The 252,506-nt window shown below is 42.3% G+C and overlaps 1 protein-coding gene across 3 annotated transcripts; it reads left to right on the top strand.

Moving 5' to 3' along the window:
* Positions 1-29,277: 29,277 nt before the first annotated feature.
* inpp5b (inositol polyphosphate-5-phosphatase B) lies at positions 29,278-219,249 on the top strand. Of its 3 annotated transcripts, XM_072247158.1 has the most exons (23): positions 29,278-29,852; positions 31,912-31,990; positions 36,334-36,431; positions 43,764-43,787; positions 61,928-62,038; positions 83,004-83,174; positions 140,957-141,047; positions 160,670-160,825; positions 168,235-168,336; positions 169,840-169,954; positions 176,862-176,978; positions 181,558-181,745; positions 184,885-184,996; positions 187,994-188,103; positions 193,731-193,866; positions 197,111-197,221; positions 199,777-199,942; positions 202,187-202,422; positions 208,886-209,002; positions 209,131-209,215; positions 210,953-211,080; positions 214,082-214,193; positions 217,984-219,249. In XM_072247158.1, the coding sequence occupies exons 1-23, from the start codon at positions 29,795-29,797 to the stop codon at positions 218,109-218,111; spliced, it is 2,751 nt and encodes a 916-aa protein (XP_072103259.1). In that variant the 5' UTR covers positions 29,278-29,794; the 3' UTR covers positions 218,112-219,249. The 3 variants fall into 3 exon arrangements, with proteins under 3 accessions (XP_072103259.1, XP_072103260.1, XP_072103261.1); XM_072247159.1 differs by lacking the exons at positions 29,278-29,852; positions 31,912-31,990; positions 36,334-36,431; positions 43,764-43,787; positions 61,928-62,038 and adding an exon at positions 77,044-77,212; XM_072247160.1 differs by lacking the exons at positions 29,278-29,852; positions 31,912-31,990; positions 36,334-36,431; ... (1 more) ...; positions 61,928-62,038; positions 83,004-83,174 and adding an exon at positions 111,612-111,701.
* Positions 219,250-252,506: the final 33,257 nt, after the last annotated feature.

Here is a 252,506-nt window from a genome sequence, read left to right as displayed (position 1 = left end):
CTCCATTTAAGATGACCATGCTAATCTATGCTGGACTCAACTCCTTTATGAGACCATAAGAAAAAGGAGCAGAAGTCAGCCATTCGGCCCATCTAGTCTGCTCCACTATTTTATCATGAGCTGATCCATTCTCCCATTTAGTCCCACTCCCCCGCCTTCTCACCATAACATTTGAAGCCAGTTCCCCATACCCTTCGATTCCTGAATCCATAATATATTTATCCACCTCTGCTTTAAATATTTCTAATATTGGAAATAGAACTGGAAATGGAATTGGTTTTGTTATTCTCACATGTCCCGAGACACAGTGAAATGCTTGTCTTGCGCAATGTTCATACAGATCAGATCATTACACAGTGCATTGAGGTAGAACAACATGAAACAATAACAAGAGTGCAGAATAGAATGAAACAGTTACCCAGAAAGTGTGGTACAGATAAGGTGCAAGATCATAACAAGGTAAATTGTGAAGTTAAGAGATCATCTTATCATACTAGGAAACAATTCAAATTTTAAAGGGGTAGGATGGAAGTTGTCCTTGACCCCGGTGGTTTGACACTTTAAGGCTTTCGTATTTTTGGCCTTTCTCTGGGGCAGAGGATTCCAGAGGTTGAGCAACCTCTGCAAGGAGACATTTCTAAGTACTTGGTGTTATTTGACCATCCGCCATTTTGTAGGCTGTTCAAGACGCTCGCCCGTGAAATCATCCCAACATCTTCCCCGTCAGACCCCTTGGTGATCTTTTATGTTTGAACAATGTCTCCTAAGCTCTTTGAACAATTTGAACTAAACAGTTTGAACAATTCTTCTAAACTCCGACAAATACAGGCCCAAATTATTTACTCACTCCTGTTAGGACAATCCTCTTATTCTATGAATTAGCCAGGCGGATCTCTTTCTGTACTGCCCTCAATTTGACCAAGTCTTTCTTTAGGTAAGGAAATTAAATCTGTGCACAGCATTCCAGGCGTGGTCTTGTCAACACTCTGAACGGTTGCGTCAAAAGCCAGCTGTTTTAAACTCCAACTCTTTTGCAAAGAAGCTTAAAATGTCTTTCCATCTATTTTTGTATCGTCGGCAAATCTTGAAATTTTACATCCAGGTCATTAATTTAAATCAGAAACAGTAGCAGGTAAACAACACATCCTACAGTACTCCATCGTTTTCCTCCTCCCAGTCCTGAAAGGGCTCGTATAGTCCAACTCTGTTTTCTATGAGGCAGAGAGCTTTCACTTGAATCTGATACACTTCCTTCGATGCCCTGCCTGGGCTTTTCATTTATGCACCAGTCACCTTTATGAAACCTTATCAAATACATTCTGGAAATACATTTGATAAGGTTCCTCTCTGTCAACTCTCGCCATTACATCCTCAAAGAAACTGAGCAGATTTTTTCAAACATAACTTACCTTTCATAAAATCACATGGACTAGGTTTAATTATATTCAACTTTCCTGAATGATCTGTGGTTTTCTCTTTGCTTATTGGTTCTAGCACCTTGCCAATAATAGCTGTTACACTGACTGGCCGGCAGCTCCCCTGCCTTCTGTTCCCTTTTTTAAACAGCGAAGTCACATTTTCCAATTTTCTGCTACTCTCCCAGAGTTTAGTGAGTTGTGGAAAATATCAAATATCTGTGCAGCCACATGTTTTAAAAACGCCAATGTGCAGTCCACTGGGTTCTGGCAATGTGTCCACTCTTAGCCCACTGAGTTTCTCCACTGCTTTATCATTCATAATTGTGATTTTCATCATGTGGTTTGAAATTAATCCCTGTGAAAGCTTTTGGATATTAGCCAGGTTTTTCACTGTTGCAAAAACATATTCAACGTATCTGCTATTTCTTTGCTTGCTGTTATTCGTTCTCCAGCCTCATTCCTCAAAGGTTCTGTATTTACCTGAACCACCCTCTTCCTATTTACATATGCATGGAAATGTTTCTGTTTGTTTTCATACTATAAGCAAGTTTTCTGTCAAAATTCAATTTCTCCCTTCTTATGAGCTTCTTCTGAAGACTTAGAATGTGGAACATAGAATAGCAGAGCATTAGGTGGGCAATTGAAGTTATACTGACCTTGATACTGATTTATATTAAATGATCTCCTTCTGTGTATCATCCTGTGTAGGCGGGAGGAGAAGATGGCAGCGTGACACAGCTCACAGCGGCCACTCCGGTGCTGATGTCTGTTATTTGTCAAGTAGGGTGCCGTGCACAATTCTGATTTGATGGAGACAGATGTGAGAGTACGGAGGAACATCTGGTGAAACTTCTGAAATGCCCGCTTCGCTGCTGCTGCTACTGTGTGGTCCAGAATCTCCGGAGGAGAAGGCCTCGAGTCCTCGGCTTTGCTTGCTGCTCGGCGGCTGGGACGGGGTCGAAGCTCTTGGCAGGAGATGGTCCTCAGAGAGGCTGTGTCGGAGGGGCTGGTCAGAGGCTCGCAGTTTTCGGACGGACTCAGAGTCGGCTGCTTCCAATGGTGCTGCATCGCCAAGTTGGTGGCGCTTGGAGGTTCATGACAGGGAGAGTTTCTCCCTTCTGCCACCTGTGTGAGATGATGAGTCTATCGGGACTTTGAGACTATTTTTTACCGTGCCCATGGTCTGCTCTTTATCAAATTATGGTATTGCTTTGCACTGTTGTAACTATATGTTATAATTATGTAGTTTTGTCAGTTTTAGTCTTGGTTTGTCCTGTGTTTTCTTGTGATATCATTCTGGAGGAACATTGTATCATTTTTTAATGCATGCATTTCTAAATGACAATAAACGAGGACTGAGTGTCCTCATAATCTAATCTAATCTAATCCATATTGCAGCATTCCTTTCATATTAATGTGTCTAACTAAAAGCTTCTTAACCCACTGAACTACCTGCTTCCACTACTATCCCAGTAGCACATTCTACTGAACTACCACTCTCTGTGTAAAAAACCTTGCCCCTCATGTCCCCTTTAAACTCCTCCCCCAATCTTAAAAGCATGTACTCTAATATTTAGCATTTCTATCCTGAGGAACAGATTCTGACTCCTTACCCTATTTGTGCCTCTGATAATTTTATAAACCTCCAAAGGTCTTTTCTCAGCCTCTTAAGCTCTAGGAAGAACAACTCAAGTTTGTCTAACCTTTCAATAGGTACATTTAATGTCAGAAAAATGTCTACAATATACATCCGAAAATTCTTTTTCTTTGCAAAAATCCACAAAAACAGAGGAGTGTTCCAAAGAATAAATGACAGTTAAAACGTTAGAACCCCGAAGCCCCCCCCAGCTCCCCCTCCCACGCACAAGCAGCAGCAAAGTGACAACACCTCCTCCCCACCAGCAAAAAAGCATCAGCCCCACCCACCGAGCACTCAAGCGTGCAGCAAAGCATCAATAAAGAAACAGACTTGCAGTACCCCAAAGACTACGCATTCACCCAGTAATTCAACGTACCACAGGCTCTCACTCTCCCTAATAAGGGAAAAAGAGGTGTCCCCGTTTCACAGCGAGAGGGGGAGACATAACAAACAACTCGCCGATTTACAGTGTTAAAAGTCTGTTGCATCGCTCCTTCCGAGCTCTGTGCCCAAAGAACTCGGGTCTCTGGGCGCAAAGCCAGCTTGCTGCTTTCCATCTTCCATCTCCCACGACGCACCAGGCAGTGGTAGCCAACCTCGAGTCCGTCCACCTCCAGGGCCATGAAAATCCAGCACCCCGAAGGCGCACTAATCTTCTAGGCTGCATCCATGGCATATTGAATGGCAGCCAGTCTTGAGACCCCTAAGAGCGGGTCCTGTTCCCGCAAAGGACCTGGTCAGGGTCTTCAAAAGAACCCTGAAAAGGGAAAAAAAGGAGATATTAAAGGTAGAAATAGAGCTGCTTCCGAAGATGCAAGCAAAGGAGACGCTGTTAGGTGCCATCATCCTCCTAAGCTCTGCCCACCTTATAGCTCATACCTTCAAATACAGATAGCATTTGGGTAAATGTCTTCTGCACCCTCTCTACCAGTCTCCATGTCCTACTACAATGGGGTAACCAGAACTGCAGACAATACTCCAAGTGTGGTCTAACTGAAGTTTTGTACAGCTGCAGCACGACTTCCTTCCTGTTACACTCAACACCCCTACCAATGAAAGCAATCATTCCATACCTCTTTTTTTAACCACCTTATCCACTTGCATATTCATTTTCAGTGAACCACGGAACCAGACCCCAAATTCTCTTGCACGTCATTGCTACTAAGGAGTCCATTAACTATACACTGCCTCCTTCCATTTGGTCTCCCACAGTGCAACTCCTGCATCGCCTCTAAAACAACAAATCCAGGAACATTCAGTAGCCAATCTTGTCCCCCAAGCAACCAGCCCTCTGTAATTGCAGCAATGTTGTAATTCCACGGACAGATCCAATTCTAAGTACAACCTCCTTGCCCAGTTATCCTGCTAGTGTTGAGAAAAAAAACACACTTCAGCCCATCAGTCCCACCATGTTTATTAACCTGTCCCTTGCCGTCCTCCCTTTCAATCTTACGTGCTGTAGCTCCCATCCCCCTATCACTCCAGTTTAAACCCTTCTGGGTAACACGAGCAACCCTCCTAGCCAAGAATCAGAATCAGGTTTAATATGACTGGCAACTGTTGAGCAATTTGTTGCCTTTGCAGCAACATTGCAATGCAAAATAGTAGAGGAAAAAAACGAATTATGGTTAAGTATTTTCAGTATATACATGTATTAAATAGTTAAATTAAGTAAGTAGTGCAAAAATAGAAATTTAAAAAAGGAGTGAGGTAGTGTTCATGGATTCAATGTCCATTCAGAAATCAGATGGCAGAAGGGAAGAAGATGTTCCTGAATCGTTGAGTGTGATCGTTCGGGCTTCTGTACCTCCTGCTTGATGGTAGCAATGAGAACAAGGTATCACCTGGGTGATATTGGTTAACTTCTAGTTCAGATGCAAACCTTCTTGCTTGGGTCTCCAGTGTCTCCCTTCTGAAGGTTGTGGTCTTCAGCTGATGGATCCTAAAATCTTCCCCACACTCTGTTCTACCGCTACCCCCGCCGCTTTGCATGCCATAGTTTTCAATGTAACAGTGTCCTCTCTTAAGGATGGTGCCCCTTTCTCATTTAATCCCTGTTTTTGATGAGGATGGAGTCTTGCTGAGCAATATAGGCCAGCTGTTTGTCTATCTACCACCATTCCTCTGCTGGACTGCCCCTTATCTTGTTTATCCAGTCTACATTAGATAACTATCCCACTCCCTCTCCCTACCCCAAACCATTATAACTTCATCCTCAAACTGCACTTGCACTTCAATATGCACCATTTTACAGCCACTACCCCTGAGGGTGACCTTAACTACAAGGTCCCTACCTTCTGTACCTAAGACCAGATTTAAAAATCTGTTCCCATAAAGGGTCCTGACCTGGATCTGGGCCGTACCCTCCAAATATCCAGACTGCATCTTAGGTTCTTTTTGCACTACCTTACTTCCCATTTTCCTATTTTCTATTTATGATTTATAATTTAAATTTTTAATATTTACTATCGATTTGTAATCCAGGGAGCGGGAAGTGCAGAATCAGATATCGCTATGATGATTGTATCAATTGTTTGGCGACAATAAAGTATAAAGTAAAGTAACATCATGCTCTACAAAGCAATCCCTGACACATTCTACAAATTCTTCTTCTATGCTACCCTTGCCAGTTTGGTTCTTCCAAGCTACATGTAGATTAAAATCTCACAAGATAATTGCAGCTCCCTTCAAACATGCCCTTAATATTTGCCAACATAAGCTCTGACCTACTGAGAGGTCGCCTTTGGAGTTGACACACCAGAGGGTCCATAGACGGCTCCATTCATGGTTTCAACCTAAACTGAATCCACAACATTGTCTATAGTACATATATACAGCTAGGGTGCCCAAGACTTTTGCACAGTACTGTATTTGACAACGTGGAGCAGAGAGAAGTTTGCAAATCCAGGCGGAGCAAAGGGTGCTGGGAATGGCAAGAGTGGAGTGCCGCAGGAGGGGTGCAGGATAGGTGTCAGCGAAGGGGGTGGTGGTGCAATTGCAGACACACCCAGCCCTGAGACGCCAGGCGAGGTCATTTGATTCCAAACTACTGGTTGATTGATCATTATAGAATGTCTCTCTAGTGGTTCCCACTCCCACCCCTTCCCCCCTTCCCCTTTTCCCAACTATGATTCCCCTCTCCCTGCCCCTTCCCACTCTCAGTTTACAACAGAGATCCATATCAGAATCAGGTTTATCATCACTCACATATGTCATGAATTTTTGTTCTTCTGGCAGCAGTACAGTGCAGTACGTAGAATGACTGCAGTAATGTCCAAAAGTCTTAGGCACTGGAGCTATATATATGTACATAAAACTTTTGCACAATACTGTAATGCCTTTACATCAAATATCGGTATTGTTCTGTTGCCTTTCTTGATTCACAATACCAGACTACCCACTTTCCCCTTTGGCCTGTTTTTTTTTTTGTAACAGTTCATAACTTGGAATATTCAGCACCCAGTCCTGGTCATCGTGCAAACACATTTCTGTAATAAGTAATCAAAAGCTGACAATCTGTCACTCACCTTCTCTGTATTTTATATATCAAACCTTACATGATGCTTCTAATTAGTTCTATAAAATTGAAATACATCTAGATGTGATATATATCTGCAATCATTAAATGATAAGCATTATAATTCCCTACAAAATTTGCTCTTGTAATGATTCATTCTATGGGTAACTTACTTTAAAAAGAACTGCAGAAAACTGTATGAATATTATTAATATATTTGGATTATTTATGGGCTGCTGATTAATGCTGTAAAATGTATTAAAGGTGATCGGATGGAAAACATCCAATATTACAACCTAAAGCAGAACCAGCACATCTGTATCAGTGAAAGAGTAAGGGTCACAGGCCTTGGACAGCAGAGGAAAGGTCTCTTTGAGAGTGCAGAAAGGTATGAGCTCTACACACAGAATGCTGAAGGAACTCAGGTAGAATCGAGGAAAAGAGTACAGTCGACATTTTGGGCTGAAAAAGGTAGTCCTGCCAAAGGGTTTCAGCGTGAAATGTCGACTGTACTCTTTTCCTCGATGCTGCCTGGCCTGCTGAGTTCTTCCAGCATTTTGTGTGTGTTGCTCGGATTTGCAGCATCCGCAGATTTTCTCCTGTTTGTGATTAGGATAGGAGTTACGGTCCCTTTGACCGCAGAGTCAGGACCCTTGCTCAGCAGAGGAAAGGTTACGGCTGTCGATGAGCCCTCCAACGATATACAAAGCAGCACAGTTCAGTGAATGGCCCGAGTGGAGGACGAGCATCCATCTCAGATCAGAAACACGAGGAAATGTGCAGATGCTGGAAATCCAATGCAACGCACACGAAATGCTGGAGGAACTCAGCAGGTCAAGCAGCATCTATGGAAAAATCTGACGTTTCGGGCGGATACCATCAGAAAATCAAGTCAAGTCAAGTCACTTTTTATCGACAATAGACAATAGGTGCAGGAGTAGGCCATTCAGCCCTTTGAGCCAGCACCACCATTCACTGTGATCATGGCTGATCATCCACAATCAGTACCGTTTTCCTGCCTTCTCCCCATATCCCTTCACTCCGCTATCTTTAAGAGCTCTATCTAACTCTTTTTTGAAAGAATTCAGAGAATTGGCCTCCACTGCCTTCTGAGGCAGAGCATTCCACAGAACCACAACCCTCTGTGTGAAAATGTTTTTCCTCAATTCCATTCTAAATTGTGTACCCCTTATTCTTAAACTGTGTCCTCTGGTTCTGGACTCCCCCAACATCGGGAACATGTTTCCTGTCTCTAGTGTGTCCAATCCCTTAATAATCTTATATGTTTCAATCAGATCCCCTCTCATCCTTCTAAATTCCAGTGTATACAAGCCCAGTCACTCCAATCTTTCAACATATGACAGTCCCGCTGTCCCGGGAATTAACTTTGTGAACCTACGCTGCACTCCCTCAATAGCTGGAAAGTCCTTCCTCAAATTTGGAGACCAAAACTGTACACAGTATTCCAGGTGTGGTCTCACCAGGGCCCTGTACAACTGCAGAAGGACCTCTTTGCTCCTATACTCAATTCCCCTTGTTATGAAGGCCAGCATGCCATTAGCTTTCTTCACTGCCTGCTGTACCTGTATGGTTACTTTCAATGACTGATGAACAAGGACACCTAGATCTCGTTGTACTTCCCCTTTTCCTAACTTGACACCATTCAGATAGTAATCTGCCTTCCTGTTCTTGCCACCAAAGTGGATAACCTCACATTTACCCACATTAAACTGCATCTGCCATACATCTGCCCACTCACCCAACCTGTCCAAGTCACCCTGCATTCTCATAACATCCTCCTCACATTTCACACTACCACCCAGCTTTGTGTCATCTGAAAATTTGCTAATATTACTTTTAATCCCTTCATCTAAATCATTAGTGTATATTGTAAATAGCTGCGGTCCCAGCACTGAGCCTTGTGGTACCCCACTAGTCACAGCCTGCCATTCTGAAAAGGACCCATTAATCCCTACTCTTTGTTTTCTATCTGCCAACTAATTTTCTATCCATGTTAGTACCCTACCCCCAATACCATTTGCTCTAATCTTGCCCACTAACCTCCTATGTGGGACCTTATCAAAGGCTTTCTGAAAGTCCAGGTACACTACATCCACTGGCTTTCCCATGTCCATTTTCATAGTTACATTCTCAAAAAATTCCAGAAGATTAGTCAAGCATGATTTTCCCTTTGTAAATCCATGCTGACTCTGACCAATCCTGCCACTGCTATCCAAATATACCGCTATTACATATTTTATAATTAATTCTAGCATCTTCCCCACCGCTGATGTCAGACTAACTGGTCTATAATTGCCTGTTTTCTCTCTCCCTTCTTTCTTAAAAAGTGGGATAACATTAGCTACCCTCCAATCTGCAGGAACTGATCCTGAATCAGTTTTATTGTCATTTCGACCATAACTGCTGGTATAGTACACGGTAAAAATGAGACAATGTTTTTCAGGACCATGGTGCTACATGAACAATACAAAAACTTCACTAGACTACAGACCTACCCAGGACTGCATAAAGTGCACAAAACAGTGCAGGCATTACAATAAATTAATAAACAAGACAATATGCACAGTGGAGGGCAGTAGGTTGGTGTCAGTCCAGGCTCTGGGTATTGAGGAGTCTGATGACTTGGGGGAAGAAACTGTTACATAGTCTGGTCGTAAGACCCTGAATACTTTGGTGCCTTTTGCCAGATGGCAGGAGGGAGAAGAGTTTGTATGAGGGGTGTGTGGGGTCCTTCATAATGCTGTTTGCTTTACGGATGTAGCGTGTGGTGTAAATGCCTGTAATGGCGGGAAGAGAGAACCCGATGATCTTCTCAACTGACCTCACTATCCGCTGCAGGGTCTTGCGATCTGAGATGGTGCAATTTCCGAACCAGGCAGTGATGCAGCTGCTCAGGATGCTCTCAATACAACCTCTGTAGAATGTGGTGAGGATGGGGGGTGGCAGATGGACTTTTCTCAGCCTTCGCAGAAAGTAGAGATGCTGTTGGGCTTTCTTTGCTATGGAGCTGGTGTTGAGGGACCAGGTAAGATTCTCCGCCAGGTGAACACCAAGAAATTTGGTTCTCTTAACGATCTCTACAGAGGAGTCATCAATGTTCAACGGAGAGTGGTCGCTCCGTGTCCTCCTGAAGTCAACAACCATCTCTTTTGTTTTGTTCACATTCAGAGACAGGTTGTTGGCTCTGCACCAGTCTGTTAGCCGCTGCACCTCCTCTCTGTATACTGACTCATCGTTCTTGCTGATGAGACCCACCATGGTCGTGTCATCAGCGAACTTGATGGTGTGGTTCGAGCTGTGTGTTGCAGCACAGTCGTGGGTCAGCAGAGTGAACAGCAGTGGACTGAGCACACAACCCTGGGGGGCCCCCGTGCTCAGAGTGATGGTGTTGGAGATGCTGCTTCCGATCCATCCTAGATCCTTGTGAACCTCAACAGCTCGCAATTACAGGGGGGTTTTCATGGTCCTAAGCTCTCACCATGCACTGACAACTTACAAGATTAATTTATTGCAGTTACGTAAGTAAAGGGCTTAATTTGTTTCCATAAAGCAAGATCACCAAAAAACATAAAGTAAGATCATCTCTTTTTAATGGTGGAGTTTGAGAGCAAAATATAGGGAAGGATGCTATACTCTGCCCTAGCAACAGTGTCAGTGGCAACCCCATTCTGCAAAGAGTGGCAGCACTGTACAGCACGGCAGACCCTCACGTCTGCTTGATGTCCTGACATGTTCAGGTGGGCTTGAGCCCATAACCTGCTGACAACAGTTCGAAGGTTTGTTCCACTAAACAAGCCCTTTAGGCTACACCTAGCTGGGTTACTGCTGCCTTTAAAACATTACGGATGAACTCAGAATCAGAATCAGGTTTATTATCACCGGCATGTGATGAGAAATTTGTTAACTTAGCAGCAGCAGTTCAATGCAATACATAATCTAGAAGAGAAAAAAATAAAATAAAATAAAATTAATAATAATAAACAAGTAAATCAATTACAGTATACATATATTGAATAGATTTTTAAAAACATGCATGAAACAGAACTACTGTATATTAAAAAAAGTGAGGTAGTATCTCAGGGTTCAATGTCCATTTAGGAATTGGATGGCAGAGGGGAAGAAGCTGTTCCTGAATCGCTGAGTGAGTGCCTTCAGGCGACTGTACCTCCTACTTGATGGTAACAGTGAGAGAAGGGCATGCCCTGGGTGCTGGATCCTTAATAATGGACGCTGCCTTTCTGAGACACCGCTCCCTGAAGATGGCCTGGGTACTTTGTAGGCTAGTGCCCAAGATGGAGCTGACTAGATTTACAACCCTTTGCAGCTTCTTTCAGTCCTGTGCAGTAGCCACCCCCACCCCCATACCAGACAGTGATGCAGCCTGTCAGGATACTCTCCACGGTACATATATCGAAGTTTTTGAGTGTGTTTACTTTCAGCAAATAGGGGTGAACTTAATGGACAAGGAATTTAATAACAATTGAGTATTTAATATGAGCAAGGTTAAGTTAATCTCATTGACAATCCTCACACTTCAGTGTTCTGTACATCTTATAGTGTAGAGTTAGTTTTGTGTGCTTTGTGTACTTTCGTGGTGTAGCAATTCTTTGTTTTTGATATGAAGGAAACTCATTGATCTTTGATAGCTAGGAACAGAATGGCTCATCCCACAATAGAACATAGAGTGGTACAGCACATTACAGGCCCTTCATCCCACAATGTTGTGCCGACCCTCAAACCCTTCCATATAACCCCCCACCTTAAATTCCTCCATGTACCTGTCTAGTAGTCTCTTAAACTTCATGAGTGTATCTGCCTCCACCACTGACTCAGGCAGTGCGTTCCACGCACAAACCACTCTCTGAGTAAAAAACCTTCCTCTAATATCCCCCTTGAACTTCCCACCCCTTACCTTAAAGCCATGTCTCCTCTGTACCCTTTTCAATGCTTCTACATCCTTCCTATAGTGAGGCGACCAGAACTGGACACAGTATTCCAAGTGTGGCCTAACCAGAGTTTTATAGAGCTGCATCGTTACACTGCGACTCTTAAACACTATCCCTCAACTTATGAAAGCTAACACCCCATAAACTTTCTTAACTACCCTATCTACCTGTGAGGTAACTTTCATGGATCTATGGACATGTACCCCCAGATCTCTCTGCTCCTCCACACTACCAAGTATTCTGCCATTTACTTTGTACTCTGCCTTGGAGTTTGTCCTTCCAAAGTGTACCAACTCCCACTTCTCCGGGTTGAACTCCATCTGCCACTTCTCAGCCCACTTCTGCATCCTATCAATGTCTCTCTGCAATCTTCGACAATCGTCTGCACTATCTACATCACCACCAACCTTTGTGTCATCTGCAAACTTGCCAACCCACCCTTCTACCCCCACATCCAGTTCGTTAATAAAAATCACGAAAAGTAGAGGTCCCAGAACAGATCCTTGTGGGACACCACTAGTCACAATCCTCCAGTCTGAATGTACTCCCTCCACCACCACCCTCTGCCTTCTGCAGGCAAGCCAATTCTGAATCCACCTGGCCAAACTTCCCTGGATCCCATACCTTCTGACTTTCTGAATAAGCCTACCATGTGGAACCTTGTCAAATGCCTTACTAAAATCCATATACATCACATCCACTGCACTACCCCAATCTATATGCCTGGTCACCTCCTCAAAGAACTCTATCAGGCTTGTTAGACACGATCTGTCCATGCTGACTGTTCCTGATCAGACCATGATTCTCGAAATGCCCATAGATCCTATCTCCAAGAATCTTTTCCAACAGCTTTCCCACCACAGACGCAAGGCTCAAACACGAGGAATTCTGCAGATGCTGGAAATTCAAGCAACACACATTAGAGTTGCTGGTGAACGCTGGTGGACTGTCCTGAGGAAGGGTCTCGGCCCGAAACGTCAACTGTACCTCTTCCTAGAGATGCTGCCTGGCCTGCTGTGTTCACCAGCAACTTTGATGTGTGTTGACAGACGTAAGGCTCACTGGTCTATAATTACCTGGACTATCCCTACTACCTTCTTTGAACAAGGGGACAACATTTGCCTCCCTCCAATCCTCCGGTACCATTCCCGTGGACAACGAGGACTTTAAGTTCCTAGCCAGAGGCTCAGCAATCTCTTCCCTCGCCTCGTGGAGCAGCCTGGGGAATATTCCCTCAGGCCCCGGGGACTTATCCGTCCTAATGTATTTTAACAACTCCAACACCTCCTCTCCCTTAATATCAACATGCTCCAGAACATCAACCTCACTCATATTGTCCTCACCGTCATCAAGTTCCCTCTCATTGGTGAATACTGAAAAGAAGTATTCATTGAGGACCTCGCTCACTTCCACAGCCTCCAGGCATATCTTCCCACCTTTAACTCTAATTGGTCCTACCTTCACTCCTGTCATCCTTGTGTTCTTCACATAATTGAAGGATACCTTGGGGTTTTCCTTTACCCTACTTGCCAAGGCCTGCAAGTTCTAGCCTTATAGCTTCATAGTTTGCCCTTCCCCAATTAATAATTTTCCTGTCCTCTCTGATTCTATCCTTTTCCATGATAATGCTAAAGGCCAGGGAGCGGTGGTTACTGTCCCCCAGATGCTCACCCACTGAGAGATCTGTGGCCTGACCCGGTTCATTACCTAGTACTAGATCTAGTATGGCATTCCCCCTGATTGGTCTGTCCACATACTGTGACAGGAATCCATCCTGGACACACTTAACAAACTCTGCCCCATCTAAACCTAATTGTGTTTTCAGTTGCTCCTGATGACACATGGACTAATTTCTTTCCCCATTTTGCTATGTGTCAGCAAGAAATGGCTTACTTCAACTTTCTAATCTGGGAACAGCACTGAGGCATTGCCTCACAGTGCCAGGGACCCATCTTCAATCTTGATCTCAGTTGCCTGACACCTGCCCACTCATTGCAGGGGATTTCAACCAGGCCAGCTTGAAGCCGTCGCTGAACAACTATCACCAACATATTACCTGTGGAACCGGAGGAGCCAACACACTTGACCACTGTTACACCACCATCCAGAGCACTTACTGTGCCATCCCACTCCCACACTTTGGGAAGTCCGATCACCCGGCTGTACTTCTACTCCCAGCGTATAGGCAGAAACTGAAGAGCACAGCACCAGTGGTGAGGACCTCGAAGGTATGGTCAAGGAAGGCAGAGGAGCATTTACATGGCTGCTTCGAAATGGTGGATTGGACAAGCCAAGGCAGTGTCCAATTCCATTTTAATTAATTTGCTGTTCACTTCTCGTGTAAGACATAATGCTTGTCCCTGAAGAAGGGTCTCGGCCCGAAATATTGACTGATTACTTATTTCCTGACCTGCTGAGGTCACTTTGTGTCTTTGTGTCTGTCACTTGTCCCTTGTTAGTGGGACTACCCATTCCTGTGTCACTCATGATTATCAGATTATTCATCAACAGCATGCAGATTAGTACTCTTTCTGAAACTGCAACTTGATCTTTTATCTTTTTCTCTCCCCATGCAGTCTATTTATTTTTCTCTGCCCGACATGCTCTTTACCCTCCAACGCACAAACAGGAAAGCACCAACCCTCCCCCCTCCCACTTACCACAGCCAAAAGTATCAGCACCCACCAGGCGAGCAATAGCAAAGCCTCCGAGACAGACCATGATCTGCAGTACAACAAAAATGAATCCTTCATCTTTCTTTTGAAATCTTTTTATTAGTTATTATTGAAAATCAACAACAGAAAAAATACATCAAAATAGTCAAGACAACATATCCATTTGTAGAATAAGAGTTAAACTATCAACCAGGCTGAACAGTGTATCAACAATAATCAAAAAACAATGTTTTTTTTTGGAAAAAAGAAAGAAAAAAAGAACCCCCACTAACAAAAATGGAAAAAAACCCTAATAACTAAAAAAAAAGGGGAAAAAAACACCCATTTGGAGCACAACCCCAGAGCTGTACACCATACAACTAAATCATTCATCCTGAAAAATTCAATGTACTACAGGCTCTCTCTCTCTCTCTCTCTCTCTCCCTAATAAAGGAGCAAAGAGGTATCACACGGAGACAGGGAGACCAACAAAACAAAAAAAACTCGCTGATTGCGATACTAAAATCTGCCATGTCACTTTTTTTTTCTTTCTTTCTCCTTTATTGAAGAAGCATGCCAAGAAGTTCATATTTTTAAAATTTCCGACATCTGGAAAGAGGACCATGAGGTTGCAGGGACTCACAGGATTGAGTTATTGAGGTTGAACAGGTTGGGACTTTATTCATTGGAGCAGAGGAGATTAAGAAGTGATCTAACAGAGGTGTGTAAATCATGAAGGGCATAGATAGGGTGAATGCATTGTCTTGTCACCAAGTGTGGGGAAACAAAATGTGAGGGACATAGGTTTAAGGTGAAAGGGGAGAGATTCAACAAGAGGTTGCAAGCAGATCTGATAGAGGTAGTTAAGGGCTAGACAGAGTAGATATGGTAAGAGTGTTTCCCATGGTGGGAGAGTCTAGGATCAGGCACAGCCTCAGGGATAAGAGGGCGCCCTTTCAAAACAGAGATGTAGAGAAATTTCTTTAGCCAAAGAGTGGTGAAGTTGTGGAATTTGTTGCCACATGCAGCTGTGGAGGCCAGGTTGTTGGGTGTACTTAAGGCAGAGATTGAAAGGTTCTTGATTGGATATGGCATCAAAGTATACGGGGAGAAGGCTGGGAACTGGGGTTGAGGAGGAGATAGAAAAGGATCAGCCATGATTGAATGGCAAAGCAAACTTGATCAGCCAGATGCTCCTATGTCTTATGGTGTTAAGCTTATGAATCGTGTCGATGGAGTATATAGCAACAGAGGGTGAAAGGGTAGGAACTTGAATACATAGAGTGAAGGTGATTGACAAACAGAGCCAAAGAAGAAATGAGAGGAAAAATATTGTTAATGCCATGCATGCTTTGGGTGTAGAGATGCTTGCAAGGGACAAAACAGAAGCAGGCTCAGAGATGGTGGTCAAAAGTACCATGTGTACCATGAATATCCATGAGTACCATGTGCTGAACTGTGTTGGGGATTGAGCTCAACCAGCTGGTTGCTCTTTCACAGAGTTAGTACAGGTACAATGGAATGAATCATCTTCTATGCTGCAACCTCTCCATCATTATATCGTTGAATGTCGCTTGAAAATTCACATGGACAAAACAATCACATGAATCTCATCAACTCTTTGTTTGTCTGTGTAGATACGCTCAGTGCCCTTACTGTGCCCCAAAGGACGTCACTGGCATACTGAGTCAGTCACAGGCAATGTGTCAGTCAGCGCAAGTGAACAGAATCAGGTTTAATATCACCGGCATATGCCATGAAATTTGTTGCCATGCGGAAGCAGTGTATTACAGTACATGATCATAAAATCTGTGAATTACAGTATGTATATATATAAAACAGTTAAATTAAGTAAGCAGTGCAAAAAGGAGTGGTGTAGTGATAGCTGTAGCAGACAGACTGTAGGGAAAGTGATCGCTGTACAGTTCACACAGAGACAATGTGCTAGGTGGGATCAATTTGGATCACCCGTGGTACTCGGTGGTACACCTAGGTGGGATCGATTCAGACAACCCCTGGTATTCGGAAAGGGCTTCCATGAGGTACCGAGAATCAACAGCCACAAAAGTGGACAATGATACAATCTGTGGTCTCTTGGCTGTGCTTGGTCCTTACCCTGCTGTCAAAATCAGGCCCAAGGATCAAACGTGGATCAATGAAGAGCAGAGGAGGGCTTGCCAGGAACATCAACAGCCCTACCTAAAAATGCCCAGGATAAATTTCAAAATAGCATGCAACAGCCTGAGCTACGGATCGAATCAAACAACGTCTGTTATCCTGCCGCATCTAGTCATGTACAGAGGTGAATCACTGAGCAGCGAGTGGGAGGGGATTCTCCAATATCAACCCTTCTTCTGAACACTGGAAGGGCCCACCATGAGAGGCCCACAGGCAAGGCTGAAAACATTCTCTAGTGCACCACAAAATACTGGAGAAACTCAGCAGGTCAGGCAGCAACCACAGGGAGGAAAAATCAGCCATCTCTTCAGATTGAGCCCTTTCATCAGGACTGCTGTCTGGTTCAGCTCAGTTCTGATGAAGGGTGTCAGCTTGAAATGTTGACTGTTTATTCCTTTCCAGAGATGCTGCCTGATCTGCTGAGTTCCTCCCACATTTTGGGTGCGTTGCCCTGGATTTCCAGCATCTGCAGAATTTCTTGTGTTTATTCTTGACCACATTCAGCCGGCACAATCAATTAGATAATCCACATCAGTTTCCCCTCACCACCAATTTTCAGTTAATTTAATTTGAACCATGTGTCACCATGAAACAGCTGATGACATTGGACACAACAAAGGTTTTGGTGTCAGTGCTGAAGGCATGCAGTCCAGAACAAGAATCTGCTCCAATTCAGTGACCCTTCCGGCATCTGGCTGAAAATATGGAAATATGGTTGGAGGAGGGGAGGAAAAGATGGTGCGATGCAGTGTGCATGGCCGCTCCGGAATGATATCAGTATTTGTTAAGTAGGTACCATGCACAATCCTGATTCGATGGAGACAGACGTGAGAAGCTCAGAGGAACATCTGGAGAAACTTCTGAAATGCCCACTTCGCTGCCGCTGCTACTGTGCAATTGAGAATCTCCGGAGGGGAAAGCCCCAAATCCTCAGCTTTGCCTATTGCCTGTTGCCCGGGCCGGGGTCAAAGCGCTCGGCAGAGATGGTGCTCGGTGTCGTTGGGCTGGTTGGAGGCTCGAAGTTTTCAGACGGACTCAAGAGTCAGCTGTAGTCGGGTGCTTCCAGGATGCTGCATCGGCAAGTTTGTGGTGTGGAGGTTCATGGCAGGGAGAGCTTCTCCCTTCTACCGTCTGCATGAGATGATGGGACTTTCGAGAGACTTTGAGACTTTTTTTTACCGTGCCCATGGTCTGTTCTTTATCAAATTATGGTATTGCTTTGCACTGTTGTAACTATATGTTATAATTATGTGGTTTTTGTCAGTTTTTCAGTCTTGGTTTGTCTTGTGTTTCTGTGATATCATACTGGAGGAACATTGTATCATTTCTTAATGCATGCATTACTAAATGACAATAAAACAGGACTGCGTGTCCTCATAATCTAAATTGCCCGGATGTGGTCTGTTCCCATGAAACAAGACACATGCATTTGAGAAAATCTGTTCTCAATCAAAAACAAAGTACCATCAACAAAGTGGTCAAAAGGAGTTTATTCTTCAATAATCTTATCACTGATGGCAGGTTTGAAATTTGCCAGGACTACTTAACTCCAGACCTTATCATAGTCCAGGTCTTGATCCACCTCTGAAAGTGAGAAGGGTAAATACCCTGACTGACAAAGCAGTATTTCATTGACTGGACCCTAAGCAGTCCTTCTCAGAACAGTAGTCAATGGGCATTGAGGAGAAAAACTGGTCCAGTAATTCGAATTGCATCTCACCCTTGTCCCAGGTCACCGTTCCTCAGGACAGAGTACCAAGCACAATCATCTTTTTTTCTTTCATTAATAGCTTGTTCCATCAAGAGGATGGAAGTGTTTAGCAATGAGTAAGTAATAAACTTCATGGAACATACACAAAATGCTGGTGGAACACAGCAGGCCAGGCAGCATCTATAGGAAGAAGTACAGCCGGCGTTTCGGGCCGAGACCCTGCGTCAGGACTAACGGAAAGAAGAGATTTGAAAGTGGGAGGGGGAGGGGAGACCCAAAATGATAGGAGAAGACAGGAGGGGGAGGGATGAAGCCAAGAGCTGGGAAGTTGATTGGCAAAAGGGATACAAGGCTGGAGAAGGGGGAGTATCATGGGATGGAAGGCCTTGGAAGAAAGAAAGGGGGAGAGGAGCACCAGAGGAAGATGGAGAACAGGCAAGGAGTTATTGTGAAAGAGAAAGGGAGAAAAATAAATAAATAAATAAATTATACATTAGGGATGGGGTACGAGGGGGAGGAGGGGCATTAACGGAAGTTAGAGAAGTCAATGCTCATGCCATCAGGTTGGAGGCTACCCAGACAGTGTTGTTCCTCCAACCTGAGTGTGGCTTCATCTCGACAGTACAGGAGGCCATGGATTGACATATCGGAATGGGAATGGGACGTGGAAGTAAAATGTGTGGCCACTGGGAGATCCTGCTTCCTAAACTTCATGGCTTGTCTGAAATCTTGTATTATCAGTTTTTGTAAAGATAGATCACATTGTTTTAAAGGTAAAAAGATGAAGGATTAGCTATATTTATCACATGCACATTGAAACATACAATGAATTGTTTATGACAAATAAATCAGTGAGGATTGCACTGGAGGCAGCCCACAAGTGTTGACACACTTTCCATGCCAACATAGCATGCTCACAATTCATTAACCGCAACTGGCATATCTTTGGACCGTGGGAGGTAAACAGAGCACCAGAAGGACACCATACAAACTCCTTATAAACAGTGGCAGTAATTGAACTCTAACCGTATAGCTGGTGTTGTAATTACATTCTGCTAACCACTACGCTGCTGTGCCGTGCCACGCTCCTAACACAGCCAATGCGGATTGTGTGCCATCAAACTTGTGCCAATCCGAATCTTGCTATACAAGTGAGAAGTAGGGAAGAGTACACTTGAGTGCTTACAAAGATTCAGCTATTAATTTTATAAACCACTCCATCCCTGCCCAAAATCTCCACTATCTACTCCTTCTCCATGCGCCTCTCTCAGGGAAAATATTTAACACCACATTATGCTCCCATTACTGTTCTCAGTTTAGTTCTAAATGACCTACAGTAAATATCCAAATATAAACACAAGAGATTCTGCAGATGTTGGAAATCCAGGTTGACCCACCCAAAATGTTGGAAGAACACAACATGTCAGGCAGCATCTATGGAGGGGAATAATCAATCGACTTTTCGTGCTACAACTTGTGCCACCACTGTACACTGTGTCAGAAAGTAAAATGGAGGGCTATGTAGGGAGGAAGGAGCTAAACTGATCTTAGAGTAGCTTAAAAAGTCACACAACATCATGGGCTGAAGGTCCTGCAATGTGCTGTAATGTTCTGTTCTTTGTTCATTGGAGCTTAGAAGAATCAGAAGTGATATTCATGAAACATTCAAGATTCTGAGGGGGTTGTTAGGGTAAATGCTGAGAGGGTGTTTCCCCTTGCTAGGGAATCTACGATGAAGGTACATTGTTTCCGATCAAATGGCATTTCATTGAAAAAGGAAGTGAGAAAGTATTCCTTCTCTCAGATGGTAGCAGGTGTTTGGAATTTTCTGTCCCAGTCACAAGTGAAGGTTTAGCTGTTGGATACAGTCATGCTGTTTGGAAATAGACACAGTGAAGAATGATAATTGCATTTCACAAAGGAGAAGTTTTTATCCAAAACTTATCACTTAACAGTTCTCACCTGACGCCCCCCCCCCCACCCACCCACACAACTAACCCTTCTTCGGTCTGCTTATTGGATCCCGCAAAGTGTTTCCAACCCATACTTCATCTGTTCTTAGAGGTACAATAGAAAGAAATAATCATTGAATGTCAAATGTGCTTAAGGTATTGCATGAGATTACAGGGACAGTTGAACACTACACAAACAAAAATTAGAGGAGGCATTTGGAACTTAAATTCAGTTTCTTTGGTAATGATACATAATCTGTAGCACTCAGAAAGTTCCAGAAGCAGAAAACCAGTTTCTGGTAACTAACTACAAATTCCTTAGTATCTGTACATTAGAACACTAGAAAGTTTTTGACAAGAATAGGCCATTCAGCCTGGCAAACCTTAGCAAGTTCCTAGTCACATAGTGCGTTGAAATAACTATCGAGTTTAGATTTGAAAGTCTCCAAGGTACTACTCTCAACCACACAGCTAGGTAGCTCGTTCCATGTGTCCACAACTCGGAGATTGGCAACTTCAAGTGCAGAGCTAGATCAATTAAAAGCTTACTTATAAGAGATAATGAGAAAAAACTGGGGAAGAATGTTGGGGGAATTAACTGATAATGTAGTCTATCAGAATTTTGAGGAGAACCTTTAAAGATGGGAAACAAGAGATTCTGCAGATGTTGAAAATCTTTAACACCACACACAAAATGTTGGAGAAACTCAACAGGGAATTTATGGAGGAAAGTAAGCTGTCGACATTTCGGACCGAGACCCTTTAACAAGACTGGTAAGGAAGGGGGCAGAAATCAAATTAAAAGGATTCCACGATACCCTTGTCCACTCATCTCTCCCCACCGATCTCCCTCCTGGCACTTACCCTTTGAACTGTGCTAAGTGCTAGATCTTCCTCTACACTTTCTCCATCACCACCATCCATAGTCCCAAACAATACTTCCATTAAGGCAGTGCTCTACCTGTGAGATTTTTGGGGTCATTTATTGTATCCAGTGCTCTCGGTGCCACCTCCTCTATATCGGTGAGAGCCGACACAAACTGGGGAACTGGTTTGTCGAGCACCTTCACTCTGCAACAGTCCGGATCTCCAGGCAGCCACCCATTTCAATTCCACTTCCTGTTCCCACACCGACATGCCTGTCCATAGCTTCCTCTACTGCAAAGATGAAGCCAGGTTTACACTTGGGAGCAACACTTTAGATTCTGGGTGACCTCCACTGTTATTTCATTGATTTTTTCTAACTTCTGGTAACGACACCCCTCTGTTCTCTGTGTTTCCCCTCATTCTAGCGGTCCTCTTACCACTTCGCTTCTCCTCTCCCTCAGCCTCATGACCTGCCCATCACCTCCCTCTGCTTCTCCACCTCCTTTCCTTTATTCCATGGTTTAGTGCCCTCCCTTATCAGTTTCCTTCTTATTCAGCCCATTATCTCTTCCACCAATCATCTCCTAGCTCCTCCAACTAAAACTCTCAAACTAAAACCTAACGCATTGACTGCGGCTTGGAAGCAGTAACTTAATGCTAAATTAATACCACTCCTTTGCAGTGTAAATCTAAATTTTAATCTTCTTTCCCGGAGCATAGGTCATGGTAAACATGAGGTGTTGCAGTCTCTATGCTTCAGTCAAGACTCAACAAGGCTGAAACAAAAGCAAGGGAGTTAAATACAACCGGCCCCAGCTGCTGCGTAACAGAGGACTCTCTGATCTACGGGCCATTCCCGGGGATGCACACGGAGACCAACATCCGGTGCTGCTGGCAGATCATCAACTCAGTGAAAGACGCTCTTTGGTCGGCCCGAAACTTGATGATCTACCAGCACGTGGAAATGTCCGTGGGAGAATGCTGCTGACTGGCGCATTCGCGGCTGCAGGAGTACGTGCTGAGGGACGCACTGAAACTCGGTGCAGCCACCGCAGGGGCCCAGCGGGGAAGGACCACAGTTTAGAGCTCTTCTCCTGCGGGAGTGGGAGGGGTCGGGTGGTGGGGAGTATACCCCTCAACAATGGTGTGGGAAGGTGAACCAATGGAGTGCCACATGGGTGGCTAAAAGTGTGGAAATGTAGAGACCATAATGGAAGCATCTGTAAAGGATTGAGAGTCATTGAATGGTTTATTGAACATAATTTTATTTTTGAATAAAGTATATTGTGTTAAAAAAAATTTGCTGGAATGTGCATTCACATGTGTGTGACTCTAAAGCTTCAACATCCTTCCAATAATGGGGCAACAGGAACTGAAGCTAATAATAGTATTTCATAAGACAAATCTGTCTCACTGGAATTAACCTTCTCTGAGCTCTGAGTAAGGTAAGTAAATGCCACTTCAAGTCGGGGGTCAAAACTATACAGGATCTTGGAGAACTGTGTTGCCCTGGATACTTGTAATAAGATTTCACTGGTCTTGTACTTCATCCTCATTGGAAGAATGCTTAATGTTCCATGTGTGTTCCTTCTCACTGTTCCTGCAGACTGTGTATGTCATGCACAAGGACAGCAACACAGCAACGTTTTACTAGACACAAAATGCTGGAGGAGCTCAGCAGGCCAGGCAGCCTCAATGGGAAAAGAGTAAACAGCCGACGTTTCAGGCCGAGACCCTTCATCAGGACTGGGGAAAAAAGGGATGAGAGGTCTGAGTGAGAAGCTGGGGGAGGGGAGGAGGAAGTACAAGGTAGTTGGTGGTAGTTGAAACCAGGAGAGCGGGAGGGCCGAAGTGAAGTAAAGGGGTGAAAGTGATAAAGGGTTGGAGAAGGGGGAATCTGATAGGAGAGGACAGAAGGCCATGGAAGAAAGGGAAGGGGGTGGAGACTGGAGGGAGGTGATGGGCAGGTAAGGAGACTGTTTATTCGTTTCCATAGACACTGCCTGACCTTCTGAGTTCCTCCAGCATTTTGTGTATATTACTTTGAGTTCCAGCCTCTGCAGATTTTCTCCTGTTTGTGGTACAGCAACATTTTGGAGATTTTCTCCATCAAAATAATATTTATACATTCCTACGAAAGCTGATAACCTTAAATTTCCCTTTTCTAAAACTCCAGATGACAAAGGTACGTTCTGTCACTTCACTTATCTAGAAATATCTACTAACAGACTCGATGTTCCTTCCTACAACTTGTTTTTGTACACATCTTCATTTCATCTGCAAATATGACGATGATGTACCTTGCCTATAAAAAGGATTCTCTTCCTCACTTGGAAGATTTCATGTTTTATTGTTTTACAACATAGAACATCAGTGGACTAAATTTGGCTTTTTTGACACTGATCAACAGAAAAGACTCGTGTCAAAGTGAAAGCAAATTTCTACAAATTGGTTTGAATTTATTACTATTATGAAACAAAAAATAATTGATTGCATAATTACTCACCCTCTTCAAGTTAGTATTTAGTAGATGCACATTTAGTAGCAATTACAGCCTTGAGCCTGTGTGGACAGGTCTCTATCAGCTTTGCACATTTTCCCCATTCTTCTTTACAAAACTACTCTGTCAGATTGCATGGGGATCATGAGTGAACAGCCCTTTACAAGTCAAGCCACAACTTTTCAATTGGATTGAGGACTGAACTCTGACTTGGCCACACCAGGACATTAACTTTGTTGTTTTTAAGCCATTCCTGTGCACGTTTGGCTTTATGCTTGGGGTAATTGTCTTGCTGGAAAACAATTCTTCTCCCAAGTCACAGTTCTTTTGCAGACTGCATCAGGTTTTCCTCCAGAATTTCCCTGTATTTTGTTGCATTCATTTTATCCTCTACCTTCACCAACCTTCCAGGGCCTGCTGTAGTGAAGCATTCCCACAGCATGATACAGCCATCACCATGCTTCATGGGAGGAATGCTGTATTTTTGATGTGTGGTATTTTTCTTACGCCAAACATAGCATATAGTCTGATGGCTAAAAAGCTAGATTTTGATTGCATCAGACTATAGAACCTTCTTAGATTAGATTATGAGGACACGCGGTCCCCTTTCATTGTCATTTAGTAATGCATGCATTAAGAAATGATACAATATTCCTCCGGTGTGATATCACAGAAACACAGGACAGACCAATACTGAAAAACTGACAAAAACCACATAATTATAACATATAGTTACAACAGTGCAAGCAATACCATAACTTGATGAAGAACACCCCATGAGCACAGTTAAAAAAAAGTTCAAAGTCTCTCGAAAGTCCCACATCTCACACAGTCGGGAGAAGGAAGAAAACTCTCCCTGCTATGCCCAACCACAGTCCGACTCTGAGTCATCTGAAAACTTCGAGCCTCCGACCAGCCCTCCGACACTGAGCACCATCTCTGCTGAGTGCTTCGACCCCAGCCCCAGCCACCAGCAGCAGGCAAAGCCGAGGATTTGGGGCCTTCCCTCCGGAGATTCTCGATCGCACAGTAGCAGCGGCAGCGAACCGGGCATTTCAGAAGTTTCTCCAGACGTTCCTCTGTGCTTCTCACAGCCGTCTCCATCAAATCAGAATTGTGCACGGTACCCTATTTAACAAATACAATATCATTTCACCAGAGAGGCTGCGCGCGCTATGTCGCGCCGCCATCTTCTCCTCCTGCCAATTCCAGCTGAATTTGGAGTCTCCCACATCCCTTCTGGCAAATTCTAGCCAAGATTTCATGTGAGTTTTTTTTTTTCAACAGTGGCTTTCTCTTTGCCACTCTCCCACAAAGCTGTGACTGGTGAAGCACCCAGGCAACAGTTGTTGTAAGCACAGTCTCTCCCATCGCAGCCACTGAAGCTTGTAACCCCTCCAGAGCTGCCACAGGTCTCTTGGTGGTCTCCTTTACTCGTCCCCTTCTTGCACAGTCACTCATTTTTTGACCTACAGTCGCGCCATATTCTTTCCAGTTCTTTATGATTGACTTAACTGTACTCCAAGGGATATTCAGTGACATGGAAATTTTCTTGCATCCATATCCTAACTTGAGTGTTTCAATTACCTTTTCGCAGATTTGCTTGGAGTGTTCTTTTTGTCTTCACGGTGTAGCCTTTGCCAGGATACTGACTCACCAGTAGTCAGTTCCAGCTACAGGTGTATTTTTACCACAATCAATTGAAACACCTTGACTGCACACAGGTTTAAATATAACTTAACTAATTATATGACTTCTAAAACCAATTGGCTGCCCCAGTGATGATTTGGTGTGCCATATTAAAGGGGGGGGGGTGAATACTTATGCAATCAATTATTTTGTGTTTTATATTTGTAAAAAATTTGAATCACTTTGTAGAGATCTGTTTTCACTTTGACACAAAAAGGGTTTTTTTTTTCTGTTGATCAGTGTCAAAAAAGCCAAATTAAATCGACTGGGATTCAATGTTGTAAAACAATAAAACATGAAGACTTCCGGGTGGGAGGGGGAATACTTTTTATAGGCACTCTGTATTGTTTATAAAATGCTACTTTAATTTTGTTTCCCCAGTTTTATCCCAGCCTAATCACAGGACAATTTACAATGACCAATTACCCTACCAATTGGTATGTCTTTGGACTGTGGGAAGAAACCGGAGCACCCGGAGGAAACATACGTTTTCACAGACAGAACATACAAACTCCTCACAGACAGCATGAATAAAATCTTTGTGCAAGCCAAATGAATGAAGGTTAAATGGGAAGTTTCTATCTGTGGAAGATTCAGATGGTCTAGGATCTACTACATTGTCCTGGAAATTATTGTGCCTGTGACAGGATCTGTGGTCTTGGATGTTTTATAGAATTATTCACTCTCAGGTATTCACTGAGAACGTTATAATCTATACATCCCATCACTTGCTGGATGTATGGACCCATCTGAGGCCAAATTCTGAAGGGTTCACTGATTTGTGAGGACACAAACAGTTGACATAGGATGATGTTTCAAAATCGTCACATCATAAAGACCAGTGATAATTTTACAATTCAGTAACACTGGCTCTGGGCTTTACTTAACACCAGCAGTTTGAATATTCCTGGGAAGATTATTTTGTTAAATATCTATATTGCACTGTTCCTAGCTTTTCAGCGGTAGATATCAGATGTACCAAGGACTACTATTTTTTAAATGCTGTACAAATCCATACCATGCATTCAAATTCAGACCCTGCACCCTAATTTCTCGTGCTTCAAGAATCCTGCAATGATGCTTATGAATTTAATGCAATGCCCTTTTGTAACCAGTCCCTGCATCCCGAGGCAATAAAGTTACCTAACTTCCACCCAGTTTGACATGATGCTAACAAAATGCACTGACTCCTCCTTTCAAAATCTTACTCTCAGATCCTCCACCTCAGAACTATGACCCATTGATGCCTCCGATCTCCGCAACTAACAGTGTTGACAGGTTCCAAGAGCAATGTGGAAAAGTTCTGATTGATGTAGCGCCCTCACGCACTTCCGTGAGAGGATTAAACTCCCGGGGAAGGTTTAACCAACGCGGCTTTTGGATTGGACCTTGATGTGCTTCTGGTCGCACTTTTTTCTGTTGCTATCTTGGGCATTTTTGATCGGGGCGGCCTGCAGATAGCGAATTACACAGCGCTCGCCTGAACTGAACTGAATATGCATGGACTCTTTTGCTTTAGGGTTTTATATCTTTTTTTTGTCATTTGTACTACTTGTTTTTTTTTTGTGCGTTGGGGAGGTTTGTTATTTTTCTTTGTATGGGCTCCATGGTTTAATTTGTCTCAAGGTTGTCCATGGGAAGATGGATCTCAGGGTTGTATACTACATACATCCGATTCCTAAATGGACATTGAACTCTTGGACACTACCTCACCTTTTTAATATATCACATTTCTGGGTTTTTTTGCACAATTTTTAATCTATTCGATACACATATACTGTAATTGATTTACTTATTTATCATTATTATTATTTTATTTCTTTCTATATTATGTATTGCATTGAACTGCTGCTGCTAAATTAATAAATTTCACATCACCTGCTGGTGATAATAAACCTCCTTCTGATACATATTTTGATACTTTGAATCTTTGAAGAAAATTTTTAATTACACAGGCTCAGCAAGCTCAAAAGAAGCTCACGGAGAAAGCTCAAAAACAAAGCAAAATCCATTAATGCTCCTCTGCATGACAAAGTAGTATAAACAAGTGCAGAGTTTGGTCTAACCATCAACTGTAAAAAAAAACTATGGTAATATCGAAACAGCAGGATACTCCCAACTGCCAATTGTACATCGGTAACAAGAGATTGAACAAAAGACCAGCTTTGATTACCTTGGTAGCTTTATATCACAAGATACTGGAAGTAAAGAAGAAATAAAAAGAAGAATTGCCATTGCCAAAATCAACTTCCAAAAAATGAAGCCCATTTTTACCAACAGGCACACTTCTATGACAACAAGGCTTAGGCTACTAAAATGTTACGTCTGGTCAATCTTGCTGTATGCTTCCGAAATATGGACTAATAACACCAGAGCTCCAAAGAAACTTAGAAGCAACAGAAATGTGGTTTCTTAGAAGAATGCTGAAAATATCATATAGAGATAGGATAACTATCATATAGAGACAGGGGGCCATGGTGGAGGATTACAAATACCTGGGGATACGAATTGACAATAAACTGGACTGGTCAAAGAACACTGAGGCTGTCTACAAGAAGGGTCAGAGCCGTCTCTATTTCCTGAGGAGACTGAGGTCCTTTAACATCTGTCCAACGATGCTGAGGATGTTCTACGAGTCGATGGTAGCCAGTGCTATCATGTTTGCTGTTGTGTGCTGGGGCAGCAGGCTGAGGGTAGCAGACACCAACAGAATCAACAAACTCATTTGTAAGGCCAGTGATGTTGTGGGGATGGAACTGGACTCTCTCACGGTGGTGGCTGAAAACAGGATGCTGTCCAAGTTGCATGCCATCTTGGACAATGTCTCCCATCCACTACATAATGTACTGGTTGGGCACAGGAGTACATTCAGCCAGAGACTCATTCCACCGAGATGCAACACTGAGCGTCATAGGAAGTCATTCCTGCCTGTGGTCATCAAACTTTACAACTCCTCCCTTGGAGGGTCAGACACCCTGAGCCGATAGGCTGGTCCTGGACTTATTTCCATCTGGCATAATTTACATATTATTATTTAATTATTTATCGTTTTATATTGCTATATTTATACTCTATCTTGGTTGGTGCAACTGTAACGAAACCCAATTTCCCTCGGGCTCAATAAAGTATGTCTATCTATCTATATCTAATGAGACAGTACTCCAATGTGCCCATACAAAAAGATCTTTAATGAGGACATTAAATGAGAGGAAACTTAAATTCCTGGGCCATATCATCAGAAAGGGAGAAATAGAATGCCTTACATTACAAGGCTGTATGCCTGGGAAATGCGGAAGAGGAAGGCAAAGAAGAAAATATATGGACACTGTGAAGAACTAGCAGATCTAAGTCTGTGAGATATCATTGATGCTGTGTGGGATCGTTGGATGTGGAGAGCCATGATCGCCCAAGCGTGTAAGGCGCAAGGCACATGAAGAAGAGAAGCTCTTCTGCAGTGCAACTTTGTACACTGTATAAAGAGCTGCATGACCTGCAATCATTAATTGTTTGTTACAATGCCATTATTAGATCTGTTTATTTTCAAAAAAATATTTCCAACGAAACACAGAAAATGCAGGAAGAACAGTCACACGGCATCTGTGGAAAGAGAAAAGTTAAGATTGAGGTCAAGGGAATAGAAATCCAGGCAATAACATTTACATGTGTTAAAAATATTTTCACTTTGAAAACTTTTCATTGGCAATAAGGCACCGAGTAACATCCAGAGGTTACAACTGAAGCTGTACTGTATACATTTGTCTTAAATGACCAGCAGTATTATTTCAAGGGTTAATGTATAACAGTGAATAGGCTACAAACTGAAAGACGGCAAAGTGACACCAGGCATAAATTCACCTTTCCTTGCCTCTTTCTGCTGGACAGGCAAAGCGAGGTGAATTCATTCCCGATGTCATTTTGATCCCGCTGGGATGAAACAGGAGGCACTGAACAGTAACTTTGCTCGATTTACCTTCACCATGACACCGGCTCACTGAGATGCTACTTTAGGTTCCTAGTTTCAGCCGAGTGACTCATTACCGGATGAAACATACCGTGGCACATTTTCCAAAGTAACGGCGGGATGTCAGGTACGCCCGAAGCGGAGCACTAACATTACAATCGGGTTCTTCTCCCTTTAATGTTTAACCGACAGGCAACGTCACGACGTTTTTATAGCTCGCTGTTCCTGCACAGAAATGGAATGCAATGTCAACGCTGAAGATAACGGTTACAACATTGCGGGGCAAGTTTAGTCCGATTTCCAGCTGCCCGGACGGGGGGTTTGGCGTCCACAGTCAAACGTGGCAGCAGTAAAATTCGTTTCTGATGCAAGCTTGCCAGGGTTTAGCAAGTGTAGAGGAAAATACGATTTTTAAAAAAAGGAAGCTAAGAGAACAGCTCGCAAACAAAACCGCAGAACGCGTCCGAAGAGAGAGGAAAGACTGAAGAGAGTCGCAACGAAGCAGCGGAACAGAATTAAGACAACCGGGCAGAAGGAGCGAGCGGGGGCCATTCCAGCAAGAGGGTGGGGTCAGCCCCCGGAGGAAGGACGGTTCGCTGTCAGAGGCACCGCAGGCAGGAGGTCGGAGTGGGAGTTCGTAACGGAGCCGGGCTCGCTGCAGCCCCAGGGGATGAGGCGCCGGGGCCAGGGGCTGGGGCCGACCGCCGTGACCAAGCAGCCTGAACCGGGGCCCAGGTCGCCATGGACCAGTCGGGATTGGTGCAGGCCACGCTGGCGCCGGGACACCAGTGTCGGGCAGTATCCTTGGGGCGGAGGAAGGCGGTGGGGCGGGGTGCGGGTAGGAGGTTTGGGAGCGAGATCTTCAACTGTTTCCCCTTGGGCCATCCCCTCCGGACAACCAGGGCGAGTTGTCCGGGGCGGAGGCGGGGGCTGGGAGTGGGTGTAGCTGAGAGGAGAGGAGAATCTGTCTTTAAACCCCACCCGTCAGACCATCAAAGCCAGGGCTGGCGCAAGGGTCTGAAACTTGTCGCCTCACTCAGAAGTTGTCCGATTTGCTGTGGGAAAACTCCAATAATCCCGCGAGTTTGGACTCGACTAGCTGTGTGGATTTTTCAGACTATTGCATGTTATTTCACTTGCCCAGCACACTTCTAGTTGTGTTTTTTAATGTCAGAGAGGTATTCTAAATTCTGCATTAAACGTAGCGAGTCTTGGCCAAGCGCGGGAACTGGACTGTTAGTTAAGTCCTGTGGAGACACAAAGAGCTGGAAGAACTCAGCAGGTCAGGCAACATCTGAGGTGGGAAATGGCGTTTGGGGTTAAGACCCTTCATTTGTCCCACATGAAATATCAACTGTCCAAGTCTTGTGGATCACAAGGAAGCATACAGTTGGGGGTGATGGGTCATATTATACAGTGAAGCACGGGACTGCCAATGTTCAAACAGCGAATTGTCGGAAATTTACTGCAGTTTGATCAGTGGCTGAGTTTGGGTTTTGGGTGGATGTTAGTTTCTGGGGGATGGCCGTTGTTCTGTTGGTATCCGGTTGCTTGTTAAGGGGGTCAGTTGATACTTCAGAGTTAAGATTGTGAAGGTGGGATTTCGTGGTTGTGGGGAGATTAGTGTATTGAGATGTGGTGTTGGATTTTGCTCAATGATCGTATGTGGGAGAGTGCTTTGAGTGTGAGAACGTGCAGGAAATGGCAGTGAGCCATCCATATTTTTTAACTGTGGTAAATGCAGATGATACTGAAGAGATGGGCTGAATGATTGTGAGATGAGAACTTTTGGGTTATGATTTAAAATGCGGTTGTTTACTGTCCTTGAGGCTGATTCAATGCTTATTCGAGTTCATTTCATTTGGAAATGTTTTAATGTGTGGAATTAAGTCACTATCTTCTCCTGAGCCTCCAACAGGAGGATTATTATCAAAAATCACATTTTAATAACCAAATAATTTCTCCTCCCCTTTCCTTTAATTATAAACCTCCTTCATTTTATGTTCCAGCTTGGATTCAGGAGAGAGTGCAGATCTTTCCTCCCAACAATAGCCAATGTTATTTTGTGACCAACAAGCAGAAAAGGGAAGTCTGAAAATTTGAATAGAAAGTTTAAATATAATCACTATATTTAAATATGATCTGTTAATGTACAATATATATTCTCGAAAGTTCCCAATTCTTATTACTGACTGATTGGTATCAGTGCTGGCACCTAAAGTAGACAGTTCATATAATATTGTACATAAAGCATGGTTTGCATTACATGGGAAGACTTTGCTGGCTGTGGTATTGGTTAAAAAGTAGCAAAGTAACAGGCCATACTTATATGGGGATTTTGACATTTTATCTCACTGTGCCTCTCTTGGGGTATTTCCCAGGCTTTCTTAAAAAAGATTCTGTCCCGTCATCCATGCTGACTATCAGCCTTCTATTTGCATTAATGACCTGCTATTCCCAGTTTTTAATTTTCCCTTCATCTCTTCTTCGATCCTACTGCTCACCTACACGCTCAGGGCAATTTGCAACAGCCTACTAACCTATCAGCCTGAACGTCCTTGGGATGGGGGAGGAAACTGGAGCAACTGCTGGAAAGCCACAGGGTCACAGCAAAAACCTGCAAACTCCGCACAGACCGCACCAAAGGTCAGGACAGAACCCTTGTCTCTGGTGCTGTGAGGTAGTGGCTATATTAGCTCTGCCACATAACACCAAGGGAAGGTTCGGATGAATCAGACGATCATGAATATGACCTATTTCGAGTGATATGTACATTTTAAAATAATTTGAAAGCTATTGACAAGACTTTAATTTGAAAATTGCATTGAAACTTCTTTTTCCTTAACATTTTCTGCATGCGTTGCAAGGCATTGCGTTAATTGGAGAATCAAATGAAAGCCGTATAATAGGACTTGTGAAATGCAGCAGTGAATTTGCGTAAGTTCTTTTGTCTTCAAAGCTCACACCTGTTGTTACTCCATTTAAGTTTTCTCTCTGTAGCAGTCACCCTGTGATGCAGTCTTTCAGAATCAAAAATGAGCAGCGAATTCAGACTTGCAGAAATATGGTTGAAGACAGCAATCCAAATTTAACATTACAAGTAATATTATAAAGTTGCACTGAATTAGACTTCTGAGCTTCCAAGGATAATTTCAACCTTGTAACCATGGATAATAAGTCTTGCTTCCGCCACAGGGTCATTAAGCTGACTGTTATTAAAATCGGGAGGATTCTGTTCATCAGCGATTGATGCTCAATTACTCTGTGGTTCAATGCAATTTAACTGTCCTCAAACTGAATTATAGCCCTTCGGTTTTTGTTTAATGCCTCTTTATTTTTAGGGCCTAACTCTGTTAATTTTACCATGGAGCTTCAAGTGATGCATTTGTTGGAAATAACTCAGAAAATGTGTAGCTCAGGAGGTAGATGGTTGGGTTGAGTTGTTCTCTGATCTTGGCGATCCATTTGCAAACATTTTGTGACCATACAAGGGGACATCATCGGTGGCACTGTTCACTTGTGGTGTGTCCTCCAGATGCTTGACTTTTACGTTCTTGTCAATCAGTTGATTGGTTGTTATTACAGAAACTCAGTTGTGACGTAGGGATTGGGGTCTTGTCACTGGTTGCGTGCCAAACTCTGTGGATTGTCTGAAATTTTGCCCACGTTGTCTTATAAATGGGATCGTGGTCTATATGTCTGTTTATAGAATTGTTTGTGGTAAGCCATGTTTCAAGCAATTCTCTTACGTGCTGCGTGTTGGCTTGCGCCATGACATTCGCTGATGCCCGGTTGAATTTGTGCCTCTCATGGTTGGACACTAAGGAGAGTTGGTCGTGCAGCTTTACGGCCAGTTGATGTCCATGGGTGCTTGTGGGTAGTTTTCTCCCAGCTTGGCCAACATAACATCTGCTGGCAGCCCCTGCGTTGGATTTTGTAGATGGCGTTGGTCTTGTCCAATGGGTTGGTTTGTTCTGTAGATCTGCAGAGTACTTTCCTCATTTGTTATCTCCCTGTGATAAATTCAAGCAGGTAGTATGAATAAAACTGAATCAATTTGTGCTAGTTTAGAAGCACCCTATTTTAAGAAGCTACCAATTCTAATATAGCAGGAATTCACTTGCAGATGGATCTGCTGAGCAAGCTTGGGCTTTTCCCTTTGAAGCTAAGGAAGATGAGAGATGACTCCGTAGAGGTGTCCAAGATGATAAGAGGCATAGCTTGAGTGGACAGCCAGAGACATTTTCCCAGGGTGGAAATGCCTAATACACTGGGGCATGATTTCAATGAGTTTGGAGGAGAATGTAATAGAATGTGAGAGGTAGAATTTTTTTTATACACAGAGAGTGGTGGGTGTGCAGAATATGCTGCCAGTGGTTGTGGAAGAAGCAGATACATAGGGATGTTTAAGAGACTCTTAGACAGGAAAATGGAGGGTTACATGGGAGGGAGGGGTTAGATTGATCCCAGAGTAGATTAAAAGGTTGGCACATCATGGGCTGAAGAGCCTGTACTGTGCTGTAATGCTCGATGTTCTATAAGTGATCACTGTAAATTTCAATCACACGGAAATAGCTTCACTAACTCTGCTTTCAATTTAACAACAAAAAGTAATGGGTATTGGTTTATTATCGTCACACATAAGCTTTTGACTGTATCTTGCACTTTTTGTACAGATCAAATGATTACACAGTGCATTGAGGTAGAACAAGGTAAAGCAATAATTAGATTAGATTAGATTCAACTTTATTGTCATTGTGCCCAGTACAGATACAAATCCAATGAAATGCAGTTAGCATCTGACCAGAAGTGCAAAGAATAGTGTTATTTACAAAATAACTGCGAATAAAAAGTAAGTGCTACAGCACACAAATATAAAAGTACTGAGACAGTACAATATGGGTGCAATATTGTTTAGCGCTGTGATGTGAGATTCAGCAGGGTCGCAGCCTCAGGGAAGAAGCTCTTCCTGTGCCTGCTGATGCAGGAGCGGAGGCTCCTGTAGTGCCTACTGGATGGGAGGAGAGTAAAAAGTCCATGGTTAGGGTGAGATGCATCCTTGATAATGCTTTTCACCCTGCCCAGGCAACGTTTATGGTAGATGTTCTCAATGGTGGGCAATTGGGTGCCGATAATCCACTGGGCAGTTTTCACCACATGCTGGAGTGCTTTGCAGTCCGATACAGGACAACTGCCATACTACACTGAGATGCAGTTGGTGAGTATGCTCTCAATGGTACAGCGGTAAAAGTCCATCAGTATCCTGGGACAGAGGTGAGCTTTCTTGATGCTCCGCAGGAAATAAAGGCACTGTTGCACCTTTTTGATCAGGATGGAGGAGTTCAGGGACCAGGTGAGATCCTCGGAAATGTGGACACCAAGGAACTTGAAGCTTGATACACGCTGCACTACAGCTCCGTTGATGTAGATCAACATTGCAGAATAAAGTGTAACAGTTAGAGAGAGAGCGCAGTGCAGGTAAACAAGTGTAAGATCATAACTGGGTAGATTGTGAAGTCAAGACTCCATCTTGCGCAAGACATTCATAAATTAATGTTGAACTATATTGGGTGGGGCAGTGGGGATTAACAGTTACTTCAAGATAAACTTCTGATTTTCATGTTATTACTTTTTGCTGGGAAGAAAATATTAGAGTGGTTTTTGTGTCCAAACGTTCAACTTCTGGTCCTTCCTGCCGTAAATCATACTTGCACAAATGATGCATTTCCATGTCGGATGAGCTCCATGTATTAGTGATCACTTGGAGTGTGGCTGGGAGAAACTGATCCATGCAATTTCAAACTATGCTTCACAGCAGCATGCTGTAGATTGGTGCATTTTTGAGAGCCTTCCTGAGTAGATTGGTTCCTTTCAATTTATTCCAGTCCATCATGCTGACCTCTGCCTCGTCGAGTTTACAGTCCTTGACTCTCGCAATTCTTTTGTTTTCCCCTCCGTTCATGACCTCGCAAGTCCCAATCATTCCCTCTCTTGAACGCCTTCTACAATCATTGTAGTTTGCACGAAGCTCATCTTTATATCTGGAAATTTAAATATTGTTCCCCAAATTTCTAAGCACACGTTCACTGACCTACACCAATCATTGACAACTCTAACCCCAATATGACAATAAGCTTCACGTTGGCCCTTGACTTTGAATCTGCTTATGATCTTTTTCACCCTTTTAGGATGACTTTACAAAACCATTCAAGTGTGTTTTCCCACTCACAAGGAACTTCCACCAGAATAATCTCCCGTTACATTTCAAGAGGCTGTGACAGACTTTTGCAATGTGGAAATAAAGCTCAATTTTATGAAATATTATTGGATTTGTTATTGCAGAAGCTATTTCAGTAAAGTGATATTTAAAAAGCTTAGAGATATCATCTAGATAGAACATAAGTTGAACTTTAGTAAAATGGAAATTTACATTTGAAACATAAAGTCTGCAGATGTTGGAAATCCAAAGCAACACACACAAAGTGATGGAGGAGCTCGTCAGGTCAGGCAACATCTATAGAAGGGAATAGATAGCCGATGCCTCGACCCAAAATATCAACTGTCTGTTCATTCCCAGAGGTGCTCTCTGATCTGCTGAATTCCATCAGTATTTTGTGTGTGTTGATTTGTACCTGAAGTTCTGATCACGGTGAAAGTGACCAAAATTCTGTTGCTGTATTGTCTGAAAACATAACTTGTTCAGTCATGCACTTTGAAGGAAGAATCCACTGTCTTTATCAGGCTGAGCAAAGTGTAATTCACCCCTTTATGCTGTTGATTTCTGATTGGCCTACGGCAAATCAAAGGAAGCAACTCGGTTCTTTCAAGTCAAAAGAAATATTCTCTGCTTAACTAGGGAGAGACACTAAATACTGGATTTAACTGTGTAAATCACATTTTCAATGATTCAAGTTCCATATAATATCAGGGAATCTACACAGTATGCAACCTGAAATTCTTGCGCTTCACAGACATCCACAAAACAGAAGGAAAACCACAAGAATAAATGGTAGAAAAACGTTAGAACCCGAAAGGACCCCTATCCCCATGCACAAGCAGCAGCAAGGCATTAACCCTCCCCCCTTCCCCTCCCCTTATTCCAGCAGAAAGCATCGGATCCCCCGGCCACCACCACCACCCATGCAAGTAAGGCCCCCAAAGAGACGTATGATCTAGAGGTCATTTTTGGGAATGGATTTTAAAGAAAAATATGACATTTATTATTTTACCATTATTTGAATAAATAATTTCATATTCTAAACATGAACTTTTTTTTCCAGAATTTTTATGTACTCTCACAGAAGAATGCCAGTCATTGCAGAGGATGTATCACTGGAAGAGATAGTGCCCATCTCAGATGACTTTGTTATTGAGGAAGGTACTGATCTTGCGCTGTTATAATTCTTTTAAAATGGTGGAGCATGAACACATGCAAATATTTTGGTCATCTTAGAGTAACCTTTCTTTTCTAAAGCGTATCAAATTGGCGAATTCACTTCCTGGGTAATTACACAACGCTACCCTCTGCTTATACTTAACTAGTGGATAAACGCAATTATTTTGCTGTTGCAGGCAGTGAGAATGATGAAACAACATGACATACCAGTTACGTAATACATAAATAGTACCAATTTCATCATTTGATGGGTGATCTTTATAGCTATGTAACCCTTTGAATCTTACAGTTTAAGGTAGTAATAATTCTTTTATAACAAAACAAATACAATACCCTGAAAAGGTACTCAACCTCCCCATCTATTTTCACATTGTACTGTCTCATTTTCTAAGTTTAAAATATATTGATGTAGGATTTTATTGAACTAATCTGCAAAACATTGTGCGTCATGTGAAATCAAAAGAGAAATTGCAAATCCTGTTAATAATTTACTCAAAATTAAAAACTAAAGTTGGAGGGTAGAAGAGTATTCAACCCTTTGTAATTACGACACTAACTTTCTCCAGGTGCAATACTGTATATTACCTTACCAACTCACCCAATTTGTTGATGTAGAAAATTGGAGGGTCAGCTGAGTAGATACCCCATCTTTCTTTAAGGTCCAACAGTATGGTAGATTTTCAGCGGACCGAACCAAAATAAAGATAAAAAAGCATTGAAGAGAAGTCAGGGAAATGATAATAATGAAGCACAAATCTGGAGAAGGGTACAAAACCAACTTAGAGGCACTGAGCATACCTTGGAGCTCAGTGCAGTCCATTGTGAAAAAGTGGAAAAAGCCACACTGCCCAAGTCAGGACACCCCCCCCCCCGAACTCAGTCGCCAGAGAAGAAAGGCACTTGTAAGAGAGGCTACTGTGATATCCGCAGAAGTATTGAGGCCATGATCACCCAGCGTCATAAGGATGAGGATAAGTGATAAGGATGCCCCCGTGTCGGCTAACCCGCAGAGTGTTATACGGCCAGCCGCATCATGGTCGATGCTCAGCTGGAGGGCCGAAGAAGCGCTATAAGGATCAGATGAAGAATGCTTTAAGGAAGTGCAAGATCAGACCTGAGAACCTGGAGGATGTTGCTGCTGACCGTACCACTTGGCGACAACTGTGTAGGGACGGGGTTCATATTCTAGAGATGGGAAGAACAACCAGAAGACAGCAGAAGAGAGCCAGGAGAAATGCAGCCATGGTTGCCACCACTGCCAACACTACCACATATACATGTCCCACCTGCAATAGAGCTTGTGGATCCAGGATAGGACAGTATAGTCATCAAAGATCTCACTGTTAGAGGAGTGGACGTCGTCATCGGATTTTGATGGACAACCGAAGAAGAAGACTGTGGTATCAATAGTAACTCTGAACGGAGAACGGAGATGTTAGTAGCTGCAACTGGAGATGAAGTTCATGGCTCTACAATTTCTAAGGCCTTGCAAAAAAGGATATTTATGGAAGAGTGGCAAGGAAGAACCCTGGCTTTAAAAAAAAAAAAGCACATCCTTCCCCATAAAGACTTTGCAAAGCATCACTTAGAAGATACTGTAAAAATGTGGAAGAAGGTCCTGTGGTCAGATAATGGAACTTTTTGGCCTCAATGCTAGGCGATACTTGTGGTGTCAATCTAATATTACACATCAGCCGTGTAACTGTAAAATATGGTGGAGGCAGCTTCATGCCATGGGGATGCTTTTCAGCGCTAGGGACTGTTAATCTGGTCAGAATTAATGGAAAGATGAATGCTGCTAAATGCAGGGAGATCCTGGATGGAAGCTTGTTAGGCTCCGCCGGAAAGCTTAAACTGGGGAGGAAATTTGTCAGTCAGCAGGACACTGTAGAGCAATCATAGATTGGCTTCAAATGAAGAAAATTGATGCTATTGAGTGCCTCATTCAGAGTCCTGACCGTAACCCGATTGAACATCTCTGGCAAGACCTCAAGATTGCTGTTCACCGCCTCTCCCCAAACTAACTTGGCACAGCTTGAGCAATTGAGCAAGGAAGAATGGGCAAATTGTGCTCCATCATGCTGTGCAAAGCTAATAGCGACTTATCAAAAAAGATTACTGACTGCAGTAGTTGCAAGAGGTGGTTCAACTAAATACTGAGCAAGGGGGGCTGAATACTTTTGAATTGCTGGCATTTAAGTTTTTGAATATTTTTTCTGCTTTTCATGCTTTACAGTTTTCCATTTTTGGCCTCTGCTGTGGAAAAAAGGTGCATGTGATTCGCAAATAACAATTCTCCGTAAAATTGATCAAAATCCCTGGTTATAATACTCATTGATGTGAGCAAAGGGTTGGGGGGGGGGGGGTGGGAGGTGAATACTTTTACACAGCACTGTCAAACCGCCGATGCTGGAAACTGAAACAAAAGCAGAAATGCTAGAAGACCTCCTTCAGTCAATCAAGGTCTGTGGAAAGCGAAACCAGTCACGTCAAAGAGCCTTGCTCGGAACTGGAGGCAATAACAGTCCAGAACTGCTGAAGTCTTTGATATGAAATTTTAACTGAGTTCTCTTTTCACAGATGATTGGCTAAGCTCTAACAGTATTTCTGTCAAATTTACACAGTTTTTTCTGCGGTCTTGCCTTTCCATTATTTTGTTCATTTCATGGTATTCACTTCTATGACTCAAATATAGTTTTAAGGCCAAAGAAATGTCAATGTGGAGCTTCTAGGTTCTCTAATGCTTATTCTAGTTTGAAAAGGGAAGATATAAAATAGGCTTTATTAACTAGTTGTGTGCTTCCAGCTACTTGGAAACATTGAAATATGAACAGGAGAAAGTAATTCGTTCTTTCATTCTTATTTCACCAATCAATGTGATTGCGGTTGATCAGTCAATTCAAAATGCTGTTCGTGCCATCTTTTCATACACGTTGATTCCTTTTTACATCAAGAAATACATTCACTTTCTTATTGAGCAGCATACACAAAATGCTGGAGGATCCCAGCAGGCCAGGCAGCATCTATGGAAAAGAGTCAACGTAGGCCGGACTGGGGAAGGGTTTTGGCCCGTAAGGTCAGCTGTACTCCCTTCCCCCACCAGCATAAAAGCGCCGGCGCCCTCCACCGAGCCCTCAATCGTGCAGCAAGCATCTGCCCTTGAGGGAGCATCCTGTCTCGGATAAGGTCAAAACTGCACACACAGATCTCTGGCCCAACTTGACTAAATTCCACTGGAATATCTCTGCATGCTGATTTAAAGAACTCTGATGATCTAGATCTTTCCACTTCATCCTTCAGTGTGCACCAACCTTGACTGCCAGACAGACAAGCTGTCTTTGTCCAGATTACCCCATTCTGTACTCGGCAAAGATTATGTTTGGAGCTCAAGAACTCAGAGGATAGTGGAAATCTGACATAAAAACTCAAAGCGAAACAGTCAATGTTTTGGATCTCTAACCCTTAGACTGAAGATAAAGTATTTGCCTTTTAATATATATATATATAATATTACATATCTTGCTTTGTCACTTTTTTATGATGTATGTATCCCCATATCCAGGTAACTTTATTCCTCTTCTCAAAGTTTAAAATATGGTTACTTTTCATTCCCTCTTATAATTTTTGAAAAACATACTACTCAATTTTTCTCTCTGTTAAATTTCATTGTTATCAATCTGATTTGCATGCAAATTCAGCTCGAGCATTCTACAATGCTAAGTACAGTTTGTATCAAGGCACAGTTCATGATATCCAAAAATTATAATTTCATTCCAGAATTTCTAAGCACACTCAGTGTACACTTAATAAACAGAAGTGGCTGGGGAGCATGATGTATTTTCTTTGTCTCACACTTTGTATTTTGTCCTGCGGCCACGTCCCACTCAATTCAATGCACAAACTGTTTTTCTTGCAAGCCTTTTAAATCGTACTTTTACAATCAATACATCCACTTCCACTATATTTCCTTTACCCACCCACTCTTAACAGCTAAAGAAAGTTGTTAAGGATGATAAAGCATATCCAAGCCTATAAATATTGCTGTGTAGTGTCATATTTTTCTACACTGTAAGACCAAACCAGCGAAAATAAAAAGATGCTGATAATTAGGACTAATTGCAGAAAGTCTGCAGTTTGTGTTCAGGATTGCCTGTAAGGTTAATGTGCCAAAGCATGTTAGATCTCACATATAGTGCCTGTCATTTGCCGATACCACTTGTGTAATCTCTAAATGCTGTTGTGTTTTCACTGCCAATAACCACGCGAATTGGAAGGACCAATGAAATTATCGGGTGCCTGATTCAAGTTGCTCCACCTTAGTGCAGGCACAGTAGTGTAGTGGTTAGGACAATTGCTTTACAGCACCAGCAACCACCTGCTGCCGTCTGTAAAGAAGTTTGTGTGTTCTCCCCATGACCGCGTGGGTTTCCTCTGGGTGCTCCGGTCTCCTCCCACATTTCTCAGACATACAGTTAGGGTTAGTAAGTCTTGGGCATGCTGTGTTGCTGCTGGACACATGGAGACACTGCAGGCTGTCCCCCAACACAATCCTCGCTGATTTCATTTGACACAAATTTTGATGTACACGTGACAAATAAGGCTAATTAATAATCTTGAGTACTTTTCTGCCCTTCCTTCGAGCTTTGTCCCCTCCCAAACTATCTCACACCCGTCATCCACCCCACAAAAGATCGCAATGGACTTGTAATTCTTGCCTGACCCACCAACGTCACTGTGCTGACCCAAATATTCCATGGTCATCAAATGCACAATCACCGAGTTACCATTTGTGCCATCCTCTGATCACTGAGACGGGTCCTTCCCCATCTATTGCAAACAGCTCCAAATCCTCATCTACCAAGTTCATCCGTTCTCCAACCACTGAAGATTCGCATGGCCACCATCTTGCCTGCAGTACAGCTTCTCCTAATTCTGTCCCTTCTCACTGAACCTCATTCAAACCCTCTTCCTATTAATCACCTTTGACTCTTACCCTTCCAGTACCCCAGATCTTGCAGGAGGGTGGCATTTTGTGAAAGAAAAGCCACTGGTGTCCAAGGCTTGTTCAGTGTAGTGCATGACCCCTTGGGCCTTGGAAGCTGCTAAGATTCAACACCTGAACAGGTTGGGCTGTCACAAGAAAGGTCTGACAGGCAAAAAGGTGGATCTCTCAATAATTATGAAAAACTTCAATAAAGTAGATGCAGGAAATATATTTTAACTTGTAGAAAGATGTAATTAATCTTGGCTAGTCACTATTAAGTACAAAAAGTAACATGAAAAAAAATTTCCGCTCATTGAGAAGCTCAAGTTGCTGTTACATAGAACATAGAATAGTACAGCACAGTACAGGCCCTTCAGCCCACATTGTTGTGCCGACTCTCAAACCCTGCCTCCCATATAAACCCTCAACTTAAGTTCCTCCATAGATAAGATTTTTAAAAAAATTAGGTCTATTTAATCAGAAGCTGGGAAGAAGTAAGGGAAGAGGGATTAGGAAATGATGGAAAATAAAACAAACATCTAAGTGTTATTTCACCACTGCCCTGCTCTGTCAAATTTTAGCAAGACAGCAGTCTTTGTGTTTTGAGGTGGTGCGTACTAATACAATGCCAATGACCTGGGTTCAATTCCACCGCTCTCGGTAAGGAGTTTGTATGTTCTCCCTGTGACCATGTGTGTTCCCTTCTGGTGCTCCCGTTTCCTCTCGCATTCCAAAAAATAGACGTACAGATTAGTAGGCTAATTGGTCACATGGGTGTAATTGGGTGGCACGAGCTCCTTGGACACTATGGTGCTGATCTCTAAATGAAATTCAATGGTTCAGTTCAACATCAGTGAATGTATGCAGTATACAACCTGAAATGCTTCTTAAAAAATTACAGATTTAAAATATCCTTGATTCTGCAATGAAAGGCAATGTACCACTTGCCTTTTTGTTTTCAGTGAAGGTGTACAAGAACACCCATATCTTCCTGTCTGCCTATGTTTTACCTTGCAAAGTAGATAACTTCATATTTAGCCTGTTATATTGCATCTGCCATGTTCTATCCACTCGCTTAATACATCTAAGTCACCCTGAAGCTTCTTTGCAGTCTTTCATGGTTCATAGACTCAGTTTAGTGTCATCAGCAAACTTTGAAACATTCCATTTGGTTCTCTTATCTAAATCATTGTTATGTTATCAATAGCTGACACAGAAGCACTGATCATTGTTGTACCTGGCAAATTATCATCTGCTGCCCCCAGAAATACACATTTATTCCCACTCTGTATGCTGTCTTTTGATCAGGTTTTCATCCCTGCATACCCAAAAAGCAGTTTGTGTTTTATGTGGGACTTTGTAAAAGGCTCTTAGATTTTCCTTTTATCTATTCAATTGTTAGACTAATTGCAAACTTTTAAAAAATCCATTTGGTCTGCTGTAATTTTCCTTCCAGAAATGCATGACGACTTTGTATAATCCCTTTGATATATTTCCAAGTATATTGTTAAGTCATGTTGTTTGAGAGCTTCTGACATTTCACAATCACAAGAGACTCTGCAGATGCCTACCACCTTCTACTGGCTTCTTTCACCTCTCCTTTCCCATCCTGATGAAGGGTCCTGGCCCGAAATGTGGACTGTTTATTTCTCTCCGTAGATGCTGACTGACCTGATTTCCTCCAGCATTCTGTGTTCCTGGCTTCTAGCACTTGCCCCACAGCAAAGGGTGAACTAATCAGTCTGTAGCTTCCTGTGTTCCCCCTCCCTCCATTTTCTGACTGTGGTTACGTTTGCCAACCTCAAATCGGTGGGAACTCTAGGTATGAAAATCTGTGAAATTCTGAAAAATAATAACCAATGCATTCACTCCTTCCATAATAATCTCCTTAAATGGTCCGTAATGCAAATTATAAATCCCCTGCACCTGATTCACTTTTGGTTTCTTTAATTTCTCCAGCACTAATTTCCTTTAGTTCCTCACCTTCATTGGCTTCTTGGTTTTTTGGAAAATTCCTTGTGTTCCTCCTCTTTATTATGAATTTTGTTATGACTCCAAAAGACGTACCCTTGATTTTATTAATCAGTGTCATGGATCATTAAGTGATTTCGATCCGATGGGATCACATGGTCTGTTTCTATGTCCAAAATTGTATGCAATTCAGGAACTAAACTGAGGCAATTTGAATGGTCATGGTACAAGTGTAACATTGCACTGATCCAATCAATTATCCATCCCGATGATTGCAAGTGCTGAATTAAAAAAAATAAGTAACACTAATTAAATATAACACTGCACTGTCTGATGTTATTTTTGCTTTTATCTTTCAGTGATTCAGAGTACACATATTCTCGGTAAGTCTTATTCATTTCTGAACTGCTACAACTACTGTTTCATACATAGCCTCTAACATTGGAAGATATTCCAAAATGGTGCATAGCAACACATCAAGCAAAATGAATGCTGAGCTGAGAAAGGAGGTTGTTGGGAAAGTGTCCAAAAGTTTGGCCAAGGGTGTGCTTTGATGTACGAGAGGAGGAGAAGGAGATTGAGGTGTTTAAGGAGGGAATTCCAGAGTATGGCCCTTGCTCGAGCTGTAAAATCTGTAGTGGTTGAGGGGAGGAGGAAATGCACAAAATCCTCAACTCAGTGAAGATTCAGGATTGTTTAATGGTACACAAGTGTAAAGAAGAATGAAATAATGGTAAGTCTGGATCAGCACAAAAAAAACAAATGAGATAATGAGCACAATAATAATAAAGCAAATTTATAAATGCATGTGATAGCTTATTGATTGTATGTACATAAAGTGACACACAGTTTTGAATAATAACTTGCTGGTTGGAAGATGTTACACTGATGAGGTGGGGCAAGGGTATGAGGAAGTTTCAAATCAAGAATAAGAATTTTAAATTGGAGTCTAGTATCTAGTGTAGATGGTGGCAGACAGCAGTGAAAGTGCTGGTTGGATGTACTGAAATCCTTGGCAGTTGTATATTCTGTTACTTATTGGGAGCTGCACGGTTCTGGGTCTTGTCAACATGGTTGAGCAGCTACCAATAGGTAGAAGTTGAATGCCGCATAGTTCAGACCAGAAAACCCCACTAGGCGGACCGCGAGAACCAAATGTCTGGACCGCGCCGACCCATTGGCACTTGCGTGAACGTACCTGTCATAACATGTAAATAAGGTGCACGCTGCTCTAATTTATTTTAACCTCATCCCACACCGTATACTTGACCTACGCTCCCGTAGAGCGCGCGATCTACAGTCCTCGACTAGACAGCGGCACGTATCAGCTACCCGACTGTCATCTAAGCTAATTGTTACCAGCAGTAAGTCATGGACCCTAAATCAAGAACAACGTGGCCTGCATGAAAAAGTGCAAAGATGACCAGGAAAACCATCAGTTCAAATCTGACTGGACTGATCAATTTTGTTTTATTTTACCGGACCATGCCAATGCTAAACCGACATGCTTAATGTCCATGCAGTCCGTAGCTGTCTGCAAATCAGAAAATCTAAAGCTGCATTTCAACACTCTGCATGCTGCCAGTTTTCATGCCAACTACCCTGCAAAATCAGATCAATGCAAACAAAAAATTGCAAATGTGATAACATCATATAAGCACTCCGTTTCTACTATCTGTAAGTCAACATCTGCACAAGAGAGTGCAACAGCTGCATCATAGCATGTGTCATGGAATATTGCCAAAGGTAAGAAGCCATTCGCTGCTGCTGAATTGATTAAAACATGTGCGATTGATATGGTTGCCGAAGTTTTAAGTCATGATGAGAAAACCAAGAAAACGGTTGTGAAGCTATTAAAGACCATTGCCGGCTAACACGGCAACAAGAAGAGTGGAAGTTTCAGCAGAGGAGTGCTTTTCCAATCTACTCACCGATTTGGAGAAAGCAGAAGCCATATCACTAGTCATAGAGTCGTCCTGTGACCGAACTGATACGGAAGAGCTATCTGTGTTCGCAAGATTTTTTGATGGGAAGACCTTTCGGGAAGAGCTATTTTGTTTGCTTCCTCTGCCAGGGAGCACAGCTGGGGAAATAATCTTTGACAAATTAACACAGCTCTTTGAGAAGAGTGGGCTTGGATGTGAGCAAAATTGTGTCCGTTGTCACCGATGGGGCTCCGTCGATGGTGGGACAACACAAGGGCTTGGTAAGCAGGTTTGCTGCTGTTAACCCAGCACTCTTGGCATTTCATTGCATTATTCATAAATCAGTGTTGTGCCCGAAACTATGGGGAAATGAAAGGGGCGATGGATACTGTGACGAGACTGGTAAGTTTCTTATCGTGAGAGTACGAGTCTGCAACATCGCCTTTTCGGAGCATTGCTGGAGGAAATGTCAGCGGAACACAGAGATCTTTTGCTGCATAATGATGTTCCCTGGCTGAGCAAAGGCCGTGTGTTGGAAAGGATGTGCGACCTGCGCGATGAGCTTGTGTCATTTTTATCCAGCCGGCAGAGCCAAAAAGCCCAAGGATTTAAGAGGTTTTTAAAAGCCAGCAAGGTGATGGCACCTGTTCTTTTTTTGTGTGACATCATGTCTCATCTAAATCAACTTAATCTGCAATTACAAGGCAGCAACCACGCTGTTGAGGACATGTACGAGGCGATTGAAGCTTTCGGGTCAAAGCTGAACCTTTTGGAGAGAGACATTCACGGGAGAAAGTTGCACTTTCCACGTCTGCGGGAGCATTGCGGGAAGAGCGAAATGCAGGAGGGTCCAGTGATGAAGGATATCGTGAGGAGCCCGGCAGAAAACTTAAGGGAATGATTTGAAAGCTCCCCTAAACTCTCAGGTGGCACCCTCCTCTTCCTGAGACAGCCCTTCTCCGTTTCGGCTGATGGCCAGTGGACTGCAGAGGCCAAAAGGCTGGAGCCTTCCATAGATGAGGCAACTCTTCAGATGGAGGTCTTGGAAATGGGAACATCTGATTTGCTCAAAGCACAACATAAGGACGTTGGGGTGAGTGACTATTGGATCAACGTGGTTCCCCAAGCTCAATTCAAAAACACTAGAGCTATTGCAATGCTCCTACTCACACTGTTCGCCTCCACGTACATTTGTGAGTCATCATTTTCTTCATTGAACTCTATCAAGAACCAGGACAGAAACAGACTCTGCAATGCACATCTTGGCCAGTGCCTCAGGATTGCCACAACAGAATACAGGCCCAACATCAGAAGCATTGCCTCAACCTGTTGCTGTCACTTCTCTCACTGATTGGTGAGTGAATCAATTTATTTTTGTCCATTTGTCAATCTTATTGTGGTATAATAGTATTACAACAACAATAATACTGATAATTTCAGTCATAGCTACACTTCATACTTCAAATGCTACATAGCTTAATTAAAAAGAACAAATAGATTAAAGGAGAACAGAAACAGTGGAAAGGGCAGTACTACTAAAATTCTTTGTGTGGAAGAGAAGTGGTGAAGACTACCATGTTTACTGTGTGTGTGTGTGTGTGTGTGTGTGTGTGTGTGTGTGTGTGTATGTATGTGTATGTATGTATTTTAAGTCCCAGATGAGTTCTCAATGTGACAGCTGACAGTTGTGATAGCTATAGTCATAATTAGATGGTTGGTTCTGGACTTATTTTGTTTCAAGAGTGCATTTTTTTTTCTTGTATGACCCACAACACAGGCTTTGAGAATCCTGGGCCTAAATTATTATTATTACTACTACTAATACTACTACTACTACTACTACGACCACCACCACTACCACCCCCCACCCCCAGAAAACAACTTACTGCTGCAATGGAAAAAAAACCCTGGCCATCTTGGCCTCTGGCTTGGCATGTTTGACATAATATGGCCCTTGTGGAAAACTAATTGGGGAACCCTGGTTTAGACTATAAGACCATAAGATATAGGAGCAGAATTAGGCCATTTGGCCCATCAAGCCTGCTCCGCTGTTTTATCATGGCTGATCTGTTTTCCCTCTCAGCTCCAATCTCCTGCCTTCTCCCCGTATCCCTTCAAGCCCTGACTAATCAAGAATCTATCAAAGTCTGTCTTAAATATACCCAATGACTTGGCCTCCACAGCTACCTGTGGCAGCGGTTCCACAGATTGATCACCAGCCTCTGGCTAAAGAAATTCCTCCTTATTTTCATTCTAAATGGGCACCCCTCTATTTTGAGGCTGTGACCTCTGGCCTTAGAACCCTTCCCCCCCCCCACCCGCCCACTATAGGAAACATCCTCTCCCACATTCACTCTATTGAGGGCTTTCAACATTCAATCAGTTTCTCTTTAAAATTCCAACAGGAAATTGCCTTGGCCACAAATGCTAACTCTTATGAAACTCTGAGGAAACAAAACCGAGTAAGCAGCCTGGCCACTTACACCACTTTGCTTATTAGTGGGGAAACAGCTGAGCTACAACAACGATCAAAGGAGAAGTATTGGGAGCGTGGCAGAAAAGATGTGTGGGGGGTGGGGGAGGTTATTTATGGTATTTCTGAATTTCAAATTGCTGCAGAGTTGCTCCCTCGAGTTGTGGTTAAAAATTGACCAATCTCTCTCAAGGCAGAATATTTTCCAGCTCATCTTAATAGTTTATACTTTATTTTCGCCAAACAATTTATACTGGAACGTACAATCTTCACAGCGATATTTGATTCTGTGCTTCCCGCTCTCTGGATTACAAATATTAAATATTAAAAATAGTAAAAATTAGTAAATATTAAACATTTAAATTATAAATCATAAATAGAAAATAGAAAAATGGAAAGTAAGGTAGTGCAAAAAAACCGAGAGACAGGTCCGGATATTTGGAGGGTACGGCCCAGATCCAGGTCAGGATCTGTTCAGCAGTCTTATCACAGTTGGAAAGAAGTTGTTCCCAAATCTGGCTGTACGAGTCCCGGAGGGAAAAGGGACAAAAAGTGTGTTGACTGGGTGGGTCGTGTCCTTGATTATCCTGGCAGCACTGCTCCAAGTTTAATCAAGTTTAAAGTTGGTGTGTCAGAATGGGAATGGGAATGGGATGTGGAATTAAAATGTGTGGCCACTGGGAGATCCTGCTTTCTCTGGCGGACAGAGCGTAGGTGTTCAGTAAAGCGGTCTCCCAGTCTGCGTCGGGTCTCACCCATATATAGAAGGCCACATCAGGAGCACTGGACGCAGTATATCACCCCAGCTGACTCACAGGTGAAGTGTCACCTCACCTGGAAGGACTGTCTGGGGCCCTGAATGGTGGTAAGGGAGGAAGTGTAAGGGCATGTGTAGCACTTCTTCCGCTTACAAGGATAAGTGCCAGAAGGGAGATGCTGAGCTCGTTGACTTTATTAACTTTGCCTCCAACTTTCACCCTGCCCTCAAGTTTACCTGGTCCATTTCTGACATCTCCCTCCCCTTTCTAGATCTTTCTGTCTCTATCTCTGGAGACAGCTTATCTACTGATGTCTACTATAAGCCTACTGACTCTCACAGCTATCTGGACTATTCCTCTTCTCACCCTGTCTCTTGCAAAAATGCCATCCCCTTCTCGCAATTCCTCCGTCTCCACCGCATCTGCTCTCAGGATGAGGCTTTTCATTCCAGGATGAGGGAGATGTCCTCCTTTTTTTAAAGAAATGGGCTTCCCTTCCTCCACCATCAACTCTGCTCTCAAACACATCTTGCCCATTTCACGCACATCTGCTGTCGCTCCATCCTCCCGCCACCCCACTAGGAATAGTGTTCCCCTGGTCCTCACCTACCACCCCACCAGCCTCCAGGTCCAACATATTCTTCTCCGTAACTTCCGCCACCTCCAACGGGATCCCACCACTAAGCACATCTTTTCCTCCCCCCCCATCTCTGCTTTCCACAGGGATCGCTCCCTACGCGACTTCCTTGTCCATTCATCCCCCCCATCCCTCCCCACTGATCTCCCTCCTGGTACTTATCCGTGTAGGCGGAAGAAGTGCTACACATGCCCTTACACTTCCTCCCTTACCACCAGTCAGGGCCTCAGACAGTCCTTCCAGGTGAGGCGACTCTTCACCTGTGAGTCGGCTGGGGTGATATACTGCGTCCAGTGCTCCTGATGTGGCCTTCTATATATGGGCGAGACCCGACGCAGATTGGGAGACTGCTTTGCTGAACACCTACGCCCTGTCCGCCAGAGAAAGCAGGATCTCCCAGTGGCCACACATTTTAATTCCACATCCCATTCCCATTCTGATATGTCTATCCACAGCCTCCTCTACTGTAAAGATGAAGCCACACTCAGGTTGGAGGAACAACACCTTATATTCCGTCTGGGTAGCCTCCAACCTGATGGCATGAACATCGACTTCTCAAACTTCCGCTAATGCTCCCCTCCCCCTCGTACCCCATCCGTTATTTATATACACACATTCTTTCTCTCACTCTCCTTTTTCTCTCTCTGTCCCTCTGACTATACCCCTTGCCCATCCTCTGGGCTTTCTCCCCCCCTCCCCCTTTTCCTTCTCCGTGGGCCTCCTGTCCCATGATCCTCTCATATCCCTTTTGCCAATCAACTGTCTAGCTCTTGGCTCTATCCCTCCCCCTCCTGTCTTCTCCTATCATTTTGGATCTCCCCCTCCCCCTCCCCCTCCCACTTTCAAATCTCTTACTAGCTCTTCCTTCAGTTAGTCCTGACGAAGGGTCTCGGCCTGAAGCGTCGACTGTACCTTTTCCTAGAGATGCTGCCTGGCCTGCTGCGTTCACCAGTAACTTTGATGTGTGTTGCTTAATCGAGTTTAAGCAGTTTTTGAGCCAGCAAAAGGATTATACGCAAGTTCCATAGAAAAGGTTGTGTCTTGACAGCATAATTTAGTTATTTATTTAGAGATATGGCACAAAGTAGGCCCTTCTAGACCCAACAAGCCACACTGCCCAGCAATCCACCTATTTTACCCTACGCCTAACCACAAGACAATTTACAATGTCCAGTTTATGTCCTTGGACTCTGGAGTACCCAGTGAAAAGCTATACAGTCACACGGGGTGGGGGGGGGGAGACGTACAAACTCCTTACAGACGTGCTCTGGGTTCTGAAACGCCACGAGCTGTAATAACATCGTTCTAGCCGCCATGATACCGAGGCCCTGAGCACTTTGAAAAGCTTGATTATGTGCTCGGGGGTAATGAGATGGTTTGAGGAAGAACAATATTAAAAAGATTTTGTGAGGAGACTGTTCCTTGAGAATATTGAATTTAAACAGTTTGCATCAGACTAATACTGATGGATGAATGGATAGTTAGATCACCAAGTCATTTTAAGGGAGTCATGGACGTTTAGAAGATACGCAGGGAGAAGCAGTTGATGTGCTGGCTTCATTCAATCATTTCCTGCTACAGGGCTTCCTATTTTCATCTTTGAAGTTTCACGTGACCCCTTGAAGTTTCACGTGACCCCACGGGCAACCAAACAAAACTACAATCAATTGACGTTCGTGGCCAAGTGGTTAAGGTGTTGGACCAGTGATCTGAAAGTCGCGAGTTCGAGCCTCAGCTGAGGCAGCGCGTTGTGTCCTTGAGCAAGGCACTTAACCACACATTGCTCCTGCACGTTGATAGCCCAGTGGTGGCGGGTGATGCAGTATAGACAAGACAAGACAAGATGTTGGTAGCAATAGATTTAGCAGGACTGAAGGTTTTTTTTGTAGAAAGGTGGGGATGTATAAGCTTTATATAAGCTAAAGTCCCCACCAGGTGGCAAGAGCAGGCCATTACTAATACCACCAACACGAGCAGACTCAGGCCAAATTAGTGACATTTTCTTTCCTGTGCCTTAATTAATATTGGATATTGATGCAGCAGAACTGGGGATCCAGTATTGGGGTGGGGGGGAGGATCCAATTCATCCTCACTGAATAATTTAATACCACATCTCACCATTTAGATCATAAGATATAGGAACAAAATTAGGCCATTTGGCCCTTTGTCATGACCAATTCTGTTATTTCGTCATGGCTGATCCAACTTCCCTCTTAACTCCAATCTTCTGCCTCCCCCTCCCCCTCCTAGAATTCCTCCTTGCCCCGACCAATCAAGAACCTGTCCATCTCTGCCTTAAATATACATAAAGACTTGGCCTCCACAGCCACCTGTGGCAAAGAATTCCACAGATTCACCACTCTTTGGCGAAGGAAATTCCTCCTCACCTCCGTGTTAAAAGAACACCCCTCTATTCTGAGGCTGTGTCCTCTGGTGTTAGACTCTCCCACCATAGGAAAAATCCTCTCCACATCTACTCTATCAAGGCCTTTCACCATTCGATAGGTTTCAATGAGGTCACCCCTCATTCTTCTGAATTCCAATGAATATAGGCCCAGAGCCATCAAACGCTCTTCGTGTGACAAGCCATTCAATCGTGGAATAATTTTCGTGAACCACTGGTGTACAGAAGTCAATGTGGACACTACCCATCCAGCAAACTCTGCTTTCCTGAAACTCCCTTCTGGAAAGTGCCATAAGGCTATTAAAACAAAAATCACATCATCTTTGAAGTTTCTTTCCCCAGGCAGTTAATCTGATTGTCCATTCTAATTAGCCCATGCTATTTCCCCATCCATTTAAACCCCACCCCCCGGTGCACTTTCAACTACATTATAATGCTGTTTACATTCTAAATGCATGCTCATATATATGCATATTTTATTACATATCTATACTCAGACCTCTAACTTTTTATTTTATGTAATCCTGGATTCTTTATAATTATTGAATTTTGTTTTTTTTTTGTTGCATGTCATGGTCTGGCCAACACACCACTGCAAATTCCTAGTGCATGTCAATGTTTATGGAAAATAAAGTTGACCCTTAATCCTTGTTGAAGGCTATTTATCTCAGTCCCAGGGCATTGCTGCTGGAGTTCCTCAAGACATTGTCACAGCCATCCCTTTGCTTCATTAATGGTCTTCTTCTGTTGAAGAATCCCAAAGGGAGGTGTTTACTAATTGCAGAGCTCAGTTCCACTTAGAATTTCTTAACTGCGATACTGACCTAGCTTTCTAGGAACTGTATGAGACTATCAGCACCCTGGAGACTTCACACCCGGAGGCTGCCTTCATTGTCGCCAGTAACTTTAATAGAGCATCGCTGTCTAAAGTCTGTCTGAAGTTTTGTCGACACACCCAGGTGAGCACACTTGACCGCTACTCTCCACTTCCGCAATACTTCCAAGGCACTTCTCGGCCCGCCGTTTGGAAAGTCAGATCACTCCTCCATCTTGCTGCCGCAGTACAGGCAGAAGCTGAAACAAGAGGCGCCCATAGATAAAACTGTCCACTGTTGGTCTGACCAGTCGGCCTCCATGCTACAGGACTGCTTTGATGACGTCCACTGGAATGTCTTCCATGATGAGGATGTCTCCGAGTTCACGGAAGGGGTCAGGAGTTTCATTCACAAGTGCATCGAGGATGTTGTCCCCCTGAAATCGGTCAGGGTCTTCCCAAACCAGAAACCCTGTATCTGTGTGAGCTGCACTAACTGTGCAACACAGAGCTTACATTGCTGGTGACCAACAGGAACTCAAGAAATGCAGCTACGATCTGCGCAATATCATCAAGTCAGTGAAACGACAAAGCAGGGACATGATCCAGACACAGCTCTCCTCCAACAACACACGCAGCTTATGGCAAGGTCTGCAGACTTCAAAGCTAAATGCACCGGTGTTTCCAAAGTCACTGCCTCTATCCCAAATGAGCTAAATCTTTTTTATGCTGGGTTCGATCTTGATAACACAAGTAGAGCCGCTGGTGAGACCTACACCTTGGTTATCTCTGAGGCTGAAGTACGCAAGTGTTTCGAACAAGTGGACAGCACAAGGCTGCAGGACCGGACTGCATGTCAGGGCAGGTACTCGGAGTGTGCGCGGCATAACTGGCAGGTGTGTTTACAGACACTTTTGCTCTCTCCCTCTCCCAGTGTAGAGTGCCCTCTTGCTTCAAAACAGCCACCATTGTTCCTGTGCCTAAAAAAGACCAAGGTAACATGCCTGAATGACTGGCGTCCTATTGAACTTAGCTCAATAATAAGCAAATGCTTTCAGAGGCTGGTCGAGGACTACATCTGCAGCATGCTACCACCCACACAGTTCACCGACCAATACAACCGATCAACAGCCACAGCTCTATACACCATCTTTGCATACCTGGAGAAGAAAGATGCTTATGTGAGAATGCTGTTCTTGGACTACAGTTCAGTATTCAACACCATAATTCCCTCCAGGCTCAACAAGAAGCTTAGAGACCTCTGCCTTCACCCTGCCTTGTGCAGCTGGATCCTGGACTTCCTGTCAGATCACTGGCAGGTGGTAAGAGTGGGCTCCCTCAGCTCTGCCACTCTGACCCTCAGCACAGGTGTCCCTCAGGACTGTATCCTAAGCACCCTCCTTTACTCTCTGTATACCCATGACAGTGATGCCACCCAGATGGTTGAGGAAGTTTGGTATGGGCCCTCAAATCCGAAGAACTTTCTGCAGGGGCACAATTGACAGCATCCTGACTGGCTGCATCACTGCCTGGTATGGGAACTGTACTTCCCTCAATCACAGGACTCTGCAGAGAGTGGTGCGGACAGCCCAGCGCATCTGTAGATGTGAACTTCCCACTATTCAGGACATTCACAAAGACGGGTGTGTAAAAAGGGCCCGAAGGATCATTGGAGACCCGAATCATCCCAACCACAAACTGTTCCAGCTGCTACCATCTGGGAAACGGTACTACAGCATAAAAGCCAGGACCAACAGGCTACGGGACGCCTTCTTCCATCAGGCCATCAGACTGATTCATTCATGCTAATACAATTGTATTTCTATGTTATATTGACTGTCCTGTTGTACATACTATTTATTACAAATTACTATATTGCACATTTAGGCGGAGACATAACGTAACGATTTTTACTTCTCACATATAAGAAGGATGTACAGTTAAAGTCAGAAGTTTCCATGCACCTTAGCCAAATACATTTAAACTCAGTTTTTCACAATTCCTGACATTTAATCTTAGAAAACATTCCCTGTTTTAGGTCAGTTAGCTTCACTACTTTATTTTAAGAATGTGAAATGTCAGAATGATAGTGGAGGGAATGATTTATTTCAGCTTTTATTTCTTTCATCACTTTCCCAGTGGGTCAGAAGTTTACATACACTTTGTTAGTATTTGGTAGCATTTCCTTTAAATTGTTTAACTTGGGTCAAACGTTTTGGGTAGCCTTCCACAAGCTTCTCACAGTAAGTTGCTGGAATTTTGTTCCATTCCTCCAAACAGACCTGGTGTAACTGAGTCAGGTTTGCAGGCCTCCTTGCTGGCACATGCTTTTTCAGTTCTGCCCACAAATTTTCTATTAGATTGAGGTCAGAAAATGATGTCAAGTCTGGTTCATCCTTGGGAGCAATTTCCAAACGCCTGAAGGTACCACGTTCGTTTGTACAAACAATAGTACGCAAGTATAAACACCATGGGACCACGCAGCCGTCATACTGCTCAGGAAGGAGACGCATTCTGTCTCCCTGAGATGAAAGTACTTTGGCACGAAAAGTGCAAATCAATCCCAGAACAACAGCAAAGGACCTTGTGAAGATGCTGGAGGAAACAGGTAGACAAGTATCTATATCCACAGTAGAACAAGTCCTATATCGACATAACCTGAAAGGCTGCTCAGCAAGGAAGAAGCCACTGCTCCAAAACCACCATAAAGAAGCCAGACTACAGTTGCAAGTGCACATGGGGACAAAGATCTTACTTTTTAGAGAAATGACCTCCGGTCTGGTGAAACAAAAATTGAGCTGTTTGGCCATAATGACCATCGTTATGTCTGGAGGGAAAAGGGTGAGGCTTGCAAGCCGAAGAACACCATCCCAACCGTGAAGCATGGGGGTGGCAGCATCATGTTGTGGGGGTGCTTTGCTACAGGAGGGACTGGTGCACTTCACAAAATAGATGGCATCATGAGGAAGGAAAATTATGTGGCTGTATTGAAGCAAATTCTCAAGACATCAGTCAGGAAGTTAAAGCTCGGTCGCAAATGGGTCTTCCAAATGGACAATGACCACAAGCATACCTCCAAAGTTGTGGCAAAATTGCTTAAGGACAACAAAGTCAAGGTATTGGAGTGGCCATCACAAAGCCCTGACCTCAATCCAATAGAAAATTTGTGGGCAGAACTGAAAAAGCGTGTGCGAGCAAGGAGGCTCACAAACCTGACTCAGTTACACCAGGTCTGTCTGGAGGAATGGAACAAAATTCCAGTAACTTACTGTGAGAAGCTTGTGGAAGGTTATCGAAAACGTTTGACCCAAGTTAAACAATTTAATGGCAATGCTACCAAATACTAACAAAGTGTATGTAAACTTCTGACCCACTGGGAAAGTGATGAAAGAAATAAAAGCTGTAATAAATCATTCTCTCTACTACTATTCTGACATTTCACATTCTTAAAATAAAGTGGTAATCCTAACTGACCTAAAACAGGGAATGTTTTCTAAGATTAAATGTCAGGAATTGTGAAAAACTGAGTTTAAATGTATTCGGCTAAGGTGTATGTAAACTTCTGACTTCAACTGTAAGTGATAAGGTCAATTCAATTCAATTCATTTCAAAGCAGTCCAGACCAGCCATAAGGAAACCTGTAAATCATTCAGACTTGGGCTGATACAGGCAAGAAACATTGAAATCTAGGCAATGATTATTTCCCGCAAGACAATGTCAAAACACTGGCAAATGACATTAAACAACATCATCACACCTGAATTGCAAACTCCACCCTTTGACTTGCCTTATCAGTATCTTGCATGTCACTGTTGATCAAAAAGTTACCTAGAACAGAGAGATAAATTGTGCAAGAACAAAGCAGGTCAAAGATGGTCCTGAGGAAGGGTCTCGGCCCGAAAGGTCGACTGTACCTCTTCCTAGAGATGCTGCCTGGCCTGCTGCGTTCATCAGCAACTTTGATGTGTGTTGCAAAGATGGTGTATTCTGCTTGTTACGGAAAGTATTACAGCAGTGCTCAGGCAGGACAGATTAGAGGGCTTGTCTACTGAGTCCTTATGGGTGGAGCTGAGAAACAGGAAAGGTATGGCCACATTAGTGGAATTGTATTACAGACCACCCAATAGTCAACGAGACTTGGAAGAGCAAATCTGTAGAGAGGTAGCAGGCAACTGCAGGAAACATAAAGTTGAGGTGGTAGGGGATTTTAATTTTCCATACATTGATTGGGACTCCCATACTGTTAGGGGTCTAGGTGGTTTAGAGTTTGTAAAATGTGTTCAGGAAAGTTTTCTAAATCAATATATAGAGGGACCAACTAGAGGGGATGCAATATTGGATCTCCTGTTAGGTAACGAATTAGGGCAAGTGACAGAAGTCTGTGTAGGGGAGCGCTTTGGTTCCAGTGATCATAACACCATTAGTTTCAATTTGATCATGGACAAGGATAGATCTGGTCCGAGGGTTGAGGTTCTGAACTGGAAGAAGGCCAAATTTGAAGAAATGAGAAAGGATCTAAAAAGCGTGGATTGGGACAGGTTGTTCTCTGGCAAAGATGTGATTGGTAGGTGGGAAGCCTTCAAAGGGGAAACTTTGAGAGTGCAAAGTTTGTATGTTCCTGTCAGGATTAAAGGCAAATTGAATAGGAATAAGGAACCTTGGTTCTCAAGGGATATTGCAACTCTGATAAAGAAGAAGAGGGAGTTGTATGAAATGTATAGGAAATGGGGTAAATCAGGTGCTTGAAGAGTATAAGAAGTGCAAGAAAATACTTAAGAAAGAAATCAGGAGGGCTAAAAGAAGACATGAGGTTGCCTTGGCAGTCAAAGTGAAGGATAATCCAAAGAGCTTTTACAAGTATATTAAGAGCAAAGGGATTGTAAGGGATAAAATTGTTCCTCTTGAAGATCAGAGTGGTCGGCTTTGTGCGGAACCAAAGGAAATGGGGGAGATCTTAAATAGGTTTTTTGCGTCTGTATTTACTAAGGAAGCTGGCGTGAAATCTATGGAATTGAGGGAATCAAGTAGTGAGACCATAGAAACTGTACAGATTGAAAAGGAGGAGGTGCTTGCTGTCTTGAGGAAAATTAAAGTGGATAAATCCCCGGGACCTGACAGAGTGTTCCCTCAGACCTTGAAGGAGACTAGTGTTGAAATTGCAGGGGCCCTGGCAGAAATATTTAAAATGTCGCTGTCTACGGGTGAAGTGCCGGAGGATTGGAGAGTGGCTCATGTTGTTCCGTTGTTTAAAAAAGGATCGAAAAGTAATCCGGGAAATTATAGGTCGGTGAGTTTAACGTCAGTAGTAGGTAAGTTATTGGAGGGAGTACTAAGAGACAGAATCTACAAGCATTTGGATAGACAGGGGCTTATTAGGGAGAGTCAACATGGCTTTGTGCGTGGTAGGTCATGTTTGACCAATCTGTTGGAGATTTTCGAGGAGGTTACCAGGAAAGTGGATGAAGGGAAGGCAGTGGATATTGTCTACATGGACTTCAGTAAGGCCTTTGACAAGGTCCCGCATGGGAGGTTAGTTAGGAAAATTCAGTCGCTAGGTATACATGGAGAGGTGGTAAATTGGATTAGACATTGGCTCGATGGAAGAAGCCAGAGAGTGGTGGTAGAGAATTGCTTCTTTAAGTGGAGGCCTGTGACTAGTGGTGTGCTACAGGGATCGGTGCTGGGTCCATTGTTATTTGTCATCTATATCAATGATCTGGATGATAATGTGGTAAATTGGATCAGCAAGTTTGCTGATGATACAAAGATTGGAGGTGTAGTAGACAGTGAGGAAGGTTTTCAGAGCCTGCAGAGGGACTTGGACCAGCTGGAAAAATGGGCTGAAAAATGGCAGATGGAGTTTAATACTGACAAGTGTGAGGTATTGCACGTTGGAAGGACAAACCAACGTAGAACATACAGTGTTAATGGTAAGGCACTGAGGAGTGCAGTGGAACAGAGGGATCTGGGAATACAGATACAAAATTCCCTAAAAGTGTCGTCACAGGTAGATAGGGTCGTAAAGAGAGCTTTTGGTACATTGGCCTTTATTAATCAAAGTATTGAGTATAAGAGCTGGAATGTTATGATGAGGTTGTATAAGGCATTGGTGAGGCCGAATCTGGAGTATTGTGTTCAGTTTTGGTCACCAAATTACAGGAAGGATATAAATAAGGTTGAAAGAGTGCAGAGAAGGTTTACAAGGATGTTGCCGGGACTTGAGAAACTCAGTTACAGAGAAAGGTTGAATAGGTTAGGACTTTATTCCCTGGAGCGTAGAAGAATGAGGGGAGATTTGATAGAGGTATATAAAATTATGATGGGTATAGATAGAGTGAATGCAAGCAGGCTTTTTCCACTGAGGGAAGGGGAGGAAAAAAACCCAGAGGACATGGGTTAAGGGTGAGGGGGGAAAAGTTTAAAGGGAACATTAGAGGGGGCTTCTTCACACAGAGAGTGGTGGGAGTATGGAATGAGCTGCCAGATGAGGTGGTAAGTGCGGGTTCTTTTTTAACATTTAAGAATAAATTGGACAGATACATGGATGGGATGTGTATGGAGGGATATGGTCCGTGTGCAGGTCAGTGGGACTAGGCAGAAAATGGTTCAGCACAGCCAAGAAGGGCCAAAAGGCCTGTTTCTGTGCTGTAGTTTCTGTGGTTTCTATGGTGGGAGACGGCCCACCTCATAATTCCCCAACGCCCTTCTATCTTTTTCAAACTCAAAAGCACCAGGTCAAAGTAAGCCACTTTTCCACCTGGCATCTCATCTTCTACATCTTTAAAGTTCACTGTCCCGATTTCTGCTACAGTGTGTAACATCTATAAAATGCACCAGGAAATGGCCAGGGATTCTCAACAGCAGAGTCCAACCACCTCACTGGCATTAGGAAGATGAAAACACTGTCCCTTCAAATTTCTTTTAGTCACACACTAATCTGACGCATTTTCATCATTGTTTGGTCAGATTGCTGGAATTCCCTTCTAAACATAACACTCAGTTTGAGATGTTACAAGAAAGCAAATTATCACAATGATCCGAAAAGATCAATGAATGTTTAAAAAGGGTGGAAGCTTGTATTGCATCGCAGTCTTACTCTCGTACACATGTGCAAAATAAATATAAATAAATAAATGAAATGTTTTTTCAGTAATCGCCTCTGTGATGCTTCTAAAGTTTTCTTTACGTTTATAGACAAAAATTTAAAGGCAATGAAAAAGGTTATTGTATACACCAATTTAGTGCAATATTCTCATAGCTATAGTTAAAGTTTATTCTTTGGGTATGATTTAGTGATTAAAAACCATACTTAATTGCCTGCCCTGGTTAACTTGGGAAGAAGATAGTCTCGTTTTTAATATTTTGAACCTACCTAATTAGCTTGTTGAGTTTGATATTTTGGGATTTCTTTTCGCTTTAAGTTTATCCTCACATCCATTTGAACCTTTTTATTTGTGAATTTATAAAATTGCTTGTTATGTAATATTCTAAGTGTGCTCAGAATTCCTTTAAGAACATGCTGGATAGGGTGGTGAAGAAAGCTTTTGGTATACTGGCCTTTATTAATCAGAGCATTGAGTATAGGAGTTGGGATGTAATGTTGAAATTGTATAAGGCATTGGTAAGGCCAAATTTGGAGTATTGTGTAAGTGTTCTGGTCACCGAATTATAGGAAAGATGTCAATAAAATTAAGAGAGTACAGAGGAGGTTTACTAAAATGTTGCCTAGGTTTCATCACCTGAGTTACAGAGAAAGGTTGAACAAGTTAGGCCTTTATTCTTTGGAGTGTAGAAGGTTGAGGGGGGACTTGATAGAGGTATTTAAAATTATGAGGGGGATAGATAGAGTTGACGTGGATAGGCTTTTTCCATTGAGAGTGGGGAAGATTAAAACAAGAGGACATGAGTTGAGAGTTAAAGGACAAAAGTTTAGGGGTAACATGAGGGGGAACTTCTTTACTCAGAGAGTGGTATCTGTGTGGAATGAGCTTCCAGCAGAAGTGGTTGAGGCAGGTTCGATATTGCCGTTTAAAGTTAAATTGGATAGATATATGGACAGGAAAAGAATGGAGGATTATGGGCTGAGTGCAGGTCGTTGGGACTAGGAGAGAGTAAGAGTTCGGCACGAACTAGAAGGGCCAAGATGGCCTGTTTCTGTGCTGTAATTGTTTTATGGTTATGCTTGTTCTGGAATGGCAGCTTACTGATAATACTCGAATGGTTGCAGGACTAAATTATGACTAGCCGACTGCCAGCTTGTACGTTGTAATATATATTTGTACCAGTTTGTGCTTTGAGTTCAGTGGTAACAGTGTTTGTATAATTGGTGCTTATTTTTATGAATTTCTTCAATGCTTATGCCACTGGGTGTCAGTATATCCACAATGTTAATTGCATAACTGAATCCTTGCAGGTTAATGGCTGAAGATCTAATGATGCTAAGTGTAGATTTTGATTACTTTCATGATTTCTGTTTTGAGTACATGCTTATATGATATTCTGATTGAATTTGGAAGAAGATAAGAAACATTTAGACTGTGTATGCGGGTGGGAGGGCAGTACAGGGGCTGGTTTTGCTGTTGTTCTTTGTCACTTGGTACTTTCTGTTTTGCTATGCTCTGTTGTTCTGCTGGGCATGGTGGACATGCTGTTTTGATACTGGAATGTGTAGCGATAGTTGTGGCTGTCCCTAGCACACCCTTGGGTGTGTTGGCTGTTAACGGCAATAGCGCATTTTTCACTGTATGTTTTGATGCACACGTGATATATAAATCTGAATTCTAATATTCATTTGCGATATCTTTCTCTTTCCCCCTTGTTAGTGACAGAGAGGGAGCCTGCTGAGATATTGAAGTGTTAGGATGAACTTGAGATCGCGGTCGCTGGACGCTTGCTATTGGATGGTGGAGGAGGGGGGGTGCTGATGCTTTTTGCTGGGACAAGTGGGAGGGGGGAGAGGGAGGGTTGATGCTTTGCTGCTGTTTGTGTGTGGGAGTAGGGCTTTGGGGCTCTAGTGGTTTTCTGACATTCATTTGTTGGGGTTTGGTTCTCTCTGTTTCATGGATGTCTGTGAAGAGTAAGGATTTCAAGTTGTATACTTTATACATTCTCCAGCATTAAATTGAACCAACCATTTTATACTGTACATCTTTAGTGCAAAACCCATTTAGCTTCCTTACCTGAGAGAAAGCTGGCTTAACAAATGAAATTTTTATCCAGATGGTCATGTACAAATGTGAATCAATTTCTCCTACTTATAGGGAATGCATGATGCAAACAGCAGGTCTTTTGTGACCTCTTGCTGTTAGATGTGCTCCCTTTAAATTGTAGACTCACCTAAATGCAAAAACTAAAGCATTTCTGTGTCGTAATATGATGTAAGCTCAGAGCATGTGACATGCAATTGGTCTGGTATCAGCTATAGTTTGTAGTTTTGTGGTTTGGCTGCATATATGTAAAATTCTACAGATACTGAAAGGACTAAGCAACGCAGTATCATTCCAAATCCACAGGTTCAGACACAACTGTCAAAATAACATCTCGAGATGTTGATCAAGCCTTTCAACTGCCATTTGGTTCACAGTCTAGGATTTTCCTGCAGGAAATCAACAGGGCACGTGGAGGTAAGAAATGTTTCTTTGCTTCCATGTGGTTAATATTTTGTATGAGCCTCAAATATTCTGAAATATGACACTAGATTTGGGGACGTTAGTGCTAGGAATTAGCATCACATGACTACATGATATCAAGTCATTAACCTGCCCCAGTTAGAGCAAGCAGCTAACTTTTGCCACGTGGTATCACCCGCATCCTTCCTGTGCCAGCATTCAGGAACCCAAACACACCTGTAGCAGTTCACTACAGGCTTCAAGTTGGTGTACTGAATGTGATACTCATGATATGGATTCCCCTGTATTGAAGAAACCAAACACATATTGGGCCACTACTTTGCAGAAAGCAGCCCTTCATTCTCACCTTCAATCCTCTTTCGCACTTTCATTCTGACTTATGATTTTACTTTCTTATGCTGTTTTGATGAATCCCAAACAATCTCAAGGAACTGCATCGCTTCCTCCGCCGAGACCCCCTTGCCTCAGCACTGAATTCAACAATTTCAGATAACCAGCCTTTTCAGCTTATACTGGAGCTTGAAAGTTGTGATGAAAAGTCATTGTCCAGTAAACATTTTTGTCTGTCTGAAAATACTCTCTGAACTGACCCAGCATCCTTTTTTATTTTAGATTTGTCAATTGCAATGTTTTTTATACCCCTTGCTTTCTCTTTTAATTGCCTTCCTACTTACGATTCCTCCAGTTAGATTATTTGTAGTTAGTAGGTCGTACTAGTGCGATCACTTAAGTTGAGTCTGATGGGGTGGGTCCTCAGGTGGCTGTAGAGACTGATCCAGGATCCACATATTCTTCAATGAAGAATGCCTTTCCGTGACTTTGCTTGATGTTGGGGGGCTGACGTGTGAGCAACCACCACATGGTCCGGAACAGATCAGGGCTAGGGTCCAATAGCATGGAGTAAAAGACAACAAGGGACCCTTCTTCTGCACTCTTCCTCCACTTACACTGCCATTGCGATGTGTCATCATCTTCCACCAGCTCCAGTCTTGGTTGGATCGCTCTTTGTTTGGAACCTTAACCTTACCGCCTTGGCTGACCCTACTCGGAGCTCAGCGGTCAACAAGCTGTCAGCATCCCCCTCATTTACATTAGACCATAAGACTACGAGACGTCGGAGCAGAATTAGACCGCTTGGCCCATTGAGTCTGATCCGCCATTCCATCATGGCTGAATTATTATACCTCTCAAACCCATTCTCTTGCCTTCTTCCCATAACCTTTAACACCCTTACTAGCCAAGAATCTATCAGCCTCCACTTTAAACATTCCCAATGACTTTGCCTCCACAGCTGTCTGAGGCAAAGAATTCCATCAATTCACCACCTTCTGGCTAAAGAAATTCCTCCTGACCCCCGTTCTAATGGGATGTTCTTGTATTCTGAGACTGTGCCCTTTGATCATAGACTCCCCCACCACGGGAAACAATCTTCCCATGTACACCCTGTCTCGGCTCCAACCAATCCCGTTCACCCAGTTGGTCATGCCTTACACGTTCGGCTCTCACTGGTCAAAGGTGGAAAAAGCAAGGCAGCAAACTGTGGTATCCAATTTAATTTAAACTGAAAGGAAATGGAAATTAAATGTGGGGGCTTTCTGGTCCACAGGCTGTTAACAAGTGTGATGGTGTGTGGTGGCATAAAAATGTCAGCATTTTTTCAGGGAATGCAATCCCAGGCTCGAGTGTGGTAAAATAATTTACATTGTTCAATCTTTCTGGTCTGCGCCCTAGCACAGAAGTTCCCTTTGTTTCCTCCATCATCTACTTTCTCTAAAAAAAATGCTCATTTTCTATTTCTGGTGAAAGATCAACTTGAACCATTAATTTCATGTATTTCTTCCAGTGATGCTTTGTGACCAGCCGTTGCGTTTCCTGCACTTCTGTTTATATTCCAGACCGATGGTTTAAATTTCAGGAAGCTACTATTAAGCATGAAGTAAATTTCAAGTTCCTGTCTAGGCTGGATTTAAGTACCTGTGAATACAAGGGGATATGGGAAACACAGTGGGAAATTATTGTTAAACTTAGCAGCTGCCAAGTAACCGTGAGTCATATCAAATCCCATCATGAACTGTTGTGATGTTGAATTCATCCCGGGGTTGTAAAAGTCTGACTTCTGGAGGTTTGGCAATACCTAATCGAACTGCAATCAGATATACAATTGCCATAGCAAATCCCTTTGTATGCCTACATGAGAAAAGTCCTTTCTTAGAAATTTGTTAGACTGGCTCTCATTTGCACTTGTGGCTGGAATTGCATTCCATGGAAAAAGTTTGGCATTTTTTTAATCACAGCATGTCTTGATACTCGTCATAGTTGGTGGACCGGAGGCCACAAAGTTAATCTCTAATTACTTTCAGTCTAAACTAAATTGGATGCCACCATTTGCTGGATTGTTTTTGCCACCCTTTCCAGTGATATCTGAATGTGTATGCATGAGGAAATGGGTGAACAGAATTGGCTGCGGCCGTGCTAAACTACTGATTAAAACTTGAACGTTTAAAAATGCCTTTGCCCAGCGTACCTAGAGGTGTTACCCAGAGTGGATTCAGGAACTAATGAATTATAGTAGCTGAAGCATTGGAAATGAGAAGGGAAATACTGTTTACTGATGAGAAATGACACAATTTTAGCTTCTGGCTCCTTTCTTTTAAACATGGAGCATTGGCTGTCGTAAACTGACTAATAGGTATTTCGGTTGGATCCTGATAGTTCAGAAGGTTCTTCAGAAGTCAGGAATGAGGCATAAAATTTGTTGCTTACTTGATGATAATTTTGTTAAGTGTTACAAGACTGCAAAACAGACAAGAAAGAACAAAAGAATAAAGCAGTTGTGGTCATCTCAGACTAGCAACAAGAAAAATTCGATTTATAACAATAAGCCAATAAAAGAACCAGGTTCAAGTGTTACTGAAAACTCAGAAGTTTCTGAAAACTCAGAAGTTTCTGAAAAAATACAGAGGCAGCTGTACCATAATTATGGGAATATTCACTGAAAAATTACATAATTATATAAATACAAGCAAGCATAGGAAGGTTAAACTGAAAGAAAATTAACAATTCCACACCTCAATCCAACAGTGTAATAATATAGGCAACACACACACAAAGTGCTGGAGGAACTCAGCAGGCCAGGCAGCATCTATGGAAAAGAGTAAATAGTTGATGTATTGGGCCTCGACCCTTCTTCAGGACTGGGAGGTGGGGGAGAAAAAGAAGAGAAGTTAGAGCAAGAAGGTGGGGGGGGGGAGGGGAAGAAGAAGAAGTACAAGGTGGTAGGTTCTGCTGAAAGGTTTTGGCCTGAAACATTGACTTGTACTTTTTTTCTATAGATGCTGAGTTCCTCCAGCATTTTGTGTGTATTGCAAGGTGGTAGGTAATAGGTGAAACCGGGAGAGGGGGATGGGGTGAAGTAAAGAGCTGGGAAGTTGATTGGTGAAAGAGATAAAGGGCTGGAGGAGGGAGAATCTGATAGGAGGGAGTAGAAGACCATGGAAGAAAGAAGAGGGTGTAGCACCAGAGGGTGATAATGGAAATGTAAGGTGATAAAGGGAAATAGGAATGGTGGATGTGGGGGGAGAGCGCGGGCAGTTACCTAAATTAGACAAATCGATGTTCATTCTATCAGATTGGTGGCTACCTACCCAAAATATAAGGTGTTGCTCCTCCAACCTGGGTGTGGCCTCATCGGGGCAAAATGGGCGAATGATTGGCTTCGTTCACACCAAAGTTGGCTGTGTTTTGATCTTCTAATATCTTTTGAAGTGCATAGAACACGATCGTGAATTATACAGAGATGCATCTAATGCTTGTGCAAGCATAATGCATCAGCGTACTGTTAAATCTTCTATAACATTGTATCAGGACACCAGCTGGGCTTACAATGGCTGGCCATGTTGCTTCTGACTTAAGACTACACAAGTCATTGGGTGTTTATTGTCATTGGGACAAGTACATGTATGTCCAGACACAGTGAAAAACTTATTTTCAGCAACAGCACGGGCACATAGTATTAGAGACACAACACTTACAAGATAAACATAAATTATACTCAAGTTATCTAACATTAGACAAGAAAGAACACAATTAGGACAGAGAAAAAGAAACCAAGTCGATTGTACTGTGAAGAGTTGACGAGGACGTGGAAAGGCTAAGTGATAGGATTAATGTTTAATGGCTGCTTGATAGTTGATGTGCATGTGATATCTGAAGGGCTTGTTTCCATGTTGTGTATCTCCATGACTCCTGCTGTCGCGATGGCAGGAATCATCTTCACTTACCTGGCCTGTCCTGCTGAACTCCAGAGTTTCTCATTGGGCTCCCTTTCTCTTGTTGCCTCTTGACTCAAGGAAGTGAAGAAGTGCCGGTGGAAAAGAAAAAAAAGTTTGTTGTGTGGGGGGCGAGGGAGGGTGGATGGTGTTCACGTGGAGTGAGTGAGGTAGTGGAGAGGGAAAGGAGGAACAGGGTTTTGAGGAGCAGATGAGAGGCTGTGACATCTTTTTCTCCCTGAAACTCAAATGCATGCACACCATCTCTCCCTGTGTCAAACTTCAGCCAGGACTTGCCTGCATATGATTCCCTGCCCTCTTTGTTTTTTTTTGTGTATAGTTCCAGGTGTGCATCAGCTACTGCTGAATCAGCAATTGTGGCTTGTGGTACTTCCCCACTATGCCACAGTCCACAGCTTTTATGCTCTTTGCATAGTTCTCATCTACTAGGGCGAAGAGCAGTTTCAGAAATGATGCAGGGGATCTTTCAAAAAGGTAGTTCCCACGAATGATGGCCCCACATTGGGAGCACAACTAGTACAACGATCTGATGTACACTAGAATTTACAGCTCAGCTTTTGAATCATAGGTACTTGCTCACACGCTCACTGACATTCCCAAGTCAGTCACTTCTGAAAATTTGGTTCAACTTAACGGTACCACTTTAGTGTAAGAAAATAATCTGTGTAATGTTGAAATATCATTGTTGAAATCTGATGCTTAAAGCAAATCTGTTCATTTGTCTCGTTAGTTATGTAACTATATATTCTCTGCAAACATTTGATTTAATCATCTAATATAACCCTATCTAACTCATATCTGGAAACATAGAAAACCTACAGCACAGTACGGGCCCTTCAGCCCACAATGCTGTGCTGAACATGTACTTACTGGAACATGTCTACTGGAAAAAATATTGATTCAATATGCAGTTTTAAGGGTGTCCACACACACTTGTATTTATCCTGACTTTAACTGAGAACCATTAGTCTTCTAGTGTGTAAACCCAAAGGAATTTGGAGTTCTGAGGTTATGGAAGAGATGGTGCTATTATTAATGAAAATATCAGTTCACGGGCAAAAATATGCAGTGAATGGAAACGATTCTACAGGGAATATGATCATTGAAATAGATGTGCTAAGGATATTCAAACCTTTTAGCCTAGAAATCCCTTCATGTACAATCGTATTTACTGTACTATGTGAGGGATTGAATCTAAAATAGGATCAGGTTCTTTGAGGTGTTGCAGTTGTATGTATCAGATTCTTCTTGCATTGTTACGCGTGGTGACTGCTGCGCAGGTGTGGTGATGTACAGGTGACATCAGGTGGTGTATGGTATGGTATAGAATTTGTATCTATTCAAATCAACTTGTCCATTTTCAGCTTGTAAATAATGATGGACAAATGCAGAAGCAGGACTTTAGCTGGACAGCTGAGGTTTGCTCCTACTTTATTTAGAAAGAATCAGCATTACCTGGTCTGTTTCCATCTATCAAATGCTTCCATTCCAAAGAGGTACGGTTCGGGTTAGTGAGTTTTGGGCATGCTACATTGATGCCAGAAGTGTGGCAACATAATTCTCGCTGATTTGATTTGATGCAAATGACACATTTCGCAGTATGTTTCGAAGTTCATGTGACAAATAAATCTAATCTTTAATCTTCCCTCTAATTTCTGAAACATTCTTTGTCTTGTTCTTTAGTTTCAATTCCTGATCTAATTTCAACTGAATTATTGCCTCCAGATTGCTTTCAAGTTTCAGATTTGACTTTACATAGACTTTTCTGCCATCTCTGAGAGGTTCCCCTTTTAATTTTTAGGAGTTCTCCTTCTGCCAATATGCCACCACAAATACTTTTTTCTCTTCCCTTTCTCTCTGTTACCCTATAATTAGATCTCAGTCAAATGCTACATTCTTTCCCAAAGTAAGTTGCTGTGCATGTATACAAGTTGACATGCTGAATGTTTTTGCCAATCCCTTGGCAGCGAGGTGGCCATTGTCTTCCACAGATGCGTCAGACAGGTAGAAAGTTGGTAAGGTGAAGTCATAGTCATACTTTATTGATCCTGGGGGAAATTGGTTTTTGTTACAGTTACACCATAAACAATAAATAGTAATAAGACCATAAATAGTTAAATAGTAATATGTAAATTATGCCAGGAAATAAGTCCAGGACCAGCCTATTGGCTCAGGGTGTCTGACCCTCCAAGGGAGGAGTTGTAAAGTTTGATGACTACAGGCAGGAACGACTTCCTTTGATGCTCTGTGTTGCATCTCTCGGTGGAATGAGTCTCTGGCTGAATGTACTCCTGTGCCCACCCAGTACATTATGTAGTGGATGGGAGACATTGTCCAAGATGGCGTGCAACTTGCACAGCATCCTCTTTTCAGACACCACCGTCAGAGAGTCCAGTTCCATCCCTTCCACCACCTCACAGGGTCTCTTGATGCACGGACGCGAGATTCTCAATGCTGTCCTGAATTCTCCTCTGAGTGGTTATCAGAATGACCTCCCAGGTCAGTGAAGACTCTTTTGATATCTTTATCTGAACACAAAGTGACCTCATGGCACACCAGAGGGAGTCTGACGTTGGACATGCAAGTGATATAATCTGAGAGATGACAATAAATGTAGTTCATTTATCTTTCTGGTGAGTTGGAGAATTTTGTGGAGACCGCATTGGTGGTGTCGTTCCAGTGGCTTGAGGTGTCTGCTATTGGCAGTCAGATTTGCAGGCAGGGATCACTGCCGCTTCTTCACAGCCCTCGATCTTCAAGTGCTCTTTACCTCAATAAACAAAGGCTATGCTGTTGCTTTGAAGGTAAATAGCTTCGTCTACCTTTGCCAAGAACCGCTCCTGAGATATGAGGAGTGATCCACATTTTGCAGGGGCACAGCATGAATTATTAGTGTCACAGGGCAGTGAGCCACATGGTGGACACCCTTGTCTTGTGGGTGTTGAGTGCACAGCTGAGTACACTTGTTGATGATGGCTTGGTACTCGGCTTCAGAGCAAGCATGGACATGAGCATCTTCTGGCAGTTTGACCACAGTGGTTCAAGCAGCTCATCCTGAAGTATAATGCTGCAGGCCTTTAATTTTGAAAATTAGCTCCACTCCCGTAGGAAATTTGTCAGAGATGATGTGCAAAATTGTGACAAAAGAGACTGAGAAAATAGTTGGGGCAATGATGCAGTTTTGTTTCACACCATCCTAAATAGGATTGTTGACCCTTTGGTTAATATCATTCTGTGTGTCATGAAGGAAATATAATGTGATGAATTTCTATGGCAGCATAATTTGTGGAGGGCATTCCATAGTTCCTCCCAACACACACAAGATGCTAGAGGAACTCAACAGGCTAGGCAGCATCTATGGAGGAAAATAAACAGTTGATGTTTCAGGCTAAAACTCTTCATTAGGATGCTTTGTAGTTGCTCCTGACTGGTGGAGCTAAAAGTTTTAGTGAGATTGGGGGGGGGGGGGGGGGGAAGATGCATAGTTGCTGACACTCAGTTTTGGATTTGCTGTATGGTGAAGATAATTTCTATGTGCAGGGAAACCCCTCTATCTGCTTTTCAACTCTTCCTTGCAATTAAAAGAAAACAATTATGTAGAAACTGCAAGAGGGAAGTTCAGGGGAACCAACTTCTTCTTTCTTGAGATACAGTGTGGAATAGTTCCTTCCAGCCTCAGGAGCCACACCACCCAGCAGCCCCTGATTTAACCATACCCTGATCATGGGACAATTTACAATGACCAATTAACCTACCCACCAGCTCGTCTTTAGACTGTAGGAGGAAGCCGAAGCACCCGAAGGAAACCCACATGGTCAGGGGAAGATCATACAAGTTCTTTACAGACAGCGGTGGGAATTGAACCCGGTTTGGTGGTACCGTGAAGTGTCGTGCTAATGTCTACCCTACCATGCCGCCCCTTGCCATAACACAGGATCGTGGCTTTGGGTAAATTCTCCTGCCTGATCCCAAGAACTCCATAATCTCTTATTTTTTTTCAAAGATGTATCTTTGTCAACCCTGACTCAACGTGGACAGCTCTCTGGATTAGAAAATTCCAAAGGTTCAGAATCTTCTGAGAGGAGAAATTCCTGTCCGTCTTAGTTTTAAATGAGTGATCCTTAATCTGCAACTATACTCTTTAGTCTTAGATGCCTCCATTGGAGTAAACATTTTCAGCAAAGCTGCCAAGCCCACAGGATCTCACAAGTCTTGTTCTCCCAAGACATGTCCAGCCTCTCCTCATAAGACAACTGCTTTATTCTGCCCTGCTTCCAGTCCAAGTATTTCCTTTCTTAGCAGCCCACACAAAACGCTGGAGCACCTCAGCAGGCCAGGCAGCATCTGGGGAAAAGAGTAACGTTTTGTGTCAAGATCCTCCTTCAGGACTGGAAAAAAAAATGATGAGAAGTTAGAGCAAGCAGGTGGAGAGGGGGGAGAGGAAAGAAGTACAGGGTGGGAGGTGATAGGTGAAGCATGGAGAGGGGGAGGGGATGAAGTAAAGAGCTAGGAAGTTAATTGGTGAAAGAGATGAGGGGGTGGAGGAGGGGGAATCTGATAGGAGAGGGTAAAAGACCATGGAAGAAAGGGAAGGGGGAGGAGCACCAGAGGAAGATGACGGGCAGGTAAGGAGATTAGGTGAGAGAGGGAAATTGGAATGGGGGAATAGTGAAGGCAAAAATTGATCTGCATGCCATCAGGTTGGTGGCTACCCAGGTAGAATACAAGGCATAGATCCTCGAGTGGCCTCATCGTGACAGTAGAGGAGGCCGTGGGCTGACATTTCAGAATGGGAATGGAAAGTAGAATTGAAATGGGCAGGTGGCCACCGGGAGATCCCGCTTGTTGTGGAGAGTGGAGTGTGGGTGCTTGGCGGAGCGGTCTCCCAATCTGCATCAGGTCTCACTGATACACAAGAGGTCACACCGGGAGCAGCAGGTACAGTAGATGACTCCCAACAGACTCACAGGTGTGGTGTGCCTCACCTGGAAGGGCTGTTTGAGGCCCTGAATGGTAGTGAGGGAAGAGGTGTAGGGGCAGGTGTGGTACTTGCTGTGCTTGCAAGGATAAGTTCCAGGAGGGAGATCAATGAGGAGGGATGAATGGATTAGGGAGTAATCACTGCGGAAAGTGGAGGGGAGGGAAAGATTGGGAGACCACTTCGTCGAGATTGAGAGACTGCTTCTCCGAGCACCTAAGCTCCATCCACCAGAAAAAGCAGGATCTCCCAGTGGCCACCCATTTTAATTCTACTTCTCATTCCCCTTCCAACATGTCCATCCATGGCCTCCTCTACGGCCATGATGAGGCCACACTCAGGTTGGAGGAACAACACCTCGTATTCCATCTGAGTAGCCTCCAGCCTCATGACAGGAATATCAATTTTTCTATCTTCTGGTAAGTGGCTGCACCCCCCCCCCCCCAAAGCCTTCACCATTCCCTCATTCACGTTTCGTTTTGTCACCTTATCTCCTTACCTCCTCCGGTGCTTCTCTCTCTTCCCTTTCTTCCATGGTCTTCTACCCTCTTTTGTCGATTTCCCCCTCTTCCAGCCCTTTATCTTGTTCACCAATCAACTTCTCAGCTCTTTACTTCATTCCCTCCCCCTCTCCAGGTTTCACCCATCACCTAACCACCTTGTACTTCCTCCCCTCTATCCACCCGCTTGCTCTAACTTCGCATCTTGTTTTTTTCAGACCTGAAGAAGGAACTTGGCACAAAATGTTACTCTTTTCCATAGATGCTGCCTAGCCTGCTGAGTTCTTAGTTTTTTGTGTCTGTTGCTTTGGATTTCCAGCATCTGGAGATTTTCTCATTTTTGTTTCTCCTTTCTTAACTAAAGTGATCAAAACCAGTAGAGGGCTTCAGGGGAAGCTTCAGTAAATATTTGTGTACTGTAATGCAGCAAAACTTTCTACTTCCTAACCCATCCCAAACCATTTCAATAAAGGATAATATTCTTATTGTTTCCTCTCTGATTACCGAACGTGCATGAAGATTGCAAATAGTTTGGTCCAGCTGTAGTAGCTTGGTAAGGACAGGGATAGTTTGGAACACAATGTCCTTCACATGCAGGATTTTCAAACTTAATTAAGAATTGAGTTAACAGCTTCAGTTCATAGCATTTTTTCCAATAACAAACAGTGATAATGGCTCTATTGTTACACACTTCAGGACTCATTTGCACTTATTGCAGAATCACTGAACAGTGCTTTACGAAAGTATTCAGCCCCAGCCCCCATTCACTTCAATGAGTATTACAAGCAGGGATTTTGATCAATTTAACTGGGAATTTTTATTTGTCAATCACATGCACCTTTTCTTCACAGTCAAGCCCCAAAACAGAAAATTGTATAGCATGTAAAACTAAAAATTCAAATGCTAATACCTTGAAGATGAATAGCATTCCAAAGGTTAATTATCTGTTCCAATCGTTACCAGTTCACATTCCATTAACATATTTTAAGCAATTTGATAAAATAATTAAGGCTTTTATTTGGAATGGTAAACGCCCACACTTAAACTTTAACAAATTACAATTGCCAGTTGAACGGGGCGGCGGGGGGCGGGGGGCTCAGGTTTGCCAAAGTTAATATACTATTACTGTGCCTTTACTCTTAAACATTCAGCACATTGGTCTCTCCCTCCAGAGAGAGCGCCCCCTTGGTATCGTATTGAGTGTTCTGCTCTTCCTCCCATCCTCCTTTACAATGTTTGTCTATCAAGTTACCTCCAGAGGCAAGGTCTCACCCAATTATATTGCATATGTATTTGTTTTGGAATGAACTAGCCAGATTATTTAAATTTTATCCATATTTGAATGAAGCCTCGAGTATCTGGATGAATCCAAAGTTGTGTATTGATAAGTCCCCTTTCTTCTGGAGGGAATGGCAAGGGGAAGGTATAATTAAGTTGGAAGACCTTTATAATGGTGATAGTTTAAAATCTTTTAATCAATTAACCCAACAGTACGATATCTCTAGGTCACAATTTTGGAGATATCTTCAACTGTGTCATTTGCTACATACAACTTTTGGTTCTACATAGCAACTTCCACAAGGTGCTTCGATACTGTCTACTGTACTGGCTGCATATGGTAAAGGTCACGAAGCCTCAACTTATTATTCAGCTTTAACACAAATCTCCGGGGACAAATTTCTGTTGGGTCTTAAAAGAGCATGGGAAAAAGACCTGAGTGTGACTTTTGAGACAAAGGAGTGGGACAAAATTTGCAAAAATGTCAAAACAATGTCAAGAGACCTGAGGGTGCACCTTATTAAGATCCTACACCGTTACTATTGGACTCCAGCAAGGTTACATAGATTAGGGTTGAAAAATACCCCTGAATGCTGGCGCTGTGAGGCGAATAAAGGGACTTAGTACACGCGCTCTGGTCCTGTCCCAGAATTCAAGAACTTTGGATTATGATACATTAGTATATTGGTGAAGTTTCGGGTATTCAACTCTCTTTCTGCCCCAGACTTTTTGTCGAGGGAGAGACGCACTTGGGTTACTTGGGAATAAACACTCTCAAAATTGGATCCAGACAAGTATAATGGTAGGAAGGCAAAGTATACTTAGAGGCTGGAGGAAACTGGGGGGAAATCATCATTTCAGGAGTGGGTCACAGAAATAGCCAAAGTGGCAGCATGTCTTACCAACAGTTTGACAGTTTGGACATCTATACACAAAAATGGGGCAAATATTTAGGTTTCCTTGGGGGGGGGGGAATAGTGATGAATGTGGTGGTGAAGCACATTGCTGAATGGCAGTCTTTTCTGTTATTAGAGGTCTAAATAGACACATATGGTTATTGTATTGATATTTATTTCTGCCATTTTTTTATTTTATGGATAATTTTATGTTTTGTAAGCTATGATTTACATAACTTCAACACTGACTCAAGGGTTCGGGGGGAAAAAATTTGTAAAAGAATTCAATAAAATTTAAATAATTTAAAAAAAAGATTCAAATAGTGAAATATCAACAGTTCAAAAGTATTCCTCCCCCTTTGCTCAGTACTGAGTTGAACCACTATTGCAGTCAGTAGTCTTTTTTGATAGGTCTCCGTTAGCTTGGCACAACGTGATGGAGCAAAATTTGCCCGTTTTTTTTTTTTGCAAAAATTGCTCAAGTCGTGCACAGGTTAGTTGGGGAGCGGTGGTGGACAGCATTCTTGAGGTCTTGCCGGAGATGTTTGATTGGATTGAAGTCAGGTCTCTGACTAGGCCACCCAAGGACAATAATTTTCTTCATTTGAAGCTACTCCATGGTTGCTTTGGGCTATTGCCCTGCCAAAAGATGAACTTCTTCCCCAGTTTAAGCTTTCTGGCAGAGACTAGCAGGTTTTCATCCAGGATCTCTCTGTATTTACAGTACTGTGCAAATCTCTTGGACATGTATACATCTCAAGCATGCATAAGACTTTTGCACAGTACTGTGGTAATTTTACGTATTGCACTGTGTAGGTGCCATAAAACAAAAACAAATTTCATGATGTGTGAGTGATGATAAACCTGATTCTGATATAGGTTTCTGTTGTGGACTGTGACTGGGAAGGGGCAAGGAGAGGGGAATCATGGTTGTGGGAAGGGAGAGGGGAGGGAGCTGGAAGCACTTCCTGTAATTATCAATAAACCAATTGTTTGGAATCGACTGACCTGGCCCGATGCCTCAAGGCTGGATGTTTCTGCACCCAGATCAACCTTCGCCCCTGGCACTCCTTCTCTGTCACCTCTCCCACACCCCTCCAGCGATGCTGCACCCTCACCATTCCCAACGTCCTTTGTTTTGAACTTACTCTCTGCTCCACATTGACAAATACAGTACTGTGCAAAAGTCTTGGGTGTCCTCATTACATACTGTATATGTGCCGAATACTTTTGCCCCGTGCTGTAGCAGCATTCACCTTCCCATCAATCCTGACCAGATTTCCAGTTCCTGTTGTTGAGGATCATCCCCATAGCATGATGTTACCTCCACCATATTTCACAAAAAGTTCAACCATCTGACCACAAGACCTTCTTCCATATCTTTGCGGTACAGTCGTCCCTCGGTATTCACGGGGGATTGCTTCCGGGAGCCCCCGCAGAAACCAAAATACGCGGATGATCAAGTCCCTTATATAAAATGGCGTAGTATTTGCATATAACCTACGCACATCCTCCCGTATACTTTAAATCATCTCTAGATTACTTATAATACCTAATACAATGTAAATGCTACGCAAATAGTTGTTATACTGTATTGTTTAGGGAATAATGACAAAAAAAGTCTGTATATGTTCAGTACAGACGCAACCATCGTAGCTCTTCTGGGAACGCTGATGCTGCCTCGGCATCGGCTGATGCTGATTCTTCCGTGATCTTTAAACTCTTGAGGCTGTAGCGCTTTACATAGCCAGCCAGCCATCCCTTACTAGCCTTAAACTCCTTCCTCTCGCTCACAACACAAGTAGCGAACGAATGAGACGCGAGGCGAACAATCCTGAAACAACGAGTGCTGGAGAGAGACTGAGGATCTGTGAAATGGTGGGAGGCTACAGCAGGATATGCCAACACATCACTTCATTCGCGTGGATTCAGCGTAGTGCTCGGCGCGCAGCAAATTCAAGTTTTGCTCTTTGGAACTTTCTGGAATTTTTTTTTGGAATATTTTCGATCCGTGGTTGGTTGAATCCGTGGATGCGGAACCCGTGGATATGGAGGGCCGACTGTATTTTCAAAGCGACGCTTTGCAAAGTCTTCCCAGTTTGGGAATCCCTGCTGTATGGTTATGTTCCACCCAACCTCTATAACTTTGCACAACCTGCCAAGGTCTCTGAACTGCTATAAATTCTTGCCTGTACTAGATTTAATTTGTCTGACAAACATTGAAATTGAGAGCTATGGAGGCCCAATTCAGAATCATACCCAGTGGGGTTTGGTATTAATTTGGATGCAAGGAGCTGACTGTTTTACATAGTCTGTCCAGTGTATTTTATCAGTGACCTGTCGGGGTGCAATAATCTGTCCCTCTTAGAAAAGGTCTAATTTAAATGATATGAAGATTTAAAAAAATGCTGAAAACGCTCAACAGATCAGGCAGCATCTTTGCAAGGAGAGATGGTTAATGTTTCAGGCTGAGGATACCTGGTCAAAACTGGGGAAAAGGAGAAAAGTTAGTTTTAGGTTGCAGAAATGGGGATGGAGGAGTGGAAGGGACGAATGAAGCATCTCTGGTGAATGTTGCGTTGCCATGGTGATAAGGTGTAGCTAAGATTATCCAGTTGCTGAGAGAGAGAACAAAAGAACTGAGCAGTCTTTTTAGGGATGAATTCGGTGAATCCTATGGATGATAAACACAGATGGCCACTCTGACAGAAGCAGTGAAAGAGAGTTACTTAAATTTGATATTGATTCTGCAGGGCTGCAGTATGTAGAGATTGAAGCTGAAGTGTTGTTCCCTCCATGTTGTAACAGTTCAGGAGGTCGCAGACATAGGTCGGAGTGGGAGGGACAACTCAAATGGCAAGTGATGGTTTACCAACGTCAAATCGTTCGCCTCCTTCAGAGTCGAAGTGTGGTTGATATTAGCACTGGTCTGCACTTCCTCCTCGCCTCTTCTGCAGAGAGGCTGTGCGTTGCTCTCGGCTGCCTGTTTGTTTTTCACCATTCTCCGGATAGCAGGACCCGACTGCGATGGTGACAGTTTTCTTGCTGAGGTGCGGCGCTTAAACTATGACGTTATGCTGAGAAGCCTAACTCCATCACATGTTCATTTCTGAGCCTCTAAGTAACCAAACAGGATTGTCATCGTGCCTTCGGTCTGTTTAGTTGTGGAACCTTTCGCTGCAGAAAGACGCAAACTCTGATGTATAAGCAACCCAAGCATGATAGTGGTAAGTACTAATGTTGTTCGACTGGAAATAGAACAAGTTTGCTGCACAAGCAGCATCATGCAACACTGCAACGGCTGTGCACCAAGCAAGCATCTAATACGGTGCACTTTATAATTGCTTTAAACTTGCTGTGAAGCGAGTAATGTGGTCAGAACACGAACTTTCGTGGTTGGGCCCAGTGTGAAGCAAGTGAGCCCAAAAACCCGGCATTAATGATAACTTCAGAAACTCCGAAGTGCCTTTCCTTCTTGTGGATGCAGCCTTGTGTAAGCAGAGGTTTCCTGCGAATGTCGTGGTTTTCATAGTTAAACAGATGGAGGAAGGTGACTGACTGCTCAGGTAGTTCTGTGTTTTTCAAAAAATTGGTGTTTGTCATTATTTGAAAGTTCATCCTGATCGCTTTGTTGCCAGTGCATATGTGGGTGATGCTGATCTATCCTCCCTCCTGACAATTTTAATTTGTTCGGACTTGCTTTTAGAACATTAAGGCTGCTACAAATACTTGTGGTTGAGCTGGCTTGGCAGACAGGGTGTTTATGGGTGTGCAATAACTGACGCTGTACTTCTCTAGGACTGCATTGCAGGCCAGTGGGATGAGGCTGGATAGTGGTTTGGCATGGACTAGATGGGCTGAAGGGCCTGTTCCTGAGCTTTAGTACTCTTTGACTCTGCTTACAGTATTTTATTTAGTTTGAAGCTCCTGTTGTAAGATGCACACACAAAATGCTGAAAGAACTCACCAGGCCAGACAGCATCTATGGAAAAGAGTAAACAGGTGACTTTTCAGGCCGAGACCCTTCATCAGGAGGGTCTTAAAACTTACCAAACAAGTTCTGGAGGTTTATAACCTTCCTAATATTAAGAGTTCATGTTCTCAGATGATTTTGCTATTATAAAATACCAAGGATAGAAGGTGTGGATGTGGTTAGTCAGATTACATTTTCCTGACTATGTGGGGCCTGCTAGCTATCTTAATGGAATTCATCATGGATCAGAAACTCCTCTGTTCTGCCACTTGGCTACAAGATGGAATGTCCTGGGCTGTGTGACTCACACCCCAACACCTCCCAGAGCCTTTTTACCTTTAACAGAGCACAAGTCAGAGGTGTGATTGAATACTCTGCACTTGTCTGGAGAGTGCTCTCAACTTGTCACTAATTTTCAAGAACCTCCACAAAATCTGGAGCAAAGCAACCTGCTCAATAGGCAATTCGTTACCCTAAGCATCGATTCCTCAGTAGGGTGCACAATGGCTGCGGTTTGAAATTTCTAGAACATGCATTGTAATTACTCGCCAACTGCTCCTCTTTCATCAATGTTGACATCACTTTCCTCTCGTATCCATGTGCTTTGCAACGCTGGCAAGCTAGCTTTGGTAAGATCCCACCCACACATGGGCTATCCTCAGGCTGTGTATAGACCAACATTTTAAGCATGATCTGCCTGTTGTTGAGTGGGAGGTCTCAGATATTGGCTTGTTGTGTACTGACTAGTTGACCTGTGTACAGATGTTAAGTTCTGGTGAAGATCTTTGACCATGTGTTAATTTTGCTTTATTTTCCACAGACACATCTTTAAGGACTCTTCAACTTCTCTCCTCAGTATTAATTATTTTTTATTTGCATGCTGGTTGCTTGTCATTCTTTGCTTACATAGAGTTTTTCATAAATTGAATTGTATTTCTTTATTTTCTTGTTAATGTCTGCAAGAAAATGAAGCTCAAGATAGTATACGGTGACATACGTCCAGTGGACACTTTATTAGGTAGAGGAGAGAGAGTACGTAATAAAGTGGCCACAGGAGTGGGCCCCGGTGTGGGTCTTCAGCTGAAGCCCATCCAATTCAAGGTCCGACAGTTGTGTATTCAGAGATGCACTTCTGCACACCACGGTTGTAACACGTCGTTATTTGTGTTACTGTCGTATTCCTGTCAGCATGAACCAGTCTGGCCATTCTCCTCTGATCTCTCTTTCTGCCTACAGAATTGCCCCTCGCTCAATTTTTTTTTGTTTTTCACACCATTCCCTGTGAACTCCAGAGACTGTTATCCATGAAAATCCCAGGAGATTAGCAGTTTCTGAGATGCTCCAGCCACCCCGTCTAGCACCAAACATCATTCACTGTCAAAGTCACTTAGATCACACTTCTTCCCCATTCTGTTGTTTGGTCTGAACAACAACTGAAGCATTTGACCGTGTCTGCATGCTTTTATGCGCTGAGTTGCTGCCACAATATTGGCTGGTAGATATTTGCATTAACGAACAGGTGTACCTAATAAAGTGGCCTCTGAGTGTATACATACCTTGATAACAAATTTATTTTTGAGTTTGATGTTGAACAATCTGCTGAGTCTGCCCAATATGCTCTGCTTTTATTTCAGATTTCCAACATCTAGCAGCCTTTTCAGGTTGGGTAGGGAGTATGGCCAGATTGGTTGTGTGCTCTTAAGGAAGCTATCCCATCACTGTAATGTGCACACTGATTGTACTGTCAGAATTTGCAAGTTGCCAGAACTTGTGTGGGTAGTTGCACCTGTACTCTCTGTAACTGGTATAACCATGACTTACAGTAATATGACTGTACGAAGCGTGTCTCAAATTCTTTCTGCTTGCTCTTTCCTTGACCATAACTCTCTAACTGTTTAGGGTTGAGGACGCAAAGGTCATCCAAAGCTTAAAAAGTCAAGGTAAAATGAATTGCCACATGCAGAAGTGAACGTCTGCACAGTGCAATGGAAAACCTAACTGCATCAATGTCACTGGCATGTCGTATCACATGCACTCAGCGGCCACTTTATTATGTACACCTGTACACCTTGTTAATGCAAATAACTAACCAGCCAATCGCGTGGCAGCAACTTAATGCATAAAAGCATGCTGACATGGTCTAGAGGTTCAGCTGCTGTTAAGACCAAACATCAGAATGGAGCTGTATATGTGCTAGTGTCTAACCAGCCAGTCGTGTGGCTAATATCTAACCAGCCAGTCGTGTGGCTAATATCTAACCAGCCAGTCGTGTGGCTAATAGCTAGCCAGCCAATCATGTGGCAGTAACTCAATGCATGAAAGCTTGCAGACATGGTCAAGAGGTTCAGACCAAACATCAGAATAGTGAAGAATGTGATTTTGACCGTGGACTGATTTGGTGGTTTGCCTATCTCAAAAACTGCTGATTTCCTGAGATTTTCACATAACAGCAATCTCCAGAGCAGGAGTTCCCAACCTGGGGTCCACAGACCTCTTGGTTAATGGTCGGGGTCTATGGTATAAAAAACGGTTGGGACTTCCTGCTGTAGAGTTTGGAGAGAGAGGTGTGAAAGACAGGGGGAAAAAAACATCCAGATAGTGGCAGTTCTGTGGGTGAAAACACCTTGTTAATGAGAGAGGTCAGAGGAGAATGGCCAGACGAGTTCAAACTGACAGGAAGGCAATAGTAACTTAAACAGCCACTCATTACAAGTGGTGTGTGGAAGAATATCTCTAAACACAGCACGTCGAACTTTGAAATGGATGGGCTACAGCAGCAAAAGACCCGGAGCATACACCAAGTGGCCACGTTATTGGGTACAGGAGGCACCTAATATACTGGCCACTCAGTGTAAATAGCATTTACAAGAAAAATGTAAATTAAGTATAACTTGTACAAAACTTTTACAAGAAAGAATACAAATTGAACAAGAAAGCCACAAAGCCTTTTTTAGTGCAAAGTGATGAAAGTGGCGGTAGAGAGTTGCTGAACTGTGGTCAACTAATTCTGCAGCAGTTAGTCAGTTCTGGATTGTTCTTTCCTTTCTGGCTCAATATTCTGAGCAAGCAGTCTTCGCTCTGCAGTAAGATAGTAAGTGAGGTCAAATTCCAGTCATGGGGATTGTTTCTTTTGAAGGTGTGTAGTTGAGCTTTTCACAGAGCCAGACTGGGTTTGTGCATTGAGTGAGGTGGGTGTCCTTGCCATTGATGTCGACGTTAGAAGCCGACGAGTGATTTGGTGGGTTTGATTTGTTAGCCTGGTTGTTAGCGCTCTTAGATCTCACTGAAAACTTTGCTCCTGATGCTATTTCCAAAGTAGTTTAATTGTGTGTAAATGTCTTAGTTATCCATTTGTTGAAAGAGCAGATGTAGGAGTACAAAGCCCTGGGGTTGGCTGTGGTGTTGCAAACATCAGTGGAAGCATTTCCTTCTAACTTTGATGTAAAAGTGATAGTTTTTCATTAACATATGGGAGACTCTTGGCATAGCCTCAAAGTAGAAGAACATCCTTTTAGAACAGAGATGGGGAGGAGTTTCCTTAGCCAGCGGGTGCTAAATCTGTGGAATTCATTGCCAGAGATAGCAGTGGAGGCCAAGTCAATGAGGACATTTAAAGCGGAGGTTGATGGGTTCTTGATTAGTCAGAGTGTCAAGGGTTGCGGGGGGAAGGCAGGAGAATGGGGTTGAGAGGGATAATAAATCAGCCATGATGGAGTGGTGAGGCAGACTCAATGAGCTGAATGGCCCTATTATTCCCCTATGTCTCTTCAACATGTGAGCTTTGAGGCGAGTATGGCTTGTGATGTGACTTCACCAACAAAGCCAGGTCATTGGTTGATGAGTTGAACTTGACGTTGACAGTGTCAGGAGCGCAGCAGTTAGCCCTGGTGTTCATTGGGTGGGCAGGGCAGATGTTCCCAATGGCTCCTGTTCTATTCCCACCTGGAACACTTCCTGCTCGTCAGTGGTATGGGATGGGGCTCTATTGGCCAGGGTCGACCATGAATGTTGAGTACTAACTGTCTAGATCTGCAAGCTGTGGCAGTACAACATGGAGAGCAAGCTGTAGCAGTATATGACGACATTGTTCACCCTTGCTGTAGGGCCTTAATTGTAAAACAGCTCACTTTATCAATGCATCATGGTGAGTGCAGTGAGGAAGCAGAAGGCTATCGCCCCTGAAACAGCTTTTTTTTTAGGAATAACGGAGAGGGTCTTTGAGTACCGGAGAGAGCAATGCCAGAAGAATATCTCCATTAAGAAAGATGCAGATAACTTCCTGTGATAAAATTTTGTGCAATATCAAAATATTGCAGTATGATATGGGACTGAAATGAGCATGAAGTTCAAACTTCAGTGGTTCGTTGAGCAAAGACAAAGGTATTTTTTGGTGGGGTGCCAGTAATAACATAAAAGAATTGCCTTTGAGGAGTGAAAAATGTGTCTATTATTCTCCGTCTAGAGTGCAGAGATTCAAGTTGTCTTATATCGTTTCTTACTACAACGATAAATAAGCAACTGATGATCAACATTCGTCCATGACAGATCAGTTGGGATGACTTTAGAAACTTGAGGCTTTTCTCATTAACTGTCAAGTTACATTTGAAGAATTGTCAGACGCCCAGCAATCTAATTAGATGATAAGAATATCTCTCCAGTTTTGACATTTACCAAAATATTAAGAGATTAGTATGCAGTGTGTATTTTTTCAGTTTTGAATTGGTTCAAACCATGTGTTACAGGATCCCAGAAGTTTCTGTCTTGAGTTAATCTGTCAGTGCTGTTACTTTTAGTATTTACAATACAATAAAATTGTTTGGTGTCATCTCAGGACAGAGCATGGCAAATTATCTTGTCAAGTGGTTTTCTGATCTGAACCCGTTCATTCTTTATAACATCAGAATATTACTAAATGATGGTATGGACAGATGTTCTAAAAAAAATCCTTTTTTTTTCCCACTTTTACAAAACAAAATGCGTAACAGTGGTGATGGAAAAACAATGAAGGTGTCCATTGCTTTTAATATATGGTTTTCCTATTGTAGAAGTACTCAAACAGGCTCTTACTGGAGGATTCCCACTCCAATTTCAATGGCTGTCAAAGTACCAGCAAAAGAAAAATTCCCAGTGTCGCAGATCCAGAGGGAAAGAATACGCAAATGATACTGAAGCCTCACTTGCTTCTGCCCAACAGAAAAAAGCCAGCAAAGTCGGCGGTAAGCTCTTTTCATTCTTTTTAACAACTTTATTTCTTCCATTGCTGAAGAATTATCTGTAGTTTCTGGTGACGTCACTAGGACTGAGAATGTAGACTGCATTTGTGAGTGTACGTAATAGCAAAAGATTATTTAACTGCAAGGTCAGAATTTGTCATCCTTTGATTACTTTCTGAACATTACCAAATAGAATTTAAGAAAGTAAATCCAAATTAAGATGACCATATATTCCTGTGTTTCTTAGACTGATCACACTTGTCTCAATATTAACCGTAGCTGCGTTCCTCTGAACCAGTATGTAAAAAAACTATCGGAGCTAAAATTTTCCTTAAATGTTTTCTCAGTGCGGTAGTGATATTCTGTGGTCCAAGTGATATTTTGCTGCTCAGTCTTGTCTGAGTAAATCTTTTACATATTTTCCTGAATATGCATGAAAAAAATATAATGGGTCTTAAATATTTTGCTATAAATTGTGAATGCAAGTCTGACAGGCCAAGTAGCCACTTCCATCACTTTGATTCAGCTGTTGAACATGGAACGTTTGGGGCATGGGGGAGAGAGAGGTGTGAGTTGCATTTAGAATGTTAATGCATTTGATTTTGACTACTTCGCTCAGTATGTCCACAATGTCTCATTCAGCATGAACTATCTGATTTTATTCTCTTAAGAAGCCAGAGAGGGGCAGTGAAACCCTTGAGCCTTCTATACCATTCATATGATCATGATGTATTGGCCTCAACACCACTTTCCTGCTCTCTACCCACACCTCTTGACTCCTGGATGGTTTAAATGTCTGTCAACCTGTACCTCGAATATTCCGAATGATTGTGGCTTCATAGCTCCCTGAAGGAGAGAATTCCCTTGCTCAAAATGCACTAAGAACTGAAATCCCTCTTCATCTCCACCTCAAGTGGGAAACCCCTTTTTCTGAAACTCTGCCCACATTTCTAGGCACCCTCACTAGAGGAAGTATCATCTCAATCTCTTTCAGAACCTTATGTTCCAGAGATCGTCTCTAATTGTTCTGTTCCCACAACGAATGTAGGCTGGTCTACTGATCCTTTCTATATACAACTCTTCATCCCATGGATCAACCCCTGATGAAATGCCCCTGACTTCTCTCCAGTGCACTAGCATTTTTTCTTAAATATGGAGCTGAAAAATTGTAGATCTTTGGGCGTAGCTGACAATGTGCCCTGAAAAATTGTATCAGTTTTATTCTCCATATACCTTGCAATAACAATCAATACCAATCATCGCCCTTCCTGTATCTACATACTAACTTTGTGCTTCATTTACTGCAAATACGAAGTCCCTTTCTGCCACAGCATTTTGATACTTTTCCTTTTTATTTGTTTCCTTAAAGTGAATAACCTCACAGTTTTTCACATCTGCCAGCTTTTTGCTTGCTCATTTAAAACTATGGCTATATATTCTTGCAGACTCTTTATATCCCCTTAACAACTTGCAAAACTACCTACCTTTGTATCATCAGTAAATTTGACTTGAGTACGCTGAGTCCCTTCTTCGGGTTTCTCGATAGAAATTTTAATTAGCTAAGGCCCAATGCAGATTAATGATTGCAAATCCAAAATGGACCTGTTTATCCTGACTTGATATTCATAATTTTACCAATTCGTCATGGACTATAATCGAACAGTAGTTTAACACTCAAAATTATACATTTGAGCTTTACAGCATTAGAATTAGACACAGGGTTAGACCATATATATTATGGGTATATACTTCAAGAATGGTTGAGAAGAGATAAATATTTAATGAATATACTGCTGGTGGCTGGTAAAAAGACCCTTACCAGGAAATGGTTATCACAGGAGAGCCCAACTTTAAATGTATGGATGGAAATTACAATGGACGTTTACAAAATGGAGAAGATAACAGCATCTGTTAATCATAAGCTGGAGCAATTTGATTCATACTGGGAAAATGGGTTAACTACATAACACCTCATAGGCCTGATTTTATTCTCATAAGTCAATGAATATGCTGTAAAAAAAAAAGATCACTCCCTACTTTGTACATAGTTTTCTTCTTTCGATTTTTCTTTCTTTCCTCTCCTGAGGTATAAGTGTATACCTCAGATAAATATTATGTGGAGATTTGTGACAAATATGATATGATATGTGTACAGTATCTGAAATACATCTTATGGAAATGTTTGATGAACTTCAATAAAAAAATAAATAAACAGAAAAGAATTAGACACAGCGTGTTACTGTTGCAAAGTGCAAGCGTTATGTGTTGATGATGCACAAGGATTAATATTTCAAGACAAAATGTTTAGAAAACTTGACAGGCTGAATACATATTGGATGTTTCCCAAGGGAGATGTATTTAGGACTGAAATGAAAAGAATATTTTATACTCAGGTTGGTGACTCGATGGAATTATCTATCCTAGCACACTTCAGTGGTTCATTTATTGAGTTCATGTCAAACATCGATTGGTGATTTTCTCCATTTTGGGTATCAAGGGATGTAGGGATAATGCGGGAAGATGTTGAGATCAGCCATGATCTTGATGAATGGCAGATTAGCAAGAGGACCAGAAAGTTTTTTTTTTTTTTTTTTTGCTGTTTTTTCTGTGTTCTGCAGTTGTTGACAAAAAGATGGTTATTTGATAACACAAAATAAGAAGAGTTGGAAAGGAGCAAAACCCTGCTGTGCTTGGCTGGCAGTGTGATGGGGACCATTGTGACATTACAGAGGCCATTGTTGCTTCACAGCTTCAGTGATCTTCTTACACATCACCAGTTCTCAGATGAAAGTTGACGATGCTCCTCAGCTATTCTCTCAGGTAAAAACGAAGAGCTAAGCAAAATTACTTTGCTGATGGAAATCTTATAAATATAAAGCCACAAGGCAATTGCAAATCTTGATCTTAGTGATAATATGCCTAATATAATGTTCTGCAAATTTTCTGCTGTAGCTTGCAGTTCCACAGTTCATTAACGTTTCTTCTTTTATCCCTGTTGCTAATTTAACTTATATTAAATAATGACTTACTTGCTTGTTCTGTTAGAAACTAACTTAATGAGAAATTCAAATATAGAACTAATTTTCTCGCTATAAATGTTACATGTAGTTTTAATTTACCCCGTGACATTTTCCCTTTGGAAATGGTGAATAAAGCACATTGCTAACTTGGTTTTAGATACTTAACGTTATTGCACTAAGTCACAAAGACACTCCGGATACTTAATATTACAGATTATATTTTCCCCAAAGCAAAGAGGACTGACCTTGGTAATTGGCAAAACTGTCTGCTGCTGTGGAGCACACTATAAGGGGAGCATTATTGCACACACATCCGTCTTTGTTATTTCATTCAGTTGTAGTTACAGACGCTTGATGTAGCCTATCTGTTGTTTTTAGAGTACGTATACTCACAATGGCAAGGTAAGCCCAATATCTGGCAGATCCTTTTTTTTCTATTCATGCGCTGTAGGATCTTAGTGGCATTTGAATAACTGAACAAACTCAAAGCTCACTTGTTGTGTTGCTGAATCCACCACAGCTCAGTTAACTATTTATTTCAGAAATGGCTGAAACTCAATGAGTGAAGGTTTAAGCTTCATGAAATGGACCAATGTGGAGGATTGTGTTTCTTCTGTTCCCTTTACGTTAAAATAGGGATATTTGTCACTGAGGGAATAAGGTGAAGATTCACCAGCTTAATTCCAGCTCCGGCAGGTTCGCCATATGAAGTGAGGTTGAGTGGATTGGCGTGTACTTGGTGGGAAGAATGAGGGATGATTGTAAATTTTGAGACGCAGTGTTTAGAAAGCTTAACAGACTTGGATGTTTCCAAAGGCTCACCCACCAAAAATATGGGGGTTGCATTTAAGACTGAAGTGAAAAGAACATTTTACACTCAGGATAGTGACTTGATGGAATTATTTACCCCCGCACACTTCGGTGGCTCATTTATCGAGATCATGTCAGACATCAATTGATGATTTTTTCCATGTTAGGGAATCGAGGATATGGGATAATGCAGGAAGGTGTCGAGATCAGCCATGGTCTTGGTGAATGGCAGATTAGAAAGAGGACGAGGAAGAGTTTTTTTTCTTTTGTTGCAGCTTTTGATGTTTTGAAGTTGTTGAGGAAAACATGGTAATTTGATAACACAAAATAAGAAGAGTTGGCAAGGAACAAAACTCTGCTTGGTGAGAATATAATTTTTAAAAAAACCATAAATGATAGAGAATTACTGAAAAGAGAATGCACAAAATTATCAAATCATCCCATGAAAGGAAAATAATTAACTTTGGTAACAAAATGAAAAGAAGCCGGAGCAAAATAATACTGATAACGATAGTGTAAAGCACAACACAAGAGATTTGCATAGGTGGGGTGGGCTTGATGTTCTTATTGCCGTTTGTGTGATTTGTTTTTCTTTGTGCATGGAGGGGGTTGATGTTTTTCTTTGTTTTGTGACTGTCTGGAGAAGATGAATCTCAGTGTTGTATACCGCATACATACTTGGATATAAATGCACCTTGAACCTTGAGATTATGCAGATGCTAGAAGTTTTCTGCAACACATGCAAAATGCTGGATGAACTCAGCAGGTCAGGCAGCATCCATGGAGGGAAATTAACTGTTAACATTTAGGGCCAAGACCTTGATAGACTTGCTGAGTTCCTCCAGCATTTTGTGTGTTTTGTTAGTGCAAAGAACCTTTTTAATAGTTCTGTTTAGTTTACCTTTATCTGATGTTTTCCTACCTTTGATTTTTATCCAGCTTTTGTTTTTAAGATTTAGTTATAATTGCATGTGATGGATACCAACAATATTAAATGGAGGTGTATTGGAATTCCATATCTGTACTTAAATGTGTGATTCTTCTTGAACCATTCAAGAGGCATTTGGATGATGGGATAAAATTTTGTAGAAGGATGACTTACAATTTATAAGGTACCTCCTGTACCTAATAAAGTGGCCACTGAATGTATTGTAACACCTGTGTAGCACTGTCCTTATCACGTGTGACTAGTCCCCGCACTCTTTGAGAAAATCAAATTACACTCGGTGCTAATAGGCCATCAGAAGACTCTAGGTATCGGAAGGAGGCAGCGAATAGAAACCACACACTTCAGGAAATAAGTTTTGTTTATAAGGAAAGAAAAATAGTATGTACAAGATACTTACACAAGCAAGAACAATTCAAAATTCAAACATTCTGTTTAGGTTCCAAATCTTAGATATCAAACCACAACTAATTCCTCTTTAATTAGAATCAGTGATATTCATCAGAATAACCTTTATTACTCCAATTTCTCCAACTAATTAGATCTAGTGTTATTCCCTATTTAAAAGTTTACAGACTAAACTTTCCTTTTTACTTATCCCTAGTTAGTTAGAAAACCAAATATAATTCCTATTCTCAAGTGTTATAGTTAACTTCAGTTTTAGTTCCAGGTGGTATATCTACAAGTTTAAATTCAAATTCAAATTCAAAAAATAAATAAATACACACACACACACACACACACACACACACACACACACACACACACACACACACACACACACATACACACACACACACACTTACATATATACAGTTTACCTTCTTTCATGACAATTCTCCAACATCACAACTCTTAAACAAAGTAAATCTCATTCAGTAACTTATCAAAGTCTTTGCAAAAATAAGTTCTTGCAGAAAATCAAATGTGGATTCTTCAAATGGAAATAACTTGTACATCCAACTGTATTAAATCCTCTGCGTTATTACACGTTTCGTTCCTGCGCTGGTTCTTCATCTTGGGTGGCTCTCCATCCTGTTTCTTGGATTCGCTGGAATGAAATAGTTTATATAACCATATAACAATTACAGCACGGAAACAGGCCTTCTCGGCCCTTCTAAGTCCATGCCGAACTCTAACTCTTACTCTTACTCTCACCTAGTCCCACCGACCTGCACTCACCCCATAACCCTCCATTCCATTCCTATCCATATAGTTGTCCAATTTAACTTTAAACGACAACATCGAACCTGCCTCAACCACTTCTGCTGGAAGCTCGTTCCACACAGCTACCACAGTCTGAGTAAAGAAGTTCCCCCTCATGTTACCCCTAAAATTTTGCCCTTTAACTCTCAACTCATGTCCTCTTGTTTGAATCTCCCCCACTCTCAATGGAAAGAGCACTCTATCTATCCCCCTCATAATATTAAATACCTCTATCAAGTCCCCCCTCAACTTTCTACGCTCCAAAGAATAAACAGCCAAGTTGTTCAACCTTTCTCTGTAATTTAGGTGATGAAACCCAGGTAACATTCTAGTAAATCTTCTCTGTACTATCTCTATTTTGTTGACATCTTTCCTATAATTCGGTGACCAAAACTTCACCACCCTATCCACATGAGATTCCACCTTCAGGGAACTGTGCACCATTATTCCTAGATCCCTCTGTTCTACTGCATTCTTCAATGCCCTACCATTTACCATGTATGTCCTATTTTGATTAGTCCTACCAAAATGTAACACCTCACATTTATCAGCATTAAACTCCATCTGCCATCTTTCAGCTCACTTTTCTAACCGGCCTAAATCTCTCTGCAAGCTTTGAAAACCTACTTCATTATCCACGACTCCACTTGTCTTAGTATCATCCGCATACTTACTCATCCAATTTACCACCCCATCACCCAGATCATTAATATATATGACAAATAACATTGGACCCAGTACAGATCCCTTAGGCATCCATCAGAACATCAATTCACAAACTTGTACCAAAACTTGACCAAATCCCTTGGTATGATTTTACAGAACGAATTCCCGACTACTCGGTAGGGATTTTGGACACTGTTCTCTGCCAAGATTGTCTTGTTAAAGCTGCTGTGTGTTATAGCCATAGCTTCAATAAATATTTTATCGATATTGTCTCCCCTCCAGGGGTTACGAGTTAGTAGGGTAAGGATAATCACTACTAATTCCAATCTTCACAGTTCATGTCTTCAGCTTCTAATCATTGCTTTGTTTCTCTCCTTGTCCAACCTGAGTCCAGCCCATCCCGCCCTCGCATAGCGTCTCTTTCAAGTTATTTTTTTTTAAATAGGTAACTCTCGTTTGCATCCCTCTGCAGGTAGAACTTTCTAACATTACAACTTTGGGTTTAATTAACCTTGGTTACAGTATGTTTGTATTTTTCTGCTGCTGCAGCCCATCCACTTCAAGGTTCAATGTGTTGTGTGTTCAAAAATGCTCCTTTTCACACCATTGTTTGAGTTACTGTCACCTTTCTGTCAGCTTGAACCAATCTGGCCATTCTCCTCTGCCCCCCGTCATTAACAAAGTGCTTTCACCCACAGAACTGCCGCTCGCTGGATGTTATTTTTAATTTTTCACACCATTCTCTGTAAACTCTCGAGACTGTTGTGTGCAGATATTTCAGGAAATAGTTTCTGAGATGCTCAAACCACCAATGATCGTTCTCCAGTCAAAGTCACTTCAATCACATTTCTGATATTTGGTCTGAACAACAACTGAGCCTCTTGACCATAACTGCATGCTTTTATGCACTGAGTTGCTGCCACGTGATTGGCTGATTAGATATTTGCATAAATGAGCAGATGTACAGGTGTATTTGATAATTGGCACGAAGTGCAGATTAATCATGTGGACACCTTCATATACTCTAATCTTCGCTTTAACCCTGGGATTGTTTCTCTTTTTTGGGGGGGTGATTCCAATTTGCCATACAAAATTTAATGATCAATATTGGCTGCCAATTCACAGGATCCCTAATTGTTATAATCCACTCAGATTGTTGTCTACACCATAGTTCCTTTTAAAGCAGACAGTTACAGATTGTAGCTTCAACATTCATATTTGTAACTCATAATTCCTCATCGTTTGTTAATGGTTTGTAATAGAGTTCACAAAGTTGTCATTGGGAATCAGTCTGTTTCAAGTTTTGTTTTCTCTTCAGGACATAATGTTTCCTTAATGTTGCCTCAACTGAGGTGGGTCATTTGACATGTCCATTTGACAAAACGGGCTTGTAAATTTTTTGCTTTAGATTGCTTGTCCTTGCTGTAAACATATTGCTTTCTTTGAAGGAGCGATTCTGTTTCCTCTTGATACTGTTTATTTCTGAGAAGTAGTTTCTACTCATCATGTCTGTTCACAGAGTAAATGATATTACTTGTACATCTTAACTACCTGTAGTTTGCACATGATGAATTATTGAACAGATACTCATGTGATTGACAGTTTGGGATTTGCAGTAGTGCCATTTATGTTCTGAAAGAACAATGTATTGGTTAGCAGCACACACAAAATGCTAGAGGAACTCAGCAGGCCAGGCAGTATCTATGAAAAAGAGTAAACAGTCGATATTTTGGGCCGAGACCCTCCATCAGGAAGGGTTGTTGCTTGGATTTCTGGCATCTTCAGACTTTCTCGTGCTTATGTATAGGTTAGTTAGCCATCCTTGAATTTTTTTGTCCCTGCACTCAATTTACAATGCTTTTGTTTCGGCTAGACAAGATTCATGATTGTTTAATGTAATTTCCAGTGCACAAGTGTAAAGGAGAACAAAATAATTGTTACTAAGGATCTGATACAGCACAAAAACACACAAAAGATACTAAAATGATGATTTAAAAAAATCAATAAATATATATACATGGATTGATTGTTAAGTGACGCTAGGTACAGGGATGTCTGACAGGAAATGATATGTGGTGGGTTGGGTCAGTGGGTGGAGGTGTTGATCAGCCTTACTGCTTGGGGAAAGTAACTGTTTTTGAGTCTGGTGGCCCTGGCATGGATGCTACATTGCATCCCCCCTGATAGGAGTGGGACAACCTGTCCATGGGCAGGATGGATGGGATCCTTCATGATATTTCTGGCCTATTTCCAGAAGCTTTCTGTATACACAGTATGCCCTTGATAGTGGTAGGCTGGTGCTGGTGATGTGTTGGACACTTTTGATTAACTGTTGTAGAGCTTTCTTGTTCACCGCAGTGCAGTTTCCGTACCATGCACTGATGCAGCATGTTAGGATTCTCTCTGCTGCCTGTCTGTAGAAGGTCATGAGTATTGATGTACGTAGTTCAGCTTCCTCAGAAAGCAAAGGCATTGGTGAGCCTTCTTGACTGTGTAGGATGTGCTCTGGGACCATGAGTGGTTGTGTGAAATGTGCACTCCCAGGTGTTTAAAACTGCCGTGAAGTGCTGCTGATGTAAAGAGGGGTGTGAGTGTTGCAGGTTTTACTGAAGTCAATGACCATCTCCTTTGTCTTGTTGACATTGAGGAAGAGATTACTTGCCCGTCACCCAGGCTCGAGCTCTTCCACCTCCTCGCTGCAGGCTGCCTCATTGCGATCAGTGTTGAGCCCCACCACTCTTGTGTCATGGGCGAACTTGACAATGTGATTACTCGGGTGTTTGGCTGTGCATTTGTGTGTGAGCAGAGTGTACAGCAAGGGGCTGAGCACTCAGCCTTGGTGCTGGTGGGGGCGGGGGTATGTGTTGAGGATGATGGGGAGGGAGGAGTGATTGTGAATCCTGACTATGTGAGGCCTCTTGGTTAGGAAGTCCGACACCCACTTGGACGCTGTTGTACTTAGACCGAGGAGTAGGAGTTTGTTCAGCAGTGTCCGTGGGGCAATAGTGTTGAATGCCAAACTGAAATCCAGAGACAGCATGTGTCTGGTGTGTCAGGGCCAGCTGCATGACAGTTGCTATGGCATCTGTCGTAAGGCAGTTCTATCTGTGAGCATATTGGGAAGTGTCCAGTGTAGCAGGAAGGCAGTTTTCAATGTGTGCCATTACCAGGCGTTCAAAGCAATTCATGATGATTGGCATCAAAAAGCCATCAAACATTGCATTACCTGAAAACATTGATAAGTCTGCTTACATTATTGGAGGTTGCAGTGATACAAAGGTAACTTGTTGTAAAAGAGTGGCTGGTAGTTGAACATTGAATTCCAAATGTTTAAAAGTTTTATGTGGGGAAATTTCAAAGTGGGACAATAACGTGATGATTAACCTTGTTGTGCCCATGCAGCTTATCGTCTCCCTGCAGTACATTTTCCTTGTAGCTATAACATTTTATTCTGTGCTCTGTTTTTCTTGGTTTTTACCTTGTACTGACACAGTGCATGGTTGTAATGAACTGGCCTGTGTGAACGGTAGGTGAAACAAGTTTTGCACCGTACCAAAGTCTTTGTGACCGTAATGAACCAATTATCTGGAAAAAAAAAATGACTCCTGAAACTCTCAAAATTCGTTACCAGTTTTGATTTTTAGATTTACCAGAAACTGCTAAAATTACAAGATGCTTTAAATAGTTCTCGCTCAAACTCTCCCACATGCATTGTATTATTGATGAGTATCTTGTCCAAATCAATCATAACGCAATCTTATTGAATGATTTATTTAGTTTCTTTTACTTGCCTATTAAATAGTCATAGTCATACTTTATTGATCCTATAAACAAGATAAAGCTATAGAACATTTATAATAACATTTATAGAACATTAAATACATTTTATAATAAAATGTTGTTTAATATCATCTATATTCAGGTTATCTTTACCTACAAACATTAGCTGTTAGATAAGTACTGGAGCTCAAACCAACATTTGTACAAAAGTAATGGTAATGTAAGACTTAAAGTCCAATGCACAATTTCCAAATTGCTGATAACACAGGACCATAAGCCAAAGGAGCAGAATTAGGCCATTCAGCCCATCGAGTCTGCTCCACCATTCCATCATGGCTGATCCTGGATCCCATGCAACCCCATACACCTGCCTTCTCATCATATCCTTTGATGCCCTGACTAATCAGGAAATGAGCAACTTCCACCTTAAGTAGAGGCACAGACTTGGCGTCCACCACGGTCTGTGGCAGAGCATTCCACAGGTTCACTACTCTCTGGCTAAAAAAAATTCCTCCTTACCTCTGTTCTAAAGGGTTGCCCCTAAATTTTCAGGCCGTGCCCTCTAATTCTGGATACCCCCACCATAGGAAACACCCTCCCCACATCCACCCTATCTAGTCCTTTCAACATTTGGTAGGTTTCAATGAGATCCCCCTGCATTCTTCTAAATTCCAGTGAGTACCGGTCCAAAGCTGCTAAACGCTCCTCGTATGTTAACCCCTTCATTCCTGGAATTATCCTCGTGAGCCTCCTCTGGACTCTCTCTGATGACAATACATCCTTACTGAGATGTAGGGCCCAAAACTATTGACAATACTCCAATTGTGGGCTAAATAGTGTCCTATGAAGCTTCAGTACTATCTCTTCACTTTTATATTCTATTCCTCTTGAAATAAATCCCAATATTGCATTTGCCTTCTTTACCACAAACTCAACCTATAAATTAACCTTCTGGGGGTTTTGCACAAGGATTCCTAAGCCCCTCTGCGCCTCTGACGTTGGAACTGTCTCCCCATTTAGATATTAGTCCACACTATTGTTCCTTTTACCAAAACGCATTATCATACACTTCCCAACACTGTATTCTATCTGCCACTTTTTTTGCCCATTCTTCCAATTTGTCAGGACTTACTGCTGCAATCACATTGCTTTCTCAGCACTACCTACCCCTCCGCCTGTCTTTGTATCATCCGCAAACTTTGCCACAAAGCCGTCAATTCCATTATCTAGATCCTTGGCAGTATTGTGAACTGTGAGGAGGAATGTAGTGGATTGCAGCTGGTTATAGACTAATTCTGGTTAAAAAGAAGTTTCCTTCCACCTCCCCTATTACCCACTCTGGTCTTTTACCTCTTCTGACCTGCCTGTTACTTCGCTCTGCTCTCCTATCAGATTCTCTCTTCTCCACCCCTTTCCTGGCCCTCCCCACCTGGCTTCACCCATCACCTTCCACCTCCTTACCCCCTCCCCCACCTCCCTTATTCTGGTGTCTTTCCCTCTTCCTTTCCAGTCCTGAAGAAAGGCGTCTGCTTGAAATGTCAAATATTTATTCATTTCCATAGGTGCTGCCTGACCTGCTGAGTCCCTCCACCATTTTGTGTGTGTGTGTGTGATGCTGTAGGCAGATTAAATAAATTGCAGAGAAATGTGAGGTGATCCATTTTCGTGGGTAAAATGATGAAAATGAAAGGTCAGGGGGCAGTGAGATTTGGGCACAGATTGGAAGTTGCAGGATTGGTTGAGAAAGCAGTTAATTAGGTCTATATATTTGTGAGCTGTACCAATACACGTGGGCACGCGGCCAAGTGGTTAAGGCATTGGACTAGCTACCTGAAGGTCATGAGTTCGAGCCCCAGCCGAGGGGACATGTTGTGTCCTTGAGCAAGGCACTTAATCACACATTGCTCTGCAACGACACTGGTGCCAAGCTGTATGGGTCCTAATGCCCTTCCCTTGGACAACATCGGTGTCGTGGAGAGGGGAGACTTGCAGCATGGGCAACTGCTGGTCTTCCATACAACCTTGCCCAGGCCTGCGCCCTGGAGAGTGAAGACTTTCCAGGCGCAGATCCATGGTCTCGCAAGACCAACGGATGCCTTAACCAATACAGGCAAGCCATTCTGAACCTTTAAGAATCATCATTTTGAGCTCAACCAGAGTATTCTTTCAATTTTGTCTAAACATGATAGGAAAAAGGTAAATAGCTCCTGGGTTAAGGAGTTACAATTAATAGTTAGATTGTATAGATTTGTTTTAGAGGACAGGCCCACAGAAGTATATAACAAAAGAAGTCAACATCCTTATATGCCACAGTATCCACTGGGGTAGTCGAAGGCCCAGTGCCAACATGTCTGCACTGGATTCGGTGTCCACTGGAGGCAGGAGTTTGAAGAAGAGGACTGCACTAGGATTATAGGACTGTGGATCTGAACGGATACGTGAGTGTGACAGAGGAACAGGCTTGGTCTGCTGTTGTTGCTTGTTATGTTCTGTGTGGCATTGTGGACGTGCCACGTTGGCACTGGAATGTGGTGACACTTGCGGGCAGTCCCCAGCACGTCCTGGGGTGTATGGATCATTAACACAGATGATGCATTTCACAGTTTATTTTGCTGTACCTGTGATAAATAAACTTGAATCTTCAATAAAATAATGGGACATCTGGAAAGAGTGGAGGGGTTGAGTGTCACAGATATAAAACTAAGGGCTAAGAAAATTAATAGTGATGGAAAAGAAAAACTTTTAAACACCATGTATTTGAAATCTGGAATGAATTGGCTGCAGATGTAGTGGAGGCAGGATCCATAGTGGCTTGAAAGAATGAATTGATAAAGAAAAATAGGTGGTGTAGAGAAACTTGTCGGGTTATGAAGAAGGAACCAGATTGTGGAACTGGTGAGTTGGTCTGGTAAAGTTTTGGTATGGACATCACGGGCCAAATAACCTTCCTCTCTGCCGCAATCATTTCAAAGTTCATTTATTATCAAAGTGTGCACACATTATACAATCTTGAGATTTGTCTCCTAACAGGCAGCCAAGAAACAAAGAAACCCCCCCAAAAAAAACATTAATTCTGCGTCAAATTGCCCCCAAGTCCAAAGGGAAATATATATTAAGTTTGTCTACCTATTATTCTTTGTCCCCTATTATTATCTCTCCAGGATAATTTTCCAGTGGTCCAATATGCACTCTCGTTGCTCTTTTTTCTTTATATATCTGGGGAAAAAAAACCTTTGGTATCTTCTTTAATATTATTGACTGGCATACCTTCAGATTTTGTATATATCTATACGAAATATATATATCTGTATTCCCAGATCGCTCTGTTCTACCACACTCCTCAGTGACTTCCCTCTCATCAGGCAAGGCCTGCCCTGGTTGGTCCTTCCAAAGTGCAACACTTCACACTTGTCTGCTTTAAATTTCATCTGCCATTTTTCAGCCCATTTTTCCATCTGGTCCAGACCCTGCTGCCAGCTTTGATAGTCTTCCTTGCTATCCGCTACACCTTCAATCTTCGTGTCACCCACAAATTTACTGATCCAGATTATCATCCAGATCATTGATATAAATGACAAACAACCATGGACCCAGCACCGATCCCTGCAACACTCCACTAGTCACAAGCCTCCAATCAGGGAGGCAACCATCTACTACCACTCTCCGGCTTCTTCCTCGAAGCCAATGCATCCATGCCTTGCCTTCATCTACTTTCCTGGTAACTTCCTTGAAAACCTCCATAAGATTGGTTAGACATGACTTACCATGTACAAAGCCATGTTGACTGTCCCTAATCAGTCCCTATCTGTTTAAATACCTAAAAATAGGAGAATATCTGGAAATCCAAGCAACACACACAAAATGCTGAAGGAACTCAGCAGGCCAGGCAGCATCTATGGAAAAGAGTGCAGTTGACGTTTCAGGCCGAGGCACTCAATATCTCACAAAAACCAAGGTTCCCTAAACCTGTTATCCTTGCCTTTTATTGTGTCAGACACATACAAGCTTTGTAATCTCAAAATTTCACTTTAGAAAGCCTCCAACTTACTAAGTACGCCTTTGCCAGAAGGCAACCTGTCCCAATCCACACTTGCCAGATCCTTGCTGAAATCGTCAGATTTTTTTTTCCTATTTAGAAAGTTAACCCAAAGACAAGACCTATCCATTTCCATAATTACCTTAAAACCAATGGCATTATGATCACTAGATGCAAAGTATTCCACGACACAAACTTTTGTCACCTGCCTCGTCTCATTCCCTAATAGCAGATCAAGTATCACACACACTCTCAATGGGACTTCTATCTACTGATTATGGAGACCTTCTTGAACATATTTGACAAAGTCTTTCCCATCCAGCCCTTTTACAGTATGGGATTCCCAGTCAATATGTGGAAAATTAAAATCACCTGCTATAACAACCTTATATTTCTTGCAACAGTCAGCGATCTCTACAAGTTTTCTCCTCTAAATCCTGTGGACTGTTGAGTGGTCTCTAATATAATCCCATTAAGGTGGTTATACCTTTCTTATTCCTGAGTTCTACCATAAAGCCTCAGTAGAGAATATCTCCAGTCTATGCTGACTGAGGACTGCCCTGACATTTTCCCTGACTACTAATATCACCCCTCCTCCTTTAATTCCTCCCACTTGATGACTGGAGGTATGGGTGGAATGATCACTCTGTGACACCTGACTGACAGGTTGGAGTAAGCTCTGGAAGCCCTGAAGGTAATTGATTTTGCCTCGTGCACATTATATAGAATGTGCAACAGAAACTAATAATTGCATCAGTAGCTTCCAAAAGCAAATTGATATGTAATGTGTCTGCATTGTATGATTCCAGCAAGGTGCTCAATGGCAGGCACAAATGCACAAATCTCACTCAAAGCTGATCACATGTGCAATTTGATAAAAAGGATGCTTGAAATTAAAAACGAACCAATGCGTGATATTCGTGGGTTTCTACCCATGCCTTCCTTGGGCCCTGCCCTCTGGTTGGTTTTAAGTAGTGGAAAACTTTATAAACCAGACAAACCCTTATCACAGTGGATCAAGTAGGCTCTGGGCAATATCTCACTTAGCTGAATTAGCTTTTGCAAATGCATGTTCTCTCAGACTCAACAGAAAATGCTGTTTAAATTTGTTCGGGTGTCAGACATTTTACTTAGAGATGGAACACTGTAGGAGCTTTCCTGCGCATGTGCCTGAGCTGCCCAGTTACACTCGTGACCAACGAACCAACTTGTCAGGAAACGCAGGGGAGGTTCAACCTAAAAGCAGAGCAGTGGAGACGATTCAGCAGTGAATGATAACTTTAATAATAGATGATGAAAATAACAAGCCATAAGGGGCTACAAAACAAGGATAGTCGATGAGAGCCAGATTCAAATGGGCTGCAGGCGATAAGTTGGAAATGAGTGGCAGATGACTCCTGTTAATTGAGTGGAGACTGGGACGTACCTGCCCCTCCTACAGTCAGCTCCCAAAGGCCCAGGGTGATTTGGATGGGTTGGGTGGAACTTCTCAACGAGCAAGGTGAAACTGGATGCCACCCAGGAGCTCTCCTCTGGGCCATACCCTTCCCGGTCAACCAGATACCGCACAGCCCACCTATAATGACGTGGATCCATTGAGCATTGAACCGTATGCACTGGACCACCTCCCACCATCCTCATTTCCGGAGGCGCAGGCTCGGATGGGATGAGTGGTCCACGGACAATGGGCTTGGGGCAGGACATGTGGAAGGGTAGGTGTTGAAGGGACCAGTGAACCTGGGCAAGAGCTTGCGGGAATCGGGGCAAAGGAGCAGATCTCGGCTGCACAGCCAGACACGGTTCCCAAGGCAGTGAAGTCTGGCTGGGCATTACCTGCAGTTGGCCTGGCGGCAGTGGGCACGGTTGGCAGCTAGGATGGCCTTCCATGCCCTTTTCCAAGCATTGCAGCAGTGGTGCCCCAGGGCCCTGAAGGATGAGACCTTCACCACTTGCTCCTTTTTGTTTTCTTGTGGGCATACTCAGTAAGCTCAAGCACCGTAATTCAATCAATGAAAGGCCACACCCAACAGGGTGGACAAAATCACAATGTGCAAAAGACAACAAGCTATGCAAATACAAAAAAAAACACAAAATATTGAGAACATGAGATGAAGAGTGCTTGAAAGTGAGTTCATAGGTTGCGGGAACAGTTCAGTGATGGAGCGAGTGAAAGAAATTATCCCCACTGGTTCAAGAGCCTGATGGGTGAGGGGTAATAACAGTTCCTGAACCTGGCTGTGTAAGTCCTGAGGCTCCTGTACCTTCATACCATGACAGCAGTGAGAAGAGAGCATGACCTGGGTGCTGGGGGTCCCTGATGCTGGATGCTACTTTCTTCGAGAGAGCTCCATGTAGATGTGCTCAGGAGAGGGAGGGCTTTACCTGTGATGGACTGGCCTGTATCCACTACTTTTTATAGGATTTTCCACTCCCGGGCATTGGTGTTTCCATACCAGGCTATAATGCAGCTGTGTGGGCACGTGGCCAAATGGTTAAGGCATTCAATCTGAAGGTTGTGAGTTCGAGCCCCAGCCGAGGCAGTGTGTTGTGTCTGTGAGCAAGGCACTTAATCACTCAGTGCTCTGCGATGACACTGGTACCAAGCTGTATGGGTCCTAATGCCCTTCCCTTAGACAACATCAGTGTCGTGGAGCATGGGCAACTGCTGGTCTTCCATACAACCTTGCCCAGGCCTGCGTCCTAGAGAGTGAAGACTTTCCATGCGCAGATCCATGGTCTCGCAAGGCTAACGCATGCCTTTATTATTAATGCAGCCAGTCAATATACTCTCCACCACACTTCTATAGAAGATTGTCAAAGTATTAGATGCCATGCCGAACCTTGGCAAACTTCTAAGAAAGTAGAGGTGCTGCCGTGCTTTCTTACTTCATAATTGCTCGGGACAGGTCCTCTCAAATGATAACGCAGAGGAATTTAAAGACGCTGACCCTCTCCACCTTTCATCCTCCAGTGAGGACTGGCTCATGGCCCTCCGGTCTTCTCCTCCTGAAGTTAATAACCAGCCCCTTGGTCTTGCTGACGTTGAGTGAGCGGTGGTCGTTGTGGCAGGACTCAGTCAGATTCTCAATCTCCCTCCTCGATGCTGAGTCATCACCATCTTTGATTCAGCAAATGGCTGTCATTAGCAGCCTTGGATGTGGCACTGGAGCTGTGCTGGCTGCACAGTCATAAGTGTAAAGCGGGTAGAGCAGGGGGCCGAACACACAGCCTCGTAGTATACCTGTGCTGATGGAGATTGTGGATGAGGTGGGTTGAGGCAGGTTACCGCGTTCTCCTTTGGCTGCTTGAAGCAGATGGATACCTCAGACTGCTGAGACGAGAGGTTAAAGATACTGGTGAGCAACTCCAGCCTGTTGATCAGCACCGATCTTTATTATTCAGCCCGGTATCCTGTCTGGGCCTGGTGGTTTCGGTGGGTTCACCCTTCTGATTGGCCTCACAGGGTCATTGGGTGACGTGGGAATTCACACAGTTTGCTTCATGTTTTGGCAGTCAAGGTGAGCACAGAAGGAAATCCATGCGGTTACAGAGAGAACATACAAACTCCTCGCAGACAGCAGCGGGAATTGAACCCAGGTCACTGGCACTATGATAGCATTCCAAGAAGACTCAGATCATCTATCAACCATCATTAACTGAGAAAAATCGGATAGAACCATCAATTCAACTTGGCGAAATAACCGTGGAAAACGTGGACCACATTCCGTATCTTGGAAGTCACCTCTCCTCCAATGTCGACCTTAATGATGAGATCCAACATCGTCTTAAATGCGCTGGAACAGCTTTTGGACTTCTCCGAACAAGAGTCTTCCATGATCTTGACATCTGAACAGACACCAAAACGTTAGCGTACAAGGCAGTGGTAATCCCAATGTTCCTGTGTGCATCAGAAACCTGGACAACATACCGACAACATCTGAAGGCACTTGAAAAGTTCCATCAACGCTGTCTTCGAAACATCTTAAATATCAGCTGGGAAGATAGAAGAACCCACGTCAGCATTCTAAATGAAGTAAAAACAACAAGCATTGAAGCCTACGTCATCAAGAACCAACTAAGATGGAAGGATCATGTTGTTCGGATGAAAGACGAACGTCTGCCAAAACAAATCTTCTACTGCCAGCTTAAAGAAGGCAAACATAAAAGAGGCAGACAACAGAAGAGATTCAAAGTCGTCTTAAAAGCCAACATGAAAAAATGTAACATTGACATCAGCAATTAGGAAACCAGTGCCAAGGACAGCAAACTCTGGCAAGCCATCATCCGAGAAGGAACAGCAACTTTTGAAGCCAACAGATGTGCAGAATTAGAAGAAAAGGGAAGAAAATGGAAAGAGGCAGCAACAACCAAAGCCCGATCTGCCATCTGGAACTACCTGTCCTGACTGCAGAAGAAGTTTCAAAGCCAAGATTGGACTCATAAGCCAGTTGAGAGCCCATAAGTAGATCCACAGAACGAAGACCATCATCCTCGACCTCGAGGGATAGCCACGACGACGACGAATAGCATTGTACTAACCACTATGCTATGTGCCACCCGATTATATTCTCCTACTGTTTGTTAAATGGACGAGCCGGAGATTGTCTATTCAATTCCCATATGGAATGCATGAAGGTTCATAAGGTCATGATTTCATTTCTAACCTTAGGGTGACACAGTGATGCTTCTATAATAGCCGGGCCCCTGGGTCCCCAGTGACCAGTGTTCAGTATAGATCTCTGGTACTGTATTGAAGGTGTTTGCACGTTCTGCCGTCAAACTCATGGGTTGTCGTTCTAGGTGCTTCAGCTTCTTGCCATGACTTAAAGATGCGAGTTGGTCAGTTAATTGACCACTGTAAAAATTACCGCTAGTGTAGGTGGGTGGTGGGATCTCCGGAAAATATGGGTTGAAATTGATGGTGGAAAGTTTAGTGGGGTGACTGTGACGCTCTGTGAGTCAGCAAAGCCTCCGTGGTCTGAGGGCTTCCTCGTGTGTTGTAAGGAAATATGAAAATATAAACGGATAAAATTAAGATCAGGAGTCAAGCACTTGGGCCTCAGACCTACACTGCCAACCATATGAAGGTGGCAGCTCTTTTACCTCCGATGTCTTTCATAATCAGAAAAGGGAAATCACTGCTACTGCAGGTTTTCTTAGATCGTGAAGGTAGATTTATTTCTAAATAATTCAACCACAGGATAGTGTAGAATCTTTTAATACACTATACCGCAACTTTTTCTCTTAACACTGTTCACACCTCTTTTGGTTCTACATAGCCCATACATGGGTGGGTTCTTATCACCTCAAACCTTTCATTGTAGCGGTTCGAGCGCCATAGTTTTATTACGTTCTAATGGCACCAGGTTATCACTGAAGTTCTGTGCTCGCAAACTCCTTTGGAAAACTCTCCATCCATCCTTGCTGTACTATTTAAGCAGGGTGGCACGGCCGCATTGTGGTTAGTGCCACACTTCACGGTATGCCAGCTGTAAGATCGGGGTTCGATTCCCACCGCCACCTGTAAGGAGCTTGTACATTTTCCCGTGACCACGCATGTTTCCTCTGGGTGCTGCGGTTCCCTGCAACATTCCAAAGATGCATGGTTAGGGTTAGTGAATCGTGAGCACGCTGTGTGGCACTGGAAGCGTGGTGACTCTTGCAGGCTGCCCACCACAATCTTGGCTGATTTGATTTGGCACGAGCAACGCATTTCACCGTATGTTCCGATGTATATGTGGCAAATAAAGCTAATCTTTATCCTTAATCTTGAAGGGCGAATGATTGAGACGGGAAGGGAACCTGGGTGTGCTTATGTACAGATCACTAATGAGTAGGTTCAGTTGCGAAGACGTCGACCTTTTTTTTTGGCAAGAGAATTTGAACCAAAGATCAGAGACATTCTACTCAGACGTATCAAAGCTTGGGGAGACTGCACTCGTTGAGGACACACTAGTGGGCATCTGGAATAATGCTCTCCCTACCTCAGGAGCAGTGTACTTCTATTTTCACCAGATTTAATTCCTCAGATATTGCATGAAGAAAGGTTATGCAAACTGGGCCCATATTACCTAGAGTATAGAAGAAAGAAAGGTAATAGTACTGAAGTGTACTTAATTTTATGAGGCTCTATTGATATAAAGTTAAGGTTTCCTCTTGGCTGGTGTGTGTTGTGAACCAAGGGTTATAACTCAGATTTAAGGAACTGGCCATTCTGAATAAAGTTAGGAAGAAATTCCTTTACCCAGAAGGTGGTAAATCCTCGGAATTCTGGACCTCAGAGGACAATGGAGACTCGGTCAATGAGTATATTCATTACTGAAGTCAATGGGTTTTTCTATATAAAGGAAATAATAAGGTATAAGTTAATGTGGGAAATGGAGCTGAGCAGAAATACTGGCCATACTTTTGATTGAATAGTGGAGCAGGCACAAAGAGATTAATGATGTTCTGCTTGTAGTCTATTCAGGAGGGTTTATGCGAGTGTGATGGGAGCGACCTAGAGTAATGGGTCAGTAGGGGAGGAGATTGAGAGGAAGGTATAATGTTGGCAGAGTAAGCCTGATAAGAGAGAGAGGCAGGGCCAGGTAAATGAACACAGTGGGCTGAAGTGTGTCGATTTCGATGCAAGAAGTACTGTGAGTAAGGCTGAAAATCTTGGAGCCTGGCACACTGCATGGACCTCCAAGAGGACCACAACCTTGTCATAGTTTGGAGGCTTGTGTGTGCCTCACTGACCCGGAGAGCTATGTTGGCTGGAGGCAGGGTTTTATGCTTTGGCTCTTGGTAGGGTTGGAAACTGGCATAAGCACCGGCCTGATGGGCCACAAGGCTCATGACAGACTTTAATCTTGGTAGGGTCACCCATGGCCAAATAGGTGAAAGACTAGAGGCCAGACTGAAGAGCAGTCCGCCAGTCCTCCAGGTTTGGTGGTTCAGCTCAGAGCTAGCAACCCTGACTGGCCAAGCAAAACTGTTATGGAAACAGCAATGAAGAGTCCTTCTACATCTGTGTATGACGGTGTTCCTGAGGTTCCAGCCAGGACCTGCATGTCTGACAGGAGTGAAAGCTGAGAGGAAGGTACTGACATGATGAAGGAAGTCGTGAACACTATCAGAGATGGGCATCTCCATTGCCGCCCCAGGCGCCAGCAGCGTAACGGGCAAAAGAAGAAGAAAGAAGACGGTCCCTGGAACTCTGAGGTTGTGGCCAGTAGAGAGATTTAGTTGAGAGAGAGATGGGACTGGCAGTTCAGCATTCCAGGTTTCAATATCTTGGACATAAAGGATGTGGAGCAGTCAATCAGGCAGAATGTCGCAGTTGGACTGCACTCAGAGAGGATGTACTAGTGGGCTCATCTTCTGAGGCAGTATGACTAAAGCTGAAAAATAAGAAAGGTGCAATAATTCTGATGGCTTATAGTTTTGGGTCCCTTAACAACCAGTGGGGGAAAGAGTTACAGATATATCAGCAGATTTTGAAATGATGTAAAAGCAGCAGCAATAGTGTCATAGCGGAGATGCCAACTTCCCCACTGATCAGTGCATCAGGGCAGGGCAGAGTTTGTTAGGTATATAGAAGCAGAATTAGGCCATTTGGCCCATCAGGTCTGCTCCACCATTCCATCATGGCTGATTTATTATCCCTCTCAACCCCATTTTCCTGCCTTCCCCATGTTACCTATGACCCCCCATGCTAATCCAGGAGACTTCCATGAAACAGTATGTATTTAGTCCAACTAGAGGAGAAGCCATACTGGACTTTGTTTTGGGAGCTGAGATTGGCCAGGTGATTGGAGTGCATTTTGGGAAAAGTGATCGCAGTTCCTTAGATTTTATGATAGTTACGATTAAGGATAAGTATGAGGGGATGATGCTAAATGTGAGGAAAGTAGTTTGCAACATTATTAGACAGGAGCTGGCTGGGGATAGTAGAATGGGGCAGTGCTGTTGGACATGTCCACATCTAGCATGTGGGAATTGTTTAATGCTCAGCAAATTAGAATTCAGGATGATCACATTCCACAAAAGAGGAAGATCAAAGTTATTAAGATTCAGGATCCTTAGATGACGAGAAATCATAAGTTTAGTTAAAAGGGAAAAGAAAAGCCAATGTAAGTTTACGACGCAGGAATCAGACGGGGCCCTTAAGGGGTATAAAAAAAAAGCAGGGGAAAAAAATTAAAGGAACAATTAATATGGCCATGAAATGTCCTTGGAGGGCTGAATTAGGGGATGTCCAAGGTCATTTAATATAGATATATTGAAAACAAGAGGTTAGCTAGGGAAAGTGCAGGGTCATACAAGAATAATGGAGAGGATTTGTGCTTGGAGCTGAGGATGTGGGTGAGGTCCCACATGAGTACTTTTCATCAGTACTCACCAAGGAGAAAGACATGGAGGAAAATGAAATCAGTGTGAGATATGCCCATAATCTAGTGCATGTTGAGATCAAGGAAGTGGTGTTGGGTGTATTGAAGAACATTATGGTGGATATCTCCGGGGCCAGGTGGGATCTGTCCCAGGCTATTGAAAGAGACAAGAGAGGAAATTGCTGGGTCTTCACAAATACCTTCATATCCTCTAGCCACGGGTGAGGTCCTAAGGATGAAGAATTAGCTAATGTTTTCCCTTGTTTAAAAAGGGCAATAGGAATAATCCAAGAAATTATGCACCAGTGAGCACACACCGTATGATCACATTTCTTTCCCATTCCGATATTTAGTCTTAACAACAACTGAACCTCTTAACCACGTCTGCATGCTTTTATGCATTGAGTTACTGCCACAGGATTGGCTGATTAGATATTTACATTAACGAGCAGGTGTGCATGTGTATGTGATAAAGTGGCCACAGGGTGTATTAGTAGCCTAGTTCTCCTGACCCCTTTTGGATCAGCCTTCCACATGGGACCTTTTCAAAAAACTGCTGGAGTAAGTGCATCCTACCCTTCCCCAATGAAATTTCCATGTCCTTGCTGTCCATCCCTCCCTCACTGATAGCAATATGTGAGCCTGGTTCTCAGCAATAGATTTTGAGTTCTGCATCCTTTTACCCCTGGACCCTTGCTCCATCTCTTGAGTTCTCGTTCTATGATTCCATTTACCTCAAGCCTCCTGTTCCAGCCCGGAACTACCTTGCTCTAGACTCCACATCCTGCTGCTTCCAGTGTGCTTCCTAATGTTATTTTCCCTAGCGGAGGCTGCATCAATGGGGCTTACACTAATGTCAAGCAGAGTTTGCCTCGCTTGGCCAGTGATGTTGCCGGTTAGCTTTTGACAAGTTTGGGGGAGAGTTGACGGCACAAAAATTGAAATGTCTGATAAAAAACATAGTGCTTATTGATGGTGTATGTGTGAGCAAAGGCTAGAGAATGACTCAGTTGACGTGGTGGGGGTGGTGTGGGGGATGTTCCTTGCTCATTTTGCAGAGATCCAGAACAGGATTGATTGAGGTTAAGGCTCTCGTGACTGTAGGAAGAGTTAGTCTTCCTACTTCTTTCTTTTGTTCCACAATTAAGAACCAAGCATTCAACTATAAAGGTTCTGACAATTACAACTTCCTCTCTAAACCTCCAGATTCTCCACCCCTCAGATATAGTTAGTATAATAGCATAGGAGCAGAGTTAGTTCATTTGCCTTGTCAAGTCTTCTCTGCCATTCAATCATGGCTGGTGTATTGTCCCCTTCAACTCCATTCTCCTGCCTTCTCCTCGTAATCATTGACACCCTTGCTAATCAAAAGACGAAGATAGGCTATAGGTCCAGAAGTTCTAGAATAGCTACCTAACACTCGGTCAGAGGTAGATTTCAAGAATTTAACAAGTGTTAAAAGACAGGCAGTTGGAGATGTTCACTAGGAGATCAGGGAGTTAAGAGGGGAATGGATTTGAATAAGGTTCAATTTAAATAGAAGCTACTCACCTATAGTATGTTTCAAACCTACATACACCCATACATAAACATTTCCAAACTAGTAATTGAAAACACACGCAATTAAAACCTTGTCAGTTAATTCAGGCTGACATTCCGCTAACTGAGCACCAAAAGCTGCTCTAAATGGCTTTAGTTGTGGGAAATTCTACCTGACTAATTTGATATTTTTAAAGAATAACAAAATATATTGGGGCAGTGTTGTTGATGTAGTCTACAAGGACTGTATTAAGGCATTTGAAGAAAGCAGGGAGGAGAAGATGGCGGCGCGACGCAGTGCGCGTGGCCGTTCCGAATGAATATCGTATGTGTTAACTAGGGGGTCCATGCACAATCCTGATTTGATGGAGACAGCCGTGAGAAGCATGGAGGAACACCTGGAGTAACTTCTGAAAATGCTCGTTTCGCTGCCGCTGCTACTGTGCGATCGAGAATCTCTGGAGATGAAGGCCCCAAATCCTCGGCTTTGCCTATTGCCTGTTGCCAGGGCCGGGGTCGAAGTGCTCGGCAGAGATGGCGCTCGGTGCTCGGTGTCGAGAGCTGGTCGGAGGCTCGGAGTTTTCGGACGGACTCGGAGTCAGCCTGTGGTCGGATGCTTCCGGGATGCTGCATCGGCAAGTTGGCGGCGCTGGAGGTTTACTGTCTGTGTGAGATGATGGGACTTTTGAAAGACTTTGAGACTTTTACCGTGCCATGGTCTGTTCTTATCAAATTACGGTATTGCTTTGCACTGTTGTAACTATATGTTATAATTATGTGGCTTTTGCTAGTTTTTAAGTCGGTTTGTCATGTGTTTCCGTGATATCATTCTGGAAAATCATTGTATCATTTCTTAATGCATGCATTACTAAATGACAATAAAAGAGGACTGCGTGTCCTCATAATCTAAATCTAAATCAATGGGATCCAAGGCTCGTTGGCAAATTGGATCCAATGTTTGCTTAGTTACAGTAGATACCAGGTGATAGTGTAGATTTGCTTTTGTGGTTGGAAGGTTGTGACAGTGTATAACACAGGTATTTGTGCTGGGACACTTACTTTTTGTCATACACAATAAGAATATAGGAGTTCCCAACCTGGGTCCACGGACCCCTCAGTTAATGCATAAATAAAGGTGGGGAACCACTGAAATTGATATGCATGTGTGGACCTCTGAAGGTGAATGCACAGGTAGATAAAATGGTGAAGAAGGTGGGTGGGCTGCTAGCCTTCATTGGCTAGAACTTGCGCTTTGAGAGCTTAATTTTATGGCGATTGGAGGAAAGTGTCGGGGGAGTGGGGGTGGATATCAGAGGTACAGAGAGTTTTTATACAGAGAGTGGAGGGTGCATGGCATTCATTACCGGGGTGGTAGTAGAGGCAGATACATTAAGGGTATTCAATAAATTCTTAGGTAGATACATGGATGAAAGAAAAATGAAGGGCTTCATAGGAGGGTAGAGTTAGATTGATTATAAAGTGGGCACAGCATCGTGGACCGAACTGTAGTGTTCTAAGATCTAGTATGTCTTGAAATGACTTTATAAAACTTGATTAGTCTGTGGTTGGAGGGTAGTGTGCAGTTTTGGCTCCTGCACAATAGGAAGGATGTGATTGCACTAGGCAGGGTGCCCAGAGGCTTACCAGGATGTGGCTGGGGTAGCACTGTAGCGTAGTGGTTAGCACCATGCTTTACAGTACCAGTGGCCCAAGTTCATTTCCTGTAAGGAGTTTGTGTATTTGTCCCATGATCGCGTGGGTTTCCTCTGGGTGCTCCGGTTTCCTCCCACAGTCCAAAGACATACTGGTCGGTTGGTTAATCGGTCATTGTAGATTGCCCTTTGATTAGGCTCAGGTTAAATCTGGGTTTGCTGGGCCAACATGGCTCGAGGGGCTGAAAGGGCCTATTCTGCGCTGTTTCTCAATAAATAAATAAATAACAATGGGAGTCTGGAGGCTGAGATGGGACCAGATAAAGATGTACAAAATTATGGAGGTCATTCATGGATAAGGTGGATATTCAGCAAACTTGTTCTCATAATGAAGATGTTTTAAAGTATAGGTTTCAGAAGAATGGAAGGGTTGGAAGGTCCTGCAGAAAAAAATAGTCTCACCCAGATGGTGGTTGCAGTCTGGATGTACTTGCCTGAGGGGTGGTAGGTAGAGGAAGCTGTCTGGGTCATCATTTGAGTTGCCAAGATATAAAGATCAAGTGCTGGTAAATGGGATTAGCATGAATGGTTATTTGATGGACAGTCTAACCAAGATGAAGCATTTGTGCATTCTCCCTGCGACCGCCTGGGTTTCCTCTGGCTGCTTCAGTTTCCTCCTACAGTCTAAAGTTATACCATTAGTGGCTGAGCTGTGTTGACGCAAGAAGTGTGGTGACATTTGCGGGCTTCCCAGCACGATCCCTGCTGATTTGGTTTGATGCGAGTAGTGCATTCGCTGTATATTTCGTGGTTTTGATATACACATGACCTAATCTTTTTCTTTTTACTTCAGAGAAGTCAAATTCCATGTGAAAAATGTTATATTTCTGTAGCTTACTTTTTGTAAGTTGCTAATATTAGATATTCAGCAGCATATACAATACTTTAAGCTGCTTTGTGTAGTGATCAGAAGAAATCATTCATGTACCTTAATATTCATGTCGGGATTTCACACAAGCAGTTTGTAGCTCTCGGTTTTGCTGGCGGCTTAGTCTAGCGGATGATAGCCCCCTGCCTGCCCAAATTTAAGAAATCTTGTTTGTGTGGATGCTGCGTGATGTGTCCCGTTACAAATCAGTACCACAAAATAACAAACAGTGCACAATATGCGATTAAACGATTAAGCTTTATAATTCTCAACTTGACTATATGGTTTGTGAAGAAACAAAAAAAAAGAAAAGGGCCCATTCTCATGAAAGAGTCTCATGCGTAAATGTTGGAGCTCTCCGATAAGGCTGTTCGTCCACCGTCGACCGCCTCTGATCGTCGCTGACCTTTGGACCCTCGCTCCCGGTCCACTCCGTCCGGCGGAATATTAACCGTCTCCACTCGCGTCTTCTCTCCTCATCTCTGCCCGGCAAAAGACCGCGAGTTCCCTCTCCCAGACACACAAGAAAGAACAACGTCCCTCTCATTGGCTAACATGCCCCGTTATCTCTAGTCATAACCCAAACACTGCTGCTACAGAGAAGCCATTACCTCAGCTGTGGAACATTACAGAGAGCCCATGACATTAGCAGTGAAACCTTATAGCGTGTTACAAGTACAAAGTCAAACCAAGACTGCAGATGCAGAGGATGCCTGGCCTGTTTCTAGGTATGAGTCTGAAATGACAGTCATTGAGACCTGTTTCCCTCGCTGCCTTTGTCAGGGCTGTGTGGCACTTTGCAGAAAGCCCACGTTGCTATTACTGTTCCTCTGAGGAGCCACAGGAAGTGCATGCTCACCAGAGCTTGAGTGAAAGGTGAGTGTAACGGGTACGCGGCCACCCAGCCTCATGCAGGAAGGGGGCCGATTTTCTTTCTGGTCTCTTCAGAAGCTCTGAACCACAGAGGTGTTAAGTTTGCTTCTGCCGGTGTGATCCTGTTGGTTCAGCGCAAGCCGCTGCTGCTGAGCAGGGTGGGTGTTGATTATTTTGCACGATGCACCTATTAGTAAGCTTACTATTTGCCTGAAAATGAGCACTGTCATTCGGTCCCTTTTGCAGAGTAACACAAACTGCATGCTGGAGGAACTCAGCAGGTCAGGCAGTATTTATGGAGGGGAATAGATGTTGCCTGACTTGCTGAGTTCCTCCAGCATTTTGTGTGTGTGTTACTATGGCTTTCCAACATCTGTAATATATCCTGTGTTTATTGTTACCTTTTGGCTGCAGGTTTTGATTTTTCTTAAATGAATTAACAAATGTGGCAGATTTGGACCAGTGAGCAAGCATTCCAACAACACACTGCACTGAGTTTACCAAATGCCTTTGTGAACCCTCTGTATACACACCGCTCACTTCTATAGATTCGTGTCAAATTCAGTGATTGATTAGTTGGGGCTGAGAACTCAGTTTCAGTGATGTCATACAGGCTTTCAATAATGAGGAACTTGCTGAGAACCTGATGGCAGAGAGTCCCGTTGAGCTGTGAAATGTCCACAAAAGTGGCTGCGAATTCAGGTTGAAATACTTCCCCCTTTTCAGTCAGAGCTGTGGCGTTGTAGCGTGTACTTCCTGGGATTTGTTCATTATTTACAGGTATCGAGTGAACGGGAACGAGTGCACAGTATCTGATTTCGGTTTAGGCGAGGACTTTGGCTGTTGTGTGCACACCAGCTTTGTGACTGAATGGAAAGTTAAACATTGGACTTTTTTTTCCGGGCACACAGTTTTCAGGTGCCGAATATTGGAAATATGGCCCGTGGCATATTGTTTTAGGGCGTTTTCATACTTTTACGAATGTATCAACACAGGCACAAGCAGGTTTGAGCACCGTGTCAGAGAGCTTTATTTACGTCTTTGTTTTCTACACACCCCAATCAAAATGCAGCAACTTTATACCGTAGGGAGATTGAATATGGCATAACATTTGTGCAATCTGTAATTGAATATAGCCTAACATCTTTGCGATCTGAAATTCCATTGGAACAATTGTAACTTGGAGATCAAATGCTTTTTTCCCCTAATTAATTTATGAGGCAAGAAGTCATGCAGAAATTTGCAGTGGTTCTTGTGATCTAAAATAGAAGTTTTGTGACGTTGGTGCTAAATTTCAAATTCAGTTCCTCTTGCAATTTTAATGCTAGTTCTTTTTAAATGGAGTTCATTCAGTAATTTGTTTACATTAGTTTCTGGGAACTGTGAATGAAGGTATGATTCACCGTAATCCAGTTTTTTCCACAGTTGTTCCTCCTCAATAGTCAGTGATGGCCTATACTGGTTAACATTATGATTATTTGAGATGAAAATTATAGATATTAAATGAATGGACAGCAGGTACTAGAATTTAAGCATTCAAGTTGTTCGATAATCACCCCCCAAATATTGGTATGATGGTTTATTGATTCTTTAAAATGTCTGTGATGATTAAAGAAAAGAGAGAACTTTGGTGAATATTTGTTCTGTTTCCCCAAAGTGTATAAGATTCATTCCAAAAGTATCTGATGAAGTTACTGTCCATTTTAAATACTTTGGTTGGCTGATACTAGTTGAGAGGAGACATTATTTAGGTCTTCTTTCCGGAATCCTTGCCCCTGTACAAACTCAAGGTTAGCAGCCGAGGTATTGAAACATCCACTACTTAATTAAATCTGTTCAGAAGTAATTGCAGTGCTGCACAGGGAGCTTCTTCAGTTTTGGAAGTTCAGTGACTTAAATCAGGAGCTCCAAAGTATGAGTATGCTCTCTTTATTATGTTACATTATGAGCTGTGTTTAGAGATTTTAATGCAATTTTTTATTAACACAAAACAAATTGGAAGTGAAAGATGTTTTAAATGTAGATATTAGAATCTGAGACAAAGTTGTTTTGATCACATCAGTTGGTTTGTTGAAATAATACAGTAAGATGCGGGAGATATTTAGCAGCTCCAACAGAGAGGTTACTGGACTGAAATGTGTTTCTCTCCCCATGCTTGTAGCTTGATTTTCTATTTTTGTTTTGGATTTGCAGCATCTTCAATTTTTTTTGTTTGCCTTCCAATTTTTTTTATTGCTATCATTTATGTAAGCATAGTATCAGCCTGATACTCCAAAGTACAATTAGAACAGAAGGCTCAAGAATCAGGAGTGTTTAGATTACAAATGAAAATGCTAGAAAGATGGGAGTCACCAATTCTTCGCATTTGATAAAGCCCTGTAGTGGGCCTCGTCACGTCTCGGCCTGAAGTGTAGACTGTTCACTCTTTTCCATAGATGCTGGCTGGCCAGCTGAGCTCCTCCCGCGTTTTGTGTGTGTTGCTCAGATTTCCAGCATCTGCAGATTTGCTTGTGTTTGTAATAGATAAGCATTATGGCGTTGCTCTCCAGAAGTGAGCAGCAAATTAATTAAAATGGAATTGAACACTGGCTCGGCTGTTTCGGTCATTCCACAAGATGAGTTTGAACAGCATTTCCGAGATACTGAACTGAAGCCTGCAGATATCCAATTAAGAACTTATACTGGAGAAAAGTTAATTTCTGTGGGAATGACAATTGTAACAGTGAAATACAACAATCAACAAGTCACATTGAGTTGTATGTGGTTTAAAAAAAAGAGTCCCAGCATTGTGGGGCCATGATTGGCTGAAAGAACTACAACTTTGATTGGCGATCCATCCACCACTTGCAGGCCACTTCCCCTACAATTTAGGCAACTTAAAAGGAAATTAAGAAAGATGCTGGATGATGCCACAACTGTATCCATGCTGTGCACCATGAGCTGTTGCCCAACAGAGGGCAAGCAAGTGTTGGTGCCGACCTCTGTGTCTCTGTTCAAAAGCATATTGGACCAAGGAAGATCCATGCTGCTCAGAGGAATTGTGAAGGTGACTAAAGCAGTGGTTGTACTGCAGCAGTTTTTGTAGGCAATATATCTGAGAAAACTTCTGATATGTTAATCAGACAGTTACTTGTGAAACGTGGCTTGGTTTTAACTTGGAAGAGAGTTCAAGGAAATTCAGAAAAGTTGCAAGCATTCAGCTTTTGTGAGTATAAAGAACCAGAATCCACTCTGCGTGCATTGAGGCTATTGTGCGAATTTCAAGCGGGAGACGAAAAGCTGCTTGTAAAAGTAGAGGCAAAGACCAATTCAAAGATGAATGGAGGGCCAAAAAAAAAAGGAACCATTGGAGATACGAAAAAAAAGAATTCGTCAGAAGATGTTGCGGATGAAGAAACCAAAAGCGGAGATCATTTTGTCAGGGGAGCAACGGAAGGATAAATGAGAGAATATTCCAGTGAACGAAATGCACATTGCCACGATCAAAGTGCACATCCTAAATCAAAGGAAAAAGGGAAGGAAAGAGAGAGAAAGACGACTGGACCAGGAGAGAAGCAAGAATCAAAGATCCAGAGAGAAAAGCTGAGAAGAGGAGGAGGAAGGTGGTCAGACCCACCTCCTACAGTCTGAGTCAACTCCTACAACCAGCAAGGAGGAGGCTCCAGATCCTGAGATAGCCACGTCTCACCTGCCAAGCAGAGTGACCCCCTTTGTCAAGAAAGACATTATCCCACAAGAGTAAGAAAGTCTCCATAGCAATTAAACTTTTAGGCTTAAATGGGACAATTTAAAATTAACTGTGCTGTGAATGTCTGCATAATAATTTTATTATATATTGTGTATATAGCTGAGGTGCATTCCATATTGAGTTGGAGTTTATAGCTAAGTATACAGCTGTGTATTTAATATTTGACTAATATTGTAAATATATTGCTTGATTAAGCATTCCTTGTTTACATAATGAATTGTGGGCTATATATAAAAGTACATAAATGGCATACGTTATCACATCACCACGTTATCCACTTTGGTGGCAAAAATAGGAAAACAGATTATTATCTGAATGGTGGCCGGTTAGGAAAAGGGGAGGTGCAACGTGACCTGGGTGTCATTATACACCAGTCATTGAAAGTGGGCATGCAGGTACAGCAGGCGGTGAAAAAGGCGAATGGTATGCTGGCATTTATAGCGAGAGGATTTGAGTACAGGAGCAGGGAGGTTCTACTGCAGTTGTACAAGGCCTTGGTGAGACCACACCTGGAGTATTGTGTGCAGTCTTGGTCCCCTAATCTGAGGAAAGACATCCTTGCCATAGAGGGAGTACAGAGAAGGTTCACCAGATTGATTCCTGGAATGGCAGGACTTTCATATGAAGAAAGACTGGATGAACTGGGCTTGTACTCGTTGGAATTTAGAAGATTGAGGGGGGATCTGATTGAAACATATAAGATCCTAAGGGGATTGGACAGGCTAGATGCAGGAAGATTGTTCCCGATGTTGGGGAAGTCCAGAACGAGGGGTCACAGTTTGAGGATAGAGGGGAAGCCTTTTAGGACCGAGATTAGGAAAAACTTCTTCACACAGAGAGTGGTGAATCTGTGGAATTCTCTGCCACAGGAAACAGTTGAGGCCAGTTCATTGGCTATATTTAAGAGGGAGTTAGATATGGCCCTTGTGGCTATGGGGGTCAGGGGTTATGGAGGGAAGGCTGGGGCGGTGTTCTGAGTTGGGTGATCAGCCATGATCATAATAAATGGCGGTGCAGGCTCGAAGGGCCGAATGGCCTACTCCTGCACCTATTTTCTATGTTTTTATGTTATATGTGCGGGCCTCGTTTAAGTTAAAACACGAGGTTGGATATGTTATTCTAGACTCCCTTGTTTTTATTTCAACTATTTCTTAATGTCTTGGAGTTGTATAACATAATACAAATGACAAAAAATTACAACCTGTTTCTAAAATTCTGTTTGTATATAATCTGTGTATTGGGACTTCAGAAGCACAGTAGAATGTACAGCTAGTTCTATTTAGTGCTAGACTGGTGATTAATATATAGATATCCTCAAAAGAGGACATTGGTTTTCAGAAGGATCGAAGTAGCACACATTGCTTTTTCGTCTTATGTGTGTCTGAGGGAAACATTGTTCTTAGCAACCCAGGAATAATTTGCTGAGCCAGGAGAAATTGGGCATGCCTTATTCCATTCATCCTTTAGGGTAAATTTGTGAGCATTTGCTCTCAGCATGGAGTACAGAAGCAATTAGAGTCCTTTTTTTTTGTCTGCCTTTGAGCTGCGCTATTAATAAGACTTTCTGGAGCAGGATATCCAGAATAACTTCTGCACGTTTCTACATTCTTGCACATCTTGAGATTATGATGTGTGACATCTTGATACACCATCAGCTGCATGAAATAGGGCATTATCTTTAACTAAAACAGCAGGGTTACCATAAAACTGTAAGATCCATAAAAGGCAAGTCTTTGTTAAATCTGACTGTTTAATTGTCATTTTCTTTGCAGCTTTCCAATTAATTATCTACTTGTATTTTAAGTAACCTTTATATGCATAACAGTTTAATTTGCCTTTTGTGGTTATATAACTATAATTATGGAAAGCTTTGGAGGATCTGCAAAAAGTGGCTTGTATTTTCACATTGGTTAACTTTTACTGCAGTTTTGAATAAGTGTTTTCTAATTGAAATATTGTTATCTATCGATTTTTCTTTAATCTTTTGGGTATAACAGGAGCTGTTCTATGTTACGTGCTATCTTTAGATCCTCTCCTCTTCAAGTAGTAAGACACCCTGTCACTGCTCTGTTCTTGTTCTGTCAACTCTTAATGAGACGATCGTGAAGCGACGTTTCATGCCTCGCTCTTGACTTTTACAGGAACCTTGGATTGAGACACCAGAATCCAACAATTTTGGTGTAGTCAGCAACAGGATATTGCAGAGTTTAAAGTTTGTTGCACTCAAAGACAAAAGAGGGCCTATTTAGTACACAACAGAAGGGTTAAGAACTGATGTCTGAGAGAAAAGTTCTGGCTTTAAATATCGGATGGAAATCAGTATTGAGGACCACTGCATTACTGTTTAAAAAGAAAAAAAAGCTGTGAGAATATTGGTTGCAATCTATAGGTCCTAACTTATTTGGTTACAATCTATTTCGGTCACATGGCGGTCTATTTTTGGTACCTTGTGAAAATAGTGTTTGTACAGTCTGTTTGGTGGCGACCTCTTTGTTTCTTGAATCAATTTATGTGATTGTGATCTATTTTGTTGCTGGAGTAATCTATTTGGTTACAATCGATTAATATTTCAAGATCTTGGTCAAAGTGATAAAAGTACGTATAAATTAAGATCGAATCAAAATAATGGCTAAAGTTGTGAAATTTACTAATAACGCTTGCCTGAATAAACAACTCAGTTTGACAAAGTGAATGAAAGAGTCTAGGCAAAAATTACCCACAATGTTAAGTTTATTAAGAACAGGATGGCATGTATTAAGTTCGAGAAAAATGGTCGCTACTGATTTAGATACAAGACCACATGGTCTGATTGATCAAATGTGTGAGCGATTAAAAGAGTTAATGGGGTGAGTAAAGTCTTCCACTAATCAAAAGAAATGCAAAACTTGCGAAAACCTACAAAAGCACCATCATGAGTAAAAAAAAGTCCGAAGAATAAATCTTTGCATTAACAGAACGAGCGGAAGAACAACACAATAATTCAATCGTGCAGTGTACAGAGTTGCAAAGTGAACTAAAAATTGAGAAACACAGCCGCGACTTCAAGTGGGCTGTCCTGCTAGTGACGCTACTTACAGCGTACAGCGGCACCATCTGAATTCCGAAGAATGACAGGATGGACACAAAATGCACTCTACCGCAGCCCCTATTGACTCAAGTGACAGTGATAAAAAACAATAAAAATCGGAATCAGAATCAGGTTTAATATCACCGACATATTTTGTGAAATTTGTTAACTTAGGGGCAGCAATGCAATGCAATACATGGCAATATAGGAAAAAAATAAGTAAATCAATTACATAAGTATTTGCGCATTAAATAGTTAAATTAAAAATAGTGCAGTAACAATAATAAGAGTGAGGTAGTTCTCATGGGTTCAGTGTTCCTTTAGAAATTGGATGATAGAGGGAAGGAGCTGTTCCTGAATCGTTGAGTGTGTGCCTTCAGGCTTCTGTACCTCCTTCCTGATGGTATCATGGAGAGGAAGGCATGTCCTGGGTGATGAGGGCCCTTAATGATGGACACTGCCTTTCTGAGACACCGCTCCTTGAGCGTGTCTTGGATACTATGGAGGCTAGTACCCAAGATGCAGCTGACTAATTTTACAACTTTCTACAGTTTCTGATGCTCTGAAGTAACCCCAACCCTCCACCATATCAGACGGTGATGCAGCCTGTCAGATTGCTCTCCATGGTACTTCTGTAAAAGTTTTTGGGTGTCTTGGGTCACAAACCAAATCTCCTCAAACTCCTAATGAAATATAGCCACTGTTTTATTTTCTTTACAGCTGCATCGATATGTTAAGACCCAGTTAGATCCGCTGAGATACTGGCACCCAGGAACTTGAAACTGCTCACTCTCTCCACTCTGATCGCTCTTTGAGGATTGGTTCATGATCCCTTGTCCTACCCTTTCTGAAGTCCACAGTCAGCTCTTTGGTCTTACTGACCCCGAGCGCAAGGTTGTTGCTGTGACACCACTCAACTAGCTGGTATATCTTGCTCCTGTATGCTCTTTCATCGCCATCTGAGATTCTGTCAAAAATGGTTGTATCATCAGGAAGTTTATAGATGACATTTCAGCTATGCCTGGCCACACAGTCGTGGGTATAGAGGGGGTAGAGCAGTGGGCTGAGGTGCGCCAGTATTGAATCGTCACCAAGGAGGAGGTATTAATACCAATATGCACATATTGTGGTCTTCTGGTTAGGAAGTCGAGGATTCAATTGCAGAGGGAGGTACAGTGACCCAGGTTCCATAGCTTACCAATCAGGACTATAGGAATGATGGTGTTAAACACTGAGCTATAGTCGACGAGCAGCATCCTGACAAGGGTGTTTGTATTGTCCAGGTGGTCTAAGGCCATGTGAAGAGCCATTGAGACTGTGTCTGCCGTAGACCTATTGTGGCGATAGGCAAATTGCAGTGGGTCCAGGTCCTTGCTGAGGCAGGAGTTGATTCTAGCCATGGCCAACCTCTGTAAGCATTTCACCAAAGATGTGAGTGCGACTGGATGATAATCTTTAAGGCAGCACACACTAATCATCTTGGGCACTGATGTAATTGTTGCCCTTTTGAAGCTGGCGGAAATATCTGACCATAGCAATGAGAGGTTTAAAATGTCCTTGAATACACCCGCCAGTCGGTTGGCACACGTTTTCAGAGCCTTAGCGGGTACTCCGTCGGGGCCTGCCGCCTTGCGAGGGTTCATCCTTCTGAAAGACAGTCTGACATCGGCCTCCAAGACAGAGGTTACAGCATCACCAGGTGCAGCAGGGATCTTCACAGCTGTAGTTATTTTCTCCCTTTCAAAGGTGTCAATAAGTTTGACAGCTGTGTCACAGCTTGCTCCAATAAAGTCCCAAGGAAGAGTGGACACACAGGACTTGAGATGAAACCATAGCTGTTCGATATATTGACAAGCTAGTGGCTCAACCGATCAACAATCTGTTGAAGGACAGTAAGTACTCAGATGTTTCTCTGACTCTTATTGAAGAACAAACGAAAGCATTTTAAACTTTAAAGGTGACATTGTGTACTGCACCTGCAACTGAATCCTTGGTACAGATACCATTTACCCTGTGGGAAACGCATGATTGCAGTTTTCATTAAAGAACATGGAGACTGACTGTGTCCTGTTGGCTACTACTCTGCCGAAGATGGGATTCTGTACACTGATGGCTCCTCAGTGATTGAAAGCAGAATTTGAATGGTTGTTTCTGAAACTGAAACCCTGGCATCGGGAAGCATGGTTCCTGCACCTCTGTGCAACAGGCAGAACTCAAAGCTCTGATTGAAGCCTGTAATTTGGTAGAAGGAAGATCAGCTAATATCTACACTGATTCTCAATATGCTTTTGGAGTTGTCCATGACTTTGGAAACCTATGGAGACAAAGATGACTTCTTCCAGCTGCAGGAACGCCAATCAAAAATGGCCAACTGGTACAAGATCTTATGGATGACGTACAACTGCCATCAGAAGTTGCTGTATTGAAATGTGAAAGTCACCCGAACATGACTGCAATGGAAAGCTGTGGAATTGCATTCATGGATAAAATTGCAAAAAGGCAGCGTGGGAAGAAACAATAGAAGTACCAAGAGCATCTGCAGTGAGCCCAACATCTGGAATTACCAAAACAAAGTTGAACTCTGTATCACGGACGAGCATACAGGTTAGTGGAGAGATGCACATTCAATGCTTTAACCCGAAAAACTGGTTCTGGATGGAGAATGGTGGGAAGTTAAATGGAGATATGGAACTCATCATAGACCAGTAGCTCCAATTACATTGCTTTCTTATCTGGCACAATGAATACATTCTGAAGGACACATTGGAGTGCCAGAAATGATCAGTGGTGGTGGAATCCAAAGTTCTGGGCACAAGCTTGACGAACGTTTGAAAGATTCATGACATGCCAGAAAACAAATACTGGAGTAGCAGAAGGGCAGTAAGTGCTGCTGCCCCACCTGGTCCACTTTTACGCTTGCAAGTGCACTATATTTCTCTACCAAAGTTGTCAAGGATACTCAGACGTACTGGTAATAGTGGACAAGTTTTCATGGGGGGGGGGGTGGGAGCTATTCCAGCAAGAAAAGCTACTGCGACACACACAGCCAAATATCTGACAAAAGACTGTATTCCTCGATGGGGAAGCCATTTCACATTGACTCTGACTAAGGAACACATTTCACTGGGAGTGTTTGTCAAGAGTTATGTCGACTGATGGACGTTAAATGGTTTTTCTATTGCTCACGTTACTGAGAGTGGTCAGGACAAGTCAAACCATCAAACAGTTCTTCCTATGGTCTGTGTAGCATCAGACCAAACCCCCAAACAAGACAACTAAGCTAAATCCATTTGAAGTGGTGTTCTGTGTCACTACCGGGAGCCCTCTGTCTAACAGAGGCTGATGTACGCATTATGGCAGACAGTTTAGTTAAGTGTTGTGTGAAATTAACTCAAGCTGTACAGCATGCTTTTCAACAGGTTTCTGCCACTTGGGAAAATCCAGCAGAAGAAACACGAACCCTGATTCCTGGTGTAGGAGGACCTCTGGGAGCTCGATGGGAAGGACCTTGTCAAGTACTGTTAATCACCAGCTGGGTGGTGAAGGTAGAAGTGGTGGTGAAAGTAAGTGGGTACAAGCCAGCCGCTGCAAGTGCGCTAAAGTGGTACCCGATGCACTGTGGTTAATGTGCTGGTAACCCCTGTCACAGTGTCTATGCTGCTGGACTACAGCTAAACAATAACCGGCCGGAAGACTACAAGCAAGTCGACAACTACTGAACATTGTGAACTTTAATCTAATATTATTTTTGCCAATTTTCCCTCCACATAATGTGCCAGTGGAGGTGACTCCATAATGTATTCTAGTACTATTGATGATCAGAAATATTACAATTCAGCAAAGCTCCTGTCAACTAATAAGAAATGGTGTAAGTTCATGGAGAATACGTACTTTTTGTGTGGAAATGGAGCCTACACTTTTCTTCTGCTTAACAGGTTAGGATCTTGTTATTTAGGGTATGTTTGTCCTACCCTGAGACTTACACACATCTTACCTTTACTTCCTGGGTCTAGAAGTAAAGAAGCCATTTCAGGAGGAGATCGTTTTGCATTAATTTTATTCCCATTTTATGGTGCTGCATTGAATCTGAGAGAGATTAAAAATGTTGCTGCAGCCTCAGTAAGAGTAAGCAATGACACTGCTGAATCTGTGGGAGAAATCGCAACAGAAATGGATGCTTTGCGTAACACAGTTTTTCAGAATCGTATGGAATTAGATTTCCTCTTAGCAGTAACGGGAGACCATGTGCATTATAGACAAGGAGTGTTATACTTGCATACCTGATGAGACTGAAGATATAATCAAGTTGGCTGACCATATTTGTAAAGAGGCTGCTGAAACGTATCAGTCTGATGGATGGGATTTCCTTGATTAGATTTATTCATGTCTCAGATGCTGGGATTACCCAATATTATGAGTCATATTGTTCATATTAATATGCCTTATCATAATTTACATCTTTTAACTTGTTCAAAAGCAATCATTAACAGAATAATTCAAACTCACATAAGTGTGCCTACTTATTTGCCCAACCATGACGTAATCTTAGGAATACTTTGAAGAATATATACTCTTCGTTAATTCATAACTTAAGTAGTCTTTTGATTATTTCATACATAACATAGACAGCACACGTATTTCTGCCTATGAATTTTCAAATGTAATGAATCAAAATGTTTGATTTAGAATCAAAGGGGGGATTTGTTAAAACTGTCACTTTCTTTGCAGTTTAACAACTAATTGTCTGCTTGTATTTTAAGTAACCTTTATATGCATAACATGTATATAAAGGTTACTTAAAATACCATGGATTTGCACCTTGGAAGGTTTCCAGGGCGCAGGCCTGGGCAGGGTTGTATGGAAGACCAGCAGTTGCAGTTGCCCATGCTGCAAGTCTCCCCTCTCCACGACACCGATGTTGTCCAAGGGAAGGGCATTAGGACCCATACAGCTTGGCACCAGTGTCGTCGCAGAGCAATGTGTGATTAAGTGCCTTGCTCAAGGACACAACATGCTGCCTCAGCCAAGGCTCGAACTAGCGACCTTCAAATCACTAGACGAACGCCTTAACCACTTGGCCACGTGCCAACACAGGTGTCTCTAGTAGTTACATAAAGTATAATTCTAAAAAGCTCTGGAAGCTCTGCATTAGGTGGCTAGTATTTTCTCATTGGTTAACTTTTTACTGCAGTATTATATAAATATATTCTATTTGGTTTATTATTATCATGAAAATTTCATTTGGGTATAAAAATGGTTGTTTTATGTGAGGCGACATCTTTAGGTCCTGTCATCATCAGGCAGTAAGTGGCACTGTCACTCTTCTGTTCCTGTCCTATTTGTACTATCATCTCTTTAAATGATCATGAAGCAAAAAGTCTTATGCCTTGTTCCTGAATTCAAGAAGACTCTTGGGTTTGAACACCAGAATCCCAACATCTTTCAGTTGTGAGTTTCACAGAAGAGTGCTGGCTTACTCTGTGCAACAGACGAGGCTACTTCAATGTTGCCTTGCCTTGTGCATTACAAACTCTTGCTGTGGCTTGTATGTAGCCCAATAAGTGTGATCTTTGCAAATAGCTGCTAAAGGTGTGCATCCTGAGGCAGTTTCTCAAGAGTGAAGATGACTTGATTCACTGTGGGTTCTGAAGAGAAAGACTGAAAAAGTGTTGGAGCAAGAAAGCCTTGTTTTGCACCGGTCTTCACTGACATTGGCTTGCTAGAGGGGCAGTTAAGATAATAGATTGCATGCCATCAATTATTGAGGTAATGGTTTGCCGTCGTGAAGCTGAATTTCTGTAGGTTGCCAAGCCTGAGAGTAGTGCTCCAGTTTTCTCCGAACAATCGAGTCAAAGTGTTTAGTGAGGTCAAAAAGGACATATTGGTGCTGATTCCTGCATTTCTCATGCAATTTTTTTTAATGGTGTTGATCAAGTCTGCTGTGGCTGCAGATGGATGGAATCCACTCTGTGATTTAGGAAGCTGCTCTCCAACCTTTCGGAGAAGTACCCTGGTAATGATTTTCTTCATAGCAATTTATCAGGTGACCCTTTTTATAATTATTATGGCTTTAAATTTCAGCAGCAATGCTATCTACAATGAAGTCTAGTTTCTTTTTAATTGAGAGATGATATTATCTTCCTTGTTGATCAGGCTAGACTATATTGGCTGCCCTGGGATGGAATCAAGGGCAGAGTTGTTGAGGTGGTCTTCAAAGCATTCCTTTCAGCAGGCGCTGACTGCCTCCATGCTAGGGATTGATTCAGTCCATGTTTGGCTGTCAGTGGGATCAGGCCTTTGAAGTTTGGATCATTGCCAGCCTCAACAGCACTGAAGATTTCGGCGAATTCCTGACCCTGCTGGCCTTTGGGAGCCCATAGAGCTGTTTCACTTTCCATGACGCACAGTTGTTAGTCAAAATTCAAGATTGAAGATTGTTTAATGCCATTTCCAGTATGCAAGTGTAAAGGGGAATGAAATAATTGTTACTCCAGATCCAATACAACATATAAAAAAAAGATATATAATACAATAATAAAAAACACAGTAAATATTAAATACATAAATTAGCTTATATACATAGATTGTATGTCCATAGAGTGACGCTAGGCACAGGAGTGTTTGTACTTGTGGTGACTGACAGGAAGTGATAAAGTAGTGGTGGCTGGGTGTGTGGAAGGGTGGGTTAGTGGATGGAGGTGTTATCAGCCTTACTGCATGGGATTTTTGAGGTTGGCGGCCCTGGCTTGGATGCTACGTAGCCTCCTCCCTGATGGGAGTGGGATAAACAGTTCATGAGCAGGGTGTGTAGGATCCTTAATGATGTTACTTGTCCTTTTCCAGCATCTTTCTCCCACACAAAACGGGAGGAGAAGATTGTGACGCAGCTCACAGAGGCCACTCCAGTGGCGATGTCTGTTATTTGTCAAGTAGGGTGCCGTGCACAATCCTGATTTGATGGAGACAGATGTGAGAGCACGGAGGAACATCTGGTGGAACTTCTGAAATGCCTGCTTCGCTGCTGCTGCTACTGTGTGATCCAGAATCTCCGGAGGTGAACACCCCGAATCCTCGGCTTTGCTTGTTGCTTGGCGGCCGGGGCGGGATCAAAGCGCTCAGCAGGGGATGGTGCTCGGACAGGCTGTGTCGGAGGGGCTGGTCGGAGGCTCGAAGTTTTCGGACGGACTCAGAGTCCGCTGCGGTCGGGTGCTTCCAATGGTGCTGCATCAGCAAGTTGGCGGCGCTTGGAGGTTCATGGCGGGGAGAGTTCCTCCCTTCTGCCGCCTGCGTGAGATGATGAGTCTATCGGGACTTTGAGACTTTTTTTTACCGTGCCCGTGGTCTGTTCTTTATCAAATTATGCTATTGCTTTGCACTGTTGTTATAATTATGTGGTTTTGTCAGTTTTAGTCTTGGTTTGTCCTGTGTTTTCTTGTGATAACATTCTGGAGGAACGTTGTATCATTTTTTAATGCATGCATTTCTAAATGACAATAAACGAGGACTCATAATCTCATCTAATAATCTAATTTGTCCTTGATGGTGAGTAAGCTGGTGTCAGTGACACATTAGACAGTTTAGACTACCTGTTGCAGAGCCTTCCTGTCTGCCGCAGTGCAGTTTCCGTACCATGCACTGATCAAGGTGGACCTGAGCATAGCCCATACGTTATGGACACACTGTTGGCCTCTTTCTGTGCTGTAGTGCTTCATGACCCTAATCCCTGAACTTGGGGTGAGACACTCTTAATATTGTGCTTCTTAACGTCCAGCTCACTTGCAGTGTATTTTCTAATGGGTGATCCCAGGCAGCTTGCCAGAGGAATAGGCTTGAAGGTATTTAAAAAGAAATGTTTGTTGTCATTGAGCAGTTAATGTAAAGAACTGCTGTTAAGGCTGCATATTTACTGAACAAAGACAGACGGAGTGTGTTCAGGGTAAGTGGATACTTCAGAAGGTATTAGAAGAGTCCTTAAGTACATAAAGGAACTAATTCTTGTTTCTACACAGGCTCCCGAGGGCTTCTTTCTTTTTGTACAATGGTATATTCCTGGTACATTGAGCACAATCGTTTTAGAGTCCTGACGAAGGGTCTCGGCCTGAAACGTCGACTGTACCTCTTCCTAGAGATGCTGCCTGGCCTGCTGCGTTCACCAGCAACTTTGATGTGTGTTGCTACAATCGTTTTAGATGTCATTTAGCTCTGGGAAACTTGGTGCCACAATTGTAATTTTGTATTGACATTGAGTCTTTGAGCAAACAAGATCTTAAATCTGTGCACGTAAGGATTTATTAGGGAATGTACCAATATAACTTGGTCAAAGAAAGGCTTTGAGGAGTATCTTGGAAGGGGAGGGATCGAAAGCTACAGAAACTTTAAAATGGGCTTACCAGAGCTTCAGATCTGGCAACTGAAGTTGAAGCCATTGAAATCACAAATAGGAAGGGACAAATACAGCACTGGAAGAGATCTCAGAGATGGGTAAGAGCAAACCTATAGACTTGGTGATTTTTAAATCTGGGGTCTGCGTAGGTCCATCCACATACAACCCAGACCATCCAGGCCATGCTCTCTTCTCGCTGCTGTCATCGAGAAGTAAGTACAGCAGCCTTGGATCCCGCAGCACCAGGTTCATGACCAATTACTACTATTCAACCATCGGGCTCCTGAACTAGAGTGGATAACTTCACTCACATGAGCACTGAACTGATACCACAGCCTATGGATTCACTTTCAATGTCTCTACAAGTCACCTTCTCAGTACTTAATTAATTTGTGTTTGCACGTGTGTCTTCTTTTCGACACTGGCTGTTTGTCAGTCTTTGCGTATCGTTTTTAATTGATCCTATTGCATTTCTTTGTTCTACTGTGAACGCTTGTATGAAAGTGAATCTCAGGGTAGTATATGGTGACGTAAGTGTACTTTGGTAATAAATTTGAACTCTTGAGACAAATGAGCATAATGTTAGTAAGTGCACAAGGTTTGCTTTGAAGCAAAAAACAAACAGGAACTCAGGTGGTCAAACAACAGCTTGTTGTTTGGTCCAGATCCCAGAATCTGCAGTCTCCAGGATTTGCTCGGAGTTAGGTAACAAGGTTGAGGATGCATTCCTGTATGTGAGGAGGAGAGCACCAAAGGCATTTGTTTGTAGGCAATATAGAGTAAATAACGGCTTAGATGGGTATTTGACAACAGACAAGCTGAGGCAAGAGTGGAGACGAGCCATGTAACAGAGTGGGAATGTGTGTTGTAAGTAATGGGGCAGGTTTGTGGCCAAGGCCAAATGTGAGATCAATCAGGGTTTATCTAAGGCAGTTGAAAGGAGAAGGATGGAATCAGTAGCTGGGGAATAGTATTGTGACTGTTATTTTGATCTTTTCAATATTTTGCTGATGGAAATTACTATTCATTCAGTGCTGGATTCCAACATTTGCTGACATTTGAGTTGGTCATGGGATGTAACAGTGAGACGAGACTCGGTTCCTCAGCAAACTGGAGAAAAGATTTCTGCCAAAACATCAACTGTGCTTTTTCCATAGATGCTGCCTAGACTGCTGCATTCCTCCAGCATTTTGTGTGTTGTATGGAAAAAGGCACTTGGCTCATGTATCAGTGCACAGTCTTTCTACATAAGTAGAGACTGACTAGAAAAGTCTTTGTAAGAATGAATACCCATAGAGGTAACATAGTATCAGTTCTTTTGCAAACATAAGTTCATACATCATAGGTTTTTAAAGCTTGTAAAGGTAATCCCTTATTCCGTTTGGTCAAGTGTAGGATTATACCTAATACCAAATGTAAATGTACCTTTATACTGATCAATATGTTTTGTTCTAGTATGTTCCTTCAAATAATAGTGCAATGCACATTCCAGAGAACCCCGAAGTATTTTCTTGTGTGTTCGAACTGCTGTTTTATTAACTTGTAGTTTTCTATAAAATTAACTCCTGCTGATGTCCTTGTGAGAATTGTTCACGGTCATAGTACAGACTACTGTGGGATTATTTTGCTTAAAAGATTAGGCTTTATTATAGACCATTATCTCTTCATTTTATTTTGAAGCTCTTGTGACTATTATCTTTAATCTGAAGTTATACAATTGTTTTTGATAAAATAATATTCTGAAGTGCATCAGGCTTATGAGTAAGTATCAGATGAAATATTTGTTGGTAAGCCATTTTGAGCTTGAATTCAGCTCCCAACTCCCTGTTCTGCCCACCACTTCTCCTTTTTCCTTATTGAATCAGAACAACTTCGAGAACATAGTTTATTACGAAGCATTAATCTTGCATGCTGCCTTTATTATGGACAATTTAAACATTACTTCTAGCTATTTAACATTATTCTAGTTACTACTTCTATTTCAAGTTTATTACATCTAGTTTCACTCCCAGTTGAGCTCAGCGCCTTTTATGCTCATTTTGACCATCAAAACATGGAGGAATCATCGTGAACTCCCGCAGCCCCCCGATGACCTTGTGATTTCAGTCTCTGAGGCTGATGTGAGAGCGTTCTGCTAGAAGGTGAACCCACGTGGCCCAGATAGGGTACCTGGCTGGGGACTAAAGACCTGTGCTGATCGACTGGCTAGAGTGTTCACCTGTATTTTTAACCTTGACGCTTCAGCAGTCTGAGGTACCCAGCTGCTTCAAGCAGGCTTCAATTATACCAGTGTCTAAGAAGAAAATGGTGACCTGCCTCAATGACTATCGTCCAATAGCACTTACATCCACTGTGATGAAGTGTTTTGAGAGGTTGGAGATGAAACCTATCAATTCCTGCCTCAGAAGCGACTTGGATCCGCTCCAATTTGCCTATCGTCGCAACAGGTCAACAGCAGATGCCATTTCATTGGCTCCTCACTCAACCCTGGAATATTTGGACAGGAAAGATACATACATCAGGATGCCTTTCATTGATTACAGCTCTGCATACAGTACTATCGTTCCCTCAAAACTAATCAATAAGCTTCAAGACATTGGCTTTAATACCTCCTTGTGCAGTTGGATCCTCTATTTACTTGCTTGCAGAGTGAGGAATTCCGGTCATTTTGGACTGGCAACAACATCTCCTTTACAATCTCCCTCAGCACAGGTGCACCACAAGGCTGTGTGCCTAGCCGCACCCCCCCCCCCCCCCCGCTCTCCTCACTTTACAACTATGACTGTGAGACTAACCACAAATGTAGTGCCATATTTAAGTTGGCTGATGACATCGCTGTCATAGGCTAAATCAAAGGTGGTGATGAGTCTACATATGGGATGGAGTCTGAAAATCTGGCTGAGTGTTGCCAGAACAACAGTCTCTTACTCATTGTCAGTAGGATCAAGGAGCTGACTATTGACTTGAGGAGGAGAAAGCAGGAGCTCTGAGAACCAGTCTGTATCAAGGTATCAGAGGTGGAGAGGGTCAGCAATTTTAAATTCGTCGGTGAAATCATTTCAGAGGATCTGTCCTGGGCTTAGCACGTAAGTGCCTTTAGGACAAAAACATAGCAGTGCTTCTAATTAGAAGTTTGTGAAGATTTGGCATGTCATGTAAGACTATGATGGACTTCTACAGATGTGTGGTGGAGAGCACATTGACTAGTTGTATCACAGCCTGGTATAGAAACACCAATGCCCTTGTGTGGCAGTGCCTACAGAAATTAGTGGCCCGCCCAGTAAGGCCCCCTCGTCCGCTGAGCACATCTACACAGAGCACTTTTGCAGAAAAGCAGAATCTTTCGGGGTCCTCAGGGACCCCCACCACCCAGGTCTTGCATTCTTCTCGCTGCTGCCCCTCAGGATCCTCAGGACTCAGGAACAGTTACTACCCCTGAACCATCAGACTCTTAAACCAGAGGGGATAACTTCACTCAACTTCCCTCATCCTAACACTTAACTGGATTCTCTTTCAAGGACTCATATTCTTGATATTTATTTCTTATTTGTTTGTTATTGTTATTATTTTCTCTTTTTTTGTATTTGCACAGTTTGTGTTTATTTTGCACATTGATTGTTGACATTCCTGTTGGGTGTGGTCTTTCATTGACTCAATTGTCTTTCTTGTAATTACTGTGAATGCCCACAAGAAAATTAATTCAGGGTTATGGGTGGTGACATATACTGTATATACTCTGATAATACATTTACTTTGAACTTTATCGGCTTTATGGGTTCAAAGAGCTAAAAATTTAAATTGGAATCAAGGTCTACTTATAACTAGATGTATTTCTCTATGTCTTTTGCCTGGGTAATACCTTCTCTAAGCACCCCACCTCCCAATGCAGATCAATGAAAGAAGGCCAGGAATTGCCTTGCCCATACATTTTGTATAAATAAGAGTTTTTAGGTCTTCCTCAGTAAGGAAGGGTTGAGCTTGCTTTTTACAATTCTTCTACCCGAATATCAGGAGCTGGTAGTGCAGTGCTGAAGACTGGGTAGAGGGCATGATGCGAGCCTACAGAGGTGGGGTGTAGAGGTTTTGCTGGCTGCTTGCTGTTCAGAACCTGTTCTCTCCTTGGCATTACGGGGGCTGCAAAGAAGGGAGCCATCAGGAGTGCCACGGAATAAGCCTCAAGATGGATGTGGGTCAAGAGGTGTGACCCATGGACCAACACTGTTGGGATGCAAACCAGGGCCTGATCAATCCTGGCTCGGTCGCCTGGGCAAGAGTGTCTGATGCTGAAAAACCTGGAATGCCCAATGACCCTACGTTACAGCTCTGAGGTGTCCCAGCGCATCCAAGGATGTATCTCAGAATCTTCCCTCCAGTTAAATGGGGGACGATTTAAATATACAACTGAAGAAACGAGATTTTGGCCTTGTTTTCTTTGTCAGCAGATCACCTAAGGCATAGATCAAAAACAGACATCTCCAAGGCAAGGCTGTGTGTTCCTTCTAGCGATGAGGTTCATTGCAGAGTAACACATACAAAGTGCTGGAGGAACTCAGCATGTTTTATTTAAGCGTGTCATTATTCAGCCATTCTTGTCTGGCACGTGGTGTCAGGATTAACCGGGTCATGTCGTGAATGTTCCTGACTCGATCCTTGTATTTGTTACAAGGCCAAGTGGCTAGCTCGACGCTCAACCCGGGCACGGATGGAAAGTGTGCTCTGGGAGTGGTCCAACCTGGATTCGAACTCGGGAACCTTCGCTCTGGAGTCCGGCGCTGATCTCACTGCGCCACCAGCAGGTCCGGGCAGGTAGGTCAGCAGGTCAATGGAGAGGAACAAACAAGTCAATCTTTCATCAATCCTGGTGCCCCTCCTCATCGTCTCCCCCCCCCCCACTACTCTCATGGTCCACTGTCCTCTACTATTACATCCCTTCTTCTTCTTCTGTCCTTTCTGACTTGCACCTTTCACCTCCTAGTTTCTCACTTCATCTTCCCTGCTCCACTTACCCCTCACCTGGTTTCACCTCTCCCCTGCCTGTTTGTACTCTTTCTCCCCCCCACCACCCCCAACCCCACTTTCTAATTCTGGTTTCTTCCACATTTCTTTCCAGTCCTAATGAAAGTGTCTTGACCTGAAATATTGGCTGTTTATTCCTCTCCATAGATGCTGCCTGACCTGCTGAGTTCCTCCGGTATTTTGTGTGTGTGTGTGTGTGTGTTGTTCTGGATTTCCAGCATCTGCAGAATCTCTTGTGGTTATTCAGTGCAGGGTTCCTATCGCACAAGCGGAGCTATTTTGTCTGTAGGTGGATGAGTTTACATTGGGGAGGGTGTCTCATAAATATAGGTGAACTGATGTAGAAATAGAAGGAGGTTGAAATGATAGGGTGGAGCAATGCACTCCACCTCCTCAAAGTCCACATCTGAAAAAAATGTTTAACTGAAAGACAGTGAAACAATCAAGGAAAGGTATTTGCTGTAGAATAGTGTGATTGTTAGTGGATCGTGCAGATTTTGCTCCATGCAGAACCGCTCTAAGGACTTGTTTTATGGAACTGATGATTAATTAAGTGAAGATATAACCATTGTATTGGTTAGTCTCCCAATAAATCCTGATGTAAACAAGATTGTTGTTTCTATAGGTCTCTTAATTCGATGTAAATTTAGTTCCATATAACACAAACAGCCCAAATCCCATAAATATCTTCTTTCATTTAATTATTTATATAAAAGGATACAGTACAGAATTGGCCCTTCTGGCTCTTCAAGCCATACTGTCCTGCAATTCCCCGATTTAATCCAAAGCCTAGTTACGGGACAATTTACAATGACCAATTAACCTACCAACTGGTATGAAACCAGGGAGGGAAGTAGAGCACCCAGAGGAAACCCACACGGTCATGGGGAGAACATACAAATTCCTTATGAGTGTCGGTGGGAATTGAACCCAGGTCACAGGTACTATAAATCATTGTGCTAACCACTCTGGCTACTGTGACACGTAAAAGTCATTGGGGTGTGATGCTAAATGATTAATTTTTGATTTTCAGCAATGTACACAAATGCAGGCGAAACTCAGCAACTTTTGATTTTGGCTGATTGTGCTTTCTCTGCCTTTATAGCACTGCAGTGCATGATCATCTCAGAGAGATAATCTTGTTCATGTTGTGCTTGGAATTTAGCAGAATTGTTCTCACAGTCAGTGCTGGTACTCCTGGAAACATTGACATCATTTTGAGTGGAGTGTATGGGAGGTCATGTATATTTTCATGGTATCTGGATTGAGGTTTCAATAACTAGGCATCGGCAGAGCTGTAGAGGGCAATGCTCTGCTCCACCAGAATCAGGGCAGAAGGCTACACCACTATGTCAGGTTCCTTATAATTAATGGCTTTCTGAGACTGATGTATCAAGGATGTAGACCATCCTGCAAGTTCAACAAATAACAGTTAAAATAAAATTAAGGCAGATAAATACTTGTTGACATTATGACTTTAAGGAAACTAGGAAAGACATAATCACAATTTTAGTGTGAGTATGCATTTTTTAATAAATCTTTTTCTAACAGTTCGATTGGTCAATAGGTACATTTAATGCCAGAGAAGTGTATAGAATATATATCCTGAAATTATTCTTCTTCGCAAACATCCATGAAAACAGAGGAGTACCACAAAGAATGAATGACATTTAAATGTTAAAACTGCAAAGCCTCCCCCCAGCTCCCTCCTCCCACACACAAGCAGCAGCAAGGCAACGACCCCCCTCCCAACCCCTCCAGTAAAGAAGGATCAATGCCCTCCACCGAGCACTCAAGTGTGCAGCAAGCATCAATAACGACACAGACTTGCAGTACCCAAAACACTACTCGTTCACCCGGTAATTCAACATACCACAAGCTCGCTCTCTCTCTCTCCCTAATAAGGGAAAAAGAGGTGTCCCCGCTCTATCTGTTTTTCAATATTAGTTGATGGTGATGGATGCAACTTTTGGGCTAGAAATTTCAGCTAACTCTCATATCAGATTATTATGAGTGCTGTGTTTCTGAATATTTTTGTGTAACACTTACTTAGTAGAAAAACAATCTGCTGGAGATTTGTCTTTTGCTGAGTAGATATTTTGGGATGAAAACCAGGGTCCTGATTCAGGGTTTCAACCTGAAGTATTGACAGTTCCTTTCCTTGTACAAATGCTGTTCAGCCCACTGATTTCCTCCAGCAGATCGTTCATTGCTCCAGATTCCAGCATTTATAGTCTCCTACTTTTCTCAATTATTTAATTTATTGCTGGATAATATACTATAATATGCTAAAACTAGCTGTAGTTTAATTGATGGCTACTCCAAAATGATTTGGATTCTCTTCTAAATGTTGATTATAACTCTCTGTTTTAATCAGGAATAACTTGGATGTAGTTCTGAATTTGGGACAATGTATTCATATGCTAGTTTTTCATTTGTTAGATTAGTCCACATATAAAAACAATGAATTGCTAATATCAGAACTATTACATTTAAACACCTTTTGTGGTTAAAGCCCCTAGCTGCTTCATTACAAGAAATCCATTTGGTAAAGGAAGTAAATGTTCGGACCTTGGGAAAACTAGGAACAATGGGCAAATCCCGCAAGTTTTGGGGAAGTAAGGAAATTGCAAGGGCTGTTAAATATTTCCGACATTCTATTTTATTTCAGATTTCCAGTTACTGGCAACTTTTTATTTCATATTTTCAGCATGTTTGCATGTTCTGATTCAAGTCACCTTTCTTCAGCTTAACTTTGTTTGATTTCTAACTTTATATGTTTCAGTAAAATTTAATCAACCTGAAATATTAATATTTTTCAGTCTCCATAGAGGCTGCTGACCAGTTGATTATTTCTGACATTTTGTCTTTGTTTTGGTACAATTCGCTTAGACTGTTTTAACTTTGGCCACCTTTAGTGATGTAAACATACACCCCTCTCTGTGTCCTCTTTAAAATGATACCACTTTACACTGCGATTCCTCATTCTACTGAAGCACATCACAGCAAACTTAACTGCATTAAATTGATCTGCCTTCAGAATGTCAATGTTGGTACTCACCATAAACTCTCTTCATACTTGCTGCTTTTTTGAGTTTCTTTTTTTGTCTCTAGACTGAAATTATGTTTTTATTTTCGGGTCAATGCTGGGGAAAATTACCATCTTGTGGAAAATGAACATTCACCTTTTTTTATTGTATACCTTGGTAAATGTTCGATTTCAGCTGACATTTTCCTTTTAATTGTGTCATATTTAATTTTGCCTATAATATGATGGTGTACCCCACATGCACATCATCAACCATGCTATCACCATCAAGCCTCTATCAAAGAACTCAATTAAAGGATCCAAGCAAGATTTGCCTTTTACAAGTTTGTGCTGACTTTAAGTATTAAGCATTAACTTTACCATGTGCTATGCAGCTTTCCTGTATCTTGGACAAATCTTTTCGAATTTTGTCTCTATAAATTGCCCTTCAGTGACTGAATGGACTATAATTCTTGAATTTATCCTATTTTTCCAAAAAGAGGTGGAATAGTTGCAGATATACCATCCTCAATGTTTTTGGTAGACTAGCAAATTTCTACAGGTGTACCCTGGAGAGCATTCTAACTGGTTGCATTCACCATCTGATATGGAGGAGCCACTGGACATGAATGGAAATATCTGGGAAAGGATTGTAAACTCGACCAGTTCCATCATGAACGCCAGCCTTCCCACCATTGAGGTCATCTTCAATAGATAATGCCTTCAAAAGGCAGCGTCCATCAATAAGGACCCCCACCATCCAGGAAATGTGCTTTTCTTACTACTACCTTTCAGGAGGAGGTACAAGAGCCTGAAGACACATACTCAACATATCAGAATCAGCTTCTTTCCCTCTGCCATCAGTTTTCTGTATAGATCATGGACATTACTTCGCTTTTACACTGCTTATTTTTTTCATATTTCCTATTGTAAAATATATTTTAAAGTATTGCATTGTACTTTTGCAAAATGAGAATTTTCACAACCTCTTTCAGTGATGATAAACCTGATTCTGATTCTCTAGCACCACTCTATATTAAAGAAAGATGAGGTCCAAGCTTCTTTAATTGTCACTCAGTAACTTTGGACCCACCCTAGATGTTTTTTTTTCCATATCCCTTCAGAACCATTTATTTCCAATTGACAGGTTCTGTAAAAGTTTTTGCATTCTATCAATTAAAAGATATATCAGAATATCTGAACGATTGCTACTTCTTTGTTGATCTTTCTTCAATAGTCTTCCTCAGTGTTGGAAGGCACATACCACACTGTACTGAAGGATATATTCAGCAGTTACAGTCCTGTTAGCTTAACGTAATTGCAGGGCAATTTTTAGGGACAAAAATCTGGGAAAGTTGTCCAAGTTGTGACAAAATCACATGGCAGGTGCAAAGATAAGGTTTCATACTGAATATTTTGTTGTCTGAAAGCTTGTTTCCAACCAATGTCATGTATTTTTAAAGGTAGCGTTATTTTGGTTTGGAGTCTGTTGCAAATGCTGAGGTGGAGTCTTGAAGAGATTGAAACCAGATAATCATGTAAAACCTGTTCTGTTGCAAAACATTTCAAAGTGCAGTTAGCTAGCTGTATATTTGGAATGAGTGTGCATAAAAATCCATGAAATGGTTATTGATTAGAAGGAAGTCTGGAGGGAGACATTGAAGTTTATGATGCTTCTGATATGGGACTGGATATACGAAGATTGATTCAACATTTATATTTATGTATTGCATGTACATTGAAACATGCAGTGAAATGCGTCACTTGTTTTAACAACCAACACACCTAGGGATGTACTGGGGGCAGTCTGCAAGTGTCACCATACATCCTGGTGCCGAAACAGCATGCCCACAAAGCTCAACAGAACAACAACAAAACGGAACAGTACAAGCAACAAAACAAGTCCTGTTCCTTCCTCCCACACACCCACCCACGCACATGCTTGGATCTCCAACCTTAGGAGTTAATTTTTAATTTCTAACTTCTGGAAAGGACACAGAGGAGATTTGCAAGGATATTGCCAGGTCTCGAGGGACTCTGTTATTGAGAGAGGCTGAGCAGGTGGGAATTTCATTTATTGAAGCAGAGGAGAATGAAAGATGTATAAAATTGTGAGGGGTCATAGACCAGGGGAATCAAGAACTAAGGACGTACAGTGGGATAAAGCCGAGAGGGGAGAGATTTCATGGGAACCTGATGACCAACTATTTCACGCAGTGGATGGTCCGTGTATGGAATGAGCTGACAGTGGATAGTTGAGACAGCTATAATGACAACATTTAAAAGGTACTTTGACAGGTATGTAGATAAAAAAATGTTTCGAGAAATATGGAAGAAACATTGCCAAATGGGATCTGCTAAGACAGGAATCTTGTTCATGTGGACTAGTTGAACCAGTCTTATATCTGTGTTGTATGACTGACATTATCTAACTCCTTCTACAATTGTAAACATGTTAAGGATTCACTCGTATGCGTTGGTGGAATGAAGATGGTTGTAGACTTATTTACTGCTTAATTTATTTTTTATTCCAGAACCTAGCAACAGACTTCAATTTTCCTTTTACAGAGCACAACCAAATACTTTCTACAAAGGTGCAAATTCTCCTGTTTGAATTTGAAGAGACCCTTTTATATACTGTAAATTACTGATTGCTGTTGCATCTTAGAAACAGGAATTGATCACCTCCAGCCAAAAGTTGTTTCTCTTGAAGGCTTAGTGCAAATTTACCAGTTAAGTTAAATGAGAGATTGTATCTCTGGAGAAAGAAATAGATATGTGCAGGGGATAGCACACAAGATATGACCAATCCTCTGAAATTCCTGTTTTGAGGATCTTACCAGCAATGAATTTGAAAATTTGGGCATGTATGTTATATTCTAGTTTCTGCTTTTCTCTCTCTCTGCTGCATTTTGCATAGAAATATCATTGCATCTGTATAACACTGTTCCTGGCTAGTTATTAATATGCTGTCCTGCTGCTGTCTAGCCCTGCCTGTGTGCCATCTAGTCACTCAACAATACTTTGCACGTACTTTTCTGCTGGTGTTGCTGCCACAGCTGCTGCTGCTGCCATCACTGTCTTTGCTGCCATTGCTGCTCCCAGTAAGTACCGAACCGCTTAAGAACCTCTCTGTTTTCTTATTCCTGGATAGTATTGTTGGTTTTAGTTTTGCACTTGTCATTCTGATTCTGGTTTTTGCTCCTAATGTTGTATTATCAAGGGTCTAGGAGCAACTTTATTCGCCATATACATTTACACGTCAGAATCAAGTTTATTATCGGTGATATACGTCGTGAAATTTGATGTTGTGGCAACAGTACAGTGCAAGACATATAATATGCAATAAATTATAGGAAGTATATAAAGATCACAAAAGGAACAAAAATAAAGGTGGTGCGGTAGTGTTCGTGGGTTCTTTGGTCATTCAGAAGTCTAATGGAGGGGAAGAAGCTGTTTCTAAAATGTTGAGTGTGTGTTAGGAATTTGCTGTGTTGCATTGGTCAGAACACAACATGCACCAAAAACAATTACATTCAATAATTATAAAGAATTAATAAATATGTTTAAGAAATCAAAGTTTGAGGTTAAAGGACAGATGTGGAATAAAATGTGCATGTATTTACAAGCCTTGCCTTATGCCTTACAAGGCGCGAAACGAAAGACTGTGTGGCGCGCCAGTCCTCACACAGACAGTAGGTGGCCGTTGACTCACAAAGAGCTCATCCGCCCTTTGACAGGTTTTGTTTTTAGTCCTGCTGGGTGCCTACACACCCTCCTCCCTGGGTAACCGAAGTGCACCAGGGGTGTGTGCAGGTTGAGTCGCCGACATCCCGACCCGAGACTGGTAGTACTGGGCTACATGGTACCAGTAGCAAGGCGAGGCCCTGACCTGACACTGTAGTAGTATTTACAAGGTAAACAGCATTATATAAAAAAGTGTTTAAGTGTGTCTTTACAGTGCATGACTGGGAAGGGGAGTTAGGGTGTTAACTAGACTGATTGATCAGATTAACTGTCAGGGGACGAAACTTTTAGGATGGCATGAAGTTTTAGTTTTAACAGTCCCACTGTGCTCTCCGGAAGGTAGCTTACTTGGGGTGGGTGATGTCCTCAGTGATTCTTCCTGTCCACCTCTCTGTCCTGGCCACATACAAGTCCTGCAGTGATGGTAGACTGTAGCCAGTGACCTTTTCTGCTGTCTTGACAGCTCACTGTAGCTTTCTTATATTGTGAAATGGTGCTGCACCAAACCAGGCAGTAAGGGCCGATGCGATATTTGGAAGAAATGTCATGATATCTATACCTAGAAGAATGAGCAGTAATCCCATTGAGATGTACAAAATTCTTACAGAGCTGATCAGGGTGATTCCAGGAATCGTGATTCCTCTGGAATGACACATCTCGAACCTGGGATCACTGCTTCAAAGCAAGGAATCACTATTAAGGCCTGAGCCGAGCAGAGGTTTCGGGAGAGCAGTGAATCTCTGGAATTCCATTCCCAAGGTGGCAGTGGGAAATGAGTCACTCAGTTACATTCAAGACAGAGATAAATCGATCTTTTTGGATATTTAAGGGATCACAGGATATTGGTTTTGTGCAGGAAACTGGCATAAAAGTGAAATATCATACACCACATGAGTATCTGGTAGAAAACATGCAGTGGGTACAATTATAGGTTTTTTCTGTTCCTTGTGTTTTTATTTTGTATGCAGTCTACTATATCAGTGCAAAAGACATAAATTACAAATGTACTGATTACCATTTTCATTCCTTGTAAGGAAGGATTTTAAAGCAGGAGGGATTTAAAGACACTGCACGTCTTGTATGAATATCATTTGTGGATCCAAATCATTAACTTTGCAACTCCCTCTTGTAGCATTTCTGTTCTTTATCTCAGTGCTGTAGGCCAGAGAGTGTTGCTTTTCTCTCCCGAAGGCAATCCTGGGTTATCAGTCTGACGTTGTGCATCATTCCTGAAATTCATTTGGAATTTTTCGGGATGAGTTGAGTGTGAGGGGCCCAATGGATTTTTGTGTCAGACGCAAAGGAATCGGATCATTCTGTTGAATGCTCTCTGTTTGGAATACTGCTGAGTAAATTGGACCCAGTTGCTCTGAGGAGCTTCTCCGAATTATTCTTGGCTTTTCTAGAACGACTGAATTTTAATAGCACCATGCTCAGCTGGGACTCTTCAAATCTGGGTCCCATTAATTATGTTTTATGCAACTCCAGGGTAACTTTCACCCTCTGATTAAACCCCACCCCCCACCCAATCAATTTTTACTGGTCATGACCTTCCCAGTATCCCTATTTTTGATCCTCCTATTGCCACTAGCCTTGATGATTATTGAGTCATTGATCCCCAGTGACCTAACATTATGTGGCCAATTACACTCCTCAACCACTCAGATTCACCGAAGGGAGAAACCCACACACTTTGATCCATTGTTGGTGGAATCCCACACATCCTCCAGGTCCCAATCCCAAAAGGGGCGCAGGGCAATCACCAACCCCTACCTTGGGCTGTGATTCCCAAATCAGTAAACCACAACCCATCCTATCTCACAATCCAGTTTACTGTGGTAGAACCAGACGCCCCACCCCTCCAACACTGCTTTACTTCACTTGGGCTTCTACCACCACATAATGCAAATATGACAACCCTCTTTGATGTCTAGGCCCATGTTAATAAAAGCAGGATAAAGCTTGTTTACATAGAAATAGAGAAGTACAGCATAGAAGCATGCCCCAAGTCCATGCCGAAACATTTAAACAACCTACTCCCTTCAAACTGCACTGGGGCCATTGCCCTCCATACCCCAACCATCCCTGTACTTACCTGACCTTCTCTGAAATGTTAAAATCGAGCTCACAGGCGCCACCTGCGCTGGCAGCACATTCCACGTTCTCACAACCCTCTAAGTGAAGAAATTTCCCCTCATGTTCCCCTTAAACTTCTCATCTTTCACCCTTAACCCATGACTTCTGGTTGTAATCCCACACAACCTCAGAGGAAAACGGCCAACTTGCATTTACCCTATGTCTGTCAAATCTCCTCCCGATTGGCGACATTCTAAGGAATACAATCCTAACCTATTCAATCTTTCCTTATAACTTTGGTCCTCCAGACCCAGCAACATCCTTGTAACTTTTCTCTTCTCTCTTTCAAACTTGTTTACATCTTTCCTGTAGGTCGGTGACCAAAACGGTGTCTTTTGTTGTCAGACAGACTGCCACAACACCCTTTTCTGCTGTGGATAGGAGGGAAATGTGCCCATAGGCACACAGATGAAAAAAAAATGGAAGGCTGTGTAGGAGAGAGGAGTTAGATCGGTCTTAGAGTAGGTTAAAAGGTTGTCACAACATCACGGGCCAAATGGCCTGTACTGTAAATGTATATGACAAATAATACTTGATCCTTGATACTGTGCAGTATGTTGCATGTTTAGCATTTGACTTCTGTGAAAAAAAACCTTACAGCAAATGATGGTCCTGTTATCACTCTCAACATTTTCAAATTGTCTGTGTGAAACACTGTAACTTTTTGACTTAGCCTGATTTGTGAAGAGTCAGATCAATTCATGCAAACACCTTTCCCATCCCAGCCCCTGCCCCTGGCAGCTCACCCACTGAACCTCAAGCCCTAATGTCCTTCCTCTTATTTATGCTTTCCCTCACATCAAATATACATTTTTTTTTCGTCAAATTGCAGGTGATTCTGATCTGCTGGCTTTGGAACTTGATGGTGAAGACAAGAGCACACAAAAAGATAAGGATGACGTTTCTGATTCTATCCAAGAAAGGTAAGAGTCCATGATGCAATGAGGTTGCAGAATGTTTATGCTCATGGTGTTTGGGTTTTTGCCTCCTTCATGTGACTTGTAGAGTTTGTCATGTGTAGTTGATGCCTTTTTCAGGGAGCAATGAGATCTCTGCTCCACTGGAGCGTAATGGAAGATTGATGTGTTGTGTTCCATGGCTGGTGACTCGTGACCACAAATACACTTTGCATCATGCAACATCTACCACTTGTGAATATTTGGGTATTGTCATCCATGGGCAGTCAAAAATTGTCCATTGTCTGTGAGGGAGAAGTCAGAGACCTGTGCTGTGCAGTCAGTAAGGAAGTTATGATTCCATGCGTTGTATCCATTCCATTATTCCTTCCATCTGCATAATGTGTCTGTGTGCACAAGGACATTGACTGCGGTTTCCCAGTGGGCCCAGATGTCCTTAAATTCTCTTGTGGTGATTTTTCCAAGACCTGTTCAATCTCATGGAGGAAATTGCAATCATGGCCTTTGGGAGTAGGTCTGTTGTGGGCCTGTAACTACTCAAAGTGGATTGAAAGGTCCCTGTGACCATTACAATAACCACGATTAGCTGCCTATTGATGATCATTGTGTGGGAAGCTTTTAGACCCCGATGATATTATAAGACCGTAAAACATAGGAGCAGAATTAGGCCTTTTGGCCCATCGTGTCTGCTCCGCCATACAATCATGGGTGATCTTTTTTTTCCCCCCTCCTCAGCCTCACACCCTGGCCTTCTTCCCATAACCTTTGATGTGTGTCCATTCAAGAACCTATCAAGCTCTGCCTTAAGTAGACCCTACAACCTGGCCTCCACAACTGCCTGTAGTAATTCCATAAATTCACCACCCTCTGGCTAAAGAAATTTCTCTGCATCTCTGTTTTAAATGGAAACCCCTCTATCCTGAGGCTGTGCCCTCTTGTCCTAGACTCCTCAACCTTGGGAAACGTCCTTTCCACATCTACCATATGTTGGCCTTTCAACATTAGAAAGATTTCAATAAGACCCCCCTCATCCTTATAAATTCCCAGAGCTATCAAACGTTCCTCATATGATAACCATTTCATTCCGGAATCATCCTTGTTAACCTTCTCTGAACCCTCTCCAAAGACAGCACATCTTTTCTTACATGAGGAGCCCAAAACTTGTTCACAATACTCAAGGTGAGGCCTCACCAGTGCCTTATAAAACCTCAGCATCACATCCCTGCTCTTGTATTCTAGACCTCTTGAAATGAATGCTAACTTTGCATTTGCCTTCCTCACTACTAACTCCACCTGCAGGCTAACCTTTAGGTTGTTCAGCACAATGACTCCCACGTCCCTTTGCATCTCATATTTTTAGATTTTCTCCCCACTTAGAAAATGGTCTGCACACTTATGTCTCCTACCAAAGTGCATGACCATGCAGCTTCCAACATTGTATTTCATTTGCCACTCTGTTGCCCATTCTCCTAATCTGTCTCAGTTCTTCTGTATCCTACCTGTTTCCTCAACATTTCCTGCCTCTCCACCAATCTTCACATCATCTACAAACTTGGCAACAAAGCCATTTATTTCACCATCTAAATCATTTATATACGGCATAAAAAGAAGCAGTCCCAACACCAACCCCTGTAGAACACCACTAGTCACTGGCAGCCAACCAGAAAAGGATTCTTTTATTCCACTCACTGCCTCCTACCAATCAGCCAATGCTCTCACCATGCCAGTAACTTTCCAGCAATACCATGGGCTCTTAACTTGGTAAGTAGCCTTATGTGTGACACCTTGTCAAAGGCCTTCTGAAAGTCCAAATATACAACATCCACTACATCCCCTTTATCTATCCCACTTGTAATCTTCTCAAAGAATTCCAACAGGTTTGTCAGGCAAGATTTTCCCTTAAGGAAACTATGCTGACTTTGTCCTATCTTGTCCAAGTGCTCCATAACCTCGTCCTTAATAATTGACTCCAACATTTTCCCAACCACTGAAGTCATGCTAACTGGTCTATAATTTCCATCCTGCTGCCTTCCTCCTTTCTTAAAGAGTGGAGTGACATTTGTAATTTTCCAGTCCTCTGGCACCATGCCAGAGTTCAATGAGTTTTAAAAAAATCATTACTAATGCCTCCACAATCTCTACCGCAACTTCTTTCAGAACTCCAGAGTGCAGTTCATCTGGCCCAGGTGAATTATGTGCCCTTTGGTCTTTCAGCTTTTTGAGCGCCTTCTCCCTTGTAACAGTAACTGCACTCACTGCTCTTCCCTCACACCCTTCAACATCAGAGACCTCGTCCTTGATCCTGCCGTGTGCATCTGGATCCTGGACCTCCTGTCAGATCACCGGCAGGTGGTAAGTGTGGGCTCCCTCACCTTCACCCCTCTGACTCTCAACACAGGAGCCCCTCAGGCCTGTGTACTAAGTCCCCTCCTTTACTCCCTTTAGACCCATGACTGTGTCACCACCCACAGCTGTAATCTGCTAATTAAATTTGCTGACGACACATAGATAGACATAGACATACTTTATTGATCCCGAGGGAAATTGAGTTTTGTTACAGCTGCACCAACCAAGATAGAGCATAAATATAGAAATACAAAAACCACAAACAATCAAACAACAATATGCAAACTATGCCAGATGGAAATAAGTCCAGGACCAGCCTATTGGCTCAGGGTGTCTGACCCTCCACGGGAGGAGCTGCAAAGTTCGATGGCCGCAGGCAGGAACAGCTCTAATCTGCTAATTAAATTTGCTGACGACACTACATTGGCTGGCCTAATCTCAAACAATAACAAGGTGGCCTACAGAGAAGAAATCATCTCTCTGACACAGTGGTGTCAAGAAAACAACCTCTCCCTCAATGTCGCAAAATCAAAGGAGCTGGTTGTGGATTACAGGAGGAATGGAGATAGGCTAACCCCTATTGACATCAATGGATCTGGGGTTGAGAGGGTAAACAGCTTTAAGTTCCTCAGCACCCACATTATCAAGGACCTTACGTGGTCTCTACATACTGGCTATGTGGTGAAAAAGATACAACAGCGCCTCTTTCACCTCAGATGGTTGAGGAAGTTTGATATGGGCCCCCAAATCCTAAGAACTTTCTACAGGGGTTCAATTGAGTGCATCCTGACTGGCTGTATCACTGCCTGCTATGGGAACCGTACCTCCCTTAATCACAGGACTCTGCAGAGAGTGGTGCAGACAGCCCAGCTCATCTGTAGTTGTGAACGTCCCATGATTCAGGACATTTACAAAGACAGGTGTGTGAAAAGGGCCCAAAGAATCATTGGGGACCTGAGTGACCCCAACCAAAACCTGTTCCAGCTGCTACCTTCTGGGAAACTGCACCACAGCATAAAAGCCAGGACCAACAGGCTCAGGGACAGCTTCTTCCACCAGGCCATCAGACTGATTAATTCATGCTGATTTGAGTGTATTGCTATGTTACATTGACTGTTCTATTTATTATAAATTTCTCTGATTGCACATTTAGACGGAGACATAACGGGAAGGTTTTTACTCATGTATGTGAAAGACGTAAGAAATAAAGTCAGTTCAATTCATCTGTCGCACTGCCAGTGAAGACAAATGGAAAATACTCATTTAGTTCATCTGCCATCTCCTTGTCCCCCGTTAGTGTAATTACATAGTTTAGTAAAGTGCCCCGTTTCACTTCGTATTTTATAATATAGCGCAGCAATGTAGCATAGCAGTCAGCATAATGGAGCGTCGGATGTAAGATGGGCGTTGAATTTTCACCACTGTCTGTAAAGAATTTGTACATTCTTTCCGTGACCATCTGCGTTTCCTCTCACATTCCAAAGGACGTACAGGGCAGTAAATTGTGGGCATGCTACGTTGGTGCCATAAGCACGGCGACACTTGCAGATTGCCCCCAACACATCTCACACTGTTGGTCATTGACATAAACGGCACATCTCACAGTATGGTTCAATGTACATGTAACAAAGAAGGATGATCTTTAATCTTTAAACTTAGAAAAGGGTGTTTGGGTATTGCATTTGAATGTTTTTTTTTACTGATTTCTGGATTGATTTATCACTCTATTGACGATTGAGCAGAGTAACAAACATAATTCAGTTATATAAAGTTCGCAATTATGAGACAAGGTATACCTTAATATCTTGATCTTCTTTATCAAAACTTTTCTGTGGTTTATAGACATTCCTCTGACCTAGAAGCAGCTTCTGAGGCCTCTACCAGTACCGTTACCACGAGGTGTGTGAAAGCAAATCAGTAGGATTCAAGTTATCAGTAGTGAAACTACTTCTGTTGAATAGTTGTAAAGGTTTAGTTTTGAAGACATTTTACTCTTTCTTTTCTCGTTGGTATTTTGTTTTTCTTTATGACGTTTAAGTAACAAAAAGTGAATGTAGAGTGAGCCTAGTCACCTGAGACATCACCAAAAATGATCTTTTTAAAGTGATGTTACAATTTTCTGAAAATCACATCCTTTGAATGGGCAGTGCAGTAGCGTGGCAGTTAGCATAAAGCTATTACAGTGCTAGCTGTAAGATTGGGGTTCAGTCCCCTCCCCCCGTCTCTAAGGAGTTTATGCATTCTCCCCATAGCCACGTGCTCTGGTTTCCTCCCAAATTCCAAAGACCTACACGGTAGGGTTAGTAAGTAGTGGGCGTGCTATGTTGATGCCAGGAGCTTGCCAACACTTGCAGGCTGCCCCCCCCCCCCCACACACTTTCTCAGACTGTGTGGCTGCTGACTCAACCAACGTATTTCACTGTATGTTTCAAAGGAAAATGACAAATAACATTAATGTTTCTCTTTAGTTTCCTCTCTGTCAGCATGATGAGTGTAATAATCTGTTTTTGGGATGGTCTTTATTCTGTAGATAGTTTGATCTTCCCCTCTTGGAATTCAGCTAAGCTATACATAGAAAAAATAATATTATTACAACTATACACAAAAAAACCTGAATACTTCGTAAAATGTATATTGAAAGATTTACATCGTGTGGAAGTTGTTGCAGATGAGAATCACCAATGGTTCCTTGTGACAAATATACTGAACTACTTTGTATGACTCCCATTAGGTTTCACATGTGAGAGACATTTGTTGTATATTAACTGAATTCACTATCTGCAACTCCCATTAGGTTTCACATGTGAGAGACATTTGTTGTATATTAGCTGAATTCACTATCTGCAACAGTTATCTAGCTAAACTCTAGTGTGACTAATTGTCACATTCAGAATTTAGTTTACAGATTGCAGAAGGTGGTTTGTGATCCCAATCAGAACAGGCAACATTATATTACTTCTAGCTTCATCATGGCCCAATTTTTAAAAAAAAATAAAACTGAGATTGGTATAGATTGGTTATGAATTTTGTAACTTTTTGATGTATTTGGAATAAACTAAATATATACCTGTAGATCCTTACATGATAAATGTTTTGGAAATCAAATTGTAGATGAAGCTTACACCTGCAACCCCTCCCATCACCCCTTGCCCTCCCCCCCCCCACAAAAAAAAGCAGTCTCGGATGGTTTAGAATGCTCCAATGTTGTTGAAAGAATAGACTTAAGGCACCAAAAAATACTTTTCCAAAGCCAGCATCCAAACTTCAAACAAGACATGGATTATCAGATAAACATCCTGTTATTGTTTGTGCAACTTTGTTATGCAAAGTTTGGTTTTGTTGCCTCAGAACTGTAGCTATATTTCAATATTTAATTAAATGTAAAGCATTTTGTCACCTTGTAGACTTGTGAATGATAATTTGCAAGGTGAATAACTTCTTCCCTCAAAGCAATATAAATTGGAAAAGTTTGAATGACCCAGAATTATAGTAATTTTAGGAGAATGAAATGTAGAGGACAATGTCTACTTATATAATCTGTAGGCATTTCTATATATCAGTTCTCGGATGCGTTACTTGTAAGTTATGAAAGTGGTTTGATTGCCCTTTTTGCATGCCTGATTATGAAGGATGCTTGCAAGTTAGTTTCGTAACCAGATACATCTGCAACCATTAGTGCAAACACTACCAAAATTGTGACACGGGGTAGTGTTTTTGCATTCCCCACTGGTGCCACACAAGCTACTAACCTAAAAGGAAGCTGGATTTCCCCTTTATCAAAGTTTCTGCCATTTGTCTGAGATCCAGCAATGTTGATGCCGTAGGCTAGGATGAGCTGTCAGTGTCTTTGATAAGTTGTCACAAGTGTAAACTAGGAACAAATTGAAACCTAGGTGAGCATCACTTTACAGGAAGCAAAATAAGGATTGAAACATCCTTGCATTTATAATAGTTAAACACTGCAAAATAATATTTTTTTTAATTTTATTTTTATTTGGATAAGGAATTCACAAATATCATGTACTTTTTTTCACACATATAACCTTTTCCATTTTTTTATATGTATAAAACTACAATTATTTATACATTCTTAAGTACACATTGAGATGATATAAAAGGAAAATAAACATTTAAATAGATAATTATGTACTGTGGTAAATCTAACCTATTAGGCTAAGTAATGGAATTAGTTGTTAAGAAAAATAGTAATAATAGTTTCCATATAACCCTTCTGGACCATTTCCACTGGTCCAAAATGTTGTATATAAGCCTATGTATCAACCATTGTAGGTGTTCATATCCTAATTTGTTTATGCTTGCTCCTGCCCGCAGACATAATTATCCAATCCCTATGTACTTATTTACTTAATTTTTTCATTTTTTTATCCTTTTCCCAAATCTTTCCCTTTACTTGTGTTAATTCTCTATTTTCCAAAAGAAAACAAAAAAAACAAACATTTAAACTAGGGGTGCTTACGTTAGCAATATTACTGTGTTGACAAGAAGAGCAGTATAAATCATTAGGAGAGTCATCTAAAGTCTGCTCGCATTGGGGTTATATATTCAATCCATTTATTCCAGATTTGATAAAATTTTTCTTTCTGAGTTCTCAGGGAGTAAGTCAACTTTTCCATTTTAAATATTTCCAAGATAATTTCGTACCAATCTTCTAATGTAGGTGGTATTGGATTTAGCCATTTTCTAGTGATTGATTTCTTACTTGCCGCTAAGAGGGCCTGCAGCAACTTTATATCTTCCTTCTGTTCAAGAAACAATACATGCCCCAAATAAAGCGTCTCAAAGTTCAGAGGTATCTGGGACCTAAGTACCTTAACTAATGTTCTATGAATACCTTCCCAAAATAGACTTAATTTAGGGCAATCCCAAAAAATATGAAAATGATTTACCTCCTTGGAGCCGCACCTTCTCCAACTCATCACATTTGTATCTTTATATTTTTCCTGATATGGGGTCTTGAAGTATCTTATAATGTTTTTCCAACAATGTTCTCTCCAAGTCAAAGAATTAGTCGAGGACCATTGAAAGCTGCAGATTTTCTCCCAAGCCTCCTCTGAAAGTACCAACCCCGCTTCTTTCTCCCACTGCTCTTTAATATACAGTGTATTTACATTTTTAGCATGGGAGCGTGCATTATATAATCGAGAAACTGATTTACTAGGTATTGAACTGCAAGCCGAATTCAGAATCTTGAAAAATTCTAATTCTACTGTTGATAGGTCTGTATATCTACAACTCTGGTTAACATAGTTTCGTACTTGAAGGTACCTAAAAAAGTCATTATGTTCTAGGCCATGTTTGTCCTGCAGGATTTGGAAACTTTGTAATACTCTTTTATCTATAAATGAGAGGTAGGTTGTAAGGCCTTTCTTTATCCATAGCTCAAATCTTTTATCTCCTCTGTTGGGAAGGAATTCGGTATCATATGCACACCACCTAAAGAGTTTTAACATGTTATTAATTCCACATGAATTAACCACCTTCTGCCATACTTTTAATGTAAGATTTATCCAAGCGTTTTTAAATTTTTCCAACTGGGCCATCAATCCTTTGTCAGCTATTGAGGCCTGAAAAGGAAAACTGTCAACTAATCCAAATTCTATTTCCTTCCATCTAGCCTTATATTCCCTATTACACCAATATAACAGAGGGGTTATCTGTGAGGCATAAAAATAATTTCTCAGGCAAGGAAGAACCATACCTCCTCCTTCCTTCCCTAACTGTAAGGTGTTATATCGAATTCTAGGTTTCTTTCCTTGCCAAATGAAGCGGGAAATCCATTTGTCCCATTCCCTGAATTGATTATCATCCACCTCCACCGGTAAAGTATGGAAAAGATACAATAACCGAGGAAGAATATTCATTTTTATAGTATTTATCCTTGAATTTAAACTTAAAAAGGGGATAAGATTCCATCTATGCATATCTGCTTTTATCTCTGAGATTAATGGCCCATAATTTACCTGTGACAGTGTTGAAAGATCCTTCGGCAGGGTTATTCCTAAATATTTTAATGATTTAGCTTCCCACTTAAGATCATATGTATCCTGCAATTTTTTGGATGGTGTATAATTTAGGGACATAACCTGCGTTTTCTTTACATTTATTTTATAACCTGATATTTTCCCAAAGTCATCCAACAGTGTAAACAATCCTATAAATGATTTTTCTGGTTCACTCAGATAGACCAGAACATCATCTGCGAATAACGCCACTTTCTGTTCAATCCCTGCCTCCTTGATACCTTTTACGATTTCGCTCTGTCTTATTAGTTGGGCAAGCGGTTCAATATATAGCGCAAAAAGAGGAGAAATTGGGCATCCCTGTCTAGTGCCTCTCTCTAAGATGAAGGAGTCAGAGAGGTCCCCATTTATCTTAATTCGGGCTGTAGGGCTGTCATATAGAGTCTGAATTACTTTAATAAACTTTTCTTGAAAGCCGAATCTTCCTAACACTCTGTATAGGAATGCCCAGCTAACCAAATCGAAAGCTTTCTCAGCATCCAATCCTACTACCATTGTCTCTGTCTCGTTCTTATTAACCTGTTCTAATATGTGCAGAGTTTTCCTTATGTTGTCCTGTGTTTGTCTTTGTTGAATAAATCCAGTCTGGTCTAAATGGATTAGGCCAGGTAAAAGCTTTTCCAATCTGCGCGCTTATATATGTAAATAGTTTGTAATCTAAATTAAGAACACTAATTGGCCGATAATTGCCACATTCTAGTTTATCTTTACCCTCTTTAGGAATAACTGAAATAATCACTTCTCTCCAGGAAGGTGGAGTTTCTCCTCTCTGCAAGATCCAATTAAAGGTGTTAAATAGTAATGGGGCTAACTGTGTCTTCAGGGACTTGTACCACTCTGAGGTAAACCCATCAGAACCCGGGGACTTTCCAGCCTTTAACCTAGAGATGGCCACGTTCAGTTCTTTGACAGTTACTGTTTTTAATAAACTTCCGTTTTGTAAATCTGTAAGTTTAGGTAGATCTAAAAAATTCAATACACTGTCTATATAGGGCTCATTGGGGGCCCGGGGTTGGGAGTACAGCTCTCGATAATATGTTTCAAAACTCTCTTGAATTTTCCCTATTGTACTCTCCACAAGCTTTGTCTTTGGATTCTTTATTTTATGAATTGTATTGTCTGCTTGTTGTTTTCGTAATTTATATGCTAATAATCTAGCTGATTTACCTCCTACTTCATAATTATTTTGTCTCAGGTAAAGAAAATTTCTTTGAGTTTCCAATGTATAAATATCGTGAATTTCACTTTGCAATTTCCTAATTTCCTGTTTTCGATTTGAATTACTTTTGTTGCTATCTACAACTTGAAGTTGTTTTAATTTTCCTTGAAGGTCTGCTAATTTTTGTGCATTGATTTTTTTTATGTGAGTGATAATGGAAATAATTTTCCCTCTCAGTACAGCTTTCAATGTATCCCATAAGATCACTGGTGATGTTTCTCCCGTGTCATTAAGGTCTAGATATTCTTTGATTTCTCCCCTTAATCTCTCCATTACTTTTGGGTTATTGAGTATATGTGAGTTTAGCCTCCATAGTGTTTTCCTCATTTTCCTTTCCAGGATTAGAGACATAGAGACTGGGCTATGATCCGACAGATCAATTGTTGTAATATTACAGTTTTTTATTCTGAGTCTATCTGTATTAAAGATAAAGAAATAGTCTATCCTTGAATAGGCTGAATGAGGGAAAGAGTAATATGTATAATCTTTACTAGTAGGGTGTAATTCCCTCCAGACATCGATAATTCCCAACTCCTCCATCAATGAATTCACTTTCCGAGTCAGAGGTTTATTCTGAGTAACTATTCTTGAAGAATCTAATATAGGATTTAATCTAATATTAAAATTCCCTCCACAAATTACTACCCCTTGAGAACTGACCATTAGGTCAAAAATGTGTCTATAAAATGACCATTCACAACCTGGAGGAGCATAAACATTCAGCAATGTTATTTCTGTACCTTCTATTCTTCCTGTGATTTTTACGAACCGTCCTTCTTTGTCTCTAGTCTCTGAAATATGTTCATAATTAAGAGTACTTGATATTAAAGTAGCTACCCCTCTTTTGTGACTCAATTTATATGATGAATAAAATACATGCTTAAAGCCCATTCTTTTTAATTTTCCATGTTCAGATTGGCTCATATGTGTTTCCTGGAGGAAAGCTATTTGTGCCCTCTCTTTTTTCAATTTAGACATAACCTTATTTCTTTTAATTGGATTCAAAACCCCATTAACGTTATAGGAAATTATTTTTACCAATTTAGTTTGAATTTTTCTCTAGTGGAAAAAAAAACACTCTCCTTTTCTAACCAAACAGTAAGCAATCCCTTCTCAACAGTAAACCAAGACATATAACCACACCCTAGACATTTTTGAACGTGCAACATTTGAAAATTTTTCCCGACTTCCCACAGTGAGGCCTGAACACCGACCCGCCTCAGTTCAGAGGGATAACCTCTATCTTCACCCTGTGTTAGAGGGCCCTCAGCAGTTTGAATAATCATAGAGAATTTTCTCCTATTTATGTCTCGACCATATTGCTATCATTCAAGTTATTCCGTCTAGTTTATTTTCAGTTACCAGTTTTCATTTTACCTTTAAGTCCGATTCACTCTTTTCAGTCATTTCTCTTAATTAATCTGTGTTCTCTGTACATTCGTGTCTGAATATTTGCAGCTTTTCCTTGTAGTTTGACACTCTGGTTCGTGTGGAACGTCCTCGCCGCACTAACTGCCACGACTTCTGCCGAATCCTCTCCAGTAGCGACTCCGGTTGGGTGATAACTTTAATAGGTAGTCCCCGGTCCGCCAGGTCCAATGTTGCCTCCTCCACCGTAGCGTAAGTTTTTGTCCCTTCGTCGTAAAAGACTCTCAGCCGAGCTGGATACAGGGTCTGGAATCTGATGTTGTTTTCCTTCAGGACTCTCCGTGTTTCTGTATATTCCTTCCGTCTGGCAAGAATCCCCGGTGCGTAGTCATGATCTAAACTGATTTTACAGTTGTTCCACATGAAACCTTTCTTTTGCCATGCCCTTTTAAGCACCTCTTCCTTCATTCTGTAACTGAGAAATCTGACCAGAATCGATCTGGGCTGGGCACCTGCTGGAGGCTGTGGTGCCAACGCGCGGTGAGCTCTTTCTATCTGTAGGTCTTTTGCGGCCGGTATATCAAGATTCTCTCTAAGTAGCTTCTCCACGAAGGGAATCATCAATCCGGGTTTACCTTCAGTTCCTTCGGGAACTCAGTAAATCCTCACATTTTCCCTTCTCGAGCGGCCTTCTTGATCTATTAGTTTCCACTGGAGCTGGTCTTGTAGCTTCAGCATTTCTGCTATCACCTACTCTGTGTTTTGTAGCTTCTCTTCAATTCCAACAATCCTCGCTTCAGCTTCATCTATCCGCGAGTTAGTTTTTACTATTTCTCCTTTAATATCTTCCAGCTGTTTGCTGTTATCTTGTCGGAACTCGCGAATCTCTCCGAGAATCAAGGACAGAGTCACCGATTCCCCCTGATTATCTCCGTCCTGGCTTGCCATGGGGGAGCTAGGCCCGTCGCCTTGCTGCGTCTCTTTATGTTTATCAGCCTTCGGAGTGGACTTTTTAATCTTGTTCTTAGACATCATCCTTGCCCCTTTTATTAATATAGTTATGCAATATTAAGTATTTGTCTAAATTCGATTATGGGGCAGTTTACTTTCTTTTTTATCGAGAGACCTTTTCCTTACGCCGCCATTCCCTTGATGACCCGGAAGTCCCAAGTGCAAAATAATATTAAAATATTAAAAATTGCGTTAATTTGGGACTCTTTGTTTTGAAACATTTGAGTGACAATTTACACAAGATTAGTTTTTTGAGGTAATATGCACAGGTAAAATAAAGATAAAGATTTGCTTTATTTGTCACACGTACATCAAATCATTGAAATATGTCGTTTGCATCCAATCAGTGAGGATCGTGCCGGGCAAGTGTCGCACTGCTTCTGGCACCAACATAGCATGCCTACAACCCTAACCCATAGGTCTATAGAAGGTGGGAGAAAACTGGAGCACCTGGCGGAAGCCCACTCCGTCATGGGGAGAACATAACAAACCCCTTGCAGGCAGCAGCAGAAATTGAATTGAATTCCGATTGGCAAACACTGGCTGGCTGGCACTGTAAAGCAACGCATTAACTGCTATGCAACCATGCTGCCGAAATGCATGCTTGGTATGGTATTCAAAATAAAATCACATCCACATTTTGCATTGAAAAATATTAAACAGTGAAAATAGTTTGTATCAGTATCTTTCCGAACCAGCAAAGGAAAAGAAAAATAATTGCAGATGCAATGGGGAGTGCTAACATTTCAGGTTGACCTTCTCACTATCCACTATACCCGCCTCTACATTCAGCAGAATATTCTCAACAATCTTCAGAGATTCCACCACGACACGTCTTCCCCTCTCTTAACCTTTCAGGGTTTAGCGGGGTCTGCTCCCTGGTGTTCGTTTCAATTCTGACCAACCACCACACGACACCTTCCTTTGCAGTTACAGGAGGTATAGCACTCTTCCCTTTCCATCATCAAAGGTCTCAAACAGTCCTTCCAGCTGAAGCAGCAATTTACTTGCACTTCTTCCAAACTAACGTCCCATATTCCGCATCCATAATGTGGCGTCTGCATCAGAGGCAGCAAACGCAGATTGGATGATAGCTTTGTGAAGCGCCTGTGTTCTGTTCACAGCAACTTCCTGCCAGTTCAAGTCTCTATCCTACTCCCATGCCGACCTTTCCGTCTCATTGTTGTTTGAGGAATGGTACCTCATGTTCTATCTTCATGGACACCTTCTTGGGATGTAGCCTGGCCTCCTGGAAGGAGGGTATCAGGAAGGTCTTTGTCAGAATGTTACGTTAGTATATACTGGCCTGCAGTTTGGGGAAGTTTGCAGTGCCTGTACCAGCACCAGTGAGGTAAGGGAAAAGTTAATTGGGTATCTCATTGAGTGTAGAGTTAGAGAAGATGTGGCAGAAATGAGCAGTAGCAGTTAAGATTGAATTCAACTCCTTATAACGACCATCTATTTCAGTTTCCATGTATGATGTTACCTCGGCTTATTAGCATTTCCCACCATTTCCGGTTTTGCTTCCACAGGGAATGGAGCATTTTTTTGGTTGCTCTGCATTTAGCAGCTTCTGCAGACTTCTGTCTATATTCCTTTGTCTATCTTCTCACTTTCTAATTGCTCTCATTAACTCGTTGATTGCATAGCCTTGCAGTTTATTCCCATGGCCACTCCCTCCAATGTTACCCTTTTAGAGACTTCCCCTCCCACAAACTTTAGTGAGCATTGATCATCGTCAGATCAAAGGGCTTATGAGGAGAAATCAAAAGCAGAACTTCAAAATGGGAAACGCAGGCACAAGAGATTTTGAGGATACTAGAAATCCGAAGGAACTTACACAAAATGCTGGAAGAACTCAGCAGGTCAAACAGCCTCTATGGAGTCAATATTTCAGGCTGAGACCTTTCATCGAGAAACCTCAAATGCAGAGATAAAGTAAACCTGTAACGGGGCAATAGGTGATGTTTCAGGTACATTAAGTACAGACAAGGAGAAGGTAAAGGGACAGAGGCCACAGTGAAGGAGCAGCTACTGGCTGTCTTGAAGTGCATGAAGATGGATGGATAAGTTCATGGAGGTTCGCTAGGGTGCTGTGGGATGTTGGGGAAGAAATGTCTGGTACTCTGGCAGAGATTGGTGATCTCCATCAGCCATGGGTGAGGTATTAGAAGACTGGAGGGTGGCTAATGTTGTGTCTTTATTTAAAATGGCTGCGAGGACAATCAGGGAACTACAAGCTGGTGAGCCTTAACAGCCCTGACAGGAAAATTACTGGAAGAGATTCTGAGAGACAGAAACTGGAGATTTCCATTTAGAAAGCCAAAGATTAAAAAATAGCTGGATGGCTTTGTGTGCAGGAAGTTATGTCTCGTGGCTTTGAATTTCTTGAAAAGTTGGGGCTAGCTGGGTTGGCATGGACTCATTAGGTCGAAGAGCTTCTACCTGTGCTATGACTCTTAAGATGGCCTAGACGCTGGGGTTCCCAACATGGGGTCCACGGACCCCATGGTTAACAGTGGAGGTCCATGGCGTAAAAAAGGTTGGGAACCCCTGACCTAGAGGATTGATGATGGCAGGGTGATAGATGCTGACATCAAGGCCATTGACAAGATCCTACATTGTAGGGTGGTCCAGAAGGTTAGATAAATTGGGTCGAGGGTGAGCCTGCCAGTTGAATGCAAAAGCCAGAAGTTGGTAGTGGGTTCTTTTTCAGATTGGAGACCAGTGGCCAGAGGGTGCCACAGGGATCTGTGCTGGGTCCCTATTGTTTGTCATCTGTATTAACGATTTGGATGAAAATTTAGGTGGCATGCCCAATAAGTTTGCAATTAGAGAAGGTTGTCAATGAGCCTGTTTCCTGAAATGACGACATGGATAAACAGAGTGGTGAAGAAGATGCATGGCATGCTTGACTTCATTGAGCAGGGCATTGAGTACAGGAGTACGTTGGGCATGCTGTATTACAGCCCAGAAGAAGTTGGTGAGTCTGCACTTGGAGTATTGTGTGCAGTTCTGATTCTGACACTACAGGAAAGGTGTGATGTTGGAGGCAGTTTCGAAAAGATTCACAAGGACATTGCCAGGACTGGAGTTTCAAGTTTTAAGTAGTTGGATCGGCTGAGATTGTTTCCTCTGGAGAGAAATAGGTTAAGGGATAACCTGACAGAAGTTTACAAAATCATGTAGATAATCTCAGTCCAATTTTCCAGGGTAGGATAGTCTAAAACTAGAAGGCTTAGGTTTAAGGTGGAGGGGTAGAATTCAAAAAAAGGTAAGAGGGACAAGGTATTCACACGGAGGGTGGTGGGTGTATGGAACAAGCTCCCAGAGGTGGTAGAGGCAGGTACATTGGCAACTTTTAACAAAGGGACATTTGGGCAAGGATATTGACAGGAAAGGTTTAGAGCAGCATTTCCCAGCCCGGGGTCTGCGGACCCCTCGGTGAATGATAAGCCTCCATGGCATTAAAAAAAAGGTTGAGAACACCTGGTTTAGAGAGAGAGAGAGGGAGAGAGAGCAACAGACAATCTGTTGGAAGAGCTTAAGAGGTAGAGCAGCATCGTTGGGAGAAAAGGAATTTTTACCGTTCCAGGTTGAAACCCTGCGTGGTCAGCGTGGATGAGTTTGGCCAATGAGCCTGTTTCCATGCAGTATAACTCTCTGACAGGCGCTCCCAGTTCTTTTTTTGCCATGGTGCCTTACTATCAACTGAGGGGTCTGTGGGCTCTGGGTTGAGAACCACTGTTTGATGATTTTATGATATCCTGCATTAGAGAATATAATAAAGACAGGGGTCTAAAGATTACTCCACCCGTTTCTCATGATGTTAAAACGGCAGTAAGTGGCACCCTAATACTCTTTAGAAAAGTCACTTAAAGAGTTGGAATCGGCGAGCAACACCTCATGTTCTACCTGAGTCGTCATCAACCTGATGGTACGAACACTGATTCTCAAGATTCTGGTAACTACTCCCCTTTTTCCCCCATCTCTTTTCTTTGTTTCTGTTTTCTCCCCATTTTGGAGGCCCTTTCACCCCTTTTGGCTCCCCTGCCCTCGTGACCTCCCCTCTGTCTCCCTACCTCCTTCCCATCATTCCACTGTCCTCTCCTATCAGACTCCAGCCCTTTGCCTCTTCCACCCACCACCTGGCAGCTTCTCACATCATCTCCTGCCCACCCACCTTGCCCCTCACCTGGACTCACTTATCCCCTGCCAGTTTATACTCCCTTTACCTTGTATTTCCAGCGAATGTCCCATTTTCAGTCTCCCCCGCTGCCAACACGTCGACTGTTTATCCTCTCCATTGATCTGCTGAATTCTTCCTGCATTTTGTGAGTGTTGCTAGCAGAACAATGTTATCAGCTTGTTCTTTTATCAAGGGAAGTGGTCAAATTTAGTGCAATACTCCCCGGCAATGTGTTGCAGATTTGCTCGTTCAACTGTGTGTCATCTGGCTGGCTGTGCTCTGCAGCCAGTTGTCAAAGAGACGTGACATTTCAAAACCTTTCAGAAGGAGGTAGACACGAGGAATTCTGCAGATGCTGGAAATTCAAGCAACACACATCAAAGTTGCTGGTGAATGCAGCAGGCCAGGCAGCATCTCTAGGAAGAGGTACAGTCGACGTTTCAGGCCGAGACCCTTCGTCAGGACTGGGAGGGAGATATTGTAACTAAATGAGAGGATGGAAGCTGGACAGGAAATAATCCCAAAGAGGTCAGAGGATGCTGGACAGGTTAGTGAAGAATCTTGTTCATCATACAAGAGGACCTCCCAGGATACAGCCTGGTCCTCCTACAAGTAGGGTGCAAGGAAAATCTCTGCAAGACCATTGGGGATTGGTGGGGGGGGGGGGGGTGGCGGGGAGTTTTAGGGGAAGATTGCAGTGCCCTTGCCAGCTGTTGTTGGGTGAAGGAAAAGTACATGAGGTCTTCTGTCATTGAGCGTAGAGTTTTGTGAGATGCTGCAGAAATCAGCAGTAGCAATGAGTGATGATTCTGGAACTGCAAACCTGAGAGTGACTGTGACCCATACTTGCATGGAGCTTAGAAGAATAGGGAACCATGGGTAACACTAGGTAATTTCTAAAGTACGTACATGTTCGGCACAGCATTGTGGGCTGAAGGGCCTGTATTGTGCTGTTTGTTTTCTATGTTTCTATGCATAGGCGAAGTAGTCTCTGTTGTAACATACACAAAATGGGAGAGGAACTCAGCAGGTCCGATGTAGAGGAGTAGGCAGTCGACGTTTCGGGCCAAGACCCTTCATTGGGACATGTTGCTCTGGATTTTCAACATCTGCAGAATCTCTTGTGTGTGTATAGTCTGTGTTGTATTTGAGGTCTCAGATCACAGAGAGCGGGCCTGTGCTTTACAAGAAAAGATTGACAAGAGCATTTCTGCAGATGGTGAATATTAACAGCAAACTCAGGCTGGGGAACATGGAGTGCTCACCTCGGAATGTAAACAGTTGAAGAATCGAGCAAGCTCTCAATGGGAGTGAACCGAGGAAATCTGCTTCCATTCAAGAATTGAGGGCACAGATTTAACATTTTGGCCAAGAAGTACAAAAAGGACTTGAAGGAAAAGTTATTTTGATGAGCAAGGTTGGTGTAATATAAAATTCACTGACTGGGGTGATGGACGCGATCAGGAATTGGGAGGAAACAACTTCCAGAGTTACAGGGAAAAGTGGCAAAATAGGACTGCAACACACACAAAATGCTGCATTCACCAGGCCAGGCAGCATCTTTAGGAAGAGGTACAGTCGACGTTTCGGGCCGAGACCTTTCGTCAGGAGTAACTGAAAGAAGGGATAGTAAGAGATTTGAAAGGGGGAAGGATGGAGCCAAGAGCTGGACAGTTGATTAGCAAAAGGGATACAAGGCTGGAGAAGGGAGAGGATCAGGGGACGGGAGGCCTAGGGAGAAAGAAAGAGGGAAGGGAGCATCAGAGGAAGGTATAGTGAGAGGGATAGGGAGAAAAAAGAGAAAGAAAGGGGGGGAAAATGAATAAATAAGGGATGGGGTAAGAAGGGGAGGAGGGGCACTAACGGAAGTTAGAGAAGTCAATGTTCATGCCATCAGGTTGGAGGCTACCCAGATGGAACATAAGGTGTTGTTCGTCAGCCTGAATGTGGCTTCATCTTTACAGTAGAGGAGGCTGTGGATAGACATATCAGAATGGGAATGGGACGTGGAATTAAAATATGTGGCCACTGGGAGATCCTGCTTTCTCTGGCGGACAGAGCATAGGTGTTCAGCAAAGTGGTCTCCCAGTCTGCATCGGGTCTGGCCAATATATAGAAGGCCGCATCGGGAGCACCAGATGCAGTATGGAGGAGGAGGAGAAGAAGATGGTGTCGTGACGCAGCTTGCGCGGCCACTCTGGTGAATGATATCTGTAATCTGTCAAGTAGGGTGGCGTACACAATCCTGATTTGATGGAGGCAGACGTGTGAGAACGGAGGAACATCTGGAGAAACTTCTGAAATGCCTGTTTTGCTGCCGCTGTTACTGTGTGATCCAGAATCTCTGGAGGGGAAGGCCCCGAGTCCTTGGCTTCGCTTGTTGTTCGGCGTCTGGGACGGGATCGAAGCGCTCGGCAGAGATGGTGCTCGGTACTCGGTGTCGGAGGGCTGGTCGGAGGCTCGAAGTTTTCAGACAGACTGAGAGTCGGCTGGGGTCGGGTGCTTCCAATGCATCGACAATTGTTGATGCCTGGAGGTTTATGGCAGGGAGAGTTTCTCCCTTCTGCCGCCTGCTATCAGGAACTATCAGGAGGCAATCGGAACTTTTGAGACTTTTTTTTTGCCGTTCCCATGGTCTGCTCTTTATCAAATTATGATATTGCTTTGCACTGTTGTAACTATATGTTATAATTATGTGGTCTTGTCAGTGTTAGTCTTTGGTTTGTCCTGTTTTTTTTGTGATAACACTCTGGAGAAACATTGTATCATTTCTTAATGCATGCATTTCTAAATGACAATAAATGAGGACTGAGTGTCCTCATAATCTAATCTAATCTAATATCACACCAGCCGACTCCCAGGTGAAGTGTCGCCTCACCTGGAAGGACTGTCTGGGGCCCTGAATGGTGGTAAGGGAGGAAGTGTAAGGGCATTTGTAGCACTTGTTCCACTTACAAGGATAAGTGCCAGGAGGGAGATCAGTGGGGAGGGATGGGGCGGGCGAATGGACAAGGGAGTCGCGTAGGGAGCGGAAGTTACGGAGAATTATATGTTGGACCTGGAGGCTGGTGGGGTGGTAGGTGAGGACAAGGGGAACTCTATCCTAGTGGGGTGGCGAGAGGATGGAGTGAGAGCAGATGTGCGTGAAATGGGGGAGATACATCTGAGAGCAGAGTTGATGGTGGAAGAAGGGAAGCCCCTTTCTTTAAAAATGGAAGACATCTCCTTCGTCCTGAAATGAAAAGCCTCATCCTGAGAGCAGGATGGATATAGGATTGGGTGGATTTTCGTAATAGAACATTATTTGTGTTTATAATTCTCTATCTTACAAAGTGGAGCCTGAATGATAGTCTGAATGAATTTATTTATATATATTTACCATAAATTGCATTTATATTCCATTCCACAATACAATAGTGATCTGCATTAAGTGTTGTGCTTCCATTCCACACAGCCCAGAAATAACTGATGACACCGGCTGCATCAGCAATGTGATGGTTACAAGCAAAGGACATATCCTCAGTATACGACAGTTTGGTCTGAGGGACAATTTAATCAAATCTGAGCTACTGAAGCAGGAAGAAAAGTACACATACATTCAAGATTTCAGGTTAGTTTAAATCCACAGTTTGTATTATTGTGTTGGTTCTTCCTGAACAGACTCCGCTTACCGTGTATAAGCAATTCACTGGGGCAACTCTTCTAGTGATCAGTGAGCAGCCCAAGTTTGATAGACATTGAATTATAAACTGATGACAACATAGAAGGGAACCATTTAACCCACTGAATCTCCACCAGTTCTGTATGAGCAATCAAGCGCACCCTTCCCCACAGCTCTGGAGATTCTCTTTCCAGCTACTTTTGGAGTACTACAGTTAAATTTGCCCAGCTTCTGCTGCATTCAAACCCCAAAGCACTGATTGTGCAAGATTATTTGTCGTATCATTTTTGGTTCTGTAACCTGCCCATTCTCCGTCCCTTTCATTTTGGGATCTTTTAAAAATCTCGTATCTGTACTTGCTGTAATTTACATACATAACTAAGGTCCATCATGCTGGAATCAAGTTGCTGAGTATTCTTTTATGCTGCTTCACAATCTTTTGAGCAAAATGTTACATTTCAAGTGCCTCATCAAATTTCTTCACTCACTCACAAGAGGAAATCTGCAGATGCTGGAAATCCGAGCAACACACAAAATGCTGGAGGAACTCAGCGGGCCAGGAAGCATGGAAAAAGTATTGCCGATGTTTTGGGCTGAGACCATTCAGCAGGACGGGAGGGAAACAAAAGCTGAGGAGTAGATCTAAAAGCTGGGGGTGGGGGGAGGGCAGACAGAGAGAGAGACAAGGTGAGAGGTGAAACCGGGAGGGGGAGGGGGTGATGTAAAGAGCTGGGAAGTTGATTGGTGAAAGAGATACAGGGCTGGAGAAGGGCAAGTCTGATAGAAGAGGACAGACGGCTATAGAAGAATGAAAAGGGGGGAGGAGAACCTGAGGGAGGGATTGGTGGGCAGTAAGGTGAAAAAGGGAAAAATGGATAGGGAATGGTGAAGGAGGTTCGCGGGGGAGTGGGGGGTGGCATTACCGGAAGTTCGAGAAATTGATATTCATGCCATCAGGTTGGAGGCTACCCAGACGGAATACAAGATGTTGTGGCCTCATCACGACAGTGGAGGATGCCATGGGTAGAGATATTGGAATGGGAAATGGAATTAAAATGGCTGGCCACTGGGAGATCCTGCTTTTTCTGGCAAACGGAGCATAGGTGCTTGGCGAAGCGGTCTCCCAGTCTAAGGTGCTCCTGGCATGGCCTCCTGTTTATCAGTGAGACCCAGTGTTGGATTGGGAGACTGCTTCACTGAGCACCTGCATCCATCGTTAGCGACCCACATCACTCAGGACAGGCCCTCTTCTCATTGTTACCATCAAAGAGGAGGACCAGGAGCCTGAAGGTACATACTCAACGTTTTAGGAACAGCTTCTTCCCTTCCACCAGCAGATTTCTGAAAGGATAATGAACCATGAACACTACCTCAGTATTTTTGTTTCCTCTCTTTTTGAACTACTTGGTTAAATTAATTTTTGTGAATATTCGGCATGACATCTGAAACATTGACAATCTTCTATAGATGTGCGGTGGAGAATATATTTTGCTGCACTACAATCTGGTATGGAAACACCAATGCCCTTGAAAGGAAATTCGTACAAAAAGTAGTGGACCTTTTCCGAATCCTTTTTATTAACCTAAAATATATGGAGGAGCGAAGTTAACGACATTAATGATTGTATTTGATGTAATATAATAGCCCAGCTTTGTTTAGTTCAGTTTTTGGTTCAGTTTAGTTTAGTTTTTTTTTATTTTGGGTTTTTTTTCCTTGATATTTTTTTATTTTTCTTTTTATCATGTTTAATTATATTAAGAGTTTGGAAGGCCAAAACTTGTATTATCTGTAGTTTTGACTTGCATATGTCAATTACCAATAATGTAATCCCAATCTCTTTGTATTAGTATTGTTGCTAATGTTTATGAAGTTGAAAATTAATAAAAAGATTAAAAAAGAAAGAAAGAAAAAGTAGTGGATACTGCCCAGTCCATCACAGATAAAATGTCCCCCACCACTGAGCACATCTACATGAAGGTTATCAAGGAAAGCAGCATCCATTATGAGGGAGCACCCCCACCACCTACGTCATGCTTTCTTCTCACCGCTGCCATTAAGTAGAAGGTACAGGAGCCTCAGGTCGCACACCACCAGGTTTAGGAACAGTTATTACCCCTCAGACATCAGGCTCTTGAACCAAAGGGGATAACTTCACTCAACTTCACTTTCCCAATTATTGAAATAGTCCCACAACCTATGGACTCACTTTTAAAGGCTCTTCATCTCTTGTTCTCGATATTAGTTACTTTTTCATGTATTTATTATTTGAAATGTGAAGCTGCACGATGTTGTCTATAAACAAGGAACGGCCCATCTCAACGCATTTCAAATTATAGTCGGCGACTTTAACCTCACCTGTTTGAAGAAAACCGTGCCTAATTATCACCAGCATGTAACCTGTTGCACCAGAGGTCGCAACATACTACACCACTGCTACACAACGATAAGGAATTTGGCCGTACTCCTGCTACCCACATACAGACAGTCAGAGCCTAAAGATGAAGGCTCCGGAGATGAAGACAACTAAAAGGTGGTCACAGGAAGCAGAGTAATGGCTGCAGGAGTGCCTTGAGTCAGTGGACTGGGCTGTGTTCATGAACATATCTGAGGACCTGAATGACTGCACCAGGGTCGATTACAGACTTTATTAGAACAGCTGTGGGTTAGCATGTCCCCACAAAATCGTTCAGTTTTTTCCCAATCAGAAGCGCTGGATGAACAATGAAATCTAGAACCTGCTAAGAACCAGATCGGAGGCATTCAAGTCTGGAGATCAAGAATGCTACAAGAGGTGCAGATATAATCTCCAGAAAGCCATCTCACGGAGGAAGTAGAGATTCCAGAATAGACTGAAATCAATGAGTGACACTTGAAAGCTGTGGCAGGGTTTGAATGTCATAACATCCAGCAAAGCTAAATCTTGCGACATAGGGGACAGTAGAGCTTTGCTTCTGAATGAACTCAATGCTTTCTATATTGCATTTCTGGATCTCTGTATTGCTAACTGCCGACGGGACATCAACAGTCTCGACTTCACCACACCTTGTTCCCATTCCAACCCCACTCCTTCCAAACGCTGTGCTCTCCACTCCCTCCGCACTAATCCTAACCTTACTATAAAACTTGCTGATAAGGGGGGATGCTGTTGTAGTCTGGTGCACTGACCTCTACCTTGCCGTGGCACAGTGACAACTCACGGATACCTCCTCTTATTTACCCTTCGATCATGACCCCACTAAGGAGCACCAGTCCATTGTCTCCCACACCAGCACCAACTTTATCCGCTTGGGATCTCCCATCCACCGCTACCAACCTTATAGTTCCCACACCTCGCACTTCCCGTTTCTACCTCCTACCCAAGATCCACAAACCTGCCTGTCCTGGCAGACCTATTGTCTCAGCTTGCTCCTGCCCCACCGAATTCGTTTCTGCATACCTCGACATAGTTTTATCCCCCGTTGTTCGATCCCTTCCTACCTATGTTCGTGACACTTCTCACGCTCTCAAACTTTTCGATGATTTTAAGTTCCCTGGCTCCCACTGCTTTATTTTCACCATGGATGTCCAGTCCCTATATACTTCCATCCCCCATCAGGAATGGTCATCTCTTATCAAAGCTCTCCGCTTCTTTTTGGATTCCAGACCTAACCAGTTCCCCTCTGCCACCACTCTGCTCCGTCTAGCAGAATTAGTCCTTACTCTTAATAATTTCTCCTTTGGCTCCTCCCACTTCCTCCAAACTAAAGGTGTAGCCATGGGCACCCGTATGGGTCCCAGCTATGCCTGCCTTTTGACTTTGTGGCGTAATCTATGTTCCAAACCTATTCTGGTATCCGTCCCCCACTTTTCCTTCGCTAAATCGATGACTGAATTGGCGCTGCTTCCTGCACGCATGCCGAGCTCGTTGACTTCATTAACTTTGCCTCCAACTTTCACCCTGCCCTCAAGTTTACCTGGTCCATTTCTGACACCTCCCTCCCCTGTCTAGATCTTTATGTCTCTGTCTCTGGAGACAGCTTATCTACTGATGTCTACTGTAAGCCTACTGACTCTCACAGCTATCTGGACTATTCCTTTTCTCACCCTGTCTCTTGCAAAAATGCCATCCCCTTCTCGCAATTCCTCCATCTCCGCCGCATCTGCTCTCAGGATGAGGCTTTTCATTCCAGGACGAGGAAGATGTCCTCCTTTTTTAAAAAAAGGGGCTTCCCTTCCTCCACCATCAACTCTGCTCTCAAACGCATCTCCCCCATTTCACGTACATCTGCTCTCACTCCATCCTCCCGCCACCCCACTAGGAATAGGGTTCCCCTTGTCCTCACCTACCACCCCACCAGCCTCCGGGTCCAACATATTATTCTCCGTAACTTCCGCCACTTCCGACGGGATCCCACCACTAAGCACATCTTTTCCTCCCCCCCCCCCTTCTCTCTGCTTTCCGCAGGGATCACTCCCTACGCGACTCCCTTGTCCGTTCATCCTTCCCATCCCTCCCCACCAATCTCCCTCCTGGCACTTACCTTGTAAGCGGAACAAGTGCTACACATGCCCTTACACTTCCTCCCTCACTACCATTCAGGGCCCTAGACAGTCCTTCCAGGTGAGGCGACACTTCACCTGTGAGTCGGCTGGGGTGATATACTGCGTCCGGTGCTCCCGATGCGGCCTTCTATATATTGGTGAGACCCGACGCAGACTGGGAGATGGTTTCGCTGAACACCTACGCTCTGTACGCCAGAGAAAGCAGGATCTCCCAGTGGCCACATATTTTAATCCACGTCCCATTCCCATTCTGTTATGTCTATCCACAGCCTCCTCTACTGTAAAGATGAAGCTACACTCAGATTGGAGGAACAACATCTTATATTCCGTCTGGGTAGCCTCCAACCTGATGGCATGAACATTGACTTCTCAAACTTCCGCTAATGCCCCACCTCCTCCTTGTACCCCATCCTTTATTTATTTATTTATTTATTTATTTATTTATATACACACATTCTTTTTCTCTCTCTCTCCTTTTTCTCCCTCTGTCCCTCTCACTATACCCATTGCCCATTCTCTGGGTCCCCCCCACCTTTTCTTTCTCCCTGGGCCTCCTGTCCCATGATCCTCACATATCCCTTTTGCCAATCAACTGTCCAGTTCTTGGCTCCATCCCTCCCCCTCCTGTCTTCTCCTATCATTTCGGATCTTCCCCCTCCCCCCTCCCACTTTCAAATCTCTTACTAGCTCTTCTTTCAGTTAGTCCTGACGAAGGGTCTCGGCCTGAAACGTCAACTGTACCTCTCCCTAGAGATGCTGCCTGGCCTGCTGCGTTCACCAGCAACTTTGATGTGTGTTGCTTGAAATTCCAGCATCTGCAGATTTCCTCGTGTTTGCGTCGTCAATGCTTTCTATGCTCGCTTTGACCACAGAACATGGAGGAACCATTGCGCACCCCCATGTCTCCTGATGATCCTTTGGTCTCAGTACCTGAAGATGACGTGCGAGCTGCCTTCAAGAGAGTGAATCCAAGGAAAGCGTCCGGTCTGGACGAAGTACCTGGCCGAGTACTAAAGACCTGTGCCAACCAACTGGCTGGTGTATTCACAGATATCTTCAACCTCTCGCTCCAACAATGCGTGCTACACACAAGCTCCAATCATACTGGTGCCCAAGAAGAATGAGATGACCTGCCTCAATGACTGTCGCCCGGAGGCACTCGCATCCACAGTGGTGAAGTGTTTTGAGAGGCTGGTGTTGAAGCAGATCAGCTCCTGTCTGAGTGGCGACTTGGATCCATCCAATTCAACTACCGAAGCAACTGGTCTACGGAGGATGCTATGTCGTTGGCTCTTCACACAACCCTGGAACATCTGGACAACAAAGATGCGTACATCAGGATGCTCTTTACCGATTACAGCTCAGCATTTAACGCCATCTTGTTACTTTATGCTCGTTACTTACTGCTATTTATTTATATCTGCATTTGCACAGTTTGTTTACAGTTCCTGATGTTTGCAGTTTACAATTACTGTTCTATAGATTTTCTCAATATACCCATAGAAGAAGAATCTCAGGGTTGTGCGTGGTGTTATGTATGTACTCATAATAAATTTTGCTTTGAACTTTATTTCTTTCTTTTTGTACTTGCACAGTGTGTTGTCTTTTACACACTGGTTGGATGCACGAGTTGGTACAGCCTCTCATTGATCCTATTATGGTTATTAATCTATTATGGATTTATTGAGTGTGCCCGCAAGATAATGAATTTCAGGGTTGTTTATGGTGACATATCTGTACTTTGATAATAAATTTACTTTGTACTTTGAAGGCATTGCAATTTATAGTTTTTACTATGTATTGTAATGTACTACTCCCACCAAACAACAACTTTCACGACTTAAGCAGGGGACGTTAAACCTGATTCTGATTGAGTTTGTCTTTAATGAATCTGTGTTGGTTTCTTCTGCTGAATCCAACTGTGGCCAAGTATCTGATTAGTTTTCCATAGTCCACACCAATTACCAGTAGCAGATTAAAAGAAATTTTTATTTTTTTTTATTGGGGACAGTAGGATTTGGGGGGATAAACGGGCAAGTAATGAATGACATCAATACAGGATTAGTTTACATATGTACTTAATGGTTGATGCATACTTGGTGGGTCAAAGGGTCAGTTTCTTTACTGAATGACTGATTCTATTTTGAGACAACTTTACTGAATGACAGATCCTATTTTGAGATAATGTTATTTCCCAGAGTATTTTGGAAAGATGTAGTTGTGCAGAACCGATAGTGTGTTGGCTTGTCCTGTTCCTAGCAGAAGGCACAAATGGGCCTGTTGTCATTCTAATGGTATGGGTGCATTGGCATGGGTCAGTCATGTTTTAATAGCATGGTGGCCATCTCCCAGTGCAGGGGCAAGATGATTCCACTGAATTTATGACCTCCTTGGGAAACTTACAGGTCATAGCCGAGGCCCTCTTGGGTGCATGGAAGCTGACTGTAAGATGGACAAACTGACACCTACGCTCAATTGCTTACCCCTGATAAAAAAAAAAGCTTCTGTGTTATAGAGATAACTTCTATAAGGCCATCAAAAGCGATTCCTCATTAGGAATAATAAGATAACATATGTTACAACTTCCAGGGCTTTCTTAAGTCAGACACATGGTACAACTAATGCATTAGCTGCATACCTACATTCTCATAGTCTGTAAACGAAAGTCATTTGCTGATGCTTTATATGCCTGTGAGTTACCCGGCTATTACTCTGCTTGCATTAAATGGAACAAGATGGAAAAAGTATGTTCATACATTTATACTTTGCTGTTGTTCAGCTTTTGGCTTTCAAGCTTTTGTTTTTGTCTGGTTCAGAATTTTTGTAGGAACGTACAATGTGAACGGCAAGCCCCCAAAGCAGGATCTGAAGCCTTGGCTGAGCCGCGATGATGAACCACCTGATATCTACTGTGTTGGGTAAATCTGCAGCCACACTAATTCACTCTGCTTTCAGTCTGAATGTCCAGTTCTGTGGCCTCCTTTAATGATTCTGAAATGCATCGGTAAGCCCAGCATTACTGGAGCTTGGTTCCAGACCGTATCCCAAAATTGGTGACATACTGCAATTTCTAAAGGATGGAACAGAAGGAATTTTTGAACTCTTAACGTGTTACAGTTCAAAAGGTTAAGTGAGCAGGGGCTTTCCTCTTTGGAGCGAAGGAGGATGAGTGGTGACTTGATAGAGGTGATAAGAGACAAAGATCAAGTGAATAGCAAGAGAGGTTTTTCCCCAGGATGGGAAAAGCTAATACGGGGGGCATAATTTTAAGGTGACTGGAGGAAACTATGGGTGGGCGGGGGGGGGGGGGTAGTTGTCAGAGGTAAGTTTTTTTTTCCACACAGAGTGATGGTTGTGTGGAACATGCTGATGGGTGGTGGTGGAGGCAGACACAGCAGGGATATTTAAGAAACTTATAGATAAGCACAAAGATTATAGAAAAGTGCAGGAGGAAAAGGTTAAATTGATCTTTGAGTAGGTTGAAAGGTCAGCCCACATCGTGGGCCGGAGAGCCTTTACTGTGCTATGTTCTACATTGCAACTGAGGCGTTAAACAATTATTGTGCACAAAATCTGGTTGAGTTGAACTTCATAACAGAAGCATTGTGGCTGAGGAATCTCAGTCATCTAAACAGGCATTCTAGTTGAGTGCTAAGTGTTTTTCTTGGCCGTGAGTCCCCCCACTGCAAACATCAGAGTGATCAAGGAGGGGCTCAGCCTTGGTTATTACTGAAGCTGCTTTATACTTCAACACAATAGGAAGTGTGCCTGCCATGATCAACTGTAGCTGGGATGAGCATGCCCGCTGTTCAGCATGGGCTGTGGTTGCCAAGGAGAATAAGTAACCAGGAGGGGCATGGTAGTTTTCATTTTAAAAAAACATAAGAGCAAGAAAGGGTAGTCCTTAAAGAGGATCAGTGCTTGGGATGGGACAGTGAACAAGGAAAATTGGGTGGGGAAGAACAATATTGGAACCTCCTTTGCAGGTACTCCTGCACTGGGGTTGGAGCAGGTTGGGTGATTGAGGAGGGGGAGTTAATGGATGGGTGCTGAAATTACTTATTAGCTCTCATGGTAATAGATGGAATTTTTGAACTCTTAACAAGTTAGAGAGTTCTACTCCTGTACCTAATAAAGTGGTCACTGAGCGTACTTTGTAGTTTATAGCCATGCTGAAAATCCTAAACTTGGCACTGAAGTTTACACCATGGACATTTACATGGACTTAGATTCAGAACTAAATTGGTGCTTCCTATGATGTGTCACTGTTAACCATGACTAAGTCATTTAAAGCATTTGGGAATAAACGCTGTGTAATTAATTTTCTATCCAAATCTATTTGGAGGAATGACGCTGACTTCTTACTGATGTTTTGGTTAGCGATAGGGTAAGCAGAGCTTTTTGTTACTTCTTTTTACAAGTTTTCAAGAAATTGACCTGAGCAAGGAGGCATTTCTTTTTAATGATACTCCAAAGGAAGAGGAATGGTTCGTGGCTGTGACTGAAAGTCTTCATCCGTCAGCCACATATGCAAAGGTACAGTTACCGTCTTATTTTTAATGCAGCTCATTTGGGATAGTACAATATAATTATTGCAGTCAAGTGGCAAAGAATAAAATTGTTTGGGCAAATAACCCTATCTTTGTGGCCTTGTGTGGATGAAAATTGCTTTTCTGCCCCCTTTGTCAGGAACGATTTCTGGATCCAATCATGTCACTCTACAAATTCTTCCCTTTGCAGTTTTGAAGTTCACTGTTCAGTGTTTCCTGTGATTAATGATAAAACTGTGTGACTTAGCTCCAAGTTGGCCTTGGAACCTGGGTAACTCTCAGGCGATCTAAACTGGGCAGGTTACCTGGAGTTTATTACATTTTGTGTTTTTCATTCTTAACGGCCCATTCTCCTCCTTTTCTGTGTGTAGTCATTCACCAGATTTATCCAAAAGCATGGTGTAATTTTCCAGGGATGCACACAATCCTCTCTCTAGCTCACCAGCCTTACTCTCCCACTTCCTCTGAGTTGGCAGTCTGATTATCCAGTTTCCAGTACTTCAGCCAAAATTTCGTCCTGAAAAGACCAAAGCTGTCTTATATCAGCTTGAAACTCTGCTTCCTATAACACTGATATCAAATGAATATTAAGATTTTTATTTGACCAATCTCTATGACTAGCTTCCACTATACCTGTAATGTTCAACACTGGTGGCCTTCTGCCATAACTCTCATCCATAAAATTGATACCTTTTAGAGGTGAAGTAATTTTAGCTAGTCTTTATCATTCCATCATCTTCAAACAGAAGGGCGTCCAAGATGAAGAACCTTCTTTTCCTAACTTGCTCTGAGTACTGTTCACCCATCATTTCTGTGCATGCTGACCTCCTATACACTGGGTAATGTTTGATAATTGCAAAATATTTCTTTGACCTCTCCTCTTTCTATCTGTTATGTCCTTGTTTACCCACAAACCATAGATTACTGTGCTCTTCCAAATCTTTTTTTTAAATCATTGCCAGATGTGTATGTACTTTGATAATGAAATTACTTTGAACCGAAATTCAACATCATCATCGAGCAAGCCTTTAGATTCTGGATTTCCATTCATTATGATCTCTCTGCAAAACATCCTTCTTTAAAAAAAGCTTCTGGTCACCTGCCCCTATATTTCCTTTGGTGCTTTGTGTTTGATATTCTGCTAAGAAATACTTTGGAGTGTTTTACTATGTTAAAGGTTCTATCTAAATATAGATTAACCATTTGTCACTTTTGATTGAATTCATGTAATTTAAAAGAAATTGAATTAAAAAGAAACATCCAGGGCCGGACTTGAACTGGAAGTTTCTAAATTATGAGTTCAGTAAACAAATGCCGTGACGGGATGTGAATTAACTTGGGGAAAGTTAATTGGAGCAGAGCCTCACTTTGCACTCTGCCAGGCAAATCACCACTTTCCATCAAAAACTCAGGGTTTGATAGATTTTTTTTCTTTACTTAAAGTCCTTAACCTAAATTAGGATATATATTTTGCTTGTTACATACACCTGTTCAGGTGCATTCTCCAGTTACCTTATAGGGTAACCATAGCCTTCAGCCAGGAGCAGATGTCATCAGGTGGTTCCCAACCTTCACCGAGTGTTTCGACCCTTAACCACGACACTGTCCAGTTGGTGGGCCGGCAGTGGTAACCAAATCACTGCCCACCTGCTCCTGGCTTCCAGCTCCCTTTCTCACGCAATCCAACAAGAGGCTCGTTCTGCCTGTTCCCCCATCCTACGAGCTGCTTGTTTTTTGCTCCTTTTGTCCAGGCCCAGATCTGACAACAACCGCCATGCTGATTTGGCTGGGAAACCTCTGCAGCCGATCTCCACAGGGAACAACCATGCCTGCCATCCCTTGTCTTTACACTCCAGCACTAAGGGCTGGTACTTCAAGGCCTTTCTCTTGTGGGCCTCTTCCCAAACCTCCTCCCATGGCACAGTCAGCTCAACCAAAATTGTTTTCTTGTCTTCGCTTGACCACAGTACAATATCCAGGTGTAGGATTGTGTGCACCACATCCGGGAACTGCAACCTCCTTCCCACATCGACCCTCATCTCCCAGGAACTGGCCGTTAGCAGCAGATTGGGCTTTGGTTGTTTGGTTACGAAAGGCCTGGCTCCCTCTTTGATGAAGGTGATGGCCTTCCTCAAATCTGTGCCAGCCGTCCTCTTCTTGCATCTCTCCCGCTGTAGCGTGTCAGCAAGAGCCAGAAGCACCTTATCATGGCGCCACCTATACCGTCCTTGAGTTAGAGCTGTTTTACACCCGGACAGTATATGAGCCAGTGTCCCCTTTTGACCACAGAGCTTACAGTTCAGGTCCTCTCTCATCCCCCATGTGTACAGATGTAATGGTAAAGGAAGGGTGTCATACACGGATCGCAAGAGGAAGGAAATACGGAAGGGCTCCAGTCTCCATAATTCTGCCCATGAGATCTTGCACTTAGGCAGATCCCATTTTGTTCAGGCACCCTGGGACCCTTGTTCCACTGCCTTTGAAATCCGCTTCTCTTCCTCACGGATCTGTACTTCTGCCTGTACCATGTCTCGCCTGTTCCTTATGCTTGTGTTTCCCCACTGCTGGAAGTGAACTGAGCCGAGACCTTGCTGCCCAACGCAGGGGTTGCTGATGATATCTTGCAACTTCAGAGAACACACTGCCTGCTCCACAGCTGCGTTGGCTGCCCACTTGTGCCCAGATCTGGTTGTAACACCTGCTTGCTTCACCAAGATGTCATTGGAATCTCTCAAGCTTAATAAAGCTCTGCATTTTGCCACCTTGATATCCTCCACAACAGATGACAGGGGAAGCTGCAGTTGCCCAGAACGAATGTAGAGGCCCACTGAAGAGAAGCTTGGGGAAACTCCCAACCATCTCCGCAGGTGCTTGTTGGTTTTCCTCTACGGCAGTCATGGGGAACTCATAAAGTGTGAAGAGCCAGAGAAGCCTGGGCAGAATGCCGTATTGGTACAGCCAGGTCTTGAATTTACCGGGAATTCTGAATTTGTCGATCTTCTTCAGCCATTCGTCTGTCTGATTCACAGCATTGGTGACATTGGCCCCATCTGTCAGTGCCACATTAAACCACTTCCCCAAACATTTTATCAAGTTATTTCTGAGGTCAGCTACAGTAGATGATTTAATGTAACTATTTGTATTAGTACACATCCAATATAAAGTTCCCTATCATTATTTCCAATCTGGTGAGTCAGATAAATATTTGCAAAATACTTCTGCTGTTCCCCATCACTAAACTACATTTATGTCATTGGTACGTCCAAAGGTGAAGCATATTTTATTTGATATTCACATCGAGTCATTGAACCCTACAGCACAGGAACAGGCCATTCGTCCCATCTAGTCCATACCAAGTCATTAGTCTGCCTAATCCCATCAACCTGTAGCCCTCCATTCCCCTCCCTTCCACGTATCTGTCCAAATTTCCCCTAAATGTTAAAATCAAACCCACATCCATCACTTGCACGGCACCTCGTTCCACACTCTCACCACTTCCTGCCTGAAGAAGTTCCCCCTAAACGTTTCACCTTTCACCCTTAACTCATGACCTCTGGCTGTAATCACACCCAACAGTGGAAAAAGACTGCTTGCATTTGCCCTATCTATACCCCTCATAATTTTGTATACCTTTATCAAATCTCCCCTTAATCGTCAACATTTTAGAGAATAAAGTACTAACTTACTCAACCTTTCCCTATAACTCAGACGCTCCAGTCCTGGCAACATCCTTGTAAATTTTCTCTCAGCACTTTCAACCTTATTTACATTTTTCCTTAAGGGAGTGATCAAAACCGCACACATTACTTTAAATTAGGCCTTACCAACATCTTATACAATTTCAACATAATGTCCCAACTCTTGTACTTAATGTATTGATTTATGAAGACCAGTGTGCCCAGAGCTTTCTTTAGATTAGATTATGAGGACACGCCGTCCTCTTTTATTATCATTTAGCAATGCATGCGTTAAAAAATGATACAATATTCCTCCGATGTGATATCGCAGAAACACAGGACAGACCAAGACAAAAACCACGTAATTATAACATATGGTTACAACAGTGCAAGCAATACCGTAACTTGATGAAGAACAGGCCGTTAGCACGGTAAAAAGTTCAAAGTCTCTCGAAACTCCCACATCTCACACAGACGAGCGAAGGAAGAAAGCTCTTTATGCTGCTACCTACCTGTGCTGTCACTTCCAAGGAATTATGGATCTGTATTCCCAGATCCCTCTGTTCTTCCGCACCCCTCAGTGCCCTACCGCTCACTGTGTAAGACCTGCCCTGGTAGTCCTCCTAAAGCGCAGCACCTGTCACAGTTGTCTGCTTTAAATTCTATCTGCCATTTTTCAGCCCATTTTCCCAGCTGGTCCAGATCATACTGTGAGCTCTGATAGTCTTCCTCGCAGTCCACTGCACCCCCAATCTTGGTGTCATCTGCAAATTTGCTGATCTAGTTAACCACATTCTCTTCCAGATATAGATGACAAGCAACAACAGACTCAGCACCGATCCCTGCAGCACTCCACTAGATACAGGCGTCCAGTCAGAGAGGCAACTGTCTACCACCACTCTCTGGCTTCTCCCACAAAGCCAATGTCTAATCCAATTTACTACCTCATCTTGAGTGCTGAGTGACTGAATTTTCCTGACCTACCTCCCGTGTGGGTCCTTGTCAGAGACCTTGCTAAAGTCCATGTAGACAACACCCACCGTCTTGCCTTCAAAGGTTCAAGGGTTCAATTTAATGTAAGAGAAATGTATACAATATACATCCTGAAATGCTTTTACTTCACAAAACCTTGCCTTTGTCAATTTTCCTAGTAACTTCCTCGGGAAGAACTCTCTAAAATTAGTTAGGCACGACCTATCATGCACAAGGCCATGCTGACTATTCCTAATCAGTCCCTGTCTATCCAAGTATTTATAAATCTGGACCCTTAGAATACCTTCCAATAAATTTCCCACTACTGATGTTAGACTCATAGGCCTATAATTTTCTGGTTTATTTTTAGAGCCTTTCTTAAACAGCAGAACAGCATTAGCTACCCTTCAATCCTCTCGCATCTCATCCATGGCTAAGAATATTTTAAATATCTCTGCTGGAGTCCCTGCAATTTCTGCACTTGCATCCTACAGGGTCTGATGGAACACCTTATCGTGCCCTGGGGATCTATCCACCCAATTTTGCCTCAAGACACAAAGACCTCCTCTGTAATCAGTACAGGGTTGATGACCTTGCTGCTGCTTAGCCTCGTGTCTATAAACTCGTGTCCATCTCCTGAGTAGATACAGATGCCAAATACCCATTTACTATCTGCCCCCTCTCTTTTGACTGCGCAGAAGATCTTCCTGCAGACCAGTTTTATCCCTTGCTCTCCTTTTGCTCTGAGTATATCTGTAGGATTCCTCAGGATTCTTCTTCACCTTGTCTGCTAGATCAACCTCATGCCTACCTGAGGAGTGTCCTCTTGCATTTCTTATGCTCCTCAAGTACCTCGTTTGTTCCTACCTGCCTGTACACCTTTTTTTTTCACTGGGCCTCACTATCTGTGGAAAATTAAGGCTCCCTAAACCTGTTATCCTTGCCTCTTATTCTGACAGGGACATACAAACTCTGTCATCTCAAAATTTCACTCTTGAAGGCATCCCACTTACCAAGTACGTGTTTGCCAGAAATCAGCCTATCCAACTCCGCACTTGCCAGATCCTTTCTGATACCATCAGAATTGGCCTTTCTCCAATTTAGAACCCCAACCCGAGGACCAGACCTATCCTCCTCCGTAGCTAACTTGAAACTAATGGCATTGTGATCATTAGGTACAAACTTGTGTCCCTTGCCCTGTCTCATTTCCTAATAAGACTCTCTGGTTGCACTGTGTAGTTGGAACTTCTATGTACAGATTAAGGAAACTTTCCTGAATACGTTTGACAAACTCTTTCCCATCCAGCCCCTTTGTAATATGGGAGTCTTAGTCAATATGTGGAATCATAGTCATAGTCATACTTTATTGATCCCAAGGCGTTGGTTTTTGTTACAGTTGCACCATAAATAATTAAATAGTAATAAAACCATAAATAATTAAGTAGTAATATATAAATTATGCCAGGAAATAAGTCCAGGACCAGCCTATTGGCTCAGGGTGTCTGACCCTCCAAGGGAGGAGTTGTAAAGTTTGATGGCCACAGGCAGGAATGACTTCCTATGACGCTCTGTGTTGCATCTCGGTGGAATGAGTCTCTGACTGAATGTACTCCTGTGCCCACCCAGTACATTATGTAGTGGATGGAGACATTGTCCAAGATGGCATGCAACTTGTCCAAGATGGCAATGTTAAAATCACCAACTATCTCAGCTTTATTTTTCTTACACCAGTCTGCGATCTCTCTACAAATTTGCTCCTCTAATTCCCATGGGCTGATGGGTGATCTATAATATGATCCCATTAACGTGGTCATTCCTTTCTTATTCCTCAGTTCCACCCATAAAGCCTCACTAGACCAGCTCTACAGTCTGTCCTGTCTGAGCACTGCCGTAACATTTTCCCTGACGAGTAATGCCACCCCACCCCTTTTCTCCCACTGTATCACATCTAACACAAAGGAAACCCATAACATTAAGCTGTCAGCCCTGCCCCTCTTGCAAACCAAGTCTTGCTAATGGCAACAATGTCATAATTCCAGATGTGCTGAGCTCATCTGCCTTGCCTACAATACTCCTGGCATTAAAATACACGCAGCTTAGAAAATAAGTCCCGCCGTGCTCAAACTTTTGATTCCTAGTATGTAGGCTTAAGAACATGTTTCTCCACTGTCAACTGGCACTCTGGTCCCCATCCCCCTTGCAACACTAGTTTAAGCTCCTCTGTGCTTACATCTTGTATTTCAGATCAAGCTCGTGCGCCTGGTTGGAATGATGCTCATATTATACGTGAGGAAAGAACATGCTGCATTTGTTTCAGAAGTGGAAGTTGAAACAGTAGGAACTGGCATAATGGGAAGAATGGTAAGGTAGATTGTTGGGAGGGGGAAAATTAAGGAATGCTATTTATTTGCTGTATTTATCAAATGTACCATTTATGGAGAGACTGTTGCAGTACTGTTTAAAAATAGCAGCTAGTTCTCTACGCAAAGCATTAAAGTTGTAAACCAGTCTTATCTCAAGATACCTTATCTGTGCTGCACAGACCTTGGTCAGACACAAAGTGGAGCTCTGGACACTGGTTTAGATTCCAGATTCCTCATGGAAAAGGTATAATGAAGATCTTTAGGAACAATACAAGGGTTTAAAGATGCACTTTATAAGGAAAGGTTATGTGCTGTTTGGGAGGGAGAATAATACATCTAAACCTAGCAGTTTAAACGTAAATCAGGACAACTTTGAAGACACAGAAACAGAACTCGCTGAAATGAAATGGCAGATTAGATTGAGGTTTCCCTCAGTTGAGATGCAGAGGCAAGCATTTAAGGGGATTTTTCAGATGCACAAGATTGATGCGCTCTATTGTGAAAGGAAAATTCCAAGGGGAAGATCTCCAATTTGCGGTGACAAAGTTAAAGTTAGTATCAGACTTACACAGAAGCGCACAAAAATGGGTGGCAGGTTGGAAAATTGGAGAAATGTTTATAAATATCAGAGTGAACAACATGAGCATTGGTCCTATGGAGACAGTGTCTTAGAAATTCATAATGAAAAATGAGATGGTGAAAAAAAATTAAACAGTAATATTTTTATTATTATAGATGCAAGTAATATCCTGGATTTAGTGTAGATCAGAATTGGAAGGGAAAAGGGGAACTCTAGGAAAATTGCAATCACTAGACAGCATGTTGAGTAAATTGTTGGAACTGTTGTCTGACAAACCACCTGTGAGCATCATGAGCTTCATCTTGGAGTTTAAAATGAAAGGATGATAAAATAGTTGATGCATCAGTTTTAATTTTCTCAAATTCCCAAGAGTCAGGAAAGTTTCTGTCAGATTGGAAAATATCAGGAGTAACTTTTGTTTAAAAAAAGAGATAAAAGCAGGAATTTGCAGGCAAATTAACTTCAATATCTGTCATATGGAATAAGTAAAAATCCATTGTTAAAGTTGTTACAGCGGGGCAATAAGAAATTCTGCGTAATCAAATACAGTCAGCATGGTTTTGTGATAAAGAAATCATGCTTGGCAATTTTATGGAGTTCTTTGACAAAATACTGTGTACTGCAAATGTAGATTTACATTTATACTGCAGATATAATATTGAGATTTGTTAATAGAAATAATATAGCTCATGACCATGATGTTTCCTTGGTGATTCTAAGTTAAATTCTCTTCAATAAATAAATCTAGCTTGTGTATATTTATCTGCATATTTATTGATTGATTGAGATACAGCATGGAATATGCTCTTCCAGCCCTTCGAGCTGTGTCGCCCAGCAATCCCCGATTTAACCCTTGCCTAATCAGAGGATCAATTACAGTGATTATTTAACCTACCAAGGTAGAACGTCTTCAGACTCTGGGAGGAAACTAGAGCACCCGGAGGAAACCCACGCGGTCATGGGGAGAACGTACAAACTCCTTACAGGCAGCAGCGGGAATTGAACCCAGGTCACTGGCACTGTAAAGCGTTGTGCTAACCACTACGCCACCGTGCCGCCCTAATTTGTAGCTCTAGTATACCATCTAAGTGTGGGCATGTGGCCAAGTGGTTAGGCTTTGGACTTGCTACCTGAAGGTCGTGAGTTCGAGCCCCAGCTGAGGGAACGTGTTGTGTCCTTGAGCAAGGCACTTAACCACACATTGCTCTGCGACGACACTGGTGCCAAGCTGTATGGGTCTTAATATCCTTCCCTTGGACAACATCGGTGGCGTGGAGAGGGAAGACTTGCAGCATGGGCAACTGCTGGTCTTCCATACAACCTTGCCTAGGCCTGCGCCCTGGAGAGTGAAGACTTCCCAGGCGCAGATCCATGGTCTCGTAAGACTAACGGATACCATCTAAATAGTGCAGTCTTTGAGGAGGTCAGACTGCTTCGCATTTTGCCATAAGCTGGCAGATGCCAGTGAGAAATGGCAGGTGCCAGCGAGCTCTGCAGTGCACGTGCTAGTGGAATTTATCTCTGCCTGGCATAAGGTTCTCATCATCCATCTGAACAGTAACTAATAATCCTTCCATCAGTGTGATAATTTGTTTGTTCACAATAGAAGCCCAAGATCATTAAGATTCACACATTTATTTTTTAGAGCTCTGGTTTGATGTTTTTTTTTCGGTGTGAATCTAAAATACAATCCTTCCTCTGAATTTGGATCGCAGTGAGTCGTGTGATTCGAATGGCTGCCGCACTGGATTTTAACACATTTTGTTTTATTAGTCCGTGCACCTTGCTTTCTCAACAGCCATCGCTTCAGTCCTCCTCTTGCAATATTGATTAACGCAGACCTTATACCTGAGCTCATCTATTAGCTGACAGCACCTGGCTTCGGTTACCGACCCAAAGACCAATTAGTTACGACTGGCTCGTGCTACTCATGCCTGTAATTACCACATTGTAATGCGACTTACTTTTGTTGTACTCCTGTGTGTAATGGAAATAGGCAGCTTTGCCCATCTTCCTCTTGTTGGTGTGCAGTGTGTTTGGCTCAGTTGCAGCCACTTCATAGCACAAGCATGGTGTGGAACTGCTGTCTGCCTAACGCTGCAAGTTGGCCTCGGCAGCAAGAGGATTTGGCAACAGGGACACGGGTGGGAGTGCCGCTAGACTGTTGGGTGCAATCTTATTTTGTTTACTTCAGAAGCAATGTGGTTACCACAGAGAGAGTAATAAATATTCACCAGTCCTGGGATATCTGGGTTGGTCCATGAGGAGGGAATGGGTTGATTGGTTTTGCATTCAGAGTTTCGAACAGTGAGAGACTTAACCTGGCTGGATACTGGGGGTATTCTTTTCCTAGGCTGAGGTGTATAAGGCAAGGGGATAAGTTGAAAGATCAAAGTGAATTTATTATATGTTACTATTTATTACCTTGACATTCACTTTCTTGCAAGTGTTTTCAGGGAAAGAAGAAATATAATAGAATTTTACAAAAATAAACAGGCAAATGACAATGTGGAAAAGAAGACAAACTGCAATAAAACTAACACTGAGAACATTGAAAGTGGGTCTGTAGGTTGCAGAATAGGTCAGAATAGTGGTGAATTAAGTTACTCACACTGGTTCAGGAGACATGGTTGTAGGGTAATAATTGTTCCTGAATATTTTAGTGTGGCACCTAAGGCCTCTGTTCCTCCTATTCACTGGTGGTGGTGAGAAGAGGGCAGAACCTGGATGGTGGACACCTTTGATGGGTGCTGTTTTCTTGTGGCAGTGTTGTTCCACGTGGTGTGATGGACTGGGCTGCATCTGCCATTTTCCGTAGCCCTTCCTTTCCTGGCCGTTGCTGTTGCAACCTTGACGCAACCAATTAGGATACTCTCCACTGTGCATCCTGAGAAGCTTGCCAAAAGTTTTTGGTAGGACGCTGAATCTACACTACCTTCTAAGAACGTTGAGGTGCCGTTGTGCAGTCTTTGTGATTACGCTTACTGTATGTGCTAGTTCCAGTTCAGATCTTCTGGTGTATTGATGCCAAGGAATTTAAAGCTTCTGACCCTCTCCACTTCTGTTCTCCTAATGAGGAATGACTCATGGACCTCTGGCTTCTTCCTCCTCTAGTTGAAAATCAACTCCTTTGAATGCTGATGTTGAGCGGGAGATTGTTGTTGTGGCACCACTCAACCAGATTTTCAGTCTCCACCTCCCCCCCCCCCCCCCCCAATAACTACTCGCAGTTCACTGAAATCCAGGTTCTGCCTTTTCTAGCGAACAACCTAGAGCACAACCCACCTTCATTCTCCATCGGCCCTGACCGCCACAGCAAAAACCTGTGTTGTCTTTCATAGCTTCCCACCTCCACTCTAGCTACCAGTTCTGAAACATGTCACCCAAATGCCATTCCTGCTGGCAAAAACAGATCATTGCACATTCACTCTGAATCTCAATCTCAACCACCTACTCACTTGGCCTCGGCACAGAATCTTAAACAGCCCAGTTTTCTACCTGAAAGTGTGGCGGCATCTGTTTATTTGCAGAGATTTGGCAAACAGCTGAGAGGAGGGACAGAGATCCCAGGTGTAGGAATTCAGGTAATCATCCAGAATTCTTGCTGTTAACATAATGCATGAGTAAGTGGCGGAACTAAAATGGCTGCAGTATCCAACCCATTGTAAAATGCACAAGTTCTGCAATTCATAATTAGCTAATGATTAATCTTATTTCTAGCAAGGTATTATTTCTCCGACGGATTTTTTGTTTTATGAATTCTGAGATAATTTTAGTGCAAACACAAGATGCTGGATATCTTGAGCGAAACACAGAAAATGCGAGAGGAACTCAGCTAAGCAGCCAGCGTCTGTGAAGGGAAGTAAACTGTCAACACTTCAGTTTGAGACCCTTCATCAGGACTGGAAAGGAAATGGACAGCTAGTATTTTGTCTTCTGTCTTTCACTGTTCTGTTTTTTTAAATCTCACACTTTTCAAATGTATTTTTCTTCCTAGGGTAACAAGGGCGGAGTGAGTATAAGATTTCAGTTTCATAACACCTCCTTGTGTATCGTGAATTCTCACCTTGCAGCACACATTGAAGAATATGACAGACGGAACCAGGACTACAAAGAAATCTGCTCCAGAATGCGTTTTGTTCAGTCTAACCTGCCATTAACATCACGTACAATCATGAAGCATGAGTAAGTGGCTGGACTAAAATGATGGCTTGCATAAAATTGTTCATCTCTGATTCAGAGGAATGTCACGTATTCAAAGTTCAAAGTAAATGCTATTATCAGAGTATATGCATGTCACCACATACAATCATAGTCATACTTTATTGATCCCGAGGGAAATTGGTTTTCGTTACAGTTGCACCATAAATAATTAAATAGTTATATGTAAATTATGCCAGGAAATAAGGCCAGGACCAGCCTATTGGCTCAGGGTGTCTGACTCTCCAAGGGAGGAGTTGTAAAATTTGGTGGCTACAGGCAGGAATGACTTCCTATGATGCTCAGTGTTACATCTCAGTGGAATGAGTCTCTGGCTGAATGTACTCCTGTGCTCAACCAGTCCATTATGTAGTGGATGGGAGACATTGTCCAAGATGGCATGCAACTTGGACAGCATCCTCTTTTCAGACACCACCGTCAGAGAGTCCAGTTCCATCCCCACAACATCACTGGCCTTACGAATGAGTTTGTTGATTCTGCTGCTGTCTGCTACCCTCAGCCTGCTGCCCCAGCACACAACAGCAAACATGATAGCACTGGCCACCACAGACTCATGGAACATCCTCAGCATCGTCCGACAGATGTTTAAGGACCTCAGTCTCCTCAGGGAATAGAGACGGCTCTGACCCTTCTTGTAGACAGCCTCAGTGTTCTTTGACCAGTCCAGTTTATTGTCAATTCATATCCCCAGGTATTTGTAATCCTCCACCATGTCCACACTGACCCCCTGGATGGAAACAGGGGTCACCAGTACCTTAGCTCTCCTCAGGTCTACCACCAGCTCCTTAGTCTTTTTCACATTAAGCGACAGATAATTCTGCTCACACCATGTGACAAAGTTTCCTACAGTAGCCCTGTACTCAGCCTCATCTCCCTTGCTGATGCATCCAACTATGGCAGAGTCATCCGAAAACTTCTGAAGATGACAAGACTCTGTGCAGTAGTTGAAGTCCGAGGTGTTAATGGTGAAGAGAAAGGGAGACAAGACAGTCCCCTGTGGAGCCCCAGTGCTGCTGATCACTCTGTCGGACACACAATATTGCAAGCACACGTACTGTGGTCTGCCAGTCAGGTAATCAATAATCCGTGACACCAGGAAAGCATCCACCTGCATCGCTGTCAGCTTCTCCCCCAGCAGAGCAATCCTGAGGCTTTATGATCCTGCAGGCATACTCAGCAAATCTATAAAATAGTAACTATAACATGATCAGTGAAAGATCAACCAGAGTGCAGAAGACAACAAACTGTGCAAATGCAAATATAAATAAGTAGAAATAACTAATGAGATAATGAGATAAAGGGTTCTTGAAGTGAGATTATCGGTTGTGGCAAAGTTTCAATGATGGGCAAGTGAGTGAAGTTATCCTCCTTTGCTCAAGAGCCTGATGGTTGAGGGGTAGTAACTGTTCTTGAACCTGGCGGTGCGAGTCCTGAAGCTCTTGTACTTTCCTGATTGCAGCAGGCAGAAAAGGGCGTGGCCTGAATTGGTTCTGGTAAAATCAATCTTCTATAAGCACAATTTGATGTCACAGAACAGGGAACTGCTGGATGTCTCCAAAAAGCTCATCCATGTTTTATGCCAAGTAATATGTTAGAAACAAAAAGGGATAACTTCACTCACTTGCCTTATCATTGAAATGTTCTTACAACCAATGGTCTCACTTGGTTATAAAAGGACTTAATGGATTAAGTGCAAAGCAGACAAGAGTAGAAAGAAACAAAGATCACAATTAAGAAAGTTACTAATGAATTCAACCAACAGTAATAAACTCAATAATAAAATGATAAAATTTCATAGGAAATCTGGAGAAACGTGAGTTGACATGCAGACTGGTTAGAATTTAGAATGCTCTGGAGCTAGTGTTAACAGTGTTTAAAGGTGGGAGAAAGGAATCAAAGGAAATATTGATGGTGTGAGTGGAGAAAGGGTGGGAGAGACTTGTTTGGAGCATAACCCTGGATACAGATCTAAAACTTTTTTTTTCTGGTGTAAATGTGACCGTGTGAGACTACACCAATTTCTTCATGGGAAAAGGTAAACATCTTACAGGTTTCACAAAGAGCATTTAATCTCATTTCAGAGCAGTTCACCAGCAGGCAAGGAAATTTTAGAACTATTAGTTGAATTCGTTGGTAATATAACTGTGAGCTTTATGTTCCTTTCTTAATTTTTTTATCCTTAATAAATAGTACATTTGTAATTAAGAAACAGAAAAAGTTATGATTTTATTATTAATATTCTTTGTATTTACTTGGGAGTGTTTCTCAAATAGTTGAAGTGAAGCTGAATTAAGGGATGTTTACCTGATGTGAAAATGATTATTAGGATAAAATATATGGACCTTAAATATTGTTGTATGTATCTTTGCACTGTCAAGTTGTTATAACATGTATGGCTCACGCATGAAGAATGATTCTTGTTGAATGAGCATTGTTGGTCTGATGTCCTATACATCCAGTAGACACAATATTGCGTACCTCCTGTTTCTAATAAAGTGGCCACTGAATGTCTGCACCTGGTCTTCCACTTCAGGGTTTTACATATTGTGTGTTCAGCAATGCTCTTCTGCACACCACTTCTGTAATGAGTGGATCGTTGAGTTATTGTCGCCTTCCTGTCGACTTGGGCCAGTCTGAACTTTCTCATTAACAACGGATTTTCACCCACAGAACTGCTGCTCACTGGATGTGCTTTTTTTTTTGTTTCTCACACCATCCTCTGTGAACTCTCGAGATTGTTGTGCGTGAAAATCCCAGAAAATCAGCAAACTGCCCCATCTAGCACCAGCAATTGTTGGAACTGTCAACAATGTCAACTAAGTCAAAGCTGCTTAGATTACATTTCTTCCCCTTTCTGACGTTTGGTCTGAACAACAACTGAACCTCTTGACAATGTCTATATGCTTTTACGCACTGAGGTGCTGTTGCATCACTAGCTGATTAGATGTTTGCATTAATGAGAAGATGTAGGAGTGTACCTAGTAAAGTGGTCACTGAGAGTATGCAAGGACTATGATTCTTTACGGGAAGAAATGAGAATCTGAAAATTGTCTATGTTTGCTCTTAATTGTTTGTAACTTTGCTTTTTTTTTGATTTATCAAGCATTATAATATGGCTTGGAGATTTGAACTACAGGATACATCATCCTGACGTAGAAACAATTAAAAAGCTAATTGCAGCAAAGGATTATACAAAACTCATCGAGTATGACCAGGTAAGGTTTATGTTACATTCGCTATTAACGTTTTTCAGGACGACTGAGGCAATGAGATAAGGTGATAGCAATGGTTAAAAATAAAGTTAAGAAAGAAGAATAATGATAGAGCTTGGATAGAGCAGTCAGAATCGGAATCATAACCAGGTTTAATATCACCAGCGTACATCATGAAATTTGTTAACTTTACGGCAGCAGTACGATGAAATACATGATAAATATGGAGGAAAAAAAATGAGTTGCATTAAATGTATATAATTATATTTTAGGCATCCGTTAGTCTCATGAGACCATGGATTTGCGCCTTGGAAGGTTTCCAGGGCGCAGGCCTGGGTAAGGTTGTATGGAAGACCAGCAGTTGCCCATACTGCAAGTCTCCCTTCTCCACGCCACCGATGTTGTCCAAGGGAAGGGACCCATACAGCTTGGCACTGGTGTCGCCGCAGAGCAACGTGTGGTTAAGTGCCTTGCTCAAGGATAGAACACGCTGCCTCAGCCAAGGCTTAAACTAGCAACCTTCAGATCACTAGACGAACACCTTAGCCACGGCCACGCGCCAACACATATATAATTGAATTGACTTTATTACATCCTTCACGTACATGAGGAGTAAAAATCTCTGTCGTGTCTCCGTCTAAATGTGCAATGTACAATTTATAGTAATTTGTAATAAATAGTATGTACAACAGGACAGTCAATATAAAATGGAAATACAGTTGTGTATCAGCGTGAAATAATCAATCTGATGGCCTGGTTGAAAAAGGTGTCCCAGAGCCTGCTGATCCTGGCTTTTATGCTGCGGTACAGTTTCCCAGATGGTAGCAGCTGGAACAGTTTGTGGTTGGAGTGACTCAGGTCCCCAATGATCCTTCGGGCCGTTTTTACCCACCTGTCTTTGTAAATGTCCTGAATCATGGGAAGTTCACAACTGCAGATGCGCTGGGCTGTCCGCACCACTCTCTGCAGAGTCCTGCGATTGAGGGGGTTACAGTTCCCATACCAGGCAGTGATGCAGCCAGTCAGGATGCTCTCAATTGTGTCCCTGTAGGAATTTCTTAGGATTTGGGGGCCCACACCAAACTTCTTCAACTGTCTGAGGTGAAAGAGGTGCTGTTGTGCCTTTTTCACCACACAGCCGGTATGTACAGACCACGTAAGATCCTCAGTGATGTTTACACCAAGGAACTTAAAGCTATTCACCCTCTCAACCCCAAGTCCATTGGTGTCAATAGGGGTTAGCCTGTCTCTATTGCTCCTGTAGTCCACAACCAGCTCCTTTGATTTTGCAACATTGAGGGAGAGGTTGTTTTCTTGACACCATTGTGTCAGGGTGAGGACTTCTTCTCTGGAGGCTGCCTCATTATTATTTGCGATTAGGCCAATCAATGTAGTATCGTCAGCAAATTTAATTAGCAGATTGGTGCTGTTGGTGGCAACGCAGTCATGAGTAATTGATTTACTTATTTACTTTTTTTTCTTCTGTATTATGTATTGCATTGAACTGCTGCCGTTAGGTAACAAATTTCATGACACATGCCAGTGATAATGAACCTGATCCTGATTCTTATAAAGTAGTGAGGAAGTGTCCATGGGTCAATGTGCATTTAGAAATAGGGCTACTGAGACTAGTACCCATGATGGAGCTGACTAATTTTACAAGTTTCTGCTACTTACTTCGATCTTGTGCAGAAACAGGGGAGGGGTTGCTTTTTGGGGGTTGATGTTTCTGTTCCAGTTTGTTTGCGGGGGGGGGGGGGCATTGATGATTGGAATGATGTTCTTTTTTTTTTGCAGGGGGTGGAGGTGGGTTTCATGTTTCCCTCTGAATGACTTTCATGTTCTGTCTTTGTTTTGTGGCTATCTGGAGAAGACAAATCTCAAAGTTGCATAGGGATACGTGCTTTGATAATAAATGAATCTTTGAACCTTAGCCCCCCCCACCCATTCCAGTGGGTGATGCAGCCAATCAGAATGCTCTCCATGATACATTTGTAGAAATTTCCGAGTGTTCTACTTCAGTGGTCCCCAGCCTCCGGGCCGCGGACCGATACCGATCCGTGAAGCATGCAGGGGTACAGCGGTAGCCGGGATGCACCCAGCACATCTTTAAGAAAAAAGCTAAAATAAACAAGCTAATTAATTAGGTGCCGGGGGCCCCTAACGCCTCTGATCTGGGCCGACATCTACGTGCCGGGCGGCACCTAATTGATTAGCTTGTTTATTTTAGCTTCTGTCATCCAGGGAAACCATCCGACTCGCCCAGGACAGAGGACTCTGGCGAGTTGCTGTCAGCAGCCAATGTCCCTGTAGAGGTGACAAACTTAACTAATTCTACTTCACTGCTGTAACATGAACAAAGTCACCAGAGAGACATGGCTGGTAGATATAAAGTAGTCTTTTACTTAGCAAGATGAAACACAGCAGGCATCGTATTGGGGCCCTTTCAGAGGAAGACACCTGCTCGACCCAACACTACATGACATTTTATATGCTAACGTTCAAAGGACAATTCTACATGTACAATGCATTTACATAACTTTCGCATCTCCTTCTTCACTATAACAGTCCAGACAACCAAAATGAACGTTAATCCGTATTACACATAAAATGCTTTGAAAAACTCAACAGGATTTCCTGCATCTGTAGATTTTCTTGTCTTTGTTAATCTGTATTATCCAGTTTTTCAACTAACAGCTCTAGGAATCCATTGTCCAGATCTGCATTTTAAATTTAATCTACAGTCCATGTTCAGCTCTAAAGATTGGTGGCTAAAGTTCGTTGCTGAAGTTAATACGTCCTAACCCCAAAAACGCCCTAACAGTCACATTCCCCATGCAAAGTAGAATAATCTTATTTCAGTGCTACTTTATTTTATTGGTCCTTTTAAGATCAATAAAAAAACTTGTTTTTAAATGAGAAGTCACTGACATTTTTATAATTGAACACATTGCATTTGCTAAGACTGAAAACGTAAGAACTTCTATTGTTGTTATGCAGCTGACAAACCTCATGGAGAACCTACAGGTATTCCAAGGATTCAAAGAGGGAATAATCAACTTTCAGCCAACCTACAAATATGATATCGGCACAGACAACTGGGACACAAGGTAATGGATGACTTGAACTATCATTCAGAGTTGACTTTGCCATTTTTAAATTCATAAGACCATAGGATATAGGAGCAGATTTCAACCATTTGGCCCATTGGGTCTGTTTCGCCATTCCATCATGGCTGATCCTTTTTCCCTCTCAGCCCCAATTTCCTGCCTCCTCCCCATATCCCTTCACGCCCTGACAAATCAAGTATCTGTCAACCTCTGCCTTAAATATACCCAATGACCTGGCCTCCACAGCTGCCTGTGGCAACAAATTCCGCAAAATTAACCTCTCTCTGGCTAAAGAAATTTCTCCTTATCTCCGTTCTAGGAAGACACCTTGTGTTCTCTGGTCTTAGTCTTCCCCACCATAGGAAACATCCTCTCCACATCCACTCTATTGAGGCCTTTTGACATTGGATAGGTTTCAATGAGATCTCCCCTCATTCTTCTGAATTCCAGTGAGTAGAGACCCAGAGCCATCAAATGTTCCTCATACGGCAAGCCTCTCAGTCCCGGAATCAAATCTATTCAATTCTAACCGAAACTCAAATCAATTCCAACCAGGTCCTCATAATAAAAAGCAAAAAAAAAACAAGGAGCATCATTTTCCCTTCAGCACTTGTCGCAGTATTTCTCTGGTTGATTTCTCGAAGATAGTGGAAATGGTCGAGAACTGAAACAGAAAACAAAAGCACATTATTAATGAAAGAGGTTACAGCATTACACAGTGTTCTTGCTGTGACTTGCTTCCAAATGTACTGACAATCAAAATGCTTTTGCAACACAGTTTAGTCACATGATACAGTACTTAAGGGTAACATCTTTAAAGCAGCTATTGCTCACAGACGTTACATATACCACATTTGGTGTGAAATTAAAGATTAAAAAGTAAATCAGATCCAAAATACGCGTCCAGTCTCCAGTTTCTTTAATTTGACACAGTTCTCCAGATATTTTATTGTCCATCCAAGTCCAGAAGTAGCCTACTCCAAATCTCGTAGGATGTAAATATGAGCTATGTTCTTCTCTGCAGGACTAGCAGTGTATCTTCCACGTTCATAACATCTGTGTGCGGCAGCCTGGCTGTTGACACCTTCCTGTGCAGCCAGAAGAGATGCATTAGACTCGTTTTTCATTTCTTCATTGCTATTACATTTCTAAGTTGTTCCTTCGTGCGCCTTATGGCGCATCGGGCAGCAGCCTTGCCGTTTCTTTAGCGATTACCGTTTTTTTTTTTTTACCTGGCCAGGCTGCTAGCTCAACACTTAACCCAGCACGGGTGGAAAGTGCGCAAGGAGCCGGCCGGATTCGAACCCTGGCCCACTCACCTCAGAAATCCTACACCATCAGCTGGCCACATATCCAAATATTCTACAAAAATACATGCAGTATTATGTTAAATGAAAGAAAGAAAAACTTTGCCTTGTCTTTGTATTTTATTTTGAGTTCCATTTTCAAATCTGTGGAAACTGAAACAAATCCTTCAATGTGTCTTTTTTTTCATCCCCACTGCGTATTGCCTGATGTTTTGATTTTTCATGATTGGCTCTGGCAGAGCTTTAACTTAAATCTTCCAAGTTTCAGTTATATTTCATGGGACTGGCAAAGTTTCTCATCAAAGGGCGTACATTTAAGCTAGTCCCAGCAATCATATGCCTGTTCCTCTGACCGGGGTGCCTTCCTCATTGTGACCCCATGTAATCTGGGGTGTGGTGAGTGTTAAAATATCACTGCTTTTCGTCACATCTGGGTTTCTCCCTTACGGTGTCTCCCACTCTAGTATTGGTAGGTTGTGGGTATTACTGTTGTCATTGTGTCCTTGTTTTCCTTTAGTTGATCAAGTTGCCCTGCCCATTTTTCTGCACTTCCAGCCATCTGTAAGATGGTGGCGTGTGCACACGCAGCGGCCCCTCGGAGGCCAACCAAAGCCGCACCTTTCTTAGTTAAATGCGTCTTTTGTGATTGTAATGATTATATGGGACTCCAGTAAAGGCGGGTACAGCACGTCTACCGCATCAGTGAGCTGCTTGTTGTTCGGAGTAGCAAGCCAGGGTGTCATAGGAGCCGGCCGGTGGTTTGGAGAAGGGGAACGTGGGCCAGTCAGGCTGCCGGAGGAGAGTGCAGGCTGGTTGGGGGCGCCGTAGGAGAGTGCGGGCAGATTGGTATGCCAGAAGAGAGTGCAGGCCGGTCAGGCGCTGGATTGGGTTCGGAGGAGCTGACCGTGCTGCTGCCACCTACTCAAAGGCACCAGAGTTGGTGCGTGAAGATGGCGTGCAGTGAAACCATGAGTGACTGACTGGGATATTTCACTGTGTCCTTCACCTTTTGGACACTGATTGCCGTGTTTGGTGGGAAGATAGGCGGAGAGGCAGCAGTATGGTCTCGGTTGTAGCAAGGACTAGGCCTCAAGCCGCGGGCTCAATTGCTACTGCAGTCCAGGTGAGGAGACGCCAGAGGCGGTGTAGCATGGAGTCCGTGCTTGGGGGTGGCCGCTCCTGTTGATGCTGCCCTCTAGTGTTTGATTGGTGGAATGGCAGGAACCATCAATTTGTGGGACTTGATATTCAGCTACAAATGGTTTCTTACTTGGCAATTTTTTTTCTCTCTCGTTGCTTTGAATGCATGTATATGTTTTTGCACCTTGGCCCAGGGGAATCCTGTTTCGTTCATCTGTATCCATGTATAGTTTGAATGACAATTGAAGTTGATTTTGATTTGATTTCTTCTGAGGTTAGAGCTCTCACTGTCTGCTTGTTAAGTATTTGCACTAGATTGCCCCTTGGGAGAGGTATTTGTGGAAATCTAGGATACTCAAATGGAGGTCTGCCTGTGATGGTTTAGCCATCCATGGCAGTTGCTTTGTTATGTTCAAAGTGTCCTCTGCCTTGTCATTATTCTGTGGGAAGTGAGACGGTGATGGTCAGTTGCCAATCTTCTGTGAATCTCTCAAAATTGTCGGCTGTGAACTGTGGCGGTGATCTGTGGTCAACACCTCCAGAATGTCACTTCAGGCAGACTGACCTTTGGACTTGTGAATTAATCTGCCGTAGAAAAAACAGGTAGTCTCTCTGGATCTTGATGAGATCTTGATTTTTTACATATTTTCTATTCATCCTATTCAGCTCCAAGCAGTAGATGGTTTGTTGTATTCTGTAGGAACAGTCATTCACTCCCAAATGTAAGGCATGAACATGGTCTTGAAGAATATGAAGGAAAGAAGAAAGAATTTTAAACAAGAAATTAGGAATTCTAAAAGGCAGATGAGATGTCCTTGGCAAGTAAGATTAGGGAGAATCCAAAAGCATTTGAAATGTACATTATGATCAAGAAGGGATCTGTGGAAAGATTAGGTCCACTCAAAGACAATAGAGGGAACTTATGTGTTAAACCAGAGAAATTTGCATTTGTATTCAACTAGGATAGATCATGGATGATGGTGAAATTTGGGAGGGGTGTAACTTAGGGCGTGTTGATATTAAGGGGGTGATGTATATTCTGAAACATTAAGGTAGATACGTCCCCAGTGCCCGATGGAATCTATCCTAGGATACTATGGGAGGGAAAGGGGGAGATTACTAAGGTTTGGACAGAGATCTTTGCATCCTTTTTACCCACAGGTGAGGTCCCAAGAGACTGGAGAATAGCTACGGATTGTTCCTTTACAAGGGCAGCAGGACAAAAACTGGTAATGATAGACTAGTTAGCCTTGCATTATTTCTAGGGAAGTTATTGGATGGGATATACTTGCATTTGGAATACTATGCATTTATTAGGGAAAGTCAGCCTAACTATGTGTAGAGATGGTCCAATGTCACAAATTTAATTGTTTTTCGAGGAAATGAGGAATTTGATTGTTAAGGGTAGGGCAGCGCATGTTCACCACATGCAGCTACGTTTAGTAATCCTTTGACAAGGACCCTCATGGTCGGCTGATCCAGAAGATTAAGTCAGGTGGGATCCACAGTAAGCTAGTTAGTTGTATACAAAATTGACTTGGTCATGGGAAGCAGAGGGTGGCGCTGGGGTTGTGTTTCTCAGAGTGGAGGATTGTGACCAGTGGTGTTTCACAGGATTGGTGCTGGGACCTCTGTTGTTTCTGTTCTATAAATAATTTAGATGGTATGAATGGAAAGTTTGCTGACCACATGAAAATTGCTATTCAGCAGGACGTAGCTGAGTTGGAAGTTTAGCAGAGGAATCGTGGACAGAGTTTTATCCAGACAAGTATGGTCATGCATTTCAGAAGGTCAAGTGTAAGAGGTCAATTACACAGTGAATGACAGCACCTTTAAAAGCATTGATATACAGAGGGATCTTGAGGTGCAAATCCACTGATCTCTGAAAGTGGCAGTGCAAGTGGATAGTGTGCACAGCATGCTTGTTAGAGTATCAAAGTTGGGCAGACATTTTACAGCTGTATAAATAAATTTAGTTAGGCTACACTTGGACTATCGTTTGAAGTTCTGGTATCATATCATGAGAAGGATATGGAAGTTTTGGAGAGGTTCAGAAGAGATTCACCAGGATGCTGCCTAGATTGAAATGTTGGAGGCTGAGGGACAAACTAACAGAACTATATAATATTGTGAGAGGCAAAGAGAGAGCAGATAGTCAGTCTTTTTGACAGGATTGAAATGTCTGATATTAGAGGGTATGCGATTCTGGTTAGAGGGAAAATGACTTTCATGCATTTTCCAGGGTCTTATTTGAGGACTCGATGGTATAATTCTTCCCTATTTGACCAATAATATGCAAGAAATAATCTTCATTTTCATCTGCTATAAATTTTTCCTTCTATTCTCTCTATTCTGTAGGCAAGATGATTCCTCAGGAATCCAGTGCCTAGGGCAGCTCTGTCTATTACTTCACATACATTTTTATTTGAAATGTAAATTAATACAAGTGAATCACCCAGTCTGCTGTTTCTGCTTGTGTTGTCTCAATTGGGAGGGATTACATTCAGCATTCTGTAATCCAGTTCCAACACTGCTTCCTAATTGCACAGATTCATTAACCAACCTTACTGGCACCATGTCTTACTATCTTCTTTTTTTTCCCCACTATGGTACTGCAAATAGTTGATAAGTTTACATAAATACAGAGATAATATACTAATGACAAATCTTGTATGGCCGGGAAATAATGGCAATATAACTTTTTTTAATAGAAGGAATGTTCACACTAATGAAACCACTTCATTACATGACACAATTCCTAAAAGGGTGACAACAAGGAAGCAACTATTATTGTTCACTAATATTTTAAATGTTAACTTTTCCCCCATAATGTGCTGCCTTTCAGTAGGGTAGAGTTCCCAGTAATTGCATTCACCAGAAACAATTAAACTGTCCATTTAAAGAACACCTATAACATGAAAGCAAATCTTTAGAGCAATCTATAGAATAATAACTGTACAGAGGAGGGATGTTAAGGGAAATGACAAAGGCAAAATTAGTCTTTAAGGAGATCTTTAAGGCAAGAAAGAGGGAAGCTGATATGTCCAGGTGGCCATGGACATTTCTATCAGTACTTCATACCAAACTTCATTTTGTCATGATTAGGACAAGAAACCCTTCCTTAATTTTGTTTGTAGGGAAGTGTGATATTTTTTAAAGAAGTTTTTTTTTTCCACACAGTGAGAAATGCCGAGTTCCTGCATGGTGCGATCGGATTCTTTGGAAAGGAAGCAACGTCAAGCAGTTGGACTATCGGAGTCACATGGCTTTGAGAATCAGTGACCATAAACCTGTTAGTGCACTCTTTCAAATTGGGGTAGGAAATCACCTTTTCACATTCTTTCAAGTTTTATCCTTTGTCTTGATCAGTTGTAATGGAAAGAAATTATTGGAATATACTCCACGTTTACTGAAAGCAGTTTCATGTAGGTATTAAGTATCATAAAATCATGCCAAGGTTCAAGGTACATTTAATATCAAAGTATCAGTATACAACTCTTGAGATTCGTCTTCTCCAGATAGTCACGAAACAAAGAAAAGCATGGGAGCTGTTCAGAAAGAAATATCAAACCCCCACCCCACCCCACCCCACACACAAAAAAAACAAATCGCACGACAGGAAACGAGTACATGCTTTGATAATAAATGAACCTTTGACCATCAAACACCCCCACACACAAAGAAAACAAATTGTGCAAACGGTAACAATAACATTAAATCCCAAACTCCAAGCCCCCCACACACACACAAAAAGTAAACAAATTGCACAAACAACAAGATAGAATGGGCACAAACACAGAGTATATAAATATAAAACTTAGAGTCCAAGTGAACTACAGTCTAATCCATAAATCACAGATCCAGATCTTTGGTACAATCTTCTGACAGCACCAAGAGGGGGAGAGAGAGAGCATTCAAACGCAGCAAGTACTCAAAGTACTGAAAATAAAATGAAGTAAACACCGAGAAGCAACTTTTGCAGGAATGAATGGAAAGAATTTTTTATGTGGAAAAAATGTAGGGCTAATTTGCATGGTCCTGTTGCATTGATAATGATTAGGATTCACGGAAGATAACACAGTGGTTAGCTTACAATGCCGCTGTCCTGGGTTCAATTCTGCCTATGTCTGTAAGTAGTTCTCACTGTGATGGTGTGTGTTTTCTCTGTGCTCCAGCTTTCTCCCACATTTCAAAGGCATACAGATGGTTAATTGATCACATTTGTAATTGGGCCGCACGGGCTTGTTGGACTCGAAGGGATTATTACCGTGCTGTATCTCTTAATAAACTGCAAGGATTGGTAACAACCTCAGTAAATTTCTGCTTCAAACCAATATGCTTTTCAGCATAGGGGGAGGATGGTGAAGCTTGACTCTGTGGGACAGAATTGGACTCAAATCAAAGAAAGCCCGATGTACTGTAGTGGCACTTGATGCTGTGCTGTTTATGCATGAGCAACAACAGGTTATGTGATCCCTCCATTATGGGAATCTACACAAAACTGACTGGGTGCATTCATATTTTAATATGGAGACCGATATTGTACACAATGCACCCAGATGAAGTCTCAACACTGCCCAACATAATGTAGCATAAACTCTCCCTAGTTGTGTATTAACAATAAATTATAACGTTCTGTTGGCTTTCCTAATCACTTGTTCTATCTCCCTGTTTGGGTGGCGGGTTGGTGATACTCTCTCTACCCTCCACTAACGTGCAGCCAAGGTGTAGCACCTGCTTAGCCCCACACCCCTGATCAGGGTCACGTGAAGCCATAAGAGCATCCGGCGGATGGTTGTATGAGCAGCTGGTGCACATCAGAAGGTCCTGGTTATACAACCACTGGCGCCAGGCGGCCAGTCTCTGAAAAGTATTGATAATGGCTGGGACACCGGTCTTTTAAAGACACTGCTCAGAAGAAGGCAATGGCAAACCACTTCTGTGGAAAAATTTGCTAAGACCATGATCTCCCACGTCATAACACAGACCATAATGATGATGATGATACTTCCCTGTTAGTGCAGATCATCTGTCGAGAGGAAGCGAGTTCAGTAAGTGAAACAGCAGACACTGATTGTGGATAAGTGCAGCAACTGTTTATTCACAAGCAAGCAATGAAATTCTTAACTCAATGTAATCCAGACAAGCACTCAACCATGTCACCCAGACTATAGAAACTACAACACTAAACATTCAAAATACTTGTTAAATCTGTCCAAGTTACACAACAAGATTAAACAAGGGATAAACAACTACTTAACTAGGTGTGCACCTAAACGTGCTCCTCCCCCTATTAACTATGACACACCTTCCATATGGTTTCTCAGCACTGCCCCATGTCTCACAGCATGGAGTGGCTCAGAGTCATGAGAGAGAGCCTAGCACACGTGTGTTCACCTTTACGTAATGTGGAAGATCAACTTATTTACTGATCGCACGTTGCTTCCACCATGCTGGTCTATGTAACCACCTTCCTATTGGTTAGCTCCTGGTTTCTGGTCACAGGTTACGTGCTGCGAGACCTGTGACTGGTTTCCAGACTTCAGTTGTATAATACTAAACTTCGATTAGTATCTGCTGTTTCACTTACCAGACCTGTGAATCTGCTTCCTTCAACACCATGCCCCCGACCCCAGGTCGCACTGCATCTCAGAGCACTTAAGTCAACCCTTGCTGTAGTATATATATTCTCCTTTGGGTACTTGTAGTTTTGGATTAATATTTTTTATTTTAAATCTTTTTATTAATTATTATTGAAAATCAACAAAAAAATACATTGAAGTACTCAAATCAACATATCGATATGTACAATAAGAGTTAAACTATCCAATAACTGATTAATCAAGCTAAACAGTTGGATTAATAATTAGCAGGAAAGATCTGTAAGATGCTACAGGTCAAATCTTGATCTGGAGAGGTTTGCATTTGCATCAAGGAGCAGACAAGTAAATGAGAGATGGAATGTCACTACTCTTCCTTTTGGCCCACAAAGTACTTGCCAGCATTTTGTTGCTCAGCTCTGGGGAGAAAATGTTGCAAACTGCTAAGGTTAGTCAGTGTCACAGTTGTACCATATGCATGAATTTAAATATATATTAAATGCATTATCAAAATGACTTGTAGTCAGGGCATTTGTGGATTCCTGTCACAGAAGTAGCAGAGGATTGGGTTTTGGCCCGAGACGTCGACTGTACTTTTTTCCATAGATGCTGCCTGGCCTGCTGATTTCCTCCAGTATTTTGTGTGTGTTGCTCAGGTTTCCAGCGTCTGCAGATTTTCTCTTGTTGAGGATTGTACCTGATCTGCTTCAGCCTAATCCACCCTTTAAAAGGGGGATTCATGTTGAAACCATCATTTTGGATTGACTACCTTCCTCAATAATCATCAATTTTCCTTCTGTCCACAGATTCTTCCAGACTGGAGCATTTTCAGAGTTTTTTACGTGCTTTTAGATCGCCAGCATTTGTCATATTCTCCTTTAGCTTTAAGGAATAATTTTTTGGCACTTAAAGAGTAACTTTGTACTGATCAGTTCTTAAGTACAGTCCATATCTTTACAGATAAAGGTGGTCAATCAAGACTTGTACAGGAAGACCTATGAAAATATTGTTCGTACTTTAGATAGAATGGAGAATGATTCCATTCCTTCAGTGTCACTTTCAAAGACAGAGGTAAGATACTTCAATCTGTAACTTTCTTTGTGGCCAATCTTGAGTGATTTTCAGCGCAATTCAGTTTGTGTGGTATGTTGCCACACCGACATAATTAATGGTTTTCTGATAAAGTAAAATTTCCGATCTCATGGAGAAATTAGCAGACGTAGAATTCTTATTAGCCAGTAATTATTTCAAAAAGATGTGCTGTTATCTTACTGTAACACTATAAAGTCAATTTAAAGGTAAAGTTGATGGTCAACGACTTAGATTCAATGTTGTGTAGAGTTTTAAAATATACTTTTCAATTATATACTGCAGCAAAAATTGGCCAACATTTATAATCATAAGATACAGGAGCAGAAGTAGGCCGTTTGGCCCATTGAGTTTGCTCTGCCATTTCATGGGCTGATCCAATTCTTCCAGTCATCCCCACTCTCTTGCCTTCACCCCAAACCCTTTGATGCCCTGGCTAATCAAGAACCTATCTATCCCTGCCTTAAAGAAATGACTTATCTTCCAGAGCCGCTTGTGGCAACAAATTCCACAGATTTGCCACCCTCTGATTTCTCCGCATCTCAGTTCTAAATGGACGTCCTTCAATCCTGAAGTCATGCCCTCTTGTCCTAGAATCCCCTACCATGGGAAATAACTTTGCCATATCTAATCTGTTCAGGCCTTTTAATATTCGGAATGTTTCTATGAGACCCCCCCTCATTGTCCTGAACTCCAGGAAATACAGCCCAAGAGCTGCCAGACATTCGTCATACGGTAACCCATCAGGGAAAGGAAAATTAAGAAATATGGTGTATGAATTTGACAATTCGTGCTCATTTAATGAAATACATCACCAGAGGTCAGGATATCCATATTGAATGCTTTCTTAGTTTATATTTTGAACATTATTTTGAGATACAAAAGCTTTAAATCCCTCTGACTAAGTCACTCACCCACCAAACTCACTCCATTCAGTTCTAACCTTATTCCCCAACTCCGCGACCTCCTAAATATACGGACCAATTCAGTGGTCTCCACTTCTCTATCTTTATAGGCTGCAATATTTTTTTTATTAGCTGCTTGTTTCACTCTATATGTCAGTGATCTAGATGATAGAATTGATGATTTGTGACCAAGTTTGCAGATGACAGGTGGAGAGCAGGTGGTGTTGAGGCTGAGCAAGCATTGTGTCGGTAGAAGGACTCGGACAGATTTGGAGAATGGGGACGGGGGTGGCAGATGGAACCAGTGCATTTTGGCAGAAGGAATAAAAGTGTAGCTTATTTACTAAATGTGAAGCAAATTCATAAATCAGAGATGCAGAGGGACCTGGGAGTCCTAGTGCAGGAGTTCCTAGTTCCCTTAACTTGCAGGTTGAGTCAGTGGTACGGAAGGCAAATGCAGTGTTCGCATTCATTTCAAGGGGACTAGGATATAAGAGCAAGTATGTTATTTTAGCGAAATAGCACAGAATAGGTCCTTCTGGTCCTTTGAGCCAGGTTGTCCCACTTCCCCAACAAACCCAATTAACCCTATCCTAATCGTGGGACAATTTACAATGATCATTTAACCTACCCATTAGGCCTTTGGACTCTTGGAGGAAACTAGGGCATCTGGGGAAAACTCAAGCAGTTCATGGAGAGTCCTTACAGAACAGCGCCAGAATTGAACTCCAAAACCCGGATGCCCCGAGCTGCAAGAATGTTGCTCTAACCACAACACTACCTCCCGCTGGAGTTTCGAGAAATAGGAGAGGGGAGATCTCATTGAAACCTATTCAATATTGAATGGCCTAGATGGAGTGGATGTGGAGGGGATGTTTCCTATAGCAGGTGAATCTGGGACCAGAGGGCACAGCCTTGGAATAGAGGAATGTTCCTTTAGAAAAGAGATGAGGAAGAATTTCTTTAGCCAGAGGGTAGTGAATCTGTGGAACTTACTGCCACTGTCTGCATTGGAGGCCAAGTTATTGGGTATATTTAAATTAGAGGTTGATAAGTTCTTGGTTAGTCAGGGTATCAATGGTTACTGGGAAAATGTGGTTAAGAGGGATGATAAATCAGCCATTTTGGAAACATGGAGTAGACTCAATGGGCTGAATGGCCTAATTCTGCTCCTATGTCTTATGGAAATATAATCATATTGAATGGCAGAGTCATATATTCTTATGTCTATCCTTAGGCCAAACATAAATGAATTATTTGTTTTGTATTTTTGTCAAAATTGCAATGCTAGGCACATCCTGTTTTCTGTCACTGATTGATGAGGAAGGTGAATGCACCAACATAACATCTGTCAGTAACTTTCCTGCTCCTTCTTGTGTTATGAGTACTTCAAAATGCTTTCCTTTCACACAGTTATATATTGTAGAAAAATAACCAAATGAAACAGATGCAAAACTTGTACTCTCCTGCCTTTTATGGTTCAGTGGCTTGTCCCCGTAATCACCCATCAACTCTGGATTGATAAAGTGTTAACTTAAACCTTGTTGACAATTGTGGGCTTTTTTCCGTGATCATATTGCAAATCTCCATTTTTCATTGGCATTAATTTTTTAAGTTGTTCTCTCTCTTCAGTTTCATTATGAGAATGTAAAGTTCATGCAGCTCCAGGTCCAAACGCTTGTCATTGCTAACACTGGACTTGTGCCCTGTCAGTTTGAGTTCATCACCAAGTTGAATGAATCTTCTTATTGCAAACCATGGTTTAGTGCTACACCTAACAAGGGGATTTTACTCGAAGGTACGCTATATTTTATTTAAAAGTAAAAATGGTCTCTTTTTATCACCGAGCTCTGATACAGGTTTGATCTTGCATATTTGCTGGGGAACATAGCAGGCCAGGCAGCATCTCTAGGAAGAGGTACAGTCAACGTTTCAGGCCGAGACCCTTCCTGACGAAGGGTCTCGGCCTGAAACGTCGACTGTACCTCTTCCTAGAGATGCTGCCTGGCCTGCTGCGTTTTCCAGCAACTCTGATGTGTGTTGCTTGAATTTCCAGCATCTGCAGAATTCCTCTTGTTTGTGATCTTGCATATTACCCACTGCCAGAATAACTTGATGACCCTGGATTTCTAAAATATAAAAATATCCTCTATTTCTACTCCTTCAAGAGGACCACAGCCTTGTCATTGTGTTTGGAGACTTGCATGCCTCAATGACCCGGAGGGCAATGTGTGCTTTGAGTAGGGTTACCCATGTGAAACAGGTCAAAGGGTAGAGGCCGGACTAAGAGTGGTCCACCGGTCCTCCAGGTTCGGGGGTTCAACTCAGGGCTAACAACCCTGACTGGGCAATAAAAAAATTGTTATGGAAGCAATAATGAAGACTCCTACATCAGTGTGTGACAGTACCCTGGGGCGCATTAGAGAAGATGCCCAAAGGCATACAGAGATGGAGCACCTTCCTTGCTGCCCTGAGCACCAGTGGTGTAACAGGCAGCAACTAATAGCCAATATACGTCTTTTTTTCATTTGATGAAATTTTATTAGAATCATCAAAGAAGCAATGATTTGACCTTGGCTTGGAATAATAGCGGCTTGTGTTACGTCAGCTAGATTTGACACTTGTCTTCACTTTCCACATTATCTGAAGATTATAGTTAAAGTGAGACATGGGAGTCTGCAGATGCTAGAATCTGGAGCAACAAACAACTCATTGGGTTGAGTAGCATCTGTGGGAAGAAAGGAATATTGATGTTTCAGACTGAAATCCTCTATCAGGGAAAACATTGACAATTCCATTCCCCGCCCCCCCCCCCCCCACCCCCACCACAGGTGCTGCTCGACCTGCTGAGTTCCTCCAAAAGGTTGATGGTTAAAGTGAGGTTATCCTGTAGATATCCATGACTGACTAACATCTGCATCTAGCCAGTGGCATTACCAAGACTCACAGTATTCTAACCTTCCTTCTCTCCAGTTGTTCAAAAATCTGGAGCACCTGCGTTCAGCGTGGGCAGCGCGGTAGTACAGCAGTTAGCGTAACACTATTACAGCGCCAGTGACCCGTTGTGGCATGCCTGTCCTAGCATGCAAATGCAGGTCTGGTGGACTGGGTGGATGAGATCTACCGTGAGGTCCAATGATCAGGAAGGTGATGTATAGAGACCGAAGGTGACACAGTCATCCGCTGCAACCGAGGAAGACCCCAGTTTGTGACGCTGGACCCAGGCGTCTGAGGTGGAGAGAGCAGAACTGCCCCAGTTCAACGGCTTTCCCACTCTCCTGTACAGGTTTCCTGTACTCGTCACACACAGTTGACAATCACCAACCCAGGTTCAGTTCCACCACTGTCTGTGTGTGTTCTCAACATGACCTCTTGGGTCTCCTTCAGGTGCTCCAGTTCCCTACACTTTCCAAAGACATATGTGTAAGTTAGTAGGTTAATTGTTCACATGGTGTGATTAGTTAACGCGGGCTCATTGAGCTGGAAAAGCCTGTTACCATCCTACCAAGTGAAATCGGAACCCAAAATAGTACAAACACGTAACATCATCATGAATTGAAAATGAGCAAGTTTGTTTAATGTTGACCACATACCAGATCTGCTTCAGGAATAATATTTTGAATTAATTTCTTTTTAAATGAAATTGGTCTTTTCATACTCCATGTTAAACAAATAGCTGGTACTGTGAAATTCAGAGAATGCTAGTAATAGAATTACAGAGAAGAAAAGCAAGTCCTGCATGGTTGTTGGACTCCAAGCTCTAGACATAAATACAGATTGTATTTTTATAACATATTGATCCTAATTATCTGCTCTAAATTAGCATTCAGTTATTCATCGTTTCAACATTATGGTTTGTGTTCACTGAGACTGAATCACAGGAAAAAACTGCACTTGATTAAAATCTGTACTTTGAGTCTTTCAAGATAGACAGGGAGGTGTGCATCTGTTCTAAAATTCTGGAGAGAGGTTTTGCAATGATTAGTTAGCTTATTGTTGAAGTGAATGAAGTGACTCAGTAAGGGTTTTGCTTACTTTTTAGGGGACAGAATGGAAATTGAATTGGAAGTTTATGTGAATAAAACAACTGCTCTGTCTTTAAATATGGGAGAAGGCCGCATCGAGGATATTTTAATCTTGCATCTACGGCGAGGGAAAGATTACTTTCTGGCCATTTCGGGAAATTATCTACCGAGTTGCTTCGGATCTTCATTGAATGCACTTTGTTGCATGAAGGAACCAATTCGCGACGTCTTACCTGAAAGAATACACGAACTGGTGAGTAGATGAACCTGAAATCTAAAATTTCTACAACTCTAAGACAATCGACTGGGCTTGCTTTAAAAAAAAATTACCTTTGAAGTGTCTTCCCACTCTTTTTCATTAATGGAAACTTTTTGTCACTGACCTAGTAGATTGGATTTCAGGACTCACTCCAAGATATGATCACATAATCATAGAGGGCACTTCTGTGCGGTACTAAGGGAATTTATGGCATCAGAGGTCCCACCTTTCAAGCGAACATAGAACATAAAAGAGTACAGCACAGGAGCAGGCTATATGCTCCTCAGTATTGTGCCGAACCAGCTGAAAAGCAAATCAAAAACAACCAAACACTAAACCCTCCTACCTAAACCATGTCCATATCCGTCCAGCTTCCTCACACTCACGTACCTATCTAAATGTCTCTTAAAAGCCTCTAATGTATTTGTCTCTACCACCATACAGGTATCCACAACTCTCTGAGTAAAAAAAAAAATTACCCCTCACATCCCCCTTGAACCTACCCCCCTCATCTTCAATGCATGCTCTCTGGTATCAGACATTTCTACCCTGGAAAACCAATACTCCCTGTCTACTCTGTCTGTGCCTCTCATAATCTTATAAGCCTCTGTCAGATCTCCCCTCAGTCTCCGACGCTCCAGAGAAAATAACCCAAGTTTCTCCAGCCTCTTGTGATAGCACATGTCCTCTAAACCGGGCAGCAACCTGGTAAACCTCTTCTGCGCCCTCTCCAAAGCCTCAACATCCTTCCTGTAGTGGTGCATCCAGAACTGGACGCAGTACTGCAGGTGTGACCTAACCAGAGTCTTGTGGGTAAAATATTGAAAAACGAGCTGGTGTTTGGCAAAAGCTGATGCCTCCAGTACAGATAACCTGCTGGTTTAGCACACTGCTAATTGCAAAAGTTTCCTTTTCAAAAACAGCTTTTGTCTGCATTAGCACTAACTTTTAATGTTGTAAAGCGCTTTGGTGACTTTTGGAGAGAACAGATGTAGAATTACAAACACAAAATAATCTGCAGATGCTGTAAAAGATCAAAGCAACACTTTCAGTACGCTGGATGAACTCAGCAGGTCAGGCAGCATCAGTCAGAAACGATGATTCAACGTTTCGGGTCGGAACCCTTCGTCAGGACTGAAGAATGAAAGATGGGGAAGGATTTGAAGAATGCTTGTAGCGTCAGTTGAAAGACCAGTAATTTGAAAGACAAAGGGATGGGGGAGGGGAAGCATTGACGTCATAGCCCTGAAAACAATGGGTAGTGGAAGAAGGAGGCGGAACCATGACGGAACCACCGCCGCCTCCTTCTACTACCCATTGTTTTCAAGGCTATGACTTCTATGTAGAATTACAACCGGATTTGTTGACAGTTCCTTCCCCATCTTCCCCCCCCCCCCCCCAACAGATGCTGCTCAACCTGTTAAGTTCCTCCAGCAGGTTGTTTGTTGTTGCAGGTTCCAGAGCCTGCAGTCTGATGTGTGTCCAGCAAAAAAAAAATCATGACTGAAAAACAAACTACAAAATCAGATAGCATCTGTGGAGGCAAAGGGGTGGTAAACGTCTTAGGCTGAGTCTTCATCAGTTCTGAGAGTGGAAAGGGGAGATGGCTGGAATGAAGAGTTGAAAGTGGGTGGGGGTGAGGTAGGAACTGGTAGGCAATGGGTAAAACTAAGTAAGGAGCGATGAAACAGTATATCTGGATATATTGTCCCGTCATATAATCTGGAACAATGTACAGTATAATGGGACCACGAAGGATATTGGGACTACGAAGGACATAGGCACCACTAGACCTTACTGGGAAATTATTTGGCACAAGTGGTATATGTTAAAGGGTTGCTGCTGATGGCACAAGGTTACTGATTCACTTGTGGGTCCACCAGGGCAAAATTCACCTGAGACTCGAGTTAGAACCTACAGAATGTCGATCAGACAAACAACATAATGTTTCTGGCTTTTGTGTAAGGCAAAGAAGGTAATTTCACTGTAAAATATTCTCTATGGAGAATTCCCCCCAGGATCAATAAAGTATGACTATGGAGAAGTAATTGAAGCCTCTTCACTTCTAAATATGAAAGGCTGACATTATACACTCAATGGCCAATTTACTAGGTACACCTAGTAATGCAAGTATCCAATCAGCCAATTGTGTGGCAGCAGCTTAATGCATAAAAGCACGGAGACATGATCAGGAGGTTCAGTTATCGTTGAGAACTAACATCAGAATGGGGAAGAAGTCGTCATCTCACAACCAAGGGGTGCTGGAAATCCAAGCAATACCTACAAAATGCTGGAGGACCTCAGCAGGTCTGGCAGCATCTATGGAAAAGAGTAAACCATCAAGACGCTTACTCTTTTCCGTAGATGCTGCCTGACCTGCTGAGTTCCTCCAGAATTTTGTGTGTGTTACAAGAAGTAGTCATCTGCTAGGTTGTGCAGATGAGGCCTAAAAAGATAGATGGTGTCAATTTGCATATACACAGTGGATTTCAGAAAAATGAGAAGTGACCGAATTAAGGACTAAACTGTTTTGAATCAGCATCCATGCACAATGCTGACAGCATTTCCGTGAAGGAGCCTGTCTTCTGCAAACGTGCCAGTGATCAAATTTGGTCAGGCCATGGAGCTGTTCTAAAGGCCTTGGTTATCTATTTTCAAGGAACAATATTAAAAGGATATAGAATTTGAGTTGAGAGTGTGTGGCTTCATTTGAACAATACAGGCATAATTAGGAGTTCGGGCCACCATTTTCCTGTTGCAGGTAATTCCATGTGCAAAGGGAAACAGATTACAGAAGTTGCTTGAGTCTTATGGGAATTGCACTTCAAAGTCAACAAGAACAGCTATTACATCACTGCTAACTACAAAATCCAGATCATTGTTACATTTCTTACTGCAGTCTGTCTTCATATTGTATTTATGATTCTTCTTTTATCCTTCCCATTATTGCTTTCTCCTTAATTTCCTCACTCTGCTAGTTTTCCTGTATTCTTCCACCTCCAGATCAAGATTATGAAGGACTTGTAACCTGGCTGCATTAATGATGAGCAGCAAACAATGTGCTGGATTATCTCTGTGAGTCATTTCTCCAGGGATGCAGTGGTGGGGAGAATAGTAGGTGGCAGTCTTTTGTGTCTTCATTTCTCTTCTATCCTTCAGTTTGAATGGAGGTGTGCACTGTTGATATGTACACTCAATGGCCACTTTATTGTAGTCTTCATCTGCTGTAGCCCATCCGATTCGACATGTTGTGCTTCAGAGATGCTCTTCTCCACATCACTGTTGTAACGTGTGGTTGCTTGACTTACTGTCACCTTCCTGTCAATTTGAACCAGTCTGGCCGTTCACCTCTGACCTCTTTCATCAACAAGGTATTTTTGTCCACAGAACTGCTGTTCACAGGATGTTTTTGGTTCTTCTCACAAATCTCTGTAAACCCCAGAGACAGTTGTGCACGAAAATCCCAGGAGATCAGCAGTGTCTGAGATACTCAGACCACCCTGTCTGGCACCAACAATCATTCAACAATCACATTTCTTCCCCATTCTGATGTTTGGTCTAAACAACAACTGAACCTCTTGACCATGTCTGCGTCCTTTTCAATATCAGAATCAGGACCAATATCACTGGCACATCTCATGAAACTTATTATTTTGCGGCAACAGTATTTTACAATGCATAATAATAAAAATAATAAATTACAATAAGAAATGTATATTAAAAATTAAATTATTATAAATAGTGCAAAAAAGGAACAAAATATTAAGATAATATACATGGGTTCGTTCAGAAATCTGATGGTAGAGGAGAAGAATTTGTTCCTAAAACATTGAGTGTGTGTCTTCGGGCTCTTGTACCTCCTCCCTGATGGTAGCAATGAGAAGAGGGCATGTCATGGGTGATGAGGGTCCTTAATGATGGATGCTGCCTTTTTGAGGCATTGCTTTTTGAACAAGTCCTCAATGCTGGGGAGTCTAGTGCCCATACTGGATCTGGTTGAGTTCACAACTATCTGCAGCGATTTGCGACTGCAATCCCCCCCCCCTCCATCCCAAATGGTAACGCAGACCGTTAGAATGCTCTCCGTGGTACATTGTAGAAGTTTGTAAGCGTCTTTGGTGTCTCTTCAAACTCCTAATAAAATATTATAGCCGCTGTTATGCTTTCTTTGTAATTGCATCAAATGTTAGGCCCTGGATAGATCATCAGAGATGTTGACACCCAGGAACGTGAAACTGCTCACCCTTTCCACTGCTGATCCCTCTATGAGGACTGGTGTGTGTTCCCTCAACTTCCTCTTCCTGAAGTCCACAATCAATTCCTTGGTCTTACTGACGTTGAGTGCACAGTTGTTGATGCGACACCTCACAAACAGCTGATCTATTTCACACCTGTTCGCCTCCTTGACAACGCCTGCAATTTGTGTCAGCGGCAAATTTATAGATGACAATTGAGCTGTACATTCCTGGGTGTAGAGAGAGTAGAGTACTGGGCTAAGCATGTATCCTTGAAGTGTATTAGTGTTGATTGTCAGCAAGGAAGAGATGTTATCTTGATCTGTACTGACTGAGGTCTCCTGATGAGGATGTCAAAAATTTAATTGCAGAGGGGATACAGAGGCCTAGGTTTTGGAGTTTGTTGATTAATACTGAGGGTATGATTGTAATGAACGCTGAGCTGTAATCAACAAACTACAGCCTAATGTAGATAGTACTATTGTCCAAGGAACTGATAGTAGACTTTAGGAGAGGGAAGCCAGAGGCCCATGAGCCAGTAGTCATCAGAGGTGAAGAGTGTCAGTAACTTTAAATTCTGGAGTGTCACTAACTCAGAGGACCTGTCTGGACCCATCATATAAATATAATTACAAAGAAAGCACAACAGCGCCTGTACTTCCTCAGGAGTCTGAGGAGATTCGATATCTCATAAAGAACCTTGGCAAACTTCTTTTAGATGGGGGGTGGAAAGTGTGCTGACTGGCTGCATTGTTCCCTGGTATGGGAACACCAGTGTCTTTGAGCAGAAAACCCTATGAAAGGTAGTGGGGAAAGCTCTCCCAACTATTGAGCACATCTGCATGAACTGTTACCGTAGAAAAGTAGCGTCCATCATCAAAGATACTCACCACCCAGGCCAGGCTCTTTGCCATGAGGTAGAAGGTACAAGAGCTTCAGGACTTGCAGCACCAGGTTCAAGATCAGTTACTACCCTTCAACCATCAGTCTTCTGAACAAAAGGGGGTAACTACACTCGTTCTACTTCTGGTGTTACCAAAACCAATGGTCTCACTTTAAGGACTCTTTATCTTGTGATTTCATGCTCTTGTTATTTGTTGCTATTTCTTTATATTTGCACTTGCACAGCTTGTTACCGTCGATCTTGTTTACAGTTACTATTCTATAGATTTGCTAAGTATGCCCACAGAAAAAGAACCTCAGAGTTGTATGTATTCTGAAAATAAATTTTGCTTTGAACTTTGATCCGAGACCAAATGGAGAGCCAGTAAGATTGCATCTGCTGTAGACCTATTGTGGCGATAGGCAATTGCAGTGGGTCCAGGTCCTTGCAGTTTTATAAATTGAGTTACTGCCACATGATTGGCTGATTAGATATTTGCATTTAAAAGGAGATGTACAGGTGTAGCTAACAAAGTTGCCACTTAGTATATATGGACGAGACATACAGGATGTACACATGTCAAATATTGATATGTTTATCAACTCATGTTTATATGATTAACTCACAACAAAACATAGTAAATAACTCCTGAGATTTAAAAAAATACTGCTGGGCAGTAAGGTTAACCATTGTGCTATAAAAGAAGTCAATATATTTGCACATACATCAAGAAATGCGAGTTGAAAAAGATGGAAATTGATGAAATTTGTTGTTTTTTTCGCACTCTGTGTTTATATATCTAATTTTTACCTACATAAGTTCTGTAAGACTGAATTTTATTCCTTATCTCAGGTTTTTGAGTAGTGATCTTTGAATTCTATAAGGGTAAACTTATGCAATCAGAACAGCTGTAATGTAGGGGTCACCTTTACTTATACAACGACTCCAGGCTGCTGGTTCACAGTGGGAAGCCAGTTAAGAAATTCACCTTGAAAACTGGCAAGACAATCTCTTCAACTAATACTTGTACAATGATACTTTATCAAAGAATGTAACATTATTTCAACTTAATTAAAACAACAACCCTTTTACTTCTGCCTACAATGCCGTTAGAATTCCCATGCCTATAGACTGCACACTGTGAGGAAATTGCCTTTGACAGAAAAAGACCCCTTTGTAATCATCTCCACTTATTGATTTTATGGAGGAAAAGAGGAAAATATTCCAATACAGGCAGTATGCTAGGATTGCAAGTCCACTGAATATGGGTAGACTTTAGTTATTTTTATTCAAGTATAAAAGATGCATTTTATTTACAATGCAAATTGTTTACCCATAGGAAAGAAGCGCAATGGAGAACAAATATATCAACTGCTTTCCAAATGAAGTGGAACTTGATATGCCGAAAGAAATTTGGATGATGGTCGACCACCTGTATCGCAATGCATCACTCCAGGTTTTATTGTGAAAACAAGTTCACTGTAGTAACAATTCCAAAATGATTCTTGATTTATATCCTTAATTTTTCATCCTGTCTTATGTGGTGTGCCTTTATTGACTCATTAATGCTGTTATTATTTGTAGGGAGATTTGTTCCAGCAACCGGGACTGAAGTCAGAATTTGAGGAGATAAGAGACTGTTTAGATACTGGAATACCAGAGTTTCTCCGTATCCTTTTCTAATTCGTAATTATGTTTTTATAGTGATTTGCAGATATCATTGTATTTTGAGTACTGAACAACAGCCAATAATTGATACATCAAGACAGCAGAGTGTAAAAGACGTGCAGCAGAAAAGAGCAATTACGGAAGTTATTCTCTTTCATTAAACATATTAACAAGATCCTAACTGCACTCTTTGGGACCCCAAGGAAGAAAATAATTGTGAGATGTTTTTCAACAGTTGGGGCTTTATCAGTCTGTGATTTTCTATAGCAGTCTACATACCATAGGTAGTTTCTTATGTCAGTTGGATTGTTTGATCCTGGACTCCCTTTTGTTCTTTGAACTTCTGAGTCCTGTGAAAAGATTGCAGTTCTTTTGTTTCCAAGTCCTCGGTACCTGCCTTCATCAGAACCAGAATCCGGTTTAATATCACTGGCAAATGTCATGAAACTTGTTGTTATGTGGCAGCAGTACATTGCCATACATAATAATAAAACATAATTATTATTGTAAGCTGCAGTGAGAAGTATATGTATTAAAAAGTTAAATAAGAGAGGGGAAAAAAAGTAGTAGTGTTCATGGGTTCAATGTCCATTCAGAAATTGGATGGCATAGGGGAAGAAACTGTTTCTGAATCATTGAGTGCATGTCTTCAGGCTTCTGTACCTCCTTAATGATAGCAATGAGAAGAGGGCTTGTCCTAGGTGATGGGGATGGGGCTTAATGATGGACACTGCTCTTTTGAGGCATCACTCCTTGAAGATGTCTTCGGTGCTGTGGAGGCTAGTGCCCGTGAGCTGACTGAGTTTACAATTCCCTGTGGCTTATTTCGATCCCTCATACCAGATGGCAACGCAGCCACCGGCAGCCCCTTTGATTTAGATTAGCTTCTTCTGAGGGAAAAAAACCAGTGCAATTAAGCACAAAAGCTGTTATTTATTCACTTGTAGGATATGGACATCATTGACAATGCTGGCCTTTTTTTTTTTACATAGTTATCACTATGTCACTAAAGAAGGCAATTCAACCTCAGGTTCGTGCTGGCTCCCATCCCCAATCTCTTTATTTCCCTGTGGGACTGCAGCTTACTTTGTTTCTGTTCCCTTTTCATTCTTTTCACCACTTACGTCCATTGAGCAGCAAATGTAAAATAATCTACTAGTGCGTCTACAGATGTGGCGGGATATCAGAACACTCAGCAGAAACTCCACAAAAGAACACACCCAGCTCAACGTTGAATTCCAGTCTCTGCAGCTTTGTAACAGTGACACTAAAATCTTTGCCACACCAAGACAAACTTGGCGTGGGTTTATGCCAGAACATAACTGCTGTTCAGCACTGACTAGCTCACCATTGTTGCTTCCGTTCCCAGGGGAGCCACCCACATTGGCCACTGTGGACTGAAGTTCTTTATTATTCGCGCGTAATAAAGCAGGAGGAAACTGGAGCATCCGGTTGCAGAGGGAACATGCAAATTCCCTATGGATATCATTGGACCTTAGGATTGAACCCAATTTGGTAGATCTGTGGGACAGCAGCTGTGCCAATCTGCAGTCCTCCATATGGAAACCTCTCTTTTGCTCTATTTGTTAGTGAGTATGTGAATAGACCTGGAATCATCCCAGTGTGAACTCTTATTGCGTTCATTCTATCCTCTGTAAGATTTCTAAATGGACACATTTACTTTCCAAGTGTAAGCTATGTGAAACTCCCCATCTTTTTCCTTAATGCGTATTTGCAGCTGGCAGTAACCATTCCATATGCGAAGCATTGTTGCTCTTTCTAGATGCTCTTCCTGAGCCTGTCATCACTTACAATCTATATGACAGGTGTTTGGAAAGTTCCAGCAGCCGCACTCAGTCTGAGCAGGTAAATAGCCGAAATTGGGCTATATGCATTCCCATTTTTGGTGTGTAAGCTTAATTGTAGGCAGCTCACAGCAGATCTAAGCAGAAGATGTTGGGAATACTCTGCAAATTTGGACTTCTGGTGCTTAAGAAAGGTCTTTGACCTGAGATGTTAATTCTGTCTCTGTCCATAAGTGCTGCCTGACCCTGCTGAGCTGACTGGCTGACTGCTTCTAATTCTAATCTTCCCAGCAGCTACAATTATCCACTTGTTATTTGCATGTGTCTCCTTGCTTCCATCCCTGACGGACGTTGTTGGGGATGAGTGAGAATTTCCTTAAATCTTTATATTGAAAGTGCTGAAGCCATAAATACAGAGCTTCACAGAAATCCCAATGCAGTTAGAAAGGGATCTGGAGAGAAGGGGAGTATGAATCTGAATAAATAATCCAAGAAAGAATGGGGAAGAAGTTTAATTATGGTATCAAACAGCAGGATTTCAGTTAAAAGGTAGAAGGTCAAAGGCAAAACTCTCAAGATTATTCTATTCATCTGAAGCCCATTTTTATCAATACACCTATCTTCCTTTAGCATTGTGAGGAGGTTGCTGAGAAGCTTCTGGCTAAATGAATGGGCAAGGACATGGCAGATGGAATATAAGAGTGAGAGGTCATTCACTTTGGGTATAAACAAATAGAAAAGCAGAGTAAGTTTTAAGTGGTGGGAGACTGAAGAGTTGGTATTAAGAAAGATCTGGGCATTGTTACACACAATCATTGAAAGTTTACTTGCAAGTTCATTAGATAATTAAGAAGGCAAACTTATGCTGTCTTGAACTGAAAGAGAGTTTAGAGTACAACAGTAGAGTTGCCCTATTCAAAATATTTTTTATCTGGGGCCTGGTGAGACTGAATCTTGAGTATTGCATAATGACATCATCACCCTCCCTTATGGATGATGTACATTTGATCAAGAGAGTGGTCTGAAGGCATGTCTAATTGATTCTGGAGTGATATGTTTGTTGTGTGAGTAGAGGTTAGGTAGACTGGACCAGTAGTGAAAAGCTCAGCAGATCAGGCAGTATCTATGGAGAGGAAGAAACAATTGCCATTTTGAGTCAAGACCATCCAGACCAAGAACCTTCATCAGGACTGGTCTTGGCCCGAAACGTCAACTGTTTATCCTTCTCCAGAGATGTCCTCCTATTTCTTTTCACCGGTGGGATGTGTTTAGACCTTTGTTGGTTTAGAGCCTAAACTTAGATCATAAGACAGGAGCAGAACTAGGCCATTCAGCCCATTGAGTCTGCTCCACCATTCCATCATGGCTGATCTACTGACCCTCTCAATCCTGTTCTTGTGCCTCTTCCCTATAACCTTCGGCAAATCAAGAACCCTCCGCTTTAAATGTATCCAGTGACTTATCCTCCACAACTACTCATGGCAATGTATTTCACAGATGCACCACCTACTAGCTAAAGAAATTCCTCCTCATCTATGTTCTAAATGGGTGTCTGTGCCCTCTGGTCCTAGACTCCCATAACTGTAGGAAACATCCTCTCCACATCCACTCTATCGAGGCCTTTCAATATTCGATAGGTTGCAATAAGATCCTGCCCCCCCCCCCCCATTCTTCTGAACTCCAGTGAGTACAGGCCCAGAGCCATTAAACGCTCCTCATACGTTAGCCCTTTCATTCCCGGATTCATTCTTGTGAACTTCTTCTGGGCCCTCTCCAATGCCAGCTCATCTTCTCTTAGATAAGGGGCCCAATATTCCAAGTGAAGTCTGACCAATCCCTTATAAAGCCTTAGCATTATATTCTTGCTCTTCTATTCCTGTTCTCTTGAAATGAATGCGAACATTGCATTTGCCTTCCTTACCACTGGCTCAACTTGCAAATTAACCTGCAGGGAATCCTGCACGGGGACTCCCAAGTCCCTTTGCACCACTAATTTTGGAAATTTCACCCTCTTTAGAAAATAGTCTACGCCTTTATTTCCTTTTCCAAAGAGCACGACTTTAGGATATATAAATCCCAGTGGACATGAGAGAAGATCAGTGATAAAGAAAAGTAGATTTACAGTGCCTGTAAAAAGTATTCTCTCCCCCTTGGAAGTTTTTAGGTTTTATTGTTTTACAACATTGAATCACAGGGGATTTAATTTGGTATTTTGACACATCAACAGAAATAGACTCTTTTATGTCAAAGTGAAAACAGATCTCTACAAAGTGATCTAAATTAATTACAAATATAAATCTCAGTTGAAACACCTTGACTGCACACAGGTCTCCAAAAACAGATCTCCTTTTAACTAAAGCCAATTGGCAGCACCAGTGATGATTTGGTGTGTGATATTAAAGGGGAGTGAATACTTATGCAATCAATTATTTTGTGTTTTATATTTGCAATTAATTTGGATCACTTTGTAGAGATTTATTTTCACTTTGAGACTTAACAGTCTTTTGCTTTTGATCAGTGTCAGAAAAGCCAAATCAAATGTCATAAAGGATGGTGAACTTGGTAAGGAATGTTGATGAAGATAATCAGCCGTGGGCTGATAGAACGGTGGACAGAAAGGTGGAGCTGAATGACCACCATTAACAGTGCTCGCTTCCAAAGCCATGATACTGCTCTGCTCCACCTGTTCCTAACCCCATCGCCGTCTTTTGTTTGCCCCAGTGCATTCTTCATTGGATCCAGTCCATTCACTTATCTCTGCTCATGCAGCCTTCAACTGCTTTGCTCCCCTAGTTCTTCCAATTCTCTAGTTTTTCTCTTATTTTAATTGCCCTCCAAAAATCCACGGCTTTGAACAAATTTTAATTCAACTGTCCTTCAGAACATTTGATACCCACATCATTTCTCCACTGGGAAGTTCTTTAGGATGCTTTTCTATGTTAGATATATTGTATAAATGTGGTTTTATTGAATAATTCTTTAATTAGTGTACTGGAGAAGAATCTTTTTGTTAATCCATCCTAGTGTATCCTACATTTTTGCTGTTCTTTCTCTTTAATTAGGTTATCTCCATGCTGTCTCAGTGCCATAGGAAAGTATTCAATTATTTAATAGCTTTCCTTCGAGAACTTCTGAAGAATGCAAATTCCAACAACCTTGATGTTTCTACACTTGGTAAGCTACACTTGGGCAATTATAGGCAACTGTGTTGGGGAAAAAATAAAATCAAAGTCTAACTTGAGAATTATATATTGAGAGTTAGATGATATGATGGCCTAGAGCTTCATATTCTTGGTGAGATCACTGTAGCGCAACTGTAAGGTTTGAGAAGCCGCTGTTACTTTGCCTTTAAGTCTCATTTACACGAGGGAGTGCAGAGTTTCAAGGGAGTTATGATTTAAAAGTGGAACTTCTGCTGGTAGGAAATGAAACTTGGCTAATTGAGGAAGTGAGCCAGTTAGATCTTGGGGCATTTGACAAGCTGGGAAGGTCAAACTATCAGATGATTGGGCCAGAAGTGGGGAGAGAAGCTCCATGCTGACAGCATTGAAGATTAGGATTGAATCTGGGTCACCAGAGCTGTGTGGTAACAGTTATTATAGCTATGCTACTGTGGCATTCTTTTTAATCAACTGTAGCTTTTGCTGGAATTTAAGAACTAGAGCTTCAGTATGTTCGGGGTTACTTTAAATCTTGTTAGTTAATGAATCAAGTTTATAGTTTTTTTTCCTGATGCAATGTTGTTTCATAGAGTTGTGAAACTCTATAGCATAGAAGCAGGCCTTTCAGCCCATCCATGTATCTATCCAAATTTTTATAACCCATCTACCACCCTCACCACCCTCTGAGTGAAGAAGTTCCCTGTCATGTTCCCCTTAAACATTTCACCTTTCACCCTTAACCTATGACCTCTAGTTGTAATCACACCCAACCTCAGTGGAAAAAGCCTGCTTGCATTTACCCTTTCTATACCCCTGATAATTTTGTATACCACTGTCAGATCTCCCCTCAATCCTCTACATTCTAGGGAATGAAGTCTGAGCCAATTCAATCTTTCCCTGTAACTTCGGTCCTCAAGTCTCAGCAACATCCTTGTAAATTTTCTCTGCAGTCTTTCAATCTTATATCTTACCTGCAGGTATGAGACCAAAACTGCACACAATACTCCAAATTAGGCCTCAGCAACATCTTGTACAATTACAACATAACATCCCAACTCTTGTACCCAATACATTGACTTATGAAGACCAATGTGCCAAAAGCTTTCTTTACAACCCATCTACCTGTGACACCACTTTCAAGGAATCTGCATTCCCAGATCCCTCTGTCCTACCTCCCTCCTCACAGTGTTAGACCTACCCCAGTTGGTTCTCCCAAAGTGCAACACCTCACACTTGTCTGCATTAAGTTCCGTCTTCATTGTTCTAGCCGGTCCAGATCCCACTGCAAGCTTTGATCATTTTCCTCACTATCCACTGCACCCCCAATCTTGGTGTCATCTGCAAACTTGATGATCCAGTTAACCACATTATCATCTAGATCGTTGATATAGATGACAGACAACAATAGACCCAGCACTGATCCCTGTGGCACACTACTAGTCACAGACCTCCACTTAGATAGGCAAGCATATGCAACTACTTTCTGGCCACTTCTGCGTAGCAAATGTCTAATCCAATTTACTACTTTATCATGAATGATAACCGACTGAACTTTCATGACCAACCTCCTGTACAGGACCTTCTCAAAGACCTTGCTGAAGTCTAATTAGACCATGTTGCCTTCATCAACTTCAGTGGTAGCTTCCTCGAAAAACTCTAAACGATTGGTTAGATATGACTTGCCATGCACAAAGCCATGTTGACGATCCCTAATCAGTCCCTGTCTATCCAAACATTTATCTATACGGTCCTTTAGAATATCTTCCAATAACTTTCCCACTATTGATGTCAGGCTCACCTGCCTTTAATTGTCCTGGCTATCCTCAAACGCTCTGGTACCTCACCTATCACTAAGGATGATTTAAATATCTCTGCTAGGGTCCCTGCAATTTCTACACTAGCCTCCACGGGGTCTGAGTGGACACATTGTCATGCCTTGGGGATTTATCCACTCTAACTTGCCTCAAAATCGGAAACACCTCCTCCTCTGTAATCTGTGTAGGGCCCATGGCCTCTCTGCTGCTTTGCCTCATTTCTATAGACTTTGTGTTCGTCTCCCAAATAAATACAATGCAAAACATCCATTTATGATCTCCCCCAGCACTTTAGGCTCCATGCATAGATCACCATTCTGATCTTCCTGAGGACCAATCGAGTCCCACGCAATCCTTTTGTTCTTAATAAATCTGTAGAAGCCCTTTGGATTCTCCTTCACCTTGTCTGCTGGAGCAATCTCTTGTCTTCTTTTAGCCTTCCTGATTTCCTTCTTAGGTGTACATTTCCTGTACTCCTCAAGTACCTCATTTGTTCCTCCCTGCCTATACCTGCTATGCACCTCTTTTTTGTTTTCTTAACCAGGAACTCAATATCTCCCGAAATCCAAAGTTCTGTTAATCTGTCATCCTTTCCTTTTGTTCTTACAGGAACACATAAACTCTCAAAATTTCACCTTTGAAGGCCTCCGATTATACCACTAGATGAACTCTCCAGTCTGTCCTGACTGAGCACATTTCCCCTGACTCGTAATCCCATCCCTCCCACTCTATCACGTCTAAAACAACAGAACCCTGGAACACTGAGCTGCCAGTCCTGCCTCTCCTAGAACCAAGTCTCACTCACAGCTGAAACACAAGGAATTCTGCAGATGCTGGAAATTCAAGCAGCACACATCAAAGTTGCTGGTGAACACAGCAGGCCAGGCAGGATCTCTAGGAAGAGGTACAGTCGACGTTTCGGGCCGAGACGTCGACTGTACCTCTTCCTAGAGATGCTGCCTGGCCTGCTGTGTTCACCAGCAACTTTGATGTGTGTTGCTCACTCACAGCTACAGTGTCATGATTCCATATGCTGGTCCATGCCTTAAGTTGATCCACCTTTCCTACAATACTCCTTGCGTTGAAATACACACAGCACAGTCCCACCATGCTCATGCTCAGCCTTCTGATTCCTTATCTTGTATGTAGGCTTAACAACCTTCTCCACAGGCACTTCACTATCTGTTCTGGTGTTCTGGTTCCCATTCCCCTGCAACTCTAATTTAACCTACCCACACACCCCGCAGCCCCCAGTAAAGCACTAGTGAACCTTCCCGCTCCTGTTCAGGTGTAAACAGTCCCTTCTGTACATGTCCCAGCTTCCCTGGAAGGGAGTCCAATCATCCAAAAAATCTATCCCCCCCCACTTCCTGCACCAACTCCTTAGCCAAGTGTTAAACTGTATGATCTTCCTAATTCAGGCCTCATTAACATGTGGCACAGGTAGCAATCCTGAGATTACAACCCTGAAGGTTCTGTCCTTTAACTTAGCACCTAGCTTCCTGAGCTCCCCATGCAGAACCTTGTCACCCAACCTGCCCATGTCATTAGTACCAGTGTGGACCAGCACCTCTGGCTACTCCCTGGCAGGTTGTTTCTTCCCCAGCAGTATCCAATGTGGTATACTTATTATCATATATCATATCATACATTATCGTGCATTATCATGTGTTATATCACACATTATCATGAATAGCTATCATATTTATTGTACAAAGACCAAAATGTGCTCAAAATAGTTTCATATAAGAACAAGCAGTCTGACTATAACAGGTGTAAATTATTCCAGAATACTGGATTGTTGAGCGATTGTAGAAATAAAACATTTTTAGTAAGTGGTATAATGCACCCGATCAAAAGAATTGTCATTTTGTGAACAAATAGATTTACCGTATTAAAGAATGCAAATTAAAGCATCAACTTTGGTACTAGCAGTCAGAATTACAACCAACAATTTAAAGCTTATAAGTCACTCTCTTCTCTCTACAGCGAGCATCTTCGGATCTCTATTGCTGAGACCACCTACCAATGCAGTAAATAAGTATGAGTCAATTGCTTGTAAGAAGGCAGCACAGCTATTCATTGCACACTTTCTTATACAGAAGGATGGTTGCTGAAGTAACTTAACCTGACCAACATAGTTTATTTTATAAAGTTCAATAAAATTGTACAATTTGCAGACGAGACTATTTTTTTATTAAATTGAAGACAAATGTAGAGCAATGCAAATATTTTGATATTTGGAAGCAAGAATTCTGATGTTTGTACTGTAACTTTCTATTAGTGTTTGAGCTGGAGAGATTCTCCCTGCCTCTATTTTGTCAAAGTTTGATGAAACTGTGTTAATGTCTCATTTTTGTTATGCATCAAGTGCAGAGCACTAATGGTTTTGTATGTTAATAGTTATTTACTGTTTACAAGTGAAATTCCCACAGATTACTCCATGCTCAGTTATCTGGGCAAAATGTTTTACCTATTTTCCATTACAGTTAGCGACAAAGCTGCCCTTTAAACTGTATTTTACACACTAGCCCTGAGTATGTAGATAGAGACAGGTGACTTCCTGCGTCAGAAATTTTCTATAATTCTATGAAATGGGAAGACTATAAAGGACCACTCCTTGATGGCGATTTCTGGGTATCACCCCTGTTAGAAAAAGGTGAAAGCAATGACTGATTTAAGGTTATCAAAATTTTGCTTGCAATGAATCTAACCCAAACACTAGAAAGAATTGGGAGAAAATGGTAATCATGTCATTACGACTGAAAAGTTACAACTGCAGCTTAAGCTGTGGGAATGTGGAGATTGAACTACAGTCATTTGAAGTTTGCTTAGCCATTAAATATAGTTGCTGTCTTTTGAAGCTGATACAATGATGAGACTATACCTAGTAAAATATTAGAGCTTTTTTTTATTGCAATACAAACCAAGATTGATTCGTGTACAGAAATTTTTCTTAATCAAAGTTTAGGACCAACACGTAAAAATGCAATCTCTACAAGAATTTTGGATAGATGAGTGTGATTACCAGCTCTCACTTGGAAATTTTTTCCCCTTCGGCTATTTTGAAACAGATTTGGGAAGCACGTGAAGCATTTACTTATCATAGTTCGGTCTGATAATATATTTCCCAAGAAATGTAAATATAGGGTTTTTACCAACATGAGATTTCAGCATGAGTTTTTAAGTCATTGACCTGTAGACCTTTCATTCTAGATAAACAAGCAATGAGTATCATTAAATTATTTTAAATGATTTAACCTGAGCAACATTGCTGTTTTTGGGTAAAATATTTAACCCAGCATTAAATCTTATTGGGAGAATGTAGTAGGTTTGACTGAGATTCTTTTCACTTTAGGTATTTTACTTTGGCAAACAATTGTAACTGGGATAAGTTGCAGTGAATTTTCAGAATCAATCAGGTTTAACATCACTGGCATATGTCATAAAATCTGTTGTTTTGTAGCAGCAGTACATTGCGATACATAATAAAAACTATAAATTGCAATAAGTGTATATATATGAAAAAATTAAACAGGTAATGCAAAAAGAGGGGGGAAGTACTGTGTTCGTGGGTTCGTTGTAAATTTGGAAATCTGATGGTGAGGGGAAGAAAGTGTTCCTGAGATGCTGTGTGTATAGTCAAGCTTCTGCAACATTTTATTTTTTGGATCACTTGCATTTCAATCTCAGGTCTACCATAATGAGGCTTGTACCATATTGTAAATTATTTCTGGCATTGCAGTTACACAAATTGCTTCAGTTCATTTAATCCATGTAATAGAGATATGCTTTGTGGTTGTTCATTTTGTTTTGCAGATGCATTCCATTTGCTTTCCACAATATTAAATATCTCAAATTGTTCTAAAGCTTCACTTTAATGATTATCTGGTAATGAGTGGTCTTTCGTGTTAGATAAAACTTGGCTGATTTATTATCCCTCTAAACACCATTTTCCCACCTTCTTCCCGTAACCTTTGACATCCTTACCAATAAGGAGCCTATCAACCTCTGCTTTAAATATACCCAATGACTAGGCCTCTGCAGTTGTTTGTGGTAATGAATCCCACAGGTTGACCACCCTCTGGCTAAAGAAATACCTCCTTACCTCTGTTCTAAACAGATGTCCTTCTATTCTGAGGCTGTGCCCTCTGATCATAGATGCCCCCACTGTAAGAAACATCCTCTGCATGTCCAATCTATCTCGACCTTTCAATATTCGATAGGTTTCAATGAGATCCTCCCTCATTCTTCTGAACTCCAGCAGGTTCAAGTTTATGGCCATTCAACTGTACATGTGCATACCGCCAATCGAGGCCACATTCCTTCAGACCAAGGTGCACAACACAGAATTCACACATGTAACATGTAAAGTAATATTATCACACATAAATTAAAAAGTAAGGTGCTTATATGATATAAGTGCAAAAGTAAACAGTATAATGCTACTGGTGCTTCATACATGATGAGACCTGGGTGGTGGCAAAGCCATCAGATGCTCCTCGTTTGTTAACCCTTTCATTCTCATGAAACGCCTCTGGGCCTTTTCCAATGCCAGCACATCCTTTCTTAGATAAAGGGCTCAGGACTGCTCGCAGTACCCCAAGTGCAGTCTGACCAAAGCCTTATAAAGCTTCAGCAATACATGTTGCTTTTGTATTCTAGTTCTCTCCAAATGAATGCTAACTTTGCATTTGCCTTCCTTATCACTGATTTGACCTGCAAGTTAAATGTGTAAGGAATCCCAAGTCCCTTTGCAAGTCTGATTCCTGAATTTGCTCCCCATTTAGAAAATAGTCTTTGCCTCTATTCCTTCTACCGAAGTTCATGAGCATATACTGCAATGCTCTGTACTCCATTTGCCACATCTTTTCCCATTCTCCTAATATGTCTAAGTCACCCTGTAATGTCCCTGCTTCCGCAACATTACCTGCCCCTCCACATATCTCTGTATCTGCAAACGTGGCCATAATTCCGTCATCCAGTAACATGGAAAAATGATCTCAACACTGACCCCTGTGGAACATCACTAGGCACTGGCACCCAATCAGAAAAGGCCCCATTTATTCCCACTCTTTGTTTCCTGCTAGTCAGCCAATCTTCTATCCATGATTGTATATTTCTTGTAATACCATGAGCAGCCTCACGTGCAGCACCTTGTCGAAGGCCTTCTGAAAATCCAAGTAAGCAAGATCCCCTAACTTTGTCTATTCAACCAGTTATTTCCTCAAAGAATTCCAACAGATTAGTCAGGCATGTTGACTTTGGCCCATTTTGTCATGTGCCTCCAAGTACTCCGAAACTTCATCCTTAATAAATGGACTCCCAACATCTTCCCAACCACTAAGGGCAGGTGACTGGTCTAGAATTTCCTGACTTTTGCCTCCCTCTCTTCTTTAAAAAAAACAGAGAGACACTTGCAGTTTTTCAGTCCTACAGAAACATTCCAGAATTTAGTGATTCCTGAAAGATCACTGCGAATGCCTCCACAATCTCTTCATCTACCTCTTTCAGAACCCTGAGGTGCTGTCCATCTGATCCGGGTGACTTGTATACCTTCACACTTTTCAGCTTCCCAAGCATCCTCTCCTTACTAATAGCAACTACACCCACTTTTGCCCCCATCACTCCCGAATTCCTGAAATACTGTTGGTGTCTTCCACAGTGATGACTGATGCAAAATACCCATTGAGTGTGTCTGCAATTTCTTTATTCCTTATTCCTTATTGCTACCTTTCCAGTATCATTTTCTAGCTGTCCAGTCTCTCCCTCCCCTTTCTCTCCCCCCTCTTCCCCTTCTCCCTTCCCCTCTCTCCCTCCTCCCCACTACCTCCTCCATCCTCCCCACTCCCCTCTCCTTCTCTTCCCCTCCCCACCTCTCTCCCTCCCCCCTCCCCTCCTCCCCCCTCTCTCCCCTCTCCCCCTCTCCTCCCTCTCCCCCACCTCTCCCCCCTCCCCCTCTCCCCTCTCCCCCTCCCCCTCTCCCCTCTCCCCCTCCCCCTCTCCCCTCTCCCCCCTCTCCCCCTCCTCTCTCCCCTCCTCTCTCCTCTACCTGTCCTCTCCCTCTTCTCTCTATGTCCCTCTCTCCATCTCTCTCACCCTCCTCTCTGTCCACCCCTTCCTCTCTGTCCACACCCCTTCCTCTCTGTCCACACCCCCTCCTCCCTTTCCACACCCCTCCTCCCTTTCCACACCCCCTCCTCCCTTTCCACACCCCTCCTCCCTTTCCACTTCTCCCTTTCCACTCCTCCTCCTCCCTTTCTTTCTACCCCTGCTCCTCTCTTACCCCCCCCCCACCCCATGTCTTCCCAGAAATAATTGGACTGAGTTAATAGAGAAGGTAGAGGTGGTCAGATGCTGCATTGAAGAGGCAGGTTTTAATAAAGTACAAAGAAAACAAAGTTAAGGAGGTCAGGGATGTAAGGATTATATATCAAAGCAGATGGGTGAACAAAGATGTGCCAAGCTGCCTTTTGTGTTGGCAGTAATCCTGGATGCAATCTTAGTCCCAGTATTTGGAAACATTTACACCTTAACTTTGCACTATAATGTCTAAACCTATCATATCAAAGCAACTGCTGTTATAGCAGAGGTGAAAAGAATACAGGTCCCCCCCACCCAGTTTACAAATGCCTGATTTACATACAGTCAACATATGAATCAGCGTTTGCAACTGGCAGCATGGCTTTGCCAGTTGTGTAGGGATGCAAGCTGCTCTTGATCCTAGCCGAAATTTTGCCACATCAACCCAAGAAGCATGTATTCCAGTGAATATGCTGGTGTCCATTTTGTGAACTGTATCTAGAGGCATAATATTTATATGCCAGCAGAAATGCCCTTTATGAATGGCATTTAAAACCTTTAGTAAAATCCTTTTTTTTAAAAAAAAAAGAATTACTATTAGTCCCAGAAAGGACTGGGCTAAATTTATCAATGTCAGCTTCATTATTAAAAATGACTTCTCCAGACCATGGGGTAAGGCCTCTCCTCCCCTGTATGAATTTGGTTCATGGCTGCACTTCCAAGTCGCAAATGGGTTACCAACAGTTCTCAGGAGTGGAACCTTGCCTCAGCCTGGGGAGTATCTGTATACAGCTTCACTACTGAGTGGATGTCCTCCAATACCTGAAATGTAAATCTGGGACAAGATGTAATGGAGTATAGTGCCCTGTGACATCCCGGAGTATTCAAAAGAGCAACTATGATACTGATAAAATTCATAAACGTGAGATCTGCAGATTCGGGTCCCTGGCATCTAATGTTTGTACTTTTCAGCCACAAAGAAACTGCTCGGCCGCTGGCATCAACGTGAATCTGATGAACAGCAGAATTGTGATTCTTCGTGAGAATGCAGCGGAAATTGTGTGTAGTGGGACGCACCTTCAATTCTGTCAATTTCCGCTCTCATTGGTGTTGCAGTGGGGATTTGCTTTTATGAATTAATTATGAAATGAACACACAAAATCAAACGAGAGCATACAATACAGCATAAATTAGTGGGAATCTAGAAAACTGGGAGGCTTTAAAAAACAACAGAAGAGAAATGAAAAAGCAATAAGCAGAGAAAAGGTATATATAAAACCTGCCTTTTAATGCAACATATGGTCACTTGTACCATACTTTTTTTTCGTACAGCATACTTTTTCAATGTCCAATTATTTCTGGGAAGACTTTGATAAAGTCCCAAATATGTTATTCTACTTAAGACATTGTATAAGCTGTTGTTTAATTCATGTTTAACAAATATTATTGTATAGTTAATCCTTAGCTTTACAACTAATATATAATTCCATTATTGTATAATGGTTTGAACTGAGAATAGTAGTGGCCTGCATGTGTTTCTTCACTGGGGAGATATTGGAACAGACGGACAAACATTCGGCTTCAGAGATCCTGCGAGCAGAGAGGTGGAAATTCGGCAAGGAGTTCAAGGCCTTTAGACTCATTGCACCCAAAATTGTGGCTGCTATTGGTTTAGCAGTTAAAATATGGGACACTCAAGCGGCCAGAATCGAAAGGGCACAGATACTTGAGGGGGGAGATTAGTGCGATTTGAAAGCAAGCGTAGGAATTTTGAAATTGGAGTACTTTCCACTCAATGTAACATGACCTGCCCAAGTTAATAATGCAATATTTCTTTGTCAAAGTTGTAACTAATATCCTAGATAAATCAGAAAAACAATGTGTATATAGTGGCTTCATATTAGCTCGAGGCAGCAATGGTATATTACTGTATAAAATCTGGCAGGATGATCAGCTCGTACAGCATAAAGAAAACTTCTGAAAGGTACATAAAGTGAGATAAAACAGGGGAATAATAAAAACAAAAATCATATTGGAAATAACATTCACATTACACAGCCGGCTGTGTCTCCACGCTCCATCAATGTAACGTGCAAATTAATTCACATAGCTGTTGACATGATTGATCCAATTTTGGAGCAGATGAGGTATGTTAGTTTGTACCACAGTTAAGTTTCAAGCTGTCTGAGAGCAGACCAGCCTCCAGCTTTGTCAATCAAGGACATAGTATTTTTTTAAAAGCGGCCCATCCATTCTAATTAAATCTGCAGTGTGGAGATGCTGATTCAGGATCTATTGAATATTCCAACATTGCTTTATAGGATTTCCAGTGGTGACACAGTGTCAGTGTCATGAGTTCTCATGGCTGAATGGTGTAGCTCAGTATTTCATCTTCAAAGCCATGAGCAAAACCCACAAAGTGCTGGAGGAACTCAGCAGGTCAAGCAGCACCTAGAGAAGGAACTGAAGAGTTGCCCAGGAAATAAAGGGTTCCCCTCCCTGGCCTTATGACCTGCCCATCACCTCCCTCTGGTTCCCTGCCACCTTCCCTTTATTCCATGATCTATTGTCCTCTCCTATCAGATTCTTCCTTCAGCCCTTTGCGCCTTCTACCTATCATCTAGCTTGTCACATCATTCCCTTTCACCCCTCCCACAAATTTACCTTCCCCCTCTCACCTATTACCTGCCACTTGTGTTTCTTCCCCTCCCCTACCTTTTCTATTTTGGCTTCTGCTGATGAAGGGTCTCTGTCTGAAATATCAACTGTTCACTTCCCTCCATAGATGCTTCCTGCTATGTTGCATTCCTCCAGCATTTTGCATGCGTTGCTCAAAGTTTCCAGCATCTTTGTCTCGGTTGTGGCAGTGTAACCTCTGCTTTGTGTGGCAGAAATCATATCATCCACTTTTCAAGTTTCTGGGAGAGAAGATGTTGATTAAAACATGCCATTAAAGGCTGAACAGGAATTATCTTCTTGAAAGGAGCTTCAACAAAATTGCAGAGGAACTGTTGTTATTTATAGGGGTCTTTATTTAGCCACTGCTGAAAATTCTGCTGGTTCATAGCAAATGGGCTATTACACAACATTTTTATCAAGTCAGCTGATAGCTCTGAATTGAATTATTTCTTACATCCTTTGCATACGTGAGGAGTAAAAATCTTTACGTTATGTCTCCGTCTAAATGTGCAATGAGCCTTGAGACTGGGATTCTGTTCTGTAACGTTGGAGGATCAACCAAGGGTGTTCATTGATGTGATTGAATTGAAAACTATTTGTACATTGGTGGATGTCTTTGTCACTGTTCATATTATCTTGCTTGTCAGTGCACAGCACAAATAAACATTATTTAATATACTTGTGTACTGCTTTTGGTACTGTAACTTTGACTCAAAGTTGAACATTTTGCAAGCTCTGAACAATTTCTGTGTTTCTTTTATTTTTGTATTGCCCCTCACATCCCTTCCTTAACCATGTTGTTACATTGCACCAGGTTTTTACTTTCACAGCAACATTCCTGCACCATGATAAATCTTGGTGGAAGATAGCCTTTTCTATTAAGGCTATGATATCCAGCTTATTCAGGGCTTCAGGGATTCTGCCAGCCCAATTTGGGTTCAGGAAGAAAGATCAGATAATTAGTTTAGCAGACTTGATTGCCACTCATGCAAGTCACATTCTTAAGGAACTCTCAAGGATAGTATCAGGCATTGTGCATGTTGATCCACGTATTCCATCATTGCCCTTACATACATTTCCTGTGAGTTCCTCAGTTTCCTTTCACAGTCCAAAGATGTACCAGTTGGTAGGTTAATTGGTCATTGTAAACTATCTCGTGATTAGGATAGGATTAAATCGGGGCGGGGGGGGGTTGCTGGGCGGTGTGGTTCAATAGGCTGGAAGAGCTTGTTCCTCACTGTATCTCAATAAATAAAAATATCTCCTAGACGGGGAAATTACAGAATGTTAGACTGTTGGTCACTCCCTGCAGCAGATCCAGTCTCTAATTTGCTTTTGTAGTACTGTATTTATGTGGTTGGTCAAATGAACCCAGGAAACGACCCTTAATATGCAAGTTATATAAAACCCCACAGTATGAGTACAGGAGCATCTCATACACTGACAAAGGAAGTCACTTTCAACCAATCTCTGCGAGTGATAAGAGTAATCGTGTGGGTTAAGGTGCAGCAAAGCGAGGGTGAACCCTTCAGCATGATTAGACTGTGCCTCAAGTGAAGATGCAGGAATGGCACAGGTGTTTGCTCTGGGAATGTGTGTATATAACTGAATACGAGAGTGGTGTGGTGCTTACATGGAATCACAGGCTTAGGAAAAGTTACAAGCAAATCTTATGAAAGAGCGAAGTTTCTTCACTGAAGGAAAGTCATTAGTGCAAGAGGAATTAATTGTGGCGTGAATAGTGCTACTGAAAGCCCATTTAATGCAGTGGTAGGAAAATTAAAGTCAACTTAGCACCACCTGAAATATTTCAAAGCGATAAATTTTATATAATCAGAGTTAACAATTATATTGTTAATTTGAAAGATCTAGTGGTACATTATCATTTTGAAAATGCCTGCCCTAAGGTCAAATTTGTGGATGGGTTATCTGATAGGGTGTATAGGATAAGATGCTTAATACTTTGGGTAGTGCAATGTGGATTTATTGACAGGAAATAATTTTAGTAACCATCACAATAGATTGTGGGGTATCAATAGATATAGAATATTTGGATTTCATGGAGATCTTTGATAAGATAGCATACAAGATGAGCTTGATGGTGAATATTACAGGAATTGGTGCTGTGGTCCAAGCTGTTCATAATCTATATTGAGGATATGATTGAAACACTGTAGTATATCAACATTTGTTGATAATACAAAGCTGGTGCAAGTGTGGGTTGGGAGAAGAATGCATGGGGGATATAAAAAGGTTAAGTAAATGAACAAGGGATTTGGAATATTTACAGAAAAATGTGACACCATCCACATTTGGAAGAAAAAACATTGACATAACATTATATACAGTACATAATTCCACAATTAGGAACAACAGAGAATTTAAAATATATAAACATCAGTATATCACAATAAGGTGATTTTTTTTTCCCAAGCCTGAATTTACATCAGGCTCTTGACTAACCTTTTTGTGAAGATTTTTTCATTTGTAGGGAGAATAAATATATCAGTAATAAAACCAGTAAAGAGTTCTAACAAAACGGCATAATCATAAATGTGGTTAGATGGTAGAATGTAGTGCCACAAGGAGAAACAGGAACAAATTGGTCAGTTTAGGAAAGACTAGGTAAATTCATGAGGGAGAATGCATTAGGAGGATTTTCTGCTGCGTTACATATAGGAGGGTAGGAGCAGACTTCTTTTAGAGACAATTGTAAACAGAATTTTGCCCAGAGGACCTGTATTTGTTCCGTAAAATATGTTGTTGACAAACTACTGGGCATCTGACAGAGTACACTGGAATGATGTTGATACTGATGAACAATTTTTGTTTTGTTCCACTGTGGCAAAATTCATTTGGGATTTAGGTTCAAATTATTAAGCACTGCACAATTTTGCACTCTCAGATGTAGTGGTGAAATTGGGGAGATTGGCGTGATTAAGTGGCAAAGGAATCACTGATAGGGGATAACAGTGATGGGCAGGGTGGGAAGGCAAATGAAAAAGGACAGTGGCAGAATCAGCAACACCTGAAGAGGCAGAGGCAGAGGCAGGGACGATTATAGGGCCAGTCACAGATGAAAGGGCTGTTGTGGGAAGCTGGGAGGAACAGAGTTAGGAGTGTATAGATCCTGGAAGCATTTCACTTACCTGCAGGTTCCTAATTACATGCAGCTATGGTCCAGATGACACTGTAATGATCTGGAGGATTGTGTGACGTGTATATTACCATGATCCCAGCACAGAAATTACATCAGGGTCACAAGGGTAACTCAAAACAAGAAGAGCCTAATCAAATTTCCTAATTAGCATGACTTGGTCTGACAGTAGTTGTAAGTGCAATTTGCTACAGGTGAAATAGAACTTTGTTATATAGCTCTGATCTTAAGGGAAAAAAAGCTGTATATGATCCAGTATCTAGGTACATGTTAAGTTTTAGGCATTCTAAAAAGGCCTTTGAACATTTTCTGGAGCTCATTCAACAAAGCCAGAACTACTCAGTGAACATTGAAAAGCCAGGATCATCTTTCTGAACGCTGCTTGAGATATCCAGGTGGATGCTCTTGCCATGTTGTTTGGAAACTTGCACCACCATGCTTCACGGTAGGGATGGTGTGTTTTTGATGATGTACAGTGTTTGGCTTATGCCAAACATAGCATTCAGTCTGATGGCCAAGAAGCTCAATTTTGATTTCATCAGACCACAGAACCTTCTTCCAGTTGACTTCAGATATTCCCGCATGCCTTCTGGCAAACTCCAATCAAGATTTAATGTGAGTTTTTTTCAACAGTGCCTTTCTCTTTGCCACTCTCCCATAAAGCTGCAACTGGTGAAGCACCTGTGCAACAGTTGTATGTGCAGTCTCTCCCATCTCAGCCACTGAAGCTTGTAACTCCTTGAGAGTTGTCATAGGTTTCTTGGTGGGGTCCTTCACTAGTCCCCTTCTGGCACGGTCACTCAGTTTTTGAGGATAGCCCGCTCTAGGCAGATTTACAGCTGTGCCATATTCTTTCCATTTCTTGTTGATTAACTCAACTGTATGCCAAGGGATATTCAGTATCTTGGAACTTTTCCTGTATCCATCTCCTGACTTGTGCTTTTCAATAACCTTTTTGTGGAGTTTCTTTTGTCTTCATGGTGTAATTTTTCTCAGGATACTAACTCACCAGCAGTTGGACCTTCCAGATACAGGTATATTTTTACTACAATCAATTGAAACCCCTTGACTGCACATGGGTCTCCAGAAACAGATCTCCATTTATCTAATTATTTGGCTTCTAAAACCAATTGGCTGCACTGTGATGATTTAGTGTCATATTAAAGGGGGTTAATACTTATGCAATCAATGATTTTGTGGTTTATATTTGTAATTAATTTTGATCACTTTGTAGAGATCTTTTTTCACTTTGACACAAAAGTCTTTTTCTGTTGATCAGTAACAAAAAAAAAGCCAAATTAAATCCACTGTGATTCAATGTTGTAAATCAATAAAACATGACAACTTCCAAGGTGAATACTTTTTATAGGCACTGTATGATGACACTTACAGGCTGTCCCCAGCACATCCTTGGATGTGGGTTATTAACACAAACAATGCACTTCACTCTTTCGTTCCAATGTACTTGTGATAAATAAATCTGAACAAAAGTGCAGTTCTATTATTAGTGCCAGAATTAATACAAATGTTGGTTAATTTAACAAAAAGGAACTATAAATATACAAGGGTCAGCAGAGAACGAAAAGGTGGTGTTTGAAGTATGCAGGTTGCATCATGAATGGTGATTATTGCATTCATTTGGGTTAATTCAGAAAATTCTGATACCGGTTTGAAATTGTGCCCACACTGTTGAAAAATAGGAATATCTAGAAGGAGATTCAGCAGCTTGATGAATGATACCACACCAAAAATGGTATACCTCAGTAGAGCTCAACAATTGGTCTTAATTATGTGTCTTTTCCCACAGCCCGATCATTCATTTCCTGTCAAGTATTTGTTCAGTTCCATTTTGGAAATTCCTGTTGAACCTCCTTCGACCATTTCCCAGGCTATGTAGTACATTTCAGAATTAACTAACTTAAAATCCTCCTCATGTACTATGGTACTATTTCTTTAAATTTCTGTCTGCCAGAACAGACATCTATGCTCTGGAATCAGATTCTATTGTTTCATATAGACCCTTCTTTATTTTGAGCACCACTAACAAAATTTCTTTTTTAATCTTCAGTTTTCAATATGGCTGTATAAGTACCCTGGAGATCAGAAGCTATTCTGCTAAATGTTTTCCATGTCCTTTTCAGGAACTGGCATCTTTCCTGAAGTGTCATTTTCACAAATAAATATGTTATTTCATCTGGGTCTAACTGGTGTTCCTTTATCAAGGTTTAACACAATCCTTTGTATTGTATGCCATGCAGTATTAATGCAGTATTTCGATTTTTATTGTTTTCTCTACTTGTCATTTTACCTTTAAAGATTTTTGCATCTAGGGATCTTGGGGTTTGAGTCCACAGGACACTCAAAGCTGCTGCACAGGTTGACTCTGTGGTTAAGAAAGCATACAGTGCATTGGCCTTCATCAGTCATGGGTTTGAGTTCTGGTTGCCTCACTACAGGAAGGATGTGGAAACCAGAGAAAGAAGGCAGAGGAGATTTACAAGGATGTTGCCTGGATTGGGGAGCATGCCTTATGAGAATAGGTTGAGTGAACTCGGCCTTTTTTCCTTGGAGCGACGGAGATTGAGAGGTGACCTGATAGAGGTGTATAAGATGATGAGAGGCCTTGATCGGGTAGATAGTCAGAGGCTTTTCCCCAGGGCTGAAATGGCTGCCACAAGAGGGCACAGGTTTAAGGTGCTTGGAAGTAGGTACAGAGGAGATGTCAGGGGTAAGTTTTTTATGCAGAGAGTGTTTTATGCGAGGAACGGGCTGCTGGCGACGGTGGTGGAGGTGGATACAATAGGGTCTTTTAAGAGACTCCTGGACAGGTACATGGAGCTCAGAAAAATAGAGGGCTATGGGTAACCCTAGGTAATTTCTAAGGTAAGGACATGTTCAGCACAGCTTTGTGGGCTGAAAGGCCTGTATTGTGCTGTAAGTTTTCTATGTTTCTTCATACGAGGGCTCTCTCTAGCATCAGTAAAAACTTGGTCACCTAAATTATCCAATTTTTTCACCTTGCCCTGTAACTGGCATCTCATTTAGCTCAACACTCGAAGAGATAAATGTACATCTCCAGCTGTCACGACCCTATCCTCTGGAGTTCCTTCCCCAGTACCTATCTTCTTCCAGCTTCTTACTTCAATCCCACTTCTTCCAAAAACCCTTTCCCTTCTTATTCTGGCTTCTGCCTCCTTCCTTTCCAGAACTAACGAAGGGCCTGGACTGAAATATTCCCCTCCTTAGTTGCTGCCTGGTTTGATGAGTTCCTCCAGCACCTTGTGTGTGCAGCTTACTTAGATAACACGTCCCCCCCACCCCCCATATACCAGACAGCAATGCAGCCGGATAGAATGCACTGTAGAAAGTTCATATCTCCTCAAAACTCCTACTGAAATATAAACACTGTCTTGCCTTCTTTATAGCTGCATTGGCATGTTGGGTCCGGTTTAGGTCCTTAGAGATACAGTACTGACATCCACGAATTTGAATCTGCTCACTCTCCCCACTTCTAATCCTTCTATGAGGGCTAGTGTGTGTTCCCTTGTTTTACCCTTTCTGAAGTCCACAATCAGTTCTTTGGCCTTACTGACATTGAGTGAAAGGTTGTTGCTGCGATACCACTCAACTAGTTGGTAAATTTTGCCCCTTGTCATCATCTGATATTCTGCTGACAGTGGTTGTATCGTTAGCAAATTTATAGATGGCATTAGAGCTGTGCCTAGCTGCACAATCATTGGCGTAGAGAGAGTAGAGCAGTCGGCTAAGCACACATCCCTGTGGTGCGCCAGTGTTGATTGCCAGTGAGGTAGAGATGTTATTTCCAATCTGCACAGATTGTGGTCTTCCAGTTAGAAAGTCGAAGAGCTCATGTCAAAAAGAATAGTGGTCCTAATACACTGAGGAATGGACCAAATACATGCCAAAAAAAACAAGTCACCACCACAACTTTTTTTCTATCCCTTAACCAATTTCCATCTGCACTGCTTACATGATTTTAATCCTCTGAGATATCATTAGCTACAACATATAGCTTTAAGTTGTTTACATAAAAGGACCTCTGGCCCTTTCTTCTTGCTATTTTTTACTTGTTTTCTTGAGTTTTGTTTCAGAAAGGTAAAGGTGTTGTGGAGATTGTATGACCCATGCTTGAAAACTAACCTGTGGTCTGTATTGTACATTTCTAACCCAAAATCATACAGGTTGTGTGGCAGGAGTTTGAAATGCAAATAGTTTATCTGGGGAAAGCTGATTTGGTGTGGATATTCCTACATCCTGCCTTTGCGGAGGAAACAAATGTACTTGCAGTGGAAATATGTGTCTTTATTTGATTTCTTATCCTTTTTTGTATTTATCTTCTAAATTCTTGAAATGGTCTGTGCAATTCCATTTAAGGCAATCACAAGATTCTCCGCCACATTTGTAAAAACTTGCCCAGCTTGATAAGCCATGATGGCTTTATCTTACTTAGCACCTGCAGCACATTGCCTGGATTGAATGCATTTGCTCCCTCAAACATTAAGATTATCAACCCAAATTTTGGAAGTTTGGACGGTACTTTAGATGTTAAGCTTTTTATTGCACTGTGGCTTCAAGGTCAATCAGGCTGATTATAATCTCATATTATCTGAATAACTGCGCTTCTAAAGGTCCAGAGAAAGGCATTGTAATATTTTTAAACTATTCAACACATGGTCCAATTATCTCTTCCCATGTACTTCAAGGACACAAAAGCCATTTATAGCAACCTGACTACAGTCTCAAAAGGCTTCAGTTAACAAGTGTATGCAGAGAAAACTTGAGATTTTCAATCAATTTATATCATAAGGGAAGTACCTACTTAGTACATTCAAAATAAAATTCTCATGGGTTTTTAACAGAAGATGACAGAGTAGCAATGAGGAAAGCATGTGTGCTCCCTCATTCCAACAATGTATGTGGTCCAAAGTGGTCCACAGGGATTAGCCATCCAAAGCAAATCTCTCTGGAATTATTTGAAACATTATAAGCAGTCTGACCTCACATAAAATGAAACCATTCCATAGCACCTGTAAGAAACAGATTTTTATTTTGGGTGTTATCAATATTTCTTTCATATTCAAATATTTATCTATCTACATTTTGTCTGAACAGTACTTTCATTCATCATCTCACAGCTGTGATTGAGTCCATGTGAAGATTAATGAGGCAAAACTGACAAAAATGAAGCCCATAATAAAACAACATTGTTTGCTGTGCATCTTGTTCTTACAGGCAATAATGTAACTCCAAAACATAAAAACTAATCGAAAAGGAGCCTCGAGATACAAAGGTTTACCTTTTAGTGAGGTGTGCACCAATGACGTGGTGGCGTAATAATGCATGCCATCAAAGTACTTTTGCATATAACCCGTAATGAATTGTTTAAACAAAGAAAGAATGCTTAATCAAACAATATATTTACAATATTACACAAATAATACTGAAATATCAATTACACAACACTCAAATTATATGTGCGTGTGTGTAGATGGATATAGGGAATCCAGGGAGGGATAGCGCCCCTCTGCTAAAGGGGCTGTTGTGTCCATTCCAGGGCATCTCGCCTGGCTGGCCGTGAGAGGGGCCCTCCCAGTCAGGTCCCTCCTGTATGTCCGGAACATCACCTCCACACCCCGCTGCCCACGGGATGACTGCAGTGAGGAGGAGTCTGTGACCCACCTCTTTGCACACTGTCAGTTCGCAGAGAGGGTGTGGAGGAGGACGGACGGGCTAGTGTCACGTTTCATCCCCAGCAGCTGCGTAACAGAGGACTCTCTGATCTACAGGCCGTTCCCGGGGACACACACGGAGACCAACATCCGGTGCTGCTGGCAGATCATCAACTCGGTGAAAGACGCTCTTTGGTCGGCCCGAAACTTGATGATCTACCAGCACATGGAGATGTCCGTGGGAGAATGCTGCCAACTGGCGCATTCGCGGCTGCAGGAGTACGTGTTGAGGGACGCACTGAAACCTGGTGCAGCCACCGCAAGGGCCCGGTGGGGAAGGACCACAGTTTAGGGCTCTTCTCCCGCGGGAGTGGGAGGGGTCGGGTGGCGGGGAGTATACCCCTCAACAATGGTGTGGTAAGGTGAACCAACGGAGTGTCACGTGGGTGGCCAAAAGTGTGGATATGTAGCGACCATAAGGGAAACGTATGTAAAGGATTGAGAGTCATTGAATGGTTTATTGTATATAATTTTATTTTTGAATAAAGTATATTTTGAAATTTTAAAAAATCTCCCTCTCTTTTAGTCCCCACCGTACCCTTGGCTCTCACTTGTGACTCCAAGTAGCTGTTTACAGATGACAGCAACCACGCCCCAGTACACTGCTTCCACAGCCAGGCAAAACTGAGTGAGGGTAGCCGGTGGCCTCATACCCTGGTGAGATCCTAGCAAGAGATCTAGCAGACTGGGCACATAGGATCTACAGTGAGATTCAACAGCTAGGAAGTACTGCAATGCTTCGTGGAGACCGAAGGGCATGCCAAGGCACAGAAGTCATCACGGCCATCCACTGCAACAAAGGAAGCCACAATTTATGACACTTGCTTGTACCACCAGACCTGGACGTCTGAAGTTGAGAGAGTGGAACTGCCCCAATGCAATGGCTTTTCTGCTTTTAAAACCGTCCCGCACAGTTTTCCTGTCATCGTTGGACAAACTAGGCAACCTCCATACTGCTATATAGAATACACAGAATAATAAATTTTAAGTTGTCCCATTAAGGCCTGAAGATTTAATCGCTATGGAGGATTTCTTATTCTTGTGGGATAATGTCCTTCCTGACCAGGGGGATCACTCTGCTTGGCAGGAGAAACTTGTGGCTGTGGAACAATCTCAGGCTCTGGGGCCTCCTCCATGGTGCTTGTAGGAGTTGACTTTGGGACTTTTGATCACCTGTGCAGTCACACATCAGGACTGCTTGTCCAGTAGTGAAACATTGAACCTCTTTGTTTAAGGTTGAAGGTAGCCCTCAATTTGTGTCAGCTGCTTGTCCTGCATACACCTGCTGAGCAACACACATCAAAGTTGCTGGTGAACGCAGCATCTCTAGGAAGCGGTACAGTTGACGTTTCAGGCCGAGACCCTTCGTCAGGACTAACTGAATGAAGAGTTAGTAAGAGATTTGAAAGTGGGAGGGGGAGGGGGAGATCCAAAATGATAGGAGAAGACAGGAGGGGGAGGGATGGAGCCAAGAGCTGGACAGGTGATTGGCAAAAGGGATATGAGTGGATCATGGGATGGGAGGCCTAGGGAGAAAGAAAGGGGGGAAGGGCTGAAAACCCAGAGGATGGGCAAGGGGTATAGTGAGAGGGACAGAGGGAGAAAAAGGAGAGAGAGAGAAAGAATGAGTGTATATAAATAAATAACGGATGGGGTACGGGGGGAGGTGGGGCATTAGCGGAAGTTTGAGAAGTCAATGTTCATACCATCAGGTTGGAGGCCACCCAGATGGAATATAAGGTGTTGTTCGTCCAACCAGAGTGTGGCTTCATCTTTACAGTAGAGGAGGCCGTGGATAGACATATCAGAATAGGAATGGGACATGGAATTAAAATGTCGGCCCGAAACGTTGACTGTACCTCTTCCTATAGATGCTGCCTGGCCTGCTGCGTTCACCAGCAACTTTGATGTGTGTTGCTTGAATTTCCAGCATCTGCTGAATTCCTCGTGTTTACACCTGCTGAGATTAGGTTTGAGGACGTCTAAGCGTGAGCACAAGGGATGACCTAGGAATGGCATTGCTGGTGTGATGTTGGTTGCAGAGTGTGCTGCATTGCAATGTACAAGGAGAAAGCTGGTAAGCTCGTGTGTGTTCTGATTACTTTGAGTTGTTCACAGTACACTCTTTAGACTCTGGGTAAAACCCTTCTGCCAAGCCACTGTAGCTGGGAGGTATAGTGCAGAGTAATGTTTTCAGGAATGATTGAAACTCTTCTGCAACAAACTGTGGTCTATTGTCTTAATGTTTTGGAACACTAGTCCTTGAGAAGAGGCTTCTCAACACATCAACAGTGTGTGAGGCTGTAGTGGAGGCTATTGGGAACAGTTCTAGCCACTTTGTAGCTGCAAACACTACTACCAAGAATTTTGTGCCTATGAATGGTCTGGCAAAATCCACATGAATCCTCTGCCAGGGCAAATCCCAGAGATGGAGAGGCTCTGGTTTTGGCATCGTCTAGATGTGTCGGCATCCTGAACAGGGCACGACAAGCTGCTCGATCTCCTACTCTATTGCAGGCTGCCAGACAAAGCTTCAAGACAACACTTTAATTTTAACCATGCCTAGATGACCACCATGTAGCACCTTGTCATCTTCACTAATAATGCTTTGAGAGGTTGGTTATGACTAGACTGAACTCCTCCCTCGGCAAGGACCTGGACCCATTGCAATTTGCCTATCATCATAATAGGTCAACGGCAGATGCAATCTCAATGGCTCTTCACATGGCTCTAGACCACCTAGACAACACAAACACCTATATCAGGATGCTGTTCATTGACTATAGCTCAGCATTTAATACCATCATTCCCACGATCCTGATTGAGAAGTTGCAGAACCTGGGCCTCTGTACCTCCCTCTGTAATTGGATCCTTGACTTCCTAACCGGAAGACCACAGTCTGTGTGGATTGGTGATAACATATCCTCTTCGTTGACGATCAACACTGGCGCACCTCAGGGATGTGTGCTTAGCCCACTGCTGTACTCTTTGTATACACATGACTGTGTGGCTAGGCATAGCTGAAACACCATCTACAAATTTGCTGATGATACAACCATTGTTGATAGAATCTCAGGTGGTGACGAGAGGGTGTACATGAGTGAGATATGCCAACTAGTGGAATGGTGCCGCAGCAACAACCTGGCACTCAATGTCAGTAAGATGAAAGAGCTGATTGTGGACTTCAGGAAGGGTAAGACAAAGGAGCACATACCAATCCTCATAGAGGTATCAGAAGTAGAGAGAGTGAACAGCTTCAAGTTCCTGGGTATGAAGATCTCTGAGGATCTAACCTGATCCCAGCATATTGATGTAGTCTTAAAGAAGGCAAGACAGCAGCTATACTTTATTAGGGGTTTGAAGAGATTTGGCATGTCAACAAATACACTCAAAAACTTCTATAGTTGTACTGTGGAGAGCATTCTGACAGGCTGCATCACTGTGTGGTATGGAGGGGCGACTGCACAGGACCAAAAGAAGCTGCAGAAGGTTGTAAATCGAGTCAGCTCCATCTTGGGCACTAGCCTACAAAGAATCCAGGACATCTTTAGGAAGCAGTGTCTCAGAAAGGCAGCGTCCATTATTAAAGACCTCCAGCACCCAGGGCATGTACTTTTCTCACTGTTACCATCAGGTAGGAGATACAGAAGCCTGAAGGCACACACTCAGTGATTCAGGAACAGCTTCTTACCCTCTGCCATCCAATTCCTAAATGGACATTGAAGCTTTGGACACTACCTCACTTTTTTTAATATAAAGTATTTCTGTTTTGGCACCTTTTTTTAATAATCTATTCAATATAGGTAATTGATTTACTTGTTTATTTATTGTGTTTTTTTTCTCTCTCTCTGCTAGATAATGTGTTGCATTAAACTGCTGGTGCTAAGTTAACAAATTTCACGTCACATGCTGGTGATAATAAACCTGATTCTGATTCTGATAACAATGATCCAGGTAACACTGAGTGCCTGGGCAGCTTTGCAGCATCTAGTCCACATCTTTCTGTCAGAGTGCGGGTGCAGCTGATAGTCCAAAAATAAGCCTATTGTGAGTGTCTATGGTGAGAAATGCTTTGGACTCCTCTTCCATCTCCATCTGTAGGTAGGCCTCAGCTAAGTACACCTTGCTGAGGCACTTTACTCCAAAAGGTTTTGCAAAGATATTCTCCATCCTGGGCAGAGGGTATTGATTTACTTTCAGTACTGGGTTGATAGTGACCTTAAGCCCACCACAGATCCTGACAGACCCATTCTTCTTTGCTACTGGGACCACAGGTATAAACCATGAGCTCCACTCAACCTTGGAAGAATTCCTTCAGCCTCTAGGCGATCTGGCTCACTGGCTACTTTATCAAGTTGGTATAAGGCTATTTTTATTCAACACTATTTTACACTTAATATGTTTGAATTTTCCAATGCCATCCTTGAACATTGCTGTGACATCATCCTGTACCGTTCTTATTTCACTTTCAGTTGACTCTGTTTCAGGGGATGTGGCATGCAAATGATGGATGGACCTACATTCAAGTTGTAGTTGTCTCAGTCAATGCTGGCCCTCCTGTTTTTAACACACACCTCCCCCTATGGCTTGTTAGTTGTGGTATTCCACTTTTGCAATGTCATTTCCACAGGAGTTATATTTTCTCCGGTATAAGCTGGATAGCTGCAGGCTTCAGTGCAGCATCTTTGAAATGCCATTCAATCTCTTTTTGTGGATTGACAGAAACAACCTAGCTAGCGTCCAATTCTATTTAAATTAATTTGCTGCTCACTTCTGGTGTACACCATATTGCTTGTCTATTGTTAGTTTCTACATTGTAAATCTCAAGGCTACGCAGTCCTAAGTCACTCAAGTCATTATCAGATTTTCTTGAACAATATACAGATTAGTGTTCTTTTTGAAACTGTATCTTGACTTTCTTTTTTTTCTTCCCTGTGCAATCCCTTTATTTTTGTCTGCCCTACATGCTTTTCGTATGTGTCCGACTTTGTTGCATTTCCTGCAAGTTTTGCCTTTATTTTTATGATATCAGCAAAGCCCATTCCAGCTGGTTAAGTTGGAGCAGCCAAACTTCTAAACAAACTGTGTTATTTTCCATTTATTACACTCAGCACGACTGGCACTCACTTTTCATTGGCTATTTCGCTTAATTCAAAATACTGCTTAATTTGTTCCATCATACATAATCCAGTTATCTGTGGTGCAATCGAACACATCTATTTTTCCAATGTAGCCAGCCATTTCCACTCTTTTTAAAAACTTATTATTCTCACCCAGTACTCGGTATTTATGAACCCGTAAATTTTGTCCGTTTTGGTCATTTTTTAAACTTGAGACATCCTTCCCTCTCCCTCCGAAGAAGAAATCATGCTGCACTTTTTTTAACTCAAACATTTTTTTCTCACCCTTCCGAAGAAAAACCATGCTGTGATTTTTTTTTAAACTCAAACATCTCTTTCTCCGCTTCTGAAGAAGAAAACGTGCTGCATTTGTTTTTTTAATTTGAATGTCTCTCTGCACTTTAACAAGAAGGTAGTCATTTTGGGTTTGCTTTAAAACTTACTTGTCACCACTGTTATGTTTTGTAATTCCAAATCACAAAACCTAATCAAAAGGAAAACATGGGAGCCTGTAAATACTCGTATACTTAGGTTTACTTTTTAGTGCAGTGCACACATATGGCCTGGTGGCGTAATGACATATGCTATTCACGTACTTTTATATATTACCCATAATGAATAAGGTGAACAAAGACTGCTTAATCAACCAATGTTTTTACAATATTACTCAAATACAGCATTAAATACACAACAGCCACAATTGCACACCATTGCACACTTTTCCATAATTTTGATCTTGCTGAATCCTTAGTGGTGTTGGTCTAGTAAACATTGCTCTGATTTCAATTGTTTGTGTGGGAAATCAAGTGCATCCTGGCCATTTACCAGGCATTAAAGACACCAGTGTTAAAAGGCACCCTCCCGTAAGCTTTTTTATTTAATTTGATTGGCAATGCTGACAACTGGATTTCCTTTATAATTAAAGAATGCAAGAAGAAAAGCTCTTTCAATGGAAGTTCTTCCATTCCACATTTTATAAAATGTCAAAAATATAACCAGACTTTAAGACACAAAATGCTACTCTGCAATATTAAACCTTTGATTTACCTTGGTCATTCTCCGATGACCCAAATGTAATCAAATCCTTTTTTGTGAAGTGTGAATTCAATTTTGATTCATCAAAATCTTTTCAATTGCAGCTCCTGTTTTGTTGATAAGTTTAATGAGTTCATTCTTTCACAGGAGATAATTGTCCTGTTTTGTTATCTAAGTGTGCTAAATATATATTTCTGCTTATGTGGCTGCTTCATCTGTACATTTAAAAATTCCTGAAGGGTGTCAATGCACAATTACAAACTATTTCAGCTCTCTGATGACACCAGGCAGAGAACAAACACAACGTTTCTCCAAACCATATTTGATGTCTGCAGATGCTACATAGGTAGTGAATTTTAAAATGCAAACAACAGGAATTCTGCAGATGCTGGAAATTCAATCAACACACATCAAAGTTGCTGGTGAACACAGCAGGCCAGGCAGCATCTCTAGGAAGAGGTACAGTTGACGTTTCAGGCCGAGACCCTTCGTCAGGACTAACTGAAAGAAGAGTTAGTAAGAGATTTGGAAGTGGGAGGGGGAAGGGGAGATCCAAAATGATAGGAGAAGACAGGAGGGGGAGGGATGGAGCCAAAAGCTTGACAGGGGATTGGCAAAGGGGATATGAGAGAATCATGGGACAGGAGGTCCAGGCAGAAAGACAAGGGAGGGGGGGGGAATTGGTCCTTATTATACTGTGTCATTAAACGTATGTGTTGAGTGTGGCCAGAGGCTGTTTTGACAGAAGGAATGGGGCATCCTTGGGCAAAGACTGACACCCACCCTACGTCCACTTCATCCAGAATATATCTAAAAATCAGTATTCATAATGTAAGGAAGCCTCTGGAAGCCTCTGGAGCCCTTTCTTTGTTGAATAGGTGAACAGATGTTGCTGGTTTCAAGGAACGATTCTACACCATCGCCATTATTAATAAATTACCGGTTTCTGGAGCTGTAGTTGCTTCGGCACTCCCTCATGTCCACTGATTCCCAGATGGTGCCAGACACCCCATCACTCTCAAGGTCTCACTCAGCAAGAGGCCGCTTGATTCGCACCCAGCATCATACCCCCAGTGATCGGGCTGCTCCCCACACTTCTCCCTCAGTATCTTCTAGATTCCCTCTCTGAACTGCCCATCCTCTGCGAGCTTCTCTACAGTCATCTCCCCGTGCACTCCTCTCCATCTCATATTAAATTTCAAAAAAATAGCCCTTGTGAGATAAGTAGCCATTGGATAACACATTAGGTTGAGACTATGCAACACATTTCATTATTTCTGTGGTTGCAACAGTAGATTGCCTGAATGGACACTCTTAATGATCCCATGCAGTTGGGGGTTCTCTTTTGTCTGATTTTTCTTGAATTTCTATAACTAATGAGATAACAAAAAGCTAATTACCAAAACCAGGTGGCCAGATAATTCACAACCACTGCCATTGAGTTGAGGTTTCACTTTAAAAGGCTGACATGATGACATAATTACTTAAAGGGTTTTTAGTGCACTTTGAGTTCAGATTTTTGGTGTTCAATAAATGAGTTATTATGGCTTTTCTGAAACATAAAACACCTCCACTGTTTTATTTGCGAAAACCTACATTGGTGAGCCCGATGCTCTAGGGTGATTCAAGAGTTATTGAACATGCCATTCAACACAGTCACTTGGAAACTGCCAGAGGTTTGGGAGTAAAATGCTGTTACTTACAATTCATACAATTCACGCTTCAAGAAATCTCCGCTGACAATGCCAAATATTTCTATGCAGAAGCATCGCTCAGCAACTCCATGGCTGTGAGAGTGTGGTGAGTGTACTAGATCACCCACCTAAACACAATAAATACCGATCGCTGAAAACTCATCTTTTACAGACTCTTCAACTATTGGAGCCTGAGCACACCAAACAGTTGCTCTCCTTGCCCAGCCTCGGCAATGGACTTCGGAGCTAATGGACCACATACTGTCTCATTTGGGAAATCAACCAACCTTGTTTTATTTTTAAGAACTCTTCATGCAGCAAGTGCCTGATCCAATTTGCATAGCCCTCAATAATGCACCCATGAAGGATTGTAGGGAGCTTGCTAAAATGGCTGATAGTCTGCACTCAGCCAGGCAGTGATGCATCATTCCTCCTCCTTTTTCTACCTCAATAAGCATGGCCAGCAAGGCCCCAACATGAGGACGCCCACGCCTGAGAAACAGACTATGCCGGGCCTGTTTGCTTTGGTAGGAACGCTAGGAAGTACTGACTGCCTTGCAGTTTTGACAGTGCCAGCACATCAGGACATCAGATGTCTGTGAACACTGCCAGGGTCATCCACTGTCCATTACAGACGCCCTTTCAGGGAGATGCTCCTTGTGTGATACAGGTACACAGGTTAGTGTGCCGCCAGCATCACCTATTGATGAGAAGGCACAGAGCAACAAAACCTAGCTGGAGGCCGCCAACGGCAGCAAGGTCCAGACTTATGGGACACGACAGGTGACGCTCTGCTTCAGTGGGTGACATTACACATGGGACTTCTTCCTGGCTAAAATGGGTAGGCATCTGCTTGGTGCAAATTTTCTGTGGTCCCAGGACTGTTGGTCGATCTTAAGAACCGCTGGCTTGTAGATGTCAAGGACTTTGCGTCGTTACCCTGCTCCCCCAGTAAGTTCTGCACAATGACTCTGTCAAACGCATGCACCACCGTGTGTGAGTTTACTCGATTGCTGGGCGAATTCTTAAACCTCACCAAGCCCATATTTTCCATGACAGTCACAAACAAGGGTTTGAGCACCACATTTCCACAACTGGCCCGCCAGTCCATGCCTGTGTGTGTAGAAAACACCCAAAAAAGCTGGCATCCACGAAGGCTGAGTTTGCCAACATGGAAAGACTCCGAATTGTATGTCAATCAAAAAGCCCCTAGGCTTCACCTCTCCATGTGGTCCATAAGTTCGATGGTGGTTGCTGCCCATGTGGTAATTACCAACACCTTAATGAGGTCACTACCCCCAGTCGTTACTCGGTCCCACACATCTAAGACATTCTGGCACAGTTAGCCGGACAGCTATTTTTTTCAAAAGTCAATCTAGTTAGGGGCTACCATTGGTGCCTGTGTGCTCGGAGGACATTCCTAAAACAGCTCTGATAACCTCATTTGGCCTCTGAGTTTCTGTGCATGCTGTTTGGGTTGAAAAATGCAGCACAGAATTTCCACTGGCTGATAGCATCTGTATTAACAGACTTAAAATTTCTTTCTGTTCACCTGGTTGACATTCTTGTCGCCAGCGCATCCAAACATGTATCTAATCTCCGCACATTTTTCCAGCGCTTAAGCCAATACGGGTTGATTATTAACCCTGCTGAATGCCAGTCTGGGCTGTCAACCATTAATGGTTTGGCATGCACTAGATGGGCCAAAGGGTCTGTTTCTGTGCTGTAATATTCTGTGACTCTGTGACTTTGTGACTTCCTCAGCCACCGTATCTCCGCAGGTGTGAAACCCCTCCTTTCAAAAGTAGCCGCTATTATAGATTTTCCACTGCCCTGCACTACTAAAAATCTACAGGAGTTTTTAGGCATATTGAATTTCTATTACTGCTTCATTCCACGAGCTGCTGAACTTATGCTTCCCTGTATAGTGCAATTAAAGACAACGCCCCTAATCATCTGCTTCATTAGTCAGCAAAAATGGCCAGGGCATTTGATGATACCAAACAAGCTGTTTCTAACGTGACCCTACTGGCGCACCTGATCCACAACACACACACATAGTCATTACTACTGACGCTGCGGGCTATCCTGCGGGTGCTGTGCATGAACAGTTGTTAGGAGGCGTGTGGCAGCTGCTTGCCTTCTTCAGCAACCAGCGCCGTCTCCCTGAAAGGAAGTACAGCACGTTTGACCGTGAGCTTCTCGATCTCTATCTGGCTGTCCACCATTTTCCTTTTCTTTTAGAGAGTCGCCATTTCATAGTGTTCATTGACCCCCCCCCCAAACTCCTCGTGCACGCAATGGCCAAAATATCAGACACCCGATCTGCATGGCAGCAATGCCATCTGGCCTACATATCTAAGTTCACAACTGATATACAAAATATCAAGGGGAAAAATAATGCTGTGGCTGATTGCCTCTCATGGCCAGATGTTGAGGCCATACACATAGTGGTTGACAATGCCAGCATGGCAGCCAACTAAGCTACTGACCCAAATATCCAGGCTTACCAAACAGCAGTCATGGGCCTATGACTGGCTGGCATTAGATTCGGGGAAGATGGGGTTTCTCTCCTGTTCGATGTCTCAACTGCCGCTCTCGCCCCATCGTGCCCACAAACTGTAGGCAGACTGTTTTTGACACTATACCTGGCCTCTCACATCTGGGCTGAAAAGCTTCATAGAAACTGGTTGCAGTACTGTTTGTGTGGTACGGCCTTTGAAAGGACATGCATGATTGGACTGTAACCTGTGTGGAGAAGCCAACAGACAAAAATTAACCGTAGTGTTCAGGCACCATTGGCACCTTTCGAGGTCCCTGAGCGATGGTTTGACCATGTCAATGTGGACCTTGTTGCTTCTCTTTCCCCCCCCCACGGTTTTGCACACCTCCTTACCGTGGTGGACTTGACTAGCATCAATGATGGCTGCAGACATGGCTTAGGCATTGATCAGCAACTGGGTTGCTTGGTTTGGCAACCTATCTGATATTTCTTCTGACTCCGCTCCCTATTTCATATCAAACCTCTTGGCTGTGATGGCTCAGAATCTTGGCATTAAGTTACATCACACCATGGTTTATCACCCACAGTCCAATGGCCTATGCCAGGGGTTTCACCGCTCCTTAATGGCTGCTCTGAGGGCTTTTCTGACTGATGAATATTGGCATGATCGTCTCTCATGGGTCCTGCTGGGGCTCAGAACAGCTCCAAAAGAGGACCTCCAGTCGTCTGTGGCTGTGTTGGTACACGGGCAGCCATTATGAGTGCCAGGTAATTTAATTTCTGATGCCACACTGCCTGATCGGCCTCTCAACATCGTTGCACCCTCCCCAGTAAATTCAAATCCTTTTTACCTATTCCTACCTCCCATCGTGGTGTACAGCACCCTTGGGTTCTTGATGACCTACATTCCGCCTCGTTTGTTTTCATCTCCCATAATACACACCAACGTCCCCTTAGGCCCCCTTATAATGGCCCGTTCCACGTTTTGGAAAGGGGAGAAAAGACTTTTATCTTAGAAAAGAGGGGTAAACCTCAACGTATTTCAGTAGATCGACTTAAACTGGCTCATCAAGATTTGTAGGATTCCGCTACGGTGCCCCTGCCATCATGACATGACCGTGAGTGTGTCAATGCACCTCTGGGCGAGCCAGAGGCACCTGCTGTTCCTCCACCCTTGGAACATGGGACCCGAGCCGGGCAGCTGGTCCAAGCTCCAGATAGACTCACAGTGCCAGTTTTAGTGAATTCTGGTGTGTTTGGGGGTGTTTTTGTAGGGTAAGGTAATTGGGGGAAATGTACATAATTCACAACTACCGACACTGAGTTGGGGTTTCACTTTAAGAGGCTGGACGGACCTGATGAAGTAATTGCATAAAGGCATTTTAGCGCACTTTGAGTTCAGTTTTTTGGGGTTCAATAAATGAATTGCTATGGCTTTTCTGAAACATAAGAATGTCTCCACCATTTTATTTGCGAAACCTTACTCAGTTAAACGGTCGTTTGCTATTTTTATAACTTTTTAACTATTTCCATTAAACTTTGGTAATTGGGGCAGCCGCTTAATTAGGACAAATTGTGTGGGTTCCAAATGTGCCTCAATTAACAGGAATCTGCTATATTTCTTATTATAAGTTATAGTTTTATAAAATTCTGTACTCATTGTACTGCTGCTGCAAAACAACAAAACAGATGCCAGTGATATTAAACCTGATTCTGATAGTTCTGCATTCATCTGAGGTGGGAAGGCCTCTGTTCTGCATTTCCTCACTTGGAGGTCAGATGTTGACAGTTGAGATAACCTCCTGATGAAGGTGCCTTTGTCAACGTTAACACTGTTTCTCTTTCCGTATGTGCTGCTTGACTTGCCAAGTGTTTGCAGCATTTTCGATTTTTATTTGAGCTAAGCTGATCCTTCAAGCTACTGGAAGAAAATAGGTACCTCAAGCAATGTAAATGATGATTATAAAAATGAACAGTGATAGACGTCAAATGCAGTTGTGAGATCTTGTGGCGATACTAATCTGTTTCATTGCAGTCCCTGAGGAGTGAGGATGACTTACACTCGCTGTGATTTTTTACGTACTGAGGTGGCTAATTCGGGAATGACAGAAGGGCCAGGTAGTGGCTGATTGAACATCTGCCTAGGAGAGAACAACATGGAGGTTGGTTCACTCATTTTTCAGTGTTGTAATAATCCCTGAAAGAGATTTAAACTGAAACTGAACATAATCAAACTCTCAGCAAATGATTTCTTCTGAAAGCATTTACCAGAGGAAGCACAAACATCAGAAAAGTTCTATGGTCGTTTCCAAGATATTGACATAATTTTCTGAGCCTTAGATGGGCTCAAAGGGTTCAAAGCTGTAAATCTGCAAGAATATATCATATATAGTTGGAGGTGTGAAACAAAATAGAGATCATGTCTGTTTACTGAGGGCTGAAATACACATGCAAACAGGGACTCATCAATTTTCGTTTGCATTCTTGTTGCATGTTAAGAACAGCAGGTCAATATTTGGAATAGTGTCTTAGTGACTTTCTTGAGAAAGTAACCTGGCAATTAACAATTTTATGTTTGTCCAACATTTATTATATTCCCTTAAGACAGACAAGAGTTAAAATATCATGATCTGTTAGTTATTTACTATGGTGACCGAAATTCAACAGGATAATGAACAGTTTGAACAATGCAGAGGTTTTTTTTAAACTAATGATAAACTCTATATTCAAAAGGAGCAGTACACAAAAAATAAAAGAGAGTATTGAACTTTATTTCCAAATCAACACAGGAAAACTTGAGCTGGATATTACCTCAGCCTACATTGTGATTCAGTTATAGTCAACGAGGTACGAGGAATCAGTGTGAAGATGGACCCAAAAACTGTAGAAAGAATGCCATGTTATTAAAGATCGTAAAGGCATGCAAAAATGAACTTCAAAACACAGATATCTCACATCAGAGGCAGGTGAATTTATGAGAGATTAAGAAAATAATAGATAATAAACTAATATTTAGCGTCTATCCACAGTGGAAGGCACAAAAATAATTGCAGAAATGATAAGAAACCAAGATACGAATGGGAATGAAGAACCTATTGGATCAAAAAACCAATAAATACTCAGTCTGTTTGCCTACATCCCAAAGAGCTGGTTAGAGAGCTATTGGATGCATAAGTTTTCATCCTCCAGATTTCATAATGATTCCTGGAATTTGGTGTATAGCAAAAGCGACCATGCAATTCAAGAAAGGGGGAAAAGTGAAAACTGGATACAAAATCCCAGTTAATTTGGCAGGGATGCGAACACAAGAACTGATTATTGAAGTTTTGTGCTAACAGGTCACTTGGCAAATCATCATGCAATTGTCAAGAATAACTCAGATGTATGAAAAGGAAAGTGATAAATCTGTTAGAATTCTTTGCGGCTGCAAGATAGATGAAGGGAATTGAGGAATGAAGAAATTAGTTCCTCCAGCATTTTGTGTATTTCTTTGATTTCCAACATCTGCAGATTTTCTCTTGTTTGTGGTTGACTGCAAATGATAGGATTAATAATCAGTTTTATTTTTAATTTATCCAGTCTTCAAGATATATGTGTTGCAGGCATGGACAGCATTTTTTCTCTTCCTGAGTTGCCCTTGAGAAAATGGTGGTGAGCTTCATTCTTGAATTGTTGCCATCCTGCTGTTTTATACAGAGTGCCAGAGCTTAGATCAACTGTCAATAAAGGAATGGTGATTTATCTGCAAGTGGTGGTGTTCCTTTGTGGTGGAGGATCAGAGTTGGAGGTACGGCTGCATAATTGCCCTGTATTTTGTAAATGGCACACACTGCAGCCACAGATTGTTAGTAGTCAATGAGCTGCAATCAAGTAGGCTGCTTTGTCCTGCATGCTTTTGAACTACTTGTGTTGTTGAAGCTGCACCCAAGGCAGATGACTGAGTACTTCATTCCACTGTAGATAGTGGGGTGTCAAAGCACTTGCCTCTGCCCTGTTCTTGTATCCACAATAAATGTGGAGGTGTTGCAGTTGAGATACTGGTTCACTGGATGTTGGAGATGATTGTTGCTTGGTACTTCTGTAGCAAGAATTGCACTTGTCACTTATCAGCTCAGGACTAAATGTCATCTGGATCTTACCTCTTGCTGACTGCAGTATTCTATTTTTTGAGGAGTTACAAATAGAATTAAATGTTGTGTATTTATCAACAAACATTTGCACCTCCGACATGATGAAAGCAAGTAATTGATAAAGTAAATGAGATGATTGGGCTGAGGACAGTGCCCTGAGGAACTCCTGCAGTGATTAACCTGCATTAGCAACCATGTTCCTTTCTGTGATATATGACCCCAATTTCTGAGCTGTTTACCCACTGAGTTCAGTTATGCCAGGATGCCTTGATACCATACTCAGTGTATCACTTTAAGGGTTTCTTCACAATTAAATACCTTTTGGTGATGACCGTTACAGAGGAACACTGGAATTCATCTCTCTAATGGAACTTTAATTTAATATAACTCCCTGTGATCGGCTGGGTTTCCTCCGGGTGCTCCGGTTTCCTCCCACAGTCCAAAGACCGGTTTGTAGGTTAATTGGTCATTGTAAATTGTTCCGTGATTAGGGTAGGATTAAATTAGGGAATTGCTGGGCAGTGTGACTTACGGGGCCTATTCTGCACTATATCTCAATGAATAAATAACTGAAAAACAACTAATTCCTTCCCAGTTGTTCTCCAGGTATATTAAACTGAAGCCAAATTACTACCTCTCATCAAATATTAGCTGACAGCTTATTTTGCAACCGTCCCTTTTTGTAGTTTCCCCAAAGTTAGCAATGCAATTCTCAAATGAGTCATCATGATGAAGTGCTACTTTACTTAACTCTTTCCCCCACCCCCCCAAGCAGATTTTCTTTCCAAACTTGTAATTCGACTCTACTTTGCAAATGGAATGTAAGTGATACAAAACCTGAAATGCATTTCCTCTCTAGTCTTTGCTCAGACCTCTATCTGCTGCTGAAGCTGCCATCCATCCCTTTGGTATCTCAAGTATGCAGTATTCCAAGTATTCAGGGCTGCTCAGACATCAAATGATCTCTAAAAGCTTACATAATTCATGTACTCCAACTGACACCCAGTTCATTTGATCTAGATCTTTGCCTAGCTGTTTTCAGGGCCTTACTTCAATCTCCACAATCTTCTGCAGGACTTTTTCTATGGAAACTTTCCATTCCATGGAGCCTCTTTTCCATCTTTAATTTCCTTCATTTTACTGCTGCTATCTACATTTTAGCCCTTTACTCTGGAATTTCTTCTCCAACTCAACCTTTTTGCTGTCTACATGGCTAAAATTTTCTTAGCTATCACTGCGACTTGCATTTGATAGCATTGGTAGCATGTCCTGGTACCTGTAAGTGAATGTTTGCCTTATGCTCATCTGTTAAAACACTTTGATATGTCTTCCCACTTTGATGAAACCAGAAATGCATAATGCTGCTGTACTAATTTGACTGAAAATTATCAGAAACAAATTTTGCTTTGCTATCCTTTGATCCAAGTTTTCTGAACACCTAATTGTAAACTGATAGGAAAATAAGAAACCTATATTTGTGATCTATAGACTTCTCAAAAACATCTGTTGGAATCTATTAGATATATTTTGAAAAGTTTTTTTTAAGTATTGAGGAAATGGAGATCAATTTTATACGAGGTCTCAAACAACAACTTAAAAATAACCATGCAATCTACTCTGTAGCAATGTTAATTAAAAGATAAATAATGGTCACAGCACCAGTTCTTTTGTCTTCTTCAAAAGAATGCCAACAAACCCATGTAACAATCTCTCATTGTTGTACTGGAGCATGTCCCTCTATACATTTGTACTTCGTTTTCTGTATTGGTGTAGGTTCAAACTGGCAATATGGACTGAAATGGATAAAAGAGGATACCTACTGAACTACTTAATGCCCAACATACATACTGATGACATGTGCCAGGCATTATGTTGTTAAAGAACTTTCCTGGAACAATCAAGAAGGAAATTTCTGAAAGTTTAAAAATTATTTGGCACTTAAATGAGAAATTTTCTGAAATTATCTCTGAATTCTTAAAAAAAACATGTCATACCACCTTTTCTGAAGGAATCTGAAACAAAAATTAAGGATGGTGTCAGAAAAGAAAGCAGTAAAATGGTATGGTTAATGTAAAGAATGAAACTTTCATAAACTAACAAGGTGACTCACTCAAAGCTGGACGAGGAAATAGAACAATTCTGTGTTGGCTTATAAATTCCAATCATATTACGCATTTGTCACAATTGAATCTCAGAACCTGATATGGAGGTGCTGTATAGCATAACAGCTTGGATGGAAATAGCATTGTGATGCCAGCCTTGCAAATGAAATTTGAGAATTGTAAAAGGAGGAAAGTAATTTTATATGTCTTAAGTTTCATATTTGGTGGCATTGTGGTCAGTGTAGAGGGCTATCAAAGGATATAGCAGGATCAGTTATAGGTGTCTTCATTCAGGTTGCCCCATTATGGGAAGGATGTGGAGGCTTTGGAAAGAGTGCAGAAGAGGATTTACCAAGATACTGCTTGAATTAGAGTTAGGAGCAGAATTAGGCCATTTGACCCATCATGTCCGTTCCACCATTCAATCATGGTTATCTTTCTCCCCCTCCTCAGCCCCACTCCCTGGCCTTCTCCCTTTGACACCACGTTCAATCAAGAACCTATCAATCTCTGTCTTAAATACACCCAACAACCTGGCCTCCACAGCTGCCCATGGTAACAAATTCATCACCCTCTGGCTAAAGAAATTTCTCTGCATCTCTGTGTTAAATGGACGCCCCCCCTATTCTGAGGCTAGGCCCTCATTCGAAAGGTTTCAATGAGATCCCCTCCCTTATTCTTCTAAATTCCAGGCCCAGAGCTATCAAACTTTCGTCATATGATAACCCTTTCATATCTGGAACCATCCTTGCGAAGCTCCGCTGAACCCTCCCCAATGCCAGCACATCTTAGATAAGGAGCCGAAAACTGTTCACAACACTCAAGGTGAGGCCTCATCAGTGCCTTATAAAGCCTAAGCATCACATCCCTGCTCTTGTATTCTAGACCTCTTGAAATGAATGCTGACATTGCATTTGCCTTCCTCACCGCTGGCTCAACCTGCAAGTTAACCTTTAGGGCGTTCTGCGTAAGCATTCCCAAGTCCCTTTGCATTTCCGATTTTTGGATTTTTCTCCCCATTTAGAAAATAGTCTGCACATTTATTTCTACTACCAAAGTGCATGACCATGCATTTTCCAACATTGTATTTCATTTGTCACTTTCTTGCCCATTCTCCTAATCTAAGTCCTTCTGCAGCCTACCTGTTTCCTCAACACTACCTGCTCCTCCACCAATCTTCATATTATCTGCATACTTGGCAACAAAGCCATCTATTCCATCATCCAAATCATTGATATACAGCACAAAAAGAAGCGGTCCCAGCACCGACACATGCGGAACACCACTAGTTACTGGCAGCCAACCAGAAAATGATCCTTCTGTACCCATTTGCTGCCTCCTACCAATCATCCAATGCTCTAACCATGCTAATAACTTTCCTGTAATACCATGGGCTCTTCACTTGGTAAGCAGCCTTGTCAGAGGGCTTCTGAAAATCCAAATATGCAACATCCACTACATCCCCATTATCTATCCTACTCAAAGAATTCCAACAGGTTCATCAAGTAAGATTTTCCCTAAGGAAACCATGCTGACTGTCCTATCTTATCCTGTGTCACCAAGCACCCCATAACCCTATCCTTAACAATTGATTCCAACATCTTCCCAACCACTGAGGTCTGACTAACTGGTCTATAATTTCTTTTCTGCTGCCTCCCTCTTTTCTTAAAGAATGGAGTAACACTTGCAATTTTCCAATCCTCCAGAATCATGCCAGAGTCCAATGACTCCTGAAAGATCATTACTACTACCTCCACAATCTCTACGGTTACCTCTTTCAGAACCCTAGGGTGCAGTTCACCTGGTCCAGGTGACTTATGTACCTTTAGGTCTTTCAGCTTTTTGAGCACCTTCTCCCTTATAATAGTAACAGTATTCACTTCTCTTCCCTCATGCCCTTCAACACCTGGCACACTGCTAGTGTCTTCCACAGTGAAGTCTGATGCAAAATACTCATTTAATTCTTATTCCATCTCCTTCTCCCCATTATTATTTCTCCAGTTCATTTTCTAGCGGTCCTATATCCACTCTCAACTTCT

The sequence above is a fragment of the Mobula birostris genome, chromosome 30 (assembly GCF_030028105.1).
Source record: "Mobula birostris isolate sMobBir1 chromosome 30, sMobBir1.hap1, whole genome shotgun sequence".
In the NCBI taxonomy this organism is placed as follows: domain Eukaryota; kingdom Metazoa; phylum Chordata; class Chondrichthyes; order Myliobatiformes; family Myliobatidae; genus Mobula; species Mobula birostris.
The sequence above is the reverse complement of the archived record's forward strand: the minus strand, read 5'-3'. Positions and strand labels throughout refer to the sequence as shown.

Excerpts from the sequence above, each read along its gene's own strand:
- inpp5b (XM_072247158.1), top strand. The coding sequence starts at position 29,795 with ATGGACCAGTCGGGATTGGTGCAGGCCACGCTGGCGCCGGGACACCAG. Across the intron at positions 36,432-43,763 it reads TGACTTTGTTATTGAGGAAG|TGATTCAGAGTACACATATT; the intron begins GTACTGATCTTG and ends TTTATCTTTCAG. Across the intron at positions 188,104-193,730 it reads ACAGACAACTGGGACACAAG|TGAGAAATGCCGAGTTCCTG; the intron begins GTAATGGATGAC and ends TTTTCCACACAG.